This window comes from Thamnophis elegans, chromosome 2, assembly GCF_009769535.1.
Source record: "Thamnophis elegans isolate rThaEle1 chromosome 2, rThaEle1.pri, whole genome shotgun sequence".
NCBI classification, from domain to species: domain Eukaryota; kingdom Metazoa; phylum Chordata; class Lepidosauria; order Squamata; family Colubridae; genus Thamnophis; species Thamnophis elegans.
This window is the reverse complement of record NC_045542.1, coordinates 157,688,099-157,976,456: the sequence shown is the minus strand read 5'-3', so window position 1 is coordinate 157,976,456 and position 288,358 is coordinate 157,688,099. Positions and strand designations below refer to the sequence as shown.

The 288,358-nt window shown below is 43.1% G+C and overlaps 14 protein-coding genes, 4 long non-coding RNA genes and 3 pseudogenes across 19 annotated transcripts; all 21 read right to left on the bottom strand.

The window, feature by feature from the left end:
• The window catches only part of LOC116502447, a 24,449-nt pseudogene extending 11,744 nt beyond the window's left edge, over window positions 1-12,705 (bottom strand).
• Window positions 12,706-17,032: 4,327 nt separating this feature from the next.
• Window positions 17,033-24,331, bottom strand: LOC116504801 (annotated as a pseudogene).
• A 7,033-nt stretch (window positions 24,332-31,364) lies between these two features.
• LOC116504812 lies at window positions 31,365-33,271 on the bottom strand. The gene is made up of 2 exons (XR_004254853.1): window positions 32,526-33,271; window positions 31,365-31,626 (listed from the first exon to the last, which is right to left on the bottom strand). It is a non-coding gene; the product is annotated as an uncharacterized LOC116504812 (long non-coding RNA).
• A 10,954-nt stretch (window positions 33,272-44,225) lies between these two features.
• Window positions 44,226-51,171, bottom strand: LOC116504770 (zinc finger protein 84-like). Its single transcript, XM_032211993.1, has 2 exons — window positions 48,387-51,171; window positions 44,226-45,106 (listed from the first exon to the last, which is right to left on the bottom strand). The coding sequence occupies exon 1, from the start codon at window positions 49,922-49,924 to the stop codon at window positions 48,551-48,553; it is 1,374 nt and encodes a 457-aa protein (XP_032067884.1). The 5' UTR covers window positions 49,925-51,171; the 3' UTR covers window positions 44,226-45,106; window positions 48,387-48,550.
• A 3,187-nt stretch (window positions 51,172-54,358) lies between these two features.
• On the bottom strand, window positions 54,359-64,230 carry LOC116504811. The gene is made up of 2 exons (XR_004254852.1): window positions 64,161-64,230; window positions 54,359-54,877 (listed from the first exon to the last, which is right to left on the bottom strand). It is a non-coding gene; the product is annotated as an uncharacterized LOC116504811 (long non-coding RNA).
• Window positions 64,231-68,123: 3,893 nt separating this feature from the next.
• On the bottom strand, window positions 68,124-81,063 carry LOC116504768 (annotated as a pseudogene).
• Window positions 81,064-84,479: 3,416 nt separating this feature from the next.
• Window positions 84,480-85,782, bottom strand: LOC116502446 (zinc finger protein 572-like). Its single transcript, XM_032208337.1, has 3 exons — window positions 85,124-85,782; window positions 84,935-85,057; window positions 84,480-84,581 (listed from the first exon to the last, which is right to left on the bottom strand). Exons 1-3 carry the CDS (start codon window positions 85,406-85,408, stop codon window positions 84,480-84,482), a joined length of 510 nt encoding a protein of 169 aa, XP_032064228.1. The 5' UTR covers window positions 85,409-85,782.
• Window positions 85,783-91,073: 5,291 nt separating this feature from the next.
• LOC116504788 (zinc finger protein 572-like) lies at window positions 91,074-91,914 on the bottom strand (the record flags this gene model as incomplete). Its single annotated transcript, XM_032212020.1, has 1 exon — window positions 91,074-91,914. A coding segment is annotated over one exon (639 nt), but the record flags the coding sequence as incomplete, so codon positions are not given.
• An 85-nt stretch (window positions 91,915-91,999) lies between these two features.
• LOC116504804 lies at window positions 92,000-94,228 on the bottom strand. The gene is made up of 2 exons (XR_004254846.1): window positions 94,156-94,228; window positions 92,000-92,151 (listed from the first exon to the last, which is right to left on the bottom strand). It is a non-coding gene; the product is annotated as an uncharacterized LOC116504804 (long non-coding RNA).
• Window positions 94,229-101,647: 7,419 nt separating this feature from the next.
• LOC116502445 (zinc finger protein 572-like) lies at window positions 101,648-102,533 on the bottom strand. The gene is made up of 3 exons (XM_032208336.1): window positions 102,523-102,533; window positions 102,356-102,423; window positions 101,648-102,255 (listed from the first exon to the last, which is right to left on the bottom strand). Exons 1-3 carry the CDS (start codon window positions 102,531-102,533, stop codon window positions 101,816-101,818), a joined length of 519 nt encoding a protein of 172 aa, XP_032064227.1. The 3' UTR covers window positions 101,648-101,815.
• Window positions 102,253-103,074, bottom strand: LOC116504790 (zinc finger protein 180-like; the record flags this gene model as incomplete). Its single annotated transcript, XM_032212022.1, has 1 exon — window positions 102,253-103,074. A coding segment is annotated over one exon (504 nt), but the record flags the coding sequence as incomplete, so codon positions are not given.
• Window positions 103,075-103,803: 729 nt separating this feature from the next.
• On the bottom strand, window positions 103,804-108,045 carry LOC116504806. The gene is made up of 2 exons (XR_004254848.1): window positions 107,948-108,045; window positions 103,804-104,531 (listed from the first exon to the last, which is right to left on the bottom strand). It is a non-coding gene; the product is annotated as an uncharacterized LOC116504806 (long non-coding RNA).
• An 18,923-nt stretch (window positions 108,046-126,968) lies between these two features.
• On the bottom strand, window positions 126,969-133,154 carry LOC116502443 (zinc finger protein OZF-like). The gene is made up of 4 exons (XM_032208335.1): window positions 133,076-133,154; window positions 132,052-132,185; window positions 129,330-129,411; window positions 126,969-129,050 (listed from the first exon to the last, which is right to left on the bottom strand). The coding sequence occupies exons 1-4, from the start codon at window positions 133,152-133,154 to the stop codon at window positions 127,762-127,764; spliced, it is 1,584 nt and encodes a 527-aa protein (XP_032064226.1). The 3' UTR covers window positions 126,969-127,761.
• Window positions 133,155-146,966: 13,812 nt separating this feature from the next.
• On the bottom strand, window positions 146,967-287,908 carry LOC116502442 (zinc finger protein 572-like). Its single transcript, XM_032208334.1, has 3 exons — window positions 287,843-287,908; window positions 147,163-149,135; window positions 146,967-147,042 (listed from the first exon to the last, which is right to left on the bottom strand). The coding sequence occupies exons 2-3, from the start codon at window positions 147,918-147,920 to the stop codon at window positions 146,967-146,969; spliced, it is 834 nt and encodes a 277-aa protein (XP_032064225.1). The 5' UTR covers window positions 147,921-149,135; window positions 287,843-287,908.
• On the bottom strand, window positions 161,167-163,906 carry LOC116502441 (zinc finger protein 10-like). Its single transcript, XM_032208333.1, has 3 exons — window positions 163,866-163,906; window positions 161,949-163,544; window positions 161,167-161,208 (listed from the first exon to the last, which is right to left on the bottom strand). The coding sequence occupies exons 2-3, from the start codon at window positions 162,333-162,335 to the stop codon at window positions 161,167-161,169; spliced, it is 429 nt and encodes a 142-aa protein (XP_032064224.1). The 5' UTR covers window positions 162,336-163,544; window positions 163,866-163,906.
• On the bottom strand, window positions 182,013-206,956 carry LOC116504762 (zinc finger protein OZF-like). The gene is made up of 2 exons (XM_032211987.1): window positions 206,756-206,956; window positions 182,013-185,165 (listed from the first exon to the last, which is right to left on the bottom strand). Exon 2 carries the CDS (start codon window positions 183,934-183,936, stop codon window positions 182,227-182,229), a length of 1,710 nt encoding a protein of 569 aa, XP_032067878.1. The 5' UTR covers window positions 183,937-185,165; window positions 206,756-206,956; the 3' UTR covers window positions 182,013-182,226.
• On the bottom strand, window positions 184,298-193,765 carry LOC116502440 (zinc finger protein 329-like). The gene is made up of 2 exons (XM_032208332.1): window positions 193,396-193,765; window positions 184,298-184,455 (listed from the first exon to the last, which is right to left on the bottom strand). The coding sequence occupies exons 1-2, from the start codon at window positions 193,763-193,765 to the stop codon at window positions 184,298-184,300; spliced, it is 528 nt and encodes a 175-aa protein (XP_032064223.1).
• Window positions 198,965-200,237, bottom strand: LOC116502439 (zinc finger protein 436-like; the record flags this gene model as incomplete). Its single annotated transcript, XM_032208331.1, has 4 exons — window positions 200,155-200,237; window positions 200,001-200,097; window positions 199,745-199,896; window positions 198,965-199,340 (listed from the first exon to the last, which is right to left on the bottom strand). Coding segments are annotated over exons 1-4 (708 nt in total), but the record flags the coding sequence as incomplete, so codon positions are not given.
• On the bottom strand, window positions 231,762-270,666 carry LOC116504774 (zinc finger protein 135-like). 2 transcript variants are annotated; one of them, XM_032212000.1, is made up of 2 exons: window positions 270,587-270,666; window positions 231,762-234,341 (listed from the first exon to the last, which is right to left on the bottom strand). In XM_032212000.1, the coding sequence occupies exon 2, from the start codon at window positions 233,129-233,131 to the stop codon at window positions 231,848-231,850; it is 1,284 nt and encodes a 427-aa protein (XP_032067891.1). In that variant the 5' UTR covers window positions 233,132-234,341; window positions 270,587-270,666; the 3' UTR covers window positions 231,762-231,847. The 2 variants fall into 2 exon arrangements, with proteins under 2 accessions (XP_032067891.1, XP_032067892.1); XM_032212001.1 differs by lacking the exon at window positions 270,587-270,666 and adding an exon at window positions 241,787-241,866.
• Window positions 251,169-270,664, bottom strand: LOC116504766 (zinc finger protein 84-like). The gene is made up of 2 exons (XM_032211992.1): window positions 270,587-270,664; window positions 251,169-255,040 (listed from the first exon to the last, which is right to left on the bottom strand). The coding sequence occupies exon 2, from the start codon at window positions 253,808-253,810 to the stop codon at window positions 252,284-252,286; it is 1,527 nt and encodes a 508-aa protein (XP_032067883.1). The 5' UTR covers window positions 253,811-255,040; window positions 270,587-270,664; the 3' UTR covers window positions 251,169-252,283.
• Window positions 280,735-285,464, bottom strand: LOC116504773 (zinc finger protein 84-like). Its single transcript, XM_032211999.1, has 2 exons — window positions 285,291-285,464; window positions 280,735-284,228 (listed from the first exon to the last, which is right to left on the bottom strand). The coding sequence occupies exon 2, from the start codon at window positions 282,884-282,886 to the stop codon at window positions 281,585-281,587; it is 1,302 nt and encodes a 433-aa protein (XP_032067890.1). The 5' UTR covers window positions 282,887-284,228; window positions 285,291-285,464; the 3' UTR covers window positions 280,735-281,584.
• Window positions 287,909-288,358: the final 450 nt, after the last annotated feature.

Below are 288,358 nucleotides of genomic sequence, written 5' to 3'. Positions count from 1 at the left end.
TCCCAAATTCCAATTCCATCCAAACTGGGTTATGATCTGTTAAGGCTCTGGAACATATCTTCACCTTCTTTACCCTGGAAAGCAAATTATTTGTTGTTAATATGAAATCAATCCTGGAAAAAGATTGATGTCTATCAGAAAAGAATTAGAGCCGAGGTGGCGCAGTGGTTAAATGCAGCACTGCAGGCTACTGACTGCAGCTGACTGCAGTTCTGCAGTTCGGCTGTTCAAATCTCACCGGCTCAGGGTTGACTCAGCCTTCCATCCTTCTGAGGTAGGTAAAATGAGGACCCAGACTGTGGGGGCAATATGCTGACTCTGTAAACCGCTTAGAGAGGGCTGAAAGCCCTATGAAGCGGTATATAAGTCTAACTGCTATTTGCTATCAGAAAAGAATGTAAAGTCCTGTTCTCTTGCATTTCTTTCTCTCCAGATATCTCTTAGCTCCATATTATCCATCATATCGAAAAAAGACTTAGATAGTTTCGCTCGTGTTTGGATGTTTTGCAGGAGGCCCTTCTTGTCTTTCTTGGTATCCAAAACTCAGTTCCAGTCACCCATTAATATGCAGGATCTATAGTCCCATTGTATTAACTTAGTATGGAGCATTTTGTAAACTGTATCTTGTTGTTGATTGGGAGCATATATTCCCATTAAGAGCATCTTTTTCCCTTCTAATATCACTTCTATTGCAATAGATCTTCCTTGGGGATCTGCTTCAATTAGTTCAGCTTTCATGTCCTTTCTTAGGTATATAACTATACCGTTTTTCTTCTCCAAGGCAGAGGCTACAAAGTGTTGTCCAAGTCTTGCATTGATCAAATATTTCTGGTCAGTTGTTCTAATATGTGTCTCTTGCAGGCAAATTATATCATTCTTAAATTGTTTCAAATAATGGTTTATTTTCTTACTTTTCTGTGGTGAATTTAAGCCATTAACATTCCAAGTTAAGAATTTAGTTGTCATCTTTAGCTCCCTGAAGCTTTTTAAGAACCATCTGGAAATCCTGTAGTGTGAAGTTCCCGTGGTTCGCCCATGAGGCCAATGTTGAGAAAAGACAGGAGACAACCTTTCTCGGGATGGAGCGACCCAGATTGGGGGTCTGGTAGCCCCTTTTATTGAGATAGGACAAAGGCAGGAGGAGCAATAGCATGTGGTTAAAAACAGCCTGTAAAAAGTACAATTTCTAATCTACTGCTCAGTCTATATATGGTTAAATCCTGGACATCAATGGTAGGGCACATATCGGAAGGTTATGTTATGCACTATCAAGTTGTTATGGCGTTCTAGGAGTTTGTTTTCTCCTGTGTGATTCAGCGTGGCTCTGCAAGCCCTAGTATGAACTGGGCCATGGGGGGGGGACACACCTACACAAGGAACTATATTACAACACTGTAGTTTGGCTTTTGGCCTGGCTCCTCCCACCGCTTCTGAGCTAAAATCTGTGACTTCTTTAGCCATTGTGTATGTTTGTTGCAAAGCTTTTTTAACTCTTGTTCCATACACCTAGTGACCACATGGGTTTGCCTTTGCTCCTTCTAGTTCCGGCAGAGGAAGTTGGTCCACCATTAATGATCCTTGGGTATCTTGTTGTCTGTTCTCTCCTTCTTGCTCTCTTTCTCTGGGTCCTGGAGTAGGGGGATGTCCAGCCTTCAGTATATTGCTATAAAAATCTTTAGCCTTCCATACTGAGTTAAGACGGTATCTTTGTCCTTGGTAGTTAACTGCTAATCCGTCTGGGGCTTCCCATCTGAACTGTAACTGATGGTTTCTGAGCTCATCTGCTAAGAAGGCATAGTCTTTTCTTGATCTCAACATTTTGGGTGGTATTTCCTTCAAAACAGTCACCTCCTGACCCCCAATTTGCAACTTGGTTTTATAAGACTCTTGTAGTATCAAATTCCTCGTATCCCTTGTGGCAAAATACACCACAATGTCCCTTGGGAGGTGTTTCTGTCTGGCAAGCCATGAATTAACACAATATATCTTGTCAATTTGCCAGTCAAAGTCCCCTCCTGGCCGTACCATCAATTGATCAAAAGCTTCTGAGAAAATCTCCTTCAGATTTTCCTGGTTTTTCTCTTTAAGGCCTCTTATCCTTAAAGCAAATTCCATCTGTCTATACTGCAACATTATAATTTCATTTTCTGCATCATTGACCTTGTGTTGGACCACATCCATTTTCGTTACCAGGTTAATATTGGAATCACTAAGATCTTCCAGTTTATCCTCCATTCCTGATACGTAGCCAGATAAGCATTTAAAAGCCTCTAAAATATCATCTCTAATTTCTTGATTACGAATCTGGACCGAACCCATGACTTCTGACATCTCCTTGAAAGCAACAGAAATCTTTTCCTGTATTTTAATTTCCATCACAGCTGCGTGATCTTTTAAAGCATCATTTAATACTTTTTGCAATATTTCTCAAGTCAAAGGTTCCCCAGCAGGAATAGGAGGGGGTTGAGGGGGGAGTAATGACTGTAATTTAGTTGTCGGAGCAGGTGAACTTCCTGTGCTTTTTGAGGTGTTTAGACAGCTTAACGCAGCCTCAGGGCTGGAGCTGCTAAAAAAGAAACAGCTCCATCAGACAACGCCCATACCGGAAGCCCCAGGATTTCTTAATGAGTATCTGCTGTAAGCTATTAAGAAAGACTGGGGACTGCTTTCTGCCGCTAAGAACATGTTTCTCCATTTCTCCTTTGGAGAAATATAATATTCTACCTCTTTTAATATCCCTCAAAATATTTCATTGGGGGGGGGGATTCCCACAATTTCCCCCTTTTGGGCTATATATATTTACATATATTGCCCAACCTACGAACCATTAAAATGGTCTCTGTACTTTCTATATATCTGGCAGACCATGAGGGATATTTGCCTGGCATCCTTACTAGGGGTCTATTGAAATGGGAGGTGATTTTGCAGGCTACTGGGACAACGGTGGAGGGAGCAGAGGATTCTCATGATTATGGCAGTGGCCCCCAAAAGGAGTGTTTTCCACTCAGGAAGGGCAGAACTTCTTTAAAGTAGAAATGTGATTCTCTGTGCCAATTCTTTTAAGATATCTGGTGTCACTTTCTGTGAGCTTTTAGTCAAGTTTGAAACAAGCACATGTCTAAGGTGACCAGATTTTCAGATTGGTAAAGAGGGACACCATTGACCGGGGGGGTGGAGGGGAGGAAGCTAGGCCACGGCGGTTACTGCCAGCCCGCGGCCTCGCTAGGGACATCTGGTCACCTTAATTATACATATCCTCTCTCTCTCTATCCATCCATCCGTCTGTCTATCTGCCTGCCTATTTGTCTATCTAGTTATGGTATCCCTCTCTCTCTCTCTCTCTCCCTCCCTCCCTCATCTCATTATCATCTATCTCAGTGTTTCTCCACCTTGAAGACTTGAAAGTATGTGGACTTCAACTCCCAGGATTCATTTTGCTTGTGAATAGGCTGGCCCAGGATTTTTCTAAAATGCCCCGGGACAAATTGTTAGAAATCGTGACTGTCCCGCCAAAAGTGGGACGTCTGGTCACCTTACAAATGTCCCAACATTCTTTGCAGCCATGATTGTGCCTTAGTACATAATCAAAAGCTGCCCATTCCCAAGGATTGTTTTCTGATCCTGCCTTAGTTTATTGCATCCAGGATTGTGAGGCCAAATTAAGATTAGCTAGTGTGCAAGCCAGGCTATGAATATTTTTGATGTTGCATGGGATTCCTACTAATGCAGTGGATAATCAGGGCAAAATATTCTGCTTTACTGGGCAACTGGTCAGCATCATTTGTGAGTCACAATCAGGACGGGACTTAGAAATCTCTTTTCTGCTCTTTCTTTACGAAAAAAATTGACTGAGGGGGCATGCCCCCTCTCCCTGGAATTGGCATTTTAATGCTGCTTGTGATTCAGTTCTCCACAGTGCTCTCTTTGGCATTCTTTTGGCTGTAAGATTCACATAAAACGGTTAGTTTAATAATGGTTTATAAAATTGCTGCACAATATTAAAAAAAAAACAGATCCAAAGGCATCAATTACAATAAAAGACAAGGATGCCAAAATGCTAACTTAACCTCTTACATTCATGATTTTCATTTTCAATATACATGTCAAATACCCATTCAGATTTATTTGTTGACTTGGGTCATTCATGAGTTCATAGAATTCCAAAGAGTTATCATCAAATATACCTGGAAGTTCTGATTATACATATATATATATATACCCATATTTTCCCCAAAGTAAGACCTACTTTTATTTTCTTTTGGTCCCAAAATAAGCACCAGGTCTGAGTTTCGGGAGATGTCCTACCCGCTTCCCTTAGGACAGGGATGGCTGAACTTTTTGTTGTTGGTGGCCAAAAATGCAAGCGTGCATGTGCAATGGCATAGGCACATACTGGCACCCATAATGTAAAGCGCCCCCCCCTGCATGCACAACCCCCCCCCCCCAGACACAAATGCCACACTGTTTTAAAAAGCTCCCATCGGCTCCCCTTTCCTTTTGACTAAACTCCTCTAAATGCACTCCAACCATTTCCACTTGCCTGCATTTTCTTTCACTCTTGGTTCCCTTCTGAGAAGGCAGAGAAGTATGTGAGTCAAGTATGCGTATGTTATGCTGACCCTTGTGCCAGACCGCCATGTGGCATGTTGCACGGTTACCACGGTTCACACCAGGGATCAATCTAGGAGCCCACTGAAAATGGTGGCTGCTTCCAGGACAGTCATGAGGCCCAATGATAGATGTCCTTTCCTCCCTCCCCAACATGAGATTCAGAGAGCTCCAAAAGGTAAAAAGGAGGAGGGTGTGAGATCAGGTGGGGTTGGAGCCAGGTGTAAGGGAACCCTGGGGGAGGGAGCGAAGGGCCAATGGCATGCAAGGGTTAAGCAAAATGTCTTGGAGGGTGGGGGAGGCCTAGAGATGCCTACGGCAGGCAGCCCTGGCCCTGCACGAGGCCTCCAAGCGTTTTCCCCAGCACTGAGTATAGGGTGTTCTGCTTAGTGACCTGCAAATTTGATTAAGGGTTGCCTCAGGGAGAGAAGGGGGATTCAGGTAGTAAAGGAAAGCAATTTCACTTAACAGCCAATGCAACGGTAATTCAAGACCCATCATAGTTATATTTTGAGAAGTACTTTTATGCTGGCTGCAGAATTCTGGCGCTCACAATCTGGCTGAAATGAAAATAAAAGGCTGAAACTCCACATGTGGGAATTCCACAATCAACAGACAAAAGCTCCTCCCAAAATTCCTTTTTGAGGAATTTCACTACTTCTGCAAAAGGATATATCCAGAAGCTTCTGCTGATAACCAGAAATTAGTAGTTAGCCATTTTCCATTTCTCTCCACCTACAGATTTTAATTCTGAGAATGTTTGAGCAAAAAGAATCAGTCCAAAATTAAATCAATCCATTCCTCACTTACACTTTCAATGGGGGATCGCAAATGAAATTCAAGCATTCTCTAAAGTCATCTACTTTTCTTCATATGGATTACCTTGTGTGCAATAAAGGATGATTTATGCTTGAAGTAATCTCCACAGATTGGACATTTCAAAGATTTCTTTACAGTGTGAGTCTTCTGATGTTTCATCAGGTTGAAACTCAGACTGAAACTTTCTCACTATCAGGACATTCATAGGGTTTCTCTTCTGTGTGAGTCCTCTGATGTGCCACCACGTTGGAACTATAACGAAACCTTTTCCCACAGATAGGACACTCAAATGGCTTCTCTCCTGTGTGAGTCCTCTGATGTCTCATCAACTTGGAATTCTGACTGAAACCTTTCCCACAATCAGGACATTCAAAGGGTTTCTCTCCGGTGTGAGTCCTCTTGTGTCTAACCAAGCTGGAATTATCACTGAAACATTTCCCACAGATAGGACATTCAAAGGGTTTCTCTCCTGTGTGAGTCCTCTGATGAGTCACCAAATTGATATTCTGACTGAAAGCTTTCCCACAGATAGGACATTCAAAGGGCCTTTCTCCTGTGTGTATTCTCTGGTGTATCACCAGACTGGAATTATCACTGAAACATTTCCCACAGATAGGACATTCAAAGGGTTTCTCTCCTGTGTGAGTCCTCTGATGAGTCACCAAATTGAAATTCTGACTGAAAGCTTTCCCACAGATAGGACATTCAAAGGGCCTTTCTCCTGTGTGTATTCTCTGGTGTATCACCAGACTGGAATTATCACTGAAACATTTCCCACAGATATGACATTCAAAGGGTTTCTCTCCTGTGTGAGTCCTCTGATGAGTCACCAAATTGATATTCTGACTGAAAGCTTTCCCACAGATAGGACATTCAAAGGGCCTTTCTCCTGTGTGAGTCCTCTGGTGTCTCACCAAGCTAGAATTATCACTAAAACTTTTTCCACAAACAGGACATTCAAAGGGTTTCTCTCCGGTGTGAGTCCTCTGGTGTTTTACCAGGCTGGAACTCCGACTAAAACTTTTCCCACAATCAGGACATTGAAAGTTTTTCTCTCCTCTGTGCATGGTCTTGTGTCTCAGGAGATGGGAATTTTTAATGAAACCTTTCCCACAATCTGAATATTCATAAGGTTTCTCCCTTCACTTTTTCATGAACTGTATCCCTGAGTTCTGCATAATCTGCTTATTCCTTCTTTTGGCTATCAGCTGCTGGAGGAGGATCAGAATTGTATGGTTTTCTGAAGGAATGGAAAATATTCTGATTTTGGCTTGATTTTCTTCCTTTGTCAAGGTTGCTTGATATTGTCAGTTGTCCAGAGCGTTCATCGCCATCTTTTTTCTCTGTAAGATTCAAATAAAAATGTAACTTTAATTGTTTATAAAATTGTTAGAGATGATGTGAAAAAAGAAAAATAGTATAGACCACTTTTGCTTATAGATGTCCTCAGCTGCAAATAAGAAAAGAAAATACTATCTACAACCCCTCTGGTGAAACCCAACTCAAGTAGTCCTTATTTAAACTACTGCAATTGGAACTCATATTTCTGTCACTAACCAGCTCAATCATTAAGCATCATATCACATGAAAGTGCTAATTTACATCTGTTCCTCTGTAGTTGTTAAGCTAATTACGGTGGGTTGTTAAAGGAAATTTCATATGACTGTGACTTGCAATTTCCTGCCAGTATACCCACTGATTTTGCTTGTCAGAAGCTAGCTGGGAAGGTCACAAATGGGGATCATGAGTGTGGGATGCCGCCGCCATCATAAATGTGGAACTCTTGGCAGAACCCGAATTGTTGCAACTCCCTTTCCTGCACCTTCAAAACCACACACTGCTGAAGTGCAGTCACGGAACAAGTGCTAGGATTACCGCAAATGTTGTGGACCATGTGCACATCTGCTTCTACTGTGCCATTTGTCTGAAATGATATTCGGTCTCCTGTTTGATCAGGGAGTCAGAATAGAACATCTGCAAGCTCCCTCCCAGCTCTGTCACAAACCCTTCAGTGATGGGAGCCCCCACAACCTCTGGAGGGAAGCCATTCCCAAAGAATCCACCTTCACTTGGAAGAGACTTTTCCAATCTTCCCACCGGGAAGAAAATTGCAGCCACCAGTTTCACAGCGTGCAGCACCAGACGGCTTAAATTCGGGGAGGGGAGGAACCTGCAGCAGCAGCAGCTGAGATGCTTCAGTCCAGTTGCTTCTCTGCTTCCAGGATTCTCAGGATTCCTCTTTCTAGGAACAGGTGTTGCCTGTTTGAGCACCATCTCCAGATAGGAGGCAGAAAAACATCCTTCTCCAGTTTCTACCTAAGGCATTTGCAACATGTTTCCACTGATTAAATGCTATCAAATAGTTTTTGACTTCTAGCAACAGATCTTTGTAACTTAGCCTTAAAATGGGATGCTGCTCAGCTTACGAAGATTAGCTATGTGCCAAGCCCTAAAAGTTCATGAACGTTTTATAGAATTACACTTCAGCTTTCTTAGGGGTGATTCTCAGTGGAGATCAAAACCTCTCTACATGCCAAAACTTTATGACTCTGTGGCCCCCAGGATTTTAGGGCATGGCAGCAGCATCAGGCCACACACTCCAGGGGAACGAGCTTCACTCCTGCTGGCCAGGGCTGCATCCAAGAGCATCAACCATCAAGATTCATTCTTGGAGGAGGAAATTTTATATCTGCTAAATGCCAGGTGTAAATTCTGTAAATTTACTTGCACTGAAGTCTCCCATTAGGTCATACAGAGAAACATATACAGCAGGGCCTAGAAATGGAGCCTAAGAAAGATGGCCTGATTGCCTCTATAGGACAGAAGAAATATTTCCCACTTCCTCAAAAAAATGTAAAAAAAAGAAAGGCATGGATGGGGAAGATAGTGGATTTTTGTTCTGGACGCTGTTGGAGATAAGAGAATAAAATAACCCAAAAGGAGATTATTCACCTATACTTTCAATAGATCACAAATGAAATTCAAGCATTCTCTAAACTCAGCTTCTTTTCCTAATATAGATTACCTTGTGTGCAATAAGGGATGGTTTATGCTTGAAGTAATGTCCACACACTAGCCAATTCAAAGATTTCTCTCGGGTGTGAGTCCTCTGGTGTATCACCACATTGGAATTATCACTAAAGCTTTCCCCACAGATAGGACATTAAAATGGCTTCTCTCCTGTGTGAGTCCTCTGGTGTCTCACCTGGCTGGAATTTTCACTAAAACTTTTCCCACAGATAGGACATTCAAAAGGCTTCTCTCCTATGTGAGTCCTCTGGTGTGTCACCAGGCTAGAATTATTACTAAAGCTTTTCCCACAGGTAGGACATTCAAAGGGTTTCTCTCCTGTGTGTGTCCTCTGATGAGTCACCAGGCTTGAATTATCAATGAAACCTCTCCCACAATCAGGACATTTAAAGGGCCTTTCTCCTGTGTGAATCATCTGGTGTCTAACCAATCTGGATTTCTTACTGAAACCTTTCCCACAATCAGGACATTCAATGGCTTTCTCTCCTGTGTGAGTCTTCTGGTGTATCACTAGGTAGGAATTCTGACTGAAACTTTTCCCACAATAGAGACATTCAAAGGGTTTCTCTCCCGTGTGAGTCTTCTGGTGTATCACTAGGTGGGAACTCTGACTGAAACTTTTCCCACAATAGAGACATTCAAAAGGTTTCTCTCCTGTGTGAGTCCTCTGGTGTCTAACTAAGTTGGAATTATCACTGAAACATTTACCACAATCAGGACATTCAAATGGTTTCTCTCCTGTGTGGGTCCTCTGATGAAGCAGCAGATGGGAATTTTGACTGAAACTTTTCCCACAATCAGGACATTCGAATGGTTTCTCCCTTAAATGAGTCCTCTGGTGTCTAACCAAGCTGGAAATATGACTGAAATCTTTCCCACAAGCAGGACATTCAAAGGGTTTCATTCTGTGTGAGTCCTCTGATGAGTCACCAGATTGCTATTCTGACTGAAAGCTTTCCCACAGATATGGTATTCAAAGGGCCTTTCTCCTGTGTGAATCCTCTGGTGTGTCACCACGCTGTAATTATCAGGAAAGCTTTTCCCACAGATAGGACATTCAAAGGGTTTCTCTCCTGTGTGAGTCCTCTGGTGTCTCAACAGATTGTAATTATGCCTGAAAGCTTTCCCACAGATATGGCATTTAAAGAGCCTTTCTCCTATGTGTATCGTCTGGTGTGTCACCAGGTTGGAATTATAACTAAAGCTTTTTCCACAGATAGGACATTCAAATGGTTTCTCTATGTGAGTCTTCTGGTGTATCACCAGGCTGGAATTGTGACTTTCCCACAATGAGGACATTCAAGTGGTTTTTCTTCTTCTTCTGGTGTCTCATGAGATGAAAATTTCTAATGAAGCTTTTGTGTCTTTCTTCTTGTGTGAAGATGTGTCGATGAACCACAAGGAAGCTGTTGTGATCATAGTTTTTGCCACATTCAGGTAATTTGTATGTCTTTTCTCATTCGTGGCTCCTCTTGTGAATAATCAGCTGTGATTTGCCATCTGTGCTTTTTCCACAATAGGCAAATGTATAGAACTTTTGCACAGCTGATATTCTTGAGCAGGTGAAAAATATGGACAATGCCTTGTTTAGGGTGCTTTCATTCAAGCCGTCTTCTTCCTCACGGGGAGAGGCCTGTCTGTTCTACGTGGCTTTACTATGGATCTTTTCCTCCCAACAGACTTCCAGATATTTGCCGCTTTTACTGAATGATACATAACCTCCCTTCGCTTTTCATGTAATGTATCCTTGAGTTCTGCATAACTGCTTATTCTTTCTTGATTTTCTCTCTTTGTCCTAACAGCTGCTGGAGGAGGAACAGAACTATATGGTTTACTGAAGGAAATGGAAAATATTTTGATTTCTGGCTTGATGTTGTTCCCTTTTCAACATTAATTGTTATCTATAGTTGTTCCAAGTGCTTTTATTTCCATCCAGTTTGTCTGTAAGAATCAAAGAATAGTGTACCTTTAATTGTTTATAAAATTTAATTGGTTAGAAACGATGTGAAAAAAGATGAAAAGTATAAACCACTTTTGCTCATGAAGTCCTCAGCTGCAAATAAGAGGAGAAAATACTGCCTACTACCCCTCTGGTGACATCCCCACTCAAGTAGTCCTTACTTAACCTACCGCAATTAGAACTGATATTTCTGTCACTAAGCAGCTCAATCCTTAAGCATCATGTCCCATGACAGTGCCAAATTACATCTGCTCCTCTGTAGTTGTTAAGCTAATTACTGTGGGTTGTTAAAGGCAATTTTATATGACATGGACTTGCAATTTCCTGCCAGTATACCCACTGATTTTGATTGTCAGGAGCTAGCTGGGAAGTTCACAAATGGGGATCATGAGTGTGGGATGCTGCCGCCATCATAAATGTGCAACTTTTGGCAGAACCCGGATTGGTGCAACTTCTTTTCCTGCACCTTGAAAACCACAGTCACTGCTGACATGCGGTCAAGGAACAAGTCCTAGGATTACCACAAATTTTATGGACCAGGTGCACATCTGCTTCTACTGTGCCATAGCAACTTTGATGGCTCAGGGAAAAAGTGGTAAATGAGGACAACCTGCACAACCAAAGATGGATTAAGCACAATTGAATCTGGTTAATACGTGGATGGGAAAAGAAATACCATATTTATTGGTAAGACATGGAAGTAAGAAAACTTGCAAATGTTATTCATCTGTCATTTTCAGTCAAAATCCACATTTGTAACATGGATTACAAACCATATCAAGAGGGCAACATCAAGTTGAAATGGGAGACTTTAACTGTCCTGATATCAACTGGGAGACCAACTACAGCTAGTAGGAGATTGAAAAGATTCTTAACGTACTTAACAAAACAATTTTATCATCCAAAAGGTGGAGGAGGGAACTAGGGGAAAAATTGTACTCGACCTAATTCTTACTAATAGAGAAGCGATAGAAGGAGTTGAATTTCTTGGAACGTTGGGCAAGTGACCACGTCTTACTGGAATTCAATATAATCCAAACACAAGAAATAGAATATAATCCATGAAGGAATCGAACAGGATCGCATCAAATGACACAAAGTTGGCAGGAATAGTCAACACCTCAGAAGCTAGGCTCAGGAGAATAGAATCTCGATAGATTAGAACACTGGGCCCTACCTAACAAAATGAAATTCAATGGAGGGGGGAAAGGGGATTTACACTTATGCAAGGAAAACCAAATGTACTGGTATAAAATAGGTAGCACTTGGCTCAAGTAATAACTATGAGAGGAACCTTGAAGTCTTAGTGAACAATCATTTAGATATGGGCCAACTGTATATTGCAGCGGCAAAAAAAAAGCCAATACAGTACTAGGCTGCATAAACAGAGAGATAGAATCATGATCATGTGAAGTACTAGTATCACTTTATAAAGTGTAAGACCACACTTAAAAAATTGCAGACAGTTTGGTCACCATATCATAAAAAAGATGTTAAGACTCTAGAAAGAATGCAGAAAAGAGCAAAAAAGAGGATTAGGGGGCTGGAGGCTAAAATATAATTAAGAGGTTGCAGGAATTGGGTATGTCTAGTCTAGTGAAGGGAAGGATTAGGGGAGACATGATAGCCATCTTCCAATACTTGAGAAGTTGCCACAAAAGAGTGAGGGGCGTCAACCTATTCTCCAAAGACCCTGAAGGCAGGACAAGGAATTGGATAGAAATTAATCAAGGAGAGAAGCAACTTCGAACTAAAGAGAAATTTCCTGACACTAAGAACAGTGAACCAGTGGAAGGTTTTCCCTTCAGAGGTTGTGGGGGCTCCATCCCTGGTGGCTTTTAATCAGAGACTGGACAGCCATTTGTCTGAAATGATATTGGGTCTCCTGCTTGATCAGGGCGTCGGAATAGAAGACCTGCAAGGTCCCTCCCAGCTCTGTCACAAACCCTCCAGTGATGGGAGCCCCCACAACCTCTGGAGGGAAGCCATTCCCAAAGAATCCTCCTTAATTTAAAAGAGACTTTTCCAATCTTCCCAGTAGGAGGAAAATTGCAGCCACCAGTTTCACAGCGTGCAGCACCAGTGGGCTTAAATTCGGGGAGGGGAGGAACCTGCAGCAGCAGCCGCTGAGATGCTTCAGCCCAGTTGCTTCTCTGCTTCCAGGACTCTCCTCCCACCCGCCTTCAACTCACCTTCCAGCTGCTGCTTCGACCATGGGAAGAGCAGAAAAGCCGCTCTGCACACCACTCTCCTCCCATGAGTGATCCGGAAGAGGAAGTTCAGCTGTTCCCAAAAGTGCTTTTTTTCAATAAGCAACTAGACTTTCTTTCTTCCTGTCCTCCTGTCACCTTCCAACCTTTCTAGCAATTCAGTACTCGATGGTTTTAACTCCTTTAAACTCAGCCACAGGTATTATCCGCTTTCTGGGCACAGATGTTGCCTATTTGACCACCATCTCCAGATTGGAGGCAGAAAAAAATATATCTTTCTCCAGTTTCTACCTAAGGCGCTTGCAACAAGTTTCCACTGATTAAATGCTATCAATGCGTTTAGCAAGTGATCTTTGCAACTTAGCCTAGTGAAATGGGATGCGGCTTAGCTTAGCTCCTGGTTGTGACCCATTAGAAATATAATTGTTTATATGTATAAATTTAAATTTAAAAAAAGCCCTGAGAGAAATGAAAGAAACTGAAACATCTCCTATGTGTTGGGAAGACAGAATTACATTATCTCACTCCCACATTCATTGAAATGCTGCCAATTGCCATTTCTTTCATTCTCAAAAACTGTTGAGGTTTCCTTTGTGGGCTTTTATTATTTGATTATTTTTACTTGTTTTCCAAAGGCTCATGATGGATCTTAATTAGCACTTCCAATCCTGTCAGACATGTGTAATTGATTTTATCCTGCTATCTATTGCCTCTAGCCTTCCTTCCTTAATGGAACTGTATTGTTTCCACTTTTTTCAATGACTGGGGAGAAGGGATGTCCTGTCCTTTATCCCATTACCTGGAGGTGAAGGTATTTTGCTTGTGAATAGGCTGGCCCAGGATTTCTTAATGAGCATCTATTGTAGACTATTAAGAAAGACAGGAAGGGGGGCTGCTTTCTGCCCCTAAGAATGTGTTTCCCCATTTCTCCTTTGGAGAAATATAATATTCTACCTCTTTTAATATCCCTCAAAATATTTCATTCTGGGGGGGGGATTCCCACAATTCCCCCTTTTGCGCTATATATATTTACATTGCCCAACCTATGAACCATTAAAATGGTCTCTGTACTTTCTATATACCTGGCAGACCATGAGGGATATTTGCCTGGCATCCTTACTAGGGGTCTATTGAAATGGGAGGTGATTTTGCAGGCTACTGGGACAACGGTGGAGGGAGCAGAGGATTCTCATGATTATGGCAGTGGCCCCCAAAAGGAGTGTTTTCCACTCAGGAAGGGCAGAAGTTCTTTTAAATAGAAATGTGATTTTCTGTGCCAATTCTTTTAAGATGTCTGGTGTCACTTTCTGTGAGCTTTTAGTCAGGTTTAAAGCAAGCATATGTCCCAACATTCTTTGCAGCCATGTTTGTGCCTTAGTACATAATCAAAGGCTGCCCATTCCCAAGGATTGTTTTCTGATCCTGCCTTAGTTTATTGCATCCAGGATTTGTGAGGCCAAATTAAGATCAGCTAGTGTGCAAGCCAGGCTATGAATATTTTTGACGTTGCACACTGAGTCCTGGGATTCCTACTAATGCAGTGGATAACCAGTGCAAAATATTTTGCTTTACTGGGCAACTGGTCAGCATCATTTGCGAGTCACAATCAGGACGGGGTTTGGAAATCTCTTTTATGCTACCTCTTTAGGGAGGAAATTGACTGAGGGGGCATGCCCCCTCTCCATGAAACTGGCAGCCGGGTAGGACTACTTGGGCCTTAGTGCTACAGAGCAAGAACCAGCCAGGGGAAGCTTTATGTCAGGGTTCTCAAACTAGGCCCTGCGAGCCAGACACAGCCGGTCAACACAATATATCCAGGCCACGCAGTGGTGGCATTAAACCCCGCCCCCTCATTTTCCATCCACTCCTTGTGTTGGCGGCTTTTCCCACCTCCATCATCATCCCTCCTTCAGGCATCAGCCTTATATAGACCTTGCAGAATCTGGCCACACATCTGCGTACTTCTGCTCATTACTGCTCGCAAATGTAAGGCCAAAGGGCATGGACCGGTGGGTGGGGGAGGGCATGCTGGCAGAGGGGTGATGCGGTGGGTGGATTGACGTGTGCAGGGTGGTAGGGGAGCGTGTAGGAGATTGCGGCTTCGGAGCCCTTCCCGAGTGTTTCCTGAAAGTGGCCTGACCTGCATGGGAGACCGTGACATTGGAACCTTCAATGGGTGTTTCCCAAAGCCAGCCTGACCTGCACAAGAAGTGTGTGGCAGATTGCACCATCGGACCGTTTCCTGGATGTTTCCCCAAGCCAGTCTGGTTTCTGAGGGAAGGGCATGGGAGATTGCAGCATCGGAGCCCTTCCCTGGTGTTTTCTGAAGCCAGCCTGGCCTGCAAGGGAAGTGTGCGGAAGATCGCCAGCCAGACGACTCTGGAAGTGATGCATTGGCCACTCACGGGCTGGATGCAGTGCCTGAGGTTGGAGTGGAGGGAAAACAGGCAGCCCCTGTGGGAATGTTGCATTGGGGCACTGTGTGCTCTCCAGCCTCTTGCCCATCTCTGCTTCGATGAGCCAGAAAGCCATTGGAGTCTTAGCCTGTGCCTTTCAGGCCGGCCTCTTGGTTTCCACGGTGGCTTGGACCATCTGTCGCACTCTTGTCCTTCTGTCTGCCTGGGGCCTCGCATCTAGCCCGCGACTAGGGGATGCATCGCCCAGTGCAGCACTTTTCTTTGAAGCCAACCTGCTTGCCCACCCGCTAGCCGGACTGGCAAGGAAGTGGCATGTCACCTTGAAACCATCCTTATCGTCCTCCTGCCTGGCCGCAAATTTTTGGAAACAAACAGAGGCTGCTGGAGCAAGGGAGCTGGGATCCCAGGGCTGCAAGTCCCAAGGCAAAGGTAGAAGAAATGGCTGTGTGGCTGTGGCGGAAAAAACCAGAGCAACACCAAGCAGCGTGGATGAAAAGGTCCAAGCGAGGCAGCAGCTGATCTCAGCGGTAACTGAACCCACTGCACCGATTTTCTCCTTACACCAATTAGCTTAATGGGCTCAGTTAACGGGGAAAACAGCTGCCGCCTCGCTCGCACCTTCTCATCCAATTTGGTGGTTCAAATCTCACCAGCTCAGGGTTGACTCAGCCTTCCATCCTTTCGAGGTGGTAAAAATGAGGTCCCAGACTGGGCAATATGCTAACTCTGTAAACCGCTTAGAGAGGGCTGAAAGCCCTATGAAGCGGTATATAAGTCTAACTGCTATTGCTATAACCAGCCACGGGGGGTGAGCACAATATTTCCTTGCTCCAACCAGCAGCCCCTCCCCGTGTCAAAAAGCTGGCAGCCGGGCAACAGGAGGCTAAGGACAGATGTGAGATGACATGCCATTTCCGAGCGAGTTTGGGCATGGACCGGAGACCTCTGCGGGGAAGTCATACCCAAAAGAACTATGGCAGAGCCTTGCAACTTTCATCTGCCAGCTGGTCTTGGGTATGGCCCCTCCTCCTCTCCTTTTTGCACTGTCCTGTTTTTCCAATCACCCAATCCGGGCAGCAGTTTCCAAGGAGTCGCCCCAACCGAGGAGGCTCAGACTGTATCCCGCAGCTTGCCCACCACATAAATCACTCCCACCCCTTTCAAAATAGCCACCCGGTGTTTCTCTTGGGCACCTAGTAAAAACTCTAAAGCAAAAACTTCTCCTTAAAAAGAATAGAAAAGGAGGCTGCTATGTATTGTTTAATGGACCACGCCCACCCAGTCACATGATGACTTAGCCACGCCCCACTCAGCTGGTCCATCCTTCCAAATGTTTGAGGGACCGTGAATTGACTCCGTTTGAAAAGTTTGAGGGACCGTGGTTTATGCGGAGGTAGGTGAAGGGCACAGTCTCTGTGTGTCTTTGAATAGTGTGCATGTAGATACTCCAATAAGACAGATAGTATAAACATTCTTGATAATTCTCCCTTCCTCCAGACAGAAGCCCAAAGGCTTACTGTGCCAATCACTCCCAAATACCATTCCTTTTCCCACAGTCAGGACATTCAAAAAGCGTCACTCCTCTGTGAATCCTCTGGTGTATTCAAAATTATGACTGAAATTTTTCCCAGTCAGGACATTCAAAGGGTCTTTCTCCTGGGTGAATCCTCTGGTGTGTTGCCAAACTAGAATTTGGACTGATATTTTTCTTACAATCTGGACATTGATATGGTCTCTCTCTTGTGTGAGTCCTCTGGAGTATTCATTATCAGTTTGGACTGTTTGCGGCTTCTGCCACATTGGGACAGCTGTGTAGGGCTTTTCTCTGGTGTGAGCCTTTCCATGAGCAACAGGGAAGCTGTTCTGACTAAAGCTTTTGCTGCATTTGGACACTGATATGGCTTTTCTCCAGGGTGGATCTGTTTCTTCCAGATAAGTCTACATTTTGTCCAGCTCAAAACTCTTTTCCTGGTTTTGTCTTCCTTATCTGTAAGCTGCCGGGGAAGAAGAGTTTTGGGGATTTCCAGAAGAACTAACAAGATTTTGATTGCTGCCTTGGTTCCCTTTGCATTTTAAGGCTGCTTGTGATTCAGTTCTCCAGAGTGTTCTCTTTGGCATTCTTTTGCCTATAAAATTCACATAAAAGGATTAATTTAATGATGGTTTATAAAATGAATGCACAATATTTTTTAAAAAAACAGATCCAAGGGCATCCATTAAAATAAAACGCAAAGATGCCAAAATGCTAATTTAATCTCTTACATTCATGATTTACATTTTCAATATACATGTCAAATACCCATTCAGTTATGAAATTTGTTGATTTGGGTCAATTATGAGTTCATAGAATTCCAAAGATTTATCATCGAATATACCTGGAAGTGCTGGGGACAGATTATACATATTTACATATCCGTGTTTCACCGAAAATACGACCAAATTTTATCTTCTTTTGGGCCCCAAAATAAGCACCAGGTCTTAGTTTCAGGGCATATCTTATCTGCTTACCTTAGGATCATTGCAGCCAGACGGCCCGCGCCCTGACACCTGTTGCACCGCCACCTGACTTCTTCTACAGCTGCTCACCGCTAGACACCGCTTAGCTTATCTCGCAGCCCATGCAAGCTATCTCCAAACTGTTTCTCAGCTGATTAAAAAATTGATAACTTCTGGAGGACTATTTTTTGAGGAAATGATGTTTTAAAAAGCTATCCTTTCCCCTTTGGCTAAACTCCTCTAAGTGCACTCCAACCATTTCCACTTGACTTCACTTTCTTTCACTCTTGCTTCCCTTCTGAGAAGGCAGAGAAGAATGTGAGTCAAGTATGCATATGTTATGCTGCCGCTTGTAGCAGGATGCCGTGTGGCCATTGCACCATTACCACAGATGAATCCGGGGCCCAATGAAAATTGGGGCTGCTTCCAGGACAAAGTGATACAACATGAGGTTCAGAGGTCTTCAAAAGGAAGAGGGTGTGAGGTCTGGGGGGGGGGAGCCTGGTGCAAGGGGAACCTGGGTGAGGGAGTGAAGGGCCAAGGGGACACAAGGGTTAGGATACAGAGCACAAGGGTGTCTTGGAGGGTGGGGGAGGCCTGGAGACACCTATGGCAGGCAAGCCTGGCTCTGCGCAAGGCCTCCAAGGGTTTTACCAAGCTTTGAATAGACAGTGTTCTACTTAGCGACTCGCACATTTGATTAATGGCTGCCTCAGGGAGAGAAGGGGGATTTGGGTAGTAAAGGAAAGCAATTTCAATTAACAGCCGTTGCAATATGCAGCCGTAACTCAAGGCCCATCAGTTACATCTTGAGGACAACGTTTATGCTCTCTACGGAATTCTGGGGCTCAAAATCTGGGTGAAACCAGGGTAGAAGACTGAAATTCCACATGTGGAAATTCCATAATCAACATACAAAAGCTCCATCCAAAATTCCGTTTTGAGGAATTTTTCCTACTTCTGCAAAAGGATATATCCAGATAACTAGAAATTAGTAGTTAGCCATTTTCCATTTTCCTTTTCTCTCCACCTACAAATTTAATACTGACAAATGTTTGAGCAAAATGAATCAGGCCAAAATTCAAACAATCAATTTCTCACCTACACTTTCAATGGGAGATCACAAATGAAATTCAAGTATTCTCTAATTTCATCTACTTTAACATCTAGTTTTCTTCATATGGATTACCTTGTGTGCAATAAGGGATGATTTATGTTTGAAGCAATGTCCACAGACCAGATATTTAAAAGATTTCTCCACGGTGTGAGTCTTCTTGTGTATCACTAGGTGGAAATTCTGACTTGACACTTTTTCTACAGATAAGGCATTCAAAATGTTTCTCTCCTATAGTCTAACTAAGTTGGAATTATCACTGAAACATTTCCCACAATCAGGACATTCAAAAGGTTTTTCTCCTGTGTGAGTCCTTTGATGAATCACCAGATGGGAATTTTGACTGAAACCTTTCCCACAGATACAGCATACAAAGGGCCTTTCTCCTGTGTGAATCCTCTGGTGTCTCACCAGGCTGGATTTCTTAATGAAACCTTTCCCACAATCAGGACATTCAAAGGGTTTCTTTACTGTGTGAGTCTTCTGATGTCTCACTAGGCTGGAATTATCACTGAAACATTTTCCACAATCAGGACATTCAAAAGGTTTTTCTCCTGTGTGAGTCCTTTGATGAATCACCAGATGGGAATTTTGACTGAAACCTTTCCCACAGATAGAGCATACAAAGGGCCTTTCTCCTGTGTGAATCCTCTGGTGTCTCACTAGGCTGGAATTCTTAAAGAAACCTTTCCCACAATCAGGACATTCAAAGGGTTTCTTTACTGTGTGTGTCTTCTGATGTCTCATTAGGCTGGAATTATCACTGAAACATTTCCCACATTTAGGACATTTAAAGGGTTTCTCTCTTGTGTGTGTCCTCTGGTGTTTCACCAGATTGGAATTATCGTAAAAGCTTTTCCCACAGATAAGACATTCAAAGGGCATTTCTCCTGTGTGAATCCTTTGGTGTCTAATCAACTTGGAATTCTGACTGAAACCTTTTCCACAATCAGGACATTCAAAGGGTTTCTCTCTGGTGTGAGTCCTCTGGTCTATCACTAGGTAGGAATTTTTACTGAAACTTTTCCCACAATAGAGACATTCAAATGGTTTCTCTCTTACGTGAGTCCTCTGGTGTCTAACTAAGTTGGAATTATCACTGAAACATTTCCCACAATCAGGACATTCAAAGGATTTTTCTCCTGTGTGAGTCCTTTGATGAACCACCAGATGGGAATTTTGACTGAAACCTTTCCCACAGATACAGCATAGAAAGGGCCTTTCTCCTGTGTGAATCCTCTGGTGTCTCACCAGGCTGGAATTCTTAATGAAACCTCCCATAATCAGGACATTCAAAGGGTTTCTTTACTGTGTGAGTCTTCTGATGTCTCACTAGGCTGGAATTATCACTGAAACATTTCCCACAATCAGGACATTCAAAAGGTTTTTCTCCTGTGTGAGTCCTTTGATGAATCACAAGATGGGGATTTTGACTGAAAACCTTTCCCACAGATACAGCATACAAAGGGCCTTTCTCCTGTGTGAATCCTCTGGTGTATCACAAGGCTGGAATTATTGATATAGCTTTTCCCACAGATAGGACATTCAAAGGGCCTTTCTCCTGTGTGAAACCTCTGGTGTATAAGCAACATGGAATTCTGACTAAAACTTTTCCCACAATCAGGACATTCAAAGGGTTTCTCTCCTGTGTGAGTCCTCTGGTGTATCACCAGGTGGGAATTCTGACTATAATGTTTCCCACAGTCAGAACATTCAAATGGTTTCTCTCCTGTGTGAGTCCTCTGGTGTCTCACCAGGCTAGAATTATCACTAAAACTTTTTCCACAAACAGGACATTCAAAGGGTTTCTCTCCTGTGTGAGTCCTCTGGTGTCTCACCAGCCTGGAACTCCGACTAAAACTTTTCCCACAATCAGGACATTGAAAGTTTTTCTCTCCTCCGTGCCTGGTCTTGTCTCACAGGAGATGGGAATTTTTAATGAAACCTTTCCCACAATCTCAATATTCATAAGGTTTCTCCCTTCACTTTTTCATGCACTGTATCCCTGATTTCTGCATAATCTTCTTATTCCTTCTTTTGGCTATCAGCTGCTGGAGGAGGATCAGAATTGTATGGTTTTCTGACGGAATGGAAAATATTCTTATTTCTGGCTTGATTTTCTTCCCTTGTCAACGTTGCTTGTTATTTTCAGTTATCCAGAGCGTTCATCGCCATCCTTTTTGTCTGTAAGATTCAAATAAAAATGTAACTTTAATTGTTTATAAAATTGTTAGAGATGATGTGAAAAAAGAAAAATAGTACTTTTGCTTATAGAAGTCCTCAGCTGCAAATAAGAGAAGAAAATACTATCTACAACCCCTTTGATGAAACCCAACTCAAGTAGTCCTTATTTAAACTACTGCAATTGGAACTCATATTTCTGTCACTAAGCAGTTCAATCATTAAGCATCATATCACATGAAAGTGCTAACTTACATCTGTTCCTCTGTAGTTGTTAAGCTAATTACTGTGGGTTGTTAAAGGCAACTTCATATGACCGTGACTTGCAATTTCTGACAGTATACCCACTGATTTTGCTTGTCAGAAGCTAGCTAGGAAGGTCACAAATGGGGATCATGAGTGTGGGATGCTGCGGCCACCATATATGTGGAACTCTTGGCAGAACCCGAATTGTTGCAACTCCCTTTCCTGCACCTTCAAAACCACACACTGCTGAAATGCAGTCACGGAACAAGTGCTAGGATTACCGCAAATGTTCTGGACCATGTGCACATCTGCTTCTACTGTGCCATTTGTCTGAAATGATATTTGGTCTCCTGTTTGATCAGGGCGTCGGAATAGAACACCTGCAAGATCCCTCCCAGCTCTGTCACAAACCCTCCAGTGATGGGAGCCCCCACAACCACTGGAGGGAAGCCATTCCCAAAGAATCCACCTTCACTTGCAAGAGACAAAACCTCTCTAATACCCCAACACTTTATGACTGATTTCCTGTGGCTCCCAGGGTTTTAGGGCATGGCAGCAGCATCAGGCCACACACTCCAGGGAAACGAGCTTCACTCCTGCTGGTCAGGGCTGCATCCAAGAGCATCAACCATCAAGCTTCATTCTTGGAGAAGGAAATTTTATATCTGCTAAATGCCATGTAGACATCCTGTAAAGTTACTTGCACTGACGTCTCCCATTAAATCACACAGAGAAACATACAGCAGGGCATAGAAAATGGAGCCTAAGAAGGATGGTCTGACTGCCTACATATGGTAGAAGAAATATTCCCCTCCCCCCAAAAAAATGTAAAAAAAGAAGCAAAAATAGAATAGCCCATCAACCCACATGGCTAACTGATCACCAGGCTAATCTTTTTAGAAAGACACCCTGCAATGCCATTTTTAATGCACATTTAATAAGGCATGGATGGGGAGGATAGTGGATTTTGGTTCTGTATGCTGTTGTATGGAGATAAGAGAATAAAATAACCCAAAAGGGGATTATTCACCTATACTTTCAATAGATCACAAATGAAATTCAAGTTTTCTCTAAACCCAGCTTCTTTTCCTAATATAGATTACCTTGTGTGCAATAAGGGATGGTTTATTCTTGAAGTAATGTCCACAGACCAGCCAATTCAAAGATTTCTCTCGGGTGTGAGTCCTCTGGTGTATCACCACATTGGAATTATCACTAAAGCTTTTCCCACAGATAGGACATTAAAATGGCTTCTCTCCTGTGTGTGTCCTCTGGTGTCTCACCTGATTGGAATTATCCCTAAAACGTTTCCCACAGATAGGACATTCAAAGGGTTTCTCTCCTGTGTGTATCCTCTGATGAGTCACTAGGCTTGAATTCTCAATGAAACCTTTCCCACAGATAGGACATTCAAAAGGCTTCTCTCCTATGTGAGTCCTCTGATGAGTCACCAGGCTTGAATTATAACTAAAGCTTTTCCCACAGGTAGGACATTCAAAGGGTTTCTCTCCTGTGTGAATCCTCTGATGAGTCACCAGACTTGAATTCTCAATGAAACCTTTCCCACAATCAGGACATTTAAAGGGCCTTTCTCCTGTGTGAATCATCTGGTGTCTAACCAATCTGGATTTCTTACTGAAACCTTTCCCACAATCAGGACATTCAATGGCTTTCTCTCCTGTGTGAGTCTTCTGGTGTATCACTAGGTAGGAATTCTGACTGAAACCTTTCCCACAATCAGGACATTCAAAGGGTTTCTCTCCGGTGTGAGTCCTCTGATGTATCACTAGGTAGGAACTCTGACTGAAACTTTTCCCACAATAGAGACATTCAAAAGGTTTCTCTCCTGTGTGACTCCTCTGGTGTCTAACTAAGTTGGAATTATTACTGAAACATTTACCACAATCAGGACATTCAAATGGTTTCTCTCCTGTGTGAGTCCTCTGATGAAGCAGCAGATGGGAATTTTGACTGAAACTTTTCCCACAATCAGGACATTCAAAGGGTTTCTCTCCTGTGTGCGTGATCTTGTGTCTCAGGAGGTGGGAACTTGTAATGAAACGTTTCCCACAGTCAGGACATTCAAAGGGTTTCTCTTCTGTGTGAGTCCTCTGATGAGTCACCAGATTGCCATTCTGACTGAAAGCTTTCCCACAGATAGGACATTCAAAGGGCCTTTCTCCTGTGTGAATCCTCTGGTGTGTCACCACGGTGTAATTATCAGGAAAGCTTTTCCCACAAATAGGACATTCAAAGGGTTTCTCTCCTGTGTGCGTGATCTTGTGTCTCAAGAGGTGGGAATGTCTAATGAAACGTTTCCCACAGATAGGACATTCAAAGGGTTTCTCTCCTGTGTGCGTCATCTTGTGTCTCAGGAGGTGGGAATGTCTAATGAAACGTTTCCCACACTCAGGACATTCAAAGAGTTTCTCTCCTGTGTGAGTCCTCTGGTGTCTCAACAGATTGTAATTATGCCTGAAAGCTTTCCCACAGATATGGCATTCAAAGGGCCTTTCTCCTGTGTGTATCCTCTGGTGTGTCACCAGGTTGGACTTATAACCAAAGCTTTTTCCACAGATAGGACATTCAAAGGGTTTCTCTATGTGAGTCTTCTAGTGTATCACCAGGCTGGAATTGTGACTTTCCCACAATGAGGACATTCAAGCGGTTTTTCTTCTTCTTCTGGTGTCTCATGAGATGGAAATTTCTAATGAAGCTTTTGTGGCTTTCTTCTTGTGTGAAGATGCGTCCATGAACCACAAGGGAGCTGTTGTGATCATAGTTTTTGCCACATTCAGGTAATTTGTATGTCTTTTCTCATTTGTGGCTCCTCTTGCGAATAATCAGCTGTGATTTGCCATCTGTGCTTTTTCCACAATAGGCAAATCTATAGAACTTTTGCACAGCTGATATTCTTGAGGAGGTCAAAAATATGGACAATGCCTTGTTTAGGGTGCTTTCATTCAAGCCGTCTTCTTCCTCACAGGGAGAGGCCTGCCTGTTCTATGTGGCTTTAATATGGATCTTTTCCAGATATTTGCCGCTTTTACTGAATGATACATAACCTCGCTTCACTTTTCATATAATGTATCCTTGAGTTCTGCATAACTGCTTATTCTTTCTTGATTTTCTCTCTTTGGTCTAACAGCTGCTGGAGGAGGAACAGAACTATATGGTTTACTGAAGGAAATGGAAAATATTTTGATTTCTGGCTTGATATTCTTCCCTTTTCAACATTGTTATCTATAGTTGTTCCAAGTGCTTTTATTTCCATCCAGTTTGTCTGTAAGAAAAAAAGAATAGTGTACCTTTAATTGTTTATAAAATTTAATTGGTTAGAAACAATGTGAAAAAAGACGAAAAGTATAAACCACTTTTGCTCATGAAGTCCTCAGCTGCAAATAAGAGGAGAAAATACTGCCTACTACCCCTCTGGTGACATCCCCACTCAAGTAGTCCTTACTTAACCTACCGCAATTAGAACTGATATTTCTGTCACTAAGCAGCTCAATCCTTAAGCATCATGTCCCATGACAGTGCCAAATTACATCTGCTCCTCTGTAGTTGTTAAGCTAATTACTGTGGGTTGTTAAAGGCAATTTTATATGACTGTGACTTGCAATTTCCTGCCAGTATACCCACTGATTTTGATTGTCAGGAGCTAGCTGGGAAGTTCACAAATGGGGATCATGAGTGTGGGATGCTGCCGCCATCATAAATGTGCAACTTTTGGCAGAACCCGGATTGGTGCAACTTCTTTTCCTGCACCTTGAAAACCACAGTCACTGCTGACATGCGGTCAAGGAACAAGTCCTAGGATTACCACAAATTTTATGGACCAGGTGCACATCTGCTTCTACTGTGCCATAGCAACTTTGAAAGCTCAGGGAAAAAGTGGTAAATGAGGACAACCTGCGCAACCAAAGATGGATTAAGCACAATTGAATCTGGTTAATACGTGGATGGGAAAAGAAATACCATATTTATTGGTAAGACATGGAAGTAAGAAAACTTGCAAATGTTATTCATCTGTCATTTTCAGTCAAAATCCACGTTTGTAACATGGATTACAAACCATATCAAGAGGGCAACATCAAGTTGTTATGGGAGACTTTAACTGTCCTGATATCAACTGGGAGACCAACTACAGCTAGTAGGAGATTGAAAAGATTCTTAATCTACTTAACAAACAATTTTATCATCCAAAAGGTGGAGGAGGGAACTAGGGGAAAAATTGTACTCGACCTAATTCTTACTAATAGAGAAGCGATAGAAGGAGTTGAAGTTGTTGGAACATTGGGCAAGTGACCACGTCTTACTGGAATTCAATATAATCCAAACACAAGCAATAGAATATAGTACATGAAGGAATCGAACAGGAACGCATCAAATGACACAAAGTTGGCAGGAATAGTCAACACCTCAGAAGCTAGGCTCAGGAGAATAGAATCTCGATAGATTAGAACACAGGGCCCTACCTAACAAAATGAAATTCAATGGAGGGGGGAAAGGGGATTTACACTTGTGCAAGGAAAACCAAATGTACTGGTATAGAATAGGTAGCACTTGGCTCAAGTAATAACTATGAGAGGAACCTTGAAGTCCTAGTGGATAATAATTTAGATATGGGCCAACTGTGTATTGCAGCGGGGGAAAAAAAGCCAATACAGTACTAGGCTGCATTAACAGACTTTATAAAGTGTAAGACCACACTTAGAAAATTGCAGACAGTTTGGTCACCATATCATAAAAAAGATGTTAAGACTCTGGAAAGAATGCAGAAAAGAGCAACAAAGAGGATTAGGGGGCTGAAAGCTAAAATATAATTAAGAGGTTGCAGGAATTGGGTATGTCTAGTCTAGTGAAAGGAAGGACTAGGGGAGACATGATAGCCATCTTCCAATACTTGAGAAGTTGCCACAAAAGAGGGAGGGGCGTCAATCTAGTGATGGGGGCACCCACAACCTCAGGAGGAAGCCACCTTCACTTGGAAGAGACTTTTCTAATCTTCCCACCGGAAGGAAAACTGCAGCCACCAGTTTCACAGCGTGCAGCCCCAGTGGGCTTAAATTCGGGGAGGGAAGGAAACTGCAGCAGCAGCAGCTGAGATGCTTCAGCCCAGTTGCTTCTCTGCTTCCAGGACTCTCCTCCCACCCGCCCTCAACTCACCTTCCAGCTGCTGCTTCGACCATGGGAAAAACACAAAAGCCGCTCTGCACACCACTCTCCTCATCTGATCCGGAAGAGGAAGTTCAGATGTTCCCAAACGTGCTTTTTTCAAACGGCAACTGGACTTTCTTCTACTCTTCCCGTCGCTTTCCAACCTTTCTAGCAATTCAGTACTCGATGGTTTTAACTCCTTTGAGCTCAACCACAGGTATTACCCGCTTTCTAGGCACAGGTGTTGCCTGTTTGACCACCATCTCCAGATTGGAGGCAGAAAAAAAATCTTTCTCCAGTTTCTACCTGAGGCGCTTGCAACAAGTTTCCACTGATTAAATGCTATCAATGCGTTTAGCAAGTGATCTTTGCAACTTAGCCTAGTGAAATGGGATGCTGCTTAGCTTAGCTCCTGGTTGTGACCCATTAGAAATATACTTGTGTGTATGTATAAATTTAAATTTTAAAAAAGCCCTGAGAGGAATGAAAGAAACTGAAACATCTCCTATATGTTGGGAAGACAGAATTACATTATCTCACTCCCACATTCATTGAAATGCTGCCAATAGCCATTTCTTTCCTTCTCAAAAACTATTTAAAAAACAGCACAATGCTTTTTTAGAAATGAAACATTTTCCACCGTATTATTTGTCTCACAGCTCCAAAACCAAGGCTGTTGCAACAAATTTGTCAGCATTTTGGTGCTGCTACCACCGGGGTAACAAGCAGGCACCTCCAAGAAGAAAAAAATCGCAGGATGTTGAAAGAAAAATCCATCTGGTTCAGTTCCAAGCCAGGAAAGAGGCTCTGAAAATGAAATGGAGGTTAGGTGCTTAGGAAAGAAGGTCAGTTTATTGAGGAGCAGAAGCACAGCATGCAGTTCTGGGACAGCTGACAAATTAGCTTGATGAGCGCAAGGATTTTTATACAGTTTACAGTATTTTGTAATGTTGAGGTTTCCTTTGTGGGTTTTATTATTTGATTATTTTTACTTCTTTTCCAAAAGCTCATGATGGGTCTTAATTAGCACTTCCAATCCTGTCAGACATGTGTAATTGATTTTATCCTGCTATCTATTGCCTCTAGCCTTCCTTCCTTAATGGAACTCTATTGTTTCCACTTTTTTCCATGACTGGGGAGAAGGGATGTCCTGCATATGTCCCAACATTCTTTGCAGCCATGATTGTGCCTTAGTACATAATCAAAGGCTGCCCATTCCCAAGGATAGTTTTCTGATCCTGCCTTAGTTTATTGCATCCAGGATTTGTGAGCCAAATTAAGATCAGCTAGTGTGCAAGCCAGGCTATGAATATTTTTGACGTTGCACACTGAGTCCTGGGATTCCTACTAATGCAGTGGATAACCAGTGCAAAATATTTTGCTTTACTGGGCAACTGGTCAGCATCATTTGTGAGTCACAATCAGGACGGGATTTTGAAATCTCTTTTCTGCTACCTCTTTAGGGAGGAAATTGACTGAGGGGGCTCTTCCACTCCATGGAATTGGCAGCCGGGTAGGACTACTTGGGTCTTAGTGCTACAGAGCAAGAACCAGCCAGGGGAAGCTTTATATCAGGGGTCCTCAAACTAGGGCCAGCGAGCCAGACACAGCCGGTCAACACAATATATCCAGGTCACGCAGTGGTGGGATTAAGCCCCGCCCCCTCATTTTCCATCCACTCCTTGTGTTGGCGGCTTTTCCCACCACCCTCAGCATCCTTCCTTCAGGCATCAGCCTTATATAGACCTTGCAGAATCTGGCCACAGATCTACGTAATTCTGCTCATTACTGCTCGCAAATGTAAGGCCAAAGGGCATGGATTGGTAGGTGGGAGAGGGCATGCTGGCAGAGGGGTGATGCGGTGGGTGGATTGACATGTGCAGGGTGGTAGGGGAGCGTGCAGGAAATCGTGACTTCGGAGCCCTTCCCAGGTGTTTCCTAAAACTGCCCTGCCCTGCATGGGAGACCGTGGCATTGGAACCTTCAATGGGTGTTCCCCAAAACCAGCCTGACCTGCACAAGAAGTGTGTGGCAGATTGCACCATCGGACCGTTTCCTGGATGTTTCCCCAAGCCAGTCTGGTTTCTGAGGGAAGGGCATGGGAGATTGCAGCATCGGAGCCCTTCCCTGGTGTTTTCTGAAGCCAGCCTGGCCTGCAAGGGAAGTGTGCGGAAGATCGCCAGCCAGACGACTCTGGAAGTGATGCATTGGCCACTCACGGGCTGGATGCAGGGCCTGAGGTTGGAGTGGAGGGAAAACAGGCAGCCCCTGTGGGAATGTTGCATTGGGGCACTGTGTGCTCTCCAGCCTCTTGCCCATCTCTGCTTCGATGAGCCAGAAAGCCATTGGAGTCTTAGCCTGTGCCTTTCAGGCCGGCCTCTTGGTTTCCACGGTGGCTTGGACCATCTGTCGCACTCTTGTCCTTCTGTCTGCCTGGGGCCTCGCATCTAGCCCGCGACTAGGGGATGCATCGCCCAGTGCAGCACTTTTCTTTGAAGCCAACCTGCTTGCCCACCCGCTAGCCGGACTGGCAAGGAAGTGGCATGTCACCTTGAAACCATCCTAATCGGCCTCCTGCCTGGCCACAAACGTTTGGAAACAAACAGAGGCTGCTGGTTGGAGCAAGGGAGCTGCAGAGCTGGGCTCCCACGGTTGCAAGTGCCAAGGCAAAGGTAGAAGAAATGGCTGTGTGGCTGTGGCGGAAAAAACCAGAGCAACACCAAGCAGCGTGGATGAAAAGGTCCAAGCGAGGCAGCAGCTGATCTCAGCGGTAACTGAACCCACCGCACTGATTTTCTCCTTACACCAAATGGCTTAATGGACTCAGTTAACAGGGAAAGCATCTGCCGCCTCACTCGCACCTTCTCATCCAAGCTCTCAGATATTGCACTGACTCTTTCCGCCACAACGACCCACTTTTCTTCCAATTCTAGCTATGCATTGGCATAAGCAGTCACGGGAGGTGAGCACAACAGTTTTCTTGCTCCAACCAGCAATCTCTCCCATGTCAAAAAGCTGGCAGCCGGGCAGGAGGAGGCTAAGGACAGTCACGGAACAAGTGCTAGGATTACCGCAAATTTTGTGGACCAGGTGCACGTCTGCTTCTACTGTGCCATAGTAACTTCGAAGGCTCAGGGAAAAAGTGGTCAATGAGGACTCCCTGTGCAACCAAAGATGCCAATAGCTATTTTTTAGGAAGTGCTGGATTAAGCACAATTGAACCTGGTTAATACATGGACGGGGCAGGAAATACCATATTTATTGGCAAGACCCGGAAATAAAAAAAAAACTTTTATTCATCTGTCATTTTCAATACACGTGTGGATTACAAGCTATATCAAGAGGGCTACTTCAAGATATAATGGGAGACTTTAACTACCCTGATATCAACTGGGAGACAAAGTCTACAGCAAGTAGGAGATTGAATAGATTCCTAACCAACTTAGCTGACAAGTTTGTCATCAAAAAAGAAGAGGAGGGAACTAGAGGAAAAACTATATCAACCTAATTCTTACTAATAGAGGAGTGATAGGAGGAGTTGAAGTTGCTGGAACCTTGGGAGAGTGACCACGTCTTACTGGAAGTCAAAATAATGCAAACACAAGCAACAGAATATAATCCAACAAGTGTCTTAAACTTTAGAAGAGCTGATTTTAAGAAGTTCAGAGCCTAAGCAAAATTTCATGGATTAAAATCCTAAAGGAGAAAACAGTGCAAGGAGTGTGGGAAATACTGGAAAATCTATATATATAAAAACGAAATGCCACTCATGCATCATCACAAAATCTCCAGAACCGTAAAGCCCCCAAAACTGCAAATGAAGCAAAAGAACTGCAAACACCTAGAAGCAAGCAAATACATAACCAGAAGTCAACATGGGTTTTTCAAAAGCAGATCGTTCCAAACCTATATTATATCATTCTTGCACAACGTGCCTAAATTAGCGGACCAATCAAATACATTGTATAATTGGATTTCGAAAGGCAGTTGACAAAGTAGTAACCTACTTCTTGGTAAATTAGAAAAATGTGGGATAGGTACATCAATCCACAGAGATGGATTCATAACTGGCTGACAAATCATACTCAAAGTGTATTCCTTAATGGGGCTATACCTATATGGAGAGAAGTAAGCAGTGGGTACCCCAAGGTTCTGCTTTAATACTCTTTAATATCTTCATAAATGCCTTTGATGAGGGTGTCGAACCGGAACACATCAAATTTGCAAACAACACCAAGTTGGCAGGAATAGTCAACACGTCAGAAGCTCAAGATAGAGAATCTTGATAGATTTGCACACTGGGCCGTACCTAACAAAATGAAATTCAATGAAGGGGAAGAAAGGGCTTTACGCTTATTCAAGAAAAACCAAATGTACTGGTACAGAATAGGTAGTACTGGGCTCAGGTAATAACTATGAGAGAAACCTTGAAGTCTAGAGGACAATCATTTAGATATGGGCGAGCAGTGGTCCAAAAAAGGCAATACAATAGTAGGCTGCATTAACAGAGATAGAATCAAGATCATGTGAAGTACTAGTACCACTTTATAAAGAGTAAGACCACACTTAGATAATTACAGACAGTTTGGTCACCATATCATAAAAAAGTTATTGAGACTCTGGAAAGAATGCAGAAAAGAGCAACAAAGAGGATTAGGGGCCCGGATGCTAAAATATAAAGAAGGGTTGCAGGAATTGGGTATGTCTAGTCTAGTGAAGGGAAGGACTAGGGGGGACATGTATTCAAAATGTTTCTCTCCTGTATGAATCCTCTGGTGTCTCACCAGGCTGGAATTCTTAATGAAACCTTTCCCACAGTCAGGTCATTCAGTGGGTTTTTCTACTGTGTGAGTCTTTTGTCTAACCAACCTGGAAGTGTGACTGAAACCTTTCCCACAATCAGGACATTCAATGGCTTTCTCTCCTGTGTGAGTCTTCTGGTGTCTCACCAGGATGGAATTATCACAAAAACATTTCCCACATTTAGGACATTCAAAGGGTTTCTCTCCTGTGTGAATCCTTTGATGAGTCACCAGGCTTGAATTCTGACTGAAACCTTTCCCACAGATACAATCAGGACATTCAAAGTTTTTTTCTTCTGCGTGCATGGTCTTGTATCTCAGGAGATGGGAATTTTTAATGAAGCCTTTCCCACAATCTGAATATTCATAAGGTTTCTCCCTTCAGTTTTTCATGTATTGTATCCCTGAGTTCTGCATAATCTTCTTATTCCTTCTTTTGGCTATCAGCTGCTGGAGGAGGATCAGAATTGTATGGTTTTCTGACGGAATGGAAAATATTCTGATTTCTGGCTTGATTTTCTTCCTTTGTCAAGGTTGCTTGTTATTTTCAGTTGTCCAGAGTGTTCATCGCCATCCTTTTTGTCTGTAAGATTCAAATAAAAATGTAACTTTGTTTATAAAAATGTTAGAGATGATGTGAAAAAAGAAAAATAGTATAGACCATTTTGCTTATAGAAATCCTCAGCTGCAAATAAGAGAAGAAAATACTATCTACAACCCCTCTGGTGAAACTCAACTCAAGTAGTCCTTAAACTACTGCAATTGCAACTGATATTTGCATCACTAAGCAGCTCAATCATTAAGCATAATGTCATATGACAGTGCTAACTTACATCTGTTCCTCTGTAGTTGTTAAGCAAACTACGGTGGGTTGTTCAAGGCAATTTCATATGACTGTGACTTGCAATTTCCTGCCAATATATCCACTGATTTTGTTTGTCAGAAGCTAGCTGGGAAGGTCACAAATGGGGATCATGAGTGTGCGATGCTGCGGCCACCACATATGTGCAACTCTTGGCAGAACCCGAATTGTTGCAACTCCCTTTCCTGCACCTTCAAAACCACACACTACTGAAGTGTAGTCACGGAACAAGTGCTAGGATTACCGCAAATGTTGTGGACCATGTGCACATCTGTTTCTACTGTGCCATTTGTCTGAAATGATACTTGGTCTCCTGTTTGATCAGGGCGTCGGAATAGAACACCTGCAAGATCCCTCCCAGTTCTGTCACAAACCCTCCAGTGATGGGAGCACCCACAACCTCTGGAGGGAAGCCATTCCCAAAGAATCCACCTTCACTTGGAAGAGACTTTTCCAATCTTCCCACCGGGAATAAAATTGCAGCCACCAGTTTCACAGCGTGCAGCACCAGTGGGCTTAAATTCGGGGAGGGAAGGAACCTGCAGGAGCAGCAGCTGAGATGCTTCAGCCCAGTTGCTTCTCTGCTTCCAGGACTCTCCTCCCACCCGCCCTCAACTCACCTTCCAGCTGCTGCTTCGACCATGGGAAGAGCACAAAAGCCACTCTGCACACCACTCTCCTCCCATGAGTGATCCGGAAGAGGAAGTTCAGCTGTTCCCAAAGGTGCTTTTTTCAAAAGGCATCTGGACTTTCTTTCTTCTACTTTTCCAGTCGCTTTCCAACCTTTCTAGCAATTCAGTACTCGATGGTTTTAACTCCTTTAAGCTCAACCACAGGTATTATCCGCTTTCTAGGCACAGGTGTTCCCTGTTTGAGCACCATCTCCAGATAGGAGGCAGAAAAACACCCTTCTTCAGTTTCTACCTAAGGCGTTTGCAAAAGGTTTCCACTGATTAAATGCTATCAAGTGGTTTTTACTTCCAGCAACTGATCTTCATAACTTAGCCTTAAAATGGGATGCTGCTCAGCTTACGAAGATTAGCTATGTGCCAAGCCCTAAAAGTTCATGAAGGTTTTCTAGAATTACACTTCAGCTTTCTTAGGGGTGATTCTCAGTGGAGATCAAAACCTGTCAGGCTCTGCTTTGCTGCTGCTGCGGCTGCCATTGAAACGGGGAGGGAGGGCATGGTATTTGGGAGGGGACTGCTAATTGTGCTGGAGGAAGTTTCTGGAGTTTCTACTGCCCGTCTTACTGCGCATGCGGAGGAGGGTTTCCGCCAAGGCCAAAGGTACCGACATTCCATCTTGGTGATACCTTTCGAAGTTATCTCACACCTGACACTTGGGAGAATTATGATTGGACTGTGCATGGGCTGCCAAAGGGTGGGGAATGGGTTATTCTATATATCATTTGGTTTCACGCCTAAATAATCAGACTTCGCTTTGCTACGCTTCTGTTCATTTATAATTAGTAAAAGTACACTTGATTTCTATCAATGGAGTCTTGTGGTTTTCTTTCCTGATTATCCAATGAAAAAGTGCTGACAATAAGCGAAGTCTCACACACACCCCACCAGGAGTTTCAACCTACCGTGGGGGGTGTACTCACAAGAAGGAACGAAGAAAATGTCATTGCGAGCGAGCGATGAAGAGGAGACTGAAGGGGTAACTGCAGACCCATCTTTACCTGAAAGGCTGGCTGGCCTAAGAGTGGAAGAGCCTGTGGTTCGCCCCCGATGGACTTTGGGAGTTGGGCAAAAAGAGGATTCTGAAGAATTGGATGCAGGAGTTACCAGAAGGAGACTAAATTACAACCTTGTGCATACACCTCTCATAAACTCACGGACATTGAGAGACGTTGGGCGATCTGGGAGAAAGAAGCGTTTGCTGTTCGTTGGGCTTTAGCCATATGGCGCCATTTCCTGGAGGGCGCTAAACACCCGTTTGAGGTGTGGACTGACCATAAAAATTTGGAGGCTTTGAGAACTCCCAGGAGACTCTCCCCTAAGCAGATGCGCTGGGCTCAACATTTCAATCGTTTTAATTTCACTCTGAAATACATCCCGGGGGGGAAGAACTTCATGGCTGATGCTTTGTCCAGACTCCCTCAGTACAACTGCTCTAAGCTCAGCGTTGTCCAGCCCGTTGTTCTCACGTCAAGCTTCGCTGCTCCTGTAGTTACTAGACAGCAAAGACGCTCTAAGGTAGACGTGTCTCAAGATTTTCTTTCCAACCTCAAGAAGGCCCTTCCTCAGGATGATTGGTTCCAGCAACATCAAAGTGAATGCACCATGAGGGATGATTTGCCATGGATTGGGGCAAAACTTTATGTCCCTACCTCTCTTCATCTGGTTGTCCTCCAACGGGCTCATGATTCCAAGTTAGCGGGGCACTTTGGATTCGTGAAGACGCTGCATCTTATCAAACGGCAGTTTTGGTGGCCCTCTTTGAAAAAGGACATTGAACTTCATGTTGCCGGCTGTCCCGTTTGTGCGGCCACTAAACGCCCGCCTGGAAAACCACAGGGGTTGCTCCAAACTGTAACTTGCCCTGTCGCTCCGTGGAATGAGATTTCTATGGACTTCATTGTCGAACCTCCTGAGAGCCAGGGGCACACAGTCATATGGGTGGTTACTGACTTATTCTCCAAACAAGTTCATTTTGTACCTTGCCCGAGGATTCCTTCTGCGAAGGCCCTCGCCAAACTATTCATTTCTCACATTTACCGGTTGCACGGAGTGCCTGAGCGCATCATTTCGGATAGGGGTGTGCAATTCACCTCTGTGTTCTGGAAAGAATTTCTTAAGCGTATTGGCTCCGCCCAGGGCTTAAGCTCTGCCCACCACCCTCAGACTAATGGGGCTTGTGAGAGGACTAATTCTGTTCTGGAGCAATATTTACGTTGTTTCATCAACTACCAGCAAGATGATTGGGTGGACTTGTTGCTGCACGCGGAGGTGGCTTATAATAATTCTGTACACAGCAGCACTGGTTTCACCCCTTTCCAAGTGGTGTTTGGCCAGGACTTTGTTCTTATTCCTGAAGTTCCTCTTGAGCAGCCACAGGTTTCCTCGATCTCTGACTGGAGTGAGCGTTTACGGCGTGTTTGGCCTTTGGCACTTCGTGCTTTAGACGCTGCGCATCGCAAGCATAAGAAGCAGGCTGATAAGAAACGTGCTGCACCTTATGAATACAAGGTGGGAGATCAAGCTTATCTATCCACAAAGTTCCTTCAAACTACACAAAAATCCAAGAAGTTGTGGCCTAAGTATGTGGGCCCATTTCCCATCATCAAGGTCATCAATCCTGTTTCGGTTCGCTTGCAGCTGCCCAAGAACCTCAACCGTGTGTATCCTGTTTTCCACGTTAATCTCATTAAGCCTGTTCGTTTTTCATCTTTACGTCCACCGGTGGATCCGCCACCTGCCCCCCTATTGATTGATGGTGAACAGCATTTTGAGGTTCAAGAAATTTTGGACTCTCACAAACGGCGGAACCGAATTCAGTACCTGGTGGCTTGGAAGCATTTTCCCCCGTCTCATGCCGAGTGGGTGGATAAGTCCCATCTCCGGGGCCCCCAGCTGCTCCGCCAGTTCTATTCTGCTTATCCTGACAAGCCCTAGTTGTCCCTACTTCCTGACTTTTTTCTCTCTCTCCCCCCCCCCGCGTTTTTCTTTCTCCGTTTTTGTTGTTTGTCTGTTTGTTTGTGTTTTGTCGTTTTCCAGATCTGACCACCTTTTTCCGGAGGAGGGCCGGATGTCAGCCTCTGCTTTGCTGCTGCTTCAGCTGCCATTGAAACAGGGAGGGAGGGCATGGTATTTGGGAGGGGACTGCTAATTGTGCTGGAGGAAGATTCTGGAGTTTCTACTGCCCGTCTTACTGTGCATGTGGAGGAAAGTTCTCGCCAAGGCCAACAGCACCAACATTCCATCTTGGTGATGCCTTTCGAAGTTATCTCACACCTGACACTTGGGAGAATTATGATTGGACTGTACATGGGATGCCAAGGGGTGGGGAATGGGTTATTCTATATATCATTTGCTTTCGCGCCTAAATAGACTTCGCTTTGCTACGCTTCTGTTCATTTATAACTAGTAAAAGTACACTTGATTTCTATCAATGGAGTCTTGTGGTTTTCTTTCCTGATTATCCAATGAAGAAGTGCTGACAAAACCTCTCTAATACCCCAACACTTTATGACTGATTTCCTGTGGCTCCCAGGGTTTTAGGGCATGGCAGCAGCATCAGGCACACACTCCAGGGGAACGAGCTTCACTCCTGCTTGCCAGGGCTGCATCCAAGAGCATCAACCATCAAGCTTCATTCTTGGAGGAGGAAATTTTATATCTGCTAAATGCCCGGTGTAAATTCTGTAAATTTACTTGCACTGAAGTCTCCCATTAGGTCACACAGAGAAACATATACAGCAGGGCATAGAAAATGGAGCCTAAGAAGGATGGTCTGACTGCCTACATATGGTAGAAGAAATATTCCCCTCCCCCCAAAAAAATGTAAAAAAAGAAGCAAAAATAGAATAGCCCATCAAACCACATGGCTAACTGATCACCAGGCTAATCTTTTTAGAAAGACACCCTGCAATGCCATTTTTAATACAGATTTAATAAGGCATGGATGGGGAGGATAGTGGATTTTGGTTCTGGATGCTGTTGTATGGAGATAAAAGAATAAAATAACTCAAAAGGGGATTATTCACCTATACTTTCAGTAGATCACAAATGAAATTCAAGCATTCTCTAAACTCAGCTTTTTTCCTAATATAGATTACCTTGTGTGCAATAAGGGATGGTGTATGCTTGAAGTAATGTCCACAGACTATCCAATTGAAAGATTTCTCTCGGGTGTGTGTCCTCTGGTGTATCACCACATTGGAATTATCACTAAAGCTTTTCCCACAGATAGGACATTAAAATGGCTTCTCTCCTATGTGAGTCCTCTGGTGTCTCACCAGGCTAGAATTATAACTAAAGCTTTTCCCACAGGTAGGACATTCAAAGGGTTTCTCTCCTGTGTGTATCCTCTGATGAGTCACCAGGCTTGAATTCTCAGTGAAACCTTTCCCACAATCAGGACATTTAAAGGGCCTTTCTCCTGTGTGAATCATCTGGTGTCTAACCAATCTGGATTTCTTACTGAAACCTTTCCCACAATCAGGACATTCAATGGCTTTCTCTCCTGTGTGAGTCTTCTGGTGTATCACTAGGTAGGAACTCTGACTGAAACTTTTCCCACAATAGAGACATTCAAAAGGTTTCTCTCCTGTGTGACTCCTCTGGTGTCTAACTAAGTTGGAATTATCAATAAAACATTTACCACAATCAGGACATTCAAATGGTTTCTCTCCCGTGTGAGTCCTCTGATGAAGAAGCAGATGGGAATTTTGACTGAAACTTTTCCCACAATCAGGACATTCAAAGGGTTTCTCTCCTGTGTGCGTGATCTTGTGTCTCAGGAGGTCGAAATGTGTAATGAAATGTTTCCCACAGTCAGGACATTCAAAGGGTTTCTCTCCTGTGTGTGTGATCTTGTGTCTCAGGAGGCGGGAATTTGTAATGAAACGTTTCCCACAGTCAGGACATTCAAAGGGTTTCTCTCCTGTGTGAGTCCTCTGATGAGTCACCAGATTGCTATGATGACTGAAAGCTTTCCCACAGATAGGACATTCAAAGGGCCTTTCTCCTGTGTGAATCCTCTGGTGTGTCACCACGCTGTAATTAGCAGAAAAGCTTTTTCCACAGATAGGACATTCAAAGGGTTTCTCTCCTGTGTGCGTGATCTTGTGTCTCAGGAGGTGGGAATTTTTGATGAAACATTTCCCACAGTCTTGACAGACATAAGATTTCTCCATTGAGTGAATCCTCTGATGTATTAACCAGGGAAGAATTATGACTGAAACTTCTCCCACAGTCAGGATATTGAATGGAAATTTCTAATGAAGCTTTTGTAGCTTTCTTCTTGTGTGAAGATGCGTCGATGAACCACAAGGGACCTGTTGTGATCATAGTTTTTGCCACATTCAGGTAATGTGTATGGCTTTTCTCCTTCGTGGAGCCTCTTGTGAATTATCAGCTGTGATTTACCATCTGTGCTTTTTCCACAATAGGCAAATGTATAGAACTTTTGCACAACTGATATTCTTGAGGAAGTCAAAAATATGGACAATGCCTTGTTTAGGGTGCTTTCATTCAAGCCGTCTTCTTCCTCACAGGGAGAGGCCTGTCTGCTCTATGTAGCTTTACTATGGATCTTTTCCTCCCAACAGACTTCCAGATATTTGCTGCATTTACTGAATGATACATAACCTCCCTTCGCTTTTCATGAAATGTATCCTTGAGTTCTGCATAACTGCTTTCTTGATTTTTTCTCTTTGTCCTAAGCTGCTGGAGGAGGAACAGAACTATATGGTTTACTGAAGGAAATGGAAAATATTTTGATTTCTGGCTTGATATTCTTCCCTTTTCAACATTAATTGTTATCTATAGTTGTTCCAAGTGCTTTTATTTCCATCCAGTTTGTCTGTAAGAATCAAAGAATAGTGTACCTTTAATTGTTTATAAAATTTAATTGGTTAGAAATGATGTGAAAAAAGAAGAAAAGTATAAACCACTTTTGCTCATGAAGTCCCCAGCTGCAAATAAGAGCAGAAAATACTGTCTACCACCCCTCTGGTGACACCCCCACTCAAGTAGTCCTTACTTAACCTACAGCAATTAGAACTGATATTTCTGTCACTAATAGCAATAGCAATAGCAGTTAGACTTTCAGCCCTCTCTAAGCGGTTTACAGAGTCAGCATATTGCCCCCAACAATCCAGCTCCTCATTTTACTCACCTCGGAAGGATGGAAGGCTGAGTCAACTTTGAGCCGGTGAGATTTGAACAGCCAAACTGCAGAACTGCAGTCAGCTGAAGTAGCCTGCAGTGCTGCATTTAACCACTGCGCCACCTCGGCTCTTCACTAAGCAGCTCAATCTTTAAGCATGTCCCATGACAGTGCCAAATTACATCTGCTCCTCTGTAGTTAAGCTAATTACTGTGGGTTGTTAAAGGCAATTTTATATGACTGTGACTTGCAATTTCCTGCCAGTATAACTACTGATTTTGCTTGTCAGGAGGTAGCTGGGAAGTTCACAAATGGGGATCATGAGTGTGGGATGCTGCCGCCATCATAAATGTGCATCTTTTGGCAGAACCCGGATTGTTGCAACTGCCTCTCCTGCACCTTGAAAACCACAGTCACTGCTGACATGCGGTCAAGGAACAAGTCCTAGGATTACCACAAATTTTATGGACCAGGTGCACATCTGCTTCTACTAGTAACTTTGAAAGCTCAGGGAAAAAGTGGTAAATGAGGACAACCTGCGCAACCAAAGATGGATTAACCACAATTGAATCTGGTTAATACGTGGATGGGGAAAAAAATACCATATTTATTGGTAAGACATGGAAGTAAGAAAACTTGCAAATGTTATTCATCTGTCATTTTCAGTCAAAATCCACGTCTGTAACATGGATTACAAACCATATCAAGAGGGCAACATCAAGTTGTTATGGGAGACTTTAACTGTCCTGATATCAACTGGGAGACCAACTACAGCTAGTAGGAGATTGAAAAGATTCTTAATCTACTTAACAAAACAATTTTATCATCCAAAAGGTGGAGGAGGGAACTAGGGGAAAAATTGTACTCGACCTAATTCTTACTAATAGAGAAGCGATAGAAGGAGTTGAAGTTGTTGGAACATTGGGCAAGTGACCACGTCTTACTGGAATTCAATATAATCCAAACACAAGCAATAGAATATAGTACATGAAGGAATCGAACAGGAACGCATCAAATGACACAAAGTTGGCAGGAATAGTCAACACCTCAGAAGCTAGGCTCAGGAGAATAGAATATCGATAGATTAGAACACAGGGCCCTACCTAACAAAATGAAATTCAATGGAGGGGGGAAAGGGGATTTACACTTGTGCAAGGAAAACCAAATGTACTGGTATAGAATAGGTAGCACTTGGCTCAAGTAATAACTATGAGAGGAACCTTGAAGTCCTAGTGGATAATAATTTAGATATGGGCCAACTGTGTATTGCAGCGGGGGAAAAAAGCCAATACAGTACTAGGCTGCATTAACAGAGAGACAGAATCATGATCATGTGAAGTACTAGTATCACTTTATAAAGTGTAAGACCACACTTAGAAAATTGCAGACAGTTTGGTCACCATATCATAAAAAAGATGTTAAGACTCTGGAAAGAAGGCAGAAAAGAGCAACAAAGAGGATTAGGGGGCTGAAAGCTAAAATATAATTAAGAGGTTGCAGGAATTGGGTATGTCTAGTCTAGTGAAAGGAAGGACTAGGGGAGACATGATAGCCATCTTCCAATACTTGAGAAGTTGCCACAAAAGAGGGAGGGGCGTCAATCTAGTGATGGGGGCACCCACAACCTCAGGAGGAAGCCACCTTCACTTGGAAGAGACTTTTCTAATCTTCCCACCGGAAGGAAAACTGCAGCCACCAGTTTCACAGCGTGCAGCACCAGTGGGCTTAAATTCGGGGAGGGAAGGAACCTGCAGCAGCAGCAGCTGAGATGCTTCAGCCCAGTTGCTTCTCTGCTTCCAGGACTCTCCTCCCACCCGCCCTCAACTCACCTTCCAGCTGCTGCTTCGACCATGGGAAGAGCACAAAAGCCGCTCTGCACACCACTCTCCTCATCTGATCCGGAACAGGAAGTTCAGCTGTCCCAAATGTGCTTTTTTCAAACGGCAATTCGACTTTCTTTCTACTCTTCCCGTTGCTTTCCAACCTTTCTAGCAATTCAGTACTCGATGGTTTTAACTCCTTTAAGCTCAACCACAGGTATTATTCGCTTTCTGGGCACAGATGTTGCCTGTTTGACCACCATCTCCAGATTGGAGGCAGAAAAAAAATCTTTCTCCAGTTTCTACCTAAGGCGCTTGCAACAAGTTTCCACTGATTAAATACTATCAATCGTTTAGCAAGTGATCTTTGCAACTTAGCCTAGTGAAATGGGATGCTGCTTAGCTTAGCTCCTGGTTGTGACCCATTAGAAATATACTTGTGTGTATGTATAAATTTAAAATTTTAAAAAGCCCTGAGAGGCATGAAAGAAACTGAAACATCTCCTATGTGTTGGGAAGACAGAATTACATTATCTCACTCCCACATTCATTGAAATGCTGCCAATGGCCATTTCTTTCATTCTCAAAAACTATTTAAAAAGCAGCACAATGCTTTTTTAGAAATGAAACATTTTCCACCGTATAATTTGTCTCACAGCTCCAAAACCAAGGCTGTTGCAACAAATTTGTCAGCATGTTGGTGCTGCTACCACCGGGGTAACAAGCAGGCACCTCCAAGAAGAAAAAATCGCAGGATGTTGAAAGAAAAATCCATCTGGTTCAGTTCCAAGCCAGGAAAGAAGCTCTGGAAATAAAATGGAGGTTAGGTGCTTAGGAAAGAAGGTCAGTTTATTGAGGAGCAGAAGCACAACATACAGTTCTGGGACAGCTGACAAATTACCTTGATGAGTGCAAGGATTTTTTATACAGTTTACAGTATTTTGTAATGTTGAGGTTTCCTTTGTGGGCTTTTATTATTTGATTATTTCTTGTTTTCCAAAGGCTCATGATGGGTCTTAATTAGCACTTCCAATCCTGTCAGACATGTGTAATTGATTTTAGACCTGCTATCTATTGCCTCTAGCCTTCCTTCCTTAATGGAACTGTATTGTTTCCACTTTTTTCAATGACTGGGGAGAAGGGATGTCCTGTCCTTAATCCCATTACCTGGAGGTGAAGGTATTTTGCTTGTGAATAGGCTGGCCCAGGATTTCTTAATGAGCATCTGCTGTAGGCTATTAAGAAAGACAGGAAGGGGGGCTGCTTTCTGCCCCTAAGAATGTGTTTCCCCATTTCTCCTTTGGAGAAATATAATATTCTACCTCTTTTAATATCCCTCAAATATTTCATTCTGGGGGGGAATTCCCACAATTTCCCCCTTTTGTGCTATATATATTTACATATATTGCCCAACCTATGAACCATTAAAATGGTCTCTGTACTTTCTATATATCTGGCAGACCATGAGGGATATTTGCCTGGCATCCTTACTAGGGGTCTATTGAAATGGGAGGTGATTTTGCAGGCTACTGGGACAATGGTGGAGGGAGCAGAGGATTCTCATGATTATGGCAGTGGCCCCCAAAAGGAGTGTTTTCCACTCAGGAAGGGCAGAAGTTCTTTTAAGTAGAAATGTGATTTTCTGTGCCAATTCTTTTAAGATGCCTGATGTCACTTTCTGTGAGCTTTTAGTCAGGTTTGAAGCAAGCATATGTCCCAACATTCTTTGCAGCCATGATTGTGCCTTAGTACATAATCAAAGGCTGCCCGTTCCCAAGGATAGTTTTCTGATCCTGCCTTAGTTTATTGCATCCAGGATTTGTGAGGCCAAATTAAGATCAGCTAGTGTGCAAGCCAGGCTATGAATATTTTTGACGTTGCACACTGAGTCCCGGGATTCCTACTAATGCAGTGGATAACCAGTGCAAAATATTTTGCTTTACTGGGCAACTGGTCAGCATCATTTGTGAGTCACAATCAGGACGGGGTTTGGAAATCTCTTTTATGCTACCTCTTTAGGAAGGAAATTGACTGAGGGGGCTCTTCCACTCCATGGAATTGGCAGCGGGGTAGGAGTACTTGGGCCTTAGTGCTACAGAGCAAGAACCAGCCAGGGGAAGCTTTATGTCAGGGTTCTCAAACTAGGGCCTGCGAGCCAGGCACGGCCGGTCAACACAATATATCCAGGCCACGCAGTGGTGGGATTAAGCCCCGCCCCCTCATTTTCCATCCACTCCTTGTGTTGGCGGCTTTTCCCACCTCCATCATCATCCCTCCTTCAGGCATCAGCCTTATATAGACCTTGCAGAATCTGGCCACACATCTGCGTACTTCTGCTCATTACTGCTCGCAAATGTAAGGCCAAAGGGCATGGACCGGTGGGTGGGGGAGGGCATGCTGGCAGAGGGGTGATGCGGTGGGTGGATTGACGTGTGCAGGGTGGTAGGGGAGCGTGCAGGAGATCGTGGCTTTGGAGCTTTTCCCGAGTGTTTCCTGAAAGTGGCCTGACCTGCATGGGAGACCGTGGCATTGGAAACTTTAGCGGGTGTTTCCCAAAGCCAGCCTGACCTGCAAAAGAAGTGTGTGGCAGATTTCACCATCGGACCCTTTCCTGGATGTTTCCCAAAGCCGGTCTCGCTTGTGAGGGAAGGCCGTGGGAGATCGCAGCATCGGACCCCTTCCGTGGTGTTTTCCGAAGCCGGCCTGGCCTGCAAGGGAAGTGTGCAGAAGATCGCCAGCCAGATGACTCTGGAAGTGATGCATTGGCCACTCGCGGGCTGGATGCAGGGCCTGAGGTTGGAGTGGAGGGAAACCTTGCAACCATCCTTATCCTCCTCCTGCCTGGCCACAAATGTTTGGAAACAAACAGAGGCTGCTGGAGCAAGGGAGCTGCAGAGCTGGGCTCCCACGGTTGCAAGTGCCAAGGCAAAGGTAGAAGAAATGGCTGTGTGGCTGTGGCGGAAAAAACCAGAGCAACACCAAGCAGCGTGGATGAAAAGGTGCAAGCGAGGCGGCAGCTGCTCTCAGCGGTAACTGAACCCACCGCACCGATTTTCTCCTTACCCCAATTGGCTTAATGAGCTCAGTTAACGGGGAAAGCAGCTGCCGCTTTGCTCGCACCTTCTCATCCAAGCTCTCAGATGTTGCACTGACTCTTTCCGCCACAACGACCCACTTTTCTTCCGATTCTAGTTATGCATTGCCATAAGCAGCCACGGGAGGTGAGCACAACGGTTCCCTTGCTCCAACCAGCAGCCCCTCCCCGTGTCAAAAAGCTGGCAGCCGGGCAGGAGGCGGCTAAGGACAGATGCGAGATGACATGCCATTTCCGGGCCAGTTTGGGCATGGACCGGAGACATGTGCGGGGAAGTCATACCCAAAAGAACAATGGTAGAGCCTTGCAACTTTCATCTGCCAGCTGGTCTTGGGTATGGCCCCTCCTCGTCTCCTTTCTGCACTGTCCTGTTTTTCCAAACACCCAATCCGGGCAGCAGTTTCCAAGGAGTCGCCCCAACCGAGGAGGCTCAGACTGTATCCCGCGGCTTGCCCACCACATAAATCACTCCCACCCCTTTCAAAATGGCCACCAGGTGCTACTTTTGGGCACCTGGTAAAACTCTAAAGCAAAAACTTCTCCTTAAAAAGAATAGAAAAGGAGGCTGCTATGTATTGTTTAATGGACCACGCCCACCCAGTCACATGACGACTTAGCCATGCCCCACTCAGCTGGTCCATCCTTCCAAACGTTTGAGGGACCGTGAATTGACTCCGTTTAAAAAGTTTGAGGACCCTGCTTTATGTGGAGGTAGGTGAAGGGGACAGCCTCTGTGTGTCTTTGAATAGTGTGGGTGTGCAGATACTCCAATAAGACAGATAGTATAAACATTCTTGATAATTCTCCCTTCCTCCAGACAGAAGCCCGAAGACTTACTGTATCAACCACTCCCAAATACCATTCCTTTTCCCACAGTCAGGACATTCAAAAAGCTTCACTCCTCTGTGAATCCTCTGGTGTATTCAAAATTATGACTGAAATTTTTCCCAGTCAGGACATTCAAAGGGTATTTTTTCTGGGTGAATCCTCTGGTGTGTTGCCAAAAACTAGAATTTCGACTGATATTTTTCTTACAATCTGGACATTCATATGGTCTCTCTCTTGTGTGAGTCCTCTGGAGTATTCATTATCAGTTTGGACTGTTTGCGGCTTCTGCCACATTGGGACAGCTGGGTAGGGCTCTTCTCCGGTGTGAACCTTTCCATGAGCAACAGGGAAGCTGTTCTGACTAAAGCTTTTGCTGCATTTGGACACTGATATGGCTTTTCTCCAGGGTGGATCTGTTTCTTCCAGATAGTCTACATTTTGTCCAGCTCAAAACTCTTTTCCTGGTTTTGTCTTCCTTATCTGTAAGCTGCCGGGGAAGAAAAGTTTTGGGGATTTCCAGAAGAAATAACAAGATTTTGATTGCTGCCTTGGTTTCCTTTTCATTTTAATGCTGCTTGTGATTCAGTTCTCCAGAATGTTCTCTTTGGCATTCTTTTGCCTATAAAATTCACATAAAAGGATTAATTTAATGATGGTTTATAAAATGAATGCACAATATTTTTTTAAAAAACAGATCCAAGGGCATCCATTAAAATAAAACGCAAAGATGCCAAAATGCTAATTTAATCTCTTACATTCATGATTTACATTTTCAATATACATGTCAAATACCCATTCAGTTATGAAATTTGTTGATTTGGGTCAATCGTGAGTTCATAGAATTCCAAAGATTTATCATCGAATATACCTGGAAGTGCTGGGGACAGATTATACATATTTACATACCAATGTTCCCTCTATTTTTTTTTCAGTGTGAGCGGAAAAGTATAGTGTTTGAGCGGCATATTTTCATGCCTGAGCACCTGAATTTTTTTCACAGATGTCACCTAAGACAACAACGAAATCAGTGTTATTTGAAACTCAAAGTTATGTTTATTCAAGGTACCCGCTTAATTAAAAGTGTTATATAATATCAGTATCACTTAACAATGGTCCTGCTTAGCAACCAAAATGTTGGCTCAGAAACCCTGGCATTGAAGCACGCAAGTCTTAAAGCTGTCAAGTTACAAGACCCTTGCACCCCTAACCCTTTAGGAAAAAAAAACCCAGGGGTCTTCAAACCTGACAGCTTTAAGCCTTGCTGACTTCAACTCCCAGAATTCCTCCTCCAGTCATGTTGCAGCAACGTCATCTGCGTGGATCTGCTCCATCTTCGGTTTTTTTCACAGGAGGTAGGGCTGCTGCTGAAGACGCCAACGAGCCTCCACCGCCACTAGAATATGCATTTGTTTAGCATGACATATAATAGTCTTTCAACCAGAAGTATGGAATAAAAGAGAGACTGATAAATATTAAAAAAAATAAAACCAAAGCAGCTATTTATTTGAGTTCTAGATAAACATTTAGTTCAGATTTAATAGTGTTTCAGAGATGTGGCTGTCAGCTATTTGTGTATGTATGTTATTATTATGGAAGGTTAGATGAGATTTCACCAACATTATTCACCCCTGATTAATGCATTCATTCTAATAATCGAGTCTGACTCTGAATTACAAATCTATGTCTGAAGAATCTGGGTTAAGTTTTGGATTGGAAATTTGGGGAACATGAAAGTTTATGCATAATTTTTGTAATTTTTTCATTGGGTCTTAATAATGATTTTATTCATTTGGGATTTTTTTCATAGGCTTAACACAGCTCTAATTTTGTCATTAGGAGCAATGTAACATTGGCCACTAATGTATTGTATACAGGTTGCCTTAGAAGGTAATGCCTTTTGTATAGTAGGAACTTAAGATAGGCAGACTTCATACACATAAACAATTGAGAAATATTGTTCTTTTTAAAAAGCAGTGTTAATTGCTGCACCTTTCTCATATTAAGTATATTAGCTCAAGTTCATGTTAGGAAAAACTTTCAGTCTTAAAGGTTTGGTGAGGAGAAATCCAAAAATTCTTTTAAAGAATTTAAATTAAATTTGAGGCTACCTCTGCTTTCGCTCTCCCTCCCGCAGTTGTGCAGCAGCGGCAGCGGCAGCTCTCAGCCTACGGCGGCAGCGTCACGCAGGCTGTGGAAGGAGGAGGAGGAGGAGGAGGAAACCAAAGAGAGGCTTTTACCGGGTCTGCGCCCCACAGCCAGGACCGTCCTTGCGCCTCAAGCCGCGTTTCTTCCTGCAAAGCCCTTCGGGCAACCCAAGAGTTCCGCTTGACGCCAGAAGGGCTTTGCAGGAAGAAACGCGGCTTGAGGCGCAAGGACGGTCCTGGCTGTGGGGCGCAGACCCAGAAAAAGCCTCTCTTTGGTTCCCTCCTCCTCCCCCTCCTTCCACAGCCTGCGTGACTCTGCCGCCGTAGGCTGAGAGCTGCCGCTGAAACAAGTTTGGGGAGGTCCTTTGCGGGCGGCCAGTTCTAGCCGCCTGCAAAGGACTTCCTCACGTTTGCTTTGAAAGAAATCTCTGCGCGACAGTTAGAAACTGCTGCGCAGGGGTTTCTTGCCATGTGCGGGGCCGCGCAGCCGCGCACATTAGAGGGAACTGTGTTACATACCCGTGTTTCACCGAAAATACAACCCAATTTCATCTTCTTTTGGGCCCCAAAATAAGCACCAGGTCTTAGTTTCAGGGCATATCTTACCTGCTTACCTTAGGATCATTGCAGCCAGACGGCCTACGCCCTGACACCTTTTGCACCGCCACCTGACTTCTTTTATGGCTGCTCACCGCTAGACATCGCATAGCTTATCTCGCAGTCCATGCAAGCTATCTCCAAACTGTTTCTCAGCTGATTAAAAAATAGTTAACTTCTGGAGGATTATCTTTTGAGGAAATGATGTTTTAAAAAGCTATCCTTTCCCTTTTGGCTAAACTCCTCTAAGCGCACTCCAACCATTTCCACTTGACTTCACTTTCTTTCACTCTTGCTTCCCTTCTGAGAAGGCAGAGAAGAATGTGAGTCAAGTATGCGTATGTTATGCTGCCGCTTGTAGCAGGATGCCATGTGGCCATTGCACCATTACCACAGATGAATCCGGGGCCCAATGAAAATTGGGGCTGCTTCCAGGACAAAGTCCTGAGACCAAATGATATACGTCCTTCCCTCCCTCCCCAACATGAGGTTCAGAGGTCTTCAAAAGGTAAGAGGGTGTGAGGTCTGGTGGGGTGGGGTGGGAGCCTGGTGCAAGGGGAACCTGGGTGAGGGAATGAAGGGCCAAAGGGACACAAGGGTTAGGATACAGAGCACAAGGGTGTCTTGGAGGGTGGGGGAGGCCTGGAGACACCTATGGCAGGCAAGCCTGACTCTGCGCAAGGCCTCCAAGGGTTTTCCCCAGCTCTGAATAGACAGTGTTCTGCTTAGCGACTCGCACATTTGATTAATGGCTGCCTCAGGGAGAGAAGGGGAATTTGGGTAGTAAAGGAAAGCAATTTCATCTAAGAGCCGTTGCAATATGCAGCCGTAATTCAAGGCCCATCATAGTTATATCTTGAGGACTACTTTTATGCTGTCTACGGAATTCTGGGGCTCAAAATCTGGATGAAACCAAGGTAGAAGACTGAAATTCTACAGGTGGACATTCCATAATCAACATACAAAAGCTCCATCCAAAATTCCTTTTTTCCATTTTCCTTTTCTCTCCACCTACACATTTAATACTGAGAAATGTTTGAGCAAAATAAATCAGGCCAAAATTCAAAAAATCAATTTCTCACCACTACTTTCAATGGGCGATCACAAATGAAATTCAAGCATTCTCTAATCTCATCCACTTTTCTTTATACGGATTACCTTGTGTGCAATAAGGGATGATCTATGCTTGAAGCAATGTCCAAAGACCAGACATTTAAAAGATTTCTCCATGGTGAGACTTCTTCAAAATGTTTCTCTCCTATATGAATCCTCTGGTGTCTTACCAGGCTGGAATTCTTAATGAAACTTTTCCCACAGTCAGGTCATTCAAAGGGTTTTTCTACTGTGTGAATTCTCTGATGAGTCACCAGGCTGGAATTAGCACTAAAACGTTTCCCACAGATAGGACATTCAAAGGGTTTCTCTCCTGTGTGAGTCCTCTGGTGGGTAACCAGATTGGAATTCTTAATGAAACCTTTCCCACAATCAGGACATTCAAAGGGTTTCTCTCCTGTGTGAGTCTTCTGGTGTGTCACCAGATGGGAACTATCACTAAAACATTTCCCACATTTAGGACATTCAAAGGGTTTCTCTCCTGTGTGAGTTCTCTGGTGTCTCACCAGGCTGGAACTATCACTAAAACCTTTCCCACAGTTAGGACATTCAAAGGGTTTCTCTCCTGTGTGAATCCTCTGATGAGTCACCAGGCTTGAATTCTGACAGAAACCTTTCCCACAGATACAGCATTCAAAGGGCCTTTCTCCTGTGTGAATCCTCTGGTGTATCACCAGACTGGAATTGTGGTTAAAGCTTTTCCCACAGATAGGACATTCAAAGGGTTTCTCTCCTGTGTGAGTCCTCTGGTGTCTCACCAGATGGGAATTTCGATTAAAACCTTTCCCACAGTCAGGACATTCAAAGGGTTTCTCTCCGGTGTGAGTCCTCTGGTGTATCACTAGGTAGGAATGTTGACTGAAACTTTTCCCACAATAAAGACATTCAAATGGTTTCTCTCTTACGTGAGTCCTCTGGTGTCTAACTAAGTTGGAATTGTCACTGAAACAATTCCCACAATCAGGACATTCAAAGGGTTTCTCTCCTGTGTGATTCCTTTGATGAAGCACCAGATGGGAATTTTGACTGAAACCTTTCCCACAGATACAGCATACAAAGGGCCTTTCTCCTGTGTGAATCCTCTGGTGTATCACTAGGCTGGAATTATCGATATAGCTTTTCCCACAGATAGGACATTCAAAGGGCCTTTCTCCTGTGTGAAACCTCTGGTGTCTAAGCAACCTGGAATTATGACTAAAACTTTTCCCACAATCAGGACATTCAAAGGGTTTCTCTCCTGTGTGAGTCCTCTGATGAGTCACCAGATTGATATTCTGACTGAAACCTTTCCCACAAATACGGCATTCAAAGGGCCTTTCTCCTGTGTGTATTCTCTGGTGTATCACCAGACTGGAATTATCACTGAAACATTTCCCACAGATAGGACATTCAAAGGGTTTCTCTCCTGTGTGAGTCCTCTGATGTATCACCAGGTGGGAATTCTGACTATAATGTTTCCCACAGTCAGAACATTCAAATGGTTTCTCCCCTGTGTGAGTCCTCTGGTGTCTCACCAGGTGGGAATTCTGACTAAAACTTTTCCCACAATCAGGACATTCAAAGTTTTTCTCTCCTCTGTGCATGGTCTTGTGTCTCAGGAGATGGGAATTTTTAATGAAACCTTTCCCACAATCTGAATATTCATAAGGTTTCTCCCTTCACTTTTTCATGCACTGTATCCCTGAGTTCTGCATAATCTGCTTATTCCTTCTTTTGGCTATCAGCTGCTGGAGGAGGATCAGAATTGTATGGTTTTCTGAAGGAATGGAAAATATTCTGATTTCTGGCTTGATTTTCTTCCCTTCGCTGCTTGTTATTTTCAGTTGTCCAGAGCGTTCATCGCCATCCTTTTTGTCTGTAAGATTCAAATAAAAATGTAACTTTAATTGTTTATAAAATTGTTAGAGATAATGTGAAAAAAGAAAAATAGTATAGACCACTTTTGCTTATAGAAGTCCTCAGCTGCAAATAAGAGAAGAAAATACTATCTACAACCCCTCTGGTGAAACCCAACTCAAGTAGTCCTTATTTAAACTACTGCAATTGGAACTCATATTTCTGTCACTAAGCAGCTCAATCATTAAGCATCATATCACATGAAAGTGCTAACTTATATCTGTTCTTCTGTAGTTGTTAAGCTAATTACAGTGGGTTGTTCAAGGCAACTTCATATGACTGTGACTTGCAATTTCCTGCCAGTATACCCACTGATTTTGCTTGTCAGAAGCTAGCTGGGAAGGTCACAAATGGGGATCATGAGTGTGGGATGCTGCGGCCACCATATATGTGGAACTCTTGGCAGAACCCGAATTGTTGCAACTCCCTTTCCTGCACCTTCAAAACCACACACTGCTGAAGTGCAGTCACGGAACAAGTGCTAGGATTACCGCAAATGTTGTGGACCATGTGCAGATCTGCTTCTACTGTGCCATTTGTCTGAAATGATATTTGGTCTCCTGCTTGATCAGGGAATCAGAATAGAACATCTGCAAGATCCCTCCCAGCTCTGTCACAAACCCTCCAGTGATGGGAGCCCCCACAACCTCTGGAGGGAAGCCATTCCCAAAGAATCCACCTTCACTCGGAAGAGACTTTTCCAATCTTCCCACCGGGAAGAAAACTGCAGCCACCACTTTCACAGCGTGCAGCACCAGTGGGCTTAAATTCGGGGAGGGGAGGAACCTGCAGCAGCAGCAGCTGAGATGCTTCAGCCCAGTTGCTTCTCTGCTTCCAGGACTCTCCTCCCACCCGCCCTCAACTCACCTTCCAGCTGCTGCTTCGACCATGGGAAGAGCACAAAAGCCACTCTGCACACCACTCTCCTCCCATGAGTGATCTGTAAGAGTTCAGCTGTTCACAAAGGTGCTTTTTTCAAAAGGCAACTGGACTTTCTTCCTTCTACTCTTCCCATCACCTTCCAACCTTTCTAGCAATACAGTACTTGATGGTTTTAACTCTTTTAAGCTCAACCACAGGTATTATCCGCTTTCTAGGCACAGGTGTTCCCTGTTTGAGCACCATCTCCAGATAGGAGGCAGAAAAACATCCTTCTCCAGTTTCTACCTAAGGCATTTGCAACATGTTTCCACTGATTAAATGCTATCAAATCGTTTTTGACTTCTAGCAACCAATGTTTGTAACTTAGCCTTAAAATGGGATGCTGCTCACCTTACGAAGATTAGCTATGTGCCAAGCCCTAAAAGTTCATGAACGTTTTATAGTATGCTTTCCTCATGAATGGATTTTAGGGCATGGCAGCAGCATCAGGCCAGACACTCCAGGGGAACGAGCTTCACTCCTGCTGGCCAGGGCTGCATCCAAGAGAATCAACCATCAAACTTCATTCTTGGAGGAGGAAATTTTATTATCTTCTAAATGCCATGTGTAAATTCGATAAATCTGCTTGCACTGAAGTCTCCCATTAGATCACACAGAGAAACATACAGCAGGACATAGAAAATTGAGCCTAAGAAGGATGGTCTGATTGCCTCTATAGGACAGAAGAAATATTTCCCACTTCCTCAAAAAATGTAAAAAAAAGAGGGGCAAAAATAGAATAGTCCATCAAACCACATGGCTAACTGATCACCAGGCTAATCTTTTTAGAAAGACACCCTGCAATACCATTTTTAATGCAGATTTAATAAGGCATGGATGGGGACAATAGTGGATTTTTGTTCTGGATGTTGTTATATGGAGATAAGAGAATAAAATAACCTATACTAATAACCTAATAATTCACCTATACTTTCAATAGATCACAAATGAAATTCAAGCATTCTCTAAACTCAGCTTCTTTTCCTAATATAGATTACCTTGTGTGCAATAAGGGATGGTGTATGCTTGAAGTAATGTCCACAGACTAGCCAATTCAAAGATTTCTCTCGGGTGTGAGTCCTCTGGTGTATCACCACATTGGAATGATCACTAAAGCTTTTCCCACAGATAGGACATTAAAATGGCTTCTCTCCTATGTGAGTCCTCTGGTGTCTCACCAGGCTAGAATTATAACTAAAGCTTTTCCCACAGGTAGGACATTCAAAGGGTTTCTCTCCTGTGTGTATCCTCTGATGAGTCACCAGGCTTGAATTCTCAATGAAACCTTTCCCACAATCAGGACATTTAAAGGGCCTTTCTCCTGTGTGAATCATCTGGTGTCTAACCAATCTGGATTTCTTACTGAAACCTTTCCCACAATCAGGACATTCAATGGCTTTCTCTCCTGTGTGAGTCTTCTGGTGTATCACTAGGTAGGAATTCTGACTGAAACTTTTCCCACAATAGAGACATTCAAAAGGTTTCTCTCCTGTGTGAGTCCTCTGGTGTCTAACTAAGTTGGAATTATCACTGAAACATTTACCACAATCAGGACATTCAAATGGTTTCTCTCCTGTGTGAGTCCTCTGATGAAGCAGCAGATGGGAATTTTGACTGAAACTTTTCCCACAATCAGGACATTCGAATGGTTTCTCCCTTGAATGAGTCCTCTGGTGTCTAACCAAGCTGGAAATTTGACTGAAACCTTTCCCACAAGCAGGACATTCAAAGGGTTTCTCTTCTGTGTGAGTCTTCTGATGAGCCACCAGATTGGTATTCTGACTGAAAACTTTCCCACAAGCAGGACATTCAATGGCTTTCTCTCCTGTGTGAGTCTTCTGGTGTATCACTAGGTAGGAATTCTGACTGAAACTTTCCCCACAATAGAGACATTCAAAAGGTTTCTCTCCTGTGTGAGTCCTCTGGTGTCTAACTAAGTTGGAATTATCACTGAAACATTTACCACAATCAGGACATTCAAATGGTTTCTCTCCTGTGTGAGTCCTCTGATGAAGCAGCAGATGGGAATTTTGACTGAAACATTTCCCACAATCAGGACATTCAAATGGTTTCTCCCTTGAATGAGTCCTCTGGTGTCTAACCAAGCTGGAAATTTGACTGAAACCTTTCCCACAAGCAGGACATTCAAAGGGTTTCTCTCCTGTGTGAGCCTTCTGATGTATCACTAGGTAGGAATTCCGACTGAAACTTTTCCCACAATAAAGACATTCAAAAGGTTTCTCTCCTGTGTGAATCCTCTGGTGTCTAACTAAGTTGGAATTATCACTGAAACATTTACCACAATCAGGACATTCAAATGGTTTCTCTCCTGTGTGAGTCCTCTGATGAAGCAGCAGATGGGAATTTTGACTGAAACATTTCCCGCAATCAGGACATTCGAATGGTTTCTCCCTTGAATGAGTCCTCTGGTGTCTAACCAAGCTGGAAATTTGACTGAAACCTTTCCCACAAGCAGGACATTCAAAGGGTTTCTCTTCTGTGTGAGTCCTCTGATGAGCCACCAGATTGGTATTCTGACTGAAACCTTTCCCACAAGCAGTACATTCAAAGGGTTTCTCTTCTGTGTGAGTCCTCTGATGAGTCACCAGATTGGTATTCTGACTGAAACCTTTCCCACAGATAGGACATTCAAAGGGCCTTTCTCCTGTGTGAATCCTCTGGTGTGTCACCACGCTGTAATTATCAGTAAAGCTTTTCCCACAGTCAGGACATTCAAAGGGTTTCTCTCCTCTGTGTGTGATCTTGTGTCTCAGGAGGTGGGAATGTGTAATGAAACCTTCCCCACAATTTTGACACTTATAAGATTTCTCCATGGAGTGAATCCTCTGGTGTATTACGAGGCAGGAATTATGATTAAAACTTCTCCCACAGTCAGGACATTGAACGGGTTTTTCTCCTATGTGAGTCTTCTGATGTATCACCAGTCTGGAATTGTGACTTTCACATAATCAATACATTCAAAGGGTTTTTTCTTCTGTGTGAGTTTTCTGGTGTCTCATGCGATGGAAATTTCTACAGAGGTTTTCACACAATTTGCAATTTCCTGTGAGTTATCTGATGTAGCACCATGTTGTCATGCTCACTAAAGCATTTACTGAATTGGGAGCTTTTGTGGCTTCCCTATTGTGTGAGGTGCTTCCATGAACCACAAGGGAGCTTTTGTGACCTTGAGTTTTGCAACATTCAGGTAATTTGTGTGGTTTTTCTCCTTTCTGGCCCCTCTTGTGCATAATCAACTGTGATTTGCCATCTGTGCTTTTTCCACAATAGGCAAATCTATGGAGTTTTTCCACAACTGATATCCTTGAAGAGGTAAACAATATGGACAATACCTTGTTTAAGCGTGCTTTCATTGAAGCCGTCTTCCTCACAGGGAGAGGCCTGCATTCCTGTCTGTTCTACGTGGCTTATATTGACCTTTTCCACTCCACTAACTTCCAGATATTTCCCTCTTTTGCTGAATGAAAAAAAATCTCCCTTCACTTTTTCATGTAATGTATCCTTTAATTCTGCATAATCTGCTTATTCTTTCTTGATTTTCTCTTTTTGTCTAACAGCCGCTGGTGGAGGATCAGAATTGTATGGTTTTCTGCAGGAAATGGAAAATATTTTGATTTCTGGCTTGATTTCCTTCCCTTTTCAACGTTGCTTGTTATTTACAGTTGTCCCGAGTGCTCTTATTGCCATCCTGTTTGTCTCTAAGATTCAAAGAAAAGAGCAAATTTAATCTATCTATATATATAAATGGCTGTGTTTTTGTATGTTCCAACATCTCTGGAACACCTCGAGAAATTTCAACCAAACTTGGTACATAGCTTACTTACTGCCTGGAAACAAACTCTGTGGGGGTAAGACACCCCTAACACCCTTCGGGTTGTGTGTGTGTGTGTGCACGCGCGCACACGCGTACGCGCGCGTGCACGTGTCCCCCCCATTTGTGTTTGTGTGTTCTAGCATAATCCAGAACCTCTGGGAGTTAAAATGAAAAGGACTGAATTATACCTATAGTGTTGTGTCACGGTACTTTTGACAATGATAGTGTGCATTTTGGATTCAAGTTCTGTTAAGATACAGCCTGTTGCGCCTTAAAATGGCTTCTACTGTACATCACAGTGGAGTTGCCATACTCCACAAGGGTGCTCTCTCTAATACAAGATTGGGATAAATACATAACCTGGGCTACGCCAGGTTATCTGCTAGTTGTTTATAAAATGGTTAGAAATGATGTGAAAAAAAGAAAATATATATATCTGCCTAGTATGTAATATAGCCCAGGTTCAAATCTCAGTAAGGGTATGGCTAGCTGATGAGAGCTAAATAGCTCGAAATAGATCTATACTAGTCTCCCTTTATTTATTTATCAGCACAAATAAAAAAAACACAAAAAAACACAAATATAACAAAGGCAACAGTAAAAATATTGGGTTTCTGTCGTGATGGACTCTTGTGACGAGCCGATTGACAGATGATGGAAGCAGTTGGCTTCCTCCCATAATTGGGGCTTACCAAGGGTTGTATATATATATATATATATATATATAATGGGAAATATAGATATACACACCTCCACACGTATATATGGAGAAAATCTATGTCTTTCAAGCCTGACAAAATGTCCCAGAATGATTACAGACATACCTTCTGCCCTAAATTTAGAGATGTGGGGGCTTTAACTGATGAAATGATGCCAAAAGCCTCTGCAAGCTTTGAAGTACCACTTTTGCTCATGGAAGTCCTCCACTAAAAATAACAGCTGAAAATACTGTCCACATCCCCTCTGGTGACACCCTTGTTTAAGTAGTCCTCACTTAACCTACTGCAATTGAAAATGATATTTGTGTCACTAAGCAGCTCAATCATTAAGCATGATGTCACATGACAGTGCCAACTTACGTCTGTTCCTCTGTAGTTGTTATGGAAATTACTGTGGGTTATTAAAGGCAATTTTATATGACCGTGACTTACAATTTCCTGCCAGTATATACACTGATTTTGCTCATCAGAAGATAGCTGGGAAGGTCACAAATTGGGATCATGAGTGTAGGATGCTGCCGCCATCATAAATGTGCAACTATTGGCAGAACCCGAATTGGTGCAACTCCTTTTCCTGCACCTTCAAAACCACAGTAACTGCTGACATGCAGTCATGGAACAAGTGCTGGGATTAACACAAATGTTGTGGACCAGGTGCATGTCTGCTTCTACTGTGCCATAGTAACTTTGAAGGTTCAGGGAAGAAGTGGTGAGGACTACCTTTATAACCAAAGATGCCAAAAGATCCTCAATAGCTACTTCTTACAAAATGGTGGATTAAGCACAATTGAATCTGGTTAATACATGGATCAGAAAAGAAATACCATACTTATTGGCAAGACATGGAAGTAAAAAAATTAGTACATTTTATTTGTTATTTTTAGTACACGTGTGGATTACAAACCACATCAAGATATAATGGGAGACTTTATTAATTTCTTATTCTTTTTTTCAAATATATTTTAAACTGTTTTTGTTAAAGATTTATATTGTGTATTGGTTCTGGGAAGTCAGGGGAGGGAAAGTTGGTGGGGGCTGGGGGGAGGGAGGGAAGTATATTAGGCTTGAGGAGGGGTGTTAGGTTTAAAATAATATGATTGTTACATGTATACTGTTTTCTCTTATTTTCTCTTTAAAACTAAGATATGTTATGTATATTGAAATGGAAGTATAAATACCATCAACACAGAATGGAGTTTGCTCAGAAGCTGAAATACACCAAGTGAATGAGAGGAAGAGTGGGAAGTAGAGGAGAGAAGAAAGATTGGAAGAGAGTGACAGGAGAGAGGGCAAGGGGGGGAGATGAGGAGAATAAGGAGGAGTGGAAAGAGGAGAGAGGAGAAGGAGAAAGGAAGGGGAAGTAGAGTAGAAAAGGATGATGGAGGGGAGAAAGTAAGTAGGGAGGGGGGAAGAGACAGGCAGAAGAAAGGGGTGGATAAGGCATAAACAGGGTGTATGGAGAGCAGAAGAGTCAATAATTGGTTTTAATTTTTTTTGTTTTTTTATTTCTTTTTTTCCCCCGGGAGTTGATGGCAAGACAAACGGATGTAATTAATAATTAGTACAATATGATATTGGCTATGTAATAGTATACATGTGATTATATGTTATGAAAATGGAAAATAAAAAAGTTTTGCTTAAAAAAAAATATATAATGGGAGACTTTAACTACCCCGATATCAACTGAGAGACAAACTCTACAGCAAGTAGGAGATTGAACAGATTCCTAACCAACTTAGCTGACAACTTTGTCATCCAAAAAGAAGAGGAGGGAACTAGAGGAAAAACTACTCAACCTAATTCTTACTAATAGAAGGAGTTGAAGTTGTTGGAATGTTGTGCGAGTGACCATGTCTTACTGGAATTCAATATACCCCAGTGCGGAACCAAACACCAGAGTTCCTCTCAAGAAGACTGTGTCTGCTGCTACCTTTTACAGCTATGGGATAATGGAGCGTGATGGTGAAGAATGTTACCGATTGCTCTTCCAGTTCCGTAGTTAAGCACAGTTATCCAGCCGACAAGTATGATCATAGAAGCCCAGTCCAACACAATACCACTAAAAAAGGAAAACAAGATATGATGATTTGGCATAAAATAAAGGCAGACCGCAGGGAGCTTGAACTAGAGGCTTGTCTTTATTCAGCGGCAGCCATCTTAAAACTACCTTCTGCCCCAGATGACGTCATTAAAAAAGTTAACTGTTTCCTAACCTTCTTAAAGAGCTAGGCATAACAATTGAACTTGAAATATAGCATAAAAACATGCACATCATTACATCTCCCTTAAGTATAAAACATCTAATATGATACAAAGTCTTTCCATATTTTTGCTTTAGTAGCTCGACCATCGCGAGAGAAAGTTACCACTGTCAGATCATCAGTAAAATTGCTGTCAGGTTGTGAGTCAGTCCCGGCATTGTCACATGCTCATATGCTTACAATGTCCTTGGAGTTCTTGGTAGACTGTATATCCGTGTTCAGGAATTCTGTGCCATCCTGCGCTTGTGCTTCATTTTCCTTGTTGTTTTCTTCTTCCAACGCAGTATCAGAAGCAGTGTCTGGACGAAGATGACACCTGTTTCTTCTGAATTGCTGTCCACACTTGGTTTCAATTACCTATAATTTTGGTGAATTGCCTTCTCTGACAATTGGAGCAGGTTCCCATGTTCTCCCAGTGACTCTGTGTCTCACAGCTTGCCCGGCACACAGTGGACAAAGAGGCTTGGTAGATTTATCAAAATACAGTTTTTGCTTTCTCATGCTTATGTTCCTCTGAGCGGTTACCTGCTCGTGTGCGATGGAACGAGGCTGCAATTTATGCAAAGCAGTAGGCACTGTAGACCTCAGTGTTCTCCCCATTAGCAGCTGCGACGGTGAGCATAAACCCTCAATGGGTGTTGCACGATAGTTTAATAGGCCTAAACACACATCCTAACCTGACAATTGGGCTTTCTGTAAAACGGATTTGGCTATGCCAACATACTTCTCTGCTAGGCCATTGGCCTGTGGGTGATCAGGGCTTGTGGGTTTGTGCTTGATTCCCCATTCAGCACTGGAATTCAGCACATGAGAATTGTGGCCCATTGTCAGACACAAGTTCTTCACACACTCCATGTCTTGAAAGTATTGTCTTGAAAGCCCATGTGACTGTTGATGCTTTTAGACTTCCCAGCTGCACTAGTTCTAAGTATTTGCTGTAGTAGTCTACTATCATCAGGTAGTGGATGTCTCCAAAATGAAAAATGTCTGTAGCCAATTTCTGCCATGCCCGTGAAGGAGCATTCCACTGTGTAAGAGGTTCTTTCGCATTGTTTTTTTTAAAAATGTCTGGCAGGTGTCACACAAGTGTTTACAAGTGTTTCAATATCAGAGTCCAGTATCCTGTGCTCTGTGCTTACACAGAGTAATGCCCAAATGTCCCTGATGAATTTGTTCCATTACTTATGCCTGCTGTGACTTAGACATAAGAATACGGTCACCCATGAGTATGCTTTCCTCATGAATGGATAGTTCATCTTTCACAGGCCAGAATTCCTGCAGTTCAGGACACAGCTTCTTGCGTTTTTCTGGCCAGCAATTGCACATGACACGAGTTAGTTTCTCCAGTACTTTGTCCTGTTTGGTGTCTTGTCTTATTTTCGCCAGCCGTACATCTGATATTGGCATGTTCACTAGTACTGTAAGTACCTGCTCTTCCAACTCAGGTTCATCCCTGGCTTCATGTCCTTTTGGAAACACCCTTGACAGGCAATCTGCCATTGGAATTTCCTTCCCAGGCTTATACTTCACTGTGAGATCATACTGCTGTAATTTCATAACCATTCGCTGCAAGCGTGGAGGTGTAGAAGCTAGTGGTTTTTGTAGTATGCACTCCCAACGGCTTGTGGTCAGTTTCTACAACTACTGGGTGACCATAAATGTACTGGTGAAATTTCTCATCCATTTACATTGCCCAGCATCTCTTCCTCAATTTGAGCATAATTAGCTCGTGTTGTGGTCAGTGCACGTGAAGCATATGCCACAGGATGTCCTTGTTGAGTCAGTACAGCACCTAGCCCAACCTGGGATGCATCCACTTGAAGCACGGTGTCAGCATTTGCATCCAAGTATTTCAGTATTGGCCCTGGAAGTTTGGTGATCAGTTTCTTCACTTTGTCAAAAGCCCTTTCCATGTTTGCATCCCAATAACCAAATGACATCCTTCTGCAGCAATGCACGTAACAGTGCTGTCTGTTGAGCGAGGCCCTTACACACCCTGGCAAAGTGTCCTCTTTTCTTGCATTTGTTGCATATTTGCCCCCCCTCCCCCCCCGCAGGAGAGGCGCTGTTTTTGTGGTGCATATTTCCACAATATCCACAAGCTGCTTCTCTGTTACTTGTTCCAGTGCCATAGGTGCTTTTTGTTCCTTTGTGTGCCCTTTCTTGGCCATATTTATGCAAGGTGGCGCAGTGGTTAAATGCAGCACTGCAGGCTACTGCTAGATCAGCAGTTCAGCGGTTCAAATCTCACCGGCTCAGGGTTGACTCAGCCTTCCATCCTTCCGAGGTGGGTAAAATGAGGACCCAGATTGTTGGGGGCAATATGCTGACTCTCTGTAAACCGCTTAGAGAGGGCTGAAAGCCCTATGAAGCGGTATATAAGTCCACTGCTATTGCTATTGCTATATCTGCTACTTTGAGTTTCTATAGCATTAACCTGGTGCTGTGTTCCTTCCAGTATCAGCATGTCTTTTCTTGATACTTCATATGCTCTGGCAATCCTTATGGCTTTCTTAAGATTTAAGTCTTCCTCCTGCAGAAGTTTTTCCTGAACTTCCTTAAACTTACTGCCCATCATAATACTGTCTTTAATCATATCTCCAGCATCATAAAAAGCACAGTCTTTGTCAAGCAAGTGCAACTGGGTCACCCATTCATCCACAGATTCACCTCCACACTGGTTTCTCTCATAAAAGGAGGTTTCTCTGCACTGTGGAGTTTTTTTTCGGGTTGCAGTATGCTTCAAACTTTGCAAACAGTACCTCTGTTTTCTTTTTGTCCTCTGCAGTGATCCCCCCACTTGCTTACCAGCCTCTGCACACATTGCGTCCTTTCTGTCCCACACATATTAGAAAGTCCGCTGCTTTCTGCTGATTAGCCCATTTGTCTGCATCAGGTCCTGCAAACACAAGCTCTATCAGCTCCCTCCACTTTGACCAATTTTCAGATATGTTCCCTGACTCCAAATCCAGGGAAGGAATGTTCTTTGTGTTGCTGTTTGCTGCCATGACTCTTCTCACCCCACTCCTGGTACCATATGATGGTTAAAACGACCTTCTGCCCCAGATGACATCATTAAAAAAGTTAACTGTTTCCTAACCTTCTTAAAGAGCTAGGTACAACAATTGAACTTGAAATATAGCATAAAACATACACATCATTACACAAGATATCCAAGAAGAAACCAGCATGGTTTCATAAAGATCTCTCTGATAATAGCAATAGCAATAATAATAGCAATAGCAATAGCAGTTAGACTTATATACCGCTTCATAGGGCTTTCAGCCCTCTCTAAGCGGTTTACAGAGTCAGCATATTGCCCCCAACAACAATCTGGGTCCTCATTTTACCCACCTCGGAAGGATGGAAGGCTGAGTCAACCTTGAGCCGGTGGGATTAGAACCGCTGAACTGCAGATAACAGTCAGCTGAAGTGGCCTGCAGTACTGCACCCTAACCACTGCGCCACCTCGGCTCTGATAAACTAGAGCCAAGGTGGCACAGTGGTTAAATGCAGCACTGCAGGCTGCAGTTCAGCTGTTCAAATCTCACCGGCTCAGGGTTGACTCAGCCTTCCATCCTTCCGAGGTGGGTAAAATGAGGACCCAGATTGTTGTTGGGGCAATATGCTGACTCTGTAAACCGCTTAGAGAGGGGTGAAAGCCCTATGAAGCAGTATATAAGTCTAACTGCTATTGCTATTGCTATTGCTAAACTGAAAGAAAAAAAGAATCAGTATAAAAAAATGGAAAGAGGGACACATAACTAAGGCAGAATAGGAGCATATATAGCCCGAATTGGCAAAGATGAAATCAAGCTCATGGTGAGAATGAACTAAGACTTGCAATAAATGTCAAAAATCATTTTATAACATGTATAAAACAAGAAAAAAAAAGTCAAGGAAACAGTCAGTCCACTGATGGGAGATGATGGCAAAGAAGGTATGGGCAGTAGAGACACAACAGAGCTACTTAATTCATTATTTGCATCTATCTTCAGGCAAAAAGAAAAAATAGCCAAACCTACCAAAAACAGAACTGTAAAAGCCAGAGTAGGAATACAAATTAAAACGGGCAAGAAAATGGTAAGAGAACACCTGTCCATTCTAGAAGAGTTCTAACCACCAGGACCAGATTGATTACATCCCAGAGTTGTGAAGGAGTCGGCAGATGTGATCTAAGAACCATTGAACCATATCTTTCAAAGATCTTCATGCACCAAGGACCTACAGGTGGATTGGAAAAGACCTGATATAGTTCCCATCTTCAAAAGAGGGGAGAAAAATAGATCCATAAAATTATAGGTCAATTAGCCTGACATCACTACCTGGGAAGATCCTGGAAAAGATAATGAAGCAAAAGATCTGCAAACACCTATAAGTGTGTGAAAGTTATCATCCAGCCCTCTCCCAGAAAAATGAAATATCCTAGGAAATATTGAAAAGGCAGAATGTTTCTCTGGATGTGAAAAGAAGCATGTTTTAAAAGACAGAATAGTTCCCTGTAGCTTCCTGCCCATCCCCCATGTTGTCAATAGGCCCATTAAGACTAGCCAGGCTAGCCCACTTTACATAATAAAGACTTCAGCAGCAGCTACAGAAAGGCATGATAATATTGGCCTTTTACTCAGGTCTCCACATGGCATCTGAGAACTCATACCTGGATTCAAAACATCCTAGAGAGTAGCCCCCTGCATGGCACCATGGGAGTCTGACAACCAATCAGAATACATTTCTTACACAGGAACAGGAAACAGAGAGGTGGGACTAAACAGGGTATAAAAAGCCTAGCAAGCCCCTTCCTCAGCCCTTCTCTCTTCTTCTCCACCAACATTGAAGCATGTGATCACCTTTTCTGTACAGGGCTCAAGACATGTGGCCCTGTCCAACAATAAACCATCTTTCCAAGCAGCATCCATGTCTCCAGTGTCTTCTTCCCCACTTGGAGCTGAACCCAGAAGGACATTTCTTTCAACAGAAGCAAGCAAATATATAACCAGAAGTCAACATGGGTTTTTCAAAAACAGATCATTCCAAACATATGTTATTTCATTCTTACACAACATGACTAAATTAGCGGACCAATCTAATACATTGTATAATTGGATTTCAGTAAGGCAGTTGACGAAGTAGACCATAAGGTACTTCTTGGTAAATTAGAACACTGGGCTGTACCTAACAAAATGAAATTCAATGCAGGGGGGGAAAGGGTTTTACACTTATTCAAGAAAAATCAAATGTACTGGTACAGAATAGGTACCACTTGGCTCAAGTAATAACTATGCCGGGAACCTTGAAGTCCTAGTGGACAATCATTTAGATATTGGCCAACTGTGTATTGCAGTGGTAAAAAAAGCCAATATAATACTAGGCTGCATTAACAGAGAGATAGAATCAAGCTCATGTGAAGTACTAGTACCACTTTATAAAGAGTAAGACCACACTTAGAAAATTGCTCACAGTTTGGTCACCATATCATAAAAAAGATGGTGGAGACTCTGGAAAGAATGCAGAAAAAAAGCAACAAAGAGGATTAGAGGGCTGGAGGCTAAAAATATAATTAAGGGGTTGCAGGAATTGGATATGTCTAGTCTAGTGAAAGGAAGGACTAGGGGAGACATGATAGCCATCTTCCAATACTTGAGGAGTTGCCACAAAAGAGGGAGGGGTGTCAACCTATTCTCCAAAGCCCCTGAAAGCACGACAATAAACTGGATGGAAACTAATCAAGGAGAGAAGCAACTTCGAACTAAGGAGAAACTTCCTGACACTAAGAACAGTGAACCAGTGGAAGGTTTTCCCTTCAGAGGTTGTGGGGGCTCCATCCCTGGTGGCTTTTAATCAGAGACAGGACAGCCATTTGTCTGAAATGATGTTGGTTCTCCTGCTTGATCAGGGCGTCGGAATAGAAGACCTGCAAGGTCCCTCCCAGCTCTGTCACAAACCCTCCAGTGATGGGAGCCCCCACAACCTCAGGAGGAAGCCATTCCCAAAGGATCCACCTTCACTTGGAAGAGACTTTTCCAATCTTCCCACCAGAAGGAAAATTGCAGCCACCAGTTTCACAGCGTGCAGCACCAGTGGGCTTAAATTCGGGGAGGGAAGGAACCTGCAGCAGCAGCAGCTGAGATGCTTCAGCCCAGTTGCTTCTCTGCTTCCAGGACTCTCCTCCCACCCGCCCTCAACTCACCTTCCAGCTGCTGCTTCGACCCTGGGAAGAGCACAAAAGCCGCTCTGCGCACCACTCTCCTCCCATGAGCCATCCGGAACAGGAAGTTCAGCTGTCCCAACGGTACTTTTTTCAAAAGGCAACTGGACTTTCTTTCTTGTACTTTTCCCGTCGCCTTCCAATCTTTCTAGCAACACAGTACTCGATGGTTTTAACTCCTTCAAGCTCAACCACAGGTATTATCCGCTTTCTAGGCACAAGTGTTGCCTGTTTGAGAACCATTTCCAGATAGGAGGCGTTAAAAAAACACCCTCCTCCAGTTTGCAAGAAGTTTCCACTGATTAAATGCTATCAAGTCGTTTTTGACTTCTAGCAACCGACTTTGCAGCTGAGTCTAGTCTAGTGAAATAGTGAAAGATGATGTTACTTAACCTTGTGAAGATTAGCTACGTGCCAAGCCCTAAAAGTTCATGAAGGTTTTATATAATTACACAATCAGCTTTCTGATTGTGATCAGAAAGTGATCAGTGATCTCAGTGGAGATCAAAACCTCTCTAATACCCCAACACTTTATGACTGATTTCCTGTGGCTCCCAGGATTTTAGGACATCATAGCAGCATCGGGCCAGACACTCCAGGGGAACGAGCTTCACTCCTGCTGGCGAGGGCTGCATCCAAAAGCATCAACCACCAAGCTTCATTCTTGGAGGAGGACATTTTATATCTGCTAAATGCCCAGTGTAAATTCTGTAAATTTACTTCCACTGAAGTCTCCCATTAGGTCGTACAGAGAAACATGTACAGCAGGGCCTAGAAAATGGAACCCAAGAAAGATCGCATGATTGCCTATATATGGTAGAATAAATGTTTCCCCACCAAAAACATTATTTAAAAAAAGGCAAAAATAGAATAGTTCATCAAACGCCATGATTAACTGATCACCAGACTAAGCTTTTTAGAAAGACACCCTGCAATGTCCTTTTTAATGCAGATTTAATAAGGTATGGATGGCGAGGATAGTGGCTTTTGGTTCTGGGATATGTTGTATGGAGGGATCTGGAATAAAATAACCCCAAACTTTAATTGATTTGCTTTTCATTCAGAAACTCAAGATGGCATATAAAGCACTTCATGGGTAGAATGCTGCTATTTACAGTTGTAGGGAGTTAGAACCCACCCCCCTTCTAGAAGAATGAAATTTTCTGGGAAATATTAAAAAGGCAGAATATTATATTTCCCTGGACGAGAAAAGGAGAAACATGTTTTAATGACAAAGCAGCTCCCTGCCCCTCCCCCCTTCAGCTCCAGAGCGATGGGATTAAGACATGGCCCTCAGGACTTGATAGGATTAATCTTCTACCCATCTCACCACATGGCACCTGGAAAGATTACATCGCCCAGAAAATAGACCAAGTTTGTAACTCAGGACAGCCTACAGATTTGCCCTTGCATTGCCCCATGGGAGTCTGACAACCCATCAGAATTCAAGCTCAAATTGAAAACCCCTGTTGAAAGAAAAGAGACATGAAGGCTGCTTGGAAAGATGGTTTTAATGGTGGACAGGACCACATGGCTTGAGTCCTGAACAGAAAAGGTGATCACATACTTCAATGTTGGTGGAGAAGAAGGGAAGGAAGGGCTGAGATGCTGAAAGACCCTGGTTTTCATCTTTCCAAGCAGCCTTCAAAGACCTCTTTTAAGATGTCTGATGTCACTTACTGTGAGCACATCCCAAAATTCCTTGCAGCCATGATTCTGCTTTAGTAGATAATCAAAGGCTGCCCATTTCCAAGGATTGCTTCCTGAACCTAATTTAGTTTATTGCAACTAGGATTTCTGAGGCCAAATTAAGTTTAGCAAGTGTGCAAGCCAGACTATGAATATTGTTGAAGTTGCGAACAATGGGCCCGGGGACTCCTACTAATGCAGTGGATAACCATTGCAACATATTCTGCTTTACTGGGCAGCACCACTTGTGAGTCGGAATCAGGACTTGGGGTTTGGAAATTTCTTTTCTGCTAGCTCTTTAGTGCGGATATTGACTGAAGGGATATGCCCCCTCCCCATGGAATTGGCAGCACAGTAGGACTATTTGGGCCTTATTGCCAAATAGCAAGAACCAGCCAGGGGAAGCTTTTGTCAGGGGTCCTCAAAACTTGAGGCCTCCTAGCCGGATATGCCCCGTCAACACAATGTATCCAGACCACAGTGGTGGAATTAAGGGAGACCCCTCATCTTCCATCCACTCCTTACATGGCTGGTTTTTCCCACCACCCTCATCGTCCCTCCTCCAGCTGTCAGCCTTGCAGAATGTAGCCGCACATCTGCATACTTCTGCTCATTGCTGCTCACAAGGCCGCAGGGCAAGGGCCAGAGGGTGGGTGGAGGAGGGCAAGCTGATGGAGGGGTGGTGGCGGTTGGTGGACTGACATGTGTGGGATGGTAGGGGACTGTGCAGGACACCACAGCAACAGAACCCTTCCCGAAGGCAGCCTGGCCTGCGAGCACATGGGAAATTGCGGCATCAGAGCCCTTCCGGGGTATTTCCTGAAGCTGGTCTGGCCCGTGAGGGCAGAGCGTGGGAGTTCACAGCATCAGAGTTTTTCTGGGGTGTTTCTTGAAGCTGGCCTGGCCTGCAAGGGAAGCGTGCGGGAGATCACCGTCCGGACTAGTCTGGAAATGGTCCCCACTCGTGGCCTGGATGCAGAGCCTGAAGTTGGAGTGTTGGAGTGGAGGGCAGGCAGGCAGCCCCTGTGGGACTGCCGCATTGGGGCACTGTGTGCTCTCCAGCCTCTTGCCCATCTCTGCTTCTATGAGCCAGAAAGCCGTAAAAGTCTTAGCCTGTGCCTTTCAGGCCTGCCTCTTGGTTTCTGCACTGATTCGGGCCATCTGCCGCATGCATGCCCCAGCGCAGCCCCAGCACAGGGGCTGCCTGCCTGCCCTCCACTCCAACTTCAGGCCCTGCATCCAGCTTGCAACTGGGCAACGCAACAGTTCCAGACAAGTCTGACCGGCAATCTCATGCTTCGGGCCCTGCAATATAGCCTGTGACCAGGGATGCATTGCCCAGTGCAGCACTCTTCTCTGACGGCCGCCTGCTCACCCACCCGCCAGCCGGACTGGTGAGGAAGCGTGTCACCTTGCACCCATTCTTGGCCTCCTCCTGCCCAGCCGCCAGCTTTTTGACACTAACATAGGCTGGTTGGAGCGAGGGGAACCACAGTAATTGGCTCCCATGGGTGTGAGTGCCAAGGCATAGGTGGAATAAAAGGCTGTGTGTGGCTGTACCGGAAAGAACCAGAGCAGGCGCGTGGATGAGGAGGTGCAAGGCAGCAGCTACTCTTGGCGGTAATTGAACCCACCGCAACAAATTGCCCATACTTCAATTGGCACAGTGGGCTTAGTTAACGGCGAAAAAATCTGCCACCTTGTTCACACCTTCTAATCCAAGCTCTCGAGTGTTGCGCCAACTCTTTCCGCCACAACCTCACACTTTTCTTGCAACTCTAACTACACATTGGCACTCGCAACTGCAGGAGCTGAGCATAACGGTTAGCCTTGCTCCAATCAGCAGCTTCTGCTCAAGTTAAAAAGCTGGTGGCCAGGTGGGAAGAAGTTAAGGATGGGTGCAAGATGACACGCCCCTTCTGGGCCAGTTTGGGAAGGGACTGAAGAGCTGCGCGGGGATGGCTCGCCACCCCCCCCCCAAACTATAGCAAAGCCTTGTAGCTTTTATTTGCTGACTAGCTCCCCTTTCCACACTGTCCTGTTTTTCCTAACAACTAGGCTGGGCAGAAATTCCCAGTGAGGCGTCCCAACCAAGAAGGTTCAGAGTGTATCCCGCGGCTTGCCCACTGCATAAACTGCTCCCGCCCCTTTCAAAATGGCCAACCGGTGCTTCTCTTGGGCGCCTGGTAAAAAGAAAGCAACCGTACAGGAAAAACGTCATGCATAAAAAGAATAGAAAAGGGGGCTGCTGTGTATTCTTTAATGGACTGCTAAATTGGCCATGCCCATCCAGTCACATGATGACCTAGCCACACCCCACCCAGCTGATCCGCCCCCAAGAGTTTGAGGGACAGTGAATTGGCCCCATTTAAAAAGTTTGAGGACCCCTGCTTAATGTGGAGGTAGATGAATGGGAGAGCTTCCATGTGTCTTTGAATAGTGTGGGTGTGCCGATACTCCTATAAGACAGATAGTACAAACATTCTTGATAATTCTCACTTCCTTCTTGTGCTAACCACTCCCAAATAGCATTCCTTTTCCCACCATCAGAACATTCAAAAGGCTTCACTCTTGTATAAATCCTCTGGTGTATCACCAGTTCAAAATTACGACTGAAACTTTTCTCAGTCAGAACATTCAAAGGGTCTTTCTCCAGTGTGAATCCTCTGCTTGCTACAGCTTTTGCCACATTGGAAGAATTGGTAGGGCTTTTCTCTAGTGTGAGCCTTTCCATGAGCAACAGGGAAGCTCTTCTAACTAAGCTTTGCTGCATTGGGAATACTGATATGGCTTTTCTCCAGTGTGGATCCTATTAGGCATAATCGGCTGTGATCTATAATCTTTGCTTTTGCCACAGCAGGCAGATCTGTGGATATTTTTCACCACTGACATTCTTGGATTCTCAAGGACATCAAAAATACTCTCAATCCCTTGTTGGACAGAGCATTGATTCAAGTAACTGTTTCCTTCCTCACAGGACGAGGCCTGCATTACAGTCTGCCTCATCTGACTGTCCAAGTGACCTTTTTGTTTCCACTGACTTCCACATATTTCCCTCTTTTTCTGAAGTAGGAAATTATTCCCCTTGATATTTTCATGTTTCTTCCAGGTACTCTATATTTTGTCCAGCTCAAAAATCTTTTCCTTGCTTTGTCTTTCTTGTCTGTAAGCTGCTGGGAAAGAAACGTTTTGGATATTCCAGAAGAACTAATAAGAGTTTGATTGCTGCCTTGGTTTTCTTTCCATTTTAATGCTGCTTGTGATTCAGTTTTCCACAGTGCTTTATTTGGCTTTCTTTTGCCTGCAAGATTCACATAAAAGGATTAGTTTCATTATGATTTATAAAATGGCTGCACAATATTTTTTTAAACAGCCAAAGTATACATTAAAATAAAAGGCAAAGATGCCAAAATGCTAACTTAACTGCTTACATTCATGATTTACATTTTCAATATACATGTCAAATACCCATTCAGTTACGAAATTTATTTGTTGACTTGGGTCGATCATGAGTTCATAGAATTGCAAAGAGTTATCATAGAATATACTTGGAAGTGCTGGAGACAGATTATACATTTATACATAGCCTTGTTTTCCCCCAAATAAGACCCAGTTTTATTTTCCTTTGTGACCAAAAATAAGCAGCAGGTATTAGTTTCGGGGCATGTCTTATCCGCTTACCTTAGGACCATCGCAGGCAGCCCCCCCATTGCCCTGACACCTGTTGGACTGCCCTGACATCTTCACTGCAAGGAGACTTTTTCAATCTGCCCAGCAGAAGGAACATTGCAGCCACCAGTTTTACATCGTGCAGCACCAATGGGCTTAAATTCGCGGGGGGGGGGGGGGGAGAAGGAACTTGCAGCAGCAGCAGCTGAGATGCTTCAGCCCAGTTGCTTCTCTGCTTCCAGGACTCTCCTCCCACCCGCCCTCAACTCACCTTCCAGCTGTTGCTTCGACCATGGGAAGAGCACAAAAGCCGCTCTGCACACTATACTCTCCTCCCATGAGTGATCCGGAACAGGAAGTTCAGCTGTCCCAACAGTGCTTTTTTCAAAAGGCAACTGAACTTTCTTTCTTCTACTCTTCCCATCACCTTCCAAACTTTCTAGCAATACAGTACTTGATGGTTTTAACTCTTTTAAGCTCAACCACAGGTATTATCCTCTTTCTAGGCACAGGTGTTGCCTGTTTGACCACCATCTCCAGATAAGAGGCAGAAAAACATTCTTCTCCAGTTTCTACCTAAGGCATTTGCAACATGTTTCCACTGATTAAATGCTATCAAATCGTTTTTGACTTCTAGCAACCGATCTTTGTAACTTAGCCTTAAAATGGGATGCTGCTCAGCTTACGAAGATTAGCTATGTGCCAAGCCCTAAAAGTTCAAGAAGGTTTTACAGAATTACACAATCAGCTTTCTTAGAAGTGATTCTCAGTGGAGATCAAAACCTCTCTAATACCCCAACACTTTATTACTGATTTCCTGTGGCTCCCAGGATTTTAGGACATGGCAGCAGCATCAGGCCAGACACTGCAGGGGAACGAGCTTCACTCCTGCTAGCCAGGGCTGCATCCAAGAGCATCAACCATCAAGTTTCATTCTTGGTAGGAAGGAAGGAAGGGAGGAGGAAATTTTATATCTGCTAAATGCCATGTGCAAATTCTGTAAATTTATTTGCACTGAAGTCTCTCATTAGGTCATACACAGAAACATATACAGCAGGGCCTGGAAAATGGAGCCTAAGAAAGACGGCCTGATTGCCTCTATAGGACAGAAGAAATATTTCCCCCTTCCCAAAATGAATGTAAAAAAAGAGGGGCAAAAATAGAATACCGTATATACTCGAGTATAGGCCGACCCGAATATAAGCCGAGGCACCTAATTTTACCACAAAAAACTGGAAAAGTTATTGACTCGAGTATAAGCCTAGGGTGGGAAATGCAGCAGCTACCGGTAAATTTCAAAAATAAAAATAGATACCAATAATGTTTTTGAATATTTATTTCAAAGAAAAACAGTAAACTAGCGGTGTATTCAATGAAATACTTCACTCACCTCATGATGCTGATGTCCCGCTGTGATGATAATGTCCTGTGCAGCCGCGGGAGCGATGTCCCGCCTCCTATGACACACGGCACAGTGATTCCTATCATTGGATCACTGTACCAGAGGAGGTGGGACATCGCTATGTGGCTGCTTGCCATAACAAGGAGGAGGTGGGACATCGTTGCAGAGCGGCAGGAGGGGGAGGAAGGGGAATCGTAAGACAGCCCTGCATTACATTAGAACGTGAGGAGGGGGGATGGTGCGGTGCGCGCTGCGCGGCAAACTGACACAAAGGGAGGGGAAACTCACAGGGGCACTGGGCCATTCACGAGTGTCACCCAGCGGCATGGCCCCGCCCCTTTTTCTCCTCCATTTCGGGCAAATTTTTCACTGACTCGAGTATAAGCCGAGGCGGCTTTTTTCAGCCCAAAAAGTGGGCTGAAAAACTAGGCTTATACTCGAGTATATACAGTAGTCCATCAAACCACATGGCTAACTGATCACCAGGCTATTCTTTTTAGAAAGACAACCTGCAATGCCATTTTTAATGCAGATTTAATAAGGCATGGATGGGGAGGATAGTGGATTTTGATTCTGGAAGCTGTTGTATGGAGATAAGAGAATAAAATAACCCAAAAGGGGATTATTCACCTACACTTTCAATAAAGCACAAATGAAATTCAAGCATTCTCTAAACTCAGCTTCTTTTCCTAATATAGATTACCTTGTGTGCAATAAGGAATGGTTTATGCTTGAAGTAATGTCCACAGACTAGCCAATTCAAAGATTTCTCTCGGGTGTGAGTCCTCTGGTGTATCACCACATTGGAATGATCACTAAAGCTTTTCCCACAGATAGGACATTAAAATGGCTTCTCTCCTGTGTGAGTCCTCTGGTGTCTCATCTGACTGGAATTATCACTAAAACGTTTCCCACAGATAGGACATTCAAAAGGCTTCTCTCCTGTGTGAGTCCTCTGGTGTGTCACCAGGCTAGAATTATTACTAAAGCTTTTCCCACAGGTAGGACATTCAAAGGGTTTCTCTCCTGTGTGAGTCCTCTGATGAATCACCAGGCTTGAATTCTCAATGAAACCTTTCCCACAATCAGGACATTTAAAGGGCCTTTCTCCTGTGTGAATCATCTGATGTCTAACCAATCTGGATTTCTTACTGAAACCTTTCCCACAATCAGGACATTCAATGGCTTTCTCTCCTGTGTGAGTCTTCTGGTGTATCACTAGGTAGGAATTCTGACTGAAACTTTTCCCACAATAGAGACATTCAAAGGGTTTCTCTCCTGTGTGAGTCTTCTGGTGTATCACTAGGTAGGAACTCTGACTGAAACTTTTCCCACAATAGAGACATTCAAAGGGTTTCTCTCCTGTGTGAGTCCTCTGGTGTCTAACCAAGTTGGAATTATCACTGAAACATTTACCACAAGCAGGACATTCAAATGGTTTCTCTCCTGTGTGAGTCCTCTGATGAATCAGCAGATGGGTATTTTGACTGAAACTTCTTCCACAATCAGGACATTCGAATGGTTTCTCCCTTGCATGAGTCCTCTGGTGTCTAACCAAGCTGGAAATATAACTGAAACCTTTCCCACAATCAGGACATTCAAAGGGCCTTTCTCCTGTGTGAATCCTCTGGTGTCTAACCAACCTGGAATTCTGACTGAAACCTTTCCCACAACCAAGACATTCAAAGGGTTTCTCTTCTGTGTGAGTCCTCTGATGAGTCACCAGATTGGTATTCTGACTGAAACCTTTCCCACAGATAGGACATTCAAAGGGCCTTTCTCCTGTGTGAATCCTCTGGTGTGTCACCACGCTATAATTATCAGTAAAGCTTTTCCCACAGATAGGACATTCAAAGGGTTTCTCTCCTGTGTGAGTCCTCTGATGTTTCACCAGGTTGTAATTATGTCTAAAGCTTTTCCCACAGAGAAGACATTCAAAAGGTTTCTCTGCTGTGTGAGTCTTCTGGTGTTTCACCAGGCCGGAGTTATTACTAAAGCTTTTCCCACAGTTAGGACATTCAAAGGGTTTCTCTTCTGTGTGCATGGTCTTGTGTCTCAGGAGGTGGGAATGTGTAATGAAACCTTCCCCACAATTTTGACACTTATAAGGTTTCTCCATGAAGTGAATCCTCTGGTATATTACCAGTCTGGAATTGTCACTTTCGCATAATCAGTACGTTCAAAGGGTTTTTTATTCTGTGTGTGTTTCTGGTGTCTCATGAGATGGAAAATTCCACAGAAGTTTTCACACAATTTGCAAAGTCATACGTTTTCCTCCCTCCTGTGAGTTATCTGATGTAGCACCTTGTTGCCATGCTCACTAAAACATTTACTGAATTGGGAGCTCTTTTGTGGCTTCCCTCTTGTGTTGAGGTGCTTCCATGAACCACAAGGGAGCTGTTGTGACCTCGAGTTTTGCAATATTCGTGTAATTTGTATCGTTTTTCTCCTTTTGGCTCCTTGTGTGTATAATCAGCAGTGATTTGCCATCTATGCTTTTTCCACAATAGGCAAATCTAGGGAGCTTTTCCACAGCTGATATTCTTGAGGAGGTAAAAAATATGGACAATGCCTTGTTTAATGGTGTTTTCATTCAAGCCGTCTTCTTCCTCACAGGGAGAGGCCTGCATTTCTGTCCCTTTTACGTGGGTTTACTATTGATCTTTTCCTCCCAACAGACTTCCAGATATTTCCCTCTTTTGCTGAATGAAAAAAAATCTCCCTTCACTTTTTCACATAATGTATCCTTTCGTTCTGCATAATCTGCTTATTCTTTCTTGATTTTCTCTTTTTGTCTAACAGCCGCTGGTGGAGGATCAGAATTGTATGGTTTTCTGCAGGAAATGGAAAATATTTTGATTTCTGGCTTGATTTCCTTCCCTTTTCAACGTTGCTTGTTATTACAGTTGTCACGAGTGCTCTTATTGCCATCCTGTTTGTCTGTAAGATTCAAAGAAAAGAGCAAATTTAATCTATCTATCTATCTATCTATCTATCTATCTATCTATCTATCTATCTATCTATCTATCTATACATATATAAATGACTGTGTGTGTGTATGTTCCAGCATCTCTGGAACACCTCGAGAAATTTCAACCAAACTTTGTACATAGCTTACTTACTGCCTGGAAACAAACTCTGTGGGGTAAGACACCCCTAACACCCTTCGGGTTGTGTGTGGTGTGTGTGTGTGTGTGTGTGTCTGTCTTGTCTGTGTCTGTGTGTTCTAGCATAATCCGGAACCTCTGGGAGCTAAAATGAAAAGGACTGAATTATACCTATAGTGTTAAGTCACGGTACTTTTGACAATGATAGTGTGCATTTTGGATTCAAGTTCTGTTAAGATACAGCCTGTTGTGCCTTAAAATGGCTTCTACTGTACAGCACAGTGGAGTTGCCATACTCCATAAAAGGGCTCTGTCTAATAGAGGATTTGGATAAATCCATAACCTGGGCTACGCCGGGTTATCAACTAGTTGTTTATAAAATGGTTAGTAATGATGTAAAAAAAGAAAAAAAGTATATATTACAATGAAAAAAAATGCTGATACTAGAATAATTACTTACATTATTGATGATTCATGACACATGGAGTACTATTGAGAACTATGTTCAATTTCACAAATTCTTAGCAATGCAAAGTGTTATCATCAAATATATCTTGAAGTGCTGGGGATAGGATATGTAATTGGAGATATATGCATAGTGAGAAATACAGATACACCCACCTCCATATGTATATATGGAGAAAATCTATGTTTTTCCAGCTTGGAAAAATGTCCCAAAATGGTTAGTCAAACCTTCTGCACTAAATGTAGCGATGTGGGGGCTTAGACTGATGAAATGATGCCGAAAGCATCTGCAAGCTTTGAAGCATCACTTTTGCTCATGGAAGTCCTCAGCTGCAAAAAAGGGCTGAAAATACTGTCTATCCCTCTGGTAACACCCTTGTTCAAGTAGTCCTCACTTAACTTACTGCAATTGGAACTGATATTTATGTCACTAAGCAGCTTAACCATTAAGCATGATACCACATGACGATGCCAACTTCCATCTGTTCCTCTGTAGTTGCTAAGCAAATATACTGTGGGTTATTAAAGGCAATTTCATATGACCGTGGCTTGCAATTTTGTGCCAGTATAGCCACTGATTTTGCTCATCAGAAGCTAGCTGGGAAGGTCACAAATGGGGATCATGAGTGTGGGATGCTGCCGCCATCATAAATATGCAACTATTGGCAGAACCCGAATTGGTGCAACTCCTTTTCCTGCAGCTTCAAAACCACAGTCACTGCTGAAGTGCAGTCACTGAACAAGGGCTGGGATTACCACAAATTTTGTAGACCTGGTGCACGTCTGCTTCTACTGTGCTATAGTAACTTTGAAGGCTTAGGGAAGAAGTGGTAAGTGAGGACTACCTGTACAACCAAAGATCCCCAAAGGTTCTCAATAGCTCTTTCTTAGGAAGTGCTGGATTAAGCAAAATTGAACCTGGTTAATACATAGATGGGACAGGAAATACCATATTTATAGGTGAGACATGGAAATAAAAAGCCTTGTAAATTTTATTCATCTGTCATTTTTAATATGTCTGGATTACAAATTATATCAAGAGGGCAACTTCAAAATATAATGGGAGACTTTAACTACCCTGATATCAACTGGGACACAAACTCTACAGCAAGTAGAATAGATTCCTAACCCAACTTAACTGACAACTTTATCATCCAAATGGTAGAGGAGGGAACTAGAGGAAAAACTATACTCAACCTAATTCTTACTAATAGAGAAGTGATAGAAGGAGGTGAAGTTGTCGTAACCTTGGGCAAGAGTGACCACATTTTACTGAAATTCTATACAATGCAAACACAAGTAATAGAGTATAACCCAACCAGTGTCTTAAACTTCAGAAGAGCTGATTTTAACAAATTCAGAGAGATCCTAAGCAAAATTTCATAGATAAAAACCATAAAGAGAAAACAACTCAAGAAGCGTGGGAAACATTGAAAAATAAGCCCAGACACTATACCGCTAAAAAAGAAAAGCAAGAAATGCAACAAGAACCAGCATGGTTGCAGAGAGATATCTCTGATAAATTAAAAGGCAAAAAGAGTAAGTACAAAAAGTGGAAAGAGGGACACATAACTAAGGCAGAATATCAGCAGATAGCCTGAATCTTTAAAGATCGAATGGAATGGAATGAAATAGAATTCTTTATTGGCCAAGTGTGATTGGTAGCAATTGTTTTTTCTGCAGTTCTAATTACTTCAGTATTTTAACAGAGGGATCTTTTGAGATGCAGTCATTGGTGTATAGAGAGAAGTGGTGAAAGCACACAGCCTTACGGGGGATCCTGTGCTAATTGTACAGGTATTTGATGTGATTTTGCCTAGCTTCACCTGCTGCTTCCTGTCTGTAGTAAGGTTATGATGCATTTACAAATTTGAACAGGTACAGCTATCTGATTTAGTTTAGTTAGAAGAATATCTGGAATAATGGTACTGAATGCTGAGCTGAAGTCTACAAAGAGATCCCTTGCATAGGTCTTTGGAATTCAAGATGTTGTAGGATGTAGTGCAAAACCATATAAACAGCATCATCTGTCGATCTATTTGCTTGGTATGCAAATTGCAGGGGGTCTAACAACGGATCTGTGATTGTTTTCAAGTGGGACAGCAAAGGTTTTCATAACTACAGAGCATCTGTAGTCATTCAGTTCCTTGATGGTAGGCTTCTTTGGCACTGGATGATAGTAGAGCATTTGAAGAAAGAAGGAGCATAATACATCTCTAGTGATTTATTGAAGATTCGGGTGAAGATGGGGGCCAATTGGTCAGCACAGACTTTTAAGCAAGGAGTTAATCTTGTCTGAGCCTGGAGCTTTTCCTGGCTTTTGTCTCTAAAATAGATCTTGCACGTTCCTTTCTGTGATCATTAGGGGTTGTGAACCCAATGGGATGGGGAAATCAACTCACAATGAACAAAGACTTGCAAACAAAATTCAAAAGTTTCAACATATAAATAACAAAAAAAGTAAAGGAAACAGTCGGTCCACTAAAGAGAGAAGATAACGGAAAGTAACAGGCAGTAGAGAGAAATGAGAGCTGCTTAACTCATTCTTGTGCATCAGTCTTCACACAAAAGGAAACTATTGTTCCAACCTACCAAAAACTGTAAAAGACTGACTAGACATAAAAATTAAAATAAGCAAGAAAATGGTAAAATAACACCCATCCTTGATGAATATAGATCAACAGGACCTGGTTTATCAGAAAACCAGGGTTTTGAGGGAGCTGGCAGATGTTATCTCATAACCATTGTATCATATCTTTAAAAAAATATTGGAGCACTGGGAATTGGAAAAGAACTGATGCAGTTCACATCTTCAAAAAAGGAAAACAATATAGACCAAGAAAACTACAGACCAATCAGCCTACCATCAATACCTGGGAAGATACTGGAAAAATAATTAAAAAAACAGATCTGTGAACAACTAGAAACAAATAAAATATAACTAATAGCCAGCACAGGTTTGTTAAAAACAGGCATGCGAAACCAATCTTATTTCATTCGTTGAAGTGACTACATTAGTAGACCAGCAAAATGCTGTGGATTTAGATTTCTGCAAGGCATTTGACAAGTAGACCCACAACCTACTTCTTGGTAACTACATCAATAGCTTCATAAATGACTTAGATGAAAATATAGAAGCAGAATTCATCAAATTTGCACCTGGGCAAAAAAAACCCTAAAGGAACAAGTACTGAGGTGGGTGAAATGAGGACCCAGACTGTGGGGGCAATATGCTGACTCTGTAAACCGCTTAGAGAAGGCTGAAAGCCCTATGAAGCGGTATATAAGTCTAACTGCTATTGCTAAGTACAGATTAGATAAAACCTGGCTCCAAAGCAGTAACTGTGAGAGGGACCTTAGAGTCTTAGTGGATGATCACTTAAATATGAGTAAGCAGTGTGCAGCAGCAGCCAAAAAAAGCTAATGCAATCCTTGGTTATATAAAGAGAGGAATAGAATCAAAATCACATGAAGTATTACTACCACTGGAGACTAAAACATATGAAAGAATGGTTGGAAGATTTGGGTTTGGCTAGTCTAGAGAAAAGAAAGACCAGGGGGGACATGATAGCAGTATTCGGTATTTGAGAGGCTGTCATAAAGACAAGGGGTCAATTTATTTTCCAAAGCACCAGAGGGTAGGACAAGAAACAATGTATGGAAACTAATCAAGGAGAGAAGCAACCTGGAATTGAGGAGAAACTTCCTAACAGTGAGGACAATTAACCAATAGAATAGCTTGCGATAGAAGATAGATTTCTTTATTGTCCGTGTGATTGGACATACAAGGAATTTGTCTTTGGTGCATATGCTCTCAGTGTGCATAAAAAGACAAGATACATTAGTCAAGAATCATAAAGTACCACACTTAGTTATAGGGTACAAATAAGCAATCGCGAAACAATATCAATATAAATCGTAAGGACACAAGCAACAAAGTTACAGTCCTGCAGTTATAAGTGGGAGGAGATGGGTGGTAGGAATGATGAGAAGAGTAATAGCAATAGTAATGCAGCCTTAGTGAATAGTTTGACGTGGTGAGGAATTATTGTTTAGCAGAGTGATGGCATTCGGGGAAAAAAAACTCTTCTTGTGTCTAGTTGTCTTGGTGTACAGTGCTATATAGCACCATTTTGAGGGTGGGAGTTGAAACAATTTATGTCCAGGATGCAAGGGATCTGTAACATTTTCACAGCCCTCTTTTTGACCTGTGCAATATACAGGTCCTCAATGGAAGGCAGGTTGGCAGTACTGTTTTTTCTGCAGTTCTGATTCTCCTCTGAAGTCTATGTCTGTCTTGTTGGTTGCAGAAGCAAACCAGACAGTTATAAAGGTGCAGATGACAAACTCAATAATTCCTCTGTTGAACTGTATCAGCAGCTCCTTGGGCTTCCTGAGTTAGCGCAGAAAGAACAATCTTTGTTGTGCTTTTTTGATGATATTTTGGATGTTAAGTGGAAGTTGGAAGTTATTAGCATTTGTATGCCGCCCACTCCCAGGGGACTCTCCGGAGGCTTCAGAGCGCAAAAAACCGGCCTTATGGGAAAAACAGAAGTCCATTCCCAAACTTCCGGTTTGCCCATAGGGTCGTTTTTCGCCCCTCCTGAGGCTTCAGATTTGTGTGTTGGGTGGTTTTCAGGGAAGCCTCGCGTGCCCTAACAAATGGCTCCGCGTGCCACCTGTGGCCCACATGCCACAGGTTCGGCATCATGGATATAGACTCTTGAAAACTTGTATTTCAAAAGGAGATTGAAAGAGGTGAAAGCTAGTCAAAATGCAAAGCAGGCTCTGAGGGCTCTCAGGCCATACAATCCATGATAAAGGAATTTAGGAACTCTTCCCAACAGTCTGGTGTGGATTCCCACCAATCTGCACATATGAAGATGTTCTCAGGGTCAATATCCGGAATTGCAATCCACATGGCCCGCCCTCCCCTTGCATTCCCCAAGAGGTGAGAATTTCCAGGCATATGAGGTGCCAGCCAACAGTAATAAATCAGACAAAAGGTTATGCAAAAAGGCAAGGCAAGGCAAGAAATAGGATACCTAGGATACACAGAAAGGAGAAAGAACAACATGTATCAAATCCAAACCCACCCACCCTTCTTCTACCAAAGAATTGCAGATACATAAATCTGATAGGCTGATTGGTCTGTAGTTTTGTAGTTTCCTAGGTCTGGTTTTCTTTTTTTTTTTCTTTTTTTTTTGAAGACGGGAATTACATCAGCTCTTTTCCAATCCTCAGGTAATATCCCAGTGTACCCCAGGATTTTTGAAAGATATAGTACAATGGTTCTGAGATAACTTCTCCCAGCTCCCTCAGAACCCTGGTGTTCTGAGAATCAGGTCCTGGTGATTTATGTTCTCATCAAATTTCAGATGACACCAAGCTGGCAGGAATATCCAACACCCCAGATGATAGGGTCAAGATACAGAAGAATCTCAACAGACTTGAACACTGGGCCCTATTTAATAAAATGAAATTCAATGGAGAAAAAAAGAGGTTTTACACTTAACCAAGAAAAACCAATGTACGGGTACAGAATAGGTGGAACCTGGCAGTACCTATGGGAGGTAACATTGAATCCTAGTGGACAATCATTTAAATATGAGCCAGCAGGGTGTTGCAGTGGCCAAAAAGCCAATGCAATCTTAGGCTATAATAACAGAGGGATACAGTCAAGATCAAGTGAAGCGTTAGTTCGAATTTATATTGCTTTGGTAAGACCACACTTAGTACCGCAACTATTATTAAAAAGATGTTGAGACTCCATAAAGACCCCATAGAAGAGTAGCAAGAATGATTAGAGGGCTGGACACTGAAACAAATAAAGACTGGTTGCAGGAATTGGGTATGTCTAATCTAGTGAAAAGAACTGGAGGTGACATGATAGCACTTCCAATACTTGAGGGGTTGCTACAAAGAAAGAGTGGGGGTGTCAACCTATTCTCCAAAGCAACTGAAGATAGAACAAGAAACTGGATGGAGGCAAGGAGATAAGCAGCCTAGAACTAAGGAGAAATTTCCTGACACCCAAAATAATTAACCAATGGAACAGCTTAGCCTTCAGAAGTTGTGGGTGATCCATCACTGGGAGGCTTTTAAGCAGAGACGGACAGCTATTTGTCTGAAATGATATTGGGTCTCCTGCTTGATCAGGGCGTAGGAATAGAAGACCTCCAAGGAACCCTTCAAACTATGTTCCTCTGTTACCACTCCTCTAGTGATGGAGCACTACCAACTCTGGAGAATCAACCTTGGCTTAAAAGAGGCATTTTAATCTATTCACCAGAAGGAAATTGCAGCCACCAGTTTCACAGCATTGCAGCACGTGGGCTTTAATTTGGGGAGGGAAGGAACCTGCAGCAGCAGCAGCTGAGATGCTTCAGCCCAGTTGCTTCTCTGCTTCCAGGCCTTGGAGGAAACCGGAAAAAGCCCGACTTGCTCCCTGACTCTCTTCCCTCCTGCCCTCCACTCACCTTCCAGCTGCTGCTTCGACCATGGGAAGAGCACAAAAGCCGGTCTGCACACCACCTTCCTCCCACGAGTCCTCCGGAACAGGAAGTTCCTCTGCGCTTCTCATCTACTCCAATCCTTTCTAGCAATAAAGTACTCGATGGTTTTTAACTCCTTTGTTATGCACTATGTATTTTAAAGGCATAGATGTTGCTTACCTGATCGCCATCTCCAAGTAGGAGGCAGAAAAACCTCGCTTGTCCCGTCTCTACTACCTAAGGCGTTGCAAGATGTTTTCACTGTTTAATTGCTATGAAGTTGTTTTGACTTCTAGCAACCGACCTTTGCAACTGAGTCAAGTGCAATAGTGAAATGTGATTAACCTTATGAAGATTAACTACGTGCAGAGCCCTAAAAGTTCATGATGTTGTTTTTTTTTTTACAGAATTACAGACTAAGCTTCCTGGGGGTGTCTCTCAATGGAGATCAAAGCCTTTCTACACCCCAAATCTTATAACGTATTAATGTGGCTCCCAAGGATTAAGATAATGTAAAGCTGTCTTCCCAACTCACGGGAGATGTTTCCATTTCTTTCATTCCTCTCTCAGGGCTTCTTTTTAAAATTTACAAATAATCCGTACAAGAGTGGAACAATAATGGGAGCAGAGAACTGGAATTGGAGCTCTACAAATGAATGATCCTGATTTTGCTGAGTTGGAAGACACCAAAGAATTGCAGGTTTGCTCATTTCAGTAACACAATTCTGTGTTAGTCAGTTTTCTACCTTATTTGCAAAGCGGCTCTCAAAAAGAACCAAGTGGGCGTGGTACACCCAGAGCTGCCACTTATTCGCAACAGTCGAGAACCTCTTCACTTGAAGCTCTAAGCTGCAGGGGAGGCAGAGGAGGCTTCTTCCCTCAGTGGTTCTTTTATTTTCTTCCCTCTGGGCGGCTACATCGGTTTTGTCCTTAAAGGCTGCTGCTCTGCGCCTTTTGATCTTTCTTGCGTGCGGAAAAAAGTGACCCTATGAAGGGACCATGCCTGCTACTGACCCTGGAAGCAAGATGCTTCTTTTCCACCCAGCCGCTGGCACAGGGCGCCAAAATGACTCTGGTCGCTGCCCCTATCTTTGCGCATGCACAGCTTTCTTCTCACCAGCTGGAGGACCTTTTGGTGCCCTGTGGCTAGCAGCTGGGTGAAAAAGAAGCCTCTTTGGCTTTCAAAGAGGTGGCTGAGAGCCTTCTTTGCCAGCCAGCTGGCTTTCCAGCTCTGGTCAGTTTTCCGTCCGATGGATGCGAGCAGCAAACGGGATTGGTTTGGGGGGCGTGGCCAGCCTACCAGTACTACCGGTTCAGAGAGCCCGCCCCAATTTTTACTACCGGTTCTACTGAACTTTTCTGAAGCATACTTGATGTCCTTCTAACTGGCTTGTTGTTCTGGAGGTTCCCACAATCAACAGTGTTTCCTCAGAGAAATCACAGATCTTCCCCAGGGAACATACAATAGCAGAAAGCGTGGCACAACAAACCGCGGTCCACTAAAGCGCGCCCGATTAAAGCGCGTACCTGACGTCATCAGCAGCGCGACAAATACGGACCGCGGAGAAAAAAAGGTGCTTTAAAAAGCGCTTTTAAAGCAAGCCGATTCACGTAAAGGTAAGGGTTAGGGTTAGGGTTAGGTTTAGGGTTACATTAAGCGTTAGGGTTAGGGTTAGGGTTAGGTTAAGGGTTAGGTTTAGGTTAGGTTTGGGGGGGTTAGGGTAAGGTTTTCGCGTTAATTTTAACTTTACCGCTCACAGCGTGATGTTTTCGTCACGCTGTGATGACGTCAGGTACGCGCTTTCGTTGAGCGCGCTTTAGTCTACCGCGGTTTTGTGGTGGAATCAGCAGAAAGAGGGAGGCAACTTTGACTCCCATCCAAGAAGCTTGCAGGGGTCCCTATAAACTACAGTGTATCTGCGGGTGTGCTCCTGTTGTACATCTACTATGGGGTATGGAGATCTCTGGGCGGCAACAAGTTGAAAAACCTAGCCTATTGGTCCTGTCTCATTCCCTGGGATCCCACCTGGGCCCAAGGAATCCTTAAGTGGGACTCAACCATGAGGGTCTGGTTACTGCTCACTGTGCATAGACTAAATATCCCTGTTTCTATGAGCACATGGAAGGAAATGTTGGACTGCATTTCTCTGAGGAATGGATTTTAGCCAGGATCAGTTTCCAAGGACGTTTTTGTTCTGGTCAACTGAGCAGAGGTAATTTCCATATAAGAATGTGGCTTATGGGATGACAGTTTCTCAACAAGAGAGAAGGGTGGAAGGTGTAATTATACTTTTCTTTTTTCAATTCCTTTCCTGCTTCTGTATCCATTCTTTGTTTTGTTTGATTTATATATTTTATTAGATTAAATTTTTTCTAATTAAAAAAGAGAATGTGTATCAAATAAAGAGACAGTCTTGATGCCTGGCCTTGCAATTTCCTTGGCAAGGATTTTGTATATTTTATTAGATTAAAATTTTGAATTAAAAAAAAGGAATGTGTATCAAACAAAGTGTGGCACATTGTTGCACGCGCATCTGTATTACCAACCTTTGTTCCCAACCCTTTGAAAGGCCTTTTGGAAACATTTCTCTTACCACATGTAGAGAGTTATCTCCTCTTCCCAAACCCCCCTTTTTCTAGCCCTGCTGGGTATGTGACTTTCTCACTTTGATCTAATGGAGACTTCTGAGTATGCAAAGTTACAGACACACAAGACATTTAGCATGGGTATGCTTGGGCAGCACAAATGAAGTTGACTCCCTTTGAGTCTCACACCCATTGAACCTCCCAGGTCCTAAATCCTTGAGAGCCACAGGCAATCAGTCATAAAGTTTTGGGATGTAGAGAGGTTTTGATCATCCACTGGGTCACCCCAAAGAAAGTACAGGAACCTATACATCAGCTTTCTGCAAACTAGTGCCCTCCAAATCATTTGCTCAAACTGGGAGTAATAAATCTAACTCCTGTTGGAGATTGGAAGGCTGCTTAGAGCAATTCTTCCCTCTAGTGAGGTTTAGCCTCTGCAAGGATGCAGATAGAAATGATCTCCCATATCTACCCAGGGAGAAAAAAGGCTGGGATTATGCCTGTGGCATTTTTATCATCTACCATGATAAAAATGCAAGGGAACACCCCCAAAATATTTTTACGTAATTGCCCCATAAATAAATATTCAGGAACTTCTGCTGCTGAAGCCTTTATCAAACTAATATGTTCCAATTTTTTCTTTCCTACTTCCTGTCTAATACATGACATATTTGCCTAAAAAAATTAAGCAAATTCTTTGTAGTCAAATTAAATAATCAATTTCTCAGCTGGACTTATAATGGGACATTAGAAATGAAACTCAAGCTTTGTCTACACTCATCACTTTGGGTCCCATGTGGATTTTCTTGTGTACGATAAGGTTGGAAGGTTACCTGCAGCACCATGCACTCTTGGGGCACTTAAATGGTTTCTCCCATGTGTGTATGATTTAGAAGGCTATCCTTAGTACTGAAATCTTTCCACAGTCTGGACACTCATATGCTTTCTCTCCTGTGTGACTTCTCTGGTGTCTCACTAGGTGAATTTTTGACTGAAAACGTTTCCCACAATCAGGACATTCAAATGGTTTCTCTCTGATGTGAGTCCTCTGGTGTCTAACCAAGCTGGAATTATCACTGAAATATTTCCCACAATCAGGACATTCAAAGGGTTCTCTCCAGTGTGAGTCCTCTGATGAATCACCAGGCTTGAATTCCGACTGAAACCCTTTCCCACAATCAGGACATTCAAAGGGCCTTTCTCCTGTGTGAATCCTCTGGTGTATAACCAACCTGGAATTTGACTGAAACTTTTCCCACAATAGAGACATTCAAAAGGTTCTCTCTCCTGTGTGAGTTCTCTGGTGTTTAACCAAGTTGGAATTATCACTGAAACATTTCTCACAATCAGACATTCAAAGGGTTTCTCTCCTGTGTGAGTCCTCTGATGAGTCACCAGATGGGAATTTTGACCAAAACTTTTCCCACAATCAGGACATTCAAATGGTTTCTCTCTTGCTTGAGACCTCTGATGTCTAACCAAGCTGGAATAATCACTGAAACATTTCCCACAATCAGGACATCCAAAGGGTTTCTCTCCTGTGTGAGTCCTCTGATGAGTCACCAGGTGGGAATTCTGACTGAAACCTTTCCCACAGATAGGGCATTCAAAGGGTTTCTCTCCTGTGTGAATCATCTGGTGTCTCAACAAAAAAGAATTCTGAATAAAACTTATTCCACAATCTGGACACTCATATGGTTTCTTTCCTGTGTGTGAGTCTTCTGGTGTATCACCATTTTGGAAGTCTGACTGAAACATTTCCCACAGATAAGCACATTCAAAGGGTTTATCTCCTGAATGAGTCCTCCGTTGTCTCATGAGTAGGTAATTTCAATGAAACTTTCACACAAACTGGACACTTATATGTTTTCTATCTGGTGTGAGTCCTCTAATGTATCACCATGTTGCCATGCTCACTAAAGTATTATCATATTGGGAGCACTTGTATTTCTTCTCTCCTGTCTGGGTCCTTCCATGAACCACAAGGAAACTGTTGTGACCAAAGCTTTTGCCACATTCAGAGTATTTATATGACTTTCTCCAGTTTGTATACTCTCGTGCATAATCAGCTGTGATTTGCAAGTTGTATCTTCCCCACAACAGGCACGTCTATGGAGCTTTTATTCCACTGATATTCTTGAGGATGTCAAAAATGTGTGTGATCCCTTGTTTAGCGGTGCTTTGATTCAAGCCTTTTTCTTCCTCCAGGGCAAGGGCTGCATCACTATCTGCCTGACGTGACTATCCAAGTGAACTTCCCTCTTCACTGATTTCCAGATATTTCCCTCTTTTGCTGAATGGAAAATAACCTCCCTTGACTTTCATATATCTTTTAGATCCACATACTTCCAGCTAGAAATCTCTTCTTTATTCTCTCTCCCTTGTTTCTCTCCTGCTGGCGAAGGGAAAAAATTGTGTGGTTTTCTGAAGGAAATGGAAAATATTTTGATTTCTGGTTCAATTTTCTTTCTTTTTCAATGGTGCTTGTTATTCTTATTTGTCCAGAGTATTCTCATTGCCATCTTCTTTGCCAATAGATTCAAAGAAAAGTGTAACTTTAACTGTGTATAAAATGGTTGCAGAAGATGTGAAAAAGAGAAAAAAGTATACATTACAATGGATAAGCAAACATGCCACAATATTAGAATATCCTCTTACATTATTATTCATTTGACACATGGAAGACTACCAAGATTCAAGTTAAAATGTCCATTCAACATGAAATTTACTTGTTGACTTCAGGCAATCACAATTTCTTAGCACTGCAAAGGGCTACCGTGTTTCCCAGAAAATAAGACCCACCCAGAAAATAAGTGCTAGAATGACCTTTAATATGTGCTAATATAAGCCCTACTTCAAAATAAGCTCTAGTTAAGAGCCTGCCTAATACATCCCAGTCTGTTTTTGTTTGCCTGGGGTCATTGTCACAGCTGTGATGGGGTTGACAGCTATGTGGACTGTCTCGCAGGCCAGATCTCGTGCCTCCCCCTGTGTCTGCGTCTTCTGCTGCTATGGCGGTAAGGTAGCCTGAATGTCAAGAAAGCCGGTGGCGGAGGAAAGCCGAGGCTGCCTCTTTTCTATCCCTGCCCTGAATCAAGGAATCTGGCAGGCAGGCAGCACTGGCTAGGGCCTCAATAATCAGCTTCTCTCTCTCCCCCTCAGCGTGGAAGCTGTGTCCAGAGGGCAGGCCTGCACTCCCCCACAGGCTTTACCAGATTTCTCTTCCTCTTGAAAGAGTGGGAAAGAAAGCTGGGCGTTCCGAGACCTCCCACTCTGACTCAACTCAGGTTTCACTTGGTGGGGGAGGAAGGCTTTGGAAACTGCCTTTTCATTTACATTCATCATCAATATTGTAATCCGTCCTTTATTTTTACAAAACATGATTTGTATTTACCACGATTAGCCTCTTTGAACGCCAATGGAAAGGCATGATATGAATTCCACGCATGACCCACGGAAAATAGAGACACTCACATCCTCAATGCTCACCATGCTTCCTCACTTTGGGGTGCACCACTGTTTTATGGGTGCTGCGGCAGGCTGCAGTTCCCATCACTTTCAGGAAGACTTGTGATGAAAAAATAGAGACATCCTCTGAAAATAAGCCTTATGGGTCTTTTGGACTCTTAAGATCCAATCTTATTTTTTGGTCAACTCCTTCCATGGGTGAGGTCTGCGCTTTCAGTGCTAACCGGGACTGATCTGGCTGTCTTCGAAAACAGTAAGGGCCAACAACCTCTTTAGAGTCAGGTGATGAAGTTGCTTTCGAGCCCGCCAATGTTTTTGCATTTAGGTCCTCTTCCCTCTCTCCCGACTTCTAAAGAAGACAGAGAGGTGGGAAGTACTTCCTATGCAACTGTAATCTATGAAACTTGCACTTGGCAATTTCTCTGCCCCATTTTGGCTGTTGTGTGAGGTGTTCCGAATGGCTATATAAAACCTTAGCAATGCTTTTCTATTACCAACAGAAGAAAATACCAGTAAATGTAACCATTACAAAACATCTGGGCAATGGTGGATGGGGCAAGCTCCATGGTGTTGCACTGCACTGCAAGGGAGAAACAGGAAATGGAGCGGCTGATGTGAGGGAAGGAGGCTGCTTTACTTTCATCTTCTCATTTCTCCATTGCAGTGCAGCACCCAGGAGCTGGAAGATGGGGATGGGCTACACCTTCTCCTCTTGGCCCACCATATAGAAGTACGCCCTAATTTTCAAGTAAATATATAAGCATCTTATACACAGAAAAATAGGGTATTTTTAAAAAGTGTTTGCTTTAAGCACTGTTGAATCTGGTTAATACACAGATGTGACACCATGGCAAGATATGGAAGTAAAAAAACAAAAATCCTGAAAAAAACCAGTGGCAGATTCAGTCTAATCTTATTGCCAAGAATGCCAGAAGAGTTTCCCTTCAGAAGTTGTGGGGCTCCATCACTGGGGCTTTAACCAGACAGGACAGTCATTTGTCTGAAATGATATTGGATCTCCTGCTTGAACAGGACTTCGGAATAGAAGACCTCCAAGGCCCCTCCCAGCTCTGTCACAAACCCTCCAGTGATGGGAGCACCCACAACCTCTGGAGGGAAGCCATTCCCAAAGAATCCACCTTCACTTGGAAGAGACTTTTCCAATCTTCCCACCAGAAGGAAAATTGCAGTTTCACAGCGTGCAGCCCCAGTGGGCTTAAATTCGGGGAGGGAAGGAACCTGCAGCAGCAGCAGCTGAGATGCTTCAGCCCAGTTGCTTCTCTGCTTCCAGGACTCTCCTCCCACCCACTCACCTTCCAGCTGCGGCTTCAACCCTGGGAAGAGGAGAAGAGCCGCTCTGCACAACACTCTCCTCCATGAATGATCCGGAACAGGAAGTTCCTCTGCGCTTCTCCTCTCCCATCCTTCCTACCTATGCAGTACTAGATGGTTTTAACTCCTTCAAGGTCAACCACAGACATCCTTTGCTGTACTCTCAGCTTCTAATCACAGGTGTTGCCCTTTTGATCTCCATCTCCATATAGAAGGCAGAAAAACACACTTGTCCTGTTTCTACGTTTGCAAAATGTTTCCACTGATTAACTGCTATCAAGTCGGTTTGACTTCAAGCAACCGGCCTTGAAACTGAGCCAAGTGAAATAGTGAAATGTGATGTTAGGGTTAGAGTTGCAAAGATTACTGGTAGCTATTAGCCCTAAAAGTTCATGAAGGTTTTATAGGATTACACAATCAGCTTTCTTAGGGGTGACTCTCAGTGGAGATCAAAACCTCTCTAATACCCCAACACTTTATGACTGATTTCCTGTGGCTCCCAAGCACCTTCAGGCCAGACACTCTAAGGGAGCCAACTTCAGTCCTGCTGGCCAGGGCTGCATCAAGAGCACCCAACCTGAAGCTTGATTCCTGGAGAGGAAATTTTATATCTGCTAAATGCTAAATGCCATACGTAAATTCTGTAAATCTGCCTGCATGGAAATCTCCATTCGGTCAGAGAGAAAAATATGCAGCAGGCCATAGAAAATGGGGGCTAAGACAGCTGGGGTGATTGTCAATATATAGTAGAAGAAATATTTTTAAAATAGAGTTTTAAAAGAAAACAAAAGGGAAGAGTAGAATATCCCACCAAAGCATATGGTGTGACTAATAACCAGGCTAACCTTTTTAGAGGGACAGCCTGCACTGTCATTTTCAATGCAGATCCAGTCAGATCCAGATCCAAATAATGTTCCTCTCTTTGTAGGGAATATTTGGAAAACTTTACAGAAATTTTCACCTTTTTAAAAAGGAAAATGATGGCATGGTATAATATGTCATGTGTTGTTATCCTTTGCGGCTTATTGGCTTATTTTTAAGAATTGCTAAAGACCAGATGACTTTTGGAGTTTGTATTGTATCTTAATTTCCAGTTTCTTTTCTTTTTAAAAAAATGCCCCTTACCAGAAGTAAGTTTATGCAGCTGCTTTGTAACTATTTTCTTTTCTTTTTTTGAAAAGTTCTTTATTCTCTTACATAAGTTGTAGGTATATGTTCACATTCTTCTTTACATTAAAAAACCCATTGTATATGTGGAATCCTCATCACTGAGCAAGAGTTGGGAAATGAGCTTCACATTACCTTATTATTAATTCCATTTATTATTAAACTTAATCACTGTCCACCTGGCAGTTTGAGGCAACCTCTGAGCGCCTTGCCCTAATGTTCATAGCAACACTGACAATACCCATTTTTTTTCCCCTTGTCAAAACTACGGATACTTCTAACATGATGCATTTTTTAAAATGAAACATTTTCAACTGTACATTCCCCCACCCTCATGTCAAGGCAGCAAAACAGAGAGGTTTGTCCCTCTTCTGTGTGACAGTGGTGGACAGCGTGGCAAAATGCCCCGCCTCCCGTCCTTCCCCAACACGAGGATCAGAGATCTTCAAAAGAGGAGGAGGAGGGTGTGAGGCCTGGTAGGGTGGGAAGTCAGACCTAAGGACTGCAGGGACCCCCGGGAGAAAAAAACTGTGGAGAACCTGGGGGGGTTGAAGGCCAGGGTTAGGAAACAGAGCTACAGGGTATCTTGAAGGATGGGGGAGCTCTAGAGATGCCTGTGGCAGGCAAGCCCGGCCCTGCTCTAGGCCTCCATGAGTTTTCCCCAGCCCTGAGGTACCCGATAGTCTACTTAGTGACTCACACCTTCAATTAATGGCTGCATTAGAGGGAGCAGGGGGATCCGGGTAATTAAGGAAATCAATCTCACTTAACAGCCGTTGCAACCATGCAACCGTATCGCAAGGCCATACAGTGTATCTTGAGAACTAGTTATAGACTGGCTGGGGAATTCTGTGGCTAAAAATCTGGAGGTAGAGAATTGGAACTCCACATATGGGAGTTACATAATCAATATAGAAACTATTGCCCAGGAACTATGAGGAATTTCACTACTTCTACAAAAGGAAATATCCAGAAACTGTTGCCGATAACCAGAAACAAAACATTCTGCTCATCACCAGAAAACTTAGCCTTTTTCCATTTCCTTTTTCTCTCCATCTATATGTCTAATCCTGAGACCTGTTTGAGTAAAAAAGAATTAGGCCAGAATTCAAATAGTCAATTTCTCACCTACACTTTCAATGGGATATTATAAATGAAAAGCCTTCTCTAAACTCATCTACTCTTGCCTCATATGCATTTCTTTGTGTGCAATAAGGGGTGATTTATGTCTAAGGACTACAGACTGGACATTTGAAGATTTCTCCCCTGTGCGAGTCCCCTGCTGTCCCACCAAATCAGAATTCTGAATGAAACTTATTCCACAATCTGGGCACTCATACAGTTTTCTCTCCTGTGTGAGTCCTCTGGTGTCTCACCAGGCTGGAATTACAACTGAAACTTTTCCACAATCAGGACATTTAAAAGGTTTCTCTCCTGTGTGAGTCCTCTGGTGTGTTACCAGTTCAAAATACGGCTGAATTTTTCTCACAGTCAGGACATTCGAAGGGTCTTTCTCCTGTGTGAATCCTCCGGTGTATTGCCAAGCTGGAATTTTGAGTGAAATTTTCTTACAATCTGGACATTCATATGGTTCTCTCCTGTGTGAGGTCCTCTGGTGTTTCACCAGGCTGGAATTACGACTGAAACTTTTCCCACAGACAGGACATTTAAAAGGTTTCTCTCCTGTGTGAGTCCTCTGGTGTATTACCAGTTCAAAATTACGGACTGAATCTTTTCTCACAGTCAGGACATTCGAAGGGTTTCTCTCCTGTGTGAATCCTCCGGTGTATTGCCAAACTGGAATTTTGACTGAAATTTTTCTTACAATCTGGACATTCATATGGTTTCTCTCCAGTGTGAGTCCTCTGGTGTCTCACCAAATCAGAATTCTGACTAAAACGTATTCCACAATCTGGACACTCATACGGTTTCTCTGTGTGAGTCCTCTGGTGTATTATCAGCTTGGCCTGTGTATTATAGCTTTTTGCACATTGACACAACTGGTAGGGGCTTTTCTCTGGTGTGAGCCTTTCCAGAACAACTGTTCTGACTAAAGCTTTTGCTGCATTGGGAACACTGGTATGGCTTTTCTCCAGTGTGGATCCTCTCGAGCATAATTCTATAATCTTTGCTTTTGTCACAATAGGCAGATCTGTGGCTCTTTTCCACCCCTGACATTCTTGGATTCTCAGGACGTCAAAATACTCTGAATCCCTTCTTGGATGGAGGGTTGATTCAAGATATTGTTTCCTTCTCCAGAGAGTGAGGCCTGCATTATTGTCTATCTTATATAGCTGTCCAAGTGACCTTTTCGTTTCCACTGACTTCCAGATATTTCCCTCTATTTCTGAACTAGGAAATTATCCCACTTGATATTTTGATATGTTTCTTCCACATACACTATTTTTTGTCTAGCTCAAAACTCTTCTCCTGGTTTTGTCTTCCTTGTCTCTAATCTGCTGGGGAAGAAGAGGAGTTTTGGGGTTTTCTGGAGGAAAAATCTAAAAATATTTTGATTGCTGCCTTGGTTTTCTTTCCATTTAATGCTGCTTGTGATTCAGTTTTCCACAGTGCTCTCTTTGGCATTCTTTTGCCTACAAGAGTCACTAAAGGATTAGTTTAATTATGGTTCATATAATGGCCACACAACATTAAAAAAACCAGATCCAAAGGCATACATTACAATAAATGTAAAGTTACCAACATGCTAACTTAACCTCTTACATTAATTATTTACATTTTCAATATACATTGCACAGGTACAGTATAGGTGGTACCTTGCTCAATAGTAGTAACTGCGAGAGGGATCTTGGAGTCCTAGTGGACAACCATTTAAATATGAGCCAGCAGTGCGCAGCAGCTACCAAAAAGCCAACACAGTTCTAGGCTGCATAAACAGAGGGATAGAATCAAGATCAGGTGAAGTGTTAATACCACTTTATAATGCCTTGGTAAGGCCACACTTGGAATACTGCATTGAGTTTTGGTCACCACGATGTAGAAAAGATGTGGAGACTCTAGAAAGAGTGCAGAGAAGAGCAACAAGATCAATAGGTGACCGGAGACTAAAACATATGAAGAACGGTTGCAGGAACTGGGTATGTCTAGTTTAATGAAAAGAAGGACTAGGGGGGCACATGATAGCAGTGTTCCAATATCTCAGGGGTTGCCACAAAGAAGAGGGAGTCAAACTATTCTCCAAGGCACTGAGTGTAGAACAAGAAGCAATGGGTGGAAACTAAACAAAGAGAGATTTAGAACTGAGAATAAATTCCTGACAGTTAGAACAATTAATCAATGGAACAACTTGCCTCCAGAAGTTGTGAATGCCCCAACACCGGAAGTCTTTAAGAAGATGTTGGATAGCCATTTGTCTGAAACGGTTTAGATTTCTTGCCTAGGCAGGGGGTTGGACTAGAAGACCTCCAAGGTCCCTTCCAACTCTGCTATTGTATTGTATTGTATTGTATTGTATTGTATTGTATTGCATTGCATTGCATTGCATTGTATGTCAAATATCCATTCAGTTATGAAATTTATTTTTGACTTGGGTCAATCATGAGTTTCAAGGAAATTGCAGAGTTATCATCAAATATACCTGTGAGTCTGGGGACAAATTATGCATATTCACATATATGTGGGTACACATTTTTTTTACCTACTTTAGAAGGATGGGAGGGGGGGGGTGTTAATTGATGAAATGATCCCAAGATCTGTGGTGAGATTAAAGGACCCATGGAAGTTCAGTACTCCAAATAAGAAAAAGGCGACAAATACTGTCTACAATCATGCTGATGTACATCCCAATTCAGGTAGTCCTCACTTACTGAAAGCCCGTGGCACAGGCAAGTCCATTCCTAAATGGCATGGTTATTAAGAATGACATCATTTACCTATGCCCTTTTACGAAATCCTGGCTGTGGCCATTAAGTGAATCACTGTGGTCCCCTCTGTGCAATGTAACGTGACTGCAACTTCTTGTCAATTTCCAATTGATTTTGTTTGTTAGGAGTCAGTAGTGTATGTTCCAAATGACTGTGGGACACCACAACCATCTTGAATGCAAGCCGGTGCCATCCCCACATAACAGTGATAGCCACAACTTTGAGGAACTGTTTAACGTCTTTTATTCAGCACCACTGAAACCTTGAAGACTGAATGCTAACTGGTGAGGATTACCTATAAAACCAAACATCCCAAAAGGGGCCAATACAATTTTTAAAAAGTCTCTGGGTTAAGCACAGTTGTGCCAGGTTAATCTATGGATGGCACACCATCAGGAAATCCTGTGTTTGTTTGCTAGATGTGGAAGTAAAAACGAAACTACTGCAGCAGTGGCAGGTCAATTCCAAATTGTTGCCAAGAAAAGAACACGCCCATAAAATTGCAAGGAGTCAAGCTTAACATGAAGGAGACTTTTTAAATTTCCCAACAACGGAAATGTAAAGGCATGCATCACCAGTGAACTAAAATCTGGGGAGAGCATATGTAGTAGCTAAGATGCTTCAGCCCAGTTGCTTCTCTGCTTCCAGGCCGTGGAGGAGACCGAAACAGCCAGACTTGCCCCCGGAATCTCCTGCCACCTGCCCTCAACTCACCTTCCAGCTGCTGCTTCGACTCTGGGAAGAGCAGGAAAGCCGCTCTGCACACCACATTCCTCCCATGAGCGACCCGGAAGAGGAAGTTCAGCTGTCGCAAAGGTGGGGTTTTTTTCAAATGCTCTGAGTGATCCAGAACAGGAAGTTCAGCTGTTCCCAAAGGTGCTTTTTTTCAAAAGGCAACTGGACTTTCTTTCTTCTACTCTTCCCGTCGCTTTCCAACCTTTCTAGCAAAACAGTACTCGATGGTTTTAACTCCTTTAAGCTCAACCACAGGTATTAGCCTCTTTCTAGGCACAGATGTTGCCTGTTTGAGCACAATCTCCAGATAGGAGGCATTAAAAAAATCCTCCTCCAGTTTCTACCCTAAGGCGTTTGCAAAACGTTTCCCCTGATTAAATGCTATCAAGTCGTTTTTGACTTCTAGCAACCGACTTTGCAGCTGAGCCTAGTGAAATGGGATGCTGCTTAGCTTGAAAAATAGCTATGTGCCAAACCCTAAATGTTCATGAGGTTTTACAGAATGACACAATCAGCTTTCTTAGGGGTGACTCTCAGTGGAGATCAAAACCTCTCTACATGCCAAAACTTTATGACTCTGAGGCTCCCAGGAGTTTAGGACATGGCAGCAGCATCAGGCCAGACACTCCAGGGGAGCTTCACTTCTGCTGGCCAGGGCTGCATCCAAGAGCCTACTGTGATATACACATACAGAGACACACCATTCAGAATTAGATTGAGGTTATCCCCTTCACCTACCTCCACACAAAGCTCTCCTAGGTTAATTTTTTGCTCTGTGGCATTAAGGTTCAAACAGTAATATCTATTTAAAGAGCAGCACAATGCTTTTTTAGAAATGAAACATTTCCCACCAAATAATTTCTTTCTCACAGCTCCAACAACCAAGGCTATTGCAACAAATTTGTCAGCATCTTGGCGCTGCTACCACGGGGGTAACAAGCAGATACCTCCAGGAAGAAAAGATGTTGGAAGAAAAATCCCATCTGTTTCAGTTCCAAGCCAGGAGAGAAGCTCTGGAATGAAATGGAGGTTAGCTGCTTAGGAAAGAAGGTCCATTTATTGAGGATCAGAACCATAGCATGCAGTTCTGGGACAGCTGACAAATTAGCTTGATGAGTGCAAGGATTTTCATACAGTATTTTGTATGTAAAATATTTACAGTATTTCGTATTTTTGAGACTTTCTTTGTGTGCTTTTATTATTTGTTTATTTTACTTGTTTCGCGAAGGCTCATGATGGGTCTTAATTAGCACTTCCAATCCTGTCAGACATAATTGATTTTATCCTGTTATCTATTGCCTTTAGCCTTCCTTCCTTCCTTAATGGACCTGTATTGTTCCCCTTTTTCAATGACTGGGGTGAAGTTCATGTCCTGTCCTAATCCCATCACCTGGAGATGAGGGTATTTTCTTTGTGAATAGGCTGGCCCAGGATTTCTTAATGAGCATCTTCTGTAGGCAATTAGGAAAGGACTGGGTGCTGCTTTCTGCCTTTAAGAACATGTTTCTCCATTTCTTATTTGAAGAAATATAATATTCTACTCTACTCTTTAATATTCCCTAAAATATTTCTATCTCGGGGAGGGGATTCCCGCAATTCCCCCCTCTTGGGCTATATGTTTATATATATTGCCCAACCTATGCACTATTACAATGGTCTCTGTACTTTCTGTAAACCTGGCACATCATGAGGGATATTTGTCTGGCATCCTTACTTGGGTCTATTGAAATGGGAGGTGATTTTGCAGGCTACTGGGACAAGGGGAAGTACACTGGTGGAGGCAGCAGAGGACTCTCATGATGATTACGGCACTGGCACCAAAAAGCAGTGTTTTCCACCCAGGAAGGTTCAGCAGCCAGGGAAGAAGTTCTGTTAAGTAGAAAAGAAAATTATAGTATGCAGTTTTCTGTGCAGGTTCTTCTTAGATATCTGATGTCACTTTCTGTAAGCTTTCAGTCAGGTGTGAAGGAAGCACATATACCAACATTCTTTGCAGCATGATTCTGCCTTAGTAGATTAATCAAAGGCTGCCCATTTCCAATTATTGCTTCCTGAACCTGCCTTAGTTTATTACATCCAGGATTTATGACGCCACATTAAGATTAGCTAGTGTACAAGCCAGGCTATGAATATTTTTGAAGTTGCGCACAATGAGCCCTGGGACTCCCGATGCAGTGGATAACCAGTAAAACATATTCTGCTTTAATGGGCCACATCGTTTGTGAATCACAGTCAGAATTTGGGGTTTGGAAATCTCTTTTCTGCTTACCTCTTCAGTGAGGAAATTGACTGAGGCGGTATGCCCCCTCCCCATGGAATTGACAGTGAGGTACCACTACTTGGGCCTTAGTGCCACAGAGCAAGAACCAGCCAGAGGAAGCTTTATGTCAGGGATCATCAATTATGGCCTGCGGATGGATACGCCCCACCAACCCATTGCATCCAGCCCATTTAGTGGTGGGATTAAGTCCCGCCCCCTCATCTTCCAGCCACTCCTTGCGTGACTGGGTTTTCCTGCCACCCTCTACATCCATCCTCCAGCCGTCAGCCTTATATATATTTGCAGAATCTAGCCTCACATATGCGTACTTCTGCTCATCACTGCTTGCAAAGGTAAGGATGAAAGGTGCGGGCCGGAGGGTGGGTGGGGTAGGGTGAGCTGGCGGAAGGGGTGATACTGGTGGTGGGTGGACAGATGTGTGTGGGGTGGTAGGGAATCATGCAGGAGACTGTGACTTTGGAGTCCTGCCTGGGTGATTCCTGAAGCCACTTGGCCTGCAAGGGAATTGTGTGGAAGATAGCCAGCTGAACTAGCCCAGAAGCAGAGCATTGCCTGGTTGTGGGCTATATGCAGGGCCTGAACTGGATTGAAGGGCAGGCAGGTGCCTTCAGGGAACCGTTGCGCTGGGGTGCTGTGTGCTCTCTAGCTTCCTGCCCATCTCTGCTTCTGCAAGGTAGAAAGCTGCAAAAATCTTCACCCGGGCCTTTCGGGCCTGCCTCTTGGCTTATGTGGGGCCTCCGGGCATCTGCCGCATGCTTGCTCTCCTCTCTGCCTCAGGCCCCACATCCAGCCCGCGACAGGGGGCGCATCGCCCAGTGCAGCACTCTTCTCTGAGGGCTGCCTGCTTGCCCGCCCACCAGCTGAACTGGCCAAGAGTGGCATGTCATCTTGCACCCATCCTTAACCTCCTCCCACCCAGCCACCAGCTTTTTGACGCAAGCAGAGGCTGCTGGTTGGAGCAAGGGGAAACCGCAGTGCTGGGCTCCCGCTGCTGTGAATGCCAGTCATAGCTAGAAGAAAAGCTACCCGGCTGTGGCAGAAAGACTGGAGCAACACCCAGCAGCTTGGTTGAGGTGTGAGTGAGCTGGCATCTGCTCTCCCTGGTAACTGAGCATACCACACTAATTTGTGCCTTACTCCAATTGGCACTATGGTCTCAGTTAACAGCAAGAGCAGCCACTGCCTTGCTCGCACATTCTCATTGCAAGCTGCCGGGTGTTCCTCTGGCTCTTTCTGCCACAACCGCGCAGCCTTTGTTCCAATTCTAGCTACGTCTTGACACTTGCAGCCATGGGAGCCCAGCACTGCGGTTCCCCTTGCTGCAACCAGCAGGACATGCTCATGTCACAGAACTGGCAGTCCGCCCGGAGAAGGCTACGGACAGGTGCAAGATGACACACTGCTTCTGGGCCAGTTTGGTCAGGCACTGGAGAACTGCGCAGGGGACGGCTTGCCAAAGAACTATGGCAGAGCCTTGTAGCATTTATCTGCAGGTTGGCCTCTGGGTAAGGCTGCTCCTCCTCTCCCCTTCACCTTTCTGCAGTGTCCTGTTTTTCCAAACACCCCGGCTGGGCAGCAATTCCCAATGAGGCACCCTGACCGAGGAGACTCAGACTGTATCCCGCAAGCTTGTACACCGCATAAACCCCTCCGGCCCCTTTCAAAATGCCAACTTGGCTCTTCTCTCGGATGCTTGGGGCCTACAAGAAGCTCTTTCCAAGAATCGGGGGTTGGGGGAGCAGGCATGCCACCGGGAGGAAACGGGCTTTTGGTTGCTCATGGCAGAGCTACAGGCAGAAGGGCTTGCTTTGGCCCCTGAGCTAAAGCCATGAGGAAGCAATGGCAAATGGCATGAAAGGAAGATGTGCAACTGGAGGCCTGGTTTCCACAGTCTGCAACAAAATCACTATGTTCAACAACCACCAGCGTGACCATGACCCGACAATTGCGCGATAGACATATGCGTGTCGACAAAATAGCGCCGGATTAAAAGCAACGTCAACATCGCGCCGATAAAAGCCGATGACAAGCACAATAAAATGGAAAAAAATACTGTTAGGGTTAGGGCTATAGTTTGTCTATAGTTTGTTGATGGCACGATTTTGTCGTCACGCATTTGTCGCTGTGCTAGTGTCGAAAATCAATTAGCGATTTTGACGGCGCTCATTTGTCCATCGCGGTTTTGTCGGCGCGCATATGTCTATCGTGAATTTGTCGGTGAACCCAGCATGACGGACCTGGCCACCCTGGAGCAAACCCTGCAAGCAGGGTGAGGCAGGGTGGGTCGTTGGCTTGGGGGCAGAAGAAAAGCAAGGGGACCCATGAAGGGGTGTGAAAGGATGCGCTCGGGATGTGGCTGGAGAAAGCAGCGCACTTGCCGACAATTGGGGGGGGGAGTCCCGAAGGAGCAGCTCCTCACATTGTGTCTGTTGCAATGACTATAAGAAGCCCAGCCAGTGTCTTGAGCGTGGTTAACATCTCCAGCCCAACAGGGTAGCTTAGGCCACCCCGTTACCATACCAGCCCTTGGTTGTCCATGACTTCTCTCTTTAATACTCACCACATGTCAATTACCAACCCCCGTTACTGCACCAGTGAACATTGCACATTCAGTAACTATCACATCACCAATGAATCTTCCAACACCAATGACATTAGCTGGCATTAAATATAACCATGAGAACCCGTGGAACGCATACCTTTCCTTCCCCAGGCATTGCCAATCTCCTCCCTGCTGATTAAAAAAGAAAAACCCTAGAGCAAATACCTCATACAAAAAAAAATAGAATAATGGGCTTGCTCTGTATTGTTTAATGGACTGCTAAATTGGCCATAGCCACCCAGTCAAATGACAATTTAGCCATGCCCTCCAGCTGGTCTGCCCACCCCCCAAATAGGTTGACCATGAATTGGCCCGTTTAAAAGTTTGAGGATCCCTATTTATGTGGAGGTAGGTTAAGGGATAGCCTCTGTGTTTTTTAATAGTGTAGGTGTGCAGCTACTCTTACAAGACATGTAGTACAAACATTCTTGATAATTCTCCCTTCCTCCAGACAGAAGTCCAAAGACTTGCTGTGCAACAACTCCCAGTGTAGATCCTCTCAGGCATAATTAGCTGTGTTTGGCCACGCATGCATATCTTATGCTGCCGCTTGTGGCAGGACACCCTATAGCGTGTTGTACCATTACCAGAGTTAACACCAGGAATGCATCCAGGGCCCACTGAGATGGTGGCTGCTTCAACGACAAATCATGAGGCCCAGGATGCATGCCCTTCCCTCCCTCCCCAACATGAGGTTCAGAGATCTTGAAAAGGTAAAAAAGAGGAGGGTGTGAGGTTGAGTGTTGTGGGAGTCAGGTGGAAGGGGAACCTGGGGGGGGGAGTGAAGGGCCAAGGGGACACAAGGGTTAGGAAAACAGAGCATAAGGGTGCCTTGGAGAGTGGGGGAGGCCTAAAGATGCCTACGGCAGGCAGGCCTAGCCCTGTGCTAGGCCTCCAAGTGTTTTCCCCAGCTGAGTAGACAGTGTTCTGCTTAGCAACTCGCACATTCGATTAATGGCAGTCTCAGGGGAGAGCAGGGGGATTCGGGTACCATATTTTTCAGCGTATAAGAAGCATCTGAGTAGAAAACGCACTTTAGTTTGGGGGACAAAAATATGGGGGGAAATTCTGCCTACCAGGTATTCATTTTATTCCCATAACACCATAAAAGCAAGCAAACACAATAGTATAATAAGATGACTTTTTGCCACTTTTTTTTCTTTCCACAGGCAGCTGGGGAAACTCTTAATAAAGCTTAACTAGATGTCTGGGGCATTCAACCAAAAGCACTTTAAACCTGTAAAAATGTAACAAAGCTGAATCAACAAACCAGCCCAGCGCTTGCCTGAAGGAAACCATTGACAAAAGTAGTTACAGGAACTTTCTTCCTTGCCCTTTAGAGGATTATCTCCCCAAAATAGAACTGGATAAAAGAAGTACCTCTTAAAGCAGTCTTCAAATCTTCCTGGTCAAAACAAACCCGGGAAATCTTTCCAACAGTATGGCTGCAGTAAAAATATTCAAATCTTTTTTTCAGCCCTAGTGAGGGTGCTAATTCGATAGCACCTCATTAGGGTTGAAAAAAGTTCCAAAAACTACATTCGGAATATAAGAGGCACCCAAATGTTCAACCTCTTATAGGGGGGGAGGTGCATCTTATACTCTGAAAAAAAGCATTTCACTTACAGCCATCGCCACATGCAACTGTAATTCAAGGCCCATAATACGTGAGGACTACTTTTGTGTTGGCTTGGGAATTCTGGAGCTCAAAATCGGGCAAAGCCAAGGTAGAAGAATGAATTCCTTTTTGAGGTATTTCACTACTTCTGCAAAATGAACTATACAGAAGCTTCTACTGATAACCAGAAACTACGTAATTAGCCATTTTCTTTTTCTCAGCACCTACAAATTTAATTCTGAGAAATGTTTGAGCAAAATGAATCAGGCCAAAATTCAATCAATCAACTTCTCATCTACACTTTCAATGGGAGAACACAATTGAAATTGAAGCATTCTCTAACTCAGCTACTTTTCCTCATATGGATTACCTAGTGTGCAATAAGGGATGATTTACATTTTACGTAATGTTCACAGATTGGACATTTCAAAGATTTCTCCATGGTATGATTCTTGTGGTGTATCACTAGGTGGGAATTATCACAAAAACCTTTCCTATAGATACGGCATTCAAAGGGTTTCTCTCCTGTGAGTCCTCTTGTGTCTCACCAGGCTGGAATTCTTAATAAAACTTTTCCCACAGTCAGGACATTCAAAGGGTTTCTCTCCTGTGTGAGGTCCTGTGGTGTGTCACCAGGCTGGAATTATCACTAAAGCTTTTTCCCACATATAGAACATTCAAAGGGTTTCTCTCCCGTGTGAGTCCTCTGGTGTCTCACCAGGCTGGAATTCTTAAAGTAACTTTTCCCACAGTCAGAACATTCAAAGGGTTTCTCTCCTGTTGTGAGTCCTGTGGTGTGTCACCAGGCTGTGAATTATCACTAAAACCTTTTCCCACAGTCAGGACATTAAAAGGGTTTCTCTCCCGTGTGAGTCCTCTGGTGTCTCACCAGGCTGGAATTCTTAAAGTAACTTTTCCCACAGTCAGAACATTCAAAGGGTTTCTCTCCTGTGTGAATCCTGTGGTGGGTCACCAGGCTGGAATTATCACTGTAGCATTTCCCACAGATAGGACATTCAAAGGGTTTCTCTCCTGTGTGGGTCCTCCGGTGTATTATCAGGTGGGAATTACGACTGAAACATCTCCCACAGTCAGGACATTCAAAGGGTTTCTCTCCCGTGTGAATCCTCTGGTGTGTTCAACAGGCTAGAATTATTACTAAAACGTTTCCAACAGATAGGACATCAAAGGGTTTCTCTCCTGTGTGAGTCCTCTGGTGTATCACCAGGTGGGAATTCTGACTGTACCGTTTTCCACAGTCAGGACACTCAAAGGGTTTCTCTCCTGTGTGAGTCCTCTGGTGTATCACCAGGTTAGAATTATCACTACAGCTTTTCCCACAAATAGGACATTTCAAGGGTTTCTCTCCTGTATGAGTCCTCTGGTGTATCACCAGGTGGGAATTCTGACTGTACCGTTTTCCACAGTCAGGACACGCAAAGGGTTTCTCTCCTGTGTGAATCCTGTGGTGTGTCACCAAATTGGAATTATCACTAAAGCTTTTCCCCACAGTAGGACACTCAAATGGTTTTCTCCCCTGTGTGAGTCCTCTGGTGTGTCCACTAGATTGAATTAGCACTAAAGTTTTTCCCACAGATAGGACATTCAAAGGGTTTCTCTCCTATGTGAGTCCTCTGGTGTTTCACCAGGCTAGAATTATCACAAAAACCTTTCCTACAAATAGAACATTCAAATGGTTTCTCTCCTGTGTGAGTCCTCCGGTGTGTTACCAGGCTAGAACTCAGACTAAAACCTTTCCCACAATCAGGACATTCAAAGGGTTTATCTCCGTGTGAGTCTTTTGGTGTTTCACCAGGACGGAATGATCACTAAAGCTTTTCCCACAGATAGGACATTCAAAGGGTTTCTCCCTTGTGTGAGTCCTGTGGTGTGTCACCAGGCTGGATTTATCACGATAGCTTTTCCTACAGATAGGACATTCAAAAGTTTTCTCTCCTGTGTGAGTCCTCCGGTGTAGCACCATGTGAAAATTACGACTGAAACATCTCCCACAGTCAGGACATTCAAGGGTTTCTCTCCTGTGTGAGTTCTCTGGTGTGTCACCAGGCTAGAACTATTACTAAAACATTTCCCACACATAGGACATTCAAAGGGTTTCTCTCCTGTGTGAGTTCTCTGGTGTATCACTAGGTGGGAATTCTGACTGTACCGTTTCCCACACTCAGGACATTCAAAGGGTTTCTCTCCTGTATGAGTCCTCTGGTGTGTCACCAGATTGGAATTATCACTACAGCTTTTCCCACAGATAGGACATTCAAAGGGTTTCTCTCCTGTATGAGTCCTCTGGTGTATCACCAGGCGGGAATTCTGACTGTACCGTTTCCCGCAGTCAGGACATTCAAAGGGTTTTCTCTCCTGTATGAGTCCTCTGGTGTGTCACCAGATTGGAATGATCACTAAAGCCTTTCCCACAGATAGAACATTCAAAGGGCTTTTCTCCTGTATGAGTTCTCTGGTGTGTCACCAGATTGGAATTAGCACTAAAGTTTTTCCCACAGATAGGACATTCAAAGGGTTTCTCTCCTGTGTGAGTCCTCTGGTGTTTCACCAGGCTAGAATTATCACAAAACCTTTCCTACAAATAGAACATTCAAAGCGTTTCTCTCCTGTATGAGTGCTCTGGTGTTTCACCGGTCTGGAACGCAAACTAAAACCTTTCCCACCATCCTGATATTCACAGGGATTATCTCCTGTATGTGTGATCTTGTGTCTCAGAGATGGGAATTTCTAATGAAAACTTTTCCCACAATCTCGACACTCAAAACGTTTCTCCATGGAGTGAATCCTCTGATGTATTACCAGTACAGGAATGACTGGAACTTCTCCCAGTCAAGACATTGAATGGGTTTTTCTCCTTTCTGATTCCTCTGGTGTATCATCATTGGAATCATAACCAAACGATTTCCAACAATCAGGACATTCAAAGCATCTCTCTCCTATGTGAGTCTTCTGGTGTATCACCAGGCTGGAATTATGACTTTCCCATAATCAGGACATTCAAATGGTTTCACTTCTGTGTGAGTCTGTGGGTGCTTCACCAGGAAGGAATTCACTGAAACATTTCCCACTGAAGGATGTTCAAATGTTTTTTTTCCTTTGTGTGCCTCCTTCAGTGTCTCAAGACCTGGGAATTTCTAATGAAACTTTCACATAATCTGCAGAGTTAAATGTTTCTCCCTACTGTAAGTTATCTGATACAGCACCATGTTACCATGCTCACGTAAAGCATTTACCACATTGGGAGCAGTTTTGTGGCTTTCCTCTTGTGTGGAGGTGCTTCCATGAACTATAAGGGAGCTGTGGTGACCAAAGCTTTTGCCACATTCAGGTAATTTGTATGGATTTTCTCCCTTTCCGGCTCCTCTTGTGCATATTTGCAATCTGTGTTTTTTCCACGATAGGCAAATCTATGGAGCTTTCTCACAGCTGAGATTCTTGAGGTGGTCAAAAATATGGACAATACCTTGTTTGGTGGTGCTTTCATTCAAGCCATCTTCTTTCTCACAAGGACAGGCCTGCATTCCTGTCTGTTATACGTGTTCTTTACTATTGACCTTTTCCTCCCAACAGACTTCCAGATGTTTCCCTATTTTGCTGAATGAAAAATAATCTCCATTGATTTTTCATGCAATGCATCCTTGAGTTCTGCATAATCTGCTTACTCTTTCTTGATATTCTCTCTTTTATCTAACAGCTGCTGGAGGAGGAGGATCATTGTATGGTTTTCTGCAGGAAATGGAAAATATTTTGATTTCTGGCTTGATTTTCTTCCCTTTTCAACATTGCTTGTTGTTTATAGTTGTCCAGAGTGCTCTTATTGCCATCCAGTTTTTCTGTAAGATTCAAAGAAAAGTATAACTTTAATTGGTTATAAAATGTTTAGTGATTATATGAAAAAAAGAAAAAAAGTATATATTACAATGAAAAAAGAAACATGCTCCAATACTAGAATAATCACATTATTGATGATTCATATGACACTCTACTAAGATCCATGTTTCAAATACCCATTCAATCAAAATTGCTGTGGAAAACCCAGGAAATCGCTGTGGAAAACCCAGGAAGCTTTCAGATTCGGGTTTTCCACAGATGTTGCCAACATGTCTCTCTAATAAATTGGAAGTTTGAGGAAAGCCTCTGCCTTGGAGTCTGATTTAATTTTGGATGATATTTGGAACGCTGACATTAACCCGAATTCTGAAAGCCTCCTAGGTTTTCCCACCTAGTTGAAAGTTCATGTTCTTGCCCCCAAACCCACAAGTTCATCACAGTTTCCAATTTTCCACTGCCACGCTGGCAGTTCCACACATCCAGTTCCACCCATCCAGTTCCAGTCAGGCTCAGAGGTACAGAGACAAAAGATGAACTTGGGCTTCTAGAAAGGATTTTTTTATTTTGACAACAACACATTCTACTCCTTATTATTCCCCCTCCTAATTCCCCACTAAGGAAACAGAATAGTAAAATAACAGTGAGTGTGGCAGGCCAATGATCCTAAAAGTAACTGGCTGCAGGCCTGACAGGGGGGGAGACCTCAGAGGAGGGAAATGCTGAAGATGACCCAATGGTGAGTGCACCCATCTGCTCCTTTATTGTAAAATGCAATTCTAAGTGCCAGAAACGCGAGTGGAGGGAGAAGTTGGACACCGCTGTACCGGATGCTTAATCAGCATGTTGATTGAGAGGCAGCTAGGCATATGCATCCCATTTGGTTGAGCAAGTGGATGGAACACTGATTGGGAGAGCGCGGGGGAGGGGGGGCAGCCACAAAAATTACGAGTTGGTAAAGTTAATGACAGGCCACCACTATGAATTCCTCAGATTCATTGTGGCTCCAAGAATGCAGGAATCAATTATATAAACAGAATTGGAGCATATATAGCCCAAATTGGCAAAGATGAAATGAGCTCATGGGGAGAATGAACTAAAACTTGCAACAAATGTCAAAAATAATTTTAAAACATGTATAAAACAAGAGAAAAAGTCAAGGAAACTGCCAGTCCACTAATGGGAGATGATGGCAAGGAAGTGATGGGCAGTAGAGATACTTAATTCATTATTTGCATCTATCTTCAGGCAAAAAAAAAGCAGCCAACCCTACCAAAAACAGAACTGTAAAAGGCAGACTAGGAATACAAATTAAAATGGGTAAGAAAATGGTAAGAGAACACCTGTCCATTCTAGAAGAGTTCTAACCACCAGGACCAGATTGATTTCATCCCAGAGTTCTGAAGGATTCAGCAGATGTGACCTAAGAACCATTGAACCATATCTTTCAAAGATCTTCATGCACCAAGGAACTACCGATGGACTGGAAAAGAGCGTGATGATTCTCATCTTCAAAAAAAATGGAGGAAAAATGGATCTACAAAACTACAGGCCAATTAGCCTGACATCACTACCTGGGAAGATCCTGGAAAAGATAATGAAACAAAAGATCTGCAAACACCTAGAAGCAAGCAAATATATAACCAGAAGTCAATATGGGTTTTTCAAAAACTGATCATTCCAAACATATGTTATTTTATTCTTACACAAAGTGACTAAATTAGCGGACCAATCTAATACACTGTATAATTGGATTTCAGTAAGGCAGTTGACAAAGTAGACCATAACCTACTTCTTGGTAAATTAGAAAAATGTGGGATAGGTACATCCATCAACACAGATGGATTCCTAACTGGCTCAGAAATCATACTCAAAGTGTATTCCTTATTGGGATTATATCTATATGGAGGGAAGTAAGATGTGGGTACCCCAAGGTTCTGCTTTAATACTCCTTAATATCTTTGTAAATGCCTTCCATCAAATTTCCGAATGACACCAAGTTGGCAGGAATAGCCAACACCTCAGAAGATAGGCTCAAGATAGAGAATCTTGATAGATTTGAACACTGGGCCCTACCTAACAGAATTAAATTCAATGAAGGTGGGAAAGGGGTTTTACACTTATTCAAGAAAAACCAAATGTACTGGTACAGAATAGGTAGCACTTGGCTCAAGTAATAACTATAAGAGGAACCTTGAAGTCTTAGTGGACAATCATTTAGATATGGGCCAGCTGTGTATTGCAGGGGCAAAAAAAGCCAATACAATACTAGGCTGCATTAACAGAGAGATAGAATCAAGATCAGGTGAAGTACTAGCACCACTTATAAAGAGTAAGATCACACTTAGATAATTGCAGACAGTTTGGTCACCATATCGTACATTAAGGTCCCTTCCCTCCTCCCGACTTCTAAAGAAGACAGAGAGGTGGGAAGTACTTCCTATGCAACCGTAATCTATGAAACTTGCACTTGGCAATTTCTCTGCCCCATTTTGGCTGTTGTGTGAGGTGTTCCGAATGGCTATATAAAACCTTAGCAATGCTTTTCTATTACCAACAGAAGAAAACACCAGTAAATTACAATACCATTACAAAACATCTGGGCGATGGTGGATGGGGCAAGCTCCATGGTGTTGCACTGCACTGCAAGGGAGAAACAGGAAATGGAGCGGCTGATGTGAGGGAAGGAGGCTGCTTTACTTTTATCTTCGTCCTGCTCCTTCTTCCCTCTTGCCGACCGCTCCATTTCCCATTTCTCCATTAAAGTGCAGCGCCCAGGAGCTGGAAAATGGGGATGGGCCACACCTTCTTCTCTTGGCCCACTGTATAGAAGACGCCCCTAATTTTCAAGTAAATATATATATTTTAAAATAGCATCTTATACACAGAAAAATACCATATTTTTAAAAAGGACTGCTTCAAGTACAGTCGAACCTGGTTAATACACAGATGTGACACCATGGCAAGATGTGAAAGAAAAAAAAACCCAGAAAAAGAACAGTCTTATTGCCAAGAATGCCAGAAGGGTTTCCCTTCAGAGGTTGTGGGGGCTCCATCCTGGTGGCTTTTAATCAGAGACTGGACAGCCATTTGTCTGAAATGATGTTGGGTCTCCTGCTTGATCAGGGCGTCGGAATAGAAGCCCTGCAAGGTCCCTCCCAGCTCTGTCACAAACCCTCCAGTGATGGGAGCCCCCACAACCTCTGGAGGGAAGCCATTCCCAAAGAATCCACCTTCACTCGGAAGAGACTTTTTCAATCTTCCCAGCAGAAGGAAAATTGCAGCCACCAGTTTCACAGCGTGCAGCCCCAGTGGGCTTAAATTCGGGGAGGGAAGGAACCTGCAGCAGCAGCAGCTGAGATGCTTCAGCCCAGTTGCTTCTCTGCTTCCAGGATTCTCCTCCCACCCGCCCTCAACTCACCTTCCAGCTGCTGCTTCGACCCTGGGAAGAGCACAAAAGCCGCTCTGCGCACCACTCTCCTCCCATGAGTGATCCGGAAGAGGAAGTTCAGCTGTCCCAAAGGTGATTTTTTCAAAAGGCAACTGGACTTTCTGTCTTCTACTTTTCCCGTCGCTTTCCAACCCTTCTAGCAACACAGTACTCGATGGTTTTAACTCCTTTAAGCTCAACCACAGGTATTATCCGCTTTCTAGGCACAGATAGGAGGCAGAAAAAAACATCCTTCTCCAGTTCCTACCTAAGGCGTTTGCAACAAGTTTCCATTGATTAAATGCTATCAAGTCGTTTTTGACCGACTTGGTAGCTGAGCCTAGTGAAATGGTGAAATGTGATGTTACTTAACCTTGTGAAGATTAGCTACGTGCCGAACCCTAAATGTTTGTGAAGGTTTTACAGAATTACATAATCAGCTTTCTTAGGGGTGATTCTCAGTGGAGATCAAAACTTCTCTAATACCCCAACACTTTATGACTGATTTCCTGTGGCTGCCAGGATTTTAAGAACATGGCAGCAGCATCAGGCCAGACATTCCAGGGAGCTTCACTCCTGCAGACCAGGGCTGCATCCAAGAGCATCAACCACCAAGCTTCATTCTTGGAGGAGGAAATTTTATATCTGCTAAATGCCATGTGTAAATTCTGTAAATTTGCTTGCACTGAAGTCTCCCATTAGGTCACACAGAGAAACATACAGCAAGGCGTAGATAATGGAGCCTAAGAAAGAGGGCCTGATTGTCTATATATGGTAGAAGAAATTTCCCCCCTCCTCCAATGTACAGAGGGTTGTTTTTTATATATTCTGCTATTTCCCTCATATTAATTTTAATGTGTCTTAGAGAAACACAACATTCAGTTTCCTCCTTCTGCATCCTGAAAGTCTTCCGGATTTTGAGCCCAAAATTTCCTAGCCAGCATCTCCTTTGCACAAAATATCTGTGCAAAGCTGAGTTTCTGAGAGGTCCCAGTAAGTTGCTGAAGTTTCTAAAAATACATGATAAAAAATATGCACAGAGGTTGTAGCTCAAGAAGAAAAAGCATTGTGGTTTTGAGTCCTGGGTTCTTAGGTTCCTGAACAACCCCTGCTGTGATCTTGTCTTCTTGGAGGTGCCTGCTTGTTACCTGGTGGTAGCAGCACCAAGATGCCTCTTATTCGTTGCAAATTTGTTACATCTTCAAATCCCCATAACTTTAACCTTAAACTGCCTACTATTGTCCTCACTCCATTCTTAAGGATTCTGTAAGGGGCATAAGCGCACCATTGTGCCCATCATCCCTGTCCTACTGTCCCCATTTATTCGTACCCATTTCATTCATGCTCATGTTTATTCTTATACCTATTTTGTAAACAATTGACAAATCAAATAATAAAAAATAAAAAATAAACTGTCTTGGTGTTGTAGCTGTGAAAAATACATTATATGGTGGAAAACATTTCATTTCTGAAAAAAGGCATTAAATAGCTTTTATGAATGAAAAAAACAGGTATTGTCCACATTGCTGTCAAAGAGGGTTTTTTGGTTGGATATTCTGCTATTTTTCTCATGTTTGTTTTAATATCCCTTTTTTGTATATTGAAATTCAATTAATATTTATCTCTCATCAGCACTTAATCCTTCATCATGACATAAACTATTAATATTTTTATACTCGGAACCACACCAATTGCTCTTTCTTGTCTTCTGAGGCTTTGGTTCTATGCATGAGACATCTCCAAGAGAAAAAAAGGTCACATTCTTTGCAATGAACTCTTGCAAGAGCCAGCAAAACCATAAGCTCTTCCAAATTTTTCTGTTCCCTGTCTTACTGCCCCACTTTCTTCCATCCCAAAATCACAAATCCATGGCTGATAAATATAATTGGTCCCCACTGGGGTAGTTTAAAAAATAATAATTTTATTAGTAGTTTTTTTTTAATCGTCTGTAACAGCTTGGTGAACAGTGTATTGTCTGGGTCAATGTATTTTATACACAACACTAATAATAATATTGTTTAGGTATACATAATACCTTTCAACTTCTAACATTTACATGTATATATAGTAATGTTAATGTACTCCATTATGTATCAATATACATACTATTCCCAATTTCTACTTTCTATGTGTTTTCTAATCTTTAATGAAACAATTGGTATCTGAAGTATTCTATATCTATCCATCATTTCTTGCTCTTTTTAGTATTTCAGCATTTGTAGGAAGTTAGCCCTCACCCCTCTCCTAGAAATATGAAATCTTCTAGGAAATATTAAAAAGGCAGAATATTATATACCTCTCTTCATGGGAAAAGGAGAAACATGCTCTTGGAAAGCAGTCCCCACCTTTGTTAACAGCCCCAGAAAGACTGGACCACCTTATCTACAACACAATAGATCTTCACCCTCAGGACATAATAGGATTAGCCCTCTACCCATCTTGCAACAGAACTCACCACATGCAACCTGAGGAGATTGCATCACCCAGCAAGGCTCAACCAAGCCTGGGACTCAAGACAACCAATTAGAATACATTTCTTACACAGGAACAGGAATGTCTAAGGCGGGGGCCAAGAGAAGGTATTAAAATTTCTCTCTCTCATCTATGTGCTCATTTTGCCCAGGACCTCAAACAATGTGGTCCTGTCCACCATTACACCATCTTTCCAAGCATGTCCATGTTTCCAGTGTTTTTCCCACTTGGAACTGAACCCAGATAGACATTTCTTCCAATAATTTGGCAACCCTGATGGGTCTCCAAACTAACCTGACTGATGGACCTGGCTTGGGTAAGCCTCCCTTGCTGGCACAGACCCATTGAGTCTGTGGGTGGATTTTTCCCACATCTTGGCCATTTGGAACAAAGGTTTTAAAGGGGTTTTGAATGTTGAGTTCAAAGGCTGCTTGGAAAGGTGAGTACCTCTAAATTTTAACTTTAAAAGCCCAGAACGTGAAAGATAGTATGTGTCTGTGTGTGTGAATGCACTTCAGAAAAAATCCCTTCTCTGGATCTTGCTCCCTCTGTGCATTTTCTAACCTCAGAAAGACCAACAGAGTCCGGAGAGCAGGGGGGATTTGCCAGAGCACAGGACCTTCTATAGGGAAAAGGGAGAGAGTGCGTGGGAAGAGGTTAAAAGGCAAATGAGAGGATCACTCTTGGGTGACTGGCTGAGCATCACTGAGCAGATCCCTATTCTGAAAAGGAGGTACCCATATTCTGAGTAATTTTGCAGACAGAATCCTCCCAGGCCATTTGCCTGAAAAACTGAGGGCTGACCACAGGTTAGAAGGTATGTTCACCTGTTGAGGGTGGTGTATTCCATAGTTCCAAGGGACCCAAGTAAAAGAAAAGAGTGGAGCCTTGGAGTCTTGTCACTGGAATTTCGACTGAAATATTTCTTGCAATCTGGGCATTCATATGGTTTCTCTCTTGTGTGAGTTCTCTGGTGTGTTATCAGCTTGTCCTGCTTGCTATAGCTTTTGCAACATTGGGACAACTGATAGGGCTTTTTTCTGTGGTGAGCCTTTCCATGAACAACTGGGAAGCTATTCTGACTAAAGCTTTTGCTGCATTGGGAACACTGATATGGCTTTTCTCCAGTGTGGATCCTCTCAAGCATAATTCTACAATCTTTGCTTTTCCCACAATAGACAGCTTTGTGGATCTTTTCCACCACTGACATTATTGCATTCTCAAGGACATAAAAAATACTCTCAATTCCTTGTTGGATGGAGCATAGTCACCATTCACGAATTTCCGGGTTGCCCATAGAGCCATTTTTTGCTCTCAGGTAAGCTCCTGAGGCCTCCAGGCGATGATGTAGGCTGCTTTTGCCCTCCCCTAGCCCTTAGAAAGCCTCTGGAGCATGGGGAGTGCAAAAAAGGTGTGCCAAAAGTGGGGGGACCGCTGGTCGCACAGACATGCACATTGGGGTCCCCCGGACAGCCTTATGGTGTGCGCATGCGCGAGCAGCTCTGAATAGACAGTGTTCTGCCTAGCGACTCACACATTTGATTAATAGCTGCATCAGGGAGAGCAGGAGGATTCGGGTAGTTAAGGAAAGCAATTCCACTTAACAGCCATTGGAACATGCAACCGCATTCAAGGCCCATAATGAGGGCTGTGGAATTCTGGGGATGAAAATCAGGTGAAACCAAGGTAGAAGACTGAAACTCCACATGTGAGAATTCCATAATCAACAGACAAAATCTCCACCCAAAATTCCTTTTTGAGGAATTCCACTAATTCCGGGAAAGGAAATATCCAGAAGCTTCTATTGATAACCAGAAACTAGTAGTTCGCCATTTTCCAATTTCCTTTTCCCTCCACTTACAAATTTAATCCTGAGAAATGTTTGAGCAAAATGAACCAGGCCAAAATTCAAACAATCAATTCTCACCTACATTTTAAATGGGAGATCACAAATAAAATTCAAGCATTCTTTAAACTCATCTATATTTCATCATATGGATTACCTTGTGTGCAATAAGGTATGATTCATGCTTGAAGTAATGTCCGCAGACTGGACATTTCAAAGATTTCTCCACGGTGTGAGTCCTCTGGTGTTTCACCAGGGTGGAACTCAGACTAAAACTTTTCCCACAATCAAGACATTCAAGATTTTTCTCTCATGTGTGAATCCTCTGGTGTCTCACCAGGCTGGAATTCTTAATGAAACTTTTCCTACAGATCGGACATTCAAAGGGTGTCTGTCTCCCCTGTGTGAGTCCTCTGGTGTTTCACCAGCTGCGAATTCTGACTGAAACCTCTCCCTCAATCAGGACATTCAAAGGGTTTCTCTCCTCTGTGAGTCCTCTGGTGTCTCACCAGATTAGAATTATCACTAAAGCTTTTCCCACAAACAGGACATTCAAATGGTTTCTCTCCTGTGTGAGTCCTCTGGTGTGTCACCAGGCTGGAATTCCGACTAAAACATTTCCCACAATCAGGACATTCAAAGGGTTTCTCTCCTGTGTGAGTCCTCTGGTGTGTCACCAGGCTGAAACTCTGACTAAAACATTTCCCACAATCAGGACATTCAAAGAGCATTTCTCCTGTGTGAATCCTTTGGTGACTAACCAAACTGGAATTCTGACTGAAACCTTTCCCACAATAAGGGCATTCAAAGGGTTTCTCTCTTGTGTGAGTCCTCTGGTGTGTCACCAGGTTGGTATTCTGACTGAAACGTTTCCCACAATCAGGACATACAAAGGGTTTCTCTCTTGTGTGAGTCCTCTGGTGTGTCACCAGATTGGAATTCTGACTGAAACGTTTCCCACAATCAGGACATACAAAGGGTTTCTCTCTTGTGTGAGTCATCTGGTGTGTCAACAGATTGGTATTATAACTAAAGCTTTTCCCACAAATAGGACATTCAAAGGGTTTCTCTCCTGTGTGAGTCCTCTGGTGTGTCAACAGAATGGAACTCTGACTAAAACATTTCCCACAATCAGGACATTCAAAGGGTTTCTCTCCTGTGTGAGTCCTTTGGTGTGTCACCAGGATGGAACTCTGACTAAAACATTTCCCACAATCAGGACATTCAAAGGGTTTCTCTCCTGTGTGAATCCTCTGATGTGTCACCAGGTGGGAATTCTGACTGAAACCTCTCCCACAATCAGGACAGTTAAAGGGTTTGTCTCCTGTGTGAGTCCACTGGTGTTTCACCAGGTTGGAATTATCACTAAAACCTTTTCCACAAATAGGACATTCAAAGGGTTTTTCTCCTGTGTGAGTCCTCTGGTGTATGACCAGTTGGGAATTCTGACTGTAACATTTCCCACAGTCAGAACATTCAAAGGGTTTCTCTCTTGTGTGAGTCTTCTGGTGTTTCACCAGGCTGGAATTATCACTAAAGCTTTTCCCACACTCAGGATATTCAAAGGGTTCCTTTTCTGTGTGTGTGGTCTTATGTCTCAAGAGGTGGGAATTTCTAATGAAACTTTTCCCACAATCTCTACACTTACAAGGTTTCTCCATGGAGTGAATCCTCTGATGTATTACCAGGTGGGAATTACAATTGAAACTTCTCCCACAGTCAGGACATTGAATGGGTTTTTTCTCAATTATGATTCCTCTAATGTTTCACAAATTGGAATCATAACTGAAAGTTTTCCAACAATCAGGGCATTCAACGTATGTGAGTCTTCGGGTGTATCACCATGCTAGAATTGTGACTTTCCCATAATCAAGACATTCAAAGGGTTTTTCTTCTGTGTGAGTTCTTTGGTGTCTCTTGAGATGGAAATTTCTAATTATGATTTCCCCACAATCTAGATACTCATAGAGTTTCTCCCTGGAGTCAATCTACTGATGCATCATCACCAGACCTAAATTGTGACTAATTTTTCCCCCCACAATCAGGACATTTAAAGGGTTTCTCTTTTGTGGGAGTCCTCAGGTGCTTCACCAGGAAGGAATTCACTGAAACTTTTCCCACAGAAAGGATGTTAAAATGGTTTTATTCCTTTGTTTGCGTCCTTTAGTGTCTCAAGACCTGGGAATTTCTAATGAAACTTTCACACAATCTGCATATGTTTTCTCCTTCCTGTGAGTTATCTGATGTAGCACCATGTTGCCATGCTCACTAAAGCATTTACTGCATTGGGAGCACTTTTGTGGCTTCCCTCTTTTGTGGAGGTGCTTCCATGAACAACAAGGGAGCTTTTGTGACTGTAGTTTTTGCCACATTCAGGTAATTTGTGTGGTTTTTTGTCTCCTCTTGTGCATAATCAGCTGTGATTTGCAAAGTGTGCTTTTCCCACAATAGGCAAATTTATGAAGCTTTTGCACCACTGATATTCTTGAGGAAGTAAAAAATATGAACAATGCCTTGTTTAAGGGTGCTTTCATTCAAGCCGTTTTCTTCCTCAGATGGAGAGGCCTGAATTACTCTCTTCTATGTGGCTTTACTATTGATCTTTTCCTCCCAACAGAGTTCCAGATGTTTCCTTCTTTTGCTGAATTATAAATAATCTCCCATCCCCTCTCATTTAATTTATTCTTGAGTTCTGCATAATCTGCTTATTCTTTCTTAATTTTCTCTCTTTTGTCAAACATCTGCTGGAGGAGGAACAGATTTGTATGGTTTTCTGCAGGAAATGGAAAATATTTTGATTTCTGGCTTGATTTTCTTCCCTTTTCAATGTTGCTTGTTGTTTAAAGTTGTCCAGAGTCTCTTATTGTCATCATGTTCATCTGTAAGTTTAAAAAAAAAGGTAACTTTAATTGTTTATAAAATGGTTAGAGATGAGATGAAAAAAGAAGAAAAGTATACACCACTTTTGCTCATGAACGTCCTCAGCTACAAATAAGGGCAAAAAATACTGTCTACAACCCCAGGTGACTTCCTTGTTCAAATAGTCCTCTGTTAACCTACCGCAATTGGAACTGATATTTGCGTTACTAAGCAACTCAAACATTAAGCATCATGTCACACGACAGTTCCAACTTACATCTGTTCCTCTGTAGTTTTTAAGCTAATTACTGTGGGTTGTTAAAGGCAATTTCATATGACAGATTTGCAATTTCCTGCCAGTATATTCACTGATGTTGCTTGTCAGAAGCTATTTGGGAAGGTCACAAATGAGGATCATGAGTGTGGGATGTCGCCGCCATCATATATGTGCAACTATTGGCAGAAGCCAACAGTGCAACTCCTTTTCCTGCATCTTGAAAACCACAGTCACTGCTGACATGTGGTCACGGAACAAATGCTGGGATTAACACAAATTTTGTGAACCAGGTGCATGACTGCTTCTACTGTGCCATAGTAACTTTGAAGGCTCAGGGAAGAAGTGGTAAGTGAGGACTCCCTGTGCAACCAAAGATGGATTAAGCACAATTAAACCTGGCTAATACATGGATGGGACAGGAAATGCCATACTTATTTGAAAGACATGAATAAAATGAATAAATGAATAAATGAATAAATAAATAAATAAATAAATAAATAAATAAATAAACTTGTAAATTTTATTCTTCTGGCATTTTCATTATGTGTGGATTACATACTGTATTAAGAGGGCAACTTCAAGATAGGGGAGACTTTAACTACCCTGATATCAACTGGGAGACAAGGCTACAGCAAGTGGGAGATTGAATAGATTCCTAAACAACTTAGCTGACAACTTTGTTATCCAAAAAGTAGAGGAGGGAACTAGAGGAAAAACTATACTCAACCTAATTCTTACTAACAGAGAACCGATAGAAGGAGTTGAAGTTGTTGGGACCTTGGGAGAGTGACCACGTCTTACTGGAATTCAATATAATGCAAACACAAGCAATGGAATGTAATCCAATGAGTGCCTTAAACGTTAGAAGAGCTGGACTTCCTGTGGTGACATCATCGTGCTTGGAGTTGAGGAATGGGAGCTCTCCTAACCTCTAACTCTAACTTCTTCATTTGGGCTCATTTCTGAGCACTATGGATCCTGAAGGGACCAGCAGTTTAAGGGGGAAACTCTGAAGACGCTGGGGTGATAAGGCAAATCCCCCAGCGAGTAGGAGAAACCCACTAAACGGACGAGGATCTATCCTGCCATTTGGTTAGGACCAGAGCAATGGCGACCGCATAAGAAGGAAGCAGAGAGAGAAAGCAGTTGAAATCGAGACATTTGTTACTATTATTGACAACCCAAAGAAGAGGAGGAAATTGGCAGAGGGCGAGCTGAAAAGAAAGAGGCTCTGGGAAGGAGACTGTTTTTGCAGTTCAGAATTTTGCCGAAAAGAAGTGAAAGCATAGGCACTGAGTTGGAATTGACAGCCTGAATAACTTGAAGGAATTGACCATAGTGAGAACGAAAACCCGGCATGGACAACAGGAGTAGAACATAGTAACTGCCGAGAAGACTTGGAAGGCACAGAAAGGATTGTTTAACAGTCGAGTTGGTGGTTGACTTTTTTTTTCTTGCTCTTCCTTCTACTGTTTTGTTTTTCCCAAAGAATAGTTGAACTTACAAGTATTTGGTATTTATTTGCCTCGGAATTTGGAACGGTGCCAGAGACAGTAGAGAGAGGACTGCTTTGGAACGATTAGTGGGCATCTTTACTCAACCCCCTTTATTTCCCTTTCCTGCTGGACTTGTATTAATTAACAGTGATACTGAGGAGAGGGTGACATCTAGTGGATTATAAATTTAAACCGTGAAGTCTGATGCAAGAAAATATATACGTAGAGAGAAACTAATTACTAGCATTGAATAACTGTATAACTGATACAATTGAGAGACATCTATTTGAATAAGATAACGGTGTGATATATAAATCTATGATATATAATAATTAAGGATAAAAAAAAGATTAGAATAATACATAGAAACATTTAGATATTGAAACATGATATTAAGGAAGGTTAGTTATTGTTAAATATTGAGATATACAATTATTGATACCATTGATATTACTGATAAAGTAGAAGTAAAGTATTTATATGCAATTGTGGGCAAGGATAAATAGGGGGATAAAAATGGCAACTTCAGTAAAGTTAGTGATAAAAACTACACCCAATATAATTTCAGCAACACCCCCCTCTTCAAATCAAAGATCAATTGGGAGCACATGGGGGCTGAAGAAAGGTGGAACGATGGCAGGAACAACGGGACCAGCACTAACAATGCAGAGTATGCAATTGATGCTCCAGATGATACAAGAGACATTGACGAAAAGCCAATAAGTGACAGCTACAAATCATGAGGAGACAAGGAGGAATCATGAAGAAATGAAAAATGAAATGGGAGAATTGAAAGGAAATATCAAAAACGTAGATGACAAAATTGAAAGGATACAGAAGTGCCTTAGCAATCAATGAACAGAAAATCCAGAACATCCAAAAAAAATAGAACAAACAGATCAGAAGATGGAAAAAAATGGAGCTGGAATGTAGACAAGTTAATAAAAAATTAGAGATCAATAATCTGACTTGAAAATGAAAGAGCTGCATTCTACCTAAGATTCCAAAACATACCGGAAGAGAAGGAGGAAGACCTGAAAGGAAAAATGATCGAAATCTTCACCGAAATTTTACAGAGAAAAGAACAAGAGTTGAGAGGGAATATCGATAAAGCTTTCTGTGTGCATATTAACTATGCCAGAAGACATAGGCTCCCAAGAGAAGTGCATGTAAGATTTGCTAAAAAAACAACTAGAGATGAAGTGTACAAAAAAACCAGAGAAGGGACCATTACATTACAGGGAAAAGAGTTGATCATGCTTAAACAGATTCCATGGAGAATTTGGGAACAACATAGGCAATACCAATTTTTAAGAAATCAGTTAAATAAAAACAGAAGGTTGGTACCAGAAGGGGTAGTGGTATCTTGACAAGGAAAAAGATATAAGATAGAGAATATAGAAGAAGCGCAGAAATTCTATAAAGAATACTGCAAAGGGGAAGAAGAACAAGGAAGTCAAGAGGAACTAGAAAGTAGAAGTCAAGAGGAAACATCAGGAGACAAGGAAAGAAACAGGAGAGAAGAACAGAGGCAAGAAAGAGAGAGAGAGCAGAAAAGGAAGGCGCGAGAGGGAAAAGTCAGATACAAACCAGAAGCAACAAAAAACACCCCATCTAAAGATGGACCAGGAAATAACAATTATTTCGATAAACTTGAATGGACTGAACGCACCAAAAAAAAAAAAAAAGAAAAGAGCACAGATGTTTAATAAACTTAAGAAACTGAAGGTATATATAACCGGTATACAGGAAGTGCATATTAAAAGGGAACATAGAAACTTACTGGAAAACAAAAAACAAGGAAATTATATACAGCACTGGCAGATTAAAAAAAAAAAGAGGGATAGCAACCTATATAAACGAAAAAATAAACTCCAAAGAAGTCTACTCTGATGAAGAAGGCAGGATGCTAATGACTGAATTAGAGACAACAGAAAAATGATATTATTAATAGTCATATATGCACCAAATCAGAAACAAGAGGAATTCTATAGGAAATTACACAACAAAATAAACGAATTAGAATATGAAAATATTTGCTTAATTGGGGATTATAATGCAATAGTGGATAAAAAAATGGACTATGAAGCAAAAAGAAAAATAAAACAAAAAAAATACATTACCCAAATCCTTTTTTGAGATGGCAATGGAATATAAACTAAATGATATTTGGAGAGAAAGGCACAAAACAAGAAAGCAATATGCCTTTTATTCGAATCCCCATCAGTCCCTATCAAGAATTGACATGGCTTGGATCTCATCTGGTCTATGTAATCAATTAGACGAAATTGAAATAGAAGCAAATGAGTGGGCAGATCATAATCCAATAAAATTAAGATGGAAAAGTCAAAGAAGAAGAAAAAGATGGATGATGAATTCAGATATTGTAAATGAAATAGAATACTGTTGTGACTCAGCAGATGTCTTCTGTGAGTCTTTTCGGAAAACAAGATTCAGTATGCAGCTGGGGCTTGTGGGAGGCACGTTTGGAGATAAAAGGACGGAGGCTGCAACGCCCTAGTTGCTTGAGTCAACGTTCCTTCATGTGTTCCGTGTTTGGTACAACATTGCTTGATTATTAATCGTGATTTATGCTTATTACATTTGGATAAGTGCTTTTGTGTTTCATGTAAACCTGATCTGTGGAGACGGTAGAAGAAGTGCAGCGTTTGTAAGAGCTTTGTTTTGCATTCTTGTTGGAGACTTATATTTATGTTATTTTTGGGCTCGAAGCCAGTTTGAACTGAGAACTGATAAAGAAAGATTTCCTTTTAAGTTGCCTGCCTGCGTTTGTTAACGAGCCCTGCAGTGGGGGATAGTGTTGTGACTCAGCAGATGTCTTCTGTGAGTCTTTTCGGAATACAAGATTCAGTATGCAGCTGGGGCTTGTGGGGGGACAGAACAGAATACACTCAAATGCTGGAGAAATAATTAAAACTATTCTTTAGAATAAATAAAAAAGAAGACACCTCTTTTCAAAATCTCTGGGATACTATGAAAGCATACATAAGGGGCCTTACGATTGCCTACATGGCGAGAAAAACTAGAAAACAAAAAGAGCAACAAGAATGTATGCAAAAAGAACTTAGGGATGAACTACAGAAAGATCCAAAGATTAAAAAGAAAAAAGAGAGATGATAAAACATAAGATCAACTTAATAACTCAAAAGGAATTAGCACAGAAAATTAAAGCAGCCAGACAAAATTACTTTGAACAAGCCAACAAACCTGGACGATGGCTGGCATACAGATTGAAGAATGAAAGGGAAAAAAAGGATGATATATCAATTAAAAGATGATGAGGGAAGAATTCAATACGAAACGGAAGAAAAGAAGCATATTATTCATAAATACTTCACAAAACTATACATGCAAGATTGTATGGAGGAAATCAAAATAAAACATTATTTAAACACAGAAAAAATAACACTAAGAACAAAGGAAGGTGATAAACAGGCCAATAACGCTAGCCAAAGTGGAATTAGTCCTGAAAAACCAGAAAAATAATAAAATCCCAGGACCAGACGGAATACCGGTGGAGTTATACAAACATAACAAAATAATATTGGAAGAGCTATGAGTGGAAATGTTTAACCAAGTTTTAGGAAAAGCCAAGATACCTGAATCATGGACAGAAGCAATAATATCACTAATCTCAAAAGAAGAAACCAACCTACAAGAACTTCAAAATTACAGACCAATTTCATTACTAAAGTCCGATTTTAAAATATTTGCAGCAATTATGGCAGGAAGAATTAAACAGGTTTTAAATGAATGAATACACCTGGACCAAGACGGATTTTTACCTCACAGACACATTAAAAATAATACGAGAGTCATCCTAGACATAATAGAGTATTACGAGGAGCACCAGAAAAACAAATGGTACTGGTTTTCCTTGATGCACAAAAAGCATTTGACAATGTTATCTGGGAATTTATAATAACACTATTGGATGAGATGAAATTTGGAGAAAAAAGTATAAGAGAGCCAAGGTGGCGCAGTAGGTAGAGTGCAGTACTGCAGGCCACTTCAGCTGACTGATATCAGCAGTTCAGCGGTTCAAATCTCACCGGCTCAGGGTTGACTCAGCCTTCCATCCTTCCGAGGTGGGTAAAATGAGGACCCAGACTGTGGGGTGATATGCTGACTCTGTAAACCGCTTAGAGAGGGCTGAAAGCCCTATGAAGCGGTATATAAGTCTAACTGCTATTGCTATTGCTATAAAAATGATAGAAGGATTTTATAACAGTCAGACAGCCAAAGTTCTGATGAACTTTGGAACTCTGGAACTCTGATGAATGGAGATCTAACGGAGAAGATTGAAATAAAAAAAAGTAGTCAGACAGGGATGCCGCCTCTCTCCTTTGCTGTTTATATTAACTTTGGAAATTTTATTAAATGAAATTCGGAAGGACCAGGGAATAAAAGGTTTAAGACTCAAAAATGAAGAATATAAGGCCCAAGCCTATGCCGATGACTTAGTATTTGTCCTAGAGGACCCATTAGAATCCAACCTGAAATTAATTCAAAAATTAGAAGAATATGGCGAAGTGGCAGGACTAAATATCAATAAAGACAAACAAAAATGATAACCAAAAGCAAGAAGAGAAACTGGAAGTAGCAACCAGAATGCAAGTAACTAAGAAAGTGAAATACTTGGGGATCTGGGTGTCAGCAAAATGTTCCACAATTAAAGAAGATAATTATAATAAATTAGTGATACAAATAAAGAAAGATTTAGAAAATTGGAAAAATATTCAGTTATCACCTCATGGGACGTATAAAGACAATTAAAATGAATATTTTACCAAGAATCTTATTCCCATTGCAAGCCGCACCAATTAATCTGGGTAAAAAATTCTTTCAAGAATTAAACAAAATAACCGCTAGGCTCGTTTGGCAGGGATGAAAAGCGAGGATTAAACTAAAGTCAATGCAAGATAGCAAGGAGAGGGGAGGCTTAGCATTACCAAATTGGGATTTAAACGCATCAGCAGTAACAATAACATGGATGAAGGATTGGATAGAGCTAAAGAATAAAAGAATTTTGACCTTAGAAGGCCATGATTTGCAAGTAGGCTGGCATACATTCCTATGGGATGATAAAAATAAAACACACAAATACTTTCAAAATCATTTAATCAGAGGGGAGTTATTGCAAAAATGGCTCAAAATAAAAAAAAACCCACTATGTGAAATTCCCGAACTGGCTATCACTGACAGAAAGGACAACTCACCCAAATTTTATAGATTTGAACAAAATGCTAAGATACAGAGACTTAATTGATAGACAGGGAAATTTAAAAACAATTGAAGAATTGGCAGATCAGAACATGAAAGTTGACTAGCTAACTTGCCTCCAAATCAAAACTAAATACAATAATGATACTAAATTATATGACATCTAAACAGAACCACACGAATTGGATAAAATTATTCAAAGCTCAGATAGAAAGATGATAGGAAGAATATATAAATTCCTCCTGAAGTATAAAATGGAACAGGAAATTGGGAAAGAACAAATGATAAAATGGGCGCAGAACTTTGGCTACAATATTGAATTAGACAAATGGGAAAAATTTTGGGAAACAAACTTAAAAATGACACTATCAGTTGCATACAAGGAAAACCAGTACAAAATGTTTTACAGATGGCACCTGGCACCAACAAGGTTAGCTAAAATCTTAACAAATATCTCCCCAAAATACTGAAAATGCAAATCAATACACGGAACATATTACCATTTATGGTGGACCTGTGAGGAGGCTAAATTTTTTTGGAAAAAGATCAAAAATTGGCTGGAGGCAATAACAGGAGTTAAAATAGAATGGAAACCTGAAGTTTTTTTTATTAGCAATAATGTCTGTGAAATACAAAAAAGAAATCCAGTATTTAATACTACATATAATTATGGCGGCAAGAATTGCCTTTGCCCAGAAATGGAAAAACAAATTAATTCCAAGCAAAGATGAAATAATAAGAAAGGTTATGGATTGTGCTGAAATGGACAAACTAACTAAAGAAATCCAGGGAAAAGAAGAATCAGAATTCTACCGGATATGGGATAAATGGTATAGGTGGATGGAGGAAAGAAACAAGAATCAATGAAGAAATATAACAAAACTCAAAAATAATAGTTATGGGTAAAATAAGTGGGTTAAGAATGGTGAAATCCAAATGAAATATAATAGAAGGGGAAATAATATAAGGTGAGCGGTATCGATTGATAATGCTATTAGAAAGAACAGGAAGCTCCTGTTCGTATTGTATTGTGTAAATGTGGTGTATGGCTAATTTTCGTGTGTGTGTGTATTTTACATGTTTATTAATAAAAAAAGTGTATATAAAAAAAGGCAACAGAAAGAGCAACATGCAAACAAAAGCAAATAAAACACCCCCAGGAACAAAACGAATTAAGTTTAATTTTTGTGCATTGTTCAAAGGACTGTTGAATTGGCCATGCCCATCTAGTCGCATGACCACCAAGTCATGCCCACCCAGGTGGTCCAGCCCACCCAACAGTCTGAGGGACCATAAATTGGCCCCATTTTAAAAGTTTAAGGGCATCTGGGTTAAGGTCATGTCCTGTCCTTAATTCCATCACCTGGAGGTGAAGGTATTTCCTTTGTGAATAGACTGGTCCAGGATTTCTTAATGTGCATCTGCTGTAGGCTATTAGGGAAGATTGGGGGCTGCTTTCTGCCTCTAAGAATGTATTTCTCCTTTTCTACCTTTTTTAATATTCCCCAAAATATTTCATACCCGGGGCGTGGGGGTCCCACAATTCTCCCCTTTTGGGCTATATGTATTTACATATATTGGTCAACATACACTATTAGAATGGTCTCTGTACTTTCTGTATACCTGGCACACCACGAGGGATATTTGCCTTACTTGGGGTCTATTGAAATGGGAGGTAAATTTGCAGGCCACTGGGAGAAGGGGAAGTACACTGGTGGAAGCAGCACTCTCATGATGATTAAGGCAGTGGCCCCAAAAAGAAGACTTTTCAACCCATGAAGGTTGAAACAGTCAGGGCAGAAATTCTATTGAATAGAAAAGAAATGTAGAGTGGGCAATTTTCTGTGTCAATTCTTTTAGATAGGTCATTTTCTATGAGCTTTCAGTCAGGTTTGAAGCAAGCACATATCCCAAAATTGTTTGCAGCCATGATTGTGCCTTAGTAGATAATCAAAGACTGCTCATTTCCAATTATTGCTTCCTGAAGCTGCCTTAGTTTATTGCATCCAGAATTTGTGAGGCCAAATTTAGATTAACCAGTGTACAAGCCAGACAATGAATATTTTTGAAGTTGCACACAAGGAGCCCTGGAACTCCTACTAATGCACTGGAAAACCAGTGCAACATATTCTGCTTCAATGGGCAACTGAGCACCATCATTTGTGAGTCACAATCAGAAGTTGGGTTTGGAAATCTCTTTTAAAAAACCAACCAGGGGAAGCTTTGTCAGGAGTCCTCAAACTACAGCTTGCGGGCTGGACATGGCCCGCCAACACAATGTATCAAGCCTGCACAGTGGTACAATTAAGCCCTGCCCCCGACTTACAGCCATTCCTTGTATGGCTGGCTTTTACCATCCCTCCGCCAGCCATTGGCCTTATATATACCTTGCAGAATCTAGCAGTTTAGCTGTGTGCTTCTGTTCATCGCTGCTCACAAAGGTAAGGAGAAAGGGCACGGGCCGGAGGATGGGTGGGGGAAGGCAAGCTGGCAGATGGGTGAGACTGGTGGTGGGTTTACTGACAGGTAATGGGGGAGCATGTGGGAGACCGTGGCATCGGAGCCCTTCTGGAATGTCTGGCCTGCAAGGGGAGCACGTGGGGATCACACGCCGCTTCCGGGCCAGTTTGGGGAGGGGCCAGAGAGCTTGGCAAAGATGACTTGCCTGAAAAGACTATGGCAGAGCCTTTCAGCTTTTATCTGCCATATGGCCTCTGGGTAAGGCCCTCTTCATCTTCCCTTCCGCTTTCCACAGTGTCCTGTTTGTGCAAACACCCAGGCCAGGCAGCAATTCCAGGGAGATGCCCCAATCGAGGAAGCTCAGACAGTAGCTAATGGCTTGCCCACTGCATAAACTGCTCCTGCCCATTTCAAAATGGCCACCCAGCGCTTCTCTCGGGTGCCCTGGCCCGACAAACAGCTTTTCTGAGAACCGGTGGAGGGGAGGCAGGAGCGCCAGTGGAGGAGACAAGCTTTGATTGCTTGTCGGTGGAGCTCCAGGAAGAAGGTCTTGCTTTGGCCCTGGGCAGGAGCAGTAAGGAGGCAATGGCAACGGCATGAAGGGAAGCCCCGTGGCTGGAGACACAGCCACTAGAGCCTGGAAAAAAATCAGCATGTTCGGCACCACTGGCATGATGGACCTAGCCACTCAGATGAAAGCCCTGGAGGTGGGTGGGGTGGTTCCACCACAAAACCGCGGTAGACTAAAGCGCGTGTGACTAAAGTGCGGTGAGAAAACCGCACCGTCAAAAGCGCCCGACAACAGAAGCGCGCTGTACCATAACCCTAAAAATAACGCTAAACCTAACCCTAAACCTAACGCTAAACCTACCCTAAACCCAACCCTAAATCTAACCCTTACCTTAAGTTAAATCGCGCTTCTGTCGGCGCGCTGTTGTGGGCGCGCTTTTGACATCGCGGTTTTAGCACCGCGGTGTTGTCGGCGCGCTTTTGACGTTCGCGGTTATGTCGTGCCACGGGGTGGAGCAGCCGGGTGGTCATTGGCAGGGGACAACACAAACGGGTGACCTGGGAAGGGGCTACAAAAGAAGCGCTCACGATGATGCTGCTTCCCTAAAGAAAGCAGTGCAGCTGCTGACAATTGCAGGGCGTGTACCCTAAGAGCAGCTCCTCGCATTGTGGCTGCTGCAATAAGTATGAGAAGCCCGGCCAATGTTTTGAGCACGGTTAACATCTCCAGCCCAATGAGCTTAGGCCCCCCTGTTCCCATAACCCGACTTTGCTTTGTGGAAAGCATGCCTTTCCTTCCAGAGTCATTGCCAACCTCTGCCCCCGTTAAAAACAACCCTAGAGCAAAATCTTCATGCATAAAAGGAATATTGACTTGCTGTGCGAACCACTCCCAAATACCATTCCTTTCCCCAAAGTCAGGACATTCAAAAGGCTTTTCTCCTGTGTGAACCATCGGGTGTATTGCCAAACTGGAATGTTGACTGAAATATTTCTTGCAATCTGGGCATTCATATGGTTTCTCTCATGTGTGAGTTTTCTGGTGTATTATCAGCTTGTCCTGCTTGCTATAGCTTTTGCCCCATTGGGACAACTGATAGGGCTTTTTTCTGGGGTGAGCCTTTCCATGAACAACTGGTAAGCCATTCTGACTAAAGCTTTTGCTGCATTGGGAACACTGATATGGCTTTTCTCCAGTGTGGATCCCCTCGAGCATAATTCTACAATCTTTCCTTTTCCCACAATAGGCAGATCTGTGGATCTTTTCAACCACTGACATTATTGCATTCCCAAGGACCTAAAAAATACTCTCAATTCCTTGTTGGATGGAGTATAGTCACCATTCTCGAACTTCCGGATTGCCTGTAGGTTATCGCTCTCCTGAGGCTTCAGGGAAGCCCCTGAAGCCTCCGGGCGGATGGTGTAGGCTGTTTTCGCTCTCCCAGGTTGCTAAAAAGTATCTGGAGCATGGGGAGGGGAAAAAAGAGTGGTAAAAGTGGGGGACCGCTGGTCATACATACATGCATGCTGGGGTCGCGCACATGGTATTATGGGTGTGGGCACGCCCAAGCACGCCTTACCTGCTCTCCTCCCCGCTTTTGGCACACAATCCAAAAAATGTTAGCCAGCACTGATATATGTCCTTCCTTCCCTCCCCAACATGAGGTTCAGAGATCTTTAAAGGTAAGAAGGAGGAGGGTGTGAAGTCGGGTGGGGTGGGAGTCAGATGTAACGGGGAGTGAATGACTAAGGGAACTCAAGGGTTAGGATACAGAGCACAAGGGTGTCTTGGAGAGCGGGGGAGGCGTATGGATGCCTATGGCAAGCAAGGCTGGCTTTGCGCTAGGCCTCCAAGACTTTTCCCCAGCTCTGAGTAGACAGTGTTCTACCTAGCGACTCGCACATTTGATTAATGGCTGCATCAGGGAGAGCAGGAGAATTTGGGTAATTAAGGAAAGCAATTTCACTTAACAGCCATTGGAACATGCAACCGTAATTCAAGGCCCATAATGGTTATATCTTGAGGACTACTTTTAGGCGAGCTGTGGAATTCTGGAGCTGAAAATCGGGTGAAACCAAGGTAGCTGAAACTCCACATGTGGCAATGCCATACTCAACAGACAAAAGCTCCACCCAAAATTCCTTTTTGAGGAATTTCATTAATTCCGGAAAAGGAAATATACAGAAGGTTCTGCTGATAATCAGAAACTAGTAGTTAACCATTTTCCAATTTACTTTTCACTCCACTTACAAATTTAATCCTGAGAAATGTTTGAGCAAAATGAACCAGGCCAAAATTCAAACAATCAATTCTCACCTACATTTTAAATGGGAGATCACAAATGAAATCCAAGCATTCTTTAAACTCATCTATATTTCATCATATGGATTACCTTGTGTGCAATAAGGTATGATTCATGCTTGAAGTAATGTCCGCAGACATTTCAAAGATTTCTCCACAGTGTGAGTCCTCTGATGTCTCACCAGGGTGGAACTCAGACTAAAACTTTTCCCACAGTCAGGACATTCAAAGGGTTTCTCTCCTGTGCGAGTCCTCTGGTGTATCACCAGCTGAGAATTCTGACTGAAACCTCTTTCTTTCTTGGGTACTGAGTGCAGCAGCCCTGACAAAACCTCTCCCTCAATCAGGCAATTCAAAGGGTTTCTCTCCTGTGTGAGTCCTCTGGTGTGCCACCATATTGGAATTATCATTAAAGCTTTTCCCACAGATAGGACATTCAAAGGGTTTTTCTCCTGTGTGAGTCCTCTGGTGTCTCAGCAGGCTGGAACTGACACTAAATCTTTTCCCACAATCAGGACATTCAAAGGGTTTCACTCCTGTGTGTGTCCTCTTGTGTCTCACCAGATTAGAATTATAACTAAAGTTTTCCCCACAGATAGGACATTCAAAGGGTTTCTCTCCTGTGTGACTCCTCTGGTGTTCAACCAGGTGGGAATTCTGACTGAAAGCTTTCCCACAGATAGGACATTCAAAGAGTTTCTCTCCTGTGTGGGTCTTCTGGTGTCTCACCAGGCTGGAATTATCACTAAAACTTTTCCCACAAACAAGACATTCAAAGGGTTTCACTCCTGTATGAGTCCTCTTGTGTCTCACCAGTTTAGAATTATAACTAAAGCTTTCCCCACAGATAGAACATTTAAAGGGTTTCTCTCCTGTGTGAGTCCTCTGGTGTGTCACCAGACTGGAACTCCGACAAAAACATTTCCCACAATCAGGACATTCAAAGGGTTTCTCTCCTGTGTGAGTCCTCTGGTGTTTCATCAGATTGGAATTATTACTAAAGCTTTTCCCACAGATAGGGCATTCAAAGGGTTTCTCTCCTGTGTGAGTCCTCTGGTGGGTCACCACACTGAAATTATCACTAAAACTTTTCCCACAAATAGGACATTCAAAGGGTTTCTCTCCTGTGTGAGTCCTCTGGTGTCTCACCAGACTAGAATTATCACAACAGCTTTTCCCACAGATAGAACATTCAAAGGGTTTCTTTCCTGTGTGAGTCCACTGGTGTGTCACCAGGCTGGAATTCCGACTAAAACATTTCCCACAATGAGGACATTCAAAGGGTTTCTCTCCTGTGTGAGTCCTCTGGTGTATCACCAGGCTGGAACTCCGACTAAAACATTTCCCACAATCAGGACATTCAAAGGGCCTTTCTCCTGTGTGAATCCTTTGGTGGCTAACCAACCTGGAACTCAGATTAAAACCTTTCCCACAGTAAGGACATTCAAAGGGTTTCTCTCCTGTGTGAGTCCTCTGGTGTTTCACCAGGTGGAAATTCTGACTGAAACCTCTCCCACAATCAGAACATTCAAAGGGTTTCTCTCCTGTGTGAGTTCGCTGATGTATCACCAGGTGGGCATTGCGACTGAAACTTTTCCCACAGTCAGAACATTCAAAGGGTTTCTCTCCTGTGTGCATGGTCTTATGTCTTAAGAGGTGGGAATTTCTAATGAAACTTTTTCCACAATCTCTACACTTATAAGGTTTCTCCATGGAGTGAATCGTCTGATGTATTACCAGGTGAAATTACAATTGAAACTTCTCCCACAGTCAGGATATTGAATGGGTTTTTCTCTTTTATGATTTCTCTGGTGTTTCACAAATTGCAATCATAACTGAAAGTTCCCAACAATCAGGACATACAAAGCATTTCCCTCCTATGGGAGTGTTCTGGTGTATCACCAGACTTGTGAGTTTCCCATAATCAGGACATTCAGAGGGTTTTTCGTCTGTGTGAGTTCTTTGGTGTCTCTTGAGATGGAAATTTCCCTATGACGTTTTCCCCACAATCTAGATACTCATAGAGTTTCTCCCTGGAGTCAATCTACTGATGCATCACGAGACCTATATTGTGACTATATTTCTTTCCACAATCGGGACATTCAAAGGGTTTCTCTTTTGCGGAAGTCCTCAGGTGCCTCACTGAAACATTTCCCACAGAAAGGATGTTAAAATGGTTTTATTCCTTTGTGTGCATCCTTTAGTATCTCAAGACCTGGGAATTTCTAATGAAACTTTCACACAATCTGCACAGTCATATGTTTCTCCCTCCTGTGAGTTATCTGATATAGCACCATGTTGCCATGCTCACTAAAGCATTTACCACGTTGGGAGCACTTTCGTGGCTTCCCTCCTTTGTGGAGGTGCTTCCATGAACAACAAGGGAGCTTTTGTGACCATAGTTTTTGTCACATTCAGGTAATTTGTGTGGCTTTCCATCTCCTCTTGTGCATAATCAGCTGTGATTTGCAATCTGTGCTTTTCCCACAATAGGCAAATTTATGAAACTTTTGCACCACTGATATTCTTGAGGAGGTAAAAAATATGGACAATGCCTTGTTTAAGGGTGCTTTCATTCAAGCCGTCTTCTTTCTCTCAGGGAGAGGCCTGCATTCCTGTCTCTTCTACATTGCTTTACTATTGATCTTTTCCTTCCAACAGGCTTCCAGATATTTCCCTCTTTTGCTGAATTATAAATAATTTCCCTTCCACTCTCATTTAATTTATCTTTGAATTCTGCATAATCTACTTATTCTTTCTTAATTTTCTCTTTTGTCAAACAGCTGCTGGAGGAGGAACAGATTTGTAAGGTTTTCTGCAGGAAATGGAAAATATTTTGATTCCTGGCTTGATTTTCTTCCCTTTTCAACACTGATTGTTGTTTACAGTTGTCCCGAGTGCTCTTATTGCCATCCTGTTCATCTGTAAGATTCAAAGAAAAATGTAACTTTGTTTATAAAATGGTTAGAGATGAGGTGAAAAAAGAAAAAGAGTGTGCACCACTTTTGCTAATGAAAGTCCTCAGCTACAAATAAGGATAGAATATAATCCAACAAGTGTCTTAAACTTTAGAAGAGCTGATTTTAAGAAATTCAGAGCCTAAGCAAAATTTCATGGATAAAAATCCTAAAGGAGAAAACAATGCAAGGACTGTGGGAAATATTGGGAAATCTATATCTATATTTAAAAGAAATACCACTCATGCATTATCACAAAATCTCCAGAACCATAAAGCCTACAAACCTCAAATTTTCCACTTATGTTCCTCTTGGCTTCTAGGTACTCACTAAGAAAAGATTTTTCGAAATGACCATCAGAGCATTAGTATTTCCCATATTATTATTAACATGCCATCATGCTAACTAGTTCTACTCCCTCCCCTAATCAGAGAAGAAATCAGTTCCAAATGCAAAACACAAACATAGAAGAGGAGATTCAGTTTTGGTTTTACTTTCACAGCAGGAAGCAGCTGTACTACAGAACAGTTGAGCTAACCAATAGCCAGGCTCCTTCCTGTCTCCTTGCTCACTAAGCAAATACTGTTTCACTTTCAAACTAGCCCTCTGATGCTAAGGAGTTCTACTTTCCCTCCCCATCTGAAAAGAAATCAATTCCAAACTCTGATGCTAAGAGGTTCTACTCCCCCTCCTCACCTCAAAAGAGGAGTTTCACTTTCACAGCAGCAAGCAGCTTTACTACAGAACAGTTGAGCTAAGCCACATCCAGGCTCCCTCCTCTCTCCTTCTTGTTCACACAGCAAATACTGTTTGTTTCCAAACACCCATCAACTCTCTCACACACTGACAGGACGCTAGCCAGATGAATACTAATGGATGCTGGTAGGCAGAGGCAGATTTCCACCCCCCCCCTTATTTTACTCCCCAGTTCAGAGGAATCTGTTCCTTCTAGTGTAACACCAGTTATCGGGAAAAGAGGCAAAAATGCAGAAAAAGATTTACAGATGGGATTAGGAAAACACAAGTAAGGGAAGCTGCACACAAGTATCATCAAACTCATCCCCAAGTCAGTAGAAAGGCTGTAAAAAAGATATACATCTAATAACCCCTATGCTAATCAGTTACAAATGAGATCAATGCCTTGGACTAATAAGTATTTCTCTAGTTTTAAATTTGAACCTCAGAAATAAACAATAAACTACACAATTCTCAGTATTGTTTTATTTTCCATGCTTCAGCATGATCCGAAAAACATCCAGTGATAAGATATAGTGAGATGAAGTCAAGGCTGAAGCCCAGTGCTCCCCTCCACCGTTTAAACCTTCCCGTGACTCCACCCAATGCCCAACCATGCTCACAACAGTCCTAGCCAAGCAACAAGCTATGTTGGTTTGCCGCCTTGCACAGGTAGCTGTGCTGTGTTTAGGAATGGCAGATTGAGGGTCCTGGGATGAGCTACAGTGGTGGTGCACCTCTCTCCCCTTCAGCCATACTTCCAAGGATTTCCAAGTGGTGATTAATGCTGATAGGAAACCTTCTGGAGGGCACCAAGGTCGTTTCAATGCCCCATGACTAGAGAAGTGGCTGTTCTCATTGTCACCCAGGATTTTGAGAAAAGAGATATTGTTCTCCACAGCGGAGAAATTGGTTGTTAAGAATCAGTGAGATGTACGGTGCCTATGAAGCTCTCCAGTAGCTTCTGATGTTCTGCCATGGAGAAGACGGCTATTACATCAATATACCTCAGTGTGAACCAAACACCAAAGTTCCTCTCAAGAAGACTGTGTCCGCTGCTGCCTTTTACAGCTACAGGATAATGGAGGGTGATGGTAAAGAATGCTACCTATTGCTGTTCCATTTCTGTAGCGAAGCATGAGTACCCAACTTACTAATTTGATCATAAAAGCCCAGCCCAATACAATATTACTGAAAAGGGAAAACAAGATATCCAAGAAGAATCCAGCATGGTTGCATAAAGATTTATCTGATAAACTGAATAAAAAAAAGGATCAGTATAAAAAATGGAAAGAGGACACATAACTAAGGCAGAATAGCAGCATTTACCCCAAATCTGCAAAGTTGAAATCAAGGTCATGCTGAGAATGAACTAAAACTTGCAACAAATATCAAAAATCATTTTAAAACATGTATAAAACAAGAAAAAACTCAAGGAAACAGTCAGTCCACTAATGGGAGATGATGGGCAGTAGAGGCACAGCAGAGCTACTTAATTCACTATTTGCATCTATCTTCAGGCAAAAGAAAAAATAACCAAACCTACTAAATACAGAACTGCAAAAGGCAGACTAGGAATACAAATTAAAACAGGCAAGAAAATGGTAAGAGAACACCTGTCCATTCTAGAAGAGTTCTAATCATCGGGATCAGATTGATTACATCCCAGAATTCTGAAGGAGGATCCAGCAGACATGATCTAAGAACCATTCAACCATATCTTTCAAAGATCTTCTTGCACCAATGAATGACCAGTGGATTGGAAAAGACCGGATGTAGTTCCCATTTTCAAAAAAGGGGAGAAAAATGGATCCATAAAACTACAGGCCAATTAGCCTGACATCACTACCTGGGAAGATCTTGGAAAAGATAATGAAATAAAAGAACTGCAAACACCTAGAAGCAAGCAAATATATAACCAGAAGTCAACATGGGAAATCAACATGTTATTTCATTCTTACACAAAGTGACTAAATTAACTGACCAATCTAATATATTGTATAACTGGATTTCAGTAAGGCAGTTGACAAAGTAGACCATACTTCTTGGTAAATTAGAAAATGTGGGATAGGCACATCCTTCCACACAGATGGATTCATAACTGGCTGACAAACCACACTCAAAGTGTATTCCTTAATGGGACCAAATCTATATTGAGGGAAGTAAGCAGTGGATACCCCAAGGTTCTGCTTTAATACTCTTTAATATCTTTGTAAATGCCTTCCATGAGGGAGTCCAACAGGAACACATCAAATTTGTAAATGACACCAAGTTGGCAGGAATAGCCAACACCTCAGAAGATAGGCTCAAGATAGAAAATCTCAATAGATTTCAACACTGGGCCCTACCTAACAAAATGAAATTCAATGAAGGGGAAAAAGGTTTTACACTTATGCAAGGAAAACCAAATGAAGTGGTACAGAATAGGTAACACTTGGCTCAAGTAATAAGAGGAAACTTGAAGTCTTAGTGGACAATCATTTACATATGGGCCAGCTGTGTATTGCAGTGGCAAAAAAAAGCCAATACAATAGTAGGCTGCATTAACAGAGAGATAGAATCAAGATCATGTGAAGTACTAGCACCACTTTATAAAGAGTAAGACCACACTTAGATAATTCCAGACAGTTTGGTCACCATTTCATAAAAAAGATGTTGAGACTCTGGAAAGAATGCAGAAAAGAGCAAAAAGAGGATTAGGGCCCCCGGATGCTAAAATATAAAGAAGGGTTGCAGAAATTGGGTATGTCTAGTCTAGTGAAAGGAAGGACTAGGGGAGACATGATAGCCATCTTCCAATATTTGAGGAGTTGCCACAAAAGAGGGAGGGGTGTCAACCTATTCTCCAAAGCCCCTGAAGGCAGGACAAGGAACTGGATGGAAACTAATCAAGGAGAGAAGCAACTTCGAACTAAGGAGAAACTTCCTGACACTAAGAACAATGAAGCAGTGGAAGGTTTTCTCTTCAGAGGTTGTGGGGGCTCCATCCCTGGTGGCTTTTAATCAGAGACAGGACAGCCATTTGTGTGAAGGGATATTGGGTCTCCTGCTTGATCAGGGCGTCGGAATAGAAGCCCTGCAAGGTCCCTCCCAGCTCTGTCACAAACCCTCCAGTGATGGGAGCCCCCACAACCTCTGGAGGGAAGCCATTCCCAAAGGATCCACCTTCACTTGGAAGAGACTTTCCCAATCTTCCCACCAGAAGGAAAACTGCAGCCACCAGTTTCACAGCGTGCAGCCCCAGTGGGCTTAAATTCGGGGAGGGAAGGAACCTGCAGCAGCAGCAGCTGATATGCTTCAGCCCAGTTGCTTCTCTGCTTCCAGGACTCTCCTCCCACCCGCCCTCAACTCACCTTCCAGCTTCTGCTTCGACCCTGGAAAGAGCACAAAAGCCGCTCTGCACACCACTCTCCTCCAATGAGTGATCCGGAAGAGGAAGTTCAGCTCTTCCCAAAGGCGCTTTTTTCAAAAGGCAACTGGACTGACTTTCTTCTACTCTTCTCGTCTCTTTCCAACCTTTCTAGCAACACAGTACTCGATGGTTTTAACTCCTTTAAGCTCAACCATAGGTATTAGCCTCTTTCTAGGCACAAGTGTTGCCTGTTTGAGCACCATCTCCAGATAGGAGGCAGGTGGCGCAGTGGTTAAATGCAGCACTGCAGGCTACTGCTAGATCAGCAGTTCAGCGGTTCAAATCTCACCGGCTCAGGGTTGACTCAGTCTTCCATCCTTCCGAGGTGGGTAAAATGAGGACCCAGATTGTTGGGGGCAATATGCTGACTCTCTGTAAACCGCTTAGAGAGGGCTGAAAGCCCTATGAAGCGGTATATAAGTCTACTGCTATTGCTATCCTTCTCCAGTTTCTACCTAAGGCGTTTGCAACAAGTTTCCACTGATTAAATGCTATCAAGTCGTTTTTGACCGACTTTGCAGCTGAGCCTAGTGAAATAGTGAAATGTGATGTTACTTAACCTTGTGAAGATTAACTATGTGCCAAGCCCTAAACGTTCATGAAGGTTTTACAGAATTACACAATCAGCTTTCTTAGGAGTGATTCTCAGTGGAGATCAAAGCCTCTCTAATACCCCAAAACTTTATGACTGATTTCCTGTGGCTCCCAGGATTTTAGGGCATGGCAGCAGCATCAGGCCAGACACTCCAAGGGAACGAGCTTCACTCCTGCTGGCCAGGGCTGCATCCAAGAGCATCAACCATCAAGCTTCATTCTTGGAGGAGGAAATTTTATTATCTGCTAAATGCCAGGTGTAAATTCTGTAAATTTGCTTGCACTGAAGTTTCCCATTAGGTCACACAGAGAAACATATGCAGCAGGGCTTAGAAATGGAGCCTAAGAAAGAAGGCCTGATTGCCTATACATGGCAGAAGAAATTTCCCCTCTTCCCTAATGTCTATTTATCTTTTTATTCTACAGAGGGTTGTTTTTATATATTCTGGTATTTCTGTCATGTTAATTATAATGTGTGTTAGAGAAACTCAACGTTCAGTTTCCTCCTTCTGCATCCTGAAAGTCTTCTGGATTTTGAGGCCAGAATTTCCTAGCCAGCATATCCTTTGCACAAAATATCTGTGAGTCATAAGCAGAGTTTCTGAGTGGCCCCAATAAGTTGCTGAAGCTTCTAAAAATATATATGGTAAAAAATATGCACAGAGGTTGTAGCTCAAGAAGAAAAAGCATTGTGGTTTTGAGTCCTGGGTTCTTAGGTTCCTGAACAACCCCTGCTATGATCTTATCTTCTTGGAGGTGCCTGGTTGCTACCCTGGTGGTAGCAGCACCAAGATGTCTCTTATTCGTTGCAAAATTGTTACATCTTTAAATCCCCTAACTTTAACCTTAAACTGCCTACTATTGACCTCACTCCATTCCTGAGGGTTCTGTAAGGGGCGTGCATAAGCGCACCATTGTGCCCATCATCCCTGTCCTACTGTCCCCATTTATTCATACCCATTTCATTCATACTCATGTTTATTCTTATATCTATATATAGTAATGTTAATGTATTCTATTATGTATCAATATACATACTATTCCCTATTTCTACTTTCTACCTATTTTCTAATCTTTAATGAAGCAACTTCTATCTTAAGTATTCTATATCTATCCATCATCTCTTGCTCTTTTTGTATTTCAGTATTTCATTTTCTCGAAAAATGAAATCTTCTAGGAAATATTAAAAAGGCAGAATATTATACCTCTCTTCATGGGAAAAGGAGAAACATGATCTTGGAAAGCAGTCCCCCAGCTTTGTTAACAGCCCCAGAAAGACTGTACCACCTTATCTATAACACAAAAGATCTTCACCCACAGGACATAATAGGATATAATAGGACATAATAGGATTAGCCCTCTACCCATCTAGCAACAGAACTCACCACATGCAACCTGAGGAGATCGCATCACCCAGCAAGGCTCAACCAAGCCTGGGACTCAAGACAACCAATCAGAATACATTTCATACACAAGAACAGGAAGCTCTAAGACGGGGGCCAAGATAGGGGTATTAATCTTTCTCTCTCTCTCTCTCTCACCTATGTGCTCATTTTGCCCCGGACTTCAAACCATATGTTCCTGTCCACCATTAAACCATTTTTCCAAGCAGTGTCCATGTTTCCAGTGTTTTTCCCACTTGGAACTGAATCCAGATGGACATTTCTTTCAACAATTTGGTGACCAGATGGGACTCCAAACTAACCTGACCAATGGACCTGGCCTGGGTAAGCCTCCCTTGCTGGCACAGACCCATTGAGTTGGTGGGTGGATTTTTCCCAGACCTTGGCCATTTGGAACAAAGGTTTTAAAGGGGTTTTGAATGTTGAGTTCAAAGGCTGCTTGGAAAGGTGAGTACCTTTCTGTACTTTCTGGATTACTGTAACGCGCTCTACATGGGGCTGCCCTTGAAGAGTGTTTGAAGACTTCAGCTGGTCCAGAACGCAGCCGCGCGAGCCATTGTAGGTGCACCCAGGTACACCCACGTCACACCTATCCTCCGCGTGCTGCACTGGCTACCCATTAGTCTCCGGACCCGCTTCAAGGTGCTGGTTGTTACCTATAAAATCCTACATGGCATCAGACCTGGGTACCTGAGAGACCGCCTCCTGCCTATTACCTCCCATAGACCGATTAGATCTCACAGGTTAGGTCTTCTCCGGATTCCATCTGCCAGCCAATGTCGGCTGGCGACTCCCCGGGGGAGAGCCTTCTCGGTCGCAACTCCAGCCCTCTGGAACGATCTCCCCGTGGAGATCCGGACCCTTACTACCCTCCCGGCCTTCCGCAAAGCCGTTAAGTCCTGGCTGCTCCAGCAGGCCGGGGGGCTTTTGAAATATCCAGCCCCACGGAAACTGTGACTGTTGTGTATTTTAAAGTGTTGTTTTGTTTATTTATCCCCTTCCCTTGTTTATTGTAAGCCGCCCGGAGTCCTTCGGGAGTGGGCGGCATACAAGACCAATAAACATCAACATCAACACCTCTAAATTTTAACTTTAAAAGCCCAGGAAGTGAAAGAGAGTATGTCTGTGTGTGTGAATGCGCTTGAGAAAAAATCCCTTCTCTGGATCTTGCTCCCTCTGTGCATTTCCTAACCGCAGAAAGACCAACAAAGTCTGGAGAGCATGGGGGATTTGCCAGAGCACAGGACCTTCTGTAGGTAAAAGGGAGAGAGAGTGTGGGAAGGAGTTAAAAGGCAAATGAGAGGATCACTCTTGGGTGACTGGCTGAGCACCACTGAGCAGATCCCTATTCTGGAAAGGAGGTACCCATACTCTGAGTAATTTTGCAGACAGAATCCTCCCAGGCCATTTGCTTGAAAAACTGAGGGCTGACCACAGGTTAGAAGGTACATTCACTGTTGGGGGTGATGTATTCTGCGATTGCAAGGGACCCAAGTAAAAGAAAAGAGTGGAGTCTTGGACTCTTGTCACAGACAGTGAGAAGAGCAGACCAGGAAATGGGAAGCTCAGAATCTAGGATCCCACTGAAATCTCAAGGGAGTCTGATGGAGACCTGGGTTTGGGACAAATTACCTGTCCGGACAGGAATGAAGAATACGCACGTGGGCCAAGGTATGTGAGAAATGGACTCTGCTCAGGGATGAAGCAAGAAAAACCAATTTGGCTAAATAAAAATACTTAAAAGGGAAATATATAAATAGGAACGTTGGGGAATTTGGTTTTTTTGTTCATTTTTTCTTTCCCTCTCTGTTTTCCATGCAATCACATGATACATTTGTTAAGATCTGTGCCTTCCCTAATTTAACTGAGATTTATGGTGGGAATGACCAGTATCATGTGTGTGAGCCTGAGAGTTTTGTTTTTCCTCTCATTTTCTCCTTGTGTGTGTACACGTGTGTGGGTGTGGGTGTCAAAGTCTTTGTGTTCCCTGGAGGCAAATGTAACTGTTAAATGTCTCTGATCCCTTGGAGAAAAAAATAAGTACCCATATTTTTCAGAGTATAAGACGCACCGGAGTATAAGACACACCAAGGTTTTGAAGAGGCAATTTTTAAAAAAAAGTCGGTAGGTAGATAGAGGGAGAGACAGGAAGAGAAAGAGAGAGAAATACAGTAGGTAGGTAGGAAGAGAGAGTAGTCAGGTAGGTAGGTAGATAGATAAAAGGATAGAGAGAGAGAAATAGAGATAGATGGAGAAATAGAGAAATACAGTAGGTACGTAGAGGGATAGAGAGAAATAGAAAGAGAGAGAGAAATACAGTGGATAGGTAGGGAGAGAGTAGGTATGTAGGTAGAGAGAGAGAGTAGGTAGGTAGATAGATAGGTAGGAGTTTGGAAATCTTTCTGCTACCTATTTAAAGCTGCGCTTGGGCGAGGAAAATGGCTGCCGGGTTTTTCGCTCGGCTTCTACATTAAATTTAAAAACTAAAAAAGAGTCTGTATCCATACTTGGGAGCCAACCCAAAGGAGGAACGAGTGTCCGAACACCTAGCGACCCAGGATTGGCAACGAGAACGGAAAATTCGATCAATCCGGGCTGCCAGTCCGAAAAAATGCTGAGCTCCGGAGAAACGCCGATCCTCGAAAGAACGCCGAGCTCCGGAAGACACGGAGGCGCTGAGATACTGTTGGTCGCGGGCGCGGGGGCTGGCAGCGGTAATGGAGAATTACATCACTCCAGGCTGCTAGCCCGAGAAGTCACCGAATAGTTGTTGAGCTCTGGAGGAAGCTTTGGAGGAAGCGGAACTACGGAGCGGCGGAATTGCGGGAGACGCTGAGCTCTGAGGGCCGAGGGAAGTGCTGAGGGGTTTTTACGGGCGTTTCCGAACATCGCTAAACGCCGAACGCTACCAACATTGTTGTTTAACGGTAGGAACTGGGTGAGAACTATAAGACCGCTGTGGACTATTTGAGAGAACTGGTGTTTTGAGAGAGAGTCTGGGAAGCGACGCAGATGCTGGAAAGCATTTCCCTTCCCATTGCCGCTGGTGCTGGCATATTGCTGGCCTCCGACATTGTTGGTTAGGGAGGCTGTCTAGCATCGACGAACACCACGTCGTAACCACAAGAAGAGAACTGGTGAGGGAGGAAACTGCTCGAGGGGACGGAATTGAAGGAGAGCGTGATTGGTGACCAGAACATCTCCCCCCTACCCTTTCCCATCAGAGACAGATATTCTTTTCCCCACCCTAGGACTTAACCGGGAAATAACATCAAGGGGATGGCTGGAACTGAATTTAACCATCAGACTTTCTTCGCTATAATTAGCCCCCTGACTCCCCCTGTTACAGCTGCTGCCCAGATCCACCTTGTCCCCCATTCTCCCCCCCCCTTGGACGATACTGGTCTCCTTAGTGGAGCTCCCATTAAGGTGCTACCCTTCTCAGGAGAGGTGGAAGGCACCTCTGGACTATTACGAACTTAACACAGACGCTGTGAACCTGCGCGACTTTTTCCTATATTTCTTTTAATCGGTATGTTGAGTGCATGGGATTGTTTGAGATGATATGAATGATCTCACTTTTTATTATTATATAGTTGTATTGGTGTTTTTAACTTTTTCAGTGAGGACTGTTTGTGTGAGAGTTTGGGTATGAGTGATTCGGAGGACCTGGCGGGGTATGCGGGGGCCACCGGGGTGGTTGGGGGGGCTATATCCACGGGAGAGGGTCGGAGCATTGCGGTCATAACAGGGAGAGGCAGACATGGCGGGGACTTTAGGGCAGGCCATCATCGGGGAAGGAGGGCTCGCTGTGTCATAGAGATCCCTCCTTCCGGCCCTAGGAGTCCCACTCCAAGGTCAGATGGCGCGAGTAATCAGGACCCTGGTCTCAGGCTGCTGTCGCTAAATGCCAGGTCTGTCGTTCATAAGGCCCCCCTCATCCAGGACTTGATAACTGATGAGGGCGCAGACCTGGCATGTATTACTGAAACATGGCTGGGCACGGAGGGAGGAGTCCCCCTCGTTGAGATGTGCCCAGCCGGATTTCAGGTGCTGCATCAGCCGAGAGCCCAGGGAAGGGGTGGCGGTGTGGCTATTGTAGTCCGGGAGTCTTTAGCACCTCGTAGGATCCCTGCTCCGGAGCTTGTCGGGTGTGAGTCCCTGCTGGTGAAGCTGGACCTCAAGGGTCAAGTGGGTCTGCTGCTTACGTACCTGCCTCCCAACTGCGTTGCAGCAGCCCTCCCCTCGCTCCTCGAGTCAGTAGCCGAGCTAGCAGTTGAGTTCCCTAGACTTATGGTTCTGGGGGACTTCAACTTGCCTTCGCTCGGTGAACACTCTGATGGAGCGCAGGAGTTCATGGCTTCCATGACAGCCATGGGCTTGACTCAGGTAATCCGAGGCCCAACTCACTCAGCGGGTCACACGCTTGACCTCGTATTCCTCTCGGAGCAGTGGAGTTACGACCTTGGTCTGAGGGGTAATGAGACCATACCCCTGTCGTGGTCAGACCACTACCTACTGAGGCTAGACTTCCGGAGGCCAAACCCCCACCGTAGGGAGGAGGAACCGACCAGCTGGTTCCGCCCCAAGCGACTGATGGATCCTGTTAGGTTCCAGACGGAGCTTGGGGTTATTCCTGATACCCTAGCCCACAGTTCGGTGGAGACCCTCGTCGCTGCCTGGCACTCGGCAGCTTCGGAGTCTCTAGACCGGATTGCGCCACTACGGCCCCTCCGGGTCAGCGGCCCCAGGAGGCCTCCTTGGTTTACTGAGGAGCTCCGGGAGATAAAGCGCCGGAGGAGACGCCTAGAGCACTCGTGGAGGTCCGATAGGTCCGAGTTGAAGCGGGCACTTTTAACAGCATGCACCAAGGAGTATATTCGGACTCTAAGAACAGCAAAAAGAACATATATTGCCTCCTTGGTAGCGTCCGCCGAGTCCCGCCCAGCCGCCCTGTTTAGGATAACCCGCTCCCTCCTAAATAGGAGGGAGACGGGGGACCCCTTACAGGGTAAGGCTGAGGAATATGTCCAGTTCTTGGTGGACAAAGTTGCCCGGTTTCGAGCGGACCTGGACTCCACCCCAGTAGATCCAGCCGGGACACAAGGGGAAGACTTGGCAAACCATCTCTGGGTTGAGTTTCAGGAAGTTGCCTCTGGGGATGTGGACAAGGCTATGCGAGCTGTGAGTGCCTCCACCTGTGTACTGGACCCGTGTCCCTCCTGGCTGGTTGCCAACAGCAGTGAGGTGACACGAGGCTGGATCCAGGCGGTTGTTACCGCCTCTCTTCGGGAGGGGTACTTCCCCACCGCGCTTAAGACAGCGGTGGTGAGACCCCTCCTGAAGAAACCGTCCTTGGATCCAGCTGTCCTTAATAACTATCGTCCAGTCTCCAACCTCCCCTTTGTGGGGAAGGTTGTTGAGAAGGTGGTGGCTCTCCAGCTTCAGCGTACCTTGGAGGAAGCTAACTATCTTGACCCCTTCAGTCTGGCTTCAGACCCGGTTACAGCACAGAAACCGCTTTGGTCGCATTGACCGATGATCTCTGGAGAGCTAGGGATGGAGGCCATGCTTCCATCCTAGTTCTCCTGGACCTCTCAGCGGCTTTCGATACCATCGACCATGGTATCCTTCTGCGACGACTGCGGGAGATAGGGGTGGGCGGCACTGTTTTGCAGTGGTTCTCCTCCTATCTCTTGGACAGGTCGCAGTCGGTGTTGGTAGGGGGGCAGAGATCGTCCCTAAGGCCCCTAACTTATGGGGTGCCGCAGGGGTCGGTCCTACCTCCCCTACTATTTAACATTTACATGAAACCGCTGGGCGAGATCATTCGGAGGCACGGGATAAAATACCACCAATATGCGGACGATACACAGTTGTATCTGTCCGCCCCGTGCCAACTCAATGAAGCGGTGGACGTGATGAACCGGGGTCTTGAGGCCGTTAAAGACTGGATGAGAGCAAACAAGCTGATACTCAACCCAGACAAGACCGAGTGGCTGTTGTGTTTTCCTCCCAAAAATTTGACCAACATACCATCACTCAGGCTGGGGGGGACAAAACTTACACCCCTCAAAAAGGGCCCGCAACTTGGGAGTCCTCCTGGACCCACAGCTGACTTTTGACCACCATCTTTCAGCTGTGACCAGGGGGGCATTTGCCCAGGTTCGCCTGGTGCGCCAGTTGCGGCCCTACCTGAATCGGGAGGCCCTCACAACAGTCACTCGAGCCCTTGTGATCTCCAGGCTGGAATACTGCCATGTGCTCTACATGGGGCTGCCCTTGAAGAGCATCCGGAGACTTCAGCTAGTCCAGAATGCGGCCGCGCGAGTGATCGTGGGCGCACCACGGTTCGCCCACATAACACCGATCCTCCGTGAGCTGCACTGGCTACCTGTTGATCTCCGGGTGCACTTCGTATTAAATGTTTTATTCATTTTCATTTTCAATTTTGTACATTCACTTATATACTGGATATTTGCAATAATAATAATATAATAGTAAGAAAAGAAAAACCCCAACCTAAACACAACTCATAAACCCAACCTATCGCTTTCATACACCCCTTCTTCTCCCCCTCCAACTTTCCTTTCTCCCTCCAACGATCACCCCTCCTACTTCCCTTTCCCCTCCTATCTTCCTTTCTCGCCTTCCTCACCCTCCTTCCCCTCTCATCCTCCTTACATTCCCCTCTTCCTCCCTCCTTACTTCTCCCTCTTCCTTTCCTCTACTTCTCACTATGGTGCATTTCTCTATTCCTTACGCCAAAAAGAAAAAAGAAAGGAAAAAAGCAAAAAGAAAAAAAAAAGAGAAAAATAAAAAGAAAAGATAAGGAACAACAGTATACAAGTGTATTCTTCTTATTCTATATATTGAAACTATATCTCCACCCGCCCACCCACCCCCAATGAACCCCCCTCCCTAACCCCCTCCGACTTCCCAGGTCACACACCCGGCACAGTTCAGAACCATTCACCTTCAAAATATCTTATTAACAATAATAATGAAAATAAAATAAAAAGAACACTCCGAAAAAGAAAAAAAAAAACAACCAAAAAGTAAATAAAAAAAAATTTAAAAATCTTTTGCATTATGCTCAGCCTCCCATCATTCTTAAAATTTAAACAGTGTGAATCATTCCATTTATATTTTGTCCTCGTCCCTTACTTCTTTGATATTTACCCCCATCTTCCTGTAGACTCTCCAGATAGCCTTTCTTAACCTTATATTCAAATATTAGTTTATACAAAAATCAATTTATCTTCATACTTTCGCTACTCATCTTCCTATCCTTCGTTTCACGTCTCCATTCCTCCCAAGCCCAAATTGCATAAGATTAGGATCTCGCTCTTCACTTTAAAATCCTGAGCTTTTTATGTTATACTTCAAGCATGTAAATCCGTAAAATGTGTGCCCAAAATCCATACCAGTTCGTTCAATCCCAAGATCCCTTCATCAATATCCCGCTCCACCTTCCTTTCTGCCCCACTCTTCCCAACTCCATTCATCCCAAACCGCAATTCAAATAAATCTTAGTCCCCGCTTTCCTCACAGAAAACACTTCATGCGCAGTTTGGATTGAAATTCAAATAAGTCTTGTAAAAGTCCCGTATAATATCTGTCTAGAATAAGCAATGCTTCTTTCCATTCCTCATCAGTACACAGCTTTACCATTTCATACCAAACAGAAATCCTAAAGTTTTAATCAGTCCAAAAGCTTAGAAAGTATTTTAAAGACGTCGCTGGGTCTATATTCTTTACTCTTCTGCCCTTCCGGAAAGAAAAGGCAACCCTCTGCCTTATAACCACATGTCCCGCTGCTTTGAAAATATGACTGAATCCTCAGTTTCCGCTCTTCTGCCTCTCCAGTAGGGGGAGAACAACTCCCTCCTTCTTGTAACCAAGTGACTTGCTGCTTATCTTTCCTTCACCTTGTCCTTCCGCGTTTCCGAGTGAGTCAAGAAGCCCCGCCTTCAGAGTTTTATAATAAAAGTCCCGAGCTTCCGAAACAGAATTAATACGAAATCTTTGATTTTCAAATGTAACTGTGATTCCAACTGGAGCTTCCCATTTATACTTTATTTGACAATTTCTAAGTTCTTGGGTTAAAAAAGTATAGCCTCTCCTTGCTTGCAGCATCTGGAGCGGGATTTCTTTAAAGACAAACAAATCATGGCCATCGATTCGGAGCCTGTTATTGTAAAACTTTTGAGTAATCGCATTTCTGGATTCTCTTGTGAAAAAGTATATAATTATGTCTCTTGGAAGCTGTCGTTGCTCTGCTACACGCGAATTCTGGCGATAGATTTTTCGAATATTCCAATCAAAATTGAGTCCCGGACCTCCCACCGCTTGGCTGAAAGCTTCTACAAACGTCTGTTTCAAGTTCTCTCCTTTCTTTTCGGGCAGTCCTCTGACTCTTATTGCAGACGCCTTTCTGTTATAATTTATCATTGTAAGTTGTGTTTGAGTATCTGTAATCTCTTGTTGTAATGCTTGGATATTAGAAGTCAAATTAAAATTAGCCCCCTCCAAAGTTTCCAGTTTAGTCTCCATTTCTTCGATATAATCTGTCAAAGTAGACGTAACTTCAAACATATCCGCCTTTATTTGGGCAATTTTAGTCTGCATTTTATCGCATAAATCCAGCACAAATTCTTTAATTTCTTGTTTAACGTCATTAATTATTTGAAAGAAAAGCTCCTGTGTCAAGGAATCTCCAGTAGGTGGTGTAGGAGACAAAGGCAGCGATTTACTAACAAGTTCTTTAAGCACATGCGGGGGGGATTTTTTTGCCTGCTTAGACCTGGAAGGCATTATAGATAAAAGCTGAGAATAAACAGATAAACAGTGTCTTCAGCTGGTCAGTTCTCAATAAATTATTTGTAGATTTTGCTTGTTAATGAGTAGCAGTCTCCGGGGAGATAAAGTCGGTTAATTACGTCATCAATCACCAACACAGTAAAAACGCCATTTTGTATCCCAATTGCACAGAGAAGTTTCAAAGTAAAAACAAGGCTGGTGTTTAGATAGTTATAAAAAAAAAATCACAGGAGTAAGACCCGCTCGTGTTAGCTTAAGTTGCTTTAAACAATTTATCATTGTCCTGAGTGGGGGGGTCGCCCGTCTAGGGCTGCAAAAAGGCAGCTGCGAGGAACTGGCTGGAGATAAGAGCTCAGTTACGCTGGATCTCTTCTCCGTTCGCAGCCCCCAAAAAAAGAAAGGGGGCTGTGAACTACGAATAAATCCTAGCACCTGAGCTTCTGCCTGCCCCTTTCTGCCAGAAAGGGGTGATATCTATTGATCTTAATTAGATATACAGACCAGAACTCTGAGAGGGGCTCCGTTGAGCTCCTTCGGCGACAGGCTCCTCCCCCTCCGGGTGCACTTCAAGGTCCTACTCACCACCTATAAAGCGCTCCATGGTAGTGGATCTGGCTATTTGAGAGACCGCCTTCTGCCAATTACCTCCCTGCGTCCCATCAGATCGCATAGAGTGGGCCTCCTCCGTATTCCATCCGCCAGTCAGTGCCGACTGGCGACTACTCGGAGGAGAGCCTTCTCTGTTGCGGCTCCGACACTATGGAACAATCTCCCCGTGGAGATTCGTACCCTCACCACCGTCCAGGCCTTCCGCACAGCCCTCAAGAACTGGCTAGCCCGTCAGGCCTGGGGATAAGTCTACTTTTGCCCCTCCCGAATGCCGAGTGAATGTTGAGTTTTACTGTTTAATTTACTTTTGTTCACATTTCTTTTTGTATTGTCTTACACCCCCTTTCCCCTTTGATTGTAAGCCGCCCTGAGTCCCCTCAGGGAAAAGGGCGGCCTATAAATGTGCAATAAATAACAAAAAAATAAAAATAAAAAATTATGCGGGCTGTGGAATTCTGGGGATGAAAATCAGGTGAAACCAAGGTAGAAGACTGAAACTCCACATGTGGGAATTCCATAATCAACACACAAAAGCTCCACCCAAAATTCCTTTTTGAGGAATTACACTAATTCCAGAAAAGGAAATATACAGAAGGTTCTGTTGATAACCAGAAACTAGTAGTTAGCCGTTTTCCAATTTCCTTTTCACTCCACTTACAAATTTAATCCTGAGAAATGTTTGAGCAAAATGAATCAGGCGAAAATTCAAACAATCAATTCTCACCTACATTTTCAATGGGAGATCACAAATGAAATTTCAAGCATTCTCTAAACGCATCTACCTTTCTTCATATAGATTACCTTGTGTGTAATAAGGGATGATTTATACTTGAAGTAATGTCCGCAAACTGGACATTTCAAAGATTTATCCAAGGTGTGAGTCCTTTGGTGTTTCACCAAGGTGGAACTCAGACTAAAACCTCTCCCTCAATCAGGACATCCAAAGGGTTTCTCTCCTGTGTGAGTCCTCTGGTGGGTCACCAGCCTGGAAATATCACTGAAACCTCTCCCTCAATCAGGACATTCAAAGGGTTTCTCTCCTGTGTGAGTCCTCTTGTGTCTCACCAGATTAGAATCAGCACTAAAGCTTTTCCCACAGATAGGACATTCAAAGGGTTTTTCTCCTGTGTGAGTCCTCTGGTGTGTCACCAGGTTGGTATTCTGACTGAAACGTTTCCCACAATCAGGACATACAAAGGGTTTCTCTCTTGTGTGAGTCCTCTGGTGTGTCACCAGATTGGAATTCTGACTGAAATGTTTCCCACAATCAGGACATACAAAGGGTTTCTCTCTTGTGTGAGTCATCTGGTGTGACAACAGATTGGTATTATAACTAAAGCTTTTCCCACAGATAGGACATTCAAAGGGTTTCTCTCCTGTGTGAGTCCTCTGGTGTATCACCAGGTGGGAATTCCGACTAAAGCTTTTCCCACAGATAGGACATTGAAAGGGTTTCTCTCCTGTGTGAGTCCTCTGGTGTGTCACCAGGATGGAACTCTGACTAAAACATTTCCCACAATCAGGACATTCAAAGGGTTTCTCTCCTGTGTGAATCCTCTGATGTGTCACCAGGTGGGAATTCTGACTGAAACCTCTCCCACAATCAGGACAGTTAAAGGGTTTGTCTCCTGTGTGAGTCCACTGGTGTTTCACCAGGTTGGAATTATCACTAAAACCTTTTCCACAAATAGGACATTCAAAGGGTTTTTCTCCTGTGTGAGTCCTCTGGTGTATGACCAGTTGGGAATTCTGACTGTAACATTTCCCACAGTCAGAACATTCAAAGGGTTTCTCTCTTGTGTGAGTCTTCTGGTGTTTCACCAGGTTGGAATTATCACTAAAGCTTTTCTCACACTCAGGACATTCAAAGGGTCCCTCTTCTGTGTGCGTGGTCTTATGTCTCAAGAGGTGGGAATTTCTAATGAAACTTTTCCCACAATCTCTACACTTACAAGGTTTCTCCATGGAGTGAATCCTCTGATGTATTACCAGGTGGGAATTACGATTGAAACTTTTCCCACAGTCAGGATATTGAATGGGTTTTTTCTCAATTATGATTCCTCTAGTATTTCACAAATTGGAATCATAACTGAAAGTTTTCCAACAATCAGGGCATTCAACGTATGTGAGTCTTCGGGTGTATCACCATGCTAGAATTGTGACTTTCCCATAATCAGGACATTCAAATGGTTTTTCTTCTGTGTGAGTTCTTTGGTGTCTCTTGAGATGGAAATTTCTAATTATGATTTCCCCACAATCTAGATACTCATAGAGTTTCTCCCTGGAGTCAATCTACTGATGCATCACGAGACCCAAATTGTGACTATATTTTTTCCACAATCAGGACATTCAAAGGGTTTCTCTTTTGTGGGAGTCCTCAGGTGCTTCACCAGGAAGGAATTCACTGAAACTTTTCCCACACAAAGGATGTTCAAATGGTTTTATTCCTTTGTTTGCGTCCTTTAGTGTCTCAAGACCTGGGAATTTCTAATGAAACTTTCACACAATCTGCACAGTCATATGTTTTCTCCCTCCTGTGAGTTATCTGATGTAGCACCATGTTGCCATGCTCACTAAAGCATTTACCACATTGGGAGCACTTTTGTGGCTTCCCTCCTTTGTGGAGGTGCTTCCATGAACAACAAGGGAGCTTTTGTGACCCTAGTTTTTGTCACATTCAGGTAATTTGTGTGGCTTTCCGTCTCCTCTTGTGCATAATCAGCTGTGATTTGCAAAGTGTGCTTTTCCCACAATAGGCAAATTTATGAAGCTTTTGCACCACTGATATTCTTGAGGAAGTAAAAAATATGAACAATGCCTTGTTTAAGGGTGCTTTCATTCAAGCCGTTTTCTTCCTCAGATGGAGAGGCCTGAATTACTGTCTCTTCTATGTGGCTTTACTATTGATCTTTTCCTCCCAACAGAGTTCCAGATGTTTCCTTCTTTTGCTGAATTATAATCTCCCATCCCCTCTCATTTAATTTATCCTTAAGTTCTGCATAATCTTATTCTTTCTTAATTTTCTCTCTTTTGTCAAACAGCTGCTGGAGGAGGAACAGATTTGTATGGTTTTCTGCAGGAAATGGAAAATATTTTGATTTCTGGCTTGATTTTCTTCCCTTTTCAATGTTGCTTGTTGTTTATAGTTGTCCAGAGTGCTCTTATTGTCATCATGTTCATCTGTAAGTTTTAAAAAAATGTAACTTTAATTGTTTATAAAATGGTTAGAGATGAGATGAAAAAAGAAGAAAAGTATACACCACTTTTGCTAATGAAAGTCCTCAGCTACAAATAAGGGCAGAAAATACTGTCTACAACCCCTCTGGTGACATCCTTGCTCAAATAGTCCTCAGTTAACCACAATTGGAATTGATATTTGTGTCACTAAGCAGCTCAATCATTAAGCACCATGTCACATGAAAGTGCTAACTTACATCTGTTCCTCTGTAGTTTTTAAGTTAATTACTGTGGGTTGTTAAAGACAATTTCATATGACACGATTTGCAATTTCCTGCCAGTATAACCACTGATGTTGCTTGTCAGAAGCTATTTGGGAAGGTCACATCATATATGTGCAACTATTGGCAGACCCTGAATTGGTGCAACTCCTTTTCCTGCATCTTCAAAACCACAGTCACTGCTGACATGTGGTCACGGAACAAGTGCTGGGATTAACACAAATTTTGTGAACCAGGTGCACGTCTGCTTCTAATGTGCCATAGTAACTCTGAAGGCTCACGGAAGAAGTGGTAAGTGAGGACTCCCTGTGCAACCAAAGATGGATTAAGCACAATTGAACCTGGCTAATACATCGATGGGACAGGAAATGCCATACTTATTGGAAAGACATGGAAATAAAAAAAAATTGTAAATTTTATTCTTCTGGCATTTTCAATATGTGTGGATTACATACTGTATTAAGAGAGCAACTTCAAGATAGGGGAGACTTTAACTACCCTGATATCAACTGGGAGACAAAGTCTACAGCAGGTAGGAGATTGAATAGATTCCTAAACAACTTAGCTGACAACTTTGTTATCCAAAAAGAAGAGGAGGGAACTAGAGGAAAAACTATACTCAACCTAATTCTTACTAACAGAGAACCGATAGGAGTTGAAGTTGTTGGGACCTTGGGTGAGTGACCACGTCTTACTGGAATTCAATATAATGCAAACACAAGCAATAGAATATAATCCAATGAGTGCCTTAAAATTTAGAAGAGCTGGACTTCCTGTGGTGACATCATCATGCTTGGAGCTGAGGAATGGGAGCTCTCCTAACCTCTAACTCTAACTTCTTCGTTTGGGTTCATTTCTGAGCGCTATGGATCCTGAAGGGACCAGCAGTTTAAGGGGGAAACTCTGAAGACGCTGGGGTGATAAGGCAAATCCCCCAGCGAGTAGGAGAAACCCACTAAACGGACGAGGATCTATCCTGCCATATGGTTAGGACCGTAGCAATGGCGACCGCATAAGAAGGAAGCAGAGAGAGAAAGCAGTTCAAATCGAGACATCTGTTACTATTATTGACAACCCAAAGAAGTGGAGGACAACGTGAAATTGGCAGAGAAGAAAGAAAGAGGCTCTGGGAAGGAGACTGTTTTTGCAGTTCAGAATTTTGCCAAAAAGAAGTGAAAGCATAGGCACTGAGTTGGAATTGACAGCCTGAATAACTTGAAGGAATTGACCATAGTGAGAACGAAAACCCGGCATGGACAACAGGAGTAGAACATAGTAACTGCCGAGAAGACTTGGAAGGCACAGAAATGATTGTTTAACAGTCGAGTTGGTGGTTGACTTTTTTTTTCTTGCTTTTCCTTCTACTGTTTTGTTTTTCCCAAAGAATAGTTGAACTTACAAGTATTTGGTATTTATTTGCCTCGGAATTTGGAATGGTGCCAGAGACAGTAGAGAGAGGACTGCTTTGGAATGATTAGTGGGCGTCTTTACTCAACCCACTTTATTTCCCTTTCCTGCTGGACTTGTATTAATGAACAGTGATACTGAGGAGAGGGTGACATCTAGTGGATTTTAAATTTAAACCGTGAAGTCTGATGCAAGAAAATATATATATAGGGAGAAACTAATTACTAGCATTGAATAACTGTATAACTGATACAATTGAGAGACATCTATTTGAATAAGATAACGGTGTGATATATAAATCTATGATATATAATAATTAAGGATCAAAAAAAGATTAGAATAATACATAGGAACATTTAGATATTGAAACATGATATTAAGGAAGGTTAAGGAGAATTGAAAGGAAATATCAAAAACGTAGATGACAAAATTGAAAGGATACAGAATGCCTTAGCAATGAATGAACAGAAAATCCAGAACATCTAAAAAAAATAGAACAAACAGATCAGAAGATGGAAAAAATGGAGCTGGAATGTAGACAAGTTAATAAAAAATTAGAGATCAATAATCTGACTTGAAAATGAAAGAGCTGCATTCTACCTAAGATTCTAAAACATACCGGAAGAGAAGGAGGAAGACCTGAAAGGAAAAATGATCAAAATCTTCACCGAAATTTTACAGAGAAAAGAACAAGAGTTGAGAGGGAACATCGATAAAGCTTTCTGTGTGCATATTAACTATGCCAGAAGACATAGGCTCCCAAGAGAAGTGCATGTAAGATTTGCTAAAAAAACAACTAGAGATGAAGTGTACAAAAAAACCAGAGAAGGGACCATTACATTACAGGGGAAAGAGTTGATCATGCTTAAACAGATTCCACGGAGAATTTGGGAACAACATAGGCAATACCAATTTTTAACAAATCAGTTAAATAAAAACAGAATAATGTACAGATGGTTGGTACCAGAAGGGGTACTGGTATCTTGGCAAGGAAAAAGATATAAGATAGAGAATATAGAAGAAGCACAGAAATTCTATGAAGAATACTGCAAAGGGGAAGAAGAACAAGGAAGTCAAGAGGAACTAGAAAGTAGAAGTCAAGAGGAAACCTCAGGAGACAAGCAAAGAAACAGGAGAGAAGAACAGAGGCAAGAAAGAGAGAGAGCAGAAAAGGAAGGCGCGAGAGGGAAAAGTCAGATACAAACCAGAAGCAACAAAAAACACCCCATCTAAAGATGGACCAGGAAATAACAATTATTTCGATAAACTTGAATGGACTGAACGCACCAAAAAAAAAGAGCGCAGATGTTTAATAAACTTAAGAAACTGAAGGTATATATAACCGGTATACAGGAAGTGCATATTAAAAGGGAACATAGAAACTTACTGGAAAACAAAAAACAAGGAAATTATATACAGCACTGGCAGATTAAAAAAAAAGAGGGATAGCAACCTATATAAACGAAAAAATAAACTCCAAAGAAGTCTACTCTGATGAGGAAGGCAGGATGCTAATGACTGAATTAGAGACAACAGAAAAATGATATTATTAATAGTCATATATGCACCAAATCAGAAACAAGAGGAATTCTATAGGAAATTACACAACAAAATAAACAAATTAGAATATGAAAACATTTGCTTAATTGGGGATTATAATGCAATAGTGGATAAAAAAATGGACTATGAAAGCAAAAAGAAAAATAAAACAAAAAAAAATACATTACCCAAATCCTTTTTTGAGATGGCAATGGAATATAAACTAAATGATATTTGGAGGGAAAGGCACAAAACAAGAAAGCAATATGCCTTTTATTCGAATCCCCATCAGTCCCTATCAAGAATTGACATGGCTTGGATCTCATCTGGTCTATGTAATCAATTAGACGAAATTGAAATAGAAGCAAATGAGTGGGCAGATCATAATCCAATAAAATTAAGTTGGAAAAGTCAAAGAAGAAGAAAAAGATGGATGATGAATTCAGATATTGTAAATGAAATAGAATACTGTTGTGACTCAGATGATGTCTTCTGTGAGTCTTTTCGGAATACAAGATTCAGTATGCAGCTGGGGCTTGTGGGAAGCACGTTTGGAGATAAAAGGACGGAGGCTGCCATGCCCTAGTCGCTGGAGCCAACGTTCCTTCGTGTGTTCCGTGTTTGGTACAACATTGCTTGATTATTAATCGTGATTTATGCTTATTACACTTGGATAAGTGCTTTGGTGTTTCATGTAAACCTGATCTGTGGAGACGGTGGAAGAAGTGCAGCGTTTGTAAGAGCTTTGTTTTGCATTCTTGTCGGAGACTTGTATTTATGTTATTTTTGGGCTCGAAGCCAGTTTGAACTGAGAACTGATGAAGAAAGATTTCCTTTTAAGTTGTCTGCCTGCGTTTGTTAAGGAGCCGTGAAGGGGGGGACAGAACAGAATACACTCAAATGCTAGAAAAATAATTAAAACTATTCTTTAGAATAAATAAAAAAGACGACACCTCTTTTCAAAATCTCTGGGATACTATGAAAGCATACATAAGGGGCCTTACGATTGCCTACATGGCGAGAAAAACTAGAAAACAAAAAGAGCAACAAGAATGTATGCAAAAAGAACTTAGGGATGAACTACAGAAAGATCCAAAGATTAAAATTAAAAAAGAAAAAAGAGAGATGATAAAACATAAGATCAATTTAATAACTCAAAAGGAATTAGCACAGAAAATTAAAGCAGCCAGACAAAATTACTTTGAACAAGCCAACAAACCTGTACGATGGCTGGCATACAGATTGAAGAATGAAAGAGAAAAAAGGATGATATATCAATTAAAAGATGATGAGGGAAGAATTCAATACAAAACGGAAGAAAAGAAGCATATTATTCATAAATACTTCACAAAACTATACACGCAAGATTGTATGGAGGAAATCAAAATAAAACATTATTTAAACACAGAAAAAATAACACTAAGAACAAAGGGAGGCGATAAACAGGCCAATAACGCTAGCCAAAGTGGAATTAGTCCTGAAAAACCAGAAAAATAATAAAATCCCAGGACCAGACGGAATACCGGTGGAGTTATACAAACATAACAAAATAATATTAGAAGAGCTAGGAATGGAAATGTTTAATGAAGTTTTAGGAAAAGCCAAGATACCTGAATCATGGACAGAAGCAATAATATCACTAATCTCAAAAGAAGAAACCAACCTACAAGAACTTCAAAATTACAGGCCAATTTCATTACTAAACTCTGATTTTAAAATATTTGCAGCAATTATGGCAGGAAGAATTAAACAGGTTTTAAATGAATGAATACACCTGGACCAAGACGGATTTTTACCTCACACACATTAAAAATAATACGAGAGTCATCCTAGACATAATAGAGTATTACGAGGCGCACCAGAAAAACAAATGGTACTGGTTTTCCTTGATGCACAAAAAGCATTTGACAATGTTATCTGGAAATTTATAATAACACTATTGGATGAGATGAAATTCGGAGAAAAATTTATAAAAATGATAGAAGGATTTTATAACAGTCAGACAGCCAAAGTTCTGATGAATGGAGATCTAACTGAGAAGATTGAAATAAAAAAAGTAGTCAGACAGGGATGCCGCCTCTCTCCTTTGCTGTTTATATTAACTTTGGAAATTTTATTAAATGAAATTCGGAAGGACCAGGGAATAAAAGGTTTAAGACTCAAAAATGAAGAATATAAGGCCCAAGCCTATGCCGATGACTTAGTATTTGACCTAGAGGACCCATTAGAATCCAACCTGAAATTAATTCAAAAATTAGAAGAATATGGCGAAGTGGCAGGACTAAAGATCAATAAAGACAAACAAAAATGATAACCAAAAGCAAGAAGAGAAACTGGAAGTAGCAACCAGAATGCAAATAACTAAGAAAGTGAAATACTTGGGGATCTGGGTGTCAGCAAAATTATCCACAATTAAAGAAGATAATTATAATAAATTAGTGATACAAATAAAGAAAGATTTAGAAAATTGGAAAAATATTCAGTTATCACCTCATGGGATGTATAACGACAATTAAAATGAACATTTTACCAAGAATCTTATTCCCATTGCAAGCCGCACCAATTAATCTGGGTAAAAAATTCTTTCAAGAATTAAACAAAATAACCGCTAGGCTCATTTGGCAGGGATGAAAAGCGAGGATTAAACTAAAGTCAATGCAAGATAGCAAGAAGAGGGGAGGCTTAGCATTACCAAATTGGGATTTAAACGCATCAGCAGTAACAATAACATGGATGAAGGATTGGATAGAGCTAAAGAATAAAAGAATTTTGACCTTAGAAGGCCATGATTTGTAAGTAGGCTGGCATACATTCCTATGGGATGATAAAAATAAAACACACAAATACTTTCAAAATCATTTAATCAGAGGGGAGTTATTGCAAAAATGGCTCAAAATAAAAAAAACTCCACTATGTGAAATTCCCGAACTGGCTATCACTGACAGAAAGGACAACTCACCCAAATTTTATAGATTTGAACAAAATGCTAAGATACAGAGACTTAATTGATAGACAGGGAAATTTAAAAACAATTGAAGAATTGGCAGATCAGAACATGAAAGTTGACTAGCTAACTTACCTCCAAATCAAAACTAAATACAATAATGATACTAAATTATATGACATCTAAACAGAACCACACGAATTGGATAAAATTATTCAAAGCTCAGATAGAAAGATGATAGGAAGAATATATAAATTCCTCCTGAAGTATAAAATGGAACAGGAAATTGGGAAAGAACAAATGATAAAATGGGCGCAGAACTTTGGCTATAATATTGAATTAGACAAATGGGAAAAATTTTGGGAAACAAACTTAAAAATGACACTATCAGTTGCATACAAGGAAAACCAGTACAAAATGTTTTACAGATGGCACCTGGCACCAACAAGGTTAGCTAAAATCTTAACAAATATCTCCCCAAAATACTGGAAATGCAAATCAATACACGGAACATATTACCATTTATGGTGGACCTGTGAGGAGGCTAAATTTTTTTGGAAAAAGATCAAAAATTGGCTGGAGGCAATAACAGGAGTTAAAATAGAATGGAAACCTGAAGTTTTTTTTATTAGCAATAATGTCTGTGAAATACAAAAAAGAAATCCAGTATTTAATACTACATATAATTACGGCGGCAAGAATTGCCTTTGCCCAGAAATGGAAAAACAAATTAATTCCAAGCAAAGATGAAATAATAAGAAAGGTTATGGATTGTGCTGAAATGGACAAACTAACTAAAGAAATCCAGGGAAAAGAAGAATCAGAATTCTACCGGATATGGGATAAATGGTATAGGTGGATGGAGGAAAGAAACAAGAATCAATGAAGAAACAAAACTCAAAAATAATAGTTATGGGTAAAATAAGTGGGTTAAGAATGGTGAAATCCAAATGAAATATAATAGAAGGGGAAATAATATAAGGTGAGCGGTATCGATTGATAATGCTATTAGAAAGAACAGGAAGCTCCTGTTCGTATTGTATTGTGTAAATGTGGTGTATGGCTAATTTTCGTGTGTGTGTGTATTTTACATGTTTGTTAATAAAAAAAGTGTATATAAAAAAGGCAACAGAAAGAGCAACATGCAAACAAAAGCAAATAAAACACCCCCAGGAACAAAACGAATTAAGTTTAATTTTTGTGCATTGTTCAAAGGACTGTTGAATTGGCCATGCCCATCTAGTCGCATGACCACCAAGTCATGCCCACCCAGGTGGTCCAGCCCACCCAACAGTCTGAGGGACCATAAATTGGCCCCATTTTAAAAGTTTAAGGGCATCTGGGTTAAGGTCATGTCCTGTCCTTAATTCCATCACCTGGAGGTGAAGGTATTTCCTTTGTGAATAGGCTGGTCCAGGATTTCTTAATGTGCATCTGCTGTAGGCTATTAGGGAAGATTGGGGGTTGCTTTCTGCCTCTAAGAATGTGTTTCTCCTTTTCTACCTTTTTTAATATTCCCCAAAATATTTCATACCCGGGGCGTGGGGGTCCCACAATTCTCCCCTTTTGGGCTATATGTATTTACATATATTGGTCAACATATACTATTAGAATGGTCTCTGTACTTTCTGTATACCTGGCACACCACGAGGGATATTTGCCTTACTTGGGGTCTATTACCTTAGAGCCAAGGTGGCGCAGTGGTTAAATGCAGCACTGCAGGCTACTGCTAGATCAGCAGGTCAGCGGTTCAAATCTCACCGGCTCAGGGTTGACTCAGCCTTCCATCCTTCCGAGGTGGGTAAAATGAGGACCCAGATTGTTGGGGGCAATATGCTGACTCTCTGTAAACCGCTTAGAGAGGCCTGAAAGGCCTATGAAGCGGTATATAAGTCTACTGCTAAGTCTAAGTCTATTGAAATGGGAGGTAAATTTGCAGGCCACTGGGAGAAGGGGAAGTACACTGGTGGAAGCAGCATTCTCATGATGATTAAGGCAGTGGCCCCAAAAAGAAGACTTTTCAACCCATGAAGGTTGAAACAGTCAGGGCAGAAATTCTATTGAATACAAAAGAAATGTAGAGTGGGCAATTTTCTGTGTCAATTCTTTTAGATAGGTCATTTTCTATGAGCTTTCAGTCAGGTTTGAAGCAAGCACATATCCCAAAATTGTTTGCAGCCATGATTGTGCCTTAGTAGAAAATCAAAGACTGCTCATTTCCAATTATTGCTTCCTGAAGCTGCCTTAGTTTATTGCATCCAGAATTTGTGAGGCCAAATTTAGATTAACCAGTGTACAAGCCAGACTATGAATATTTTTGAAGTTGCACACAAGGAGCCCTGGAACTCCTACTAATGCACTGGAAAACCAGTGCAACATATTCTGCTTCAATGGGCAACTGAGCACCATCATTTGTGAGTCACAATCAGAAGTTGGGTTTGGAAATCTCTTTAAAAAAACCAACCAGGGGAAGCTTTGTCAGGAGTCCTCAAACTACAGCTTGCGGGCTGGACATGGCCCGCCAACACAATGTATCAAGCCTGCACAGTGGTACAATTAAGCCCTGCCCCCGACTTACAGCCACTCCTTGTATGGCTGGCTTTTACCATCCCTCCGCCAGCCATTGGCCTTATATATACCTTGCAGAATCTAGCAGTTTAGCTGTGTGCTTCTGTTCATCGCTGCTCACAAAGGTAAGGAGAAAGGGCACAGGCCGGAGGATGGGTGGGGGAGGGCGAGCTGGCAGATGGGTGAGACTGGTGGTGGGTTTACTGACAGGTAATGGGGGAGCATGTGGGAGACCGTGGCATCGGAGCCCTTCTGGAATGTCTGGCCTGCAAGGGGAGCACGTGGGGATCACACGCCGCTTCCGGGCCAGTTTGGGGAGGGGCCAGAGAGCTTGGCAAAGATGACTTGCCTGAAAAGACTATGGCAGAGCCTTTCAGCTTTTATCTGCCATATGGCCTCTGGGTAAGGCCCTCTTCATCTTCCCTTCCGCTTTCCACAGTGTCCTGTTTGTGCAAACACCCAGGCCAGGCAGCAATTCCAGGGAGATGCCCCAATCGAGGAAGCTCAGACAGTAGCTAATGGCTTGCCCACTGCATAAACTGCTCCTGCCCATTTCAAAATGGCCACCCAGCGCTTCTCTCGGGTGCCCTGGCCCGACAAACAGCTTTTCTGAGAACCGGTGGAGGGGAGGCAGGAGCGCCAGTGGAGGAGACAAGCTTTGATTGCTTGTCGGTGGAGCTCCAGGAAGAAGGTCTTGCTTTGGCCCTGGGCAGGAGCAGTAAGGAGGCAATGGCAACGGCATGAAGGGAAGCCCCGTGACTGGAGACACAGCCACCAGAGCCTGGAAAAAAATCAGCATGTTCGGCACCACTGGCATGATGGACCTGGCCACTCTGATGAAAGCCCTGGAGGTGGGTGGGGCGGTTCCACCACAAAACCGCGGTAGACTAAAGCTCGTGTGACTAAAGCGCGGTGACAAAACCGCACCGTCAAAACCGCCCGACAACAGAAGCGCGCTGTACCATAACCCTAAAAATAACGCTAAACCTAACCCTAAACCTAACGCTAAACCTACCCTAAACCTAACCCTAAATCTAATCCTTACCTTAAGTTAAATCGCTCTTCTGTCGGCGCGCTGTTGTGGGCGCGCTTTTGACATCGCGGTTTTAGCACCGCGGTGTTGTCGGCGCGCTTTTGACGTTCGCGGTTATGTCGTGCCACGGGGTGGGGCAGCCGGGTGGTCATTGGCAGGGGACAACACAAACGGGTGACCTGGGAAGGGGCTACAAAAGAAGCGCTCACGATGAGGCTGCTTCCCTAAAGAAAGCGGTGCAGCTACTGACAATTGCAGGGCGTGTACCCTAAGAGCAGCTCCTCGCATTGTGGCTGCTGCAATAAGTATGAGAAGCCCGGCCAATGTTTTGAGCACGGTTAACATCTCCAGCCCAATGAGCTTAGGCCCCCCTGTTCCCATAACCCGACTTTGCTTTGTGGAAAGCATGCCTTTCCTTCCAGAGTCATTGCCAACCTCTGCCCCCGTTAAAAACAACCCTAGAGCAAAATCTTCATGCATAAAAGGAATATTGACTTGCTGTGCGAACCACTCCCAAATACCATTCCTTTCCCCAAAGTCAGGACATTCAAAAGGCTTTTCTCCTGTGTGAACCATCGGGTGTATTGCCAAACTGGAATGTCGACTGAAATATTTCTTGCAATCTGGGCATTCATATGGTTTCTCTCATGTGTGAGTTTTCTGGTGTATTATCAGCTTGTCCTGCTTGCTATAGCTTTTGCCCCATTGGGACAACTGATAGGGCTTTTTTCTGGGGTGAGCCTTTCCATGAACAACTGGTAAGCCATTCTGACTAAAGCTTTTGCTGCATTGGGAACACTGATATGGCTTTTCTCCAGTGTGGATCCCCTCGAGCATAATTCTACAATCTTTCCTTTTCCCACAATAGGCAGATCTGTGGATCTTTTCAACCACTGACATTATTGCATTCCCAAGGACCTAAAAAATACTCTCAATTCCTTGTTGGATGGAGTATAGTCACCATTCTCGAACTTCCGGATTGCCTGTAGGTTATCGCTCTCCTGAGGCTTCAGGGAAGCCCCTGAAGCCTCCGGGCGGATGGTGTAGGCTGTTTTCGCTCTCCCAGGTTGCTAAAAAGTATCTGGAGCATGGGGAGGGGAAAAAAGAGTGGTAAAAGTGGGGGACCGCTGGTCATACATACATGCATGCTGGGGTCGCGCACATGGTATTATGGGTGTGGGCACGCCCAAGCACGCCTTACCTGCTCTCCTCCCCGCTTTTGGCACACAATCCAAAAAATGTTAGCCAGCACTGATATATGTCCTTCCTTCCCTCCCCAACATGAGGTTCAGAGATCTTTAAAGGTAAGAAGGAGGAGGGTGTGAAGTCGGGTGGGGTGGGAGTCAGATGTAACGGGGAGTGAATGACTAAGGGAACTCAAGGGTTAGGATACAGAGCACAAGGGTGTCTTGGAGAGCGGGGGAGGCGTATGGATGCCTATGGCAAGCAAGCCTGGCTTTGCGCTAGGCCTCCAAGACTTTTCCCCAGCTCTGAGTAGACAGTGTTCTACCTAGCGACTCGCACATTTGATTAATGGCTGCATCAGGGAGAGCAGGAGAATTTGGGTAATTAAGGAAAGCAATTTCACTTAACAGCCATTGGAACATGCAACCGTAATTCAAGGCCCAAAATGGTTATATCTTGAGGACTACTTTTAGGCGAGCTGTGGAATTCTGGAGCTGAAAATCGGGTGAAACCAAGGTAGCTGAAATTCCACATGTGGCAATGCCATACTCAACAGACAAAAGCTCCACCCAAAATTCCTTTTTGAGGAATTTCATTAATTCCGGAAAAGGAAATATACAGAAGGTTCTGCTGATAATCAGAAACTAGTAGTTAACCATTTTCCAATTTACTTTTCACTCCACTTACAAATTTAATCCTGAGAAATGTCTGAGCAAAATGAACCAGGCCAAAATTCAAACAATCAATTCTCACCTACATTTTAAATGGGAGATCACAAATGAAATCCAAGCATTCTTTAAACTCATCTATATTTCATCATATGGATTACCTTGTGTGCAATAAGGTATGATTCATGCTTGAAGTAATGTCCGCAGACATTTCAAAGATTTCTCCACAGTGTGAGTCCTCTGATGTCTCACCAGGGTGGAACTCAGACTAAAACTTTTCCCACAGTCAGGACATTCAAAGGGTTTCTCTCCTGTGCGAGTCCTCTGGTGTATCACCAGCTGAGAATTCTGACTGAAACCTCTTTCTTTCTTGGGTACTGAGTGCAGCAGCCCTGACAAAACCTCTCCCTCAATCAGGCAATTCAAAGGGTTTCTCTCCTGTGTGAGTCCTCTGGTGTGCCACCATATTGGAATTATCATTAAAGCTTTTCCCACAGATAGGTGTTCAACCAGGTGGGAATTCTGACTGAAAGCTTTCCCACAGATAGGACATTCAAAGAGTTTCTCTCCTGTGTGTGTCTTCTGGTGTCTCACCAGGCTGGAATTATCACTAAAACTTTTCCCACAAACAAGACATTCAAAGGGTTTCACTCCTGTATGAGAACTCTTGTGTCTCACCAGTTTAGAATTATAACTAAAGCTTTCCCCACAGATAGAACATTTAAAGGGTTTCTCTCCTGTGTGAGTCCTCTGGTGTGTCACCAGACTGGAACTCCGACAAAAACATTTCCCACAATCAGGACATTCAAAGGGTTTCTCTCCTGTGTGAGTACTCTGGTGTTTCATCAGATTGGAATTATTACTAAAGCTTTTCCCACAGATAGGGCATTCAAAGGGTTTCTCTCCCGTGTGAGTCCTCTGGTGGGTCACCACACTGAAATTATCACTAAAACTTTTCCCACAAATAGGACATTCAAAGGGTTTCTCTCCTGTGTGAGTCCTCTGGTGTCTCACCAGACTAGAATTATCACAACAGCTTTTCCCACAGATAGAACATTCAAAGGGTTTCTTTCCTGTGTGAGTCCACTGGTGTGTCACCAGGCTGGAATTCCGACTAAAACATTTCCCACAATGAGGACATTCAAAGGGTTTCTCTCCTGTGTGAGTCCTCTGGTGTATCACCAGGCTGGAACTCCGACTAAAACATTTCCCACAATCAGGACATTCAAAGGGCCTTTCTCCTGTGTGAATCCTTTGGTGGCTAACCAACCTGGAACTCAGATTAAAACCTTTCCCACAGTAAGGACATTCAAAGGGTTTCTCTCCTGTGTGAGTCCTCTGGTGTTTCACCAGGTGGAAATTCTGACTGAAACCTCTCCCACAATCAGAACATTCAAAGGGTTTCTCTCCTGTGTGAGTCCTCTGGTGTTTCACCAGGTGGGCATTGCGACTGAAACTTTTCCCACAGTCAGAACATTCAAAGGGTTTCTCTCCTGTGTGCATGGTCTTATGTCTTAAGAGGTGGGAATTTCTAATGAAACTTTTTCCACAATCTCTACACTTATAAGGTTTCTCCATGGAGTGAATCGTCTGATGTATTACCAGGTGAAATTACAATTGAAACTTCTCCCACAGTCAGGATATTGAATGGGTTTTTCTCTTTTATGATTTCTCTGGTGTTTCACAAATTGCAATCATAACTGAAAGTTCCCAACAATCAGGACATACAAAGCATTTCCCTCCTATGGGAGTGTTCTGGTGTATCACCAGACTTGTGAGTTTCCCATAATCAGGACATTCAGAGGGTTTTTCGTCTGTGTGAGTTCTTTGGTGTCTCTTGAGATGGAAATTTCCCTATGACGTTTTCCCCACAATCTAGATACTCATAGAGTTTCTCCCTGGAGTCAATCTACTGATGCATCACGAAACCTAAATTGTGACTATATTTTTTTCCACAATCGGGACATTCAAAAGGTTTCTCTTTTGCGGAAGTCCTCAGGTGCCTCACTGAAACATTTCCCACAGAAAGGATGTTAAAATGGTTTTATTCCTTTGTGTGCATCCTTTAGTATCTCAAGACCTGGGAATTTCTAATGAAACTTTCACACAATCTGCACAGTCATATGTTTCTCCCTCCTGTGAGTTATCTGATATAGCACCATGTTGCCATGCTCACTAAAGCATTTACCACGTTGGGAGCACTTTTGTGGCTTCCCTCCTTTGTGGAGGTGCTTCCATGAACAACAAGGGAGCTTTTGTGACCATAGTTTTTGTCACATTCAGGTAATTTGTGTGGCTTTCCATCTCCTCTTGTGCATAATCAGCTGTGATTTGCAATCTGTGCTTTTCCCACAATAGGCAAATTTATGAAACTTTTGCACCACTGATATTCTTGAGGAGGTAAAAAATATGGACAATGCCTTGTTTAAGGGTGCTTTCATTCAAGCCATCTTCTTTCTCTAAGGGAGAGGCCTGCATTCCTGTCTCTTCTACATTGCTTTACTATTGATCTTTTCCTTCCAACAGGCATCCAGATATTTCCCTCTTTTGCTGAATTATAAATAATCTCCCTTCCACTCTCATTTAATTTATCTTTGAATTCTGCATAATGTACTTATTCTTTCTTAATTTTCTCTTTTGTCAAACAGCTGCTGGAGGAGGAACAGATTTGTATGGTTTTCTGCAGGAAATGGAAAATATTTTGATTCCTGGCTTGATTTTCTTCCCTTTTCAACACTGATTGTTGTTTACAGTTGTCCCGAGTGCTCTTATTGCCATCCTGTTCATCTGTAAGATTCAAAGAAAAATGTAACTTTGTTTATAAAATGGTTAGAGATGAGGTGAAAAAAGAAAAAGAGTGTGCACCACTTTTGCTAATGAAAGTCCTCAGCTACAAATAAGGATAGACTATAATCCAACAAGTGTCTTAAACTTTAGAAGAGCTGATTTTAAGAAATTCAGAGCCTAAGCAAAATTTCATGGATAAAAATCCTAAAGGAGAAAACAATGCAAGGACTGTGGGAAATATTGGGAAATCTATATCTATATTTAAAAGAAATGCCACTCATGCATTATCACAAAATCTCCAGAACCATAAAGCCTACAAACCTCAAATTTTCCACGTATGTTCCTCTTGGCTTCTAGGTGCTCACTAAGAAAAGATTTTTCGAAATGACCATCAGAGCATTAGTATTTCCCATATTATTATTAACATGCCATCATGCTAACTAGTTCTACTCCCTCCCCTAATCAAAGAAGAAATCAGTTCCAAATGCAAAACACAAACATATAAGAGGAGATTCAGTTTTGGTTTTACTTTCACAGCAGGAAGCAGCTGTACTACAGAACAGTTGAGCTAACCAATAGCCAGGCTCCTTCCTGTCTCCTTGCTCACTAAGCAAATACTGTTTCACTTTCAAACTAGCCCTCTGATGCTAAGGAGTTCTACTTTCCCTCCCCACCTGAAAAGAAATCAATTCCAAACTCTGATGCTAAGAGGTTCTACTCCCCCTCCTCACCTCAAAAGAGGAGTTTCACTTTCACAGCAGCAAGCAGCTTTACTACAGAACAGTTGAGCTAAGCCACATCCAGGCTCCTTCCTCTCTCCTTCTTGTTCACACAGCAAATACTGTTTGTTTCCAAACACCCATCAACTCTCTCACACACTGAAAGGACGCTAGCCAGATGAATACTAATGGATGCTGGTAGGCAGAGGCAGATTTCCACCCCCCCTTATTTTACTCCCCAGTTCAGAGGAATCTGTTCCTTCTAGTGTAACACCAGTTATCGGGAAAAGAGGCAAAAATGCAGAAAAAGATTTACAGACGGGATTAGGAAAACACAAGTAAGGGAAGCTGCACACAAGTATCATCAAACTCATCCCCAAGTCAGTAGAAAGGCTGTAAAAAAGATATACATCTAACAACCCCTATGCTAATCAGTCACAAATGAGATCAATGCCTTGGACTAATAAGTATTTCTCTAGTTTTAAATTTGAACCTCAGAAATAAACAATAAACTACACAATTCTCAGTATTGTTTTATTTTCCATGCTTCAGCATGATCCGAAAAAAATCAAGTGATAAGATATAGTGAGATGAAGTCAAGGCTGAAGCCCAGCGCTCCCCTCCACCGTTTAAACCTTCCCGTGACTCCACCCAATGCCCAACCATGCTCACAACGGTCCTAGCCAAGCCACAAGCTATGTTGTTTTGCCGCCTTGCACAGGTAGCTGTGCTGTGTTTAGGAATGGCAGATTGAGGGTCCTGGGATGAGCTACAGTGGTGGTGCACCTCTCTCCCCTTCAGCCATACTTCCAAGGACTTCCAAGGGGTGATTAATGCTGATAGGAAGCCTTCTGGAGGGCACCAAGGTCGTTTCAATGCCCCATGACTAGAGAAGTGGCTGTTCTCATTGTCACCCAGGATTTTAAGAAAAGAGATATCGTTCTCCACAGCAGAGAAAATTGGTTGTTAAGAATCAGTGAGATGTACGGTGCCTATGAAGCTCTCCAGTAGCTTCTGATGTTCTGCCATGGAGAAGATGGCTATTACATCAATATACCTCAGTGTGAACCAAACACCAAAGTTCCCCTCAAGAAGACTGTGTCTGCTGCTGCCTTTTACAGCTACAGGATAATGGAGGGTGATGGTAAAGAATGCTACCTATTGCTGTTCCATTTCTGTAGCGAAGCACGAGTACGCAACTTACTAATATGATCATAAAAGCCCAGCCCAATACAATATTACTGAAAAGGGAAAACAAGATATCCAAGAAGAATCCAGCATGGTTGCATAAAGATTTATCTGATAAACTGAATGAAAAAAAGGATCTGTATAAAAAATGGAAAGAGGACACATAACTAAGGCAGAATAGCAGCATTTACCCCAAATCTGCAAAGTTGAAATCAACGTCATGCTGAGAATGAACTAAAACTTGCAACAAATATCAAAAATCATTTTAAAACATGTATAAAACAAGAAAAAACTCAAGGAAACAGTCAGTCCACTAATGGGAGATGATGGGCAGTAGAGGCACAGCAGAGCTACTTAATTCACTATTTGCATCTATCTTCAGGCAAAAGAAAAAATAGCCAAACCTACTAAATACAGAACTGCAAAAGGCAGACTAGGAATACAAATTAAAACAGGCAAGAAAATGGTAAGAGAACCCCTGTCCATTCTAGAAGAGTTCTAATCATCGGGATCAGATTGATTACATCCCAGAATTCTAAAGGAGGATCCAGCAGACATGATCTAAGAACCATTCAACCCTATCTTTCAAAGATCTTCTTGCACCAATGAACGACCAGTGGATTGGAAAAGACCGGATATAGTTCCCATCTTCAAAAAAGGGGAGAAAAATGGATCCATAAAACTACAGGCCAATTAGCCTGACATCACTACCTGGGAAGATCTTGGAAAAGATAATGAAATAAAAGAACTGCAAACACCTAGAAGCCACCAAATACATAACCAGAAGTCAACATGGGAAGTCAACATGTTATTTCATTCTTACACAAAGTGACTAAATTAACGGACCAATCTAATATATTGTATAACTGGATTTCAGTAAGGCAGTTGACAAAGTAGACCATACTTCTTGGTAAATTAGAAAATGTGGGATAGGCACATCCTTCCACACAGATGGATTCATAACTGGCTGACAAACCACACTCAAAGTGTATTCCTTAATGGGACCAAATCTATATTGAGGGAAGTAAGCAGTGGATACCCCAAGGTTCTGCTTTAATACTCTTTAATATCTTTGTAAATGCCTTCCATGAGGGAGTCCAACAGGAACACATCAAATTTGTAAATGATACCAAGTTGGCAGGAATAGCCAACACCTCAGAAGATAGGCTCAAGATAGAGAATCTCGATAGATTTCAACACTGGGCCCTACCTAACAAAATGAAATTCAATGAAGGGGAAAAAGGTTTTACACTTATGCAAGGAAAACCAAAGGAACTGGTACAGAATAGGTAACACTTGGCTCAAGTAATAAGAGGAAACTTGAAGTCTTAGTGGACAATCATTTACATATGGGCCAGCTGTGTATTGCAGTGGCAAAAAAAAGCCAATACAATAGTAGGCTGCATTAACAGAGAGATAGAATCAAGATCAGGTGAAGTACTAGTACCACTTTATAAAGAGTAAGACCACACTTAGATAATTCCAGACAGTTTGGTCACCATTTCATTAAAAAGATGTTGAGACTCTGGAAAGAAGGCAGAAAAGAGCAACAAAGAGGATTAGGGCCCCGGATGCTAAAATATAAAGAAGGGTTGCAGAAATTGGGTATGTCTGGTCTAGTGAAAGGAAGGACTAGGGGAGACATGATAGCCATCTTCCAATACTTGAGGAGTTGCCACAAAAGAGGGAGGGGCGTCAACCTATTCTCCAAAGCCCCTGAAGGCAGGACAAGGAACTGGATGGAAACTCATCAAGGAGAGAAGCAACTTCGAACTAAAGAGAAACTTCCTGGCACTAAGAACAGTGAACCAGTGGAAGGTTTTCCCTTCAGAGGTTGTGGGGGCTCCATCCCTGGTGGCTTTTAATCAGAGACAGGACAGCCATTTGTGTGAAGTGATGTTGGGTCTCCTGCTTGATCAGGGCGTCGGAATAGAAGACCTGCAAGGTCCCTCCCAGCTCTGTCACAAACCCTCCAGTGATGGGAGCCCCCACAACCTCTGGAGGGAAGCCATTCCCAAAGGATCCACCTTCACTTGGAAGAGACTTTTCCAATCTTCCCACCAGAAGGAAAATTGCAGCCATCAGTTTCGCAGCGTGCAGCCCCAGTGGGCTTAAATTCGGGGAGGGAAGGAACCTGCAGCAGCAGCAGCTGAGATGCTTCAGCCCAGTTGCTTCTCTGCTTCCAGGACTCTCCTCCCACCCGCCCTCAACTCACCTTCCAGCTTCTGCTTCGACCCTGGAAAGAGCACAAAAGCCGCTCTGCACACCACTCTCCTCCAATGAGTGATCCGGAAGAGGAAGTTCAGCTCTTCCCAAAGGCGCTTTTTTCAAAAGGCAACTGGACTGACTTTCTTCTACTCTTCTCGTCTCTTTCCAACCTTTCTAGCAACACAGTACTCGATGGTTTTAACTCCTTTAAGCTCAACCATAGGTATTAGCCTCTTTCTAGGCACAAGTGTTGCCTGTTTGAGCACCATCTCCAGATAGGAGGCAGAAAAAAACATCCTTCTCCAGTTTCTACCTAAGGCGTTTGCAACAAGTTTCCACTGATTAAATGCTATCAAGTCGTTTTTGACCGACTTTGCAGCTGAGCCTAGTGAAATAGTGAAATGTGATGTTACTTAGCCTTGTGAAGATTAACTATATGCCAAGCCCTAAACGTTCATGAAGGTTTTACAGAATTACACAATCAGCTTCCTTAGGGGTGACTCTCAGTGGAGATCAAAACCTCTCTAATACCCCAAAATTTATGACTGATTTCCTGTGGCTCCCAGGATTTTAGGGCATGGCAGCAGCATCAGGCCAGACACTCCAGGGGAACGAGCTTCACTCCTGCTGGCCAGGGCTGCATCCAAGAGCATCAACCATCAAGCTTCATTCTTGGAGGAGGAAATTTTATTATTTGCTAAATGCCAGGTGTAAATTCTGTAAATTTGCTTGCACTGAAGTTTCCCATTAGGTCACACAGAGAAACATATGCAGCAGGGCTTAGAAATGGAGCCTAAGAAAGAAGGCCTGATTGCCTATACATGGCAGAAGAAATTTCCCCCCTTCCCTAATGTCTATTTATCTTTTTATTCTACAGAGGGTTGTTTTTATATATTCTGGTATTTCTCTCATGTTAATTATAATGTGTGTTAGAGAAACTCAACGTTCAGTTTCCTCTTTCTGCATCCTGAAAATCTTCTGGATTTTTAGGCCAAAATTTCCTAGCCAGCATCTCCTTTGCACAAAATATTTGTGAGTCATAAGCAGAGTTTCTGAGTGGCCTCAATAAGTTGCTGAAGTTTCTAAAAATATATATGGTAAAAAAATATGCACAGAGGTTGTAGCTCAAGAAGAAAAAGCATTGTGGTTTTGAGTCCTGGGTTCTGAGATTCCTTAACAACCCCTGCTGTGATCTTGTCTTCTTGGAGGTGCCTGGTTGCTACCCTGGTGGTAGCAGCACCAAGATGCCTCTTCTTTGTTGCAAATTTGTTACATCTTTAAATCCCCTAACTTTAACCTTAAACTGCCTACTATTGACCTCACTCCATTCCTGAGGGTTCTGTAAGGGGCGTGCATAAGCGCACCATTGTGCCCATCATCCCTGTCCTACTGTCCCCATTTATTCATACCCATTTCATTCATACTCATGTTTATTCTTATATCTATATATAGTAATGTTAATGTATTCTATTATGTATCAATATACATACTATTCCCTATTTCTACTTTCTACCTATTTTCTAATCTTTAATGAAGCAACTTCTATCTTAAGTATTCTATATCTATCCATCATCTCTTGCTCTTTTTGTATTTCAGTATTTCATTTTCTCGAAAAATGAAATCTTCTAGGAAATATTAAAAAGGCAGAATATTATACCTCTCTTCATGGGAAAAGGAGAAACATGATCTTGGAAAGCAGTCCCCCAGCTTTGTTAACAGCCCCAGAAAGACTGTACCACCTTATTTATAACACAAAAGATCTTCACCCACAGGACATAATAGGATTAGCCCTCTACCCATCTAGCAACAGAACTCACCACATGCAACCTGAGGAGATCGCATCACCCAGCAAGGCTCAACCAAGCCTGGGACTCAAGACAACCAATCAGAATACATTTCATACAGAAGAACAGGAAGCTCTAAGGCGGGGGCCAAGATAGGGTATTAATCTTTCTTTCTCTCTCTCTCTCACCTATGTGCTAATTTTGCCACGGACTTCAAACCATATGTTCCTGTCCACCATTAAACCATTTTTCCAAGCAGTGTCCATGATTCTAGTGTTTTTCCCACTTGGAACTGAATCCAGATGGACATTTCTTTCAACAATTTGGCGACCAGATGGGACTCCAAACTAACCTGACCAATGGACCTGGCCTGGGTAAGCCTCCCTTGCTGGCACAGACCCATTGAGTTGGTGGATGGATTTTTCCCAGACCTTGGCCATTTGGAACAAAGGTTTTAAAGGGGTTTTGAATGTTGAGTTCAAAGGCTGCTTGGAAAGGTGAGTACCTTTCTGTACTTTCTGGATTACTGTAACGCGCTCTACATGGGGCTGCCCTTGAAGAGTGTTCGAAGACTTCAGCTGGTCCAGAACGCAGCCGCGCGAGCCATTGTGGGTGCACCCAGGTACACCCACGTCACACCTATCCTCCGCGAGCTGCACTGGCTACCCATTAGTCTCCGGACCCGCTTCAAGGTGCTGGTCGTTACCTATAAAGCCCTACATGGCATCAGACCTGGGTACCTGAGAGACCGCCTCCTGCCGATTACCTCCCATAGACCGATTAGATCTCACAGGTTAGGTCTTCTCCGGATTCCATCTGCCAGCCAATGTCAGCTGGCGACTCCCCGGGGGAGAGCCTTCTCTGTCGCAGCTCCAGCCCTCTGGAACGACCTCCCCGTGGAGATCCGGACCCTTACTAGCCTTCCGGCCTTCCGCAAAGCCGTTAAGTCCTGGCTGCTCCAGCAGGCCGGGAGGCTTTCGAAATATCCAGCCCCACGGAAACTGTGACTGTTGTGTATTTTAAAGTGTTGTTTTGTTTATTTATCCCCTTCCCTTGTTTATTGTAAGCCGCCCGGAGTCCTTCGGAAGTGGGCGGCATACAAGACCAATAAACATCAACATCAACACCTCTAAATTTTAACTTTAAAAGCCCAGGAAGTGAAAGAGAGTATGTCTCTGTGTGTGAATGCACTTGAGAAAAAATCCCTTCTCTGGATCTTGCTTCCTCTGTGCATTTCCTAACCGCAGAAAGACCAACAGAGTCTTGAGAGCATGGGGGATTTGCCAGAGCACAGGACCTTCTGTAGGTAAAAGGGAGAGAGTGCGTGGGAAGGGGTTGAAAGGCAAATGAGAGGTTCACTCTTGGGTGACTGGCTGAGCACCACTGAGCAGATCCCTATTCTGGAAAGGAGGTACCCCTACTCTGAGTAATTTTGCAGACAGAATCCTCCCAGGCCATTTGCCTGAAAAACTGAGGGCTGACCACAGGTTAGAAGGTACATTCGCCTGTTGGGGGTGGTGTATTCCATGGTTGCAAGAGACCCAAGTAAAAGAAAAGAGTGGAGCCTTGGAGTCTTGTCGCGGACAGTGGGAAGAGCAGACCAGGAAATGGGAAGTTCAGAATCTAGGATGCCACTGAAATCTCCTCAAGGGAGACTGATGGAGACCTGGGTTTGGAACAAATTACCTGTCCGGACAGGAATGAAGAATACGCACGTGGGCCAAGGTATGTGAGAAATGGACTCTGCTCAGGGATGAAGCAAGAAAAACCAATTTGGCTAAATAAAAATACAATAAAAGGGAAATAGGAACGTTGGGGGTTTTGGTTTTTTTGTTGATTGTTTCTCTCCCTGTTTTCCATGCAATCACGTGATACATTTGTTAAGATCTGTGCCTTCCCTAATTTAACTGAGATTTATTGTGGGAATGACCAGTGTCATGTGTGTGAGCCTGAGAGTTTTGTTTTTCCGCTCATTTTCTCTGTTTTTGTTTGTGTGTATGTGTCTGTGTTTGTGTGTGTATGTGTCAAAGTCTTTGTGTTCCTTTGAGGTAAATGTAACTGTTAAATGTCTCTGATCCCGAGAACAAATGAAATAATTAAATTGTTACGAATAATGTTGAATTAAGCAATGAAAATGCCATCACACTGAGCTTGCCTGTCCAGCAGAACAGGATGAAGTTACCTTCACTCTCTGTACTTTTAAGAACAGCTCCAGTTTATGAGAGAACCTTTTAAGTTCTTTTACAAGAAAAATGTTATTCTTGCTTTTTCATTGTGTTTAAATGATTTCATCTGTCCATCCTTTTTCTGAAGCATGTGAATCCAGTTTTTTCTCCCTCATCTGTTGTGTCTCCATATTGTTGAATCTTCTTTATCTGTTTAATAACTGCAGTTACCGATGTGTTGTTTTTTCCTCAAACCTTGACTGCAAGCTACCTACCCACCCCACTCTACCTCCCTATCTCATCCTTCAACAATGCCTTTCCTGGTAGGAATACCAGCATCCATCACATATGATAATATGTTCCTGGCAATTGGTGACATTTCCAACATTTAGCTGATTTATCCTTAAACATTTTTGCTAATCTTTCAGGTGTCATGTGCCATCTATAAAACATTTTATATAAATTCTCTTTATATGCTGTCACCATTGTCAAATTATAATTCCTTTCCCATAGTTGTTGCCATTTTTCCAGTTCTATTGTATATCCAAAGTTTTTTGCCCATCCTATTAATTTTTCTTTAACCTCTTCTTCTTCGAAATTTATTCTAAGTAGATAACTCTACAATTTTTTAATCATTTTTTCATCTGTTCCCATGAGTATCCTATCTAATTCTGAGTTTTCCATATTAAAACCATACTCTTTAACATCTTTCTCATATCTTGTTTATATTTGCATTTGTTTAAACCATCCTATATCAATCCCTTGTTCTTCTAATTCTTCCTTCTGTTTTAATTCTGTGCTGTTCATATATCTTTGTACCTAATAACCTTTTTCATACTACTAATATTTGGATGAACAGTGATAAAAAAGATAAAAGGAACAGCCAGCCAGCAGTTTCTTACTAATTGGTTTCACTTCTCTGAAGAGCTTACAAGACTTTTTTTCCTACCAACTTTTAAAAGTTTTAAAAGACCCCTTGTTAATATAGAGACATTCCAAACAGAGATGAATATGCTGAACTGTTTTGTTACAATGCTAATCTTTTGAAACCTGCTTTGTTACAATGCTCTTTTCTGAAACTTTTTGAAAAACTTCTAAGAACAAATAAAGGGGGGACCTAATACTTTTTTTCCTCGTAAACTACACAGCGGGCCAGTAGAGTTTGAATAATTGTTTGAAAAAAGATATAATGGCATCAAAATTAAATCTGGGGAAATCTCTTCCTAAGAGTACATCTCACATACTTGGCACAAAGTTGCAGCTTTCACCCTCTAGGCCCCCTACTGGAGATTTGCTAACGAAAGAACTTTTTTTTGAAACTTTCAGAGAGGAGATAAAGAAACTTAAAGCAGACTTATATGATAAGCTTGATACTAGGACTGCCAAAACAAATGATGATATGCTGGGACTTGTAACTGTATTGACAGCATATGTTTCTGGAATGGAAGATAAGCTAGAGGTTCTTGATGAAGCCAACACTAATTTGACTTCCAAAACTGAAGTGGTGCAACAAAAAGTTGAAAACGCTGAAAAACAAATTCTTATGATACAGTACAGACAGATGGAGCTTGCATTAAGAATCAGGGGGCTGCGCGAAGACAAACAGGAGAACTTGAAGCAGATTTTTTCAGAGGCTTTTGACCGTCTGGTGGAAAGACCGGGGTCCAACTTTGACTGGCAGATCGAAAAAATTTATCGCGTTAATTCTTGGGTGGCAAAACAGAAGCAACTCCCCCGAGATGTAATTATATATTTTGCTACAAGAGAGCTCAGAAATATGATACTACAAGAATCCTATAATACCAGGCTTCAAATTGGCGGACAGGACTTGATTGTCTTGAAAGAAATACCACCCCAAATGCTAAGAGCCAGGAGAGATTATGCTTTTCTAGTGGAAGAACTCAGAAACCGTCAGATACAGTATAGATGGGATGTGCCATTTGGTATTATAATTACATTTGATAAGCAAAAATATCGTCTCAATTCTGTATGGGAAGCTCGAGATTTCTATCACAAGATCCTGAAGGTGGGACACCCTGAATTATCTGGATCTGGAGAGAGACCACAAGAAGGACAAGATAAACAGCAAACCACACAACTACAAGACAAAAAGCACCATTCCCTCCTTCCGGAAGGGCAAGGGGTCAGGGAACAAAGATCTAGCCGTATGACTACCAGACAAATGGAAACACAAGCTACAATGCAACAACCTCAATAATCACCGGCCATTGATCAAGGAGTTGTGGACTGAACTCTCCACAGAAGAGAAAGAAAATATTTCACTATCTCAAACAGTTCAAGAACGATATAATTTGTCTGCAAGAAACTCATATCAAATCAACTGATCAAAAATATTTGTTTAACCCCAAACTTGGTCAATATTTTGTGACCTCTGCTACGGAAAAGAAAAATGGTATAGTTGTATACTTAAGAAAAGACATTAAGGCTGAACTAATTGAAGCAGATCCCTTTGGAAGATATATCGCATTAGACTTAATTCTAGAAGGGAAAAAGACATGATGGACGACCTCAAATTGAGAAATGTTTGGCGAGAAAGAAATGCAGAGGAATATGACTTCACCCTTTTTTCTGATGGACATCAATCTCTTTCAAGGATTGATTTTATACTAATCATTAATGATTTATTTCCTAGGGTGAAGAAGACAAAGATTGCGGCGAGGGTCCTTTTGGATCATAACCCAGTCTGGATGGAATTGGGAAGGGTAGTGCAGGCAAGAAGGTCTTGGAGGTTGAATGAGAGCTTATTTAGATATGAAAAGTATATTAATGATTGTAAAAAATTGCTATTTGAATACTTTGTTCTGAATATGAATAAGGGTACATTCATGGAATTTGTAGGGGATGCAAGCAAAGTGTATATGAGAAGAGTACTGATGAATATAAACAAAATACATAGACATAAACAAGGGCAAAAACGAAAAGAATTGGAAGAGGAAATTAAAAGAAAAATTTGAAATGTATCCAAATTGGGTTATAGAGGGAAGGAGGTGTTTCAACAGGAGGAGATTTAAAAGGCATTCCGGGAATTTTTTCACAGAATTGTACAAAGGGGACAAAATTAAGGGTTTAGATATAGACAAATACTTAGATAAAGAGAAAATACCCCTAGTTAGAGAAGAGTATAGGCAAAAGTTGAACCAACCAATAACCTCTGGGGAAATCCTGCAGGTAATCAAACAACTAAGATTAGGAATAATGTAAACTGCTTAAAGTTTGTGTAACAGCAAGGAGCTGAGTTCAACATAGAGATCTTATTGACTTTTTCCCCCCCTTTTTTTAATTTCCTTGGTTTTAATATATTTTAGACTGTGTTTGATAAAAAGCTATACCGTGTACGGGCTCTGGGAAGTCGGGGGGGGGGGTAAGGGAGGTGGGGTCCTAGGGGGGGAGGGGGGAAATATAGTATGTGCTAGATTTTAAAGTAATATGATTGCACTTGTATACTGTTGCTTTTTTAATTCTAGTGTAAAAATAGGAAGCTGAATATATTGATAGATAGTAGACATACACCGAAGGGAGGAGCAGAGGGAAAGAAGAAAGAGGGGTAGAGAGGGTGGGAGAGAGGATTGGAGGGAGGGTGAGATGGAAGGGAGGGAGTGTTTTGGGAGAGAGGAGTGATAGAGGGGGAGGGGAAGTAGGGTAGAGGGGAATGTTGGAGGGAAGAAAGGAAATTTGGAGGGGGGTGAAAGAAAGGGTGTATGGAGATTGAAGTGGTATATTGGGTTTGTATTTTGGGGGGTATTGTTGACAAGAATGGCTGTGTTTATTGTTCAATGTTATATGGCCCCGGTTATGCACAGTATATATGTGACTGTATGAAATGAAAATGAAAATAAAACATATTTACACGAAGAGATTTCAAAAAGAGTTACAGAAATCTCCACAAAAAAAGGACATTAAAATAAAAATGGACATAATCAAACATAAAATGGGGTTAATGGAAAAGGAGGAATTAGCACAACAAATTAGAGGTGCTAAACAGAATTACTTTGGAAATGCAAATAAACCAGGCAGGTGGTTAGCATATAAATTGAAAAAAGAGAGAGAATCAGTGAAAATAATGCAATTAATAGATGATCAAGGGCAAATTTGTTACAGAAATGAAGAGAGGAAAAAAATTATACAAGATTACTATGGAAAATTGTATGAACAAGAGAATATAGAAGAGGGAGGAGCCAAACAATATTTGCAGAAAGTGAATCTAGCCCAGATACCTAAAGAAATTGAAATGATGCTAGAAGGCAATATAACGATGATGGAGTTAACTGAAGCACTTAAAAAACAAAACAGTGCAAAGGCTCCTGGTCTGGATGGACTGCCAGTGGAATTTTATAAGACGTTGCAGGAATCGTTATGTCTTCTGTTATTAGACGTTATGAATGAGGTTATGTCAAAGATGAGGGTACTCAAATCGTGTTCAGAAGCATATATTACACTTGTGCTAAAAGAGGAGGCCGACCCACTTCAAATTAAGAATTATAGACCTATTTCTCTGCTAAACTCAGACTATAAAATATTTGCTTGAATATTGGAAGAACGAGTCAAAAAATATTTAAACAATTTTATTTCCCCTGATCAAAATGGGTTTCTACCAGAGAGACAAATCAAAGATAATATGAGAATAATTCTGGACATTTTGGAATATTATGAGGCACATCTTGAAAAACAAATAGCTTTGATGTTCTTAGATGCACAGAAAGCCTTTGACAATGTGAACTGGTGATTTATGTTGTTACAGCTGGAACAGATGGGCTTTGGTAAGAAATTCACCCAAGCTATACAAACTATATACCACAAACAAACAGCAAAGATAATGATAAATGGAGAACTGACAGACTCTATTGAACTAAAGAAAGGGACGCGACAAAGTTGTCCACTATCTGTTGTTCGTCTTAAGATTAGAAGTCCTAAATAGAAACATTAGAGAAGAAAAAGACATAAAAGAAATGAAAATTAAAAAGAAATTGCAGGCATTTGCAGATGACCTGGTCTTCATCTTAGAGGACCCACTAGAAACCGCATCTAAATTGATAGAAAAAATAGAGGAATATGGAAAGATAGCAGGTTTAAAAATAAAGACAAAACGAAGATTTTGACAAACAACATGTTATTAAGACAAAAGGAAGAATTTGGGGAAACTTTGAAGATCCAAGTCATGAATAAGGTCAAGTATTTGGGGATATATTTGACAGCAAGATGCAGTTCACTTAAAAGAGAACAATTACCATAAACTCAAAGAACAGATTGCAACAGATTTGGCAAAATGGGAAAATTTACAACTATCAATAATAGAGAGAATATCAACAATCAAGATGAATATGCTACTCTGGATTTTATATTTGTTCCAGACAATTCCAATTAGATTAGGGAAATATTATTTTGAAGATTTAACAAAATAGTGTTGAAATATATTTGACAGGGAAAGAAAGCGAGAATAAAATTAAAATTGTTACAAGATGCTAGAATAAGGAGGATTTGGTCTACCTAACTGGGAGTTATATTATCAGGCAACAAGTTTGATGTGAGTTAAGGAATGGATAACATTAAGAAATTCTAGATTATTGAGTGTAGAAGGACATGATTTGCTGTTGGGATGGCACACTTTCTTACAGTACAAGGGAACTAAAACGCAGGGGTATTTTAGAAGACATTACATACGTGAGGCTTTGCTATTAAATTGGGAGAAGATTAAAAGGCAGCATTATCTAAAAATTCCAGTCTGGTTATCAACTATTGAAGCATTTTCATATCCAATAACATACAAAAAGGAACAAACAGTTAGATATGGTGAAATATTGAACGCAAAATATTGAACTTAAATCTATGCAAGAACTGGAACAACAAGGTATAAAGATGAACTGGGTTTCATATGTGCAAATACATTCTAGATATGATAAAGATCTTAAAATGGAAGGTTTCCATGATAAAATGACTGAGTTGGATAAAATTTTGATAGGTACTGATGAAAAGGTGATTAAAAAACTGTATGGATACTTATTAGAGGTTGTTAGAAGAAAAACAATTTAAAGAATCTATTATTGCATGGGGGGGAATTTGGATGTGGGATTGACTTAGAGAATTGGCAGAAATTGTGGTCTCAAAATTATAAAATGACTATGTCAACAGCATGTAAAGAAAATTTATATAAGATATTTTACAGGTGGCACCTATCCCCGACGAGAATAGCAAGAATGTTCAAGAATAAATCGGAAAAGTGTTGGAAATGGAATCAGATACCGGGTTCATATTACCATATATGGTGGACGTGCATAGAAGCTAAAAGATATTAGGCTAAAATCCACACTTGGTTGGAAAAAATGATACAAAAACATATAGATTTTAAACCAGAGATCTATTTATTAGGAATCATAGTGGAAACATACAACAGAGAATTGAAATATTTGACTGTAAATGTGTTAACAGCAGCTAGAATTGTATTTGCTAAAAATTGGAAAAATGAATAAATACCAACGCAGGAGGAACTTATTCACAAAAAAATGGAATGTGCTGAAATGAGTAAATTGACATTTGAAATGAGAGAACAGGAAAATAAACAATTTTACGAGATACGGGATCTTTTTAAAAAGTGGTTAGATTAAAAAAAACATGAAATGAAAGATGTTAGAGAATGTTATAAATACAAGAATAATAGAATGATACAGAATATAACATAAAGATATATTATTTTGGGATAGATTTAAAATGATGTAATGAATTCTTATAATATAAATGAATCCAATACCTAGAATATCTCATTTAAAATGAAGGAATAATGGTGATAGTCAAATAAATGAAGTACAATGATAATAATGTATACAAATATATTTGATTTGATAATATGTGATTTCATATAAATTGTAAGTGATGGCTATGGAAAGGATGCACAAAAACCTTGTAACCAACCGACACACTGTATGTAATTGAAGATGGCTTTATGTTGTATGTTTTGTTTGTCTATGTCTGTCTAAAAATAAAAACTTTCTTTTAAAAAAGAGAGGGAGCTAGAGTGATAGAAACAAGAACAATAAGGCCCCCAAAAGGAGAGTTTTCAACCCAGGAAGGTCTAGCAGCCAGGGCAGAAATTCTGTAAAATAGAAAAGAAATGTATAGTGTGCAATTTTCTGTGCCAATTCTTTTAGATAGGTCATTTTCTATGAGCTTTCAGTCAGGTTTGAAGCAAGCACATTTCCCAAAATTGTTTGCAGTCATGATTGTGCCTTAGTAGATAATCAAAGGCTGCTCATTTCCAATGATTGCTTCCTGAAGCTGCCTTAGTTTATTGCATCCAGGATTTGTGAGGCCAAATTTAGATTAACCAGTGTACAAGCCAGATAATGAATATTTTTGAAGTTGCACACAAGGAGCCCTGGAACTCCTACTAATGCACTGGAAAACCAGTGCAACATATTCTGCTTCAATGGGCAACTGGGCACCATCATTTGTGAGTCACAATCAGAAGTTGGGTTTGGAAGTCTCTTTAAAAAAACTAACCAAGGGAAGCTTTATGTCAGGAGTCCTCAAGCTACAGCTTGCGGGCTGGATATGGCCCGCCAACACAATGTATCAAGCCTGCAGTGGTAGGATTGACCCCTGCCCTCGACTTACAGCTACTCCTTGTATGGCTGGCTTTTCCTGCCAGCCTTACCATCCCTCCTCCAGCCATTGGCCTTATATATACCTTGCAGAATCCAGCAGCTGAGCTGTGTATTTGTTCATCGCTGTTCACAAAGGTAAGGACGAAGGGCACGGGCCGAAGGGTGGGTGGGGGAGGGCGAGCTGGCAGATGGGTGAGACTGGTGGTGGGTTTACTGACAGGTAGTGGGGGAGCATGTGGGAGACCGTGGCATCGGAGCCCTTCTGGGGTGTTTCCTGAAACCGGTCTTGCCTGCGAGGGGAGCACGTGGGGATCACACACCACTTCCAGAGCAGTTTGGGCAGGGGCCAGAGAGCTTGGCGAGGATGACTCGCCTGAAAAGACTATGGAAGAGCCTTGCAGCTTTTATCTGCCATATGGCCTCTGGATAAGGCTCCTCCTCCTCTTCCCTTCCCCTTTCCACAGTGTCCTGTCTAAACACTCAGGCCGGGCAGCAATTCCAAGGAGGTTCCTGACCGAGGAAGCTCAGACTGTAGCTCGTGGCTTGCCCACTGCATAAACTGCTCCCCTCTGTTTCAAAACAGCCACCCAGCACTTCTCTCGGGTGCCTAGCAATAGCAATAGCAGTTAGACTTATATACCGCTTCATAGGGCTTTCAGCCCTCTCTAAGCGGTTTACAGAGTCAGCATATCGCCCCCCCCAGTCTGGGTCCTCATTTCACCCACCTCGGAAGGATGGAAGGCTGTGTCAACCTTGAGCCAGTGAGATTAGAACCGCTGAACTGCAGATAACAGTCAGCTGAAATGGCCTGCAGTACTGCACCCTAACCACTGTGCCACCTCGGCTCTTGCCCACCTAGGCCCAACAAGCAGCTTTTCTGAGAACCCGGGGGAAGCAGACGCGCCGGTGGAGGAACAAGCTTCGATTGCTTGTCGGTGCAGCTCCAGGCAGAAGGGCTTACTTTGGCCCTGAGCTGGAGCAGCAAGGAGGCAATGGCAACAGCATGAAGGGAAGCCCCATGACTGGACACGCAGCCACCAGAGCCTGGAAAAAAATCAGCATGTTTGGCACTACTGGCAGGATGGGCCTGGCCACCCTGACGAAAGCCCTGGAGGTGGGTGGGGCAGCCTGGTGGTCATTGGCAGGGGACAAAACATGCGGGTGACCCATGAAGGGGCTGTGAAAGGAAGTGCTCAGGATGAGGCTGCTTCCCCGGAGAAAGCGGTGCAGCTACTGATAATGGCAGGGCGTGTACCAAAAGAGCAGCTCCTCGCATTGTGGCTGCTGCAATAAGTATGAGAAGCCCAGCCAATGTTTTGAGCACGGTTAACATCTCCAGCCCAATGAGCTTAGGCCTCCCTGTTCCCATAACCAGCCTTTGCTTTGTGGAAAGCATGCCTTTCCTTCCCCAGACATTGCCAACCTCTGCCCTCATTAAAAGCAACAACCGTAGAGCAAAATCTTCACGCATAAAAAGAATATTGAATTGCTGTGCCAACGACTCCCAAATACCACTCCTTTCCCCTAAGTTAGGACATTCAAAAGGCCTCCCGCTTGTGTGAACCATCGGGTTTTCAGCTTTTCCATGAACAACTGGGAAGCCATTCTGACTAAAGCTTTTGCTGCATTGGGAACACTGATATGGCTTTTCTCCAGTGTGGATCGTCTCGAGCATAATTCTACAATCTTTGTTTTTGCTACAATAGACAGATTTGTGGATCTTTTCCACCACTGACATTATTGCATTCTCAAGGACATAAAAAATACTCTCAATTCCTTGTTGGATGGAGCATAGTCACCATTCCCGAACTTCTGGGTTTCCTGTAGGGCCATTTTTCGCTCTCCGGAGGCTTCAGGGAAGCTCCTGAAGCCTCTGGGCAGATGGTATAGGCTGTTTTTGCCCTCCCCAGGTTCCTATAAAGCATATGGAGCATGGGGAGGGAAAAAAAGCATGCCAAAAGTGTGGGGAATGCTGGTCGTACTTCTGGTCGTACATATCTGCACGCTGGGGTCGTGCACATGGTATTATGGATGTGGGTACTCCACAACAAGCCCCACCTGCTCTCCTCCCCGCTTTTGGCACACGATCCAAAAAATGTTAGCCATCATTGATATACGTCCTTTCCTCTGTCCCCAACTTGAGGTTCAGAGATCATCAAAGGTAAGAAGGAGGAGGGTGTGAAGTCGGGTGGGGTGGGAGCCAGATGTAAGGGGGGAGTGAATGGCCAAGGGAACTCAAGGGTTAGGATAAAGAGCACAAGGGTGTCTTGGAGAGTGGGGGAGGCGTATGGATGCCTATGGCAAGCAAGCCTGGCTTTGCGCTAGGCCTCCAAGACTTTCTCCCAGCTCTGAGTAGACAGTGTTCTACCTAGCGACTCGCACATTTGATTAATGGCTGCATCAGGGAGAGCAGGAGAATTCGGGTAATTAAGGAAAGAAATTCCACTTAACAACCATTGGAACATGCAACCATAATTCAAGGCACATAATAGTTATATCTTGAGGACTACTTTTATGTGGGCTGTGGAATTCTGGGGCTGAAAATCAGATGAAACCAAGGTAGAAGACTGAAACTCCACATGTGAGAATTCCATAATCAACAGACAAAAGCTCCACCCCAAATTCCTTTTTGAGGAATTCCACTAATTCCAGAAAAGGAAATATACAGAATGTTCTGTTGATAACCAGAAACTAGTAGTTAGCCGTTTTCCAATTTCCTTTTCACTCTACTTACAAATTTAATCCTGAGAAATGTTTGAGCAAAATGAATCAGGCGAAAATTCAAACAATCAATTCTCACCTACATTTTCAATGGGAGATCACAAATGAAATTCAAGCATTCTCTAAACTCATCTACCTTTCTTCATATAGATTACCTTGTGTGTAATAAGGGATGATTTATACTTGAAGTAATGTCTGCAAACTGGACATTTCAAAGATTTATCCAAGGTGTGAGTCCTTTGGTGTTTCACCAGGGTGGAACTCAGACTAAAACCTCTCCCTCAATCAGGACATCCAAAAGGTTTCTCTCCTGTGTGAGTCCTCTGGTGGGTCACCAGCCTGGAAATATCACTAAAACGTTTCCCACAGATAGGACATTCAAAGGGTTTCTCTCCTGTGTGAGTCCTCTTGTGTCTCACCAGATTAGAATCAGCACTAAAGCTTTTCCCACAGATAGGACATTCAAAGGGTTTTTCTCCTGTGTGAGTCCTCTGGTGCATCACCAGGCTGGAACTCCGAATAAAACATTTCCCACAATCAGGACATTGAAAGGGTTTCTCTCCTGTGTGAGTCCGCTGATGTGTCATCAGGTTGGAATTCTGACTGAAACGTTTCCCACAATCAGGACATTCAAAGGGTTTCTCTCCTGTGTGAGTCCACTGGTGTTTCACCAGAGTGGAATTATCACTAAAGCTTTTCCCACAGATAGGACATTCAAAGGGTTTTTCTCCTGTGTGAGTCCTCTGGTGTATCACCAAAATAGAACTCTGACTAAAACCTTTCCCACAATCAGGACATTCAAAGGGTTTTTCTCCTGTGTGAGTCCTCTGGTGTGTCACCAGGATGGAATTCTGACTAAAACATTTCCCACAATCAGGACATTCAAAGGGTTTTTCTCCTGTGTGAGTCCTCTGATGTGTCACCAGGTTGGAATTCTGACTGAAACGTTTCCCACAATCAGGACATACAAAGGGTTTCTCTCGTGTGTGAGTCCTCTGGTGTGTCACCAGAGTGGAATTATCACTAAAGCTTTTCCCACAGATAGGACATTCAAAGGGTTTTTCTCCTGTGTGAGTCCTCTGGTGTATCACCAGGTGGGCATTTCGACTGAAACTTTTCCCACAATCACGACATTCAAAGGGTTTCTCTCCTGTGTGAGTCCACTGGTGTTTCATCAGGATGGAACTCTGACTAAAATCTTTCCCACAATCAGGACATTCAAAGGGTTTTTCCCCTGTGTGAGTCCTCTGATGTGTCACCAGGATGGAACTCTGACTAAAACATTTCCCACAATCACGACATTCAAAGGGTTTCTCTCCTGTGTGAGTCCTCTGGTGTGTCACCAGGATGGAACTCCGACTAAAACATTTCCCACAATCACGACATTCAAAGTGTTTCTCTCCTGTGTGAGTCCTCTGGTGTGTCACCAGGATGGAACTCCGACTAAAACATTTCCCACAATCACGACATTCAAAGGGTTTCTCTCCTGTGTGAGTCCTCTGATGTGTCACCAGGTTGGAACTCCGACTAAAACATTTCCCACAATCACGACATTCAAAGGGTTTCTCTCCTGTGTGAATCCTCTGGTGTTTCACCAGGCTGGAATTATCACTAAAGCTTTTCCCACAGATAGGACATTCGAAGGGTTTCTCTCCTGTATGAGTCCTCTGGTGTATCACCAGGTGGGCATTTCGACTGAAACTTTTCCCACACTCAGGACATTCAAAGGATTTCTCTCCTGTGTGAATCCTTTGGTGGCTAACCAACCTGGAACTCAGATTAAAACCTTTCCCACAGTAAGGACGTTCAATGGGTTTCTCTCTTTTGTGAGTCTTCCGGTGTTTCACCAGATTAGAATTATCACTAAAGCTTTCCCCACATTCAGGACATTCAAAGGGTTTCTTTCTTGTGTGCGTGGTCTTATGTCTCAAGAGGTGGGAATTACTAATGAAAGTTTTCCCACAATCTCTACACTTACAAGGTTTCTCCATGGAGTGAATCCTCTGATGTATTACCAGGCGGAAATTACAATTGAAACTTCTCCCACAGTCTGGACACTGAATGGGTTTTTCTCAATTATGAGTCCCCTGGTGAATCACCAAGATGAAATCATAACTGAAGGTTTTCCGACAACCAGGGCATTCAATGTATGTGAGTCTTCGGGTGTATCACCATGCTAGAATTGTGAGTTTCCCATAATCAGGACATTCAAAGGGTGTTTCTTCTGTGCGAGTTCTCTGGGGTCTCTTGAGATGGAAATTTCTAATGATGTTTTCCCCACAATCTAGATAGTCATAGAGTTTCTCCCTGGAGTCAATCTACTGGTGCATCATCACCAGACCTAAATTGTGACTAATTTTTTCCCCCACAATCAGGACATTCAAAGGGTTTCTCTTTTGTGGGAGTCCTCAGGTGCTTCACCAGGAAGGGATTCTCACTGAACCTTTTCCCACTGAAAGGATTTTCAAATGGTTTTATTCCTTTGTGTGCCTCCTTTAGTGTCTCAAGACCTGGGAATTTCTAATGAAACTTTCACACAATCTGCACAGTCATATGTTTTCTCCCTCCTGTGAGTTATCTGATGTAGCACCATGTTGCCATGCTCACTAAAGCATTTACCGCATTGGGAGCATTTTGTGGCTTCCCTCTTTTGTGGAGGTGCTTCCATGAACAACAAGGAATCTTTTGTGAACGTAGTTTTTGCCACGTTCAGGTAATTTGTATGGCTTGCCGTCTCCTCTTGTGCATAATCAGCTGTGATTTGCAATCTGTGCTTTTCCTACAATAGGCAAATTTATGAAGCTTTTGCACCACTGATATTCTTGAGAAGGTAAAAAATATGGACAATGTCTTATTTAAGGGTGCTTTCATTCAAGCCATCTTCTTCCTCTCAGGGAGAGGCCTGCATTCCTGTCTCTTCTACATTGCTTTACTATTGATCTTTTCCTTCCAACAGAGTTCCAGATGTTTCCTACTTTTGCTGAATTATAAATAATCTCCTTTCCCCTCTCATTTAATTTATCCTTGAGCTCTGCATAATCTGCTTATTCTTTCTTTATTTTCGCTCTTTTGTCAAACAGCTGCTGGAGGAGGAGCGGATTTGTATAGTTTTTCTGCAGGAAATAGAAAATATTTTGATTTCTGGCTTGATTTTCTTCCCTTTTCAACACCGATTGTTATTTACAGTTGTCCCAAGTGCTCTTATTGCCATCCTGTTCATCTGTAAGTTTAAAAAAAAAATGTAATTGTTTATAAAATGGTTAGAGATGAGGTGAAAAAAGAAGAAAATTATACACCACTTTTGCTCATGAAAGTCCTCAGCTACAAATAAGGGCAGAAAATACTGTCTACAACCCCCTTGGTGACTTCCTTGTTCAAGTAGTCCTCAGTTAACCTACCACAATTGGAATTGATATTTGCGTCACTAAGCAGCTCAATCATTAAGCACCATGTCACATGAGAGTTCCAACTTACATCTGTTCCTCTGTAGTTTTTAAGCTAATTACTGTGGGTTGTTAAAGGCAATTTCATATGACAGCGATTTGCAATTTCCTGCCAGTATAACCACTGATGTTGCTTGTCAGAAGCTATTTGGGAAGGTCACATCATATATGTGCAACTATTGGCAGACCCTGAATTGGTGCAACTCCTTTTCCTGCATCTTCAAACAAGTCACTGCTGACATGCGGTCACGGAACAAGTGCTGGGATTAACACAAATTTTGTGAACCAGGTGCACGTCTGCTTTTACTGTGCCATAGTAACTTTGAAGGCTCAGGGAAGAAGTGGTAAGTGAGGACTCCCTGTGCAACCAAAGATGGATTAAGCACAATTGAACCTGGCTAATACATGGATGGGACAGGAAATGCCATACTTATTGGAAAGACATGGAAATTAAAAAACACTTGTAAATTTTATTCTTCTGGCATTTTCAATATGTGTGGATTACAAACTATATTAAGAGGGCAACTTCAAGATAGGGGAGACTTTAACTACCCTGATATCAACTGGGAAACAAAGTCTACAGCAAGTAGGAGATTGAACAACTTAGCTGACAACTTTGTTATCCAAAAAGTAGAGGAGGGAACTAGAAGAAATACTATACTCAACCTAATTCTTACTAACAGAGAACCGATAGAAGGAGTTGAAGTTGTTGGGACCTTGGGTGAGTGACCACGTCTTACTGGAATTCAATATAATGCAAACAAGCAATAGAATATAATCCAACAAGTGCCTTAAACTTTAGAAGAACTGGACTTCCTGTGGTGACGTCATTGTGCTCGGAGCTGAGGAATGGGAGCTCTCCTAACCTCTAACTCTAACTTCTTCGTTTGGGCTCATTTCTGAGCGCTATGGATCCTGAAGGGACCAGCTGATTAAGGGGGAAACTCTGAAGACGCTGGGGTGATAAGGCAAATCCCCCAGCGGTTAGGAGAAACCCACTAAAGAGACAAGGATCTATCCTGCCATTTGGTTAGGACCGGAGCGATGGTGACCGCATAAGAAGGAAGCAGAGAGAGAAAGCAGTTGAAATCAAGACATCTGTTATTATTATTGACAACCCAAAGAAGAGGAGGAAATTGGCAGAGTGGGAGAGCTGGAAAGAAAGAGGCTCTGGGAAGGAGACTGTTTTTGCAGTTCAGAATTTTGCCGAAAAGAAGTGAAAGCATAGGCACTGAGTTGGAATTGACAGCCTGAATAACTTGAAGGAATTGGCCACAGTGAGAACGAAAACCCGGCATGGACAACAGGAGTAGAACATAGTAACTGCTGAGAAGACTTGGAAGGCACAGAAAGGATTGTTTAACAGTCGGGTTGGTGGTTGACTTTTTTCTTCTTGCTCTTCCTTCTACTGCTTTGTTTTTCCCAAAGAATAGTTGAACTTACAAGTATTTGGTATTTATTCACCTCAGAACTTGGAACAGTGCCAGAGACAGTAGAGAGAGGACTGCTTTGGAACGATTAGTGGGCGTCTTTACTCACCCCCCTTTATTTCCCTTTCCTGCTGGACTTGTTGTATTAACTGATTGACACTAACAGTGATACTGAGGAGAGAGTGACACCTAGTGGATTATAATTTTGAACCGTGAAGTCTGATCCAAGAAAACCAATGGTGGCATAAGCTGATATAGGTTCACCAACAAAAGCGCAAAACCCTTTTCCACGCCGACAAAACCGCAGAGGGCAAACCTGCAACGTCCGAAGTCCTCAGCAAAATGTGACCCTAACCTGCCGACAAAACTGCGGATGGCAAATCCGTGCCCTCCGAAGCGCTCAGCAAAATGCGACCCTAGCGCGCCGACATCAGCATGCTGATGCAATCACGTGCACATGTTGCAACTGCCAAAGCTGTCAACTGTCAAACCATCGTGTGCACGTTGCGACTGTCAAAGGTGTCAACTGTCAAACCATCGCGCGCACATGTTGCAATTCAAAACGCTGTCAACTGTCACAGCTGTCAACTGTCAAATGGCTGAAACGTTAAAACACAGGTACCGTCGCACGCACAGGTTGCAGTTCAAAAGGCTGTCAAAGCTGTCAAGTGTCAACTGCTTAAAACGTTAAAATGCTGAAAGAATCTCACACTGTGCAAAGGAGAAAAGAAAGATAAAACCTGTATAATTAACTGCACTGTGCCACTAAAATTAACTCTCAATATTACTTTAATTTAAAGTGACTCCATGGATATGATAAAGTCACAGAAAGGCAAACAACAATTGCTCTATGAAGGGTATAGATATCGACAGGACAAATTAAATTTAGATAGGTCTTCTTCATGGAGGTGCATTAAAAAAGAGTGTGCAGGCAGACTTAAGATGAAAACAGATGGGACATTACAAACAACTACTGAACACATGCACGCTCCAGATATTGCCAAAAATGAAAGTGAGAAAATAAAAGCAACTATATGCGAACGAGCTGAAAATAGTGTTGAAAAACCACACCAAATTATTCTGAATAGCACAGCAGGAGTCTCGCTGGAAGCAGCCCATCTTTTGCCAACGGACTATATAGCGAAACGGAAGAGGCTTGATGTCACCAATCCTAGAACACAATCTGTTCAAGACATTATTCTTCCGGACACTATGAAGGTGACAACACATTCAGAAAATTTTCTTCTGTGGGATTCGGGTGATCAAGACACAAACAGAATGTTCATGTTTGGGACTGTAGCAAATTTGCAATTGTTGGAGCAATATCCGCACTGGTTTATGGACGGAACATTCAAGGTAGCTCCCGAAATATTTCTACAGGTATTTACAATACATGTTTTAATTGACAATCACTCAATTCCATTAATATATGTGCTCATGAGAACAAAAACACAGGCTGACTATGAGAGGGTTTTCCGCAAAGTGATTGAACTGTGACCTTCTGTCACGCCTAACAGCATTCTAATTGATTTTGAACAAGGAACTATGAATACACTGGCAACTATTTCCACATGCTACCGTACTTGGTTGCCTGTTTCACCTTAGTCAGTCCTTATGGCATCATATACAAAACGAAGGCTTATCTAATTTATATTGTGACAACGATAACATTAAAATGTACTCAAAAATGCTAATTGCACTGAGTTTTGTTCTTCCGCAAGATGTTGGCTCCGCCTTCGATGAACTGAACGATACTAAACAAGACAATCTACAAAATATTTATGATTACTGGGAAGACAATTACATTGGCCGTTGGAGACGCAATCGACGAGCTAATCAGTTGTTTCCTATCACCATGTGGAACATGCGAGAACGTGTTGCTAATGGCTTGCCATGAACAAATAACTCAGTCGAGGGTTGCCATCACGCGTTCCAGTCATCTGTAGCATGCCACCATCCAACCATTTACACATTGGTTCATCATTTCCGTCATAAACAAGACATGACAGAACAAACCATCAGGCATATACAGAGCGGAATCACCAACAGTCAAGCAGACAACAAATCTAAATACGTGCAACTTTCAAGACGTCTTGCTGCAATTCTTCCAACATATGCAGGGCCGTGAACGTACAGACTATCTACGTGCAATATGTCATAATATTAACATCTAAATTAATTAATTTATTGACATAATTTTTAATAATTTAAAACGTAATGGATTTTTATCTTATTTAGTGACATAATAAGCTTCTACTGCTCACTTTTTATCTTATTTAGTGACATAATAAGCTTCTACTGCTGACTTTTTCTTATTTAATGACATAATAAGCTTCTACTGCTGACTTTTTATCTTATTTAGTGACATAAGGAAAGGTTTGAGAAAACCTGGGAGAACTTTCTGAGACCGTTCTACCTGTCAGCGAGGGGGTGGCTGGCTCAGATGGGGCCAATTAAGATCGGGCGGCTGCTTTTGCTGCCGTCACAGCCCTTCCAGCCGCCCCCCTTCCTCCTTGCTTTCAGCGTGGCTGACTTATGGCAGTCCTGTTCGTGCTTTTGTACCTGGGAGAACCCCTGGACCTTCCGGAGGGGTGTTGGTTCGCTGTTTGTCTTCAAGAAGGGGGGTGATTGATCTGTGTGGTGCTGGATGAAGGTGGTCATGTGACTGTGCTTATCATCATCTTAGCCCCTTCGGACACCCCCCCTCCATTTGACTGGATTCTCTCTGTGCTGTGGCCTCTCCTTTGCCCTTTTGTGGCTGTAGGGCCTCTTGCTCTTCGTTATCTTTTCCATCTGGCTCTCCTGGCTTACGAACTCCGGATTACCTATAGCCTGTGGACTTCTGGACTCCCAGACTTACGACCTGGTTTCCCTGATACGACTACTGCCATGACTACTGCCGCCACTATTACTTTAGAGACACTATTTCAACTGCCCAGACTTCCAACTGCCCAATAACTATTGTATTGTATTTATTGTATTGTATTGTATTAGTGGGATATGTATGTGCAGAATGCTTGGCCAGTATGAATGGGAGGACTGAGAGTGCAGCCTGGAGCCCCCACCACTGAGTGCACTAGCCGAAGTGGATGGGGACCCGGTTCTGCCTCTCATCCCAGAATGTGTGGTATGAACGGCCTGCCAGGGAGAACGGAGGCTTCGGGAGGGGAAGTGGGGCCTATGGGTAGGGGGATGGGCTGGTACATCCCGGTCATAGTTGGGAGAGGCAGGCTTGACGGGAGTTGTAGGGCTAGCCATTACCGGGGAAGGAGGGTTCGCTACGTTACAGCAATCCCCCCCTTCCGGCCCTATTAGCTCCACTCCAGGACTAGATGGCGAGAGTTGCCAGGGCCCTGGTCTCAGGCTGCTGTTGCTAAATGCCAGGTCTGTGGTTCACAAAGCTCCCCTCGTCCGGGACCTAATATTAGACGAGGGGGCAGACCTGGCATGTATTACTGAAACCTGGCTGGGCCATGAGGGAGGAGTCCCCCTCACTGAAATGTGCCCAGAAGGGTTTCAGGTGCTCCACCAGTCGCGACACCAGAGAAGGGGTGGAGGAGTGGCAGTCATCATCCGAAGGTCATTAGTCCCTCGTAGGATCCCTGCTCCAGAGATTGTCGGGTGTGAGTCCCTTCTGGTGAAGTTGGACCTCGCCCAGTCTCCAACGTCTCATTCGTTGGGAAGGTTGTTGAGAAGGTGGTGGCCTTTCAACTCCAATGGACCTTGGATGAAACAGATTATCTAAATCCCTTTCAGTTGGGTTTCAGGCCTGGTTACAGCACCGAAACTGCTTTGGTCGCGCTGATAGATGATCTCTGGCGGGCCAGGCATAGAGGACATTCCTCTATCCTAGTGCTTCTTGACCTCTCAGCGGCCTTCGATACCATCGACCATGGTATCCTTCTGCGATGGTTACGGGAGGTGGGAGTGGGAGGCACCGTCTTAAGGTGGTTCTCCTCCTACCTCTCAGACAGGTCGCAGTCGGTGTTGGTTGGGGGAGAGATCGACCCCTAGACCCCTCAAATATGGGATGCCGCAGGGTTCAGCCCTGTCCCCCCTTCTATTTAATATCTACCGCTGGGTGAGATCATACGCCGGCACGGGATCAAATATCATCAATATGCGGACGATACTCAATTGTATCTGTCCGCCCCGTGCCAACTCAGCGAAGCAGTTGAAGTGATGTGCCAGTGCCTGGAGGCTGTCAGGGTCTGGATGGGAGCGAACAAGCTTGCACTCAATCCAGACAAGACCGAGTGGCTATTGATGTTCCCTCCCAAGTATGGTCCAGACATTCCACCTCTTAGCCTGGGGGGTGAAATTATACACCCCTCGGAGAGGGTCCGCAATTTGGGTGTCCTCCTGGATCCACAGCTGACGTTAGAACACCATCTGTCAGCTGTAACCAGGGGGGCCTTTGCCCAGGTTCGCCTGGTGCACCAGTTGCGGCCCTATCTGGACCGGGAGGCACTTTGAATGGTCACTGATGCCCTCGTCACCTCAAGACTGGATTACTGTAACGCGCTCTACATGGGGCTGCCCCTGAAGAGTGTTCGAAGACTACAGTTGGTCCAGAATGCAGCCGTGCGAGTGATAATGGGTGTATCTAGATACACCCATGTTACACCTATCCTCCGCGAGCTGCACTGGCTCCCCATTGGTCTCTGGACACGCTTCAAGGTGGACATGAGCCAAGGTGGCGCAGTGGTTAAATGCAGCACTGCAGGCTACTTCAGCTGACTGCAGTTCTGCAGTTAGGCTGTTCAAATCTCACCAGGCTCAAGGTTGACTCAGCCTTCCATCCTTCCGAGGTGGGTAAAATGAGGACCCAGATTGTTGGGGGCGATATGCTGACTCTGTAAACCGCTTAGAGAGGGCTGAAAGCCCTATGAAGCGGTATATAAATCTAACTGCTATTGCTATTGCTAGTCGTTACTTTTAAAGCCCTACATGCTATTGAACCTGGCTACCTGAGAGGCCGTCTCCTGCCATTCACCTCCCAACGACCAATAAGATCGCACGGTTGGGCCTCCTTCGGGTGCCGTCGACCCGACAATGCCGGCTGCCGGCCCCCCCGAGGGAGGGCCTTCTCTGTAGCTGCACTAGCCCTATGGGACGATCTACCCATAGAGATCCGGACCCTTACCACTCTCCCAGCCTTCTGGAAAGCGACCAAGATCTGGCTGTTCCAGCAGGCCTGGGGCTGTTGATTACATCCAGCCCCACTTACACTGAATGGATGGTGTATTATTTTAAAATTGTATCTTTTCTTAAATTTTTTTAATGTTTTTTTATCTTGCTTGTGAGCTGCCCAGAGTTCCAATGGGAGTGGGCGGCATACAAATTCTATTAAACTCGAAACTCAAAATAATAAGCTTTTACTGCTGACTTTTTATCTTATTTAGTGACATAATAAACTTTTACTGCTGACTTTTTATCTTATTTAGTGACATAATAAACTGTTTGATTCTGTAATCGATATCTTTATTCCATTTGATGCAACAAAATAAACTTTTAGTGCTACATTTTACTGTCTGTAATCAATATCTTTATTCCATTTGATGCAACAAAATAAAATTTTACTAGCATTCAAAAGCTAACCCTAACTCTAACCCCTAACCCTAACCCTGAACCTAACCCTAGCCCTAACCCTGAACCTAACCCTAACCCTAACCCTGAACCTAACCCTAACCCTAAACCCTAACCCTGAACCTAACCCTAACCCTCACCCTAAACCTAACCCTAACTTATTTAGTGACATAATAAACTTAATAATAATAAATAAATAAATAATAAAACTAGTCAACAAAACTGATTTGATGCAACAAAATAAACTTTTAGTACTACATTTTACTGTCTGTAATCAATATCTTTATTCCATTTGATGCCACAAAATAAACTTTTACTAGCATTCAAAAGCTTCAACACAAAATAATAGTACATTTTACATTTCACTGTTTCAAAACATTCAAAAGCTGCATTTTACATTTTACTGCGGTTAAAATAAACTTTTAACTTTTACTAGCATTCAAAAGCTTCAAAATACAAAAAGCTTCATTTTATATTTTACTGTTTGAGGTTGCCCACTGCGTAAACTGCTCCCAGCGCTTTCAAAAAAATCAGCATGTTCAGCACCACTGGCAGGATGGGCCTGGCCACCCTGACGAAAGCCCTGGAGGTGGGTGGGGCAGTTGGGTGGTCATTGGCAGGGGACCACATAAACAGGTGATCTGTGAAGGGGCTATGAAAGAAGCGCTCACGATGAGGCTGCTTCCCTAAAGAAAGCGGTGCAGCTGCTGACAATTGCAGGGCGTGTACCCTAAGAGCAGCTCCTCGCATTGTGGCTGCTGCAATAAGTATGAGAAGCCCGGCCAATGTTTGAGCACGGTTAACATCTCCAGCCCAATTATTTTAGGCCACCCTGTTTGCATAATCAGCTTTTGCTTTGTGGAAAGCATGCCTTTCCTTCCCCAGACATTGCCAACCTCTGCCCCCATTAAAAAAAACAACAACCCTAGAGCAAAATCTTCAAGCATAAAAAGAATATTGACTTGCTGTGCCAACCACTCCCAAATACCATTCCTTTCCCCTAAGTCAGGACATTCAAAAGGCTTCTCTCCTGTGTGAACTATCAGCTCTATTGCCAAACTGGAATTTCGACTGAAATTTTTCTTGCAATCTAGACATTCATATTGTTTCTCTCTTGTGTGAGTTCTCTGATATATTCTCTGCTTGCTATAGCTTTTGCCACATTGGGACAACTGGTAGGGCTTTTTTCTGGGATGAGCTTCTCCATGAACAACTGGGAAACCATTCTGACTAAAGCTTTTGCTGCATTGGGAACACTGATATGGCTTTTCTCCAGTGTGGATCCTCTCGAGCATAATTCTACAATCTTTGCTTTTCCCACAATAGACAGCTTTGTGGATCTTTTCCACCACTGACATTATTGCATTCTCAAGGACATAAAAAATACTCTCAATTCCTTGTTGGATGGAGCATAGTCACCATTCCCAAACTTCCGTGTTGCCCGTAGGGCTATTTTTCGCTCTCCGGAGGCTTCGGGGAAAGCCTCTGGGTTCCTAGAAAGCATCTGGAGCATGAGGAGGGCACCAAAACCATGCCAAAAGTGGGGGGACCACAAGTCGTACACACATGCATGCTGGGGTCCCACGCCTAGTATTATGGGTGTGGGCACGCCCAAGCTTGCCCTACCTGCTCTCCTCCCCACTTTTGGCACATGATCCAAAAAATGTTAGATTAGATTAGATTAGATGTTTATTTATATGCCGCCCTTTTCCCTGGGGGGACTCAGGGCGGTTCACAATCCAAAGGAAGGGGGGAAAACAGACTTACATATAAGACAATACATGATTAAAACACAACATTCATACCATTCGGGCGGGTTACAATCTTTAGCCCCAGGCCTGACGGCATAGCCAGATTCTGAGGGCTGTGCGGAAGGTCTGGAGGGTGGTGAGGGTACGAATCTCCACGGGGAGATCGTTCCATTGGGTCGGAGCTGCCACCGAGAAGGCTCTCCTCCGCGTGGTTGCCAGTCGGCATTGACCAGCAGATGGAACTCGGAGGAGGCCTAATCGATGAGATCTAATAGGTCGTGTGGAGGTGATTGGCAGTAGGCAGTCTCTCAAGTACCCAGATCCACTACCATGGAGGGCTTTATGGGTGGCAAGTAGCACCTTGAAGCGTATCCGGAGATCGACAGGTAGCCAGTGCAGCTCGCGGAGGATAGGTGTTACGTGGGTGAAGCGAGGTGCACCCACAATCGCTCGCGCGGCTGCATTCTGGACTAGCTGAAGTCGCCGAATACTCCTCAAGGGCAGCCCCATGTAGAGCACGTTGCAGTACTCCAGCCTAGAGGTCACAAGGGCACGAGTGACTGTTGTGAGAGCCTCCCGGTTCAGGTAGGGGCGCAACTGGTGTACCAGGCGAACCTGGGCAAATGCCCCCCTGGTCACAGCTGACAAATGGTGTTCGAAAGTCAGCTGTGGGTCCAGGAGGACTCCCAAATTGCGGACCCTGTCTGAGGGGTGTAATGTCTGACCCCCCCAGCCTGAGCGATGGAATACTTGCCAAATTGGCGGGAGGGAAACACAACAGCCACTCGGTCTTATCCGGGTTGAGCACGAGTTTGTTAGCCCTCATCCAGTCCCTAACGGCTTCAAGTCCCTGGTTCATCACGTCCACCGCTTCATTGAGTTGGCACGGGGTGGACAGATACAGCTGGGTATCATCCGCATACTGGTGGTATTTTATCCCGTGCCGCCGAATGATCTCGCCCAGCGGTTTCATGTAGATGTTGAAAAGTAGGGGAGACAAGACCGAACCCTGCGGCACCCCATATGTTAGGGGCCTAGGGGTCGATCTCTGCCCCCCAACTAACACCAACTGTGACCTGTCCGAGAGGTAAGAGGAGAACCACTGCAAAACAGTGCCTCCCACCCCCACCTCTCGCAGTCGTCGCAGAAGGATACCATGGTCAATGGTATCGAAAGCCGCTGAGAGGTCAAGGAGAACCAGGATGGAGGCATAGCCTCCATCCCTGGCTCTCCAGAGGTCATCGGTCAATGCGACCAAAGCGGTTTCTGTGCTGTAGCCAGGCCTGAAGCCGGACTGGAATGGGTCGAGATAGCTAGCTTCCTCCAAGGCCCGCTGGAGCTGAAAGGCCACCACCTTCTCAACAACCTTCCCCACAAAGGGGAGGTTGGAGACTGGACGGTAATGGTTAAGAACGGCTGGATCCAAAGATGGTTTCTTCAGGAGGGGTCTCACCACCGCCGCTTTAAGTGCGGGGGGAAAGACCCCCTCCCGAAGGGAGGCGGTAACAACCGCCTGGATCCAGCCCCGTGTCACCTCCCTGCTGTTGACAACCAGCTAGGAGGGGCACGGGTCCAGTACACAGGTGGAGGCACTCACAGCTCTCATGGCCTTGTCCACGTCCCCAGGGGCAACATCCTGAAACTCAACCCAGCGATGGTCTACCAGATTATCCCCTTGTGCCTCGGCTGGATCTGCAGAATCGGAGTCCAACTCCGACCGAAACCGAGCAACTTTGTCCGCCAAGAACTGGACGTAGTCTTCAGCCCTACCCTGCAGGGGGTCCCCCGTATCCCTCCTATTTAGGAGGGAACGGGTTATCCTAAACAGGGCGGCTGGGCGCGACTCAGCGGAGGCAATCAAGGTGGCAATATAAGATCTTTTTGCCGTCCTAATTGCCCTGATGTAATCCTTGATGCACGATGTTAAAAGCGCTCAGCTCGATTCGGATTTGTTGGATCTCCACAAGTGCTCTAGGCATCTCTTCCGGCGCTTCCTCTCCCGGAGTTCCTCGGTGAACCAAGGGGGCCTCCTGGATCCACAGCCTCAGAGCGGCCGTAGTGGCGCAATCCGGTCAAGAGACTCCGTCGCTGCCGAATTCCAGGCAGCAACCAGGGTCTCCACCGGACTGTGGGCGAGAGTATCAGGAATAACCCCAAGCTCTGTCTGGAACCTCAAGGGGTCCATAAGTCGCCTGGGGCGGAACCACCTGGTCGGTTCCTCCCCCCTACAGTGGAGGTTTGGCCTCCAAAAGTCAAGCCTCAGTAGGCAATGGTCTGACCACGACAGGGGTATGATCTCACTACCCCTCAGACCAAGATCACAAGTCCACTGCTCCGAGAGAAATATGAGGTCGAGCGTGTGACCCGCTGAATGGGTTGGGCCCCGAATTACCTGGGTCAAGCCCATGGCTGTCATGGAAGCCATGAACTCCTGCGCTCCATCAGAGTGTTCACCGAGCGAAGGCAAATTGAAATCCCCCAGAACCATAAGTCTGGGGAACTCAATTGCCAGCTCGGCTACCGACTCGAGGAGCGAGGGGAGGGCTGCTGCAACGCTGTTGGGAGGCAGGTACGTTAACAGCAAACCCACTTGACCCTTGAGGTCCAACTTCACCAGCAGGGACTCACACCCGACAAGCTCCGGAGCAGGGATCCTACGAGGTACTAGAGACTCTTGGATAACAATAGCCACACCTCCACCCCTTCCCTGGGCTCTCGGCTGATGGAGCACCTGAAAACCTTCTGGGCACATCTCTACGAGGGGGACTCCTCCCTCCGGGCCCAGCCAGGTTTCAGTAATACATGCCAGGTCTGCCCTCTCGTCTAAAATTAAGTCCCGGACGAGGGGAGCCTTGTGAACTACAGACCTGGCATTTAGCGACAACAGCCTGAGACCAGGGTCCTGATTACTCGTGCCATCTGGCCTTGGAGTGGGACTCATAGGGCCGGAAGGAGGGATCTCTGTGACGTAGCGAGCCCTCCTTCCCCAGTAATGGCCAGCCCTAAAGTCCCCGCCATATCTGCCCCTCCCTGTTACGATCATGATGCTCCGGCCCACTCCCATGTCCGTGGTTCCCTCAACCACCCCTATGGCTCCCGCGTTCCCCGGCAGGCCCTCCGAATCAAACACACTCATTTGTTCACTCAGACAATCCCCACGTAATAGTTAAAACACATAAAATACAACAATAATGGAATAATAAAAAGTGGGCCATTCATTCAATCACAAGCAAATCCCATACACTCACCATACCAGTTAAAAATTGCGCAGTTGTAATGTGTAACAATATGAAAAGGAGGGGGGGAGAGGTACTCCGCTCCTCTCCCTTCCTATGTCCTGGGGAGACATCCTTGGCCACCAGATCAAAAGTGCGTGGTATATAAGGCGGCCATATGCAGGCAGGATAAGATGTAAAAGTCTAATGTTCATAGGCGGCAACCATTCAGTCTCACCCTTCCAATGAAGGTCAGCAGGCTGTATGCCTAGAAATCTCCTTCCTAAAGATGGATAAGGGCCCCAATCTGGGGGGCCAAAGTTTGGAACTGACCTGAGCCACTCTCGCAGAGGAGGGGAGTGCTGATGTTTTCGAAGCCCAGTCCTCGCCACTGCGGCCACCATCCTCTGAGCCAAGGTGGCGCAGTGGTTAAATGCAGCACTGCAGGCTACTGCTAGATCAGCAGGTCAGCGGTTCAAATCTCACCGGCTCAGGGTTGACTCAGCCTTCCATCCTTTCGAGGTGGGTAAAATGAGGACCCAGATTGTTGGGGGCAATATGCTGACTCTCTGTAAACCGCTTAGAGAGGCCTGAAAGGCCTATGAAGCGGTATATAAGTCTACTGCTATTGCTATATTGCTATTGCTCTATTGCTCCCACGCCAACTCAGCCACAATCCTACTCCTCCTAATGGCTAGAGCGGAAGGCAAGGAGCAATGTCCGGAGGAGGCCACAATGACCCAGAGCTCGGTTCAGGGCGTCATCCTCTTCCCCGCCCGAGCAAGCACACCAGTCAGTCAAGGACGGCCAGATCTTTTCCTAAGGGCCGTAGAAGCAAGGCAATGGATAACAGGGTGAGCAGAAATAGAACCGAGGGGGGGGGGGCGTCTGAGTATGTTTGAGCAAAATAAATCAGGCCAAAATTCAAACAATCAATTCTCACATAGACTTTCAATGGGAGATATCAAATGAAATTCAAGCATTCTCTAAACTCATCTACCTTTCTTCATATGGATTACCTTGTGTGCAATAAGGTATGATTCATGCTTGAAGTAATGTCCGCAGACTGGACATTTGAAAGATTTCTCCACGGTGTGAGTCCTCTGGTGTCTCACCAGGGTGGAACTCAGACAAACCTTTCCCACAATCAAGAGATTCAAAGGGTTTCTCTCCTGTGTGAATCCTCTGGTGTCCCACCATATTGGAATTATAATTAAAGCTTTTCCCACAGATAGGACATTCAAAGGGTTTCTCTCCTGTGTGGGTCCTCTGGTGTCTCATCAAGCTGGAACTGAGACTAAAACCTTTCCCACAATCAAGACATTCAAAGGGTTTCACTCCTGTGTGTCTTCTTGTGTTTCACCAGATTAGAATTCTGACTAAAGCTTTTCCCACAGATAGGACACTCAAAGGGTTTCTCTCCTGTGTGAGTCCTCTGGTGTTCCAACAGGATGGAATTCTTAATAAAACAGTTTCCACAATCAGTACATTCAAAGGGTTTCTCTCCTGTGTGAATCTTCTGGTGTATCACCAGGCTGGAACTCTGACTAAAACATTTCCCACAATAGAGACATTCAAAGGGTTTCTCCCCTGTGTGAGTCCTCTGGTGTCTCACCAGACTGGAATTCTGACTGAAACTTTTCCCACAATCAGGACATTCAAAGGGTTTCTCTCCTGTGTGAGTCCTCTGGTGTTCCACCAGGATCGAATTCGTAATAAAGCTTTTCCCACAGATAGGACATTCAAAGGGTTTCTCTCCTGTGTGAGTCATCTGGTGTTTCACCAGATTGGAATGAGTACTAAAGCTTTTCCCACAGATAGGACATTCGAAGGGTTTCTCTCCTGTGTGAGTTCGCAGATGTATCACCAGGTGGTCATTTCGACTGAAATTTTTCCCACATTCAGGACATTCAAAGGATTTCTCTCCTGTGTGTGTCCTCTGATGTATCACCAGGTTGGAACTCCACCTAAAACCTTTCCCACAGTAAGGACATTCAAAGGGTTTCTCTCCTGTGTGAGTCCTCTGGTGTTTCACCAGGTTGGAACTCCGACTAAAACCTTTCCCACAATCAGGACATTCAAAGGGTTTCTCTCCTGTGTGAGTCCTCTGGTGTGCCACCAGGTTGGAACTCTGACTAAAACCTTTCCCACAATCAGGACATTCAAAGGGTTTCTCTCCTGTGTGCGTGGCCTTATGTCTCAAGAGGTGGGATTTTCTAATGAAACTTTTCCCACAATCTCTACACTTACAAGGTTTCTCCATGGAGTGAATCCTCTGATGTGTTACCAGGTGGGAATTACAACTGAAACTTCTCCCAAAGTCTGGACATTGAATGGGTTTTTCTCCTTTATGATTCCTCTGGTGTTTCACAAATTGGAATCATAACTGAAAGTTTTCCAACAAATAGGACATTCAAAATATTTCTCTCCTATGGGAGTCTTCTGGTGTATCACCAGAATTGTGAGTTTCCCATAATCAGGACATTCAAAGGGTTTTTCTTCTGAGTGAGTTCTCTGGGGTCTCTTGAGATGGAAATTTATAATTATGATTTCCCCACAATCTAGGTACTCATAGAATTTCTCCCTGGAATCAATCTACTGATGCATCACCAGACCTATATTGTGACTATATTTTTTCCACAATCGGGACATTCAAAGGGTTTCCCTTTTGTGGGAGTCCTCAGGTGCTTTACCAGGAAGGAATTCTCACTGAACCTTTTCCCACTGAAAGGATGTTCAAATGTTTTATTACTTTGTGTGCATCCTTTAGTGTCTCAATACCTGGGAATTTCTAATGAAACTTTCACACAATCTGCACAGTCATATGTTTTCTCCCTCCTGTGAGTTATCTGATGTAGCACCATGTTGCCATGCTCACTAAAGCATTTACCGCATTGGGAGCACTTTTGTGGCTTCCCTCCTTTGTGGAGGTGCTTCCATGACAAGGGATCTTTTGTGACCATAGTTTTTGCCACATTCAGGTAATTTGTGTGGTTTTCTGTCTCCTCTTGTGCATAATCAGCTGTGATTTGCAAAGTGTGCTTTTCCAACAATAAGCAAATTTATGAAGCTTTTGCACCACTGATATTCTTGAGGAGGTAAAAAATATGGACAATGCCTTGTTTAAGGGTGCTTTCATTCAAGCTGTCTTCTTCCTCTCAGGGAGAGTCCTGCATTCCTGTTCCTTCTACGTGGCTTTACTATTGATCTTTTCCTTCGAATAGACTTCCAGATATTTCCTTCTTTTGCTGAATTATAAATAATCTCCCATCCCTTCTCATTTAATTTATCCTTGAGCTCTGCATAATCTGCTTATTCTTTCTTAATTTTCTCTCTTTTGTCAAACAGATGCTGGAGGAGGAGAAGATTTGTATGGTTTTCTGCAGGAAATGGAAAATATTTTGATTTTTGGCTTGATTTTCTTCCCTTTTCAACACTGATTGTTGTTTATAGTTGTCCCGATTGCTCTTATTGCCATCCTATTCATCTGTAAGATTCAAAGAAAAATGTAATTGTTTATAAAATAGTTAGAGATGAGGTGAAAAAAGAAGAAAAGTATACACCACTTTTGCTCATGAAAGTCCTCAGCTACAAATAAAGGGAGAAAATACAGTCTACAACCCCTCTGGTGACATAATTGTTCAAATAGTCCTCACATAACCTACCGCAATTGGAATTGATATTTGCGTTACTAAGCAGCTCAATCATTAAGCATCATGTCACATGACAGTGCCAACTTACATCTGTTCCTCTGTAGTTTTTAAGCTAATTACTGTGGGTTGTTAAAGGGAATTTCATATGACTGTGACTTGCAATTTCCTGCCAGTATATCAGAGATGGGTTTCAGGGGGCATGGTCCGGTTCACAAGAACCGGATCAAGAAATCCGACGTGTATTTGTGTACCGGGTCCTCCAGAGGCCGCGTACCGGAACGCTCGCTCAGCTGGCCTGCCCCGCTCACGCACTCCCTCTGCCCGCCCAGCTGTCTGCCTCCCTCTCTCCCCCTATCTGTCCGCAACATGCTTGATCCGCCCACCCACTTTCTTTGCCAGCCCAGCTGGTGGGGCTGCAGCCAGGCTGGCTGAAGGAGCATCTGTGGCGAGCAGTAAGTGAAGCGAGTGCCGGTCAGCATCCCTGCCTGAAAGCAAAAAGTCTTTGGAAGCTGCAGCTGCCCCCTCCCCCTCCCTCTTGCAGAAACTCCTCTTGATGCACAATTGGGACCGCCCCATCTTTCCTGACTTTCAACTTCCCTTGTCGAATTATCTTCTCCTGCTCCCCCTCCCCCCTGCACGGTCTCAGTTGCTGCTTGGAGTGGGGGGGGGGGGAGATTTCTGGTTTTGTAGGGCTGAGAGGAAAAGGGGAAGGAGGACCAGGCCCTCCAAGGCTGCCCTCCCTTGGAGTTTTTGCAACCAAATTCCCCCCCCCCCCCAAAAAGAGGACCCCTCCACCCAAATACTGTGGGGCACAGCAGGCTGGCCCCATAACTGGGCAACATGTGGAGAGGCTGCAGCAGCTGCGCTCTGAATGGAGGAGAGAGAAAAAAGTTGTGATTCTCCCTACTGCAGCCCTTAAATGGCAGAGAGAAGCCGAACTTTTTCCCCTCCATTCACAGAGGAGCTTCTGCTCCCTTTATGCCCCCCTGACCCCTCCTCCCTCCCGGGGGTAAGAGCACCTGAAAGGGACAGGCAGGCTGCCACAGCTCCACTGAGAAGGCTTGTCTGAGAGGAGAAAGTGCTCCAGTCCGGCTGCACCCGAGCTGGTGGAGCGCCTGTTCGATTGCAGCAACTGCATATCTCACCTGCACTGGCTGTCCCCCTGGTGACTTACAATTTCCTGCCAGTATATCCACTGATGTTGCTTGTCAGAAGCTAGGTGGGAACATAAAAAATGAAGATCATGAATATGGGATGCCGCCGCCATCATAAATGTGCAACTCTTGGCAGAACCCAACATGGTGCAAGTCCTTTTCCTGCACCTTCAAAACCACAGTCACTGCTGACATGCGGTCAAGGAACAAGACCTGGGATTAACACAAATTTTGTGAACCAGGTGGACGTCTGCTTCTAATGTGCCATAGTAACTTTGAAGGCTCAGGGAAGAATTAGTAAGTGAGGACCAGTGCAACCAAAGATAGATTAAGCACAAATGAACCTGGTTAATACATGGACGGGACAGGAAATACGATACTTATTAGCAAGACATGGAAGTAAAAAAACTCGTAAATTTTATTCATCTGTCATTTTCAATACACGTGTGGATTACAAACTACATGAAGAGGGCAACCTCAAGATATAATGGGAGACTTTAACTGCCCTGATATGAACTGGGAGACAAAGTATACAGCAAGTAGGAGATTGAATAGATTCCTAAACAACTTAGCTGACAACTTTGTCATCCAAAAAGTAGAGGAGGGAATTAGAGGAAAACCTAATACTCAACCTAATTCTTACTAACAGAGAAGCGATAGAAGGAGTTGAAGTCGTTGAAACCTTGGACGAGTGACCATATCTTACTGGAATTCAATATAATGCAAACACAACCAATAGAATATAATCCAACAAGTGTCTTAAACTTTAGAAGAGCTGATTCTAAGAAATTCATAGTGTAAGCAAAATTTCATGGATAAAAATCTTAAAGGAGAAAACAATGCAAGGAGTGTGGGAAATATTGGAAAAATCTATATATATAAAACCAAAATACCACTCATGCATTATCACAAAATCTCCAGAACCATAAAGCCTAGAAATCTAAATTTTCCACATATGTTCCTCTTGGCTTCTAGGTGCTCACTAAGAAAAGATTTTTCGAAATGACCATCAGAGCATTAGTATTTCCTATATAATTATTAACATGCTCTCAGGCTAACTAGTTCCACTCCCTCCCCTAATCAGAGAAGAAATCTGTTCCAAATGCAAAACACAAGCAGAGGAGAGGAGATTCAGTTTCCGTTTTACTTTCACGGCAGGAAGCAGCTGTACTACAGAACAGTTGAGTTAACCAATAGCCATGCTCCTTCCTGTCTCATTGCTCACACAGCAAATACTGTTTCACTTTCAAACTAGCCCTCTCATACTAAGGAGTTCTACTCCCCCGCCCCACCTGAAAAGAAATCAATTCCAAACTCTGATGCTAAGAGGTTCTACTCCCCCTCCTCACCTCAAAAGAGGAATTTCACTTTCACAGCAGCAAGCAGCTTTACTACAGAACTGTTGAGCTAAGCCACGTCCAGGCTCCTTCCTCTCTCCTTCTTGCTCACACAGTAAATATTGTTTGAGTTTCCAAACACCCCTCAACTCTCTCACACACTGAAAGGATGCTAGCCAGATGAATACTAATGGATGCTGGTAGGCAGAGGCAGATTCCACCCCCCTTATTTTACTCCCCAGTTCAGACGAATCTGTTCCTTCTAGTGTAACGTCAGTTATAGGGAAAAGAGGCAAAAATGCTGAAAAGGATTTACAGATGGGATTAGGAAAACACAAGTAAGGGAAGCTGCATGCAAGTATCGTCAAACTCATCCCCAAGTCAGTAGAATGGCTGTAAAAAAGTATACATCTAATAACCTTTATGCTAATCAGTCACAAATGAGATCAATGACTTGGACTAATAAGTATTTCTCTAGTTTTAAATTTAAACCTCAGAAATAAACAATAAACTACACAATTCTCAGTATTGTTTTATCTTCCACGCTTTGGCACAATCTGAGAAACACCCAGTGGTAAGATATAATGAGATGAAGTCAAGTCTGAAGCCCAGCGCTCCCCTCCACCGTTTAAACCTTCCCGCGACTCCACCCACTGCCCATGCATGCTCACAACGGTCCTAGCCAAGCCACAAGCTATGTTGGTTTGCCGCCTTGCGCAGGTAGCCATGCTGTGTTTAGGAATGGCAGATTGAGGGTCCCGGGATGTGCTATAATGGTGGTGCACTTCTCTCCCCTTCAGCCATATTTCCAAGGACTTCCAAGTGCTGATTAATGCTGATAGGAAGCCTTCTGGAGGGCACCAAGGTTGTTTCAATGCCCCCATGACTAGAGAAGTGGCTGTCTCATTGTCGCCCAGGATTTTGAGAAAAGAGATATCATTCTCCACAGCAGAGAAAATTGGTTGTTAAGAATCAGTGAGATGTACGGTGCCTATGAAGCTCTCCAGTAGTTTCTGATGTTCTGCCATGGAGAAGACGGCTATTACATCAATATGCCTCAGTGTGAACCAAACACCAAAGTTCCTCTCAAGAAGACCATGTTTGCTGCTGCCTTTTACGGCTACAGGATAATGGAGGGTGATGGTAATGAATGCTACCTATTGCTGTTACATTTCTGTGGCGAAGCACGAGTACCCAACTTACTAGTATGATCATATAAGCCCAGCCCAACACAATATTACTGGAAAGGGAAAACAAGATATTCAAGAACAATCCAGCATGGTTGCATAAAGATTTATCTGATAAACTGAATGAAAAAAAGGCTCAGTATAAAAAATGGAAAGAGGACACATAACTAAGGCAGAATAATAACATATAGCCCAAGTCTGCAAAGATGAAATCAAGGTCAGGGTGAGAATGAACTAAAACTTGCAACAAATATCAAAAATCATTTTAAAACATGTATAAAACAAGAAAAAACTCAAGGAAACAGTCAGTGTACTAATGGGAGATGATGGCAAGGAAGTGATGAGCAGTAGAGGCACAGCAGAGCTACTTAATTCATCATTTGCATCTATCTTTAGCAAAAATAAAAGAAATAGTCAAACCTACCAAAACAGAACTGTAAAAGGCAGACTAGGAATACAAATTAAAAAAATGCACCAAGGAACTACTGGTGGTTTGAAAAAGACCGGATATGGTTCCCATCTTCAAAAAAGGGGAGAAAAATGGATTCATAAAACTGAAGGCCAATTAGCCTGACATCACTACCTGGGAAGATCTTGGAAAAGATAATGAAACAAAAGATCTGCAAACATCTAGAAGCGAGCAAATATATAACCGGAAGTCAACATGTTATTTCATTCTTACCCAAATTGACTAAATTAACGGACCAATCTAGTACATTGTATAGTTGGATTTCAGTAAGGCAGTTGACAAAGTAGACCATAACCTACTTCTTGGTAAATTAGAAAAATGTGGGATATGTACATCCTTCCACACAGATGGATTCATAACTGGCTGACAAACCACACTCAAAGTGTATTCCTTAATGGGACTATACCTATATGGAGAGAAGTAAGCAGTGGGTATCCCAAGGTTCTGTTTTAGTACTCTTTTAATATCTTTGTAAATCCCTTCGATGAGGGAGTCCAACAGGAACACATCAAATTTGTAAATGACTCCAAGTTGGCAGGAATAGCCAACACCTCAGAAGATAAGCTCAAGATAGAGAATCTCGATAGATTTCAACACTGGGCCCTACCTAACAAAATGAAATTCAATGAAGGGGAAACCAAATGTACTGGTATAGAATAGGTTGGCTCAAGTAATAAGAGGAACCTTGAAGTCCTAGTGGACAATCATTTAGATATGGGCCAGCTGTGTATTGCACTGGCCCCCAAAAAGCCAATACAATACTAGGCTGCATTAACAGAGAGATAGAATCAAGATCATGTGAAGTACTAGTACCACTTTATAAAGAGTACGACCACACTTAGACAATTGCAGACAGTTTGGTCACCATATCATAAAAAAGTTATTGAGACTCTGGAAAGAATGCAGAAAAGAGCAACAAAGAGGATTAGGGGGCTGGAGGCTAAAATATAATTAAGGGGCTGCAGGAATTAGGTATATCTAGTCTAGTGAAGGGAAGGACTAGGGGAGACATGATAGCCATCTTCCAATACTTGAGGAGTTGCCACAAAAGAGGGAGGGGTGTCAATCTCTTCTCCAAAGCCCTTGAAGGCAGGACAAGGAACTGGATGGAAACTAATCAAGGAGAGAAGCAACTTCGAACTAAGGAGAAATTTCCTGACACTAAGAACAGTGAACCAGTGGAAGGTTTTCCCTTCAGAGGTTGTGGGGGCTCCATCCCTGGTGGCTTTTAATCAGAGGCAGGACAGCCATTTCTCTGAAATGATGTTGGGTCTCCTGCTTGATCAGGGCGTCTGAATAGAAGACCTGCAAGGTCCCTCTCAGCTCTGTCACAAACCCTCCAGTGATGGGAGCACCCACAACCTCTGGAGGGAAGCCATTCCCAAAGAATCCACCTTCACTTGGAAGAGACTTTTCCAATCTTCCCACCAGAAGGAAAATTGCAGCCACCAGTTTCACAGCGTGCAGCCCCAGTGGGCTTAAATTCGGGGAGGGAAGGAAACTGCAGCAGCAGCAGCTGAGATGCTTCAGCCCAGTTGCTTCTCTGCTTCCAGGACTCTCCTCCCACCCGCCCTCAACTCACCTTCCAGCTGCTGCTTCAACCCTGGGAAGAGCACAAAAGCCGCTCTGCACACCACTCTCCTCCAATGAGTGATCCGGAAGAGGAAGTTCAGCTGTCCCCAAAGGTGCTTTTTTTCAATAGGCAACTGGACTTTCTTTCTTCTACTTTTCCCGTCGCTTTCCAACCTTTCTAGCAACACAGTACTCGATGGTTTTAACTCCTTTAAGCTCAACCACAGGGGTTAGCCTCTTTCTGGGCACAAGTGTTGCCTGTTTGACCACCATCTCCAGATAGGAGGCAGGAAAAAAAGATCCTTCTCCTAAGGCGATTGCAACAAGTTTCTACTGATTAAATGCTATCAAGTCGTTTTTGACCGACTTTGCAGCTGAGCCTAGTGAAATAGTGAAATGTGATGTTACTTAACCTTGTGAAGATTAGCAATGTGTTGTGCCCTAAACGTTCATGAAGGTTTTACAGAATTACACAATCAGCTTTCTTAGGGGTGACTCTCAGTGGAGATCAAAACCTCTCTAATACCCCAAAACTTTATGACTGATTTCCTGTGGCTCCCAGGATTTTAGGGCATGGAAGCAGCATCAGGCCAGACACTCCAAGGGAACGAGCTTCACTCCTGCTGGCCAGGGCTGCATCCAAGAGCATCAACCACCAAGCTTCATTCTTGGAGGAGGAAATTTTATATCTGCTAAATGCCAGGTGTAAATTCTGTAAATTTATTTGCACTGAAATCTCCCATTAGGTCACATAGAGAAACATATGCAGCAGGGCCTAGAAAATGGAGCCTAAGAAAGATGGCATGATTGCCTGTATATGGTAGAAGAAATTTTCCCCCTTCCCCAATGTCTATTTATCTTTTTATTGTACAGAGGATTGTTTTTTATATATTCTGCTATTTTCCTCATGTTAATTTTAATGTGTCTTAGAGAAACGCAACATTCAGTTTCCTCCTTCTGCATCCTGAAAGTCTTCCGGATTTTGAGCCCAAAATTTCCTAGCCAGCATCTCCTTTGCAGAAAATATTTGTGAGTCATAAGCAGAGTTTCTGAGTGGCCCCAGCAAGTTGCTGAAGCTTTTAAAAAATACATGTTAAAAAAATATGCACAGAGGTTGTAGCTCAAGAAGAAAAAGCATTGTGGTTTTGAGTCCTGGGTTCTTAGGTTCCTGAACAACCCCTGCTGTGATCTTGTCTTCTTGGAAGTGCCTGGTTGTTACCCTGGTGGTAGCAGCACCAAGATGCCTCTTCTTTGTTGCAAATTTGTTACATCTTGAAATCCCCATAACTTTAACCTTAAACTGCCTGCTATTGACCTCACTCCATTCCTAAGGATTCTGTATGGGGCGTGCATAAGCACACCATTGTGCCCATCATCCCTGTCCTACTGTCCCCATTTATTCGTACCCATTTCATTCATGCTCATGTTTATTCTTATACCTATTATCTTGTAACCAGTTGACAAATCAAATAAGTAAAATAAATAAAATATAAACTGCCTTGGTGTTGGAGCTGTGAAAAAGATATTATATGGTGGAAAACATTGCATTTCTAAAAAAAGGCATCAAATAGCTTTTGTGAATGAAAAAAACAGGTATTGTCCACATTGCTGTGAAAGAGGATTTTTTTGATTGGATATTCTGCTATTTTCCTCGTGTTTGTTTTAATACCTGCTCTTTGTATATTGAAATTCAATTAATATTTATTTCTAATCTGCACTTAATCCTTTATCGTGACATCAACTATTATTATTTTTATACTTGGAACCACACCTATTGCTCTTTCTTGCCACCTTCGGGATAACGCTAGTTTGGGGAATGGCATCCGGCCTGGCCGGAGAGGGGAGTTGCCCAGCTATCCCTGCAGCAGCCGTCGCTGTCGCTGTGTTTAGAGCATAACGTCTTCTCCGGTTCCAAACTCCCAAACTCGTCTGCCGAGTGTTCCAGCAGCAGCCGCTCTAGGAGTGCGCTCTATAGTAGTAGGCTGGCTGCTGGAAGACTCTGTACAGAGTTCAACTGATTACCGTAATGGTTGTTGTGTTAGCATCCTTCATATTACATTGATGCAAAATGTGTTCTATTTTATCTTCTTGTGAAAGACTAAACCCCTTCTGTGTTTTGTCAATCTGAACACCTAAGTAAGTGTTAATATGAACTAAAGATTTTAATGTGAAGTACCTCTGCAAAGCTTTAGCAAAAATCTCACTCATTTTCTTATTTGGACCAATATAAATAATATCATCAACATAAACAAGAATTATCTCATACGTATTGTTAGATCTTTTTGTGAACACACACTCATCAGTTTCGGACTTAATAAATCCCATTAAATTTAGTTTACCAGTAAGACATAATGTCACGCCCCACTCCATTCCATAATTAGGAAAGAAGACCAAGAGACTCCATGGGTTGGAAATCCAAAGTACTTTTACTAATTATAAATGGTAAGCGAGCAGTAGTGAAGCAAGATCTGAATAATATGGCGCGAAAGCAATTGATATATGGCAAAGCCCGTTCCCCCCCTTAGGATCAAAGCTCCAGTCCAATCATAAGTCCTTCAAATGTCAGGTGTGAGATAACTTCAAAAAGACAGGCCAAGATGGAATGTGAAGGCCGTTGATGCAGGCGGGAAACACGTACGCATGCGTAAACCCCAACGACTGGAACATCCTAGAACATTCCTGCAGCAGACCTCCAGCACATCAATTAAAACCCTCCCACATACACGCCCCCCCCCTCCCGTTTCATGGCAGCTGAAGCAGCAGCAAAGCAGAAGCTGACATCCGGCCGTCCCCCGGAAAAAGGCTGTCAGGCCTGGAAGAAAAAACAAACAAAACAGACAAACAACAAACAAACAAGAGAGGGAAAGGAGAAAAGTTAAGGCTTGTCGGGATAAGCAGCATAAAATTTCCGAAGCAAGCGGGGAGCACGAACGTGGGACTTATCAACCCATTCCGTGTGGGAGGGGGGAAAATGTTTCCAAGCCACAAAGTATTGGATGCGATTGCGGTGCCTGCGGGAATCCAGAATGTCCCGGACTTCAAAATGACGTTCCCCATCAACAAGCAACGGAGCAGGCGGAGGGTCATCTGCGGGCCGCAGGTCAGACACCCGAACTGGCTTGATGAGGTTGATATGGAATACCGGATGGAGCCGGTTAAGATGTTTGGGCAATTGCAAACGAACCGAAACAGGATTGATAACTTTCAAAATCGGGAAAGGGCCAACATACTTGGGACCCAATTTCTTAGACTTTTGTGTGGTATGCAAGAATTTCGTGGACAAATACACTAAATCACCAACGTGGTACTCATAAGGCTGAGAGCGTTTCCTATCAGCCTGCTTCTTATGAGCCTTGTGGGCTGCGTCCAAGGTGGAACGAGTGAGGGGCCAAAGGCGACTGAGACGTTCACTCCAGTCCGCCACGGAAGGAACCTGAGGCTGGGCCGTAGGCAGTTCGGGGATAGGAACAAAATCATGGCCATAAACGACCCTGAAAGGGGTGAACCCAGTGCTGGAGTGAACCGAATTGTTATAGGCCACTTCAGCGTGTGGTAACAAGTCCACCCAATCGTCCTGTTGATAATTGATGAAACAACGTAAATATTGTTCAAGGACGGAATTAGTACGTTCACAGCCGCCATTAGTCTGAGGATGGTAGGCGGAGCTAAGGCCCTGGGCGGAGCCAATACGTGTGAGGAACTCCTTCCAAAACTTGGATGTGAATTGGACTCCACGATCGGAGATAATACGGTCGGGAACGCCATACAAGCGGTATATGTGGGAAAGGAAGAGCTTAGCCAAGGCCTTGGCGGAAGGAATCTTGTGGCACGGCACGAAGTGAACTTGCTTGGAGAACAAATCAGTAACCACCCAGATAACCGTGTGCCCCTGGCTCTCGGGAAGGTCCACAATAAAGTCCATAGAAATTTCCTTCCACGGGGCAATGGGGCGGGCGACGGACTGTAGAAGTCCGTGTGGTTTCCCCGGAGGTTTTTTGGCGGTAGCGCAAACCGGGCAACTGGATACATAAAGTTCAATGTCCTTTTTTAAAGAGGGCCACCAGAATTGTCTCTTCACGAGGTGCAAAGTTTTCACGAATCCAAAATGACCCGCCATCCTGGAGTCATGAGCGCGACGAAGGACCACAAGACGTAGGGAAGCGGGGATGTATAATTTAGCTCCAATCCACGGTAGATCGTCCCTCATGGTGCATTCGTCCCGATGGTTCAGGAACCAGTCGTCTTGAGGGAGAGCTGCTTTGAGGTCAGAAAGCAGGTCGTGAGGCACGTCCTTTTGGGCCTTGGTCTGGTGACGTGTGAGCACCGGAGCCGCCAAGAGCGGTTGGACGATACTCAGCTTGGAGCAATTATACTGAGGTAACCGGGACAAAGCATCGGCCATGAAATTCTTTCCGCCTGGGATATATTTTAGAGTGAAATTGAAACGGTTAAAATATTGGGCCCAACGCATCTGCTTTGGGGAGAGACGGCGAGGCGTGCGCAACGCCTCCAAATTTTTGTGGTCAGTCCACACCTCAAAAGGGTGTTTAGAGCCTTCAAGGAAGTGGCGCCAAGTAGCGAGGGCCCAACGAACTGCAAACGCCTCTTTCTCCCAGACCGCCCAGCGTCGTTCCGTGTCAGTGAGTTTACGTGAGGTGTACGCGCAAGGCTGTAAGGTACCCTGGTCATTGGCTTGTAGCAGAACAGCCCCAACTGCGACATCACTGGCATCAGCTTGGACAACGAAGGGTTGGTTGAGGTCAGGATGTTTAAGAACTGGTTCAGCGGCAAAAAGGCGTTTAAGCTTTTCGAACGCCGCCTGGCATTCCATGGTCCAGTCCAAAGGCTTACTGGGTTTAGGTTTTGGGTCGCCTTTAGTTTTGAGCAAATTAGTAATAGGGAGAGCAATGTCGGCAAAAGAGGGAATAAATTGACGGTAGAAATTAGCGAAACCCAAAAATTGTTGCAGTTGTTTACGAGTTTTGGGAGCGTCCCATTCAGTGACGGCCTTTACCTTCTCAGGGTCCATTTCAACTCCATGAGGGGAGATACGGTAGCCCAGATAGTCAATAGTAGTTTGGTGAAACTCACACTTAGACAATTTGGCATACAAGTTGGCTGCACGGAGTTTTTTCAAAACAGTGCGCACCAGATTGACGTGGTGGTCGTAAGAGCGGGTATAAATGAGGATATCGTCCAGATATACGATAACGCCCTTATAGAGATGATCGTGCAGGATCTCATTAATAAACTGCATGAATACAGCAGGAGCCCCCTGTAGGCCAAAAGGCATGACCCGGAACTGGAAACAACCAAGAGGGCAGTTAAAGGCGGTCTTCCATTCGTCCCCCTCCTTAATGCGAACCCTATAGTACGCTTCACGCAGGTCCAATTTTGTGAAGATGCGACCCTTCCCCAGTTGCGCCAATAAGTCCTTCATCAATGGGAGTGGGTAGAGGTTTTGAGAACATATGGCGTTAAGGTTCCTAAAGTCACAACATAAACGAAGAGACCCATCTTTCTTCTCACGAAACAGCACAGGGGCTGCCACCTTGGGTCGGGCCGGTTCAATGAAACCACGTTTCAAATTTTTGTCAATGAAAGAACGCATCTCCTCCATTTCCCTGGGTGACATGGAGTAAATGCGGGGTTTTGGGAGTTTGACCCCGGGCAAAATGTCAATGGAGCAATCAGTAGGCCTGTGGGGGGGGTAGAATGTCCGAAGATTGCTCGCTGAAGACTTCCTTAAGATCCAAATATTCTTTCGGAATTTTCTCCTCTCCTGCAATCCTCTCCTGCCCCCTAGCGGCTACTTCAGGAACGTTAGTGACGTCCGGTTGGTTTGGAGAGCCCTCCCCCACTGGAGGCACTTTGGAGCGAATACGCAAGCGGCCTGTCCGCCAATTTATGTGAGGGTTCCACTTCCGGAGCCACGGGATGCCCAAAATAAGTGGTCTGTCCATGCCAGGTGCGACCACAAAAGGGATTAATTCAGTGTGGGTACCCATTTTCATTTCCAAAGGCTCAGTAAAAAAATGGGCGGGCCCCCCCCCCCGCAACTGATCCGTCTATCTGGCAAAAAACAATAGGGGTTTTCAAAGTGCGCAATTTGAGGCCTAATTTTTCAACCATGGCTGGGTTGATCATGGACCGGGAACAGCCGGAATCCAGTAATGCTAGGAGGGTGGCAGGTGTCCCCTCAGGAGGAACTTTTAATTCAATAGGGAGTAGAAGGGGCCCCTTGTTTGAACTCACCCAGTGAGGTGAAGTGTCGTCATCCGAGTCATCAGAAGAAGAGGAGTTAGCATCCGCGTCATCCTTCAAAGGTTGGGGAAGAGGAGGGGGATTGGTTTCCCCAGCAAAAGCCGTTTCCCTCTTTTTCTTTTCAGAGCCTCTTGTAGGTTTCTCCTCACGTCTGGGAGGTGGTTGGGCAGAGAGGGGTGATTTCGCCCGACAGAGGGGGGCGGTATGCCCAAGCTTCCCACAGCGAAAACATGTTAAAGGTCTGGAGGAGCCAGAAGGGGGCTCCCTCGCGTCGCCTCGGCGTTTGGAAAGCGCTTGAGTAGTAGGAGGGGGGAGGGACTTGGCAGCTCTTTCTTTTCGCTTCCTTCTTTCTTCAGTGGCATAACGCAGACGAATTAAGTCAAGCTCAGCGTCAGCAGCATGTTCAAACCAAGTGATTAAACGCCTTGGCAGGTTACGATTGACACATTGTTGATAAATGTCAGCGTTTAAGCCTTCAGCAAATCTGTCCAGAAGTGCATCCTCCCCCCAGCCTCTCATGTACTGAGACAGACATTGAAATTCCTGGATGTATTGGGCGACCGGTCTATCGTCTTGGTCAAAGGTTAAAAACTTTAATTTGTTCCGCTTCTCAGTTAACGGGTCATCAAAACGTTGGCGGAAAGCCGCCATAAAACGGTTGAAATTCCCCAAGAGGGGAGAACCAGACATATGCAAAGCAGTTGACCACGTAGCCGCTTCACCATCCAAAGATAAAAGAACCATCCTGACCCTTAAAGTGTCAGATTCAAAGTCCCGCCCATATATTTCCATGTAGTTAAAGACTTGCATAAGAAAGGAGGGAAGGGTGGCTGAAGCACCATTAAAACGCACAGGCAAGGGAGGAATTTTAGCCATCCGATGTCGTCGAGGGGGGGCCTGGGGGGGAGGTCCCCTTTGATCAGCAAAACCTCTAGCCGCAGGGGGTGATACAGGCCGAGGGGGGGGTGGGGGAGAATCCTGGCGTGGGTGACGTTGCCAACTTCTCCAGTCTCTTTCCTCCTCCCCCCTCCTGTCCTCCAAAAATGTTTGACCCCAATAATCAGGTAACTCACTCCGCTGTGGTTTTCTCACGGGGCCCTGGTGTTGATAATTTCTCCATTCAGCTTCATCGCCTCTTTGGCTCCAATAGTCAGGGAAATCACCCGCCTGAGGTTTCCTCACGGCCCCTGGCTCCAGCGAAGTTTGTTGAGGTGGTCTCTGGGTGAGTCCAGCATTCCAGCTTGTCTCTATTTCTCTTTGCCCCACTGAAGTTGACCAACGGGGTAGGGGGGAAGGCTCAGGCTGATTGGAAATTTGCAGTTGAAATAAATCTTCGTGCAGAGGTCGGTCAGACGGGCTGGGCTGGTGTAAAGAAAGGTCGGGAGGTCCCAGTTCACTGGAATCCGTCCCTCCAACGGCGCCTTCCTCTTCTCTGGTCGGAGAAGACATTATGTCCCTTCTCGGTAGACGTAAATCTCCTGGAAAGGGATATTATTCAGATCTTGCTTCTTGTCACGCCCCACTCCATTCCATAATTAGGAAAGAAGACCAAGAGACTCCATGGGTTGGAAATCCAAAGTACTTTTACTAATTATAAATGGTAAGCGAGCAGTAGTGAAGCAAGATCTGAATAATATGGCGCGAAAGCAATTGATATATGGCAAAGCCCGTTCCCCCCCTTAGGATCAAAGCTCCAGTCCAATCATAAGTCCTTCAAATGTCAGGTGTGAGATAACTTCAAAAAGACAGGCCAAGATGGAATGTGAAGGCCGTTGATGCAGGCGGGAAACACGTACGCATGCGTAAACCCCAACGACTGGAACATCCTAGAACATTCCTGCAGCAGACCTCCAGCACATCAATTAAAACCCTCCCACATACACACACCCCCCCTCCCGTTTCATGGCAGCTGAAGCAGCAGCAAAGCAGAAGCTGACACATAAGTACCACCTGCTGCCAATTACCTCCAACAGACTGATTAGATCCCACAGATTAGGCCTCCTCCGAATTCCATCCACTGGCCAATGCCGATTGGCTACCACCCCGAGGAGGGCCTTCTCTCTCTTTTTTTTTTAATTGTTAAAATATTTTTATTTTCCATTTTTCATTTTCATACAGTCACATATATACTGTGCATAACCGGGGCCATACAACATTAAACAATAATCACAGCAGTTCCTCTTGTCAACAATACCCCCAGAAATATAAATAAAATAAAACTCAAACTCAAACTCAAATAGAAACCCAATATACCTCTTCCGCTCTCCATACACCTCTTTCTTCCGCCCCCCTCCAACTTACTATCTTCTCTCCATCATTCCCCTCTACCCTACTTCCCCTCCCCCTCTACCACTCCTCTCTCCCAGTCCACTCCCTCCCTTCCTTCTCACCCTCCCTCCCATCCTCTCTCCCGCCCTCTCTACCCCTCTTCCTTCTATCCCACTCCTCCTCCCCTTGGTGTATTTCTACTATATGTCAATGTATTCAGCTTGTCCTATTTTTACGGAGAAATTAAAGAGAAACAGTATACATGTGAAATCGCATTACGTTGAAATCTAACATATAGTATATGTCCCCCCTACCCTACCCTCCCCCCAAACACCCCACCTCCCTCCCCCTCCCGACTTCCCAGAGCCCGTACATGGTATAGATTTTTAACAAACACAGTCTAAAATATATTGAGACAAAAGAAATAAAAAAGGGTTAATAACATTTCTACATTGATCTTAGCTTCTTCCTGTTACACTAACTTTGAATAATTTAAATCATTCCTGATCTTAAGCATAGGCTATCTGGAATTTCTTAGTCCCATATTTGTTTTGTATATAATCAATCCATTTTTTCCAGTCTCATTTATATCTTTCATTCAGTAAGACATAAGTACCACCTGCTGCCAATTACCTCCAACAGACCGATTAGATCCCACAGATTAGGCCTCCTCCGAATTCCATCCACTGGCCAATGCCAATTGGCGACCACCCGGAGGAGGGCCTTCTCTGTGGCTGCTCCGGCCCTCTGGAATGAGCTCCCCGTGGAGATTCGGACCCTCACCACCCTCCAGGCTTTCCGCAAAGCCCTTAAAACCTGGCTGTTCCGACAGGCCTGGGGCTGATGAGTTCCTGTCCCCGCTCGAATTGTGTGGCTGTTGATTGTTTTTAAATTGTGGTGTTGTTTGTCCATTGTCTTTTTTTTCCTGTTTGTTACTTGGTTTGTGAGCCGCCCTGAGTCCCTCTGGGAATAGGGTGGCATAGAAATACAATCAAATCAAATCAATCAATCACATTAAACCAGACTGTTTCAGACCATAAAGACTTTTGTTTAGAAACCAGATATCCCCTTCTTGCTGTCGGAATTCTGGAGGATCTCTCACGTAAATTTCTTCATCTAGGTCAGCATGTAGGTAAGCCGTGTCAACATCGAACTGGAAATCTTCTAAACCAAGGATAGTTGCAGTGGCTAAAGCAATTTTTACACTCTTAGTTCTGACTGTCAGTGAGTAGGTGTTTGTGTAATCCTCAGGATAACGTTGAGCAAAACCCTGAGCTACAAGTCTGGCCTTGTGCAATAACTCACCATTTGGCTTCTTTTTGATTCTGTAGACCCATCGAGTGCCAATGACTTTTTTGTTTGCTGGAGGTTTTGCAGGTATAAATACCTTAAGTTTCTTTAGACTTAAGTTTCTTTAGACTGAGCCGAGGTGGCACTGTGGTTAGAATGCTGTACTGCAGGCTACTTCAGCTGACTGCTAGTTCAGCAGTTCGGCTGTTCAAATCTCACCGGCTCAGGGTTGACTCAGCCTTCCATCCTTCCGAGGTGGGTAAAATGAGGACCCCCCATATTGTTGGGGCAATATGCTGAATATAAGTCTAACTGCTATTGCTATTTCATTCTGCATTGCCTCATACCACTTCTCTTGCTCTGAATCAGGAAGATGCTTGATTTGTGTGAACATATCAGGAGGAAGTGTAACATTGCAAATCAAAGGCAAGGGTGTTTTTGACAATTGCCACGAATATCACTGTGGAGGGATCCCCTTTGTGATCCTCTTGGAATGTCTCAGAACAACAGTCCATTCTTCTTCTGCTTCGTCCTCGTCCTCATATTCGTTGTTAGAATCAGCATCCGCGGCTCGCGAAGACGGAACATCAGGTTGAGAAGAACTAGTGGATGGAATATCTGCCTGTGAATCTTGGCCATTAGGCTGCGTGACATCTACAACATCATCTCTATGAAAATAAACTCCAGGATCATTGGAATGAATCCTAGACCAGTCAACTCTTCCTCAAAATTAGCAGATTGGGAAATCACAATTACATGTCTAGAATCAATAAATTTGCTCCATTTTGAAATATCATCAATACCCATAAATCTCAGTCTCTTTGCTACTGGACCTCCTTTTCTCCTTTTTGGGCAGATGCTGCACACTGCTGACTCATATTTAAATGGTTGTCCACTAGGACTCCAAGATCCCTTTCACAGTTACTACTGTTGAGCAAGATACCAACTATACTGTACCTGTGCATTTCGTTTTCGTTGCCTAAATGTAGAACCTTACTCTTTTCACCATTGAATTTCATTTTATTAGATAGTGCCCAGTGTTCAAGTTTGTCAAGATCTTCCTGTATCTTAAGCCTGTCTTCTGGAGTATTGGCTATTCCTGCCAGCTTGGTGTCATCTGCAAATTTGACGAGTTCCCCATTTATTCCCTCATCCAAATCATTAATGAAGATGTTGAAGAGTACTGGGCCTACAACAGAGCCTTGGGGTACTCTACTGCATACTTCCCTCCATGTAGATGCAGTTCCATTGAGGACTACACGTTGAGTGCAGTTGGTCAGCTAGTTACAAATCCATCTGGTGATGATGCTGTCCAACCCACATTCTTCTATTTTATCTAGTAGTAGGTAACGATATTGACAGCATTCCTCTGGTCCACTAATTTTGTCACATTATCAAAGAATGCAATAAGATTAGTCTGGCATGATCTGTTTTTGACAAACCCATGTTGGTTTTTGGCTATTTGTTTACTTCTAGGTGTTCGCTAATTCATTGCTTGATTATCTTTTCCAGAATCTTTCCTGGTATTGAGGTCAGGCTGATAAGTCTATAATTTCCTGGATCTACTTTCTTTTTCCTTTTTTGAAGATGGGAAACACATCAGCTCTTTTCCAGTCCTCTGGCAGTTCCCCGGTGCTTTAGGATCTCTGAAAGATATAGTTCAGTGGTTCTGAGATCTCATCTGCCAGTTCCTTCAGAACCTTGGGGTATAATCCGTCCGGTCCTGGTGATTTGAACTCGTCTAGGGTAGACAGGTGATCACTTACCATTTTCTTCAGGGGTGGGTTTCTCGCCCCGTTCCAACTGGTTCGGTTGGAATGGGGCCAGCGTCATCCTCGTGCACGCGCGCGGTGCACGCATGCGTACTAGCGTCTGTGCGATGCTCCAGCTGCTCCTGGAGGATCGCGCAGGCACTGTATGAGTCCTGCGCATGCATGGAAGCGCAGAACTCGTCAAAATCGGGTAAGGAGCACGGGAGGGCGGGTGGGCCCTTCGCCATTCCCGGAAGTTACTTACTTCCGGGTTCGCCGACCAACCGGTTTGTATTAAATGTTTTATTCGTTTTCATTTTCAATTTTGTACATTCACTTGTATACGGGATATTTGCAATAATAATAATATAATAGTAAGAAAAGAAAAAAAAACCCAACCTAAACACAACTCATAAACCCAACCTATCGCTTTCATACACCCCTTCTTCTCCCCCTCCAACTTTCCTTTCTCCCTCCAACGATCACCCCTCCTACTTCCCTTTCCCCTCCTATCTTCCTTTCTCGCCTTCCTCACCCTCCTTCCCCTCTCATCCTCCTTACATTCCCCTCTTCCTCCCTCCTTACTTCTCCCTCTTTCTTTCCTCTACTTCTCACTATGGTGCATTTCTCTATTCCTTACGCCAAAAAGAAAAAAGAAAGGAAAAAAGCAATAAGAAAAAAAAAGAGAAAAATAAAAAGAAAAGATAAGGAACAACAGTATACAAGTGTATTCTTCTTATTCTATATATTGAAACTATATCTCCACCCACCCACCCACCCCCAATGAACCCCCCTCCCTAACCCCCTCCGACTTCCCAGGTCACACACCTGGCACAGTTCAGTACCATTCACCTTCAAAATATCTTATTAACAATAATAATGAAAATAAAATAAAAAGAACACTCCGAAAAAGAAAAAAAACAAAAACAAAAAAGTAAATAAAAAAAAATTGAAAAATCTTTTGCATTATGCTCAGCCTCCCATCATTCTTAAAATTTAAACAGTGTGAATCATTCCCTTTATATTTTGTCCTCGTCCCTTACTTCTTTGATATTTACCCCCATCTTCCTGTAGACTCTCCAGATAGCCTTTCTTAACCTTATATTCAAATATTAGTTTATACAAAAATTAATTTATCTTCATACTTTCGCTACTCATCTTCCTATCCTTCGTTTCACATCTCCATTCCTCCCAAGCCCAAATTGCATAAGATTAGGATCTCGCTCTTCACTTTAAAATCCTGAGCTTTTTATGTTATACTTCAAACATGTAAATTCGTAAAATGTGTGCCCAAAATCCATACCAGTTCGTTCAATCCCAAGATCCCTTCATCAATATCCCGCTCCACCTTCCTTTCTGCCCCACTCTTCCCAACTCCATTCATCCCAAGCCGCAATTCAAATAAATCTTAGTCCCCGCTTTCCTCACAGAAAACACTTCATGCGCAGTTTGGATTGAAATTCGAATAAGTCTTGTAAAAGTCCCGTATAATATCTGTCTAGAATAAGCAATGCTTCTTTCCATTCCTCATCAGTACACAGCTTTACCATTTCATACCAAACAGAAATCCTAAAGTTTTAATCAGTCCAAAAGCTTAGAAAGTATTTTAAAGACGTCGCTGGGTCTATATTCTTTACTCTTCTGCCCTTCCGGAAAGAAAAGGCAACCCTCTGCCTTATAACCACGTGTCCCGCTGCTTTGAAAATATGACTAAATCCTCAGTTTCGGCTCTTCTGCCTCTCCAGTAGGGGGAGAACAACTCCCTCCTTCTTGTAACCAAGTGACTTGCTGCTTATCTTTCCTTCACCTTGTCCTTCCGCGCTTCCGAGTGAGTCAAGAAGCCCCGCCTTCAGAGTTTTATAATAAAAGTCCCGAGCTTCCGAAACAGAATTAATACGAAATCTTTGATTTTCAAATGTAACTGTGATTCCCACTGGAGCTTCCCATTTATACTTTATTTGACGATTTCTAAGTTCTTGGGTTAAAAAAGTATAACCTCTCCTTGCTTGCAGCATCTGGAGCGGGATCTCTTTAAAGACAAACAAATCATGGCCATCGATTCGGAGCCTGTTATTGTAAAATTTTTGAGTAATCGCATTTCTGGATTCTCTTGTGAAAAAGTATATAATTATGTCTCTTGGAAGCTGTCGTTGCTCTGCTACACGCGAATTCTGGCGATAGATTTTTCGAATATTCCAATCAAAATTGAGTCCCGGACCTCCCACCGCTTGGCTGAAAGCTTCTACAAACGTTTGTTTCAAGTTCTCTCCTTTCTTTTCGGGCAGTCCTCTGACTCTTATTGCAGACGCCTTTCTGTTATAATTTATCATTGTAAGTTGTGTTTGAGTATCTGTAATCTCTTGTTGTAATGCTTGGATATTAGAAGTCAAATTAAAATTAGCCCCCTCCAAAGTTTCCAATTTCGTCTCCATTTCTTCAATATAATCTGTTAAAGTAGACGTGACTTCAAACATATTCGCATTTATCTGGGCAATTTTGGTCTGTATTTTATCGCATAAATCCAACACAAATTCTTTAATTTCTTTTCTAAAGTCATTAATTATTTGAAAGAGAAGCTCCTGTGTCAAAGAATCTCCAGTAGATGGCGTAGGAGACAAAGGCAGCGATTTGGTAACAAGTTACCAAATGGCGGGTGGGCCCTTCGCCATTCCCGGAAGTTACTTACTTCCGGGTTCGCCGACCAACCGGTTTGCAGGGACCGCCGCGAACCGGTTGAAACCCACCCCTGATTTTCTTCCCTATTTAAATTTGTGTTCCTAATCTGATTTTTGTGCTGCTGTTTTTGATAGATTGGACTATTTTATCCCTTTGTGTAAAGACAGATGTAAAACATGAGTTAAATAGTTCTGCTTTTTCCCTGTTGCTTGTCACCTTCTTGCCACTTTCTTCCAGCAATCGACCAATTGTTTCCTTAACCTTTTTCTTGTTTTTAACATGTTGAAAGAAACTTTTTTTGTTATTTTTTACTTTTGTGGCAAGCCTTTCCTCATTGTGAGCCTTAGCTTTCCTTACTTCATCTTTACAGGCTCAGGGTATTTGCTGATATTCTGCCTTAGTTATGTCCCCCCGCTTTCCACTTTTTATACTTAACTTTTTTGTCTTTCAATTTGTCAGAAAGTTCTTTATGCAGCCATACTGGTTTCTTTTGGGAGCTCTTATTTTTCTTCTTCATTGGTATTGTGCTAGACTGAGCTTTTGTAATCTCATTTTTCAAAATTTCCCAAGCTTCTTGAGTTGTTCTCCCCTTGAGGATTCTCATCCATGGAATTCTTCCCAAGCTCTCTCTAAGTTTATTGAAATTAGCTCTCTTAAAATCCAAGACTCTAGTTTGATTTTGTTCTACTACTTGTGTTTGCATAATGCTGAATTCCAATATTGTATGGTCACTTGCCCCCAGGTATCCTATGGCTTCAACACCTTCTATCATTTTATCTCTGTTAGTGAGAATTAAGTCTAATATGGCCAATCCCCTTGTTCCCTTCTCTACTTTTTGGGAAACAAAGTTGTCTGCTAGGTTCATTAGGAACATGTTGGATCTTCCACCACTTCCCAGTTGATGTCAGGGTAGTTAAAATCCCCCATTACTATTGTGGTGTGCTTCCTACATACCTTAGCTGACTAGCAAAAAGTTCATTTACTTCCTCTGCTTGGTTGGGTGGCCTGTAGTATAAGCAATGTCATTCCCCCCCCCCCAACGTTTAATATTGACCCAAATGCATTCAAGATAGTTCTCATCATTGTTGTGCTCTATTTTAGAGAGATGTACTTATTTCTTATATATAATGCAACTCCACCTCCTCTTTTATTTGGTCTATTTCTTTTAAATAATTTAAATCCTTCTAGCTGTATGTTCCATTTGTGGGTTTCATTCCATCAAGTTTCTGTAATGGCAACAATATCATATCTGCCCTCATTTACTTGAATTTCTAATTTATCCTGTTTATTCCTCATACTCTGTGCATTGGTGTATAGACATTTGAGTCCATTTTGATTGACCCTGTGTTTACTGTCTACTGTCTGACTGCCCCTATTTTCTTGCCACCTGTATGGTTCATACACATGGTATAGCACTCACTATTAAATGCTTGGTTTTGCTTGACAGCAGGAGTGATAATCTTACCCACACAAACATCTATGTTACGTGCACTGATAACCCTATGAGTTTTAGATTGCTGGGGATAGAAATGTTCTGTATCAATTAATTCTCTGTCCCCGCTGTTCAATTTAAATGTTTATCCAGAAAATCTTTGAATTTAATGCCAAGTAACTCAGTCCCTTTCTTGGATGGGTGCAAACCATGTCTTTTGTACAGTTTTTCATTGGACCAGCTGCAGGAATCATGACTAATAAAACCAAAGCCTTCCTTTTTATATCACTCCTTTAGCCACACATTAAACTCTACTACACGCTGGCCCTTCCCTTTTTGTTCCTTATATACTGGTAAAACCTCTGAAAAGATAAACCCCAAGCTCTGGAAATCATTCTTCACAGAAAGTACATCTTTTTGGGACATAAAGATGTAAGATAGCAAGGGTGCTATATCTGTTCTGCTAGGTCACAGCAAAAGCTCTACTGTATTTCTCTCCCTTTCTCTCTCTCTATCCCTTTATCTACCTAACTACCACTCTCTCTCTCCTTACCTATCTACTGTATTTCTCTCTCTCTCTATCCACCTACCTACCTACCTACCTACCTACCTACCTACCTACCCTCTCTCTCTCCCTATCTATCTACTGTATTTCTCTTTCTCTTTATCTCTATATCCCTCTACCTACCTACCTACCCATCTACCTACCTATCTATACACACTCTCTCCCTTTATCTCCCTACCTACCAAACTACTCTCTCTCTCCTTACCTACCTACTGTATTTCTCACTCTTTCTCTCCCTCTCTATCCCTCTATCTACCTACCAACTTTTGTTTTAAATTTGCCTCTTCAAAACCTTGGTGAGTCATACTCTGAAAAATACAGTAAATGGACTTGGGGATTGTATTTGGGAGTGGCTGACAGAGCAAGTGCTGAACCCCTTAGATTTCTGTCTAATTAGAGGGGACTTTGTCCAGCATGTCTCTATTGCTTGTATTTGAGAAGTAGCTGCATACATAAGGACACACAGAAAGAGGCACTATTAAGAATTAGACTGTGGTTATCCTCTTCACCTACCTGCACACAAAGCACCTCCTAAGTTAGTTTTTGTTCTGCGACATTAAGGTTCAAGACAACACCCTTTTCTTTCATTCTCAAAAGCTATTTAAAGAGCAGCACAATGCTTTTTTTTAGAAACGAAACATTTTCCACCAAATAATTTCTTTCTCACAGCTCCAACACCAAGGCTGTTGCAACAAATTTGTCAGTATCTTGGCGCTGCTACTACCTGGGTAACAAGCAGTCACCTCCAAGAAGAAAAAAATCACAGCCGGATGTTGGAAGAAAAATCCATCTGGTTCCGTTCCAAGCCTGGAGAGAAGCTCTGGAAATAACATGGAGGTTAGCTGCTTAGGAAAGAAGGTCCGTTTATTGATGAGCAGAACCACAGCATGCAGTTCTGGGACAGCTGACAAGTTAGCTTGATGAGTGCAAGGATTTTTATACAGTTTACAGTACTTTGTAATTTTGAGGTTTGCTTTGTCTGCTTTTATTATTTGATTATTTTTTCGCAAAGGCTCATGATGGGTCTTAATTATCACTTCATTTGTCCTAATCCTGTCAGACATGTGGAATTGATTTTATCCTGTTATCTATTGCCTCTAGCCTTCCTTCCTTAATGGACCGGTATTGTTTCCATTTTTTTCAATGCATGGGGTTAAGGCACGGGTCCTCAAACTATGGGCTGCAGGCCTCATGTGGCCCACTGAATCATTAATCTAGCCTACACAGGACCATGAGGTTGGCTCACCCATATCGCCCCGCCTACCCTTCAGCCAAGTGTAGGACTTACCTTCGGGAGCCCCATAGGCTGGAACTGAAAGGTAAGGCCAACAACTTTGGTCTACAGAATGCTTCTGGATGTGGTGTGTGTGTGAAAGAAGCCCCCCAAATGGGTGAAAATGGCCAGGTATTGGCTAAAACATGAGCTGTTTTGGCCTGCGGAATGCTACTGGAGTTCTGGATGGTGACAAAACTGGGTGCACAGAGGCCCCAGGAGGCCATAAAAAGCGCAAAAATGGCCCATTTTTCACTCTTCACCTCCAGAAGATAGATAAAGAGAGAGACAGAGAGAGACCCATAGGGAGAGAGACAGAAAGAGAGGAAGATATGGAGGTGGGGCTGAAGTTGCTGCGGTACGACGTGCAATCTTGCAGCTCCAAGATCGCCGTCGATATCTCTGCTGCTGGACAGTTTTTTGAATGAAGTTTGGTTTTTTCTCCCTTTTCTTAAAGGTGTGCTTCTTTTCTGGTTTTTTTTTTTGTCTATGTTTTAGGATGCATACATAGAGATATATTTTTTCCCTGTTTCCTTGTTATTTTATTCCACTGAATTGGATTAAGGAAAGAAGAACCTAAAGACTTTTATTTTTGTTCCTTTCATTTTTTATTTTTTTGTGATTGATCTGTTTTTTTCCTTTTTTTCTTTTAAACAAATGGAACCAATTGGATTAGGGCAAACAAGAGCCTGAAGATTTTTTTCCTTTTTCCTTTTCCATTTTTTCCCTTTTTTCCATTCCTTTTTTTTCTCTTCTTATTTTAGGGCAACTTGGGATTATAATTGTTTTACATATAAGTGGATTAAGGTATCGAAGAACCTGAAGATTTTGTATTTCTCAACTACCATAAAGTATATCAACTGTTTTGAAATGAGTAAAAAGATAACAGCTGTTGGCTCTGCAGTACCAACTTCCTCTTCTTCACCATCTGGAGGACAAAGATCAATAGACACGATGTTGCAACAGGAAGAAGACAAGGAAGTGACATTGAAGATGATTATGCAAGGAATACAAAAAATACAAGTAAGAACAGAGAATATAGAAAAAAGAACAGAGAACATTGAAAAGATAATAGAAAACAAAGAATAGAGAACATTGAAAAAAATAGGGAAAACAAATGAAAAAATTGAGAACTTTAACCAAATGATGATGAAATGTGAGGACAGACTTCAAAAAAGTGAAGAAAAGATGAGCAAAAAAGACAAGGAAATTGGAGTTATTGATAGCAGATTGAGTGTGGTTGAAAAAGAAAATGGTGGAATTCTGGGATGGGAGATCGATAGGTCAGAATTTTATCTCAGATTTCAAAATGTAGAAGAAAAAAAGGGAGAAAATCTGCCAGAAATAATGATAGAAATTCTGGCAGACGTCTTGGTGATAACCAAAGAGAAGATGATGGATGGTATAGATTAGGTGTTTCGAGTCTATACAAGATATGCAGCGAGAAACCATCTCCCAAGAGAAGTTCATATAAGATTTACTAAGAAAGCAATTAAGACACAAATATTACAGAAGATTCAACTGAGAAAGCAGAACTATTCTATGCAGAACATCTGAGAGGGAAAGATGAGGAGACAGGAAAAGAAGAATCACTAATTGAACTCCAAGAGGAGTGCATAGTTGTGACTGAGAAAGAAGAACGTGTGGTAGAAGCCATTGACCTTAGAGAATAACGAGAAGCGAGATCTACTAGAGCAGTAAATCCATCTTATAAAGTATAAATATGGAAGAAACAAATTGATTACAATTAATGTAAATGGACTTAATTCAGCTATTAAAAGAAGGAAAACATTTCATAATAGAATAGTCTATACAAGGAAAAGAAATACAAAGAAAAGACAAGCCTTTAAGATACTAGATGACAACTACAAGAGATTTCAAAAAGTGTTACAGAAATCTCCACAAAAAGGAAGAGGGAGGAGCCAAACAATATTTGCAGAAAGTGAATCTACCCCAGATACCTAAAGAAACTGAAATGATGTTAGAAGGCAATATAATGATGATGGAGTTAACTGAATCACTTAAAAAACAAAACAATGCAAAGGCTCCTGGTCCGGATGGACTGCCAGTGGAATTTTATAAGACGTTGCAGGAATTGTTGTGTCTTCCATTACTAGAAATTATGAATGAGGTTATGTCAAAGATGAGGATACCCAAATTGTGGTCAGAAGCATATATACTTGTGCTAAAAGAGGAGGCCAACCTACTTCAAATTAAGAATTATAGACCTATTTCTCTACTAAACTCAGACTATAAAATATTTGCCTCATTATTGGCAGAATGACTCAAAAAATATTTAAACAATTTTATTCACCCTGATCAAAATGGGTTTCTACCAAAGAGACAAATCAAAGATAATATAAGAATAATTCTGGACACTTCTGGAATATTGAGGCACATCCTGAAAAACAAATGGCTTTGATGTTCTTAGATGCACAGAAAGCCTTTGACAATGTGAACTGGTGATTTAGGTTGTTACAGCTGGAACAGATGGGCTTTGGTAAGAAATTCACCCAAGCTATACAAATTATATACCACAAACAAACAACAAAGATAATGATAAATGGAGAACTGACAGACTCTATTAAAATAAAGAAAGGGATGAGACAAGGTTATCCACTATCGCCTCTGTTGTTCGTCTTAACATTAGAAGTCCTAAATAGAAACATGAGAGAAGAAAAAGACATAAAAGGAATGAAAATTAAAAAGAATACAAATTGCAGGCATTTGCAGATGACCTGGTCTTCATCTTAGAGGACCCACTAGAAACTGCACCTAAATTGATAAGAAAAAATAGAGGAATATGGAAAAATAGCAGGTTTGAGACATATTTTTCATTGAAGAAGCCAAGGTAAGAAAAATTGCTACGCCTTGGGGAAGTAAGGCAGCCATTGGGATGGTGGCCCCGCATGATGCTGACCCCCCCCCCCTACCGAGAAACTATAAAAGAATTATGGCTGCTTTGAATAAATACTTTGATGATTCGCTCACGGAGCTACAAACGAAAGCTAAAATTACATCCCTTACCCAGGGGAACAAGGACTGTGTAAACAGGGGGACTCCCCCCACAATTTGCAGCTCTGCTGTGAACTGGCTGTGGAGATGGGAAGTGATTTAGTCCATGACAATTATAGCGAAGATAGTGGGGGAGAGAAGGCTACCCCCCCCCCAAAGAGCTCCAAATGAAAGGGAAAGTGGCTCTGCAAGCAAACCCAGATTTTTCATTCCCAAACTGAGCCCAAGGCTCGGGGGAGGAGAGGCCCTTAGGGGGGAGAGGAGGCCAGAGAAACCACTTGGGAGGGAGACTGCCATAAAGGCATTGGAGGCTCGTCCCCAAATCCACCCTGCCCCAGGGGAAGAGGAATTGGAGGAAAGTGAAACTGAAACTGATGATGATTGTCTAGTAAGCTCCCGATCAGGGCCCATGACTATCCCAGTGAAACGTAAAGTGCCCTCTATTGGAGCGCAAGAAAATATGCTGGCTCTTTTAAATTCGGGTTGCACATGTTGCATCGTTACCCCCGAAGTTGTGGAAAAATTGGGCCTAAGACTAAAAACCTTGAAGGTCCCTATTGCTTTTTGCCAGTTGGACAGCTTGATAGCTGGAGGGAGTCCGGCCCATTTTGTGACTGAGCCAATAGACATGTGGATGGGAACTCACCAAGAGTCAATAAGTTTTATTGTAGCTCCAGGGATGGACCGGCCTCTTATATTAGGCTTACCCTGGTTACGTAAATGGAATCCACACATCAATTGGAGTAAAGGGTGGATATGCATCTGATCTGCTACACCCCCTGAAGGAGAGGGGGAGGCTCCCAACTGGAGTAAAGAAGAGGGGGAGGCTCCCAAAGGGTGTAACGTTGACCCCAAACTAGCAGCCGGGGGCAAGAAAAAATTGAGGGGGAGGAGAAAATCCCAAAAGAATATTGGGACCTGAAAGATGTTTTTAGTGAAAAGTCATCTGATAAATTACCCTCACACCATGCCACTGATTGCAGCATTGATATCCTTCCCAGAGTAAAAATTCCAAAACCTCAGATTTATTCAATGACCCCTCGTGAAATGGATGAGTTAAGAAACTTAACTTAAGGTGGCGCAGTGGTTAAATGCAGCACTGCAGGCTACTGCTAGATCAGCAGTTCAGCGGTTCAAATCTCACCGGCTCAGGGTTGACTCAGCCTTCCATCCTTCCGAGGTGGGTAAAATGAGGACCCAGATTGTTGGGGGCAATATGCTGACTCTCTGTAAACCGCTTAGAGAGGCCTGAAAGGCCTATGAAGCGGTATATAAGTCTACTGCTATTGCTATTGCTATTTATTGACAAAAATCTGCAGAGAGGTTTCATTGAGCCTGCTAGGCCCCGGGTGGCTGCCCCTGTTATGTTCAGAGAAAAGAAAGATGGCTCCTTTCGCTTGGTGGTGAATTATAAAAATCTGAATGCTATCTCTATTCAGAATCTCTACCTGTTGCTGTTAATGAAGGACATGCTAGCCTAGTTGGGTAAAGGAAGAATTTTCATGAAATTAGACCTGCAGGAGGCCTATTATAGAGTCAGAATTAAGGAGGGTGACGAGTGGAAGACTGCATTCAACTGCCCTCTTAGTTGTTTTCAATTCTGGGTACTGCCATTTGGTCTACAGGGGGCGCCAGCTGTTTTCATGCAATTACTTAATGACATTTTGCATGACCACCTCTACAAAGGCGTGATGGTCTATCTTGATGACATCCTTATTTACAAGGAAACACATGAAGAACATGTGAAACTGGTCTGCTCAGTGCTAAAAAAATTCCGGGCAGCAGAGCTGTATGCAAAATTGTCTAAGTGTGAATTTCATCAAGAGAAAATTGACTACCTTGGGTATCGCATCTCCCATGATGGCATCGAGATGGACCCAGCAAAAGTCCAAGCTGTCACTGAATGGGCACCTCCCCCCCCGCACCTGCAAACAGTTGCAAAGTTTTTTGGGATTTGTGAATTTTTATCGTCAATTTATTCCCTCGTTCGCCAGCATCACCCTCCCTATTACAAACCTCCTGAAATCAAAAGGGGAGGCCAAACCTAGACCAGAAAAGCCCTTAAATTGGACTATGGAGTGTCAAGCCACATTTGAAAAACTTAAATGACTATTTGCAGCTGAACCTGTTTTGAAATACCCAGACATGGATTCGCCATTTGTGGTCCAGGCGGATGCAAGTGACGTTGCAGTGGGGGCAGTATTGCTACAAGCCAATCCTGATGGAAAGCTACAACCTTGTGCTTACACCTCTTGAAAGCTGACTGAGACAGAGAGACAATGGGCTATATGGGAAAAAGAGGCTTTTGCAGTCAGGTGGGCTTTAATGACCTGGTGACATTTCTTAGAAGGAACAAAACACCCTTTTGAGGTGTGGACTGACCATAAGAACTTGGAGGCGTTAAAAAAACCCCGGAAATTATCCCCCAAACAGATGAGATGGGCACAACATTTTAACAGGTTCGATTTCACTTTAAAGTATATCCCGGGGGGAGAACTTTATGGCAGATGCTCTATCTAGACTCCCTCAATACAAAGCTTAGCGTGGTTCACCCAGTCATTCCAGCAAAGAATCTCGCTGCTCCAGTGGTCACCAGAAGCCAGAGCAGCTCTAATTTTAAGGTCACAAAGGACCTCGTCTCCAAACTCAAGGAAAACCTTGAGTCCGATGAGTGGTTTAAACATCATTCAAATGAGTGTACCATGAAAGACGGTCTACCTTGGATAGGGGCTAAATTGTATGTTCCTGCTGCCATTAGGACTTTGGTTCTACAACGGGCCCATGATTCACGCATGGCAGGCCATTTTGGATTTGTGATTTTGGATCTGCATCTCATTAAAAGCCAATTTTGGTGGCCATCATTGAAGGAGGACATTGAGTCCTATGTGACCAGTTGTCTCACATGTGCTGCTGCGAAGCGCCCACCAGGCAAACCCCAGGGCCTGCTCCAAAACGTAGCCCATCCGGAGGCACCGTGGAAGGAAATATCTATGGATTTCATTATGGAATTACCAGAAAGTCAAATAAATACTGAGATTTGGGTCGTTACGGACTTATTTTCCAAGCAGGTTCATTTTGTTCCGTGCTCCAAAATTCCGTTGGCGAAATACTTGGCTAAATTGTTTATTACACATGTATATCGCCTGCATGGTGTACCAGACCGCATTATCTCCGATAGGGGGGTCACATTCACCTCATTTTGGAAGGAGTTTTTGAAATTGATTGGCTCCGCCCAAGGGCTAAGCTCCGCCCACCATCCACAAACTAATGGAGCTTGTGAAAGGACTAATTCTGTTTTGGAACAGTACCTCCGATGTTTCATTAATTATCAACAACATAATTGGGTTGAGTTGTTACCTCATGCTGAAGTGGCCTACAACAATTCGGTGCACAGCAGCACAGGTTTTACATCGTTTAAAGTAGTGTTTGGCCATGATTTTGTATCTATTCCAGAGATACCATGAGAAAAGCCACAAGTCCTGTCCCTTTCAGAATGGAGTGACCAACTGCGCAAAATCTGGCCTTTGGCATACAAGGCGTTGGATGCTGCTCATCAAGCACACAAGAAACAAGCTGACAAGAAGAGGGAATCAAGGTTGGAGATCGTGCATTTTTCTCTACCAAATTTCTCCAAACCACCCAGAAATCTAAGAAACTGGGTCCTAAGTACGTCGATACATTTCCAATTGTAAAGATTATTAACCCTGTATCGGTGCGACTGGAACTGCCAAAATACCTTAAACGTGTGTACCCAGTGTTTCATGTCAAACTTTTGAAGCTGGAACACACTTCCTCTCTGCGAGTTTCTCTGCCTGCACCACCTGATCCCCTCCTCATTGAGGGAGAGCAACATTTTGAGGTTAAAGAGATTTTGGACTTTCGGAAACATATAAATCAAATTCAGTATCTCATATCCTGGAAACATTTCCCCCCCACTCATGCTGAATGGGTCGATAAGTCCCACGTGAGGGCTCCTCAACTTTTGCAGAAATTCTACTCTACCTATCCCAAAAAGCCATGACCTGAATTGACGTGGACATTTCCACCTTTCCTTGTTCTTGTTTTCTGTTGTTTGTTTGTCTGTTTGTTTGTTTTTCTACAGGGATGATTTCCTTTTCTGACAGAGGGCCGGATGTCAGCCTCTGTTTTGCTGCTTGCTTTCGGCTGCCATTGAAACGGGGAGGGGGGCATTGTGTGTGGGTGGGGAAGTGTCTGCACAGGAGTGGATGTATAAACGGAGGTGTTCTCACCATCTACTGCGCATGCCGCAGATAAAGGATTTGCCACCCAGACCAACTGTCTGGCATACCAGCCTGATGATGCTTTTTAAAGATGTCTCCCACATGACACCTGTGGGTTGTGCTGATTGGACTATGAACTAAGGTTACCAGTGGGAGGGGTTGGGTCACATATTGGTATCTATGATTACGTGCGCTTTTGCCTCAGACCTCGCTTTGCTTAGCTACTATCTACTCATGACCACTAAAAGTACTCTTAATTCTGCAAGATGGAGTTGAGTGGTTTCTTTCTTGGTTACTGAGTGAAGCAGCCCTGACAAAACCTCTCCCTCAATCAGGCAATTCAAAGGGTTTCTCTCCTGTGTGAGTCCTCTGATGTGCCACCATATTGGAATTATCATTAAAGCTTTTCCCACAGATAGGACATTCAAAGGGTTTTTCTCCTGTGTGAGTCCTCTGATGTCTCAGCAGGCTGGAACTGAGACTAAAACTTTTCCTACAATCAGGACATTCAAAGGGTTTCACTCCTGTGTGTGTCCTCTTGTGTCTCACCAGATTAGAATTATAACTAAAGCTTTTCCCACAGATAGGACATTCAAAGGGTTTCTCTCCTGTGTGAGTCCTCTGGTGTATCACCAGGTAGGAATTCTGACTGAAACCTTTCCCACAGATAGGACATTCAAATGGTTTCTCTCCTGTGTGAGTCCTCTGGTGTTTCACCAGGATGGAATTCTTAATAAAACTTTTCCCACAATCAGGACATTCAAAAGGTTTCTCTCCTGTGTGAGTCCTCTGGTGTTTCACCAGGCTGGAACTCCGACTAAAACATTTCCCACAATCAGGACATTCAAAGTGTTTCTCTCCTGTGTGAGTCCGCTGGTGTCCCAACAGGCTGGAATTCTTAATAAAACTTTTCCCACAGTCAGGACATTCAAAGAGTTTCACTCCTGTGTGAGTCCTCTGGTGTTTCACCAGGCTGGAATTCTGACTGAAACTTTTTCCACAATCAGAACATTCAAAGGGTTTCTCTCCTGTGTGAGTCCTCTGGTGTGCCACCATATTGGAATTATCATTAAAGTTTTTCCCACAGATAGGACATTCAAAGGGTTTCTCTCCTGTGTGAGTCCTCTGGTGTTTCACCAGGCTTGAATTCTGACTGAAACTTTTCCCACAATCAGGACATTCAAAGGGTTTCTCTCCTGTGTGAGTCCTCTGGTGTGCCACCAGGGTGGAACTCAGACTGAAAGCTTTCCCACAATCAGGACATTCAAAGGGTTTTCTGTGAGTCCTCTGGTGTGCCACCATACTGGAATTATCATTAAAGCTTTTCCCACAGATAGGACATTCAAAGGGTTTCTCTCCAGTGTAAGTCCTCTGGTGTATCACCAGATAGGCATTTCGACTGAAACTTTTCCCACTGTTAGGACATTCAAAGGGTTTCTCTCTTATGTGAGTCTTCCGGTGTTTCATCAGGCTAGAATTATCACTAAAGCTTTTGCCACAGTCAGGTGGTTCAAAGGGTTTCTCTCCTGTGTGCATGGTCTTATGTCTCAAGAGGTGGGAATTTATAATGAAACTTTCCCCACAATCTCTACACTTATAAGGTTTCTCCATGGAGTGAATCTTCTGATGTGTTACCAGGTGGGAATTACAATTGAAGCTTCTCCCACAGTCTGGACATTGAATGGGTTTTTCTCTTTTATGATTCCTCTGGTGTTTCACAAATTGGAATCATAACTGAAAGTTTTCCAACGATCAGGTCATTCAAAGCATTTCTCTCCTATGGGAGTCTTCTGGTGTATCACCAGAATTGTGACTTTCCCATAATCAGGACATTCAAAGGGTTTTTCTTCTGTGTTCTCTGGTGTCTCTTGAGATGGAAATTTCTAATGATGTTTTCCCCACAATCTAGATACTCATAGAGTTTCTCCCTGGAGTCAATCTACTGATGCATCACGAGACCTAAATTGTGACTATATTTTTTTCCACAATCGGGACATTCAAAAGGTTTCTCTTTTGCGGAAGTCCTCAGGTGCCTCACTGAAACATTTCCCACAGAAAGGATGTTAAAATGGTTTTATTCCTTTGTGTGCATCCTTTAGTATCTCAAGACCTGGGAATTTCTAATGAAACTTTCACACAATCTGCACAGTCATATGTTTCTCCCTCCTGTGAGTTATCTGATATAGCACCATGTTGCCATGCTCACTAAAGCATTTACCACATTGGGAGCACTTTTGTGGCTTCCCTCCTTTGTGGAGGTGCTTCCATGAACAACAAGGGAGCTTTTGTGACCGTAGTTTTTGTCACATTCAGGTAATTTGTGTGGCTTTCCGTCTCCTCTTGTGCATAATCAGCTGTGATTTGCAATCTGTGCTTTTCCAACAATAAGCAAATTTATGAAGCTTTTGCACCACTGATATTCTTGAGGAGGTAAAAAATATGGACAATGCCTTTGTTAAGGGTTCTTTCATTCAAGCCATCTTCTTCCTCTCAGGGAGAGGCCTGCATTCCTGTCTGTTCTACGTGGCTTTACTATTGATCTTTTCTTTCGAACAGACTTCCAGATATTTCCCTCTTTTGCTGAATTATGAATAATCTCCCATCCCCTCTCATTTAATTTATCCTTGAGCTCTGCATAGTCTGCTTATTCTTTCTTAATTTTCTCTCTTTTGTCAAACAGCTGCTGGAGGAGGAGGAGATTTGTATGGTTTTCTGCAGGAAATGGAAAATATTTTGATTTTTGGCTTGATTTTCTTCCCATTTCAACACTGATTGTTCTTTACAGTTATTCAGAGTGTGCTCCTATTGCCATCCTCTTCATCTGTAAGATACAAAGAAAAATGTAACATTGTTTATAAAATGGTTAGAGATGTGGGGGGAAAAGAAGAAAAGTATACACCACTTTTGCTCATGGAAGTCCTCAGCCACAAATAAGGGCAGAAAATACTGTCTACAACCCCTCTGGTGACATCCTTGCTTAAGTAGTCCTCATTTAACCTACCACAATTGGAATTGATATTTGCGTCACTAAGCAGCTCAATCATTAAGCATCATGTCACATGACAGTACCAAATTACATCTGTAGTTGTTAAGCTAATTACTGTGGGTTATTAAAGGCAATTTCATATGACAGCGATTTGCAATTTCCTGCTAGTACATCCACTGATGTTGCTAGACAGAAGCTATTTCGGAAGATCACAAATGGGGATCATGAGTGTGGGATGCTGCAGGCACCATATATGTACAACTCTTGGCAGAACCCAAATTGGTGCAACTCCTTTTCCTGCTCCTTCAAAACCACAGTCACTGCTGACATGCAGTCACGGAACAAGTGCTGGGATTAACATAAATTTTGTGAACCAGGTGCACGTCTGCTTCTACTGTGCCATAGTAACTTTGAAGGATCAAGGAAGAAGTGGTAAGTGAGGACTCCCTGTGCAACCAAAGATGGATTAAGAACAATTGAACCTGGTTAATACATGGATGGGACAGGAAATACAATACTTATTGGCAATACATGGAAGTAAAAAAACTCGTAAATTTTATTCTTCTGTCATTTTCAATATGTGTGGATTACAAACTATATTCAGAGGGCAACCTTAAGATATAATGGGAGACTTTAACTACCCTGATATCAACTGGGAGACAAAGTCTACAGCAAGTAGGAGATTGAATAGATTCCTAAACAACTTAGCTGACAACTTTGTTATCCAAAAAGTAGAGGAGGGAACTAGAGGGAAAACTATACTCAACCTAATTCTTACTAACAGAGAAGCGATAGAAGGAGTTGAAGTTTTTGGAACCTTGGTCGAGTGACCACATCTTACTGGAATTCATTATAATGCAAACACAAGCAATAGAATATAATCCAACAAGTTCTTAAACTTTAGAAGAGCTGATTTTAAGAAATTCATAGCGTAAGCAAAATTTCATGGATAAAAACCCTAAAGGAGAAAGCAATGCAAGGAGTGTGGGAAATAATGGAAAATCTATATATATAAAAGCAAAATACCATTCATGCATTATCACAAAATCTCCAGAACATTAAAGCCTACAAACCTCAAATTTTCCACGTATGTTCCTCTTGGCTTCTGGGTGCTCACTAAGAAAAGATTTTTTGAAATGATCACCAGAGCATTAGTATTTCCTATATTATTATTAATATGCCATCATGCTAACTAGTTCTACTCCCTCCCCTAATCAGAAAAGAAATCTGTTCCAAATGCAAAACACCAGCAGAGGAGATGAGATTCAGTTTCAGTTTTACTTTCACGGCAGGAGGCAGCTGTACTACAGAACAGTTGAGCTAACCAATAGCAGGCCCCTTCCTGTCTCCTTGCTCACACAGCAAATACTGTCTCACTTTCAAAGTAGCCCTCTGATGCTAAGGACTTCTACTCCCCCTCCCCACCTCAAAAGTGGAGTTTCACTTTCACAGCAGCAAAGCAGCTTTACTACAGAACAGTTGAGGTAAGCCACATCCAGGCTCCTTCCTGTCTCCTTCTTTCTCACACAGCAAATACTGTTTGAGTTTCCAAACACCCCTCAACTCTCTGACACACTGACAGGGTGCTAGCCAGATGGATACTAATGGATGCTGGTAGGCAGAGGCAGAGTCCCCCTCCCTTATTTTACTCCCCTGTTCAGACGAATCTGTTCCTTCTAGTGTAACACCAGTTATAGGGAAAAGAGGCAAAAATGCAGAAAAAGATTTACAGATGGGATTAGGAAAACACAAGTAAGGGAAGCTGCACACAAGTATCGTCAAAATCATCCCCAAGTCAGTAGAAAGGCTGTAAAAAAGGTATACATCTAATAACCCCTATGCTAATCAGTCACAAATGAGATCAATGCTTGGACTAATAAGTATTTCTCTAGTTTTACATTTGAACCTCAGAAATAATAAACTACACAATTCTCAGTATTGTTTATCTTCCATGCTTCAGCACGATCCGAGAAACACTTAGTGATAAGATATAGTGAGATGAAGTCAACGCTGAAGCCCAGTGCTCCCCTCCATCATTTAAATCTTCCCATGACTCCACCCACTGCCCATGCATGCTCACAACGGTCCTAGCCAAGCCACAAGGTATGTTGGTTTGCTGCCTTGCGCAGGTAGCCGTGCTGTGTTTAGGAATGGCAGATTGAGGGTCCCGGGATGTGCTACAATGGTGGTGCACCTCTCTCCCCTTCAGCCATACTTCCAAGGACTTCCAAGTGGTGAGTGAGTGCTTGGGTGTGTATGTGAGGATTGGGAGTGAAACCGGGTTCCCCCACACTGAGTGCTCTGCAGAAGTGTTGGGAGGATCTGGGCCTATTCCCAACCCCAGGATGATTGATTCGAAGGGCCTGCCAGGGAACGCGGGGACTATGGGGGTGGGTGGAGGGGCCACGGACACGGGAGTGGGCCAGAACATTACGGTCTTAACAGGGAGGGGCAGATATGGCGGGGACTTCAAGGCTATCCATTACCGGGGAAGGAGGGTTCGCTACGTCACAGAGATCCCTCCTTCCGGCCCTATTAGTCCCACTCCAAGGCCAGATGGCGTGAGTAATCAGGACCCTGGTCTCAGGCTGCTGTTGCTAAATGCCAGGTCTGTAGTTCACAAGGCTCCTCTCGTCCGGGACCTAATTTTAGACGAGAAGGCAGACCTGGCATGTATTACTGAAACCTGGCTGGGCCCGGAGGGGTCCCCCTCACTGAGATATGCCCAGAGGGTTTTCAGTTGCTTCATCAGCTGCGACCCCAGAGAAGGGGTGGGGGTGTGGCTATTGTTATCCGAGAGTCTCTAGCTCCTCGTAGGATCTCTGCTCCGGAGTTTGTTGGGTGTGAGTCCTTGCTGGTGAAGTTGGACCTCGAGGGTCATGTGGGCTTGCTGTTAACGTACCTGCCTCCCAACAGCGTTGCAACAGCCCTCCCCTCGCTCCTCGAGTCAGTAGCCGAGCTGGCAATTGAGTTCCCCAGGCTTATGGTGCTGGGGGACTTCAATTTGCCTTCGCTCGGCGAGTACTCTGATGGAGCGCAGGAGTTCATGGCTTCCATGACAGCCATGGGCTTGACCCAAGTAATCCGGGGCCCGACTCACTCGGCGGGTCACACGCTCGATCTCGTATTCCTCTCGGAGCAGTGGAGTTGTGATCTTGGCTTGAGGGGTAGTGAGACCTTGCCCCTGTCATGATCGGACCACTACCTACTGAGGCTTGACTTTCGGAGGCCAAACCCCCACTGTAGGGAGGAGGAACCGATTAGGTGGTTCCACCCTAGGAGTCTTATGGACCTTTTGGGCTTTCAGACGGCGCTTGGCGTTGTTCCTGATACCCTCACCCGCAGTCCAGCAGAGACCCTGGTTGCTGCTTGGAACTCAGCAGCGTCGGAAGCTCTCAACCGGATTGCGCCTTTACGGCCAATCCGAGGCAGTGGATCCAGGAGGGCTCCTTGGTTTACTGAGGAACTCCGGGAGATGAAGCGCCAAAAGAGACGCCTAGAGCACCGCTGGAGATGCAGTAAGTCCGAGTCAGACCGAGCACTATTAAAATTCTGCATCAGAGTCTACCTCCGGGCAATTAGGATGTCAAAAAAACCTCACATTGCCACTCTGATAGCTTCCGCTGAGTCACGCTCAGCCGCCTTGTTTAGGATAACCCGTTCCCTCCTGAATAGGAGGGATACGAGCGATCCTTTGCGAGGCAGAGCTGAGGAATACGTCCAATTTCTCGCGGATAAAGTTGCTCGGCTTCGGGCGGACCTGGACTCCAATTGCGCAGAGCCAACTGAGGCACCAAGCGAGAATCTGTAGCGACATCGCTGGATTGATTTTCAACTCGTTACCCCTGAGGAAGTGGACAAGGCCATGGGAGCTGTGAGTGCCTCCACATGTGCGCTGGACCCGTGCCCCTCCTGGCTGGTTGCTAACAGCAGGGAGGTGACACGGGGCTGGATCCAGGCGGTAGTTATCGCCTCCCTTCGGGAGGGATTCTTTCACCCCGCTTTAAAGGCGGCGGTGGTGAGACCCTTCCAAAGAAGCCATCTTTGGATCCAGCCATCTTAAATAACTATCGTCCAGTCTCCAACCTCCCCTTCGTGGGGAAGGTTGTTGAGAAAGTGGTGGCCTCTCAGCTCCAGCAGTCCTTGGATGAAACCGATTATCTAGATCCCTTTCAGTCTGGATTCAGGCCTGGCTACAGCACAGAAACTGCTTTGGTCGCACTGACCGATGATCTCTGGAGAGCCAGGAACGGGGGTCATGCCTCCATTCTAGTGCTCCTTGACCTCTCAGCGGCCTTCGATACCATCGACCATGGTATCCTTCTGCGACGGTTGCGAGAGGTAGGGGTGGGAAGCACCGTCCTTCAGTGGTTCTCCTCTTACCTCTCGGACAGGTCGCAGTCGGTGTTGGTTGGAGGGCAGAGACCAAGGGCCCCTGAACTATGGGGTGCCGCAGGGTTCGGTCCTGTCCCCCCTCCTGTTTAACATCTACACGAAGCCGCTGGGTGAGATCATTCGACGGCACAGGATAAAATATCATCAGTATGCAGACGATACACAGTTGTATCTGTCCGCCCCGTGCCAACTTAATGAAGCGGTTGACGTGATGTCAGTGCCTGGAGGCTGTTAGGGTCTGGATGGGGCTTAACAAGCTTCCACTCAAGACCGAGTGGCTGGTGTGTTTCCCTCCCACCAATTGGCCAAGTATTCCATCTCTCAGGCTGGGGGGTCAAACAGTACGCCCCTCAGACAGGGTTCGCAATTTGGGAGTCCTCCTGGATCCACAGCTGACTTTTGAACACCATTTGTCGGCTGTGACCAGGGGGGCATTTGCCCAGGTTCACCTGGTGCTCCGATTGCGTGCCTACCTGAACCGGGAGGCCCTCGCAACAGTCACTCATGCCCTTGTGACCTCAAGACTGGACTACTGCAATGTGCTCTACATGGGGCAGCCCTTGAAGAGCATTTGGAGACTTCAGCTTGTCCAGAATGCAGCCGCGCGAGCGATTGTGGGTGCACCTCGGTACACCCACGTTACACCTATCCTCTGCGAGCTGCACTGGCTGCCTATTGGTCTTCGGATACGCTTCAAGGTGCTAGTCATCACTTATAAAGCCCTTCATGGTATTGGACCTGGGTACTTGAGAGACCGCCTGCTGCCAATTACCTCCCACAGATCGATTAGATCCCACAGACTAGGCCTCCTCCGAATTCTATCCACTGGCCAATGCCGATTGGCTATCACCCGGAGGAGGGCCTTCTCTGCGGCATAGAAATACAATCAAATCAAATCAAATCAAAATCAATTAATGCTGATAGGAAGCACCGAGATCGTTTCAATGCCCTCATGACTAGAGAAGTGGCTGTTCTCATTGTTGCCCAGGATTTTGAGAAAAGAGATATCTTTCTCCACAGCAGAGAAGACTGGTTTTTATGAATTAGTGAGATGCACCGTGCCTATGAAGCTCTCCAGTAGCTTCTGTTGTTCTGCCATGGAGAAGATGGCTATTACATCAATATACCTCAGTGTGAACCAAACACCAAAGTTCCCCTCAAGAAGACCACGTTTGCTACTGCCTTTTATAGCTACAGGATAATGGAGGGTGATGGTAAAGAATGCTATCTATTGCTGTTCCATTTCTGTAGCGAAGCACGGGTATCCAACTTACTAGTATGATCATATAAGCACAGCCAAACACGATATTACTGGAAAGGGAAAACAAGATATCCAAGAAGAATCCAGCATGGTTGCATAAAGATTTATCTGATAAACTGAATGAAAAAAAAGGATCAGTATAAAAAATGGAAAGAGGATACATAACTAAGGCAGAATAGCAGTATATAGCCCGAATCTGCAAAGATGAAATCAAGGTCATGGTGAGAATGAACTAAACCTTGACCTGTCTCTTTAGTGTCCTCATTAAGGTCAGCAAGGGCGCTCTATCTGTTATGCTGGGTCACAGCAAAAGCTCTACTATATTTTTCTCTCTATTTCTCTCTCTCTATCCCTCTACCTACCTACCTACACACTCTCTCCCTACCTACCTACTGTATTTCTCTCTCTATTTCTCTCTCCCTCTATCCCTTTATCAACCTACCTACCTACCTACTCTCTCTCCCTACCTATCTACTGTATTTCTCTCTCTCTATCCTTCTACCTACCTACCTAATCTACACACACACACTCTCTCTCTTTATCTCCCTACCTACTGAACTACTCTCTCTCTCCCTACCTACCTACTGTATTTCTCACTATTTCTCTCCCTCTCTATCCCTCTATCTATCTAACAACTTTTGTTTTAAATTTGCCTCTTCAAAACCTTGGTGCGTCTTATACTCTGAAATATACAGTAAATGGACTCAGAGATTGTATTTGGGAGTGGCTGACAGAGCAAGTTCTGAACCCCTTAGATTTCTGTCTAGTTAGAAGGAAATTTGTCCAGCATGTCTGTATTGCCTGTATTTTAGAAGTAGCTGCATACACAAGAACACACAGAAAGAGACACTAAGAATTAGACTGAAGTTATCCTCTTCACCTACCTGCACACAAAGTGCCTCCTAAGTTAGTTTTTGCTCTGCGACATTAAGGTTCAAGACAATACCCTTTTCTTTCATTCTCAAAAGCTATTTAAAGAGCAGCACAATGCTTTTTTTTAGAAATGAAACATTTTCCACCAAATAATTTCTTTCTCACAGCTCCAACACCAAGGCTGTTGCAACAAATTTGTCAGCATCTTGGCACTGCTACAAGAAGAAAAAATCACAGCAGGATGTTGGAAGAAAAATCCATGTTTTAGTTCCAAGCCAAGAAAGGCTCTGGAAATAAAATGGAGGTTAGCTGCTTAGGAAAGAAGGTCCGTTTATTGATGAGCAGAACCACAGCATGCAGTTCTGGGACAGCTGACAAATTAGTTTGATGAGTGCAAGGATTTTTATACAGTTTACAGTACTTTGTAATTTTGAAGTTTGCTTTGTGTGCTTTTATTATTTGATTATTTTTAATTGTTTCGCAAAGGCTCATGATGGGTCTTAATTATCACTTCATTCGTCCTAATCCTATCAGACATGTGGAATTATTTTATCCTGTTATCTATTGCCTCCAACCTTTCTTCCTTAATGTTTCCATTTTTTTCAATGCATGGGGTTAAGGCACGGGTCCTCAAACTATGGGCTGCAGGCCTCATGTGGCCCACTGAAGTCATTAATTTAGCCTATGCAGGACCATGAGGTTGGCTCACCCATATCGCCCCACCTACCCTTCAGCCAAGTGCAGGACTTACCTTACCTGGGAGCCCCGCAAGCTGGAACTGAAAGGTAAGGCCAACAATTTTGGTCTGCAGAATGCTTCTGGATGTGCTCTGTGTGTGTGAAAGAAGCCCCCAAAATGGGTGAAAATGGCCAGGCTTTGGCTAAAAATAGCAATAATAATAATAGCAATAACAGTAGACTTATATACCGCTTCATAGGGCTTTCAGCCCTCTCTAAGCGGTTTACAGAGTCAGCATATTGCCCCCAACAACAATCCAGGTCCTCATTTTACCCACCTCGGAAGGATGGAAGGCACTGTTCCCTCTAAGGTGCGCGGCCGCGCGGCCGCGCACATGGCAAGAAACCCCCGCGCAGAGGTTTCTAACTCCCGCGCAGAGGTTTCTTTCAAAGCAAACGTGGGGAAGTCCTTTGCAGGCGGCTAGAACTGGCTGCCTGCAAAGGACCTCCCCAAACTTGTTTCAGCGGCAGCTCTCAGCCTGAGCGGCAGCGTCACACAGGCTGTGAAAGGAGGGGGAGGAGGAGGGAACCAAAGAGAGGCTTTTGCCGAGTCTGCGCCCCACAGCCAGGACCGTCCTGGCGCCTCCAGCCGCGTTTCTTCCTGCAAAGCCCTTCTGGCGTCAAGCGGAACTCTCGGGTTGCCCGAAGGGCTTTGCAGGAAGAAACGCGGCTTGAGGCGCAAGGACGGTCCTGGCTGTGGGGCGCAGACCCGGTAAAAGCCTCTCTTTGGTTCCCTCCTCCTCCTCCTCCTCCTCCTCCTCCTTTCTGGAGCCCCTTCCTCAAAGATTTGGTACCAAAGCAATGGCGGTGAGGTCGTGAGGAAGTTGTGTCTTTTGGATTTTGCACTGTTGTCTTTTCAATGGTTCTCAGACTGGTTGAACCTTTAGCAGCTGGGGTGATATTCTTTACTGTTAAGGTTACAATTGGATGTGTTGGACAAATCTTAAAAGATGAAACTTTTATTAAAACGTTTGACTTAACTAAAAACGTCTTCCTTTTTCTTCTTCTTCTTAAATATGATTTATTTATTTATTTTTACTTCAGAAGTTTGATGACCGTTGTACAAACTAATCCAACCTAAATGTAGAGGAGGAGAAGAAGGGGGGGGGATTTAAAAAGAGCAGAGGAAAAAGAAAAGAAAGCATGAAGAAAACATAAAGAAAGGGATGGGAGGGAGGGAGGGAAGGAAGGCACTTTATGTTGAAACAGAAAATATTATATAAGGAAGAAAATGGAAATAACTTAGGAAGGAAGGAAGGAATTGCACTTAATATTGAAGGAAAAGAGAATGAAGGAAAAATTATTGGAAGGATTGAAAGAAGGAAGGAGGAACAAAGAATTACACTTAATATTGAAATGGAAAAGAAAATATAATGAATGAAAGAAGAAGTATAGGAAGGGAAGGAAGGAAGGAAGGAAGAAAGAAAGAAACAAAGAAACAAAGACTGTTGAAACAGAAAAGATAATATAAGGAAGAAAATGGAAAGACGTATAGGAAGGAAGGAAGGAAAAAAGGAAGACAATGTTGAAATGGAAAAGAATATAAGGAAGAAAATGGAAAAAAGTATAGGAAGAAAGGAAGAAATGTACTTAATATTGAAACAGACAAGGGAATGAAGGAAAAAATATTGGAAGGATTGAAAGAAGGAAGAAAGAATGGAAGGAACAAAGACAATGTTGAAATGGAAAAGAATATAAGGAAAAAAATGGAAAAATGTTAGGAAGGAAGAATTACACTTAATATTGAAACAATTGAATATAATGAAGGAAAAGGAAACAGGAATAAGGGAGGGACGGAGGACTTCAGCTCCCAGAATTTCCCTGGCTGAAGAATTCTGGGAACTGAAGTCCACCCCTCGTAAAGTGACCAAGGCTGGGAAAAGAATCCACACTAGTAGGGACAATGCAAGCTATGCTTCACCCCGTCAGTCCATCTTAGCGTGCAAGAAAGACATCAGACAACGCCATAGTTGCTATGGTAGCATTTGGCTATGTGCAGCGATGCTCTCCTGGTCTTTATGGGTGGGAGGGGGGCAGTTGAGCTATGATGCTAATCCCCTCGTGGGAACACAGAGGGTGGGAGAAGAGAACCAAAGAACTTCAAACTCCAAGGTTCTGGAGTGGAGAATAAGGGGATCAACTTTGTCTAAATGATATTGACATATAAAGAACGGTTGTAGGAACTGGGTATGTCCAGTTTGATGAAAAGAAGGACTAGGGGAGACATGATAGCAGTCTTCCAATATCTCAGGGGTTGCTCCAAAGAAGAGGGAGTCAAGCTATTCTCCAAGGCACCTGAAGGCTGGACAAGAAGCAATGGATGGAAACTAATCAAGGAGAGAAGCAACCTAGAACTAAGGATAAATTTCCTGACAGTGAGAACAATTAACCAATGGACCAACTTGCCTCCAGAAGTTGGGAATGCTCCAACACTGGAAGTTTTAAAGAAGATTTTGGATAACCGTTTGTCTTAAGTAGTGTAGGGTTTCCTGCCTAGGCAGGGGGTTGGACTAGAAGACCTCCAAGGTCCCTTCCAATTCTATTTCTATTGTATTCTTTATATTCTATTCTTTCTCTATTCTATTCTAATCTCTTCTGAACTAAATGTTTATCTAGAACTCAAATAAATAGCTGCTTTTTGGTTTTATTTTTTTTTAATATTTATCAGTCTCTCTTTTATTCCATACTTCTGGTTGAAAGACTATTCTATGTCATGCTAAACAAATGCATATTCTAGTGGCGGTGGGGGCTCGTTGGCATCTTCAGCAGCAGCCCTGCCTCCTGTGAAAAAACCAAAGATGGAGCAGATCCACGCAGATGACGTTGCTGCAACATGACTGGAGGAGAAATTCTGGGAGTTGAAGTCCACAAGGCTTAAAGCTGTCAGGTTTGAAGACCCCTGGGGTTTTTTTCCTAAAGGGTTAGGGGTGCGAGGGTCTTGTAACTTGACAGCTTTAAGACTTGCACGCTTCAATGCCAGAGTTTCTGAGCCAACATTTGGGTTGCTAAGCAGGACCGTTGTTAAGTGATACTGATATTATATAACACTTTTAATTAAGCGGATACCTTGAATAAACATAACTTTGAGTTTCAAATAATACTGATTTCGTTGTTGTCTTAGGTGACATCTGTGAAAAAAATTCAGGTGCTCAGGCATGAAAATATGCCGCTCAAACACTATACTTTTCCGCTCACACTGAAAAAAAATTAGAGGGAACATTGATGGAAGGCTGAGTCAACCCTGAGCCGGTGAGATTTGAACCGCTGAACTGCTGATCTAGCAGTCAGCCTGCAGTGCTGCATTTAACCACCGCGCCACCTTGGCTCATAAAAATGAGCTGTTTTGGCCTGCGGAATGCTTTTGGAGCTCTGGAGGGTGAAAACTGGATGCATAGAGGCCCAAGGAGGCCATAAAAAGGGGGGAAAGGCCCATTTTTTACTCTTCACCTCCAGTAGATAGATAAAGAGATAGATAGAGAGAGACACATAGGGAAAGAGAGACAAAAAGAGAGGGAGATATGGAGGTGCGGCTGATGTTGCGGCGGTACAACATGCGATCTTGCAGCTCCAAGATCACTGTCGATATCTCTGCGGCTGGACAGTTTTTTGAATGAAGTTTGGTTTTTTCCCCCCTTTTCCCTGTTGGATTTTATTATTTTATTCCACTGAATTGGATTAAGGAAAGAAGAACCTAAAGATTTTTATTTTTGTTCCTTTTATTTTTTATTTTTTTATTGATCTGTTTTTCCTTTTTTTTTCTTTTAAACAACTGGAACCAATTGGATTAGGGCAAACTAGAGCCTGAAGATTTTTTTTCCTTTTCCACTTTTTCCCTTTTTTCCATTCCTTTTTTTCCTCTTCTTATTTTAGGGCAATTTGGGATTATAACTGTCTTCCATATAAGTGGATTAAGGTATCAAAGAACCTGAAGATTTTTTATTTCTCAACTACCATAAAGTATATCAATTGTTTTGAAATGAGTAAAAAGATAATGGCCGTTGGCTCTACAGTACCAACTTCCTCTTCTTCACCATCTGGAGGACAAAGATCAATGGACACAATGTTGCAACAGGAAGAAGACAAGGAAGTGACACTGCAGATGATTATGCAAGGAATACAAAAAATACAAGTACAGAAAATATAGAAAAGAGAACAGAGAACATTGAAAAGAGAGTGGAGAAGAAAGAATAGAGAACATTGAACAAAAAATGGGGAAAACAAATGAAAAAATTGAGAACATTCACTAAATGATGAAATATGAGGACAGACTTCAAAAAAATTGAAGAAAAAGATGAGCAAAAAAGACAAGGAAATTGGAGTTATCGATAGCAGATTGAGTGTGGTTAAAAAAGATAACAGTAGAATTCTGGGATGGGAGATTGATAGATCAGAATTTTATCTTGTTTATGTTTGTTTATGTTTATTTCATTTGTATGCCGCCCTTTTCCCCCGAGGGGGACTCAGGGCAGCTCACAACTCAAAACAAGGGAAGGGGGGATACAAACAATTTGACAACAAAACAAAACAATACATAATTTAAAAGCGCAACAATCATACCATTCGAGATAGGGGCACGGTTCTTTAGCCCCAGGCCTGTCGCAACAGCCAGGTTTTAAGGGCTTTGCGGAAGGCCTGGAGGGTAGTGAGGGTGCGAATCTCCACGGGGAGTTCGTTCCAGAGGGTCGGAGCAGCCACAGAGAAGGCTCTCCTCCGGGTAGTCACCAGTCGACACTGGCCAGCGGATGGAATTCAGAGGAGGCCTAGTCTGTGGGATCTAATCAGTCTGGTTGAGGTAATTGGCAGCAGGCGGTCTCTCAAGTACCCAGGTCCAATACCATGAAGGGCTTTATAAGTGACGACTAGCGCCTTGAAGCGTATCCGGAGACCAATAGGCAGCCAGTGCAGCTCCCGGAGGATAGGTGTTACGTGGGTGAACCGAGGTGCACCCACGATTGCTCGCGCAGCTGCATTCCGGACAAGCTGAAGTCTCCGAATGCTCTTCAAGGGCTGCCCCATGTAGAGCACGTTGCAGTAGTCCAGTCTAGAGGTCACAAGGGCGCGAGTGACTGTAGTGAGGGCCTCCCGGTTCAGGTAGGGACGCAACTGGTGCACCAGGCGAACCTGGGCAAATGCCCCCCTGGTCACAGCTGACAAGTGGTGTTCAAAAGTCAGCTGTGGGTCCAGGGGGACTCCCAAATTGCAGACCCTGTCTGAGGGGCGTACTGTTTGATCCCCCAGCCTGAGAGATGGAACACTTGGCCAATTAGTAGGAGGGAAACACACCAGCCACTCGGTCTTATCTGGATTGAGTACAAGCTTGTTAGCCCCCATCCAGTCCCTAACAGCCTCGAGGCCCTGGCACATCACGTCCACCGCTTCATTGAGTTGGCACGGGGCGGACAGATACAGCTGCGTATCGTCCGCATACTGGTGGTATTTTATCCCGTGCCGTCGAATGATCTCACCTACTGGTTTCATGTAGATATTAAATAGGAGGGGGGACAGGACCGAACCCTGCGGTACCCCATATATCAGGGGCCTAGGGGTCGATCTCTGCCCTCCGACCAACACCGACTGCGACCTGTCCGAGAGGTAAGAGGAGAACCACCATAGAACAGTGCCTCCCACCCCCATGTCCCGCAGTCGTCGCAGAAGGATACCATGGTCGATGGTATCGAAAGCTGCTGAGAGGTCAAGAAGCACTAGGATGGAGGCATAGCCTCCATCCTTGGCTCTCCAGAGATCATCGATCAATGCGACCAAAGCGGTTTCCGTGCTGTAGCCAGGCCTAAATCCCGACTGGAAGGGATCTAGATAATCGGTTTCCTCCAAGGACCGCCGGAGCTGAAAGGCTACCACCTTCTCAACAACCTTCCCCACGAAAAGGAGGTTGGAGACTGGACGATAGTTGTTTAAGATGGCTGGATCCAAAGATGGTTTCTTCAGAAGGGGTCTCACCACTGCCGCCTTTAGAGCGGGGGGAAAGAACCCCTCCCGAAGGGAGGCGGTAACAACCGCCTGGATCCAGCCCCGTGTCACCTCCCTGCTGTTAGCAACCAGCCAGGAGGGGCACGGGTCCAGCACACATGTGGAGGCACTTACAGCTCCCATGGTCTTGTCCACATCCTCAGGGGTAACAGCTTGAAAATCAATCCAGTGATGTCCTGCCAGATTCTCCCCTGGTGCCTCAGCTGGTTCTGCGCAATTGGAGTCCAGGTCCGCCCGAAGCCGAGCAACTTTATCTGCGAGGAATTGGACGTAATCCTCAGCTCTGCCTTGCAAAGGATCACTCGTATCCCTCCTATTTAGATTTCTTAGATTTCAAAACGTAGAAGGGAGAAAATCTGGCAGAAATAATGATAGAAATTTTGGCAGATGACTTGGTGATAACCAAAGAGAAGATGATGGATGGTATAGATGAGGTGTTTCGAGAAAGCAGAACTATTCTATGCAGAACACCTGAGAGGGAAAGATGAGGAGACTGGAAAAGAAGAATCACTAATTGAACTCCAAGAGGAGTGCATAGTTGTGACTGAGAAAGAAGAAGGTGTGGTAGGAGGCATTGACCTTAGAGAACAACGAGAAGCGAGATTTACTAGGGCAGTAAATCCTTCTTATGAAGTATAAATATAGAAGAGAAAAAATTGATTACAATTAATATAAATAGACTTTTCAGCTATTAAAAGAAGGAAAATGTTTCATAATAGAATAGTCTATACAAGGAAAAGAAATACAAAGAAAAGACAAGCCTTTAAGATACTAGAAGACAACTACAAGAGATTTCAAAAAGAGTTACAGAAATCTCCACAAAAAAGGACATTAAAATAAAAATGGACATAATCAAACATAAAATGGGGTTAATGGAAAAGAAGGAATTAGCACAACAAATTAGAGGTGCTAAACAGAATTACTTTGAAAATGCAAATAAACCAGGCAGATGGTTAGCATATACATTGAAAAAAGAGAATCAGTGAAAATAATGCAATTAATAGATGATCAAGGGCAAATTTGTTATGGGAATGAAGAGAGGAAAAAAATTATACAAGATTACTATGGAAAATTGTATGAACAAGAGAATATAGAAGAGGGAGGAGCCAAACAATATTTGCAGAAAGTGAATCCAGCCCAGATACCTAAAGAAACTGAAATGATGTTAGAAGGCCATATAATGATGATGGAGTTAACTGAAGCACTTAAAAAACAAAACAATGGAAAGGCTTCTGGTCCGGATGGACTGCCAGTGGAATTTTATAAGACGTTGCAGGAATCGTTGTGTCTTCCATTACTAGAAGTTATGAACAAGGTTATGTCAAAGATGAGGATACCCAAATTGTGGTCAGAAGCATATATTACACTTGTACTAAAAGAGGAGGCCCACCCAAATTCAAATGAATTATAGACCTATTTCTCTGCTAAATTCAGACTATAAAATATTTGCTTCAATATTGGCAGAACGACTCAAAAAATATTTAAACAATTTTATTCACCCTGATCAAAATGGGTTTCTACCAAAGAGAAAAATCAAAGATAATATGAGAATAATTCTGGACATTTCTGGAATATTATGAGGCGCATCCTGGAAAACATATGGCTTTGATGTTCTTAGATGCACAAAAAGCCTTTGACAATGTGAACTGGTGTTACAGCTGTAACAGATGGTCTTTGGTAAGAAATTGACCCAAGCCATAAAAACTATATACCACAAACAGCAAAGATAATGATAAATGGAGAACTGACAAGACTCTATTAAAATAAAGAAAGGGATGGGACAAGGTTGTGATAAAGATCTTAAAATGGAAGGTTTCCATGATAAAATGATTGAGTTGGATAAAATTTTGATAGGTACTGATGTAAAGGTGATTTAAAAACTGTATGGATACTTATTAGAGGTTAAGTTAGAAGAAGAACAAGTTAAAGAATCTATTATTGCTTTGGGAGGGGGAATTTGGATGTGGGATTTTACTTAGAGAATTGGCAGAAATTGTGGTCTCAAAATTATAAAATGACTATGTCAACAGCATATAAAGAAAATGGGGATAAGATGTTTTACAGGTGGCACCTATCCCCGATGAGAATAGCAAGAATGTTCAAGAATAAATCGGAAAAGTGTTGGAGTCATCAGATACCGGGTTCATATTACCATATGTGGTGGACGTGCATAGAAGCCAAAAGATATTGGGCTAAAATCCACACTTGGTTGGAAAAAATGATACAAAAACATATAGACTTTAACCAGAGATATTTTTATTGGGAATCATACTGGAAACATACAATAGAGAATTGAAATATTTAATTGTAAATGTATTAACAGCAGCTAGAATTGTATTTGCTAAAAATTGGAAAAATGAATAAATACCAACGCAGGAGAAACTTATTCACAAAATAATGGCATGTGCTGAAATGAGTAAATTGACATTTGAAATGAGAGAATAGGAAGATAAACAATTTTATGAGATACGGGATCTATTTTAAAAGTGGTTAGATGAAAAAACATGGAAATGAAAGATGTTAGAGAATGTTATAAATACAAGAATAATAGAATGATATAGAATATAACATAAAGATATATTATTATGGGATAGATTTAAAATGATGTAATGAATTGTTATAATATAAATGAATCCAATACCTAGAATATCTCATTTAAAATGAAGGAATAATAGTGATAGTCAAATAAATGAGGTACAATGATAATGTATACAAATATATTTGATTTGATAATATGTGATTTCATATAAATTGTAAGTGATGGCTATGGAAAGGATGCACAAAAACCTTGTAACCAATGGACACACTGTATGTAATGGAAGATGGCTTTGTTTTATGTTTTGTTTGTCTATGTCAGCCTAAAAATAAAAACTTTCTTTTAAAAAAGAGAGGGAGATAGAGTGATAGAAACAAGAAAATGGAGAATATTATTGTAGATCTTTTATATAACAAAACAAAAGTAATAACAAGAGAAAATGTGGGCAAATTGAATAATGAGACTATAAATTAAGATGATGCATTACTGTTAGAAATATATAAGCGCATTGAATGCTAGGATTATGTTTAACTTAATTAGTTTTATATGTATTAGAATGTATGACAGGTGCCACACTGTTCATGCATTGATTTGATATTTTGTTTTTAAAAAGTTGAAACTTAAAAAGAAAGAGAGAGAGAATAAGAAAGAGAGAGGAAGAGAGAGAGAGAGGAGAGAGAATAAAAGAGAGAAAAGAGAGACATACACATATAGAGGGAGAGAGAGAGAGAGAGAGAGAGTTGTTGATTGTAAATTCCTTGGGGAGGAGAATTGCTGCAAAACTGACTTTCCTGAAGTGGACCACTAGACTCCTGAAAAACTGAAAAATGATCTAGTACAAAGAAAAGGCAACAGAAAGAGCAACATGCAAACAAAAGTAAATAAAACACCCCCAGGAACAAAACAAATTAAAAGTTTAATTTTTGTGCATTGTTCAAAGGACTTTGAATTGGCCATGACCATCTAGTCACATGACCATCTAGTCATGCCCATCCAGCCAGTCCACACCTCCCAACAGTCTGAGGGACCATAAATTGGTCCCATTTAAAAAGTTTCAGGGCCCCTGGGTTAAGGTCATGTCCTGTCCTTAATCCCATCACCTGGAGGTGAAGGTATTTACTTTGTGAATAGGCTGGTCCAGGATTTCATGCAGGCTGGGGTCGCGCACATAGATTATGGGTGTGGGCACGCCCAAGCACGCCCTACTGCTTTTGGCACACAATCCAAAAAATGTTAGCCAGCACTGATATATGTCCTTCCTTCCCTCCCCAACATGAGGTTCAGAGATCTTTAAAGGTAAGAAGGAGGAGCGTATGAAGTCAGGTAGGGTGGGAGTCAGGGGTAACGGGGGAGTGAATGGCCAAGGGGACTCAAGGGTTAGGATACAGAGCACAAGGGTGTCTTGGAGGGTGCGGAGTGTGTGTATAGATGCCTACGGCAAGCAAGCCTAGCTCTGCGCTAGGCCTCCAAGACTTTTCCCAAGCTCTGAGTAGACAGTGTTCTACCTAGCGACTCGCACATTTGATTAATGGCTGCATCAGGGAGAGCAGGAGGATTGAGGTACTTAAGGAAAGCAATTTCACTTAACAGCCATTGGAACATGAAACCCTAATTCAAGGCCCATAATAGTTATATCTTGAGGACTACTTTTATGCGGGCTGTGGAACTCAGGGGCTGAAAATCGGGTGAAACCAAGGTAGAAGACTGAAACTCCACATGTGGAAATTCCATAAACAACAGACAAAAGCTCTACCCAAAATTCCTTTTTGAGGAATTCCATTAATTCCGGAAAAGGAAATATACAGAAGGTTCTGTTGATAACCACAAACTAGTAGTTAGCCATTTTCCAATTTACTTTTCACTCAACTTACAAATTTAACCCTGAGAAATGTTTGAGCAAAATGAATCAGGCCAAAATTCAAACAATCACTTTCTCACCTACACTTTCAATGGGAGATATCAAATGAAATTCAAGTATTCTCTAAACTCATCTACCTTTCTTCATATGGATTACCTTGTGTGCAATAAGGGATGATTTATGCTTGAAGTAATGTCCACAGACTGGACATTTGAAAGATTTCTCCACAGTATGAGTCCTCTGGTGTTGTACCAGGCTGGAATTCTTAATGAAACTTTTCCTACAGATCGGACATTCAAAGGGTTTCTCTCCTGTGTGAGTCCTCTGGTGTATCACCAGATAAGAATTATCACTAAAACTTTTCCCACAAACAGGACATTCAAAAGGTTTCTCTCCTGTGTGAGTCCTCTTGTGTCTCACCAGATTAGAATTATCACTAAAGCTTTTCCCACAGAGAGGACATTCGAAGGGTTTCACTCCTGTGTGAGTCCTCTGGTGTGTCACCAGGCTGGAACTCTGAATAAAACATTTCCCACAATCAGGACATTCAAAGGGTTTCTCTCCTGTGTGAGTCCTCTGGTGTGTCACCAGGCTGAAACTCCAGCTAAAACATTTCCCACAATCTGGACATTCAAAGGGTTTCTCTCCTGTGTGAATCCTCTGGTGTCTCACCAACATGGAATTCTGACTGAAACCTTTCCCACAATAAGGACATTCAAAGGGTTTCTCTCCTGTGTGAGTCCTTTGGTGTGTCACCAGACTGGAACTCTGACTAAAACCTTTTCCACAATCAGGACATTCAAAAGGTTTCTCTCCTGTGTGAGTCCTCTGGTGTGTCACCAGGTTGGAATTATCACTAAAACTTTTTCCACAAAGAGGACATTCAAAGGGTTTCTCTCCTGTGTGAGTCATCTGATGTCTTATCAGGCTGCAATTCTGACTGAAACGTTTCCCACAATAAGAACATTCAAAGGGTTTCTCTCCTGTGTGAGTCCTCTGGTGTTTTACCAGCTGGGAATTCTGACTGAAACGTTTCCCACAATCAGGACAAGCAAAGGGTTTGTCTCCTGTGTGAGTCCGCTGGTGTTTCACCTGGCTGGAATTATCACTAAACCTTTTTCCACAAATAGGACATTCAAAGGGTTTCTCTCCTGTGTGAGTCCTCTGGTGTGTCACCAGAGTAGAACTCTGACTAAAACATTTCCCACAATCAGGACATACAAAAGGTTTCTCTCTCGTGTGAGTCATCTGGTGTGTCACCAGACTGGAATTATAACTAAAGCTTTTCCCACAGATAGGACATTCAAAGGGTTTCTCTCCTGTGTGAGTCCTCTCGTGTGTCACAAGGATGCAACTCCGACTAAAACATTTCCCACAATCAGGACATTCAAAGGGTTTCTCTCCTGTGTGAGTCCTCTGGTGTGTCACCAGGATGCCTCTCTGACTAAAACATTTCCCACAGTCAGGACATTCAAAGGGTTTCTCTCCTGTGTGAGTCCTCTGGTGTCTCACCAGCTGGGAATTCTGACTGTAACGTTTCCCACATTCAGGACATTCAAAGGGTTTCTCACCTGTGTGCGTGGCCTTATGTCTCAAGAGGTGGGAATTTATAATGAAACTTTCCCCACAATCTCTACACTTACAAGGTTTCTCCATGGAGTGAATCCCCTGATGTGTTACCAGGCGGGAATTACAACTGAAGCTTCTCCCACAGTCTGGACATTGAATGGGTTTTCCTCCTTTATGATTCCTCTGGTGTTTCACAAATTGGAATCATAACTGAAAGTTTTCCAATAATCAGGACATTCAAAGCATTTCTCTCCTATGGGAGTCTTCTGGTGTATCACCAGAATTGTGACATTCCCATAATTAAGGACATTCAAAGGGTTTTTCTTCTGTGTGAGTTCTCTGGCGTCTCTTGAGATGGAAATTTCTAATGATGTTTTTCCCCACAATCTAGATACTCATAGAGTTTCTCCCTGGAGTCAATCTACTGATGCAACACCAGACCGAAATTGTGACTAATATTTTTTCCACAATCAGGACATTCAAACGGTTTGTCTTTTGTGAGAGTCCTCAGGTGCTTCACCAGGAAGTAATTTACTGAAACGTTTCCCACAGAAAGAACGTTCAAATGATTTTATTCCTTTGTGTGCATCCTTTAGTGTCTCAAGACCTGGGAATTTCTAATGAAACTTTCACACAATTTGCAGAGTCATATGTTTTCTCCCTCCTGTGAATTATCTGATGTAGCACCATGTTGCCATGCTCACTAAAGCATTTACCGCATTGGGAGCACTTTTGTGGCTTCCCTCTTTTGTGGAGGTGCTTCCATGAACAACAAGGGAGATTTTGTGACCGTAGTTTTTGCCACATTCAGGTAATTTGTGTGGTTTTCTGTCTCCTCTTGTGCATTATCAGCTGTGATTTGCAATCTGTGCTTTTCCAACAATAAGCAAATTTATGAAGCTTTTGCACCACTGATATTCTTGAGGATGTAAAAAATATGGACAATGCCTTTGTTAAGGGTTCTTTCATTCAAGCCATCTTCTTCCTCTCAGGGAGAGGCCTGCATTCCTGTCTCTTCTACGTGGCTTTACTATTGATCTTTTCCTTCGAACAGACTTCCAGATATTTCCTTCTTTTGCTGAATTATAAATAATCTTCCTTCCCCTCTCATTTAATTTATCCTTGAGTTCTGCATAATTTGCTTATTCTTTCTTAATTTTCTCTCTTTTTTCAAACAGCTGTTGCAGGAGGAACCAATTTGTAAGGTTTTCTGCAGGAAATGGGAAATATTTTGATTTTTGGCTTGATATTCTTCCCTTTTCAACACTGATTGTTCTTTACAGTTGTCCAGAGTGCTCTTATTGCCATCCTGCTCATCTGTAAGATGCAAAAAAAGTGTAACTTTAATTGTTTATAAAATGGTTAGAGATGAGGTGAAAAAAGAAGAAAAGTATACACCACTTTTGCTCATGAAAGTCCTCAGCTACAAATAAGGGCAGAAAATACTGTCTATAACCCCTCTGGTGACATCCTTGCTTAAGTAGTCCTCACTTCTAAGTCTAACTATTGCTACTTCACCTACCACAATTGGAATTGATATTTGCGTCACTAAGCAGCTCAAACATTAAGCATCATGTCACACGACATTTCCAACTTACATCTGTTCCTCTGTAGTTTTTAAACTAGTTACTGTGGGTTGTTAAAGGAAATTTCATATGTCCGTGACGTGCAATTTCCTGCTAGTACATCCACTGATGTTGCTAGTCAGAAGCTATTTGGGAAGGTCACAAATGGGGATCATGAGTGTGGGATGCTGCAGGCACCATATATGTGCAACTATTGGCAGAAGCCAAGTTGGTGCAACTCCCTTTCTTGCACCTTCAAAACCACAGTCACTGCTGACATGTGGTCACGGAACAAGACCTGGGATTAACACAAATTTTGTGAACCAGGTGCACGTCAGCTTCTACTGTGCCATAGTAACTTTGAAGGCTCAGGGAAGAAGTGGTAAGTGAGGACTCCCTGTGCAACCAAAGATGGATTAAGCACAATTGAACCAGGCTAATACATGGATGGGACAGGAAATGCCATACTTATTGGAAAGACATGGAAATAAAAAAACTTGTAAATTTTATTCTTCTGTCATTTTCAATATGTGTGGATTACAAACTATATTCAGAGGGCAACCTCAATATATAATGGGAGACTTTAACTGCCCTGATATAAACTGGGAGACAAAGTCTACAGCAAGTATGAGATTGAATAGATTCCCAACCAATTTAGCTGACAACTTTGTCATCCAAAAAGTAGAAGAGGGAATTAGAGGGAAAACTATACTCGACCTAATTCTTACTAACAGAGAAGCGATAGAAGGAGTTGAAGTTTTTGGAACCTTGGTCGAATGACCCCGTATAATGCAAACACAAGCAACAGAATATAATCCAACAAGTGTCTTAAACTTTAGAAGAGCTGATTTAAAGAAATTCATAGCGTAAGCAAAATTTCATGGATAAAAACCCTAAAGGAGAAAACAATGCAAGGACTGTGGGAAATACTGGAAAATCTATATATATATTTAAAAGAAATACCACTCATGCATTATCACAAAATCTCCAGAATCTTAAAGCCTACAAACCTCAAATTTTCCACGTATGTTCCTCTTGGCTTCTAGGTGCTCACTAAGAAAATGTTTTTCGAAATGACCTTCAGAGCATTAGCATTTCCTATATTATTATTAACATGCCATCATGCTAACTAGTTCTACTCCTTCCCCTAATTAGAAAATAAATCTGTTCCAAATGCAAAACACAAGCAGAGGAGAGGAGATTCAGTTTCCGTTTTACTTTCACAGCAGGAAGCAGCTGTACTACAGAACATTTGAGCTAACCAATAGCCAGGCCCCTTCCTGTCTCCTTGCTCACACAGCAAATACTGTTTCACTTTCAAAGTAGCCCTCTGATGCTAAGGAATTCTACTCCCCCTCCCCACCTGAAAAGAAATCAATTCCAAGCTCTGATGCTAAAAAGTTCTACTCCCCCTCCCCATCTCAAAAGACGAGTTTCACTTTCACAGCAACATGCAGCTTTACTACAGAACAGTTGAGGTAAGCCACATCCAGTCTCCTTCCTGTCTCCTTCTTTCTCACACAGCAAATACTGTTTGAGTTTCCAAACACCCCTCAACTCTCTCACACAGTGACAGGATGCTAGCTAGATGGATACTAATGGATGCTGGTAGGCAGAGGCAGATTCCCCCCCCCCCCTATTTTACTCCCCTGTTCAGACGAATCTGTTCCTTCTAGTGTAACACCAGTTATAGGGAAAAGAGGCAAAAATACAGAAAAAGATTTACAGATGCAATTAGGAAATACAAGTAAGGGAAGCTGCACACAAGTATCGTCAAACTCATCCCCAAGTCAGTAGAAAGGCTGTAAAAAAGTATACATCTAATAACCCCTATGCTAATCAATCACAAATGAGATCAATGCCTTGGACTAATAAGTATTTCTCTAGTTTTAAATTTGAACCTGAGAAATAAACAATAAACTACACAATTCTCAGTATTGTTTATCTTCCACCCTTCAGCACGATCCGAGAAACACCCAGTGATAAGATATAGTGAGATGAAGTCAACGCTGAAGCCCAGTGCTCCCCTCCACCATTTAAACCTTCCCGTGACTTCACCCACTGCCCATGCATGCTCACAACGGTCCTAGCCAAGCCACAAGCTATGTTGGTTTGCTGCCTTGCGCACGCAGTCATGCGGTGTTTTAGAATGGCAGGTAGAGGGTCCCGGGATGTGCTACAGTGGTGCACTTTTCTCCCCTTCAGCCATACTTCCAAGGACTTCCAAGTGGTGATAGGAAGCCATCTGGAAGGCACCGAGGTCGTTTCAATGCCCTCATGACTAGAGAAGTGGCTGTTCTCATTGTTGCCCAGGATTTTGAGAAAAGAGATATCGTTCTCCACAGCAGAGAAAATTGGTTGTTAAGAATCAGTGAGATGTACGGTGCCTATGAAGCTCTCCAGTAGCTTCTGATGTTCTGCCATGGAGAAGACGGCTATTACATCAATATACCTCAGTGTGAACCAAACACCAAAGTTCCCCTCAAGAAGACCATGTTTGCTGCTGCCTTTTACAGCTACAGGATAATGGAGGTTGATGGTAAAGAATGCTACCTATTGCTGTTCCATTTCTGTGGCGAAGCACGGGTTTCCAACTTAGTAGTATGATCATATAAGCCTAGTCCAACATAATATTACTGAAAAGGGAAAACAAGATATCCAAGAACAATCCAACATGTTTGCATAAAGTTTTCTCTGAGAAACTGAATGAAAAAAAGGATCAGTATAAAAAATTGAAAGAGGACACATAACTAAGGCAGAATAGTAGCATATATCCCGAATCTGCAAAGATCATGGTGAGAATGAACTAAAACTTGCAACAAATATCAAAAATCATTTTAAAACATGTATAAAACAAGAAAAAAGTCAGGGAAACAGTCAGTGTACTAATGGGACGTGATGGCAAGGAAGTGATGGGCAGTAGAGACACAGCAGAGCTACTTAATTCATTATTTGCATCTATCTTCAGATAAAAATAAAAAATAGCTAAACCTACCAAAAGTGAACTGTAAAAGGCAGACTAGGAATACAAATTAAAACAGGGAAGAAAATGGTAAGAGAACACCTTTCCATTCTAGATGAGTTCTAATCATCAGGAACAGAATGATTACATCCCAGAGTTCTAAAGGAGCCAGCAGACGTGATCTAAGAACCATTCAACCATATATTTCAAAGATCTTCACGCACAAAGGAACTACCAGTAGATTGGAAAAGACCGGATATAGTTTCCATCTTCAAAAAGGGGGAGAAGAATGAATCCATAAAACTAGAGGCCAATTAGCCTGACATCACTACCTGGCAAGATATCTGGAATATCTTTTTTCTCTTTTTTCTCACTTTTTTCTTTCCCTTTTCTTGTTTCCTTATAGTCAACATTAATTGGACGAGCTACGAAAAGAAAAAGAGAGAATAAAATCAGGAAGATGAGCAGAAAGACAACACCAGTGGATTCTGCATCAACGACTCCTGCCTGCTCCCCAGCAGGAGAACAAAGATCAATACAGGCGAAGATACAACAGGAAAAAGATATGCTACATCATTAGAGGCAATTATGCAAGCAATACAAAAATTACAAACAGGCATCGATGAAAACTAGATACGCTTATAAAGAGGTCTGAAAATATGGGAAAGAGGATGGAGACAATGGATCAGCAAAGTGGGAACATAGAACAAAAGATAGGTCAGACAGAGGGAAAGATTGAAATTATACAAAATTGGATACTGAAACAAGAAGACAGAATGCAAAAAATTGCTGAAAGAGAGAAACAAAGAGAGAAGAGGGATGAAGAACTCGACAGTAGATTGAGCAAAATGGAAACAGAAAGCAGTGCAATAATAGGATGGGAGATGGAGCGCTCTGAATATTTTTTAAGATTTCAAAATATAACAGAGAAAAAGGGAGAGAATCTGCCACAAATAATATCTGAAATCCTGATAGATGTGTTAGAGATACCCCAAGAGAAGATGATGGATGGCATAGATGAGACATTTTGGGTAAATACAAGATATGCAATGAGAAATGCTTTTCCAAGGGAAGTCCATGTAAGATTTACTAAAAAAAGCATTGAAATTACAAATATTGCAGAAAACAAGAGACAGAAAATTGGAATACAAAGGCAAGGAGATTGTGGTCTTAAAGCAAATTCCAAGAAGAGTGAGAGAGTAGAGAAGAAAATATCAATTCCTGACTACAATTTTACTTAAGATAAGAGTTAACTATACATGGCTGATACCGGAAGGTTTAATATTTCTATGGAAAGGACAAAGGTACAGAATTGATACAATTGAAAAAGCAGAAGCCTTCTATACAGAACATTTGAGAGGAAAGGCCGAGAAGACTGGAAAAGAAGAACTAATGGTGCAACAGTTAGATACACCCATGACTGAAACTGAGAAAGAATGTTGATCCTTACCTGAATGTTTCTTTTCTGTGGTAGAGGCGGGAGGGGCTACAACAGGGTTTGTTACAGCCTGATTGGTCCAGGGACTGAGGGATTTTTCTTAAGTACCCTCCTTTCCCTCTCAGCTCCCAGTTTCATGAGGTCGAATGGAAAAACTGACAGCATTATGTAAGGAAAATAACACCACACATACCAAGAAAAACACCGACCACCCCAACCCCCTTTGATCAAATCAAGGGTGGGAAAGTAGCTCCTCCCGCCTCTACCACAGAAAAGAAACATTTAGGTAAGGACCAATGTTCTTTTTCCTGTGGTTTCGGTGGGAGGGGCTACAACAGGGACATACCTAAGCTTAGTCCCAGGGCGGGTCGTTGACTCTGGGGGAGGGGGGTCATCACCTGTTGGAGCACCTGACGGCCGAAGGCTGTGTCCGCTGAAGCGAAACGATCAAGGTGATAGTGTCGAATAAAGGGGGAAGGAGAGGCACAGGTGGCCATCCTACAAATATCCTCTAGCAGAGCCCTGGTAGCCCAGGTGGCCGTAGTAGCTGCGCTCCTGGTGGGCTGTGGCGGAACCTGGTGAACATGGCCTCCATGATGGCCTGCCACACCCACTTACCTATGGTGGCGGAAGACACCCTAGCCCCTAGCAACCTAGGTTGGAAGGACAGGAACAGGGCCTCCGACCGACTGATAGGAGATGTACGCCTGAGATAAATGTGTAGGGCACGGCGGACATCTAGGCGGTGCCAGCGAACCTCACTCTCGTGGGAAGGAGAGGGGCAGAAGTTGGGAAGGATGACCTCCTGTGACCTATGGAATAGGGAGTTGACCTTTGGCAGGAAGATCGGATCTAGTCAGGAGAACCCTGTCTTGGTGGAAATGGCACAAATCCTCCTTGGACGACAAAGCACCCAATTTGGAAATGTGTCTAGCCGAAGTGACTGCGACAAGGAAAATCACCTTCAGGGTCAGGAACCTAAGGTGCACAGTCCTCAAAGGCTCGAAGGGGGCACTTGTAAGGACTCTAAGAACCAGGGAGAGATCCTACGTGGGGAACCTGTGTACCGGGGGAGGGCACAGGTTTGCTGCCCCCTTGAGGAAACGTTTCACCAACGGTGACTGGGTTAATGACCAATGACCCTCCCCTGCTAAGACCGAACATAGGGCAGCTGTCTGTCTCCGTAAGGTGTTATGGGAGAGGCCGCGGTCTAGACCGTGTTGTAGGAATTCAAGGACCTGGGCGACCGAGACAGAAGCCGGGGAATATTTGGAACCTCCCACAATTTGTGGTGGGTTGGCCAAATCAGAATGTGTAAGTATGCCTCTGTTAAGTCTATTAATGCCATGAAGTCTCCCCATCTGATCCCCAATAATATGGATTTGAGAGAGGAGATCTTGAAGCACCGGTAGACCAGGAATGAATTTAGACACGTCAAGTCCAGGATCGCTCTCCATCCCCCGGAGCTCTTTGGGACGACAAAGAGGTTTGAGTAAACGCCTTGCCCACACTCCTTCGGAGGAACCGGCTCGACCACCTGAATGTCCAGCAGGTGCTGGATTGCTAGGAGCATTAGGCGGCACCTTTCTGGGTCCCTGGAGAAGGGGAAAGTCATGAAGAGTGTCGGGGGAGGGGTGAGGAACTCCAGATGGAGACCCTCCCTGACTGTCGACTTGACCCAGGCATCTGATGTTATCTGATCCCACTGGTCCGTGAAGGATGCCAGGCAGCCGCCTATGGGTAGACTCGGGTTGGAGTCATTTCCCCCTGTGGAAGGGACGGACTCCCCCTCCGCAAAAGGGCCGTTTGGGTTGACCTTGAAACCTATTCCTATCTTGGTAGAACGGCCGCTTACTCTGTCTATCATACCTGTAGGGGGTGTACCGCTGCTCGTGGTAATCCTGGTCAGGAGGCCTGACAGATGAAGGCCTACGGTATGAAGACAGATGATTGTTCGGCTTCTTAGAATTTGAAGGTAGGACCTTCTTTTTATCCTTGTTCTCCACAAGAATGGGATCAAGGAAAGTTCCAAAAAGGTTAAGGCCGGAGAAGGGGGCCGCCGCCAGGTTCCATTTGGATTTGTTGTCCATTTGCCAATTACGGAGCCACAGAAGCCTCACAGTCACAGAGGTGGATAGAGCTCTGGACACAAATTTAATGGAATCCATGGTGGCGTCCGCCGAGAACTGGGTAGCTGAAATGATCTTAGTGAGGTCTTGGTAAAGACATTCATCTTGGATCGGGATGCAGTCCTGTAGCTGCCGGAGCCACATGACCGTTGTGCGGTTGAAATAGGATGCTGCTGCGGCCGCCTTAATGGCCCAGGCAGAAGCTTTGAAGTTCTTACGAAGGGTAAGCTCTGCATGCTTGTCCTCTGGCTTCAGCTTGTCGGCCATGTCACCCGAGACTACAGAGGATGTGTTAGCCAAAAGGGCGACTGGGGCATCTACCATGGGAAGTTGCAGGACCTGGGAAAAGGCCTGCTCCATATTGTAATAACGTTTATCATTGCTTCTGGGATTGGGCAAGGAAGAAGGCCTCGCCCACTGGTTCTGTACCACTTCCAGGAAAAGGGGAGGGGCTGGACCCTCCTCTTTATCCGTATTGGGATTTATAAACATGGCCAAGTTGGGATCCCTGTGCTGGGAGACTGGTGGAGCCCCCGTGCCAATCTGAGTAGTCTTTTTGGCCTTGTGTAACATAGGCTTGAAAGTGGGGGGAGGAAAAAGCCCCGGAAATGCTGGGGCCTCCGGGGGGACAGAATCCTCATCCTCTAAAAACCCCAAGTCTGGGTGTGTGACCTCCCCCAAGATGGAACCCTCACTGACCATTGAGGGGGAAGGAGGCCTAGGATTATCGTGCCCTCTGGAAGAAGAGGGGGACTTCCACCTGGAAACCGCTGGTGGTCTAGACCAGTGTTTTTCAACCACTGTGCCACGGCACACTAGTGTGCCGTGACATAGTGTAAGGTGTGCCGTGGGAAAAACACCCGCCGGCATTGCATCCCAGCTGGCGGGCAGAGGCTGAGTCGGCCGGCCGGCCTCTCCCCGGCTACCTCGGTCGCGCCTGGTGGGGGGCGGGGAGGCGGCACGCTCCAGGCCACCCCGCGCCCCAGCCGCATCCCCGGGGCCGCAGGAGCTGCCAGTTGGGAGGAGCGTCGCATCTCGTCGCCAGCCGCCTCCAGGATTGCTAAAAATAGCGGCGGGCGGAAGCAGGGAGGGTCTTGGGCTCCGTTGGAGGGTGGCCCCTCTGCGCTGCGCTCGGGGCTGCTCTGGCGGCCGTCGGGCCCCGTTGGCCCCTCGGCGCTCTTGCCACGCGCGCCCCGCTCCCGCCCACTTCCCCCCCCGCCAACGCGGGGCCCTGGAGCAATGGAGGAGAGCGAAGAGCTGCTCCAAGGAAGGGCGCAAAAGGCGAGGTTTTTGAGGAGGCTTTTCCCGTGGGATTCCCGTCGCAGGAGGAAAGCGCGGAGCCCAACCAAGCCAACTTGGGCTCCGCTTCCCTTTTTGTATGTCCTCCTCCTCCACCACCACCGGGGGAAGTGCCGTCCCGGAACAGGCTGCGCCAAACGGCCGCACGCCCAGGCTCAGCGGGAGGCCAAGTCCGCGCACCCCACCTCACCTGCGCCAGTCGGGGAGGGGGCGAGCGCCGCACCTGGCCGGCCTCGGGGAGGACATCGCCGCGCCGCCCCTCATGCTCCCTTCGCCGGTAGGATGTGATATTTGAACGGGCTGCGGAAGGGGGGGCGCGTAGTCACACCTCTCCCCCATCACCTGAATCTCCACCCGCTTCCCTTTCCCCGGGCCACTCCAAAGGCGCATCCTTTCCTCCTCCCCCCCCCCCGTGGATCCTCCGCGCGCGTGGCTGGTGAGATGAGCTTGCTGGTGTGGAGGGATCCAAAAAGTAACATTTTTTTTTTACCCTTTGCTTTAAAAGAAATGAAAACTTTTATCCAGCAAAGGAGAAGTTCAGAAAGGTGAGGAGGACTTAAATTCGAAGCTTTTATTCCGTGCGAGGGTTGTTTTGCTTTACTTAATATGTGAGCTTGGGTGGAAGGGGATGCTGGGCAGGGGTCTGAGCTGGGCCTGCATACAGAGGCCAAGAGACCCTCCCAGCCAGCCCCTGCCCTCTGAGACCATGGGAGTGAGGATCCCACCTCCACAGCCAGCCACAGGAAAGGCTCTTCAGGGGGTCCACTGAGAACCCAAGCCCAGGGCTGCTTTCTTTTACGCACACCACACACACACACACACACACACACACACACACACGCAGATAGTTCACCAGACCAAGAATCAGCCCCTGCTGCTGGGCAAGAGCAGAGGTCAGCTGGGGCCGCATTAGCAAACGATGGCTGGACAGAGTCTTGCTTCCCAACCTTGGTTGACTGAAATAACACACACACACACAAACACACACACACACACACACACACCACTGAGCTGGCCTTCCACTGTGGCCTGGCAGGGATGCTAGTTACTCAGTGTTGACCAGGGTGCACCATTTTCTAATGGTGGTGTGCCTCGTGATTTTTTTCATGAAAAAAGTGTGCCTTTGCACAAAAAAGGTTGAAAAACACTGGTCTAGACACCCCTTGGGAAGAACTGTCCCTCTGGGCTAGGCCCAAGGAAATACACCTAGATATAGCTGCAGAGATGAGTCTCCTGATGCTATCTGGCAACTGGTCAAAATCCTCTAAATCCTCCTCGGAAGGGCCTCATGATGGAAGCCCTCGGGGGGCAAGTTGGGCTGTCAGTAGGTAGTCCCGGGATCCCCCTTCTCCCAGATCCTCCACTCTTTCCCTATAGGCTCTGGGGCCTTGCAGAAGAGACAGAGGAAGGGCTGAGGTCCCTAGAAGGTGAACCAGATGTTTGAGAACGGGGCCCCAATTGGAGATCTAGATCTGCTGGGGGATTCAGGCCTAGTCGCCTGCACCAGTCTTTCTACCCTAGCCACCTATTTTTCCAGGGCTTTTTGTCTTCTGGATTCATCCCTAGCAGCAGCTCTGGAAGCGTGCTGGTCGGCTGTAGGCCTGGAGGCCGCTGCCCTGAGTCTAAGCCTGCCCTGGCCCTCCTCTGCTAGATCTCCTTGGGCCTGTAGATCTGAAACTGTGGAGGCCATGCCTCACTCACGTATCTGAGGATGGCTGTGGGTGCCTGCCGGCTTCGATCTCTGGCTTCGCTGCAGTCGCTTTGTGAAGCCTGGCACACTTCGTCTCCTGCAGGCTTCCAATTAACTTTTGATTCAGCCACTGCTGGAAAACGCGGCAACCATGATGTCGCATGAAAAATGGCTGCCGTGCCTCGTGGGTGAAGAATCGGGTGATCACAACTTTGAAGTGGCTCTGAGGGATTAGCCTCGCGACGAGCCGAGTCTGAGAGACTCTGGCGCCCAGCTTATCTGTAGACCTTCTGTTTTGAGGGCTGTGCCGCACCAGCCGGTGAATCCGATCAGCGCACCCTCTGATGACTAAGCAAGCCGTTGCAGGTCTTTGAAGCCGCGGCGAAGCCCCGGTGGCCACAGCACTGAAATCTGATCAGAATCGGCTAGAGCTTTTTAAAGTTGATCGCTAGAGGCCGCGTTTGAGCTGCCGCGCTGAATTTAGCGAAACGGCATTCGCTGCGCTCAAAAGGAGCAGGCAGCTCTCAGGCTGCTGCGGAGCCCGGAGGCAAAGCCCCCTGCTCTCTTTTGTGAGACTGGAACGTCTCTCTGATGGCAAGTTGTTTAGAATTAATTTAGAATATCCAATAATCAAATCTTTATCACAGTTAATATAATACCTCACTGGAGCCACAGCTAGTGCTTGGACCAAAGACTGAGGGAAACTGGGAGCCGAGAGGGAAAGGAGGACACTTAAGAAAAATCCCTCATTCTCTGGATCAATCAGGTTGTAACAAACCCTATTGTAGCCCCACCCGCCGAAACCACAGGAAAAGTTGGAAGGCACCGTAGGTGGGATTGATATTGAAGAAGGTGCCATAGGGGGTGTAGATATTAGAGAACGACGGGAACCAAGATCAACTAGCCATAAATCCTATATATAAAGCATAACTATGGAAGGGGAAAAAAATGCTCACAATTAATATAAATGGACTTAATTCAGCAATCAAAAGAAGGAAAATATTTCACAAATTAGAAAAGTTAAAATCAGACATAATTTGCTTACAAGAAGTACATATTCAACAAATATATGGTCACGTGTTAGTTCAACCAAAACTTGGAGATTTTTTTACCTCTTTGGCGGACTGCAAGAAAAGAGGAGTGATCTTTTATATTAAAGACAAAATTCCAGCGAAACAAATTTATACAGATGAAGACGGAAGAATCTGGATGGTGGAAATTATGGAAAATAATAGGAAAATACTTTTAATTGCAATTTACGCACCTAATGAAAAACAAGGTGAATTCTATAAAAAACTCCACAAGTAAATTTGTGGCCTAGACTACGTTAACATCTGTATGATGGGAGATTTCAATGGCATTACAAATCAGAACATGGATTATAAAACACATAAAATAATAAAACCAAATAGAAAAACACTCCCGAAGTCCTTCTTCAGGATGATGGATGAAATAAACTTAAAAGATGTTTGGAGAGAAAGAAATCCTATAAAAAAACAATATACTTTCTTTTCAAACAGACACTTATCACTCTCTAGAATAGACGTGACCTGGGCCTCAATGGAATTATTTGGTGATATGCAAGAAGTGGAAATTGAATTAAGTACTTGGGGGGACCATAAACCGATTATAATCAAATGGAGAGGTCAAAGAACAAGATCTAGATGGACATTAAACAATACGATACTGAAACAGAAAGACTTTGTACAGAAAATGGAAAAAGAATCAGCTTTTTTCTTCAAAGAAAATAAAAAAGAAGATACATCCATGCAGAATCTTTGGAACACAATGAAGGCCTTTTCTAGAGGCCTGATAATAGACTACACAAGAATGAGAAACTTAAAGGAAAGACAAACATGTAAAGATTTAGAAAAAAACTATATGACACTGGAAAAAGAGCTACAGAAATCTCCACAAAAGAAGGCTATTAAAATAAAAATGGATATAATTCAACACAAAATGGCTTTATTGGAAAAGGAGGAATTGGCATAAAAAATTAGAGGCACTAAACAGAATTACTTTGAAAATGCAAATAAGCCAGGCAGATGGTTGGCATATAAACTGAGAAAGGAGAGAGAGGTAAAGAAAATACAACAACTAAAAGATGAACAAGGACAAATGCACTATGGAAATGCTGAAAAGAAGAAAATCATACAATACTTTTATGCCAAGTTGTATGAACAAGGGAATATAGAAGAGGGGGGAGTCAAGCAATACTTACAGGATGCCAATCTTCCCCGGATATCAAACAAAACTAGAATTATACTAGAAGGTAAAATAACAATGATGGAGCTACAACAACAAATGGAACAAATAAACTTTGGTAAGAATTTTATTCAAGCTATACAAATGGTATATCACAAGCAAACAGCTAAGATAAATGATAAATGGAGAATTGACAGACCCTATTGAAATAAAGAGAGGTACAAGACAAGGCTGCCCGTTATCACCATTACTTTTGGTCTTAACGCTAGAAGTCTTAAATAGAAGGATAAGAGAAGAGGAAGAAATAAAGGGAATGACTATTAAAGGGAATATAAGTTGCAAGCGTTTGCAGATGATTTAGTTTTCATTCTCGAGGAGCCACTTGAATCTGCACCTAAATTGTTAGAAAAAATTGAGGAGTATGGAAAAGTAGCAGGCTTGAAAATAAATAAAGATAAAACAAAGATCTTGACAAAGAACATATCATCAAAACAAAAAGAATAATTGATGGAAATCTTGGAGATGCAAGTTACGAACAAGGTCAAATATTTGGGGATTTCTTTAACAGCTAGATGTAGTACTCTCAAAGAGGATAGCTATTTTAGATTGAAGCAACAAATTGCAACGGACTTGATGAAATGGGAAAATTTACAATTATCAATGATTGGGAGAATCTCAACAATTAAAATGAACATTTTACCTAGAATCTTATACTTGCTCCAGACAATCCCAATTAGGTTGGGGAAAGACTATTTTGAAGATCTAAATAAAATGGTGTTGAAATTTATATGGCAGGGGGAAAAAGCAAGAATAAAACTTAAAGGGTTGCAAGACGCTAAAGCAAGAGGAGGGTTGGGCTTACCTGACTGGGAGCTACATTACCAGGCAACAAGTTTGCTGTGGATTAAGGAATGGATAATGTTAAAAAATGTTAGGCTTTTGAATTTAGAGGGCCACAACTTGCTGCTGGGATGGCATGTATTCTTATGATATAAGGGAACCAAAGCACATGGTTACTTTAGAAGACATATAAGGGAGGCGTTGTTATTAAACTGGGAGAAGATTAAGAAATTACATTATTTAAAAATTCCAGTCTGGATATCAACCATTGAAGCCTTTTCATATTCAATAATATACAAAAAGGAACAAACAGTTAGATAGGCTAAACTATTAAATACAGAGGGTGAACTTAAATCCATTCAAGATTTGAAACAGGAAGGAATCGAAATTAATTGGTATTCATATGTGGAAATACATTCTAGATACAATGACCATTGAAAAATGGAGGGTTTTTATGATAAAATGACTGAATTAGATAAAATCTTAACAGGTACTGATGAAAAAGTAATTTAAAAACTTTATGGCTACCTATTAGAGGTGAAGCTACAGGAAGAACAAGTTAAAGAAACTATGTTAGCTTGGGGAAAATTTTTTGGGCATGGGATTGACCTAGAGGAATGGCAAAAACTGTGGTCTCAAAACTATAAAATGACAATGTCAACTGCATATAAAGAGAATTTGTATAAGATGTTTTACAGGTGGCACTTATCCCCAACAAGAATAGCAAGAATGTCAAAGAACAAATCCAAAAAATGCTGGAAATGTCATCAGATGCCAGGCTCATACTACCACATGTGGTGGACTTGTACTGAAGCTAAAAGATATTGGACTAAAATTCACATGTGGTTGGAGAAAATGATACATAAACACATAGACTTAAAACCAGAACTTTTTTTATTGTGAATCATACCAGAAACATACAATAAAAACTTGAAATATTTGATTGTAAATGTTTTAACAGCTGCTAGAATTGTCTTTGCAAAAAAAATGGAAAAATGAGAAGACACCAACATAGGAAACTATTCGGAAAATAATAGAATGTGCTGAAATGAGTAAACTTACATTTGAAATTAGAGAATAGGAGGATGAGCAATTTTATAAGGTTTGGGATTTGTTTTACCAATGTTTAGATTAAAAAAAACCTAGAAATGAAATTGTTTGTTTATGTATTACCAAAAAGTTATAGTCATTGTTATGAAAGTTTTTTGCTATGAAATAGTGTTTGATCATATGATATATAAAGGACAATAATGTATTTAATGTATAAGAGTGGGATGATTTGAACCCTATGCATAATTGTAAGTATAGACCATATTATACTGGAAAGATTTTTATATGTTAAATGGACTAATGATGATGTAATGAATAATTGATACATCTATGAATTGAAATGTTCAATAACTACTTGAATTAACAATGAAAAACTATTTCTGGAGTTGAATATGCCACACTATAAGTATTGTATACTCTATGGATGATTAATATTAGTGGTAACCTGATCACATAATGCTAAATGATAATGATGTATTTAGTTATGTTTGATGGATAACCAGTGATCTTATTTTTAATTGTAAAAACTGATGCACAAAAGTTTGTAACCAAACAACATGCTTGACGAAATTGAGGAAAGTTTTTTGTATGTGTTGTTTTGCTTTTGTTTGTTTTAAAAATTAAAAATTAAAAAAAGGTAGAGACTCTCGATAGATTTGAACACTGGGCCCTACCTAACAAAATGAAATTCAATGAAGGGGAAGAAAAGGCTTTACGCTTATTCAAGAAAAACCAAATGTACTGGTACAGAATAGGTAGCACTTGGCTCAAGTAATAACTATGAGAGGAACCTTGAAGTCCTAGTGGACAATCATTTAGATATGGGCCAGCTGTGTATTGCAGTGGCCCAAAAAGGGCAATACAATACTAGGCTATATAAACAGAGAGATAGAATCAAGATCATGTGAAGTACTAGTACCACTTTATAAAGAGTAAGACCACATTTAGATAATTGCAGACAGTTTGGTCACCATATCATAAAAAAGATGTTGAGACTCTGGAAAGAAGGCAGAAAAGAGCAACAAAGAGGATTAGGGGTCTGGAGGCTAAAATATAATTAAGAGGTTGCAGGAATTGGGTTATGTCTAGACTAGTGAAGGGAAGGACTAGGGGAGACATGATAGCCATCTTCCAATATTGAGGAGTTGTCACAAGAGGGAGGGGCGTCAACCTATTCTCCAAAGTCCCTGAAGGCAGGACAAGGAACTGGATGGAAACTAATCAAGGAGAGAAGCAACTTAGAACTAAGGAGAAATTTCCTGACACTAAGAACAGTGAACCAGTGGAAGGTTTTCCCTTCAGAGGTTGTGGGGGCTCCATCCCTGGTGGCTTTAATCAGAGACAGGACAGCCATTTGTGTGAAATGATGTTGGCTCTCCTGCTTGATCAGGGCGTCGGAATAGAAGCCCTGCAAGGTCCCTCCCAGCTCTGTCACAAACCCTCCAGTGATGGGAGCCCCCACAACCTCTGGAGGGAAGCCATTCCCAAAGAATCCACCTTCACTTGGAAGAGACTTTTCCAATCTTCCCACCAGGAAGAAAATTGCAGCCACCAGTTTCACAGCGTGCAGCCCCAGTGGGCTTAAATTCGGGGAGGGAAGGAACCTGCAGCAGCAGCAGCTGAGATGCTTCAGCCCAGTTGCTTCTCCGCTTCCAGGACTCTCCTCCCACCCGCCCTCAACTCACCTTCCAGCTGCTGCTTCGACCATGGGAAGAGGAGAAGAGCCGCTCTTGCACACCACCTTCCTCCCATGAGTCATCCGGAAGAGGAAGTTCAGCTGCCCCAAAGGTGCTTTTTTCAAAAGGCAACTGGACTTTCTTTCTTCTACTCTTCCCATCGCTTTCCAACCTTTCTAGCAATACAGTACTCGATGGTTTTAACTCCTTTAGGCTCAACCACATGTATTATCCGCTTTCTAGGCACAGGTGTTGCCTGTTTGAGCACCATCTCCAGGTTGGAGGCAGAAAAACATCCTTCTCCAGTTTCCACCTAAGGCGTTTGCAACAAGTTTCCATTGATTAAATGCTATCAAGTCGTTTTTGACCGACTTTGCAGCTGAGCCTAGTGAAATAGTGAAATGTGATGTATCTTAACATTGTGAAGATTAGCTACGTGCCGAGCCCTAAACGTTCATGAAGGTTTTACAGAATTACACAATCAGCTTTCTTAGGGGTGATTCTCAATGGAGATCAAAACCTCTCTAATACCCCAAAACTTTATGACTGATTTCCTGTGGCTCCCAGGATTTTAGGGCATGGCAGCAGCATCAGGCCAGACACTCCAGGGGAGCTTCACTCCTGCTGGCCAGGGCTGCATCCAAGAGCATCAACCACCAAGCTTCATTCTTGGAGGAGGAAATTTTATATCTGCTAAATGCCAGGGGTAAATTCTGTAAATTTGCTTGCACTGAAGTCTCCCATTAGATCACACAGAGAAACATATTCAGCAGGGTCTAGAAAATGGAGCCTAAGAAAGATGCCATGATTGCCTGTATATGGTAGAAGAAATTTTCCCCTCCCCCATTGTCTATCTTTTTTAATTGTACAGGTTTGTTTTTTATATATTCTGCCATTTCCTTCATGTTAATTTTAATGTGTCTTAGAGAAACTCAACGTTCAGTTTCCTCCTTCTGCATCCTGAATGTCTTCCAGATTTTGAGGCCAGAATTTCCTAGCCAGCATCTCCTTTGCACAAAATATCTGTGAGTCATAAGCAGAGTTTCTGAGAGGTCCCAGTAAGTTGCTGAAGCTTCTAAAAATACATGGTAAAAAATATGCACAGAGATTGTAGCTCAAGAAGAAAAAGCATTGTGGTTTTGAGTCCTGGGTTTAGGTTCCTGAACAACCCCTGCTGTGATCTTGTCTTCTTGGAGGTGCCTGCTTGTTACCCTGGTGGTAGCAGCACCAAGATGCCTCTTCTTTGTTGCAAATTTGTTACATCTTGAAATCACCATAACTTTAACCTTAAACTGCCTACTATTGACCTCACTCCATTCCTGAGGGTTCTGTAAGGGGCATGCATAAGCACACCATTGTGTCCATCATCCCTGTCCTACTGTCCCCATTTATTCGTACCCATTTTATTCCTGTTCATGTTTATTCTTATACCTATTATCTTGTAAATGATTGACAAATCAAATAAGTAAAATAAATAAAATATAAACTGCCTTGGTGTTGGAGCTGTGAAAAAGACATTATATGGTGGAAAACATTGCATTTCTAAAAAATGCATTAAATAGCTTTTATGAATGAAAAAACAGGTATTGTCCACATTGCTGTGAAAGAAGATTTATTTATTTCTAATCTGCACTTAATCCTCCATCGTGACATAAACTATTAATATTTTTATACTCGGAACCACACCAATTGCTCTTTCTTGCCTTCTGGGCCTTTGATTCTAAGCATCAGACATCTCCAACAGAAAAAAAGAAGTCACATTCATGGCAATGAACTCTTGCAACAGCCAGCAAAGCCATAAGCTTTTAAGCAAAGTATCCAGCAAAGCCATAAGCTCTTCCAAGGTCTTCTGTTCCCTGTCTTACTGTCCCACTTTATTCCCTCCCAAATTCACAAATCCATGGCTGATAAATATAATTTGTCTCCAGTGGGGTAGATTCTTTTTTAAAATAATTTTATTTATAGTTATTTTTTTATACATCTGTAACTGCTTGGTGAACAGTGTATTGTCTGGGTCAATGTACTTTACACACAATACTAGTAGTAATATTGTTTAGGTATAAATAATAATACCTTTCCACCTCTAACATTTATGTATATATAGTAATATTAATGTATTCTGTTATGTATCAATATGCATACTATTCCCTATTTCTACTTTCTACGTGTTTTCTAATCTTTAATGAAACAATTGCTATCTTAAGTATTCTATATCTATCCATCATCTCTTGCTCTTTTTAGTATTTCAGCATTTGTAGGAAGTTAGCCCCCACCCCTCTCCTAGAAAAATGAAATCTTCTAGGAAATATTAAAAAGGCAGAATCTCTGGATGATAAAAGGAGAAACGTGCTCTTGCAAAGCAGTCCCCACCTTTGTTAACAGCCCCAGAAAGACTGGGCCACCTTATCTATAACACAATAGATCTTCACCCTCAGGACATAATAGGATTAGCCCTCTACCCATCTAGCAACAGAATTCACCACATGCAACCTGAGGAGATTGCATCACCCAGCAAGGCTCAACCAAGCCTGGGACTCAAGACAACCAATCAGAATACATTTCTTACACAGGAACAGGAATCTCTAAGGGAGGGAAGAGAGGGATTAATCTTTCTCTCTCTCACCTACATGCTCATTTTGCCCAGGACCTCAAACCATGTGGTCCTGTCCACCATTAAACCATCTTTCCAAGCAGTGTCCATGTTTCCAGTGTTTTTCCCACTTGGAACTGAACCCAGATGAACATTTCTTCCAACAATTTGGCGACCCAGATGGGACTCCAAACTAACCTGACCAATGGACCTGGCCTGGGTAAGCTTCCCTTGTTGGCACAGATGCATTCAGTTGGTGGGTGGATTTTTCCCAGACCTTGGCCATTTAGAACAAAGGCTTTAAAGGGGTTTTGAATGTTGAGTTCTAAGGCTGCTTGGAAGGGTGAGTACCTCTAAATTTTAACTTTAAAATGTTTATTTCATTTGTAAAAGCCCAGGAGGTGAAAGATAGTATGTGTCTCTGTGTGTGAATGTGCTTGAGAAAAAATCCTTTCTCTGGATCTTGCTCCCTCTGTGCATTTCCTAACCGCAGAAAGACCAACAGAGTCTGGAGAGCAGGGGGGATTTGCCAGAGCAAAGAACCTTCTGTAGGTAAAAGGGAGAGAGTGCGTGGGAAGGGTTCCACCACAAAATCGCGGAGGACAAAATCGCGCTCGACGAAAGCGTGCATTTGACGTCATCACAGCGCGACGAAAACATCGCGCTGTGATCGAAAAATGTAAAAATAAAGCTAAAACCTTACCCTAACCCCCCCAAACCTAACCCTAAACCTAACCCTAAACCTAACCCTTAACCTAACCCTAAATCTAACCCTAAACCTAACCCTTAACCTAACGCTAAACCTAACGCTAACCCTTAACCTAACGCTAAACCTAATGCTAACGCTCTAAACCTAACCCTAATCCTTAACCTAACCCTAACCCTAACCCTAAACCTAACCCTTACCTTTATGTGAATCGGCTTGCTTTAATTTTAATTTTATTTCAATTTTTAATTTTTTTCGTCGCGCTGTGATGACGTCACATGCACGCTTTCGTCGAGCGCGATTTTGTCCTCTGCGCTTTTGACGGGTCACGGTGGGAAGGGGTTAAAAGGCAAATGAGAGGTTCACTCTTGGGTGACTGGCTGAGCATCACTGAGCAGATCCCTATTCTGAAAAGGAGGTACCCATATGCGTAATTTTGGTGGACAGAATCCTCCCAGGCCATTTGCCTGAAAAACTGAGGGTTGACCACAGGTTAGAAGGTACATTCACTGTTGGGGGTGGTGTATTCCACGGTTGCAAGGGACCCAAGTAAAAGGAAAGAGTGGAGCCTTGGAGTCTTGTCACGGACAGTGGGAAGAGCAGACCAGGAAATGGGAAGCTCAGAATCTAGGATCCCACTGAAATCTCCTCAAGGGAGACTGATGGAGACCTGGGTTTGGGACAAATTACCTGTCCAGACAGGAATGAAGAATACGCACATGTGCCAAGGTACATGAGAAATGGACTCTGCTCAGGGATGAAGCAAGAAAAACCAATTTGGCTAAATAAAGATACTTAAAAGGGAAATATATAAATAGAAATGTTGGGGATTTTGGCTGTTTTGTTGATTGTTTCTCTCCCTCTGTTTTCCATGCAATCACGTGATACATTTGTTAAGATCTGTGCCTTCCCTAATTTAACTGAGATTTATGGTGGGAATGACTAGTGTCATGTGTGTGAGCCTGAGAGTTTTGTTTTTCCTCTCATTTTCTCCTTGTGTGTGTACGCATGTGTGGGTGTCAAAATTTTTGTGTTCCCTCAAGGTAAATGTAACTGTTAAATGTCTCTAATCCCTAGGAGAAAAAAATAATTACCCATATTTTTCAGAGTATAAAATGCACTGGAGTATAAGACACACCAAGGTTTTGAAGATGCTTTTTTTAAAAAAAAGTAGGTAGGTAGATAGAGGGATAGATAGGGAGAGAAAGAGAGAAATACAGTAGGTAGGGAGGGAGAGAGAGTAGTCAGGTAGGTAGGTAGGTAGGTAGGTAGATAAAGGGATTGAAGGAGAGAAATAGAGATGGAGAAATAGAGACATAAAGTAGGTAGGTAGGGAGAGAGAGGGTGTAGGTAGGTAGAGGGATAGAGTGAGAAATAAAGAGAGAGAAAAATACAGTGGATAGGTAGAGAGAGAATAGGTAGGTAGGGAGAGAGAAATACAGTAGGGAGGGAGGGAGGGAAAGAGAGTAGGTAGGTAGGTAGGTAGGTAGAGAGAAGGAGAAATACAATAGATAGGTAGGGAGAGAAAGAGTAGGTAGGTAGATAGGAGAGAGAGAGAAGGAGAGAACTACAGTAGGTAGGTAGGTAGGTAGGTAGGTAGGTAGGTAGGTAGGTAGGTAGGTAGATAGATAGATAGATAGATAGATAGATAGATAGATAGATAGATAGATAGATAGATAGATAGATAGATAGAGGGGGAGAGAGAGAAATACAGTAGATAGGTAGGGAGAGAGAGAAATACAGTAGATAGGTAGGGAGAGAGAGAGTAGGTAGGTAGGAAGGTAGAGGGAGAGAGAGAGAGTAGGGAGGGAGGGAGGGAGAGAGAGAGTAGGTAGGTTGGTAGGTTGAGGGATAGAGAAAGAAATACAGTAGGTAGGTAGGGAGAGAGAGAGAGTAGGTAGATATGTAGATGTTTCCAGATTTATTTATCCATGTGCTGGAGAAGGAAATCCCTGACAACCTGCAGCACCTAAGACTTGTTTCTGCTGGCACAGCACTTGATCAATGTAATTCTCATCAATCAGTTAAAGAGCTTTGCGAAAGGAAAAAAAATGGTTTTGCACTCTGCAAACCTCCCAAACACAGCCCGTTTTTCTCCAAATAAAAAGCATCAATAGCCTGGGGGGGGTGGGTGTTGCAGAGTGCTCCGAGGGGTGCAAAAATGAGCAAAAATGGCCCATTTTTCCTGAAAACAGGCCCGTTTTTTGTTTAAAATATTGCATGTACAGCCCTATGGAAGCTTATAGAGTGCTGCTGATGGCTTGGGGGGGGGCAAAAAATGCCCCATTTTTTTCTCATTTCTGCCCTCCCCTGCCCCCAGCAGCTCTCTGAAAGCCTCCATAAGGGTATGCACAGCCATTTTGGTGAAGGGGCGGGGCTTTGGGAGGCAAAAAAAATGCTGAATTCAATGTATAAGATGCGCCCAGATTTTCAGCCTCTTTTTTTGAAGAAAAAAGGTGCATCTTAAACTCCGAAAAATACGGTAAATTATTAGAAATAATGTTGAATTAAGCAATGGAAATGCCTTCACACTGAGCTTGCCTGGCCAGCAGAACAGGGTGAAGTTTCCTTCCCTCTCTGTACTTGTAAGAATAGCCGAAGTTTATGAGAGAACGTTTTAAATTCTTTTACAAGAAAAATGATTTTTTTTATAAAAGATTTTTTTTAAAATTTTGGTTAAGCAGACAAACAAAACACACAAAAAAAATCATCTTTCATTACATATTGTAGAAGTGTGTTGATTGGTTACAAGTAAGTTTCGTGCATCTCTTCCACAGTCATTACTTATACCATGTTTCCCTGAAAATACAACCTGTCCTGAAACTAAAGCCTTGCCACATTTTTCCCATGGACAAACATATAAGCCCACCCCTGAAAACAACCCCCCTGGACAACCCCCCTCCGGCCAGGCAGAGCACCATTCACTGACATAGCGGTATCCTGAAGGCGCCAAGCCGCAGGAGCCAGGCGGAGAGAAAGGCGCTCAAATTGCTTGCCACCTTCGGGATACCGCTAGTTTGGGGAGTGGTGATTAAAAAACTGCATGGATACTTATTAGAGGTTAAGTTAGAAGAAAAACAAGTTAAAGAATCTATTATTGCTTGGGGGGGGAATTTGGATGTGGGATTGACTTAGAGAATTGGCAGAAATTGTGGTCTCAAAATTATAAAATGACTATGTCAACAGCATATAAAGAAAATTTGTATAAGATATGGCACCTATCCTCAATGAGAATAGTAAGAATGTTAAAGAATAAATCAGAAAAGTGTTGGAAATGTCATCAGATACGGGGTTCATATTACCATATGTGGTGGACGTGCATAGAAGCCAAAAAATATTGGGCTAAAAGCCACACTTGGTTGGAAAAAATGATAGAAAAACATATAGAATTTAAACCAGAGATCTATTTATTGGGAATCATACTGGAAACATACAATAGGGAATTGAAATATTTGACTGTCAATGTGTTAACAGCAGCTAGAATTGTATTTGCTAAAAATTGGAAAAATGAATAAATACCAACGCAGGAGGAATTTATTCACAAAATAACGGAATGTGCTGAAATGAGTAAATTGACATTTGAAATGAGAGAACAGGAAAATAAACAATTTTACGAGATACGGGATCTATTTTAAAAGTGGTTAGATAAAAAAACATGGAAATGAAAGATGTTAGAGAATGTTATAAATACAAGAATAATAGAATGATACAGAATATAACATAAAGATATATTATTATGGGATAGATTTATAATGATGTAATGAATTGTTATAATATAAATGAATACCTAGAATATCTCATTTAAAATGAAGGAATAATAGTGATAGTCAAATAAATGAGGTACAATGATAATAATGTATACAAATATATTTGATTTGATAATATGTGATTTCATATAAATTGTAAGTGATGGCTATGGAAAGGATGCACAAAAACCTTGTAACCAATGGACACACTGTATGTAATGGAAGATGGCTTTGTTTTATGTTTTGTTTGTCTATGTCGGCCTAAAAATAAAAACTTTCTTTTAAAAAAGAGAGGGAGATAGAGTGATAGAAACCAGAAAATGGAGAATATTATTGTAGATCTTTTATATAACAAAACAAAAGTAATAACAAGAGAAAATGTGGGCAAATTGAATAATGAGACTATAAATTAAGATAATGATGGATTTATTGTTAGAAATATATAAGCACATTGAATGCTAGGATTGTTTAACAGTTTTTTTTTGTATTAGAATGTATGACAGGTGCCACACTGTTCATGCATTGATTTGATATTTTGTTTTTTTAAAAATTGAAACTTAAAAAGAAAAAGAGAGAGAATAAGAAAGAGAGAGGAAGAGAGAGAGAGAGAATAAAAGAGAGAAAAGAGAAACACACATTTAGAGGGAGAGAGAGAGAGTTGATTGTAAATTCCTTGGGGAGGGGAATTGCTTCAAAACTGACTTTCCTGGACCACTAGACTCCTGAACAACTGAAAAATGATCTAGTAAAAAGAAAAGGCAACAGAAAGAGCAACATGCAAACAAAAACTAATAAAACACCCCCAGGAACAAAACAAATTAAAAACTTTAATTTTTGTGTATTGTTCAAAGGACTGAATTGGCCATGACCATCTAGTCACATGACCATCTGGTCATGCCCACCCAGTCGGTCCAGCCCTCCCAACAGTCTGAGGGACCATAAATTGGCCCCATTTAAAAAGTTTCAGGGCCCCTGGGTTAAGGTCATGTCCTGTCCTTAATCCCATCACCTGGAGGTGAAGGTATTTTCTTTGTGAATAGGCTGGCCCAGGATTTCTTAATGAACACCTGCTGTAGGCTATTAGAGAAAATTGGAGGCTGCTTTCTGCTTCTAAGAACGTGTTTCTCCCTTCCTACCTTTTTTAATATTCCCAAAATATTTCATATATTTTGAAATATTTTGGGAATATTCCCATATGGGGGGGGATTCCCACAATTCCCCCCTTTTGGGCTATATGTATTTACATATATTGGTCAACCTACACACTATTAGAATGGTCTCTGTACTTTTTGTATACCTGGCACACCACGAGGGATATTTGCTTGGCATCCTTACTTGGGGTCTATTGAAATGGGAGGTAATTTTGCAGGCCACTGGGACAAGGGAAAGTACACTGGTGGAGGCAGCAGAGGACTCTCATGATGATTATGGCAGTGGCCCCAAAAAGGGCAGTTTTCAACCCATGAAGGTCTAGCAACCAGGGCAGAAATTCTGTTAAACAGAAAAGAAATGTATAGTATGCAATTTTCTGTGCCAATTCTTTTACATAGGTCATTTTCTATGAGCTTTCAGTCAGGTTTGAAGCAGGCACATATCCCAAAATTGTTTGCATCCAGGATTTGTGAGGCCAAATTTAGATTAACCAGTGTACAAGGCAGACTATGAATATTTTTGAAATTGCACACAAGGAGCCCTGGAACTCCTACTAATGCACTGGAAAACCAGTGCAACATATTCTGCTTCAATGGGCAACTGAGCACCATCATTTGTGAGTCACAATCAGAAGTTGGGTTTGGAAATCTCTTTAAAAAAACCAACCAGGGGAAGCTTTTATGTTAGGAGTCCTCAAACTACAGCTTGCGGGCTGGACATGGCCCGCCAACACAATGTATCAAGCCTGCTGTGGTAGGATTAAGCCCTGCCCTCAACTTACAGCCACTCCTTGTATGGCTGGCTTTTCCCACCAGCCTTACCATCCCTCCTCCAGCCGTTGGCCTTATATATACCTTGCAGAATCCAGCAGCTGAGCTGTGTACTTCTGTTCATCGCTGTTCACAAAGGTAAGGACGAAGGGCACGGGCCAGAGTGTGGGTGGGGGAGGGCGAGCTGGCAGATGAGAGATACTGGTGGTGGGTTTACTGACATGTAATAGGGGAGTATGTGGGAGACCGTGGCATCGGAGCCCTTCTGGGGTGTTTCCTGAAACTGGTCTTGCCTGCAAGGGGAGCACGTGGGGATCACACACCACTTCCAGACCAGTTTGGGCAGGGGCCAGAGAGCTTGACGAGGATGACTCGCCTGAAAAGAATATGGCAGAGCCTTGCAGCTTTTATCTGCCATATGGCCTCTGGGTAAGGCCAATCCTCCTCTCCCTTCCGCTTTCCACAGTGTCCTGTTTGTCCAGGCTGAGCAGCAATTCCCAGGGAGGTGCTCGGACTGTAGCTCGTGGCTTGCCCACTGCATAAACTGCTCCTGCCCCTTTCAAAATGGCCACCCAGCGCTTCTCTCGGGTGCCCAGGCCCAACAAGCAGCTTTTCTGAGAATCGGGGGAAAGGGGAAGCAGACGCGCCGGTGGAGGAGACAAGCTTTGATTGTTTGTCGGAGGAGCTCCAGGCAGAAGGGCTTGCTTTGGCCCTGGGCAGGAGCAGCAAGGAGGCAATGGCAACAGCATGAAGGGAAGCCCTGTGACTGGAGACTCAGCCACCAGAGCCTGGAAAAAAAATCAGTATGTTCGGCACAACTGGCATGATGGGCCTGGCCACTCTGACGGAAGCCCTGGAGGTGGGTGGGGTAGCCGGGTGGTTATTGACAGGGGACAAAAGAAGCAGGTGACATTTGAAATGGCTGCGAAAGGAAGCGCTCAGGATGAGGCTGCTTCCCCGGAGAAAGCGGCGCAGCTGCTAACAATTGCAGGGCGTGTAGTCACCATTCCCGAACTTCCAGGTTGCTTGTAGGGCCATTTTTCGCTCTCCTGAGGCTTCAGGAAAGCTCCTGAAGTCTCCGAGCAGATGGTGTAGGCTGTTTTCGCCTTCCCCGGGTTCCTAGAAAGCATCTGGAGCATGGGGAGGGGGGAAAAGCGTGCCAAAAATGGGGGGACCTCTAGTCGTACACACATGCACGCTGGGGTCGCGCACATGGTATTATGGGTGTGGGCACGCCCAAGTATGCCCTACCTGCTCTCCTCCCCACTTTTGGCACATGATCCAAAGAATGTTAGCCAGCATTGATATATGTCCTTCTCTCTCTCCCCAACATGAGGCTCAGAGATCTTCAAAGGTAAGGAAGAGGAGGGTGTGAAGTCAGGTAGGGTTGGAGTCAGGGGTAACGGGGAGTGAATGGCCAAGGCGACTCAAGGGTTAGGATACAGAGCACAAGGGTGTCTTGGAGGGTGGGTGGGGGGTGTATAGATGCCTATGGCAGGCAAGCCTGGCTCTGCGCTAGGCCTCCAAGACTTTTCCCCAGCTCTGAGTAGACAGTGTTCTGCCTAGTGAGTTGCATATTTGATTAATGGCTGCATCAGGGAGAGCAGGAGGATTGAGGTAGTTAAGGAAAGCAATTTCACTTAACAGCCATTGGAACATGAAACCCTAATTCAAGGCCCATAATAGTTATATCTTGAGGACTACTTTTATGCGGGCTGTGGAACTCTGGGGCTGAAAATCGGGTGAAACCAAGGTAGAAGACTGAAACTCCACATGTGGAAATTCCATAAACAACAGACAAAAGCTTTACCCAAAATTCCTTTTTGAGGAATTCCATTAATTCCAGAAAAGGAAATATACAGAAGGTTCTGTTGATAACCAGAAACTAGTAGTTACCATTTTCCAATTTACTTTTCACTGCACTTACAAATTTAATTCTGAGAAATGTTTGAGCAAAATGAATCAGGCCAAAATTCAAACAATCACTTTCTCACCTACACTTTCAATGGGAGATATCAAATGAAATTCAAGCATTCTCTAAACTCATCTACCTTTCTTCATATGGATTACCTTGTGTGCAATAAGGGATGATTTATGCTTGAAGTAATGTCCGCAGATTGGACATTTGAAAGATTTCTCCACGGTATGAGTCCTCTGGTGTTGCACCAGGCTAGAATTCTTAATGAAACTTTTCCTACAGATCAGACATTCAAAGGGTTTCTCTCCTATGTGAGTCCTCTGGTGTATCACCAGATTAGAATTATCACTAAAGCTTTTCCCACAGAGAGAACATTCAAAGGGCTTCTCTCCTGTGTGAGTCCTCTTGTGTCTCACCAGATTAGAATTATCACTAAAGCTTTTCCCACAGAGAGAACATTCAAAGGGTTTCACTCCTGTGTGAGTCCTCTGGTGTGTTACCAGGCTGGAACTCTGAATAAAACATTTCCCACAAACAGGACATTCAAAGGGTTTCTCTCCTGTGTGAGTCCTCTGGTGTGTCACCAGGCTGAAACTCCAACTAAAACACTTCCCACAATCAGGACATTCAAAGGGTTTCTCTCCTGTGTGAATCCTCTGGTGTCTTACCAACATGGAATTCTGACTGAAACCTTTCCCACAATAAGGACATTCAAAGGGTTTCTCTCCTGTGTGAGTCCTCTGGTGTATCACCAGATAAGAATTTTCACTAAAACTTTTCCCACAATCAGGACATTCAAAGGGTTTCTCTCCTGTGTGAGTCCTCTGGTGTGTCACCAGGTTGGAACTATCACTAAAACTTTTTCCACAAAGAGGACATTCAAAGGGTTTCTCTCCTGTGTGAGTCATCTGGTGTCTTATCAGGCTGCAATTCTGACTGAAACGTTTCCCACAATAAGAACATTCAAAGGGTTTCTCTCCTGTGTGAGTCCTCTGGTGTCTCACCAGTTGAGAATTCCGACTGAAACCTTTCCCACAATCAGGACAAGCAAAGGGTTTGTCTCCTGTGTGAGTCCGCAGGTGTTTCACCTGGCTGGAATTAACACTAAACCTTTTTCCACAAATAGAACATTCAAAGGGTTTCTCTCCTGTGTGAGTTCTCTGGTGTGTCACTAGAGTGGAACGCTGACTAAAACATTTCCCACAATCAGGACATACAAAAGGTTTCTCTCTTGTGTGAGTCATCTGGTGTGTCACCAGACTGGAATTGTGACTAAAGCTTTTCCCACAGATAGGACATTCAAAGGGTTTCTCTCCTGTGTGAGTCCTCTGGTGTGTCACCAGGTTGGAATTATCACTAAAATCTTTTCCACAAAGAGAACATTTAAAGGGTTTATCTCTTGTGTGAGTCTTCCGGTGTTTCACCATGCTAGAATTATCACTAAAGTTTTTCCCACAGTCAGGACATTCAAAGGGTTTCTCACCTGTGTGCGTAGCCTTATGTCTCAAGAGGTGGGAATTTATAATGAAACTTTCCCCACAATCTCTACACTTACAAGGTTTCTTCACGGAGTGAATCCTCTGATGTGTTACCAGGCGGGAATTACAATTAAAGCTTCTCCCAAAGTCTGGACATTGAATGGGTTTTTCTCCTTTATGATTCCTCTGATGTTTCACAAATTGGAATCATAACTGAAAGTTTTCCAACAATCAGGTCATTCAAAGCATTTCTCTCCTATGGGAGTCTTCTGGTGTATCACCAGAATTCTGACTTTCCCATAATCAGGACATTCAAAGGGTTTTTCTTCTGTGTTCTCTGGTGTCGCTTGAGATGGAAATTTCTAATGATGTTTTCCCCACAATGTAGATACTCATAGAGTTTCTCCCTGAAGTTAATCTACTGATGCATTACCAGACCTAAATTGTGACTAAATTTTTTTCCACAATCAGGACATTCAAAAGGTTTCTCTTTTGTGGGAGTCCTCAGGTGCTTCACCAGGAAGGAATTCACTGAAACTTTTCCCACTGAAAGGATTTTCAAATGATTTTATTCCTTTGTGTGCATCCTTTAGTGTCTCAAGACCTGGGAATTTCTAATGAAACTTTCACACAATCTGCACAGTCATATGTTTCTCCCTCCTGTGAGTTATCTGATGTAGCACCATGTTGCCATGCTCACTAAAGCATTTACCACATTGGGAGCACTTTTGTGGCTTCCCTCCTTTGTGGAGGTGCTTCCATGAACAACAAGGGAGCTTTTGTGACCCTAGTTTTTGTCACATTCAGGTAATTTGTGTGGCTTTCCGTCTCCTCTTGTGCATAATCAGCTGTGATTTGCAATCTGTGCTTTTCCAACAATAGGCAAGTTTATGAAGCTTTTGCACAACTGATATTCTTGAGGAGGTAAAAAATATGGACAATGCCTTGTTTAAGGGTGCTTTCATTCAAGCCATCTTCTTCCTCTCAGGGAGAGCCCTGCATTCCTGTCTCTTCTACGTGGCTTTACTATTGATCTTTTCCTTCGAACAGACTTCCAGATATTTCCCTCTTTTGCTGAATTATAAATAATAATTGATCGAGTTCTGCATAATCTGCTTATTCTTTCTTTATTTTTGCTCTTTTGTCAAACAGCTGCTGGAGGAGGAGCAGATTTGTATGGTTTTCTGCAGGAAATGGAAAATATTTTGATTTTTGGCTTGATTTTCTTCCCTTTTCAACACTGATTGTTCTTTACAGTTGTCCAGAGTGCTCTTATTGCCATCCTGTTCATCTGTAAGATGCAAAGAAAAATGTAACTTTAATTGTTTATAAAATGGTTAGAGATGAGGTGAAAAAAGAAGAAAAGTATACACCACTTTTGCTCATGAAAGTTCTCAGCTACAAATAAAGGCAGAAAATACTGTCTACAACCCCTATGGTGACATCCTTGCTTAAGTAGTCCTCACTTAACCTACCACAATTGGAATTGATATTTGCATCACTAAGCAGCTCAATTATTAAGTATCATGTCACATGACAGTTCCAACTTACATCTGTTGTTCCTCTGTAGTTTTTAAGCTAATCACTGTGGGTTGTTAAAGGCAATTTCATATGACTGTGACTTGCAATTTCCTGCCAGTATACCCACTGATTTTGCTTGTCAGAAGCTAGCTGGGAAGGTCACAAATGGGGATCATGAGTGTGGGATGCTGCGGCCACCATATATGTGCAACTCTTGGCAGAAGCCAAGTTGGTGCAACTTCTTTTCCTGCACCTTCAAAACCACAATCACTGCTGACATGCAGTAACGAAACAAGTGCTAGAATTAACACAAATTGTGCATGTTTGCTTCTACTGTGCCATAGTAACTTTGAAGGCTCAGGGAAGAAGTGGTAAGTGAGGACTACCTGTGCAACCAAAGATGGATTAAGCACAATTGAACTTGGCTAATACATGGATGGGACAGGAAATACCATACTTATTGGCAAGACACGAAAATAAAAAAACTTGTAAATTTTATTCTTCTGTGATTTTCAATATGTGTGGATTACAAATTATATCTAGAGGCAACCTCAAGATATAATGGGAGACTTTAACTACCCTGATATCAACCGGGAGACAAAGTCTACAGCAAGTAGGAGATTGAACAGATTCCTAACCAATTTAGCTGACAATTTTGTCATCCAAAACGTAGAGGAGGGAACTAGAGGGAAAACTATACTCAACCTAATTCTTACTAAAAGGGAACCAATAGAAGGAGTTGAAGTTTTTGGAACCTTGGGCGAATGACTATGTCTTACTGGGATTCAATATAATGCAAACACAAGCAATAGACTATTGTTCTGACTCCCACCTTGTCTGTTCAGAAATGAAAGCCAAACAGAACGTTCAAAGAAATATTTTTCCGAGTCCCGGCTCTTGCTGGCTGCGAGCCCAAAATAAACACAGATAAGCACGCTGGCAGGAAGTCTCACAAACCTAGCCAATAAAAACAGGCTTCCCACTTCTCCAAGTTGGTTTAAGTCTCACAAACCTAGGCAATGCATACAGGCTTCCCGCTTCTCCAAGTTGGTTTCTGTTAATTCATGAACGTGAACGAGAACGTTGACTTCTGCAACCAGGCCGTGGCATCAGCAGTCTCTTTATACTCAGGCGAGGATCCCAATGAGCAACAGCTGCTCGCAATCATCTCCTGTATTTCCTCCTTTGTCCTTTACGTTGAGTAGACCTCAGCCTGCTTGCCTCCTGATACAACTCCCAAATACTTTTCATTTAGATCTTGTTATAAAGGTGTAAGGTTTTTTGGGGTGGGCTCTGAGGAGAGCAGATGGGGCATAAATAGTAAATGATTTTTAGCCAATTATAATAACAACAAGGAAATGTTAATGGACATTGTTTAACAATATATACATGCTATGGTATTGGCAAAAATAACTTGGATATAAATCCTAAACAATGAGTTTAAAGTGCAGAGAGAAGTCTATAAAAACCTTATAAAGGAGATAAAAAGAAGACTTACACCACAATTGGCAAGAGAGATAAGATTTTTTGTTACTGGAAAGATATAGGTTGATAATTAAAGTTGATAATTAAAAAATCAGTTGATTTTGGTGACTAATAAGTAGAAATTCTGTAACTCTTGGATTGTTTTAGATTGTTATCAAATGTTTATTCGCTAACAATTAACTATAATTAACTATAATAACAATAAGAAAATGATAATGGATATAGCCTAATGATATATACATGTATGGTAATTTAGCAAAAGAAATTTGGATATAAATTGCAAATTGTGACTTGGGAAAAAGACCTATAAAATTTTATTAACAAATTTTTATTTAGATATTGTTATAAAGGCGCAAGGTTTTTTCTTTTGGGGGGGGATCTGACGAGAGGAGATGGGACATAAATAGTAAATGATTTTTAGCCAATTATAATAGCAATATATAGCAGTAGACTTATATACCGCTTCATAGGGCTTTCAGCCCTCTCTAAGCGGTTTACAGAGAGTCAGCATATTGCCCCCAACAATCTGGGTCCTCATTTTACCCACCTCGGAAGGATGGAAGGCTGAGTCAACCCTGAGCCGGTGAGATTTGAACCGCTGAACTGCTGATCTAGCAGTAGCCTGCAGTGCTGCATTTAACCACTGCGCCACCTTGGCTCTTATAACAAGGAAATGTTAATGGTCATTGTTTAACAATATATACATGCTATGGTATTGGCAAAAGTAACTTGGATATAAATTTTAATCAGTGAGTTGGAAAAAAGAGGGGGAGGATTAGAAACTTTACTAATTGACTTTTACTTAAAAGATGCTATAAAGGTGTAATGTTATTGGAGGATTTTTTGAAATAGCTAATGAATGCCATTATGTGATTGTGTCTTTAAGTATGAATGACTTGAGGTAAAAGCATGTTCAAATAATTGTAGTCAAATGAGAATTGTGGTACATTGATAGTAAGATATACAAAGATTTTTGACTTAAAGCGTATAATCTAATATGAACTACAAGTAATGGCTGTAGAAGAAATGCACGAAAGTTATCTGTAACCAATCAACACGCTTTCTACAAGATGTAATGAAGGATGATTCTTTTTTTGTGTTTTTGTTCAATTAAAATAAAATAAAAATCAAAAAAAAAGAAAAGAAAAGAAGCCTCTGCTCTATTCCCTTGTCTCCCTGAGGTTGGGCCCCTGCTACATATGTAAGGAAGCGAAAGGAAAGAAATGCATAAATATCTTTGTTGCACTATGCACAGGGATCCTTCCTTCTTAGGAAGATGAATCGGCTTATCAACACCCACACCTTGTATTTCACTGAGCCATACCTGTCATTCTCAGTTGTCACGGTAATGTTAGTAGCCAATAAATTTTATGAATAAATGAATAAATAAGCCTGAACAGTCAAAACATTCAAATGCAATCTTTTAAAAAGTGCTGGGTTAAGCACAGTTGAACCTGAACATGGATGATGCACCAATAGGAAACACGGTGCTTGTTACTTAGAAATGGAAGGAAAACAAAACAATCCAGAAAACATTTATAAGAGAATAATGGAATTTGGAGGGACCTTGGAGGTCTTCTAGTCCATCCCCTGGTTCAGGCAGGAGACTCTAATCCATCCTGAACAAATGGCTCCCCAATCTCCTCTTAAAACCCTCCAGTGATGGGAGCACCCACAACCTCTGGAGGGAAGCCATTCCCAAAGAATCCACTTTAATTTAAAAAAGACTTTTCCAATCTTCCCACCAGAAGGAAAATCGCAGCCACCAGTTTCACAGCATGCAGCCCCAGTGGGCTTAAATTCGGGGAGGGGAGGAACCTGCAGCAGCAGCAGCTGAGATGCTTCAGCCCAGTTGCTTCTCCGCTTCCAGGAGTCTCCTCCCACCCGCCCTCAACTCACCTTCCAGCTGCTGCTTCGACCATGGGAAGAGCACAAAAGCCGCTCTGCACGCCACTCTCCTCCCATGAGTCACCCAGAAGAGGAAGTTTCTCTACACTTCTCTCCTCCCATCCTTTCTAGCAATGCAGTGTTGATGGTTTTCTAGGCACAGATGTTGCCTGATCGCCATCTAGCGACCTGAAGTGGAAAAACATGCTTGTCCAAGGCTCCTCCAAGTCGTTTGGAACAGGGGTCTCCAACCATGGAATGTTTAAGAATTGTGGACTTCAACTCCCAGAATTCCTTTGCTTTGCTGCTTTGCTGCTTTGCTGGCTGAGAAATTATGGGAGTTGAAGTCCACATGTCCTACAATTGCAAAGATTGGAGACCCTTGGCTGGGAAGATATTTTCAGTAATATATGGCAGCAGGTCCTTTTTGACTCCTAGCAACCAAGCTTTGCAACTGAGCCAATGAAATAGCGAAATTTGACACTACATAAGCTCTGTTTTTGGTGTCTTTGGGTCAGTCGTGATGCC

Bases quoted from the DNA above. Each gene is read 5' to 3' on its own strand.
- LOC116504773 (XM_032211999.1), bottom strand. From the start codon at position 282,886: ATGGTGAAACACCGGAAGACTCACACAAGAGATAAACCCTTTAAATGT.
- LOC116502442 (XM_032208334.1), bottom strand. From the start codon at position 147,920: ATGGAGAAACCTTGTAAGTGTAGAGATTGTGGGAAAAGTTTCATTAGA. The intron at 147,043-147,162 runs AGAGAAACCCTT...CTGTGGGAAAAG, and splicing joins CACCAGAGGACTCACACAAG to CTTTAGTGCTGATTCTAATC.
- LOC116502445 (XM_032208336.1), bottom strand. The intron at 102,256-102,355 runs GTAGGAAAGGTT...GAAAAACTTTAG, and splicing joins ACCATTTGAATGTTCTATTT to TGCTAATTCAATCTAGTGGA.
- LOC116504770 (XM_032211993.1), bottom strand. From the start codon at position 49,924: ATGCACAGAGGAGAGAAAAACTTTGAATGTCCTGATTGTGGGAAAAGT.
- LOC116502446 (XM_032208337.1), bottom strand. From the start codon at position 85,408: ATGAGACAACGGAGGACTCATTCAGGAGATAAACCCTTTGAATGTGCT. The intron at 85,058-85,123 runs AAACCCTTTGGA...GTTAGACATCAG, and splicing joins AGAGGACTCACACAGGAGAG to AGGTCTCAAGCAAGAGAGAA. The intron at 84,582-84,934 runs GTGAGAAATGTT...AAACGTTTTCAG, and splicing joins AACCCTTTGAATGTCTGATT to TCAAAAATTCACCTAGTGAG.
- LOC116502440 (XM_032208332.1), bottom strand. From the start codon at position 193,765: ATGTCAGTGGTGGAAAAGATCCACAAAGCTGTCTATTGTGGGAAAAGC. The intron at 184,456-193,395 runs GTATTTGGGAGT...AGAAATTCCCAG, and splicing joins TGACTTAGGGGAAAGGAATG to GTCTTGAGACACTAAAGGAG.
- LOC116504766 (XM_032211992.1), bottom strand. From the start codon at position 253,810: ATGGAGAAACCTTGTAAGTGTAGAGATTGTGGGGAAAGTTTCATTATA.
- LOC116504762 (XM_032211987.1), bottom strand. From the start codon at position 183,936: ATGGAGAAACCTTGTAAGTGTAGAGATTGTGGGAAAACTTTCATTAGT.
- LOC116502443 (XM_032208335.1), bottom strand. From the start codon at position 133,154: ATGGTCTACTTTGTCAACTGCCTTACTGAAATCCAGTTATACAATATA. The intron at 132,186-133,075 runs GTAAGAATGAAA...ATTATCCTGTAG, and splicing joins AGTTAATTTAGTCACTTTGT to CTGTAAAAGGCAGCAGCGGA. The intron at 129,412-132,051 runs GTACATCTCACT...AAAACGTCATAG, and splicing joins TGGAGAGCTTCATAGGCACC to GGAAATTTCCATCTCAAGAG.
- LOC116504774 (XM_032212000.1), bottom strand. From the start codon at position 233,131: ATGGAGAAACCTTATAAGTGTAGAGATTGTGGGGAAAGTTTCATTATA.
- LOC116502441 (XM_032208333.1), bottom strand. From the start codon at position 162,335: ATGGAGAAACCTTATAAGTGTAGAGATTGTGGAAAAAGTTTCATTAGA. The intron at 161,209-161,948 runs TCCAGCCTGGTG...GTGGCACACCAG, and splicing joins GGAAATGTTTTAGTCGGAGT to AGGACTCACACAGGAGAGAA.